The 288358-nt window shown below is 34.8% G+C and overlaps 2 protein-coding genes across 3 annotated transcripts in view; one reads left to right on the top strand and one right to left on the bottom strand.

Moving 5' to 3' along the window:
• The window catches only part of LOC150104299 (uncharacterized), an 83302-nt gene extending 23439 nt beyond the window's left edge, over nucleotides 1-59863 (bottom strand). The window contains exons 1-7 of one of the 2 annotated variants that reach the window (XM_090396280.1): nucleotides 59611-59863; nucleotides 47431-47582; nucleotides 17272-17302; nucleotides 15244-15377; nucleotides 11735-11826; nucleotides 8476-8563; nucleotides 809-1077 (exon numbers count right to left, since the gene is read on the bottom strand). In XM_090396280.1, the coding sequence (XP_090252406.1) occupies nucleotides 809-1077; nucleotides 8476-8563; nucleotides 11735-11826; nucleotides 15244-15377; nucleotides 17272-17302; nucleotides 47431-47582; nucleotides 59611-59721 (877 nt within the window). In that variant the 5' untranslated portion in view covers nucleotides 59722-59863. Of the gene's footprint in view, nucleotides 1-808; nucleotides 1078-8475; nucleotides 8564-11734; nucleotides 11827-15243; nucleotides 15378-17271; nucleotides 17303-28122; nucleotides 28232-33427; nucleotides 33574-47430; nucleotides 47583-59610 lie in introns of those variants that run through there. The other variant, XM_090396281.1, reaches the window with a different exon arrangement.
• A 31192-nt stretch (nucleotides 59864-91055) lies between these two features.
• On the top strand, nucleotides 91056-284209 carry LOC150104298 (bone morphogenetic protein receptor type-1B-like). The gene is made up of 11 exons (XM_090396453.1): nucleotides 91056-91143; nucleotides 137648-137829; nucleotides 154627-154747; nucleotides 190553-190667; nucleotides 201367-201508; nucleotides 209013-209205; nucleotides 217168-217359; nucleotides 227855-227960; nucleotides 246073-246248; nucleotides 259410-259540; nucleotides 284081-284209. The coding sequence occupies exons 1-11, from the start codon at nucleotides 91056-91058 to the stop codon at nucleotides 284207-284209; spliced, it is 1575 nt and encodes a 524-aa protein (XP_090252579.1).
• Nucleotides 284210-288358: the final 4149 nt, after the last annotated feature.

Genomic DNA, 288358 nt, shown 5'->3' with positions numbered 1-288358 from the left:
ATCGTCCTTTCTTGATTAAAAATTCATCTAATTTGAATTGCGCAAAGCAGAATTATGGAAACGATTCGAGATAATCCAAACAATCCATTTCCTAATAGCATTCTTGCATAAGTCATGTTATTCATTATCGCTGCAATTTCATCTAGACCAGTGTTCTGCTTGTGATAGTATAAATAGTTCATTTATTATCATTTATATGGAAATGAGACAATTTCGGTAAAGATATTTCAAGTTACAAATTCTGAAATATGGATTGAAGTTATTGTATACTTATGGAAAAAACATAACATGGACAGAACATGTTACAAATACAGATGTCCTACAGAGAATGAGAACACATAGATCTTTATTACAGGAAATGATCCAGAGAAAGATGAGATTGGCAGGACATGTACTGAGAGGTTCAGCAGGACAGAGGATACTAACAGTTTTAGAAGGAAAAGTTATGGGAAAAGGATCAAGAGGCAAAAAAACGAAGGACATGGCTTGAAGATATAAGATCATGGACAGGATCGCATGGCTATGCAGAAACAAAAAGGAACGCCACCAACAGAGAGAACTGGAAGGACATGGTGCTGCACCCTTTCACTGAGGAAGCTACATGAAGAAGAAGGAAAAAACAAATATCTAATGTGTGCTACACATTCTACAAAATGAACCCGAAGAAGACAAAGGCTTACATTTTTATGACTGCCCTTCATAATTATGCAAATTGCGTAGACCAGATAGTTACAAAGTAATAGCTGTAAAGTCTTAAATTATTAATTGATGATTCACACTTAGAAATGATAAGCAGTTGCGATGTTACCTTTGGCCTGTGGCTGTGGTGGTTGAGCAGATTCTATGTGGTTGCTGTAATAATTTAACGTCGGTTGACTGAATGCTGAAGTAGGGGATGTCACAAATTTTGCAGAGTAATCGCCAGCAAATTGTTGAGGTGATGGCTGCCGTTGAGGTGGAGATGTCTGAATATGAGCAGTGGTTGTGTGATGTTGATAGACACTTGGCGACCCTGGAGGATCTTTATGAACTTGTGGTGGTGGTTTGGGCTTCGGAGGAGTAGGTGGAGGGATTTTTCTAGAAAATGAACAGTTTAAATGTAAATAGAATAAAGAGAAAGTAAACAGGTTTAAGCAATCTGAAATTAATACACTTCAAAATTAGTAGTCGAAATAAACAGTACAGTTGCATTTAAGTTTTTCGTTTCTTTTCTTTTCTTTTTTTTTTTAGAGTAAATACTGTACAAAAGTTCCAGTTTTGCTCCCCCGATCGTTCAATATGCAGCGTGAGTGATACCCATAAAGGGCATGCTAGATATACTACACAGATATCCTCATCTTCGAGGTCCACAGACTGACTGCTAGTTAGTATACGGGACCGAACCAGATAGTAACGTGTTTTGGGAGGTTTTCTGATCTGCTGGCGCATAATCTCGTTGTCCATCTACATTGCTATGACGCGTCTGAAGGACACGTCATGGCGAGGGCATTGTCAAAGCCATGTTATGGTATAGGGACTGAATGCGCTCTGTAAGAGTGACATATCAAGAGTCTATTTTCACTCGCTGCATGATCCCTTTCTCTTTTCCTCTTCAGCTTTGCAACAAACTAGAATGAAAGTGAACCGACACAAGTTTAGTATCAGTATAGTTAAATTAAAAAATAAACCTCCCTCAAAAATTCCTATCCCCCCTCCAAAAAAATTTAAAAACTCAAGAAAATCTACAAAAAAAGAAAGAAAGAAAGAAAAAACTTCTTCCATATCTACTTCGTTAACATTCGTGGCATGAATAATAACAAAGACATGCATCAATCACCTTCAAACATCCAAACCTGATGCTCTATTTCTCACTGAACACAAATCTCGGCCATAACAACCACATACATCTTGATAGTTTTAAATTACCATAAAGAAGCAAGGAATATCGGATCTCTTTGTAAAACGCGATATTCCTTCCCAGAGGTTGTCTAATCTAGAATCTCCTGTTGTTTAACCTTCTGTTGCTTCAGATTTCATTGTCACATTTTGTGTCATTCATCTGCTGTATTTACCATTCTCACAATTCTGAAAATCATTGTGACCTCTTTGATTTCTTATTCCTAAAGTTTGACTTCCTGCAATCCGCATTCCTTAGCAATGAAGTTATCCTCCTTGGCGACTTTAAAGTCCAAGACTCTAACTGGCTTCCTTCTCAAATTCCACTAACCAAGCTGGAAGAGAGAGAAATTTTTGCTGTAAGCAATGACCTAAAACAAATCACCCACAGCCTACCAGAATTCCTGACAGTTCTCTTCACTCACCCAACACTCTGGATTTCTTCTTAACTAGTTCTCCTTCGAAATATACCGTTCAGGTGACCGCTTCTCTTGGTAATTCAGATTGCAATCTCATCCTAGTTTTATCTCCAGTGGGATGTCCTTCCCTCAGCCATTCACAACCTCGTATGCTCTGACACTACAACAATACCAAGTAGGAAGACTTATGTGACTTTTACTCCTTTCTATGGTCAGAATATTGTTTCCATTTTCTAGATCCAGATACTTCTTGCGATCTTATTACAGAAAGAATCCATGTTGGAATGGAGGTTTTACTCTGCTCAAAATTTTCACCCTATATCTAAGCCATGGTTTTCAAAAAGTATGCCAGGGCGGTCCAAGAAAAGAAAACAGCCCATCGTATGTAGCTTGAGACAAAAATCCCAGTTTCGTTTACAATCTACACGGTTGCCCATAAACCATCATTAGAAAGGCCAAGTCCGAGTTTGGTAGGGCGAAATGTAGACATGGTAGACATTTATAACCTTTTTTGGTACAATTCGCGAGGAAACTCTCCAACTGTACCAAGAGCAGTCTTGCTTTTTGGATCCTGGCCAATGCTGTTAGGCACAACTTTTGTACATGTATGCTTTCTCCTTGTTCTCACCCTAATGGTAGCATTGTGTCATCGCCTAAACAAACAGGCTGACGTCCTGTCCTCATTCTTCGGTTCCAATTCCTCTATAAATGACCAAAGCAAATCACCTTGTTATTTAATTAGACCACTGAATAGCACACCTCCTCGGGCGTCAGAAATCAGAAAAATCTTGACAAACCTGGATACCAATATGGCAGCTGGTCCTAAATGAATCTCGACAGATCAGCTCAACAGTGCTCCACTGTGCTCAACAGATGAGCTGAACTAACATCTGTTCTTTATCATTTGTATTATATTCAGCTTACATTCCACCATACAGTATGATAGCAAGCCCTTATGCAATTAATTCCTAAAAGAAAAGGTGATAAATTTTGGAAGTTTTTTTCCATTTGGTCAGACTATAATAAATTTATTTTGATCCTTTATCCAATATAAAAAGATAAAATTTACTTTATCCTTTATCCTTTGTTTGCGCCTGAAGTATCTTCAGGACTGAGCAACTCGTGGTAAAGGTGGACCAAGCTTTCATCACTACTTGTCTTAGTATCTCCCATAATGCAAAGCACATCTCCTTGAGGATATGCATAATGCTATGCATTAAAGTAAATATGCCTTCTCCATTACTTCCACCTTAGTATCACTACCTCTGGGTCTGGCTCCCACTGACGAGACCTCAAGAATGGTCGAAACTGGTCTGGGTAGTGGCCCTTAATGCATAGCATTATGCATGTCCACAAGGAAATGTGCTTATTATGGGAAATACTAAGACGAGTAGTGATGAGAGCTTGTTCCACCTTTACCACGAGTTGCCTCAAGATTACTTCAGGCGCAAACTGTGTTTGCGCCTGAAGTAATCTTGGATAAAGGATTAAACTAAATTTATTAAAGGTGATAAATGTCTACCATCAGGCTATCGACCTCTTGCTCTCGCATCTGTTCTGACAAAAGTAATGGAGAAGGTTACTTCTCCAGTACTTTGAAGGACTGTCAACTTCCTCGACACCTGTAGAACTGTCAGCTAATTAGTGACCACCAGTATGGATTTCGCCAATCTAGATTCACAAGAGATCTCGGGACACTTGCCTTAGAAAAGTTTGGAGAAACCTTTGCTGTTGCTCTTGACATTTCAAAGACATTTGATAGAATCTGGTATTGAGGGTTTACCATACAAATTACTATTATACGGAATGCCTTCCTCCCTTTGTAACCAGATGTGCCAGTTTACTCTCTCAGATAGATCATCATTTCAGATCCTGTTAACATAAATGTCCCTCAAGGGCCCCATTACATCACCCATCCTCTTCCTGATATACATAAACTACTTGCTCTCATTAACTGCAAACCCTATTCATAGTTTTGCTGATGATAACACTCTTCATTCATTCTAATCATACAACCAATCTTGCAATGCTCCGATAATATCTCTGTAACATGTGCCCTGAACAATGATCTCTACAGTATCAGTAAAAACAACTTAATCACCTTAAATGCTTCCAAAACATAGTTTGGTCTGTTTTCTCCAAACAAGACCTTACTTCCTCTCTACATATTTTTTGTTACTGCTCAGTTCAAGAGGTAAGACCAGGTCTCTCTTCTTTGACTGATTCTTACTATAAGCCTTTCTTAGCATAATCACCTAACTTCTACAACAGTCTCAGTTTCTAGCAAACTAGGCATGCTTTTTTATACTGTTTAACACTGTTTTTCACGCAAGATACTATTTCTCTTCTGACAAGTATCCTTAGCATCCTCATAGAATCCTCAGCTTCCAACACACTTAGCATTCTTTATTCGCTCAAGACGATATTTCTCTTCTTACCAGTTACTTACTGTGTATAAATCTCAACTCCGCCTAAACTTGGAATGCTGCTTTTTTGTTTTTTAGTGTTAAATGTGGTATTTTTTTAAAATATGCTATCTAAAGATTTCTATTGGATAAACTAAAAGAAAATAAAATTACTTCTAAATTACTTTCGGCTGAATCATTTATGACTAAATATGCACCTAAGATCTCCCTAAAAATTCTTGACACTGTTCAGAGACGGGCGATTCTATTGATTAATGATACCTTTTTCATTAACTCTCTTTAGCCACTGTCTCATAAAAAATCATCTTCTGCCTTGTGCCTTTTCTACAGATATTTCCAGTGCCTCTGTTCAGCAGAACTAGCATCCATTATGCCTGCCATTTCTTCCAGATCTACAAGAACTCGAACGACAGTCACTCAACATCCCTTTACAATCGAACTGTCTACTCACCGAACCTGCTGCTCCCAGTTTCCTTTCATTCCATCCACAGTTTAGTGGCGAAATTTTTCCGAAGAACTACAATCTCCAACTGTTTAAGAAAAATATCAACAGATTATCTTCACCCCAGGTCACACATGGCATTTATTTGCTATAGACCCAGTTGCCTGTCGTGTGTCGGGATGATATCAAATAAAAACTCAAATATACTTTTGAGTCCTCTATAGCACTATGATTATTATCCCCAGCTGTCACTCTGGAGACTCGGATTCGATTCCCTGCAGGGAAGGATTTTATCTTTTAGGTGTTCTTTCATAACGTTGTTAGAAAAACAAGGGGACTTGTGCCCTTTAATTGGAAAAAGAAATCATCGATTCTTGTCATGATGAGAGAAATCGTTATCTTTGCTCAGAGGTAAAACGCATAATCCTATAAGCTTTTGCCAGCTTACTTATTCAGGCTAAAGAGTCTGAATTTGAGCTATTTATATTTATTTTACCAAACAATTTTTTTCTAAGTGACATTTAGGTTTTTTTCTTACTTTTATGTTTGCCATGTTTATAATAAGGAACTCTGACAAGTATAAATAAATGTTTATTTTTAAGTGCTGAGTCCTAAAATGCACAGAATGAACCTATTTTAATCCGAATTACAAAATTCTCGTTGATCTAGGTAATGATAACTACACGTTTATCAAAACACATAGTTGTTTATCTTGGTATTTATTTTAAAAAGTGTTATTAAACACTAATGTGCTCTATGCGCATATTGTAACTATTTTATTTTCTTTAGGCAAATTTTTGTGATTTGCCTTAATATCTTCCTTTTAAAAGTGAACTTTAAAATTTAATTTAGATGATGAACACCTAATGCTTTTGTTGCTATAAGCAAATCACTTCTAATTACTTAATTTGATATAATTAGAATATTTGTCAAATGAATTTAAGAATAATAGCAGGGGGAAAATAAAGTATCAAGATCACTTTCCTTCCTTCTCAATTATCCAGAAAACTGGCCAGTATGAGTTGAGCAAATACCGTGTTTGGGATCATCATAAAGTACAATATTGAGCTGTGCTTACCATGCTAAAATGTAGATGAGAAATTATGTTGAAATCATACACTGGAATTTTTAATTCGTTGAATTAGTAAAAATAAATATGTGCATTACTTCATTTCAAACTTCTGAACAGCATTCTAATAAGATGTTATGGGTGATGTTTCCTTCGAAATGAAACAGTCATTTCTACAAGAACGGCAGTAATATTTTTATATGTTTGCTATAGGCAAACATCTAAAAATAAGAATAAGGCAGTTCCTTATTCAGTCCTTCTAACAGTAGTTCTTTTAATCTTTATAGCGAAATTATTTCACTTGTAATAATAATTCGTTCCTAGTCACCGTAAACTGTCAAATATTGAACAATAATACCGGATTCGTAAGACCATAATTTGTTACACAATCGTTACTCAATATGAGTACTCATTGTTTTGGCAGATCTTCAGCCAATTCCTTAATACGAGCAGCAAACCAGAACTTTCTGCCATTAACAACTGCTAAACAGATGTTATGTGCAGACCTTCGTTCAGAGGTAGACTGGTCCAGATTCAAGAAGAAGAAACGATTGCTTTTTCATGTCTAAGACAAAATATAATTCATCGATTTTGTTTTGTTTTTTTAATAATCAGTGCTTTTTTAATTTGACACAAAGAGCAGGTGTCTCAGGAGCCGAAATGTTTGATTAGTTTCACACGTCACTTACCGGGGAGTTATCCTTGTTCTATAATATACGAGGGTGGTCTTAAAAGTTCTCGACCTCGACCACAGATAGCAACACTATTGGCAAGATTTTTTTCTAAGTTGGTACATCTGTCATAAGCATCCATGTGAAATCGCAAGTCACTCTATCAAGTAGTTTGTTTTATACAGCTGTCTGAAGCAAATGTATTGTCTGTATCCTTTGAAATGGATACAATTGAGTATCATGCGGTTATAAAATTCTTTGTAAAAGAAGGTTTAACGCCACAAGAAAATCATTCGAAGTTCATAAACGTTTATGGGCACTCTTCTCCTTCGTTTTCAACAATTAAGAAATGGGCTGCCGAGTTTAAACGTGGCCGTACCAGCCTTGAAGGTGATCCACGTGAAGGACGTCCAAAAAGTGTAACAACGCCAGAAATCATTCATCAAATGCACGATATAGTATTGGATGACCGGGGAGTCAAAGTGCGTGAAACTGCTGAGACTATAGGCATTTCAAAAGAACATGTAGGATAATTTTGCATGAAGAATTGCAAATGAAAAAGCTTTGCGCAAGATGGGTGCCGCGCTTGCTCACAGCAGTTCAAAAACGCACTCGCATGAAAATCTCAACAGTGCATGGAGTGTTTTAACAACAATAAAACTGATTTTTTGCGTCGATTTATTACAATGGATAAGACTTGCATTCACTATTACACACCAGAATCCAAACAGCAGTCAAAACAGTGGATAGAAGCCGGTTGTTCAGCGCAAAAGACAAACTCGGTTAAATCAGCAGGAAAGGTCATGGAATCGGTGTTTTGGGATGCTAAAGGCATTTTGTTTATTAATTATCTTGAAAAGGATAAAACAATAAGCGGGAAATATTATTCCGATCTGTTAACCAGACTAGACGAAAAAATTCGTGAAAAAAGACCGGTTTGCAGAAGAAAAAAAAATCATCTTTTCAGGACAGTGCACCTGTCCACAAAGGTGTTTTGGCAATAGGAAAATTAAGGGATCTGCACTGTGAATTGTTGGAACATCGACCCTTTTCCCGAGATTTGGCTCCCTCTGACTTCTATCTCTTCCCCAAACTAAAACTCTTCCTCGCTGGTCAGCGTTTTTCTTCGAATCAAGAGGTGATTGCAGCTGTAGAGGGGTATTTTGAAGATCTTACTGAGAACCACTATAGGGAAGGGATAATGGCGCTGGAGCTTCGCTGGAATAAATGCATTAGTCTCAAAGGAGATTATGTTGAAAAATTAAAATAATCTTGAAATTATAAATTCGTTTTTTTCATTGTTTTTTAACAATTAAAAAACGAGAACTTTTCAGACCACCCTCGTATGTATCCAAACCTCAAAAGACTACAAAATATTTCAATAATGAAGGAGGAAAACAACTGAAAGATGGACCAGAGAGCAACATCAAATTTAACCACCGCTTTGTCACGATAGACATGTAAAAGATTTCAAAATTTCTTTCGAACAAAATGTAAAATGATCTGCATATATTTTAACTTACGACAATTAGTTAGCAGCCCTGCCATATTTTATTTGATAAGCTTTACTTACTTTTGGGGTTGCGGGCTGTGGGCAACGGTAGTGTAGTAACCCTCCGTGGTTCCAGTGGTTGTTGCGGTAGCAGTAGAATAATGCTCCTCTGTAAAAAAAAAAAAAAGAACAATACAATTCGTAGGTAATTAGAAGGAGGAAAAACTTGGCATTGGTTTGTTATATTTAATAATAATTACAGAATTATGCTTGCACTTAGTAAAAGAAATTAAAACCATTGCATCTTCCTGTTTTGAAATTGGTTTTGAAACATTTTTATAAAGTCAAACTACAAAGGCACGAGCGCACATCAAATTGTCAGTCCCACGCAGATTTAAAAATGATCATCGGCTATCCACCAAAGTGTTCTATTTCAGTTCTAATTTTTCTTGTGAATCTCAGTATATCATAAATTAATGCAAACCTAGTTTCTGAAATCCCAGAAAAAAAATGATATATACACAAACATACAAATCAAACACTCTATTATGTATGAGTTATTATGACGTTAGTAGTGAGCAGTTATCGTCGAGTTAAATCAACATATTTTAATTTTAAAAACATGTTAATCAATTCAAGAATATCTTTGTTTGTGTGACTGTATATGTGTTCATTTTATTATCAGTTTTCTTCGAGATACTCTTTCCTCCACCAATTTTAGATAGGAATGACACTTTCCCGATCTCTTTTCACTTTTCAGGAACACCTATTAAATTCAATTTGTCAATTCATCTATCTATTTTTTCGTTTAAATACAAAAATTAGACAGAATCATTCGGAATTATACAAAATCAGATGCTGAAAATGACTGTAAATAAACTGAGCCTATAGCAAATAAGAGGAAAATGTTTATGGATTGACTCGCTATGATGATAAATGGCATCTCTCGTCATACATTTACATTTTCTCTTGAAATCAATAGCTAGATCAGATTAGACGCAAATTCAGAGGAATATTCTTAACATTCATAGTACTTGATGGTAAGCAAGTCATAAGTGTGCAGCTCCTGTAGGTGCGCTATAAGAAATAGATAAATAAAATAAGACTGCACGAAACACACAACAAAAACAAAGTCATTTACTGGTATACTGAGGATTTCATCTCCAATATTATCCTGGCGCATAAATTTAAGATTGTTCAAATGAACAGTCATAGACTGCAGCTGTTGTGATATGCAAGAAGCATAGATCTATCGAAAATTCTTCATGGATGAAAAGTCTCAGTTTAATGAATCGGCTATATAATTTATTGTACAACATTAAACTGGAATGACTATGCTAATGATTCCATTAGTTACAAATATTTTGTGTTTTATTGCTAGAGCGTGACGAGAAAATATTTAGCTCTCAATCATGATCGTTGAATTATTTTTAATCTGGCAAAAATGAATTTAGATTGATGCTTAGTTTTTAACATGAGCGATCAGGCAACATATCATCGGCTTCTATTTTCTATGTTTCCTTTTGTGAAATATTGAGACATTAAATTTTTCTGTTTCAAAAGACTGGTATCATATGTTCTAATCAAACTATAGCGTACGTAGAGGACAATTCTTCATTTCTTTCTTACATTTATGTTATCTTCACGACAACTCCTAGTTGAATTTATTACTTATATGTACACTTTTAAATTTCCTAAAATAATAGACTAACCCATGAGGATTTAAGTATAACTGATGTAAAAATATGTCTAAGAATGTTTAAGAATAAGAGCTGTTAAATAAACTGAAGAGGAATTAGATAACAGAGGCAGATGGGATCAGGGATGTAAAGAGTTTGAACTGGCTATGCCTTGATCTAGTTCTATAATTTTAGTCTTAGCACAGAGAAGATTCCACAGGAATGGGAAAAAAATGTATGATAATTTCATTTCACAAACTTGGTCCAAAAACTTACCTGTCTAGTTATAGACTTGTATGTATCCCTGGGGTGATGGCGAAGTTTTGGAAATGTTACACACAGAATTTAGAAGAATCGCACAGAGAAATGGGTTGACAGGGAATCTGTACTTTGCAAAGAACAGCGTGGGATTTACTAAGGAAAGGTCATGTTTGAGCAACTAGCTCACACGTTATAATAATATTATGGTTGAGTTAGACAAGAAGAACGGATACACCATGATACAATTATGAAATGATCCAATGTAATGATATTTTGGATTGCAATATAATCATATATTGCATTAATCTTGACTGATTCCGAGATTTGTAAACAGTCAGGCTTTAATGGCCTAAACGTTAAGCCTGGTTACTTGGCCGTTCCTAGAAATTTTCTAGAAATATTGAAGATTCCTTTCAATCCAAGATCTAAACTTACATTTAAAAAGTTAATTTTCAATAATCAAATGCTGATTTATACTGCATATAATGTGTATTTTGTCATGGTACTACTCGCATACATAACATATAAGTTTAATTTCACCTGTGATATGTAGAAAGCGTACCGAGAATGGATGCTAAGTTTTAACAACATTAGATTAGGTATTACCAAATGACAGACACTATCCGCATCAGAAACGAATCTTATAATTTATCATTTATTTTAACAGTCTATTTATTTTAGTATGACTTAACTCACAATGATTACTCCTCTTTACTCCCTGAAATACTCTTCCTCCAGTATTTCTTACAATACATCATCCAAAATAAACAGTGATTAATTTTCTCCTGCCTATTCTTTGGCCACCTTATCCATAAATTTCACCACATTTATATAGGTGTGGTTCCTGTTTACGAGTTCCTGTACCATCTAAAAAAAACTAATATTGGTTGTCCATTTTAGAAAAATTAAATGAAAAACAATAATAATTATAATATTCTGTGGATGGTTATAGTTCAGTCTTTTTACCGATCACATGAATATTCGTATTACAGCTCTTGATGAAAACAATGTTTAATTACTTTTTGGTATCTAATCATGCAAATGTTATCGATGACTGTACAAGCTTGGAATCCCACTGATATTTTTTCCGCACCGTCCTCACGTGTAGTAATACATCAAGTAATATCGTAGTTATAGTGGAGTCTCCATTATTCAGGGTAAAATTGGCAAACAGAATTCTAACAATTCTTGCTAAAACATTTATAAAGTTGGCGCTAATGAAACTGAACCGAGATAATCAGAAAAATTATTTCTATACTGTACTTTTTAATCTAATATAAATATGTAGTCTCTCTATTTTGTATTTTTCTAAAATAAAGTGCAAATAGAGGGAGCTGCAAATAACCGAGACCTGGATAACTGAAACTAAAAACTATTTCTATCAATGTATCAATACTCACCTTTCGAGTATTCCTCCGCTTCCTGTAACAGTTTATAAACTTCTGATTCTTCTGACCGAAACACTACAGGTTCGTAGCCGTTAAGTTCTGGTCTGTAAATTAATATAAAATGAATAAAACTGTTTTTATTATTAATAAATGCCATAAATGCATTAAATAACGATATTTTCAGATTTTTGTCATTTAGCATCTCAGTTTTCTCACGAAAAACAAAAACAAAAAAAAAATCCATTTAAAATGAAATACAACTTTTAAAGCAGCAATTTTCATATATTTGAAATTTAAATCAGTTAAAGTGAACGTTTTTTTTGCTCACTTTAACATTCATATTTCAAATAAAAATATAACAAATAAAAATTAAGTGCAAAGTGTATTAGAAATAAACTACTTGGGTTGATATTTTTACAACAAGTCAAAGTAACTTCACTTAAATTTAAGCATAACCATTAGTCAAAAATTTAGCCTCTTTTTATATTAATATGGAATGTGTAATAAGAAAAGATTGAAAATTACAACCTATAAGCTTGCTGTCACAAATATATAAATGATTTATAATATTAATGACTAACAGAATCACCAGATCATGGGATGAAACTCAGCCTAATGAAAAAGCTGGATTCAGAAAGGGATTTAGCATAATTGATCATCTTCAGACATTGAAGCAATTAAGAGAAAATGCAGAGAATACAACTAACCATTAGGTTTTGCAGGCTTTAAGAAAGCATTTGATTAAGTTGAAAAACAAGCAATCCTAATAGCAATGAAGAAATATGGAATAAGCCAAACTTATATACAGCTAATAAACAAAATACATGAAAAAGCAACTACTAGTGTACTAATGAACAAAGAAGTCCACCCTAAATAAATAAAGGAGATACTATCTCGCATAAATTATTCAATGCAGTATTAGAATATGTCCTGAGTAAACTAGGCTGGGGTGAGAAAGAGATTAATATTAATGGTAAAAAACTAAATAATTTACTATATGCTGATGATATTGTAGTAATAGCAAACGACAGAAGAGAACTAGAAAGATAATGAATGAATTAAATACAGCAACAAATAAAGTAAGAATATACATAAACTACGAAAATAAAATAAAAGAATGGCAAATATCGAAGAAACCAGATAACAGAGCAAATGATAATAAACAGTAACAAATTAGAACAAGTACAAGAATACATATACCTTGGAAAAAAAGAAGCATTTGTAAAGAAATAAAGAGAAGAATTCAGCTAGACTGGGATTTTGTCAAAATGAAAAGATTCCTGTGCAGTAAAATGAAATCAGAAGATAAAGCCAAATTCTTCAACCCGTGTCCGAGTTATGACCTGTGAATCAGAGACATGGCCAATAACCAGACAAATACTGGACAGAATAAGGAAAATTGACTGTAGAATGGAGAGAACCATGCTAAACATCACACTGCAACACAAAGTAAGGAATGAAGATATAAGAAAATAAACAAGTGTGGGACATAAGGGAGGAAATGATTTTAAAACTAAACCGGAGATAGGTAGGACATATTGCACGGGTGAAAAGTGATAAATAGACAAAGACAATCACCCGATGGCATCCATATAAAGGGAGACGAATGCCAGGACCACCAAAGGGAAGCGGGAATAACGATTTGGTGGAGATGGCTGGAGAATGCTGGCATAAAGAAGCCTTCAACAGAGAAAGATCGAAAGAAATGGGGGAGGGCTGTAACAATAAATGGTTATAAAAAAGTGCCTTTGTAACATTTTTTTTATTGTTTTATGCACCTGTGATAATAAAAATAATCTGATTTAAGCCAAATTGAGATGACCTGGCATATTTTCGTAAAGATGTCAAATGCCCTTGCGGCCTAGTTGGTCGAGTGGATAGAGTACTCGCTATCCAACTAACAGGCTGCGGTGCAGATCCCACCGTGAACACGGACGTTGGTGAGTGTCTGTAAGCGGTAAACGATTTCGTTGCAAGGTGTGAAACCATCATCCTGCTACTGGAAGCTTAAAGCGGATTATCAATCTTTAGCCAACCCACGATAATAAATGTACGATAGGTATATAACCTTCTGTATGTTAGACTCGCATAGAAAATACCAAATTTAATTAATACTCATCCAGCTAGATCGAAGTTGTTATACAGCGCTTGGAGAAGTCAACGGACACCATAGTGTGAGGACCAAACAGCCATGACTCCCGCCGTGAGGACCTCCTTTCGCTGCGATGAATACAGCATACTACAAGCATACTTTCCACAAGCGTACGATACCAATCAATGGAAATTTTGGACTATTCTTCCTGCAGGCATATAATGAGGTCCTGAACTGTTGTTGGGTGGACATCTCTTGACCTCACCCCACCTTTTGATTCGTCCCAGAAATGTTCAGAGAGTTGAGATCAGAGCCCTGTGGAGGCCAGTCAAGTGTGGTGGCGTTCATGTCCATAGACACGTAGTTACAGAAGCAGCCATACATGCATCAACACAGTGGATTGTTTTGCTGAACGAGACAATGGTCAGTTCCATAGAAACGCCAAAAAAGTAGGAAGCATTGATTGTCCAGAATGTTCAGTATACCTCTCCAAGTTTAATGTTCGTAGCACCACAAACAAAGGTCTGAGGCCAAACCAGGAAAAGAGGATCATACCATCACACCGCCACCTCTGAATTTCATAGTTGGGGTGACGCATTCTGGTAGGAGACATTCAATGGGCATCCGCCACACCCACCTCAGTCCATCTACTCGGTAAAGGGTGTATTGTGATTCGCCGCTCTATAACACAGCTTTCCAAGTTTTCCCGTCCCACTGTACAAACTCTTTGCACCGCTGAAGAAGACGCTGCATTTTGGCTCGGATAATGTGGGGCTTGCATATCATGGTCTCCTACCATGGAAGCCCATTTTGTCAGGCTCGACTCTGAATGTTTTTGGACAGATTCATGTTCGAGTGTATGCCCGAACTCCGCATTCAACATGTCGGTCGACGAATGGCGATTTTACATGTTATCCTTCCTAGCACCCTACGGTCACGTTCAGTGAGCGTAGTGGTCGTCTACAAATTCAAATTGGGCCATCCCAGGTCAACAATCAGTGATACCATACTGAGATGGACGCTCAGAGAGTCAACTGCAAGTGCCATGGGATGGCCCAATTTGAATTTGTCAGAAATTTGTAGAGCACATAGGCCTGCAACATGGCATCCTATCTCAACGTCTCTTTCAAACTCCGTCAGTCCTCCTCTCGCAGCCATTTCACCGGACACGGTTGCAGTGACTTGGGAGCATCATATGCCTCCTATTCATATCGACTACAAACACATGACTCGTTACATGATATGTAACGTTAATATAACATGTAAAAATATAACATGACATGTAACAATATAATAATAATGAAAAGAGCATTTTTGAAACGTTTTGGTTATAACTATATTAAAATTAATCTTTTAATTCTAAATATGTTAAAATTATAATTATGAAATGATAAAATGCAACATGTGACATTTTGGACTGCTGACTTACCCTGGACTGAAATCACCGTCTGCCAATATTTCTGCCTGTCGTCCCAAAGTATCAGCGATGTTTTCTGTGGAGTAGAGCTGCAGAGGAGAGTTATACTGAGCGTGGACCACTGCTTTCACCGTAGCTGGTTCACTCTAAAAGAAGCGGGATGGGAGAGGAAAGAAATTCAAGTATTTTATTTTAATATATTCAGTAATCAAGCAAATTATGTAATTTACTATCTACGTTTTTGACATGGTATCCAGAGGAAAATAAAATAAATAAATCTAAGAAATTCGTAATGTAAGAAATGTAACACTCAATCGTTCAAGTAATCATAAATAATTCATCTTTTTTATGGTAATATAAGACAAAAATAGTAAATCATAAAAATATGTTTGCTGACTACCAAATCATCACAAATTGTCCGCCTACACATCAGCTTTCAGTTTACATAGCCAATAACTTCTTCAAGTTTCCTTTTCTACGACACGCAGAAAAGTGAAGTCACTGAGGTGAGGATAACTTTGCCAACTTCAATGCTAAATAAACAGACTACTGTCGTAGTTCAAGTAAGAAATAAGAGTCGCCTTTCCATAACATTTGATAACATTCTCACCTTCGATAATGCTCAGATCTCTACAGAAGACCGCATCTCTCTTCTTGAGTTGACTTAAATATTTTGAGATAAGAACATCATATCAATAGCCGTCTTCAGAAAAACCATATACGCTTTTCTACTACATTTCATCATACAGCTACTAACTCTATAACTCTACACAAATTATTCCAAATCAACTCAACATCACCTCAAATGTCTCGCATTCGAGGTGATGTTTTGGGGCGATGCACTGAAACTCTCCCTAAAAATGTTTGATGCTATCCAGAGAGCAATCCAGTTAAATGGTCTCTCTCTCTCTCTCTCTCTCTCTCTCTCTCTCTCTCTCTCTCTCTCTCTCTCTCTCTCTCTCTCTCTCTCTCTCTTCTGTTTCCCCTCTACACGCACAGTCTAGTTCCAATTACTTTCCAATAGATAGTCTATTTTTGCCTTATATATCCTCTATAGGTATTTTCATGGACATTCTTCTGTTCAGGTGGCTATCACTATTTCTCATAAACCTGTAAACCTACAAACAACTACTACACACACCTGCAGATGTTTTTATTCGCATTACGATTAAATTGTATCTAATGTTTTTGAATAAAAATATCAACAAATGTTAGAAAGTGATTACAGTCACCAAGCAACATATCCTAAAATAATTACCTCCACTTAACTATTTTAGGACTATCATTTTACTATGTTTATTTAATATTTCAAAATTAACCAATTGCATGGAGTCTAACAGTGTAACATTGTATTGATTGTCCTTCAAAATGAAAAGAAATGACGCTTTTTTTAGGATGTGTTTTAAGACACAGTTGGTGTTTTTCATACGGTTTTTAAGACAAAAGATGCCTCAAAGAGCATAAGTTCGACTCCGAAACTGATTTTATGAACTGTCTTAATAACTCACTTGTTAATGATTCCTTCCGAAACTAAACATGAAATCTTCGTCATTGTGGCCATAACTCGGTATATCAAGATTATGTTTTAAAACGGATATCATTTTTCTCGCTATATTCTAGAGAGTTTTTTTTTCTATTAACAGAAAGAATAACTTGTTAAATTCGAAACGATTTTCGGCCAATATTGAGGGGTTGTCTAGCAATGTAATACGGATTTTTTTTTCAAAATATGATTTAGCCTGTAGATCTGTAATTGTATCTATTCGGTTTGCATGTATTCTTTACTCTAAATCTGCCCCTTGATTTTGGTGGACCTAGTGCAATTTACATGGAACATTAGCGAACTTTTTTATAAAGCATTCAAAATTAAATCCGATAATATATAACATTCTTTGTATAGATAAACAAGTAAAATTAAATATGTCTATATAAGATTAAATGCCGTTCTGCTTTATTAACAAAATAGTTCGATGTCTGTATGAATGAGTAAATTCTAATGTTTACTTTTAAAAATTAGCAGATTTACTTTTAAAAACTTACCGTGCCTTTTTTACTTTGCAACAGGTCTTCTCTGTAATAAAATATATATTTGTTAATATTTTATATACACACCTTGTAGGTGTTCAGTGAAATAAAAAATGCATAAATGCGATTGTAACTGAAAAACTGAAAAAAAAACAACATAAAAACATTGTTTTCTTATAATTACTACAAGAATCCAGATTCAAACCATCTATGTTCAGAACTGTGTTTTCGTATACTGTTTGTAATAATTGAAATATATAGCGTTCATCAGAATAAACAAAATATCTCCGTCATCTAGAGTTGCATTCAGATTTTTATTTTTATTTTATTTTATTTTATTTTATTTTTGAGAAGAAGGCGGTATTAGATAAACAGTGTGTGCAGGATTATTAGACAATAACCGGATATTAAATTACTTTACAATATTAATTTTTAATGCTTGATTTTTCCTGCTCAAAGAATAACAGTTGTTGAGTATTTAAGATTTAAGAGAGTCTGTAACACTAACCTCCCCCAGATATACTTCTAGTATTCAATTAGGAAATCGATTTAATTTTATAACTAACACTAGCTATCTCATTAAGCGAGCAAGAATCATTATAACTAACTTGGAATAATTTGCGGTTATCTCTATTCTAAACCTAGGGAGAAAGCAAAATTTAAAACTAAACTTGTATACGCTTCAGCTCAGGCAAATGACATGTCCTCAAAAAAAAAAAAAAAAACATAGAGAAGCAAGTAGAAAGTCTAAATCGTGAATCAGATGTTTAGTTCTGAGTGAGCAAGTAGTTAAATCCTGTGTATAAAGATATCACAAAAAGAGAAATTTGAGACATCTGTCAAAAATTAAAATATTAAAATTTTTTCCTTATTATATATGTTATTAACAAAATGTGGAAATGAAAATTTGGACAGATGCAATTTAGACAACAAATCATCTACTAGTTGACCTACAAGTAGTAGGTATGCTGGAGCTCAGTGTGTTAGCTATACTGTATACAAGATTGCAGATATCAATAATATAGTTTATTGTTTATTTATTTATTTATAACTGCTGAAAAAAACGACATGGATATAACAATAATATAGAATATTTTGCTACTTGGAAATCTCCACTGGAAATCTATCAATTCTTGAAGGCGTTATAAATGTCATATAGTGTTCATGCATTTACTTAAAAGTCTTTACTGAGACGAACCTAAGGAAGCAGTGTAACATAAATCGGTAATGAATAAAACAAGGGAATAAAAAACATCATAAAAAACATCATTTTAATGTTGTAGAAAAGGTATTTGTGAATGCGCTGTCCTTCAGAGAGTCATAGGGGACATGACTTCAATTGTAGGAAAACTGGTGAGTGTACGCAATATGAAAATTTTGTGGCTTATTAAAGAGATCACGGATTCGCTGAGAAATTATTTTCATCTTGTACTGAATGATAGGATAGAGTAATCAGCATTTCTGAGCCATTTGAGATTTCCTAAATTATCCGTGATATGGCACCTAATTAAGCATTTTCAAGTACACAAAAAAGAGTGACCGATAGGAAACAATGATTCCTAAGAAAGTTAATTCATCACACCTTAGAGACTCTGTGTTTCCAGATACGAGCAATCACACGCAATCCCATAAGTGTTTCCAAAAAAACATACAGAGAGCTGCATTCCATTAATTTTCACAAAACACCTTCCGACCATAAGCCTTTGTTAACAAACTAATATACATCTTCGGTTAGCATGGGAGGGGGGGGCACACAAAACTTAAACGCAGAATAGTCGAAACTAATCCTGTGTGGCGACGCGAAACGCTTTTCCAGTCCGATAGATAAACTTGTTTGGCTATGCAAAATTCCTATAAAAATGCTTTTTATCTAAATAGGTTATTCCATCGATGAATTTCAGAAGTAATGGCGGTGTTATGATGTGTAGTTGCTTCTCGTAGCCTGTATTAAGTTTAATGATCGTATTAGAATCAGCTGTCTTATCCTTGCTTCTGGACAGTTGCGCATATCCCGCATCGTGACAATTTTATGGTATACCAACCTTTCCAACATGATGATAATGCTCTCTCTCTCCCACACAGCAAAGAACGCAAAAACCTGATTATTGAAACCAAGCTTTTAAAGTAACATTAGAACACTGCAGTGGCCTGCACAAAGACTCAGACCTGAGCAGGATAGAACATGTGTAGGATGAACTAAATTAGGAATTAGGGAACAACTTATTGAAACTTACTAATACTTTAAAGGAACAGTGATTTCTGATATCTACTAGAAATTCATAGCATTCTTCCTCATTGCGACTACCACTTTATTACTTTCTGTTAACAAAGACGTATTTCATTTATATCTGCAAGCGCCCCATAATTTTGGTATGATATTGTAGATTAATATGTGTCCTGATGTACTCTCCCCCCCCTTCTTCCTTCCCCATTGTAATGTGCATTCATCTTGAGATATGATCTGATTTTTATCGATAACGGACTGGAAAAGCAAAATAGGAAATGTTTATTAAGACATGGGTAAAAAATGTAAGTTTTCATAATATGGAAACCAAAGAAAAAAATCTGGAAAAATAATCTGCATAAAAATACTTTTATCTAAGAAATGACATCAAAGTTTTCATAGCATGAGTATGAAAAGTTTGATGTCCTGCCTTAAATGAAAGTTGGCTGTATATATCTCTGTTCTCCAATCTAAAAGCAGGTGAGCTCGAATCTCATTGTGTCATGGTGGGATGTGAATGCCTGCAGGTGGTAAATGATTTTCAGTGGCATTGTGAGTCCTCAATCTCACTTGTTGGAGGCCTGAAGTAACTTCAAAAAAATATCGTGTTTGGTCTCCAGACCAAGGTCAGTTTTGTCGAACCCTTTGGCCATACGTAGTACTAACGTACCGTGGTTAACTCTCATTGGGGGCAAACACTATGATAATACATTGCCATTATAGATCCGACAAACTTGATAGGTAGGTACCATTGTGTCTAAAAAGTTTTTGTCTGGACTAATGTTATTCTAAATACGATCCTTATGAGTTTGTTGTGATGAAAATTGACAGCACATTTATTTTCCATGTGATAGTCTTGTCCAAAAGGCCTGAAAACCGTAACCAATATTTTAAAAAAAATTGGAGTTTGCAACATTGAAATTTTATCGATATAATTCTCCGATGCACTGCAAGCTAACTCAGTATTTCCCAATAAACAATATCTTATTATTTCTTATCACTCACTAGTGATTATGAAATACATACACAACATTCATAAAATTAACGAAAATTCAGAACCATAATTTCAATGCAACCATTCGGAAAATTATAAATAAAAATGAAGTTATTTCATTATTTTTTAATTCATTTTAAGTATTAAGTTGATTTTTATTACTGAGCTACATCATTTCCTATATTATATCATCGTCATCACCCTTCTAAGGATTTTAGGTCCAGTGTCCTCCTACCGTTTCGTTCCAACTTTTCCTTAGTGCTCTTGACTTCTGTCTTCTCCAGTTGGACGGTTTGAGTATCTTCTTGGATGGATTCGAGTTGCCCATTCTTTCCATATGGTCAACCCACTTTTTGCTTGTATTTAGACGATTTGTCTATTACGAATTCTATCTTAAGTTGTTTACATATCGCTGTGCTTTTTCTTTGTCCTAGAGTGTATAGTTGCATTTCTATGTAGAGATTTTATTTCTCCGTTTCAGTTCTTTCTTTCTTCTGTAGTTTTTATGATTTGTATACCATTTCCATATACGAGAGAAAGTCTTGCGATAACTTTGTAAACTCTTATTCTTGTGCACTTTTAACTTAGGTTTGTAAAGATTATTGATTATTCGGGTCATCTTTAAAAATTATTCGTTAATGTCAGCTTCTCTCTACTTGTGATGTAAGCATCAAAAGTGTCTTAAGCAGATAAAGTTCTCTGCGATTTTATTTTCAATCATAATTTTTCTTCGTGATAAAAGTAATTCTTTAAAAACGTTGAATTTCGTTTCATCTGTTGATATTTCCTACCCAAATATTTGGCTATTGTGTTTAACGAAAGTTTGAATTTTTGAATTTTGAAAGTTTGAAACTTTGAATTTCATCTTGATAGGAATCACATTGTTTGTGCTTTGCATTGGGAAACAACCCTTAAAAGGATAGAATTTCTCATTACTTTCCTATATATCAAAATACTGAATTTATTATATTGTAACCACTTGGAGACTACCTTAATTAGCTACTGAAAACACTTTCAAATTGTACATAAATCGTTTAATTTTCGGCTATTAAATAAAACATGGATATTTGTGGAAAATGTGAAGAATTCAGTAAAACTTAGCCTGTGGCCGATTTCTATAACGCTTCTTATATAACCAATTCAGTAACCATTGTTACTGAATTTGTCATTCAGACTTTCTTTAGGGCCTTCAGTTTGAAAATTAATCTGAAAACCACTAGGAACTGTTGTTAAACGCATGGGAGTTTTAATATATTTATGATGACGACCTGCTTAGATCCGTTGTGCGTAACCTTTCAAGAAAAAAAAAAATAATAATAATAATAAATAAATATATATATATATATATATATATATATATATATATATATATATATATATATATATATTAAATACATGAATCTCACTTCGGAATAACATGCTCATTTGAATACTTGATCATATTTAACAAAGTCGCATCTATGATACAGAAAGTGTGTTTCTTTGGGAAATTAAAAATTAGTTATTCCATTCACGTCGTTGTTTGCGCAAAGCTTACGAAAGTAAAAACTCTTCCATCACATGACTGCTTAGTGTTGACACACGCTGTCAAATTCTGCAAGTAAATTTAGCATAATTTGTTTTTATTAAGCATTTTTAAATATTTCAGAACTGTTTGAAAATTTCTTATGCATAGCTTGAAAGAGGAAGATATTTTTCCAAAAACTGATGTTTTTATTATGTCTTCGTACGTGTCTTTCGTCCACGGCCACCTGGGTGCTTTAATTTAGCTTATTAAGCAAAAAAAAAGAACTGATTAAATGCTGAAACGTCGTCGGAAGCGCTAACCTCCCACCTAAAGGAGACACCCGATATAGGTGGTTCTTGGAACGAAGCCATGACCCATTTAAGGACTATCAGATATTTTCTTCTTCGCTGTGTCTAATATTAGTCGAAACAGAAAGAGAGGCACCATGAAAATTCCATTTCGCTTATTACTGCGAAAAGAAATAAACATTTAAACTCTGTACATAAACATTCGCATTTCCGTATCTCTGCATTAAATTTTTCCATAGCAAAATATCTTCTGAATATCCTTCAACAATTAACTTATGAAACAAAACACTTGGAAATGTCTTACTCCAAATCCATTTATCTCTGTCCAAAACAGCATTTCTCCCGTTTATTATTTTTTTTTTTTCATATAACCATTTTCTTTTTACCCCATTGTGTGTGTGCTCTCATTGCGGAGGAACTTGGAGATCGGTAATGACGCATACTTATGATGAAAAGTTCTACTAGATTTCAATGAATTAAAGCACTTCTGTATAATGTTCGAAATGTATAATCTATGGGGGGGAGATAGAAGATATAGGAGATGACTTAAGACAGGTACTGATACTCTACCTTAAGTTGACTATGCCTGAGAAACATGCTTTTCTCAATAATGAGAAGAGTATCAAGGATATTTTCATCTTATTTAAGCATTTTTTTTTCTGCGAAGTACTTTATTGCAAACAACTGCAAAAATAGTTTCACAGTTTTGTGCGGGTTACTTTGATATCATCTGATACTTTTCTACTAAAGTGCGGCATGAGACAAGTGCACATTACACTGCATTATAAAAGGATATTTCAAGGATATTTATATTTCATATTCATATCTTTCTACGGAGCTCTCATTTGCCAAGTTTCGTCCCTCATCATTTCTGTTATAAAGAGACTGATTCAAATCCTATTTGTGACGAGAACTTTATTAAGATAATTGAAGAATCACAGAGTGCAAATAGGAGAAGAAGAAGAAAGAGAACATTAGAGCCAAGTACCTTCAAAAAAATTAAAACGTACAGGATCAAAATCAGAAAAATATTCAAATTATTGGTCTTTAATAGGACTTCCTGATGCAGTTTAGTCTAATATTTGATCTTACACTGTTGGTCTTTAAGCTAAATTAGATCATAGACGAACAGCTAAATCGCTTAGACATGGAAACCTTCAAAAGGCAAACAAGCAAAGAAAAGCAGCTCAGCACTTTTTTTACTTCTTTTTTTTTCTTATTAATAACATGGAAAGAAGTTTTTAGAATAAATTGGACGGTGATTATCAAAGCTTCAAATAATAATAATAATAGCAAACAAAACCTTTAATGCCTTTTCATTCTACAAAGGAGTGGGCGCCATTTTTTTTGGAAATTTTTCCAAATAAAGAATGATTTCTTAAAACGATTTCCGAAAAAATAAATCTTTTTTATTGGAAATGGGTAGGCAGCGAGCCTCCCCTTTTCGCAATCTTCGAGGTCGAATGCATTTACACAGCAAATTAGATAAGTAGCAATGTTGATAACCCTATCACACTTATTCGCACGAAATAATGTATGTTCTAAGATCGATTTTGTTGATCTGTGAGATTAGAAATCCGAATTTCTTCTGGGGGAAAAACCATGCTCCACACCGCTCCAAAGATCAATTACCTCCAGAATCGGTTTGAAAAAAAAAAAAAAAAAAGCCTTCCAAATTATTCTACTCGGTTACTAGACGCGAATCTGTGAAGCTGTTTTCTTTTACATACTAGTAATCATAAAAATTATTACGAGATTCTAAATTTTGTAATGCGTACAGTTCTCTTATTATCATCTAGTTTTATTCGTATCAAAATATAAATGCACTTTGAAAGACAGAGGTTATTTCATATATATTAAACCTAGCATAACTAAAAAAAAAAATAATAAGGTTACATTATTAGTGCACATGCATAAACAGTAAAAACACAGAGAAATATAAAAATTAAATAAAAACATGCGATGTTTTTCTGATTGTAAATTTATCGTTCAAAGTTTTTATGGTGAGTATTATGATGCAAAAGCCAAAGCCATCAACACTCGTCACTATCACGTCAGGATCTCTCCTTGTTGATATTTATTTTGGCAAAATCTTTCACCCTGTTAAATGGTATTAATATGCAAGTTTTCTGTAAATAAATCCATTCGAATTTACATTCAAAAACTGTTTATCATATGAAAGTTGTGCACCAACAAAGAATTAATAACCACGTTTTGTATCGCTCATTTTGGGGAGCTTTTCAATAAAATTATCAAATCGACACTTTTTTGTCCAGAATTTAAAACATTTTTCAGAGGTCAGCTTTTTATATTCACCGGGAATAATGTACTATCTCGGGATTCGCTATTGGAATGATCAACTCTTGAGCAACTATCTCATAAGAAAATGAAACAACAATATTCGGTAAAACTATCCCATAAACCAAGCAAATCAGCGAAGCGATGACTTTCAAATCGGCACATTAAGCTTCTTTCATACCAGAGGAGAGCCAAAAGCTATCGAAGCCTTTCTTTCCTTTCAATAAAACTACCTTCGAACAGAATTTAGAGAAATTAACAAGAGGCCTTTGGGTTCGTGTTCAAATTCTTCAAATGGATCATTTATAATGTACAAATCCTTCACACCGTCAAGTCTAATTTTTCATTTTTTTTAATTTCCCATTTCTCTTTCCAGTATATATATATATATATATATATATATATATATATAAATATATATATCCCCGTTTCTTTAGTCAGAAATTCAATTCTTACAATCCGCATCTTAAAAGTTCTGATTATTGCTTTGAAGGATTCAGATTTAGATTATTTTGTTCACTTTGTTCAAATGAAGTGTGGTTCTTGGCTATTCCCTGTGGAATTTAACGTGAATTAGAAGATGAATATTATATATAAAACCTTATTCTTCATCAGGAACAGTAACTCCCAGCCAGTGAAGTGGTGAAACGGGAATAGACTTTTGATCACAGCTTCACTTGCAAAGGGAATGTTTGGATATTATGATCTATTTATCATTTGCTTTCATGGCCAATTCTCTGCTGAATTGTCCACTGTTATTTCTTCGTTTTTTTCTAAAACAAAAATTGCCTGACTGGCGAATTCCCACATCTATGATAATTTTATTTCCACATCTTGAAGTCTATGACTGGCTCCTGATGTACACATACTTGTTGTGATATCACATCATATTGTCCCTCTATCAGTACTTTCATGCCCATTGTGTTCCGCTCACTAATTCTGTCTACATTTAATAAACAGGGATTATTTTTGACAAGAATTTAAAGAAAAACTGTCATTATTGTCTGTTTCATGATTATCTGAACGTGATGCACAGTTCTGAATTCTATTTGATGACTTTGTAAGAATTAATGTAAGAAGTTACTTTTCAATCCTATTATCCGAAGCTGACAGGGGTTATTACATAAATTATTTATTTATTTTGTTACTAGTATGGTCTGGGTTAGAATCTTATGTAGGACGCCAAGAACATTTATGAGTGTTTTTCCCAAAGCAGTGGCAGGTTTTTTTTTCTGTAATTCTAAAAATTCATTGTCTTACCCCAGCAGTACATAAAAATTGGCCCAAAAATAGAGTATACTAGGAAAGAAATGCGATGTTTCTTAAACAGGTGGAGGTCATAGTCATCAGAAAATACAGTGAGGAAGGTTGTTCCAATGAATAGAGGTAAGCGAAATGGCAGAAAATTATGGAAATTTAGTTGGGTAAATTTACAGCTGAACTGAGTATGATATTGACCAACAGGTGCTCATATTTTTACAATTTTTGAGGAACGTGAAGGAATAATAGTGGCCTGTTAATTTGAGCAGCGTCCATGAAAATAGCTATAATCAAGGCGTAAGGCAGGAACAGTTTGTGTGGAAAGCATCAAGCGTATTAGAAAGGTTTTTGATGTGCCACCAAATGTGAAAACAGCAATTATAAGGTTGTATGAATTTGGAATTTATGTAGTGTCAGTAACTGCACAAGCAGTAGCATCTTAAACCGAAGAGTGTGCAAAAGTTGGATGTGATGTTTGTGCCAGGAAACGTTAGATATATAAGTCAGTCCAAGAATAGAAATCTGATCTTGACCGAAGATTGAATATTATCACAGGTAAGTGAAGTGAGATCTTTCTTAAATGGAATGTGCTTTTGTGCAACTTTAGATATACGTTTTATCTTTCAGGATCTTATGGGAATTTCATCGACTTCTCCATAGTTGTACACATACAATGTATGCAGAAAATTATGCGTATCTACACTATATTGCAAAAATTATACAGATACCCCAAATTTTGAAAGTCGAAACTTCCTACTGGTGACAAACTACGTACTAAACAAGGTATAAAATAAAGGGTATGTGTCCTAAATAACTGCAGAGGTATACTACAAGAAATGGGATACAGCATGTGATTGTATCACAATTAGATCATTACAGTTCAATCGCTGAGATACTTCTACAGCTGCTTTCATGGACAATTCTCTGCTGAATTGGCTACTATTATTCCTTCACTTTCTTCTAAAGCTGTAAGATCAACATCGATTTATCGCCAAGCTTCAAACTTACTGAAGCAGCTTCTTTTCAACTCTTTCATTCCATCTACTTCTGTTCTTGGAATTGTCTCCCTTCCACCGTCTTCCCCAACCTACAGCTGTTCACAAAACACTTCAGTAGATTGCTCCTTTCTTCTTCTTATCCTCTTGCACCATACGCGACACTGGTGTGTTATAGGTCTCTCAACCTTTAGTGAGTGGGTCAGATAAAAAAAATTGAACGGGCATATGAGGAAAACATAGATCGGTCACATAAGGGTTACACATTCATTCCATTAGGCATCAGTAAACTCCTTCAATCAAGGGTTGAAGGCATTCGCAGTTGTGTTCTAGACCATGGAAGTGCTGTTGCATAGAAGTCTTGAGCAGGACAGAGATCGTTGTTACTACAAAGTAGACCTTCGGATTATATATATATATATATATATATATATATATATACAGTAATGAATCATGATATATGATCTTCAAATTAGAAGATCATGACCAAGAAATTGTTAGTTACCAGTATATCATACTCTCTGTTATGTGCGTAGCGTTAAGGTGTTAAGATGCTACTCTTAGTTTGAAATAGAAATCCATAAAAAATGCTTTGCTTTGATATTCTGGACAATTCAGTTGCATATGCTATGACTGTGTAAAGAAATCGACTAAGTATCAATCTACAATGCACCACGCTGCAAGAGCTGTGGGGAAAATGAGAGTGCAACGGTAGACTTGTCAGTGCAGAGTTCCTATCTGAACCTTTAATGTATCTTTACAAAGAGCTGTGGTATCAGTGAAAGTGGAATCGACTTTTGTACGGAAAGTAACTGCAATTTCGGTGATGAAAGGCAGAAAAATACCTAAATCCATTTATCAATATTCAGTGAAAAGTCCATCCAAAAAAGTGGCATCCTATTGTCGCTCTGTCAATTTGTAATCGCAGCCAAAGATGGCCCAGTAAAGAGTTTGTGAAGATGAAGGTTTTGGTACCAAGTGTCGTAATAATTTTTTCAATGTAGGTTATTTAAAGAGAGAATCATATCTAGAATCATTTAAAGAATTCAGTGTAAGAATTAAGTGCATCTATTTGCTTTAATGAAAACAACCACATTCTGGATAACGGTATGTGGCTTATCATAGTTCTAATCGTAATCAATGCGTTAGAGAAGATTCTTAAATAGAAAATGTTACGTCCATACTTGCAAAACGTCCACAGTATTGTAAAATTCAACATGACAATATCCTTCACACACAAGACATTTATCGTCATGCAACCAAATAACCTGTTAACTTACACATATTGCATCCCATAATCTTCTACACGATAACCGGAAACAAAAGATTCCCTGGAAGGACTTTCGACATTGTTATTCGATGGAATTCTTAGGGTTAAATGTTTTCTTGCTGAAAAGTAAAAGGTTCGCTTTTCAGTTCCCATATTTAAACCTGTTAGCGTAAAGTGTTCATGTGCAAAATAGAGACCGTTTTTTTAAATAATTTTTGACAAATAAAAATAAATCAACTTCCGATATGGGTTTTATTTCCTGATTAAATATGACAGTAGTATTTCCATCCGTTCATTATTAGTTTATCATTTACGCGCTTAGCAATTCACCCAACATGCTTTCAGTTTTTCCTCGCGGTTTTCTAAAATCAGGAAATATGAACAGTAGAATACTTTCTTATCTTAAACTTTTAAGATACAAATAAGAACGAGGGCAAGATCTGATTGCTTATTATAAAAAAAAATATTCCGCCCCAGCAAATAATAATTTGAATTATCCTATTGGTCCCCAATTATAACAACTTATTTGTTATTGGGAGTGGCTCATTTGTTGTCTCCCGTCCATTTTTCGTAGGTGGAAGACATTAAACTTATCGAACATTGTAAAGTATTAATATATTAGTACATGGGCGGGCGAAGGATTTTTTTAAATCCTATACATTATATAATCCGAAAACCTATTCTAGAGACCAAACATTAGAACTGTTTCAATTCAGAGACCGGTAATAAGCGTGACGATAATCTCACAGAGGACGATGAAATTCATCCCCCACTTAATGTGAGTCACGAACATTCATGCCCACGAGGGATTTGAAACCTTGTCAAACATAGCGACTGAAATATTAATTCGATATTTTGTCAATCGATGGCTGTTTATTAACTGCGCGTTGATTTATTCTTACGCTTAGAGAAAGTTTGTGTTTAAACGGACAGGAGAACAATTTTTTTTTCCCAACATTTCTTTCATACCAATTGTTTTACGTGAAACATTTTTCTTTCCGTTTTTTCTCCTCGAATCTTGAACACATGAAAAATATACACTATGTTTAAACAAGCCTTGGTATACCCCTTTAGAATGAGATGTACTTGAAGTTATAAGTAGCTTATACCGCTATATAAGAAAAACATCTCTAGAGTTGAGTATACATATGAATAATCTTAATGGAAGGGAGAAGAACTCACCACTTTGAAATGAGTGTTAGCATAGAATGCCATATCATAGTGTGGTATATTCCTTTAGCACTTTTGGTAAAAGATTATATCGCCCAAAAGCAACTGTAGGCAACATCATTAGACGATCGAAATGCAACGGTCCCATTCCACCTCAGCCTGGAACCATACAAGAAGATCCAGGAAACAAAACCGAGACCAAAGAGTGCTCTGATGGGTGGTAATCTCAGCCTACAATGTGGAAAAGGTCACTTAGGACACTTAGAACAAAACAAAAGTCTAGATTTATTCAGGTTTGCAGTTCGGTAGACACGGTCATAGTTTCTGTGGAAGAATAGCTACACATAAACCAAACATCAATCACGACAATCAACGTCATCTACTATACTGATGGAAAGAATACCATGATGATAAAGAAATGAATCACGCTAAGTTCTTCCCCAGAAGGATGGCGAATGCTGGTATTATGTTGAAGAACACTTCATGTCCAAGTAAATCATCCGAGCTGTGAAGCGAAAGTGGAGCGATCTAGAGTTGCTTCTCTTGGCATGAACGAGTTTAGTGGTGATCCTGGATGGGTGAACGCAGTGGGATATGTAACATTTCTAGATAAATAATGCAATGATTCTTATATTTTGGCACTTGTACAGAACAGAGCTTTCGTACGATAACGCTCTATTTACTGCTGTTGCAATAAGGTTTGAGAAATACTGCTTCTTCTACTGCTGCTTCCCAATAATACAAGAAGTGGTAGCCAATCTGAGGGGCGAATTGTCCAAAATATGATCACAGTCATAGGAGGATACGCACGCACACACAGTGTTGAGATATATACAACTCGAATTTGTCTCATATTGCTGCAGTAATACTTATTTCAACATTTTATAACCAGAAGACAAGAATTTATTAGATTCTGTATGGTAACTTGTCATTTATTTAATGAATTTTTTTAATTAAGCCATGCCCAGAGCAAGAGTCTTTAAATATGACAGACAAAGGTGTTGAAAAACACGTCAGATTTTAATTTCCTATTTTAATCTGACATAGTCAGATTAAAATTAAAATTTCCCATTTTAATCTGACTATGTCAGATTAAAATGGGAAATCTTGAAGAGATCTTGGCTAAAAATATGACTTTTGAACAAATTTGAACTCCATGTAGTATATCGTCGTCTTCACTGTTGCTGAAACAGCCTTCATGATATTGTGTAATCTGTAATTATAATGTCGAGTTATATATATATATAACTGTGTATGATATGTCATCATGGCTTATAGGTTTATATATAACATATTAAAGAGAAGAATTGAAGGCAAGCTAAAAAATGAAAGAAACGCTGAGAAAAACGCGTGGTTCAAAAAATAAATTAAATAAATAAATTAAAATAAAGAGCTGGGTGGGGCTGAACTATGCAGAAAGCAGCCTAAGAAATATGAGCTTATGAAGATCCATAATAGCCAACTTCCTGGACGGAGTTGATATTTGACAGGACAGGAGTCCCGATTTCATCCCAATAGAACACCTTTGGGATAATCAGTGCGGTTAACTGCTGCTTCCCAACTAGCATGACGATTATATAGCATATAGTTGTCATGTTAAATTTGTCCAATTCTCGATTTTCGCGAATGAATTCACGTGACAAACACACTTTTTGAAAAAAAAAACATGCTCGTTGATAATTCAAGGCAATAAACATTTTGATTTTGAAAATGTACGCAGACTTCCAGAGAGTGTAAGGATGCATATGTTTTCTACAAGAAGTGACGTGAGTTGGAAAAATCAAACTTTTCAATCTCATTAACAATGAAAAGAATATCTCTCTGGGATTTTGATAGGAAATATCTGATTTCGAATAAGTTGAGATTTTTTCTTTTCCATTCAGGGAACTCATAGTTATAGAAAAAATAGCGTTCTAACTGATAGCGATAAAGAAGACAGAACGTGCTCTAACTGACAAATCTGCTCCACGAGAATGAAAAAAAAAAAAAATGGGCCATGAGAAATTTCCATTCCAGATTAAAACGCTTAGGTCTATCTTGTTTACCGAGTGGACAGCATCTCCATTCTTCACTGAACAAGCCGAGGGTTTGAATCTCACTATGGCAAAGATGTTTATGAATGCCTTTATGGTAGATAAGTTTCATCACTCACTGTTACAGCCCACCACCCTGCTTACCGAAGGCCTAAAGTTCCATTCTCTCTCTCTCTCTCTCTCGAGGAACTTTGGAGAAGTAAGATTTCCAAAATATCTAGCTTTTAGCAGATGTGTAGGAACACTTCGGCATTGGGGAAGATGCCAAGGGCGCCGTTGTGGGAAGGATTTTTTTTTCATTTTTATCAATTTTATATATTTATTTATTTATTTTTTACATAGCCTGGAAACCCTACTCTAGAGTACAAACATGGAACTCTTTCAAGCCTCTTCAGGCCTCCAATAAGCTGGACGGTGGTCTTACACCGGATGATGAAATTTATCTCCCACCTAAGACAATCCCGAACATCTAGGCCCACGGCCGGTCCCGCAGTTTGCTGCGTGGAGAGTGGGTACGCTAACCACTGGGCCAATCATGCTGGTAAATTTCTTATATATCCCATCCCAATATAGGTTGCAAACCTATTATGCATTAATATTTCTCCGGAAATGCTCCTCTAGAGACAAACATGTAATTTTGTCAAGCGACATTAGCCTCCAGTAAGCAGCGTCGTCATATTCACAGCTCATGACATTCATGAACATCCATTCCGGAGCGGAATTCGGACCTACAACCTGTTGGTTGGTTGGAGAGTGGAGGCCGATATCCACTTAACCAATCAAGCAACGTGCTCCAGTTACCGTGAAATAGAGTGTTCATGTTGTATAATGGTATTAATCCAGTTGTGAATTTATGCATCAGTATGGTAGTAGTATACTGTAATATTTTGCAATGCTGTTGCATAACTGACAGCAGGGAGAAAGTGTGAAAAAAACCAATGCATGATGCCTATAAACTACATGTTTGCTACTGCCCAGATTGCTTGTTATCCTGGATGAAAGGATTTGTAGGAAGAAAACTCTTCCAACGCTGTATGAAAACTATAACTTTTCTTTCACTGTTTTACGTTAAGAATAAATGCACAGTCCCTTTACATAATATTATTTTCTACGATAAAGAGCCAAGAGGCTATTTTTCCGGCGGCGTAAATTATTATGTTATCCCCTTAACATAATATTTTTTTTGTTGTTGTTAATGAATAAGGCGAACGGTACTCCAATGATGGTATTGCTGTGAAGAACAGATAAACCAGCCTTACGTGAATCATGACATACCCACTACAACTTCCAAACGCTCTGTGTTCAAGTACAAAAAATATGTCACAAAGAGCAAAAAATAAATAAATAAAATAAGGTGATAGCCAGCACAATTACAACTGTTTCTGTTTTAAGCCACATTTCCTAAATAATTTTCAATTATTCTCAACAATTCACACTTTTTTCTTAATCTCCCGCTCTTAAAAATAGGCATCATACTAAAACTTCCTTCAAGCCCCAGTCATAGTATGCAGTGTAAATAACAATGGCTACATAAAAAAAAAAATCTTAAAATGAGAAATCAAATTACATTGCAGGCATTTTACTTTGCGATTATTCCTTGGTAGCAGAAGTTGCTTAGTGCTGTGCATAAAATAAATTAAATCCTGCTATTAACAGCAGAATTTTATTTTATGATAACCCACGATGAAAGATTGCAAACTTATAACACATTAGGGCTGTGGATAGACGGCGAGTTAACCAGGAATCCTATTCTTCATCCCACATCAGCCTACAATAAGGTGGTGCCACAGTGGGCAATGAAAACAGCCCCTGAATTTTCGATAATTTTAACTCTATAAACCTCAAAAGAAGCATAAAACTGAGTGCAACCAAAGAACTAAAAATCCGTGCGCTCCGAATAGTGTTTTGTTCGGCATTTAAGATCGCGTCCAATATGTAAAATGAGTACATACAAACACTCCCAGTTTTTAAACATGTGCGATAAAATGAATTTCTTTTAAGTTTTTCCCTTATCCAGCTTTCCTCATTTGCTGTTTAAAAATTCTAATCATTCTTTAGTGAAAAGATAATAAATTATTTATAAGAAGTGAGTTCAAGCATAAAACGACTTACATTTCTTCATTTGAATCCCAGTGTTACAAGAGGGAAATGTCTTCTTTCCGTACTGTAGTAAGATCAGCTGTTAAGTATCACTAAGCTTGATGTCGCTTCCCTATCCGCTGTGTTCTTACTTTCTCCCTCTTTCTCCTCCCTCCTCTTCTACGCGCTGCTATAATTCACGTCACATCCCGTGACTTGTGTAGCTTTAACCTTAAAAAGCTCGTGCCAGATTTTTTCCCCGAGTGCTCCGTTACCTGTTACGTGATCGCAATCTTAGTCATGTGACTTATTAGTAAGCACACGAGCTCGAAGCAGCCCCCCCCCCTCACACATTCCTAAAAGAAAACGAAACTGCCCTAAGTTTATTATTCTTTTAAGTGGCGTGTTTAAATTACGTTGATGAGGGAAGAAGAAATTCCCAAGTCTTGTTTAAAAGTCGAGTCGACCTCCTTTTCCACTTTCTGCCATCACGATGACTCATACTGAAATAATAGTTTAATTTTTAGAAGCTAATACCAAATTCTAACGCAATAATGGCCACACACATAATATTGATTTTTTTTTAATTACAGAAAACAGGTAATTAGAATACACATATCTGCTTAAAATTTAGGGGATTTCGACTCACTGTTTTTAGACCAAAAAAGCATTTGTATATCAGATCTGTATATTCCACTGAGACAGAATTGTCTGGGAAAGTCTTTAGGTGTTAAGCTATCTCATCTGCCAGTGTTAGATCACCACTCTGCTTACGAGGCCTTGAAAAACAATGCTGTCTCTAGAGGCAGGGGAACTGGATTATATAACCCTTAACTCATCCCACGTTAATAAAATTTACGATAGGTTTAACTTAGGTTCGCAATAAATTACAACAAAATTAAAAAAAAAAAGTAAGAGGAAAGTCAGTTAGTTATGTTCAGGCATTCAGAAATAATAATAATAAGTTGGGATAATTTCCAATCATTTTTTTAAGAAGGAAAACGTTTATGGTGAAAAAAAACAGGACAGAAAAGAAAAGAGAAAAAGCATAATATGAGCTACCTGTAGATCATGTTATGGTTAACAATAAAGGCTGTAATAAAAATCCTTAAAACTGGTTCAGTAATAAGTAACAGTTCTACAATGACTGCTTACCATTTCGCATGGTTTATTCCAGTTGTATAATTTAATAAAAGTGAAGCATAATTAGTCGCTAACTGTAGCATTCAAAAATCACTAGAATATTACTCGCTGAAAGTGTTATGCAAATAAGAAGCATGACACATAAACCAACATAAAAAGAATGCTAAAAATTCGGAATGAGCGGATTGGGAATAAGAAATAAAAAGTTAGACACCGCGATAACATCAACCAGGATAATCCTTCATTTGTTTACGCAATAAACTGCCACAAGATAGTCTGTCTCTCTCTTTCGGAAAAAGTATGCAGCTCATTTCTTTGAAGAAAGGAGCGTAGAAGATTTTCACTAAAATATATCCCGAAATGCAGTTTTTATTCGCATTGATTAATCTAGCATTTTACAGATATTAAGGCTTGATATTCGATATAAGTTTATTTTAAAAAAAGTGTTTGTTTCTAAAATTAAAAAAAAAAAAAAAAACTTCCGCTTAGTCATATTATTGCGTTTTTGTTACGATGATAAGAGCAAATTGTGAGAAGGCACAGCATGCGATTCGTGCAAAAGATTCTAGTTATGTCGTGTCCATAATACGCTTTTCAATGAAAGCGGGGGGGGGGGACATAACCCTTGTGACAATAAGGAGAGAGAGAGTATTGTTATATTATAAGGCAGTTTTTAGCAAACGAAAGACAGTATAAAATACCGTACAACATATATAACACACACACACACACATATTAATTTATGGATGAAAGCGAATTCAAAAAGAAATTCAACGTTGCTTTTAATTTAAGTTATTTTAAAATCAAGGTCTCAGAAATGAACAGGGAACCAGAATAGAAATACAATGCATCTTACGACTATGGGTGGGGCTGCAGTACATGAGGATCGGTAAGCGATCCGAATGCAAATTTGCATTACATGGCTGGCTGATACCGGCTGACTTGTGTTTCTCGAATGCTAAAATTCTAAAGAAACGCCAGGAAAAAATCTGCAGAGGACGTATGGGAGGGTGTGATCCCCGGCATGCTGAGGTATGGTCTCGAGACATAGAACACGTAGAGCGTGTGTGCATTTTATTGCTCGCTATACGTCTTGGGCATTAGTCGATCTTTCTGTAAGAGAAAAAGATATATCTGTATAATCCCTTATCATGATTTCGTTTTACATTCAGAAGAGACACGAATGCCTGCCAAGTCCACGCTTCAAAAATGATTGAAACATCAAAAAAACTTTGAAAGGGATCAGTAGTTTAAGACAGTGCTTCCCAAATTTATGGATGCCAAGGCCCCTTTTGGACAAATTAAAATATTTCACGGCCCCCATCGAAAAAAAATCATAATATAGACATATATTATTGTAATTTTATTGTATTTATATTCAACATACTTTATATTCAACACTTTGCGTTTGTAATATTTTTTGTGTTTCTTATCAATACCTTTGAAATGAAACTTAAATAAATAAAAAATAAATAAAAATTAAATACCTTTCTTTTAAGAGTAAAAAAAAATCAACTTAGTCTTAAAACATTTTAAATTTGTTTTCATTATTTCACGGCCCTCAACAAAACTTACGGCCCCTAAGGGGGCCGCGGCCCACAATTTGGGAAGCGCTGGCTTAAGAGATGCATACAACAAGTGGATGCATGCATAACATACAAACATTCCCAGTTTTTAAAGATGTGCGATAAAATGAATTTCTTTTAAGTTTTTCCCTTACCCAACTTTCCTCATTTGCTGTTTAAAAATTACAATCATTCTTTAGTGAAAATTTAGCAGTACTAAATAAAATTCGCTCCATTAAAACAAATACAAATACTCCACCCAGAGTCAGTATATTCGCCTTTTATTTAGTGCTCTTCACTAAGATTTTCACTAATTCTTAGTCAAGTTAAGAATTGCTTAACTTGATTAAGATAGGATGAAAATTATTATTTAAAAGCACGTATATTATTTCTACTGGACAGAGTTTGTATTTCTCAAGTAGTGCACTGTCACGTAACTTATGCTGAAGATTTGTATTTTCGCAAATTTATAACTGCTTTCCAAATCTTTCAAAGCTTCAAAAAATATCTTTTGTATTTTTATAAATTAATGTCCAATATTTATTATTATTTCTTTTGATCAATTTCATTGACAAGCTGATGCCTTTTTGCTAAATTTCTTCATTATTTACAATTATCTGTCTGTCGTTACCAACAATATTATTAATTAGCTTACGTCATGTTGGCAAATTCGAATCTGTCCACCGACAGATATTGAAAGTCTTCTAATTGAACTACATTTGACGTCGTCTAGCAATTTTCAAATGTAAACATTACACCTTTATGTACATCTGGTCTATCGGGCTGGTAATCGTCCCTTCAGTCACATTTCCGTAAATATATTATCTCCGCAAAACGTTTTTTCTTTCTTTCTTCAAACAGCAAGACAGTATAGAATAAATTAATCCTCTATCGCCTTTTATTCCCTGTGCATTTATAGAAGTGGTGTTATGTAATTAATTGGAAAACAAGGTATAATAAAGTTATTTTTAAACGTTTAAAATTTTAAAAACACTAACTTTAAAATAATTCTTTTGAAAGTAATACATGCACTAGTGAAATATGTAAAACTTAAAATGACAGCTGTTTTCTTCATCATTTGATTTAAAAAATACTACAGAGACAAAGATAACACACAGATTTCCATAATAATTCATTATTGTTGGAAACTTTGTATCTTAAAAAACTGTCATTTTTAAGATACAAAAATTGTATCTCAGGATCTAGTCACCCTGCCCTCAAGCAAAGTATCACAACAGAAAATGAATCAACCGATCATTCCAATCTGATCCATTTTCCGATCATCGAAGGTTTCGCAGCTTGCAGTTGAACACTTTGAATTTATCAAACATGCAGTGCCGCATCCCACATTCTGGGGAAAAAGAGGAATATACTTATTTTTATTTATTTATTTTTCTATAATCCGGAAGCCCTGCTCTAGAGATCAAATATGGAACTTTTTCAAGCACTTCTGGCCTTCATAGAGGGGGGGATGTGGTCTCACACAGGTAATCAAATTCATTTTCCACTTAAAGACAATCACAAACATTCCTGCACGTTGCGAGATTCGAAACCTCGGTGTGTTTATTTGGAGCGTGTACACTAACCGTTCGACCAACCAGGCCAGCAACCAACTATGAGATACCCGAAACGAACACAAAACATAGCACAGCATCTCAGAATTGATACCTGTGAATATTCTACCCATAAATCATCCAATGTTATCTAATGGAGTTAGTTCCAGGCTAATCATCTCTCAAGCCCATCAAATTACCAAAAAAGAGCCTATTCTCGTGTTACTGCTTGGTCGTTGGAAACCTCCAGCTGCAGCATAAGCGAACAGCTTTTGAAGCTGGCCTTGGATACACCGATATTAACGCCAAATTAACCATTATATGTTTGTTTCTTCGAAGTGGCTTTCTTAAATGTACACTGTCTCCATATCACAGTAGTGACATTTCGTCTTCCGTGTTTTCCGCTTTTCTCCATAAAAAAATAAAATAAAATAAAATAAATAAAATATCGGGTGAAAATGCAAACCGTGATAGCCAAGTGTGATTGAAAGCACGTAATTAACAGACATCACTAGCATCCTAATGAACATTGCATCATAGCCTTATCTGTCGTAACTGCAACCTATATATACTGTATAATTCATTTGTGACAGAAGAGGCATTTTTATTATTGAGATTTTGTTGTTGTAGGAATTCTAATGTATTATGATTCCACTCGCTGGTAGAATATCAATCTCATATACGTAACCCTATTGATTCTTTAATGAATAATTTCACTTTTTTTACCTTAAGTTACTTTCAACATAAATTAATTTTGGGTTTATAATTCTAAATATCACTTTAAAACAGGAAAATAACTCTAATACTAAATAATGCGTATAGTAAAAATAAGTGTAACAGTAGCATTCAAAGGTGTTCAGTTGTAGCATTCGAGATGCAGATTTCTGTTATATTTTAGTATAAATTTAACTGTGTGATCTCATCTGAATGTTAATTTAACTATGCGATCGCAAATGTTAAATCGCCCTGCTCTTATACCTAACTGGAGTTGACATTCAGTGAATATCGTGTCAAGTGAAAATTTAATTTTAGCAAGTCGTTTCATTAAGTTAAGAAGGAACTCTTATATTTTCTGAGATACAACCTGTATCTTGCTGAGAATTTTAGAATTAGTTCGCTTTTGTGACATAAATGAGAAATCATGTGATCGAGAATGTAAGGTCATGAGATAATTTTAGAATTAGTTCGCTTTTGTGACATAAATGAGAAATCATGTGATCGAGAATGTAAGGTCATGAGACAAACTTATGATCTTTTTAATAAATTCCATTAAAAAGAGGGCGGAGATAATCTCTACTTCTTTCTATATAATATAACTTTACTTGCAATGGCATTTAGTTAAAAGGTTGTTTTAGATTAGATCTTGTTTAGTTTAAAATAAACAGTTCAGGTTCAGAACCAGCTAGGAAATGAGCTGTAGTGATTCATAGACCACTATGAATCACTACAGCTCAACAAGCTGGAAAGGAGAGTAGATAATAGCCTCTCGTCGTATTTAGGGGAAAACAATATTGAAAAATAAAATATTTACAAATATTTTTCAAAACGCTCAATGTACCATTAAAAATAAAAAAATAAAAAAACATATAAAAAATCATAAGTTAAAACTGTACCAGCATGGCATGATTGTGTCCTAAAAGTTTGCAGCTTTGATGCTAATCACTAACTGAAAGAACTTTTTTCTCTCATTCGATTCGAGAGTTAGTCGATTTTGACAGAACTCAAGTAGGTTTTTTTTTCTTTCAAACGAAGGGTGTTAAACCCCAAAATTTGAAAACATGCACACTTGCAAGTACAAATAACTCAGATGAATAACGAATGTCGCCTTCCGACTAGGGCATCGTTGCAGTAATGCACCCAACTCGGTGAGCAAGAAGGGTGGAGACAGACGGGCTGCTGATTTTCAGAAAGTTAGTACTAAAATAGTACCATCTGCATCTCTCTTTGGGGATGAAAAGGCATTGGAGAATTTATTTATAAATTAATGCGAAGTTTATTAATAACTTTGTAAACAGTAGCATCAGTAACTCATTTCAGACATGACGCATTCTTGATCGTAGCTAGAATTTCTGACACTTTCTCTAGTAATGTATGCGCAATAAGTTAAATATCTTTATATTGGCTGTAAAAAGTATACAAACTGAAATATTTGTGCTTTAGAATAACTTTAACGGATAAATTCTCCCCTTGCCTAAAGTTATTATCTTTCCCCCGACTCCTTTTACGTGTTTTTCTTTCAACGTGAACAACCGCAGTAATCGTGACAAAACCTCGACATGATTGTTCCAGTCGACATCTATTCAATTTTCAATAATGACAGAATGGCGATTATATATTTTCCAGAATTAGCGCAAATATTAGTCAGCTTTCGGGAAAATATTATTATATTCATCTTAGAAAATGGTATAAGAAAAATTACAGCATGATAAAGTAAATTTGCTAAAAAATATTTACAAATAATCAGGTACTCATGCTACATTGCTTGTTAAAATAAAAAAATAATAATATTAAAAATAAAAAATAAACTAAGAAAATCTGCCAAAACTAATATACTAATATTTTAAAACGAAACTCGTACCAAAATGCCTTCAAGCTTTGACATCGGGTTGCTTATTATATTGTGCAATATTCAACACGTAGTTTCTTAGTTTATTTATAAAATAATTATAAATAAACTAAGAAATTCATCGGAATGGAAATTTTTATTGGTCCTCAGAATTTTTTAGCTGGAAGCAATTTTTTTTTTGTCCCTATTTTACAATGTAAACATTGTAAAATAATTAGAAAAAAATATCCAAAGGAAGACCAAGATATAGGTGAATGATTCAGTAAAAAATGCCTTAAAAGACAGAAATATAAGATCTGATAATGTTGAGTCTTGACAGATAACAGACTGATTTGGAGGAAAATTGTTGATAGGAAGATAGAATGATATAAGTTCTTCATGTAGTACTATCATATTCTGTACACCTCTTGAGGGTACATGTCAGGAATGTGATGATGATGATGATAAAAAGTATATTAATATCTTATCAGTATGTTGCTTTACAAAAATAAAAAAATATATATGAAGGCCTTTATAAATTATTAATGAATTAGGTAATCTATCAGTAAATATAATTTCTCTAAAAATTGTCTTAAAACCTCAACAGTTATTAAATTTGCATATAAATAGTTTTAAATATTTTCGCTAGATGGAAGCACTATGCGAACAGTTGCTTCAATTATCATTTCTTAGCACTTTCTCTAAGTCAAATATAAAAATAAAGCATGCGGTTTTTGTTTTTATAAAAAATATGCTAGTTACTATGATTGCCTTCGAGAGAAACGTATTCTATAAAAGTTACATTTTTTTGTAAAGAAACTCTGTAACTTTCTCAGGACGCTATTGCTTTGGGCATTCGCAATAGATAGCAGTGCCCCCCCCCCCTCCTATAAGTATATGAAGAAATAAGTTGAAAATATATAAAACATTTCTGTATAAATATTACTGAGGAATTTAAATTATATTTATCAATAAATGAATATTTTATATACATTTAGAAAATAGTTCATAAAATTACTTTTAAGATGTCATCTCCCCTAGAAGATTTGTTTAAAAAGTTTCTGCAAAGGTGAATCATATTTTTCCTACGATTTTTTTAAATCTATAAAAGATTGTAATACATGTTTTATAGAATAAGATTTTGAGAATGATAAAAGAGGTTGTCTTACGTTAAGCGAGATTTTTTTTACTCTAACATTTGGAGATTGGGGAGGGGGATCATCAAAGAAAGAAAAGTTACAAAACCAAGTAATCCATACCTCTATGGCAAGAACGTTTTGCTATTTAATCTAAAATAAAAATAAAAAAAATCCAAAACACAAAAATATTGTACGAAACGCCATCAGCAAAATTTGCTGATGGTGTTAGTTCCAACATAACAGATATGTTGGAACTAACAACATATGCAAATATTAACCTTGATTACTATACAATATGCCGTTAAATGATAACCAACATTCACTAAAAGAAAAAAAATAGAAATTTTAAATCTGTCATTCTTTATATACCCTAATCTTTCCAGTATACAGATATCCTTCTTCGGATGAGTATGGTGGGTAGCAAACAAACTTTGAGCATTATAGTTTGCTGCCAAGAAAGAAGTGGTTTCTTTTTGCCTTTTTTTTTTCGTTTTTTTTTTTAATTTTCTTTTTCTCTTTTTTTTTTGTGTGTGTGTTAGTTCCAACTATCACAATTTAAAAGTTATAGATATCTAGTTGACTCCTTCATAATACTTAGACTTGAATCCACAATGAGTGATCTAGTATTGTACTATGAACAGTAACAGATTAGTTTAAAAAAAAAGATAAGTTTCCTTATTTCCTTCGTCAGAATGGCTACCATTTTTACGATCTAGTCAGAATGATTTAATTCAGAGCAAAATAAATTCCTCTAAACTGAAGTCGGTCAAAATTCTGAAAATTTTGGAACATGATAAGCAGATTATTTCATCTTCAATGTGTGTCAGATGAGAAGGGTTGCATCGAGTTTAAATGCGTCTTCCTGTGACATATCTTGAATCAATTTGCATACGTTTGTGTTCAGCTGGATTGTGTTCTTCCCTCACATAATGAAGTCGTAGCTGGATATGGTTACAGCTTTCTGAGTCACGCACGTATCTTTCATCAAGACCAACCGGAAATAGGGTTCGAAGTGGAAAGTTGAGTAATCTCACAGGAAAGGCAAAGGCGTTTTGGCAGACTATGCACTCTTGGCTAAAACAGGTGGCCAAGAATAGCGCATGACTGATGTGGTGATCGAGAAGTGAGTCATGACGTCATTTTTCTGCTGAACGTGATTAGAAAGATTGGGACTATTCGAGTATGACTCAGAGTGATATGGTTCTTTAAATAATATGGTTCTTATCATATACTAAATAAATAAAGTCTCTTGTGAAGAATATAAATATCCTCATTAATTTTCGCAGTACGAGGGAATTTATTTATTTTTATTTATATTTGATACGTAGATTTTTATTAAATTAAATTTAATATGAAATGAAAGAGAAATAGTGTCGAAGTAATATGTTTAGCTTGCTACCTACTTACTTACTGCTCAGCTGTAGTAAGCAGGTAGCCTTTAATAATGTAACATTGAATATCCTGTTCACAGAGTGCGTAGCAATATTTTGTGTATCCAAGTTACGAACTCAAAGTTAGTCCTAAAACTTCAAATAAATATTCTCACATATTCTCACTTTTGTTTTTGATATATTGTATTTTCTCAAAAGTCGTTCCATATTTTTTAAACATTCTTCCATGTAAAAAAGCGTAAAGAACCACACTTTACAAAAGAATATATTTTTCCACTCTTAGGCTTTCTGTAGATGAATCGGTCAAACGGCCTCCATTCTGATTATTATTATTATTATTATTATTATTATTATTATTATTATTTGTTATTGTTGTTGTTGCTTTAATTAATAAATCTTCACAAACATCTTCACAATAGAAAGCGGCTACTCATCAGGAGAAAAAAGATTAAAAAGTCGTTTATTGTGATGGCAAAAGGAAGAAATGCGTATTTCATCAAAAGTATTTTTCAAAATTTCCGTCTAGATCCTCGATTGTTTTCCTGGAATTTTATATTATATTAAGTCTCGAACAGGATCAGTTATCCTTAGCGAGATGATCAAGTCGAATTTGATTGATTGAAGGAAGCCTGACAGTTCAAAATCTGAACCCGATTGTCTTCTGCATTTATTTCCGAGGACCAAATATTCGAAAGTTTGAGTACAAAATTCATTACAGGGATCTAATGGATTTGTTGCCCGTGGGAGGTTTGAATATCTAATATTTTTACGAAAGTATGTGGAAAATATTCAGACGAGCCGGAACGTCAAAGTAGTTATTCTCATTTCAAGATGTTTGGTGTGCACGTGTGTTTAATAAATGACTTTTGCTGCGATTAGAAGTAATGCATATTCGAAGAGAAAGTTCATTAACCAGTGAAACTGAGGCCACCTTCACACATATTAATTCCTGTCCAAACATGAGATTCAGCACTGAGACAAACAGAGATGCAAGTACCAGTTATTTTACATTTGCTTTAAACTTAAAGCAAATAGGCAATAATTGAATTAAACCAAAAACATTTTTGCTGATTCATAGTTTGTTTAATTCATTTTTTCGTTATTGGTTTATTCATGTGGTTTGACTGTCTGATAAATACTTCTACGCTCGATTATCGGTTTTTCATCTTCCACACCTTCTAATTGCATTCCATCTCAGCTCCTAACAACTCCTGTTCCAAGTATTATATCATCCTTACTTTAAAAAATGCACACAGTTATGTGAAATTAATAGTCCTCCTCCTTTATTATTCTCCATTTAACTAATATCTCATCGAAGACATAAATTCGATGCTTACTGGTGCAAGCGAGAAGACCGAATTGACCTTCATCAACCCTGTGAAACACTACTATATTGTCTAATATAGTGTTTCCCAAACTGTGGTCCGCGGATAGTTTATTTTTATTAAACTTTATCTTATCACGTTGTTCACACCTGGCCTAATTGATATGTTCATATTCTTTCGAATATCTCCATTTATAACAGTATTGCATTGTCATAAATGACACATTTAGTGTTGTAAAATTGTATACTTCTTCTTTATGATATGTAAAATATAAAAAATTTCCATTTTGGATTTTATGAGGGCCGCGATGAATTAACATTCGCTACAGGGGGTCCGCGACATCAAAAAGGTTGGGAAACACTGGTCTAATAGATGACCTGAAGATGACTTCAGCTTCCCTTTTCCTCTTCTTCATCCAAGAGCATCCAAAGGTACTTTGGTACCCTAACACCTCTTCCATAGATACTGCAAGCAATAAAGCAGTTCTATAAACTTACCTTAAGATAGTACACAGAAAGGAATCTGGTGATTACATGTCACAAGGTTCTCGACTGACTAACGCGTAATGTTCGCATACATTGATACATTTGTACCAAAGTGACACTTGGTATACAAATGCATCAGTTACCCAGTTACTGAGTTCAAATGTATCACTCATTCAATTACTCAAAACAAATGCATTCATTTCGATGTATCCAGAGGTACTGGTGAGCTTTCTCTAGGTAAGATGATACTCGGTACAAGGGTATTAATTACTCACACAAAACGATGCAGATCGTTTTGTGTGAATGATTATTAAAAAAGTAAATAAATAAATAAACATAATGTTTCAAGAGAAAACAGGAAACAAAAAAAAATTTAGCGAATTTCGATGAGAGTTGTTGATTCATTATTTATTTTAAGTATTATTAAATGCAGGAAATTTTGAGGCTAATGATTTATAAATTAAGAACAACTACTTCGAGCAACCGTTAATAGCTTGTCTTTGGAAGTAAATATATATATAAAAGCTTGTGTTTGGAAGTAAAAATCCGAACACTACTTAATAATTAAATAAATAAATAAACCTGAGATAGAATGGCCAGTGTACGTTCCGCTGTCCTTTGAAAGATGTTTTAGAGGACAGAAACCCCATAAAGTTCCAAATCTTGTTACATTCATGTAACAAGAAACATTAAAACCTTAGAACCGTATCTCTAACCACGGAAACTCAAGTTCGATACTTAATATTGTCCTTAGGCAGAATCAAGTACCTTTCAGAGTGAAATAAAACATCCCGTTTATTCAAGACGCGAATGTGTTATCAGATGAAGCAGTGGTATGGATGGAAGTTCAATAAACAAATAGAAGTGTTATGAGAAAGGAATTTTTAAAAAATGATTAAACTTGAAGGATTTTGAGAGATCGGAATCAAAGATTAGATTTTGGTTCAAAAATAAAATTTATATTTTATTATATAGATATATAAAAAAGTTTTGACATTAATTAAAATGTCGGTTTTTGCGATGCGATTAAGACTTCTAAATGGAATTAATTTACAGTTTACGGTAATCAGTATACTAATAATGAAACGCTATTAAATTGCAAACTTTCCAAATCTATTTTACAAGTTATTAATTTGATACTGACTCAGACTACGTCTTATGAAAAAAAAAAAAAGAAAAAAAAAAAAAAATATATATATATATATATATATATATATATATATATCACGAACTACATTTATAAAGCCAATATTTAATTCGCAATCATCATCGATTTTTTTTTCGGTCAGAATGAAAGGATTTCTTTATTTTCATTATTGAAATCCGGAACATTTCCACTTCATGTAATTGGAAGTGTCATTATCGCTTGTCCGCCATTGTCGATTTTACTGTAGCCTGTAAGAACTAAAGTCAAGAGAATTTATTAATGTAGTTTGTCACTTGAACGTCAAGTTTTCCATAACCTTGTCCTCCTGTTTAGTTTTTCAATAGTCTAATTTCAACAATAGCTACTATAAGTGATCGTATAGTTGAGTGTGGTACATCTGTTTATTTTCTGCTGGACAACTCAATGGTTCTATTGTTTCTATTTCCTCTAGAGCACAGCGCCACTTTGTCACCCTGCATGTGACATATCCCCTCTTTTTTTTTTTACTTATTTTTTCCTCTCTTTGTACGCCGCTTGGCTTTATAAAATGTTAAACCATACGTCTCAAATTTAGTAAAGTGTTAAGAGAGAGAGAGAGAGAGAAACTAAGAGCCGTCTTATCAGCGAATAATGTTATCTGGAAACTGTCGTCGACATATGCCTGCACTTTGTTACTGACCTTTCATTCGTATATAATTTGAGTCAAAAAGTTTTGTCCTGCGATGCTTATGCCAAAAAAATTCAATCTAAAAATCTGCACACGTGGTTCACATACCACATAAAAATACCTCTATAAAAATACCAGTTTATAAGTCTATAAATATACTTAACCTTATTGGATGAAGTAAACGACTCTTCACATGTGATGACTTCCATATACTTATCACACTTACAGCATTTTAAAGAGATATGGACAAGCGCACACTTCAAAAGTGATTATTGATGACGTTTGGTTATGTGGAACAAATATTCTCCTCGAATAGGCTGGAAAAAATTCGTTTTCCTAAAATTATGTATCTCTCTGGAAATCATTTGCATGCATCCATTTAGCAAAAATGAGTTAATTTCTCAGAGCCTGGAACATAAATTTTCACACTCATGCGCATAAAAAATGTGACTTAAAAATAGGTGCAAGTTCGCCGTTCCATTGAAACGCATAAATTATCACCTGATAAATCTTGAATACTTTGTATAAAGTGCCTTATCATAATATTTCTTAAGGGTATTAAAAAAGAAAAAGACCTAACTGTTTGGCCTATATTATTCAATGCAGGTTAAAGCGTTAGTCTCATTTTCTTTAAATAGCATTAATTCTTAGCATTAACTTAGATGATTAATTAACAAAGACACGAACTGATTTTCTACCATGTTTATTAATTATTGTTTGCATTACCATTAACGAAACTCTGTTGGAAATTCTTATGTTAGCTTGGCGTAAGTTCACGTATGAAGTTAGCAGTTATCAGTAAAAGATTAAATCCTATGTGCATAAAGATCTGTATTAGTACGAGTGGGGACTAACACATCGAACGACTGTTTCATCTGTGCATTTCTATTACATGAGCGAGCACCGTTTTAAAAAATTATTATGCACTGTAGTCTGGCTTGGAATTAAATAATTAATAAAATAGTAAGTTAAATAAAAAGTAGTGATGATAATATGAGCACTAACTTTTTCCCTTTATGGAGTATACTTTTCCATCGTGTTGATTTTATTATATAAAATTACAAAATCCAACTTGCCTAATGATGAACATCTCCAGTCGATTACCACATCGATGTATCACCTCCTGCACCTGACCGTAGGTCAAGTCTTGTACATTGATACGACCAATCTGAATCACTTCATCATCCTCTCTCAATCCACATCTCTCAGCTATAGTGTCGGTCCCAACCTACATATCCAAGAAAAAAATGAAATTAACATTTCTAGTTGCCATATTTCAGTGAATCGGTAATCTATAAATAGCAGCAACTAATATTTCTATATTCGTTAGTAATAACTAAACGATATATTCTCAGTTAAGCAACTAAACAGTACCTGATTGAATACAATATTATTGATCTCTCCCTAGTCAGAACGTTGCGGACGTCCTGTGTAAAAGTTATAAGCACAATTCTTGAAAAAAATTAATTAACCAGAAAATATTCCACCATTTCTTCTTTCCATTTGAACTACGTTTTTCCTTAGTTTATTACCTTTAAAATTCCACCTTAATGAACCATACCATGAAAGATAGCTTCACTTTATTTTTGGTAATCGCTTCCAACATAAGAGCAGAAATTTTAGACTTCAATTTTATTTTATTTCATTTTAATACGCAATTTTGGTGGTCCCTTAATATGTGTTCATGTGACATTTTCAGAAACTTTTCATAGATTTTTCAATGATCAAAGTTGGATGACGCAAAATAATTTTACAGGTATATCGTTTTAAAATTGCTGCCGTTGTTTCCTATAATTTCTGTAATAACTTACGAAGATACAACAGCAGCAACGCTCATCAACCTTTTTATACAAGAACAATGACAATAATTTTATATAACAATAGTTTCATAATAAAGTTTTATCTAATACATATGAATTTAAATCTCAAGTAAATCATAAAGATTGATAATGAAAGTTAGCTTTGCAGATTCACGAGGAGCCCTTTCTTAGGTAAGGAATCCAGGTTCAAATCCCTACTACGACAGGAAGAATTTAATTTTCTATCCCCTCTTCAAAAAAAAGTTACGTTAGCCGATCTTCAAGGAGGTGGTAGATTGGTTTTTGTCCCAAAATTTCTGATTTTTTCTTTCTTAAAGTAAACAAACCAGAACACATGCAACCAATTTTTCTTTAATCAACTGATGCCAACTTGTCTTAGCTATCTTGACATCAATTTTGAACCATTCAGAAGTCAAAATTATGAAAAATATGAGTATGTAAGCAAAGTTGAATGGTTTATGAATTTCTAAATTCATATACGGTATATCTTAATGAATAAATGCGAATTTTATTTTTCATATTTATATTGTTGTTATTATTTATAATGATGGTGATAGAGATGTCCCGGAAAATTTTTTCTATCAGTCCTACACAAACACATAGCGAAGCGATTACAGAACAACAATACGTCAGTGTCGCGTGCGAGCTATATATGAGTCCAGCCAAAGTAATGAAACTTGTGTTGAAGAATTTACAGCAGTTATTCATGGTTTGTGCATGGTGAAAAACTCAACTGCCATTCTACCCAGCAGCATGGAAGCAAGCTTTTTTCAACCCTTTCCTAAAAAAGGGGAGGAAAAAGTCAGCCTTCAAAATCTCGTCCCATCCCATTACCCTCACCTAAAAACTCTCGAAAGTAACGGATCAGGACGTTAAGAACCAATTTCTTCACTTCTTGGAGGCCTCTATTATGAATAATGCTTTTCTCTCGATCCCCCCCCCCTCGGATCTCCAATCCAACCTTAACCAACTGTGAATATAAGCCATAGAAAAGTTTGTAACCCACGTGGTCACTCTTGATATTTTCCAGAGCATTTGATCAACTCGAGGAATTCTTGTCAATCTAAGACTTACTGTTCTTCCTTCAGCCCTATGCGAATAGATCTCAGTTTCCTCTCTGCATATCTACTGTGATATGCAGAGAGGAAACCATCCACTGCATATAACAGTAGATGGTTTACTCTAAACAGAATTCTCTGTCACTGCCACGATACTCCAGGGCTCTGTATACTTTTATCATCACTCTTTCTTTCATATATTAATGACTTTCCTCTCACCGACCTTAACTCCACTCCATAGTTTGGATAGAATTTATAATACAATCGATATCTCTCTCCTTCATTCGAAAAATCTCGTGATGCCTTGCAGTTTCAAACTATTCAATCTACTAAATCTTTTATAACCAATCTGTTGAACACGGATCACTTACCATTCTTAAGTAGGGTGAGAATAAGGTAGTGTTCATATAGTACTGGGAGCCGTCAAAATCATTTCAAATCAAACAGTGTCTTAAAATCAAAATCTCTTCAAAATTAAACAGTTTTCTTAATATCCACAAAGAGTTTAACTATTCCTATAGAAAAAGAAAGAGGGGGGGATGTTTTTTCCTTTTTTTTTCTAAAACAAAAGATTTCAGAACCCTCTACAAATATCGCTTAGCATTAATTTTTCATTCAGAGTGGCAGAATTCCAAATGTGAGAATTTCTCTTAATCAACCATTTCCACTAATTCTTTGCCATTTTATGGATAATTGGTAGATGCTGTATCAAATGGGTTTAATGATAGTCAACAGACAGCTTGGCGAAAAGAAACGTCTACAATACGCCTACATCAATGAAAAATAAATTCGCCCTTCGAGCATCAGTCCACAATGTTCTTTAAAATGTTTCCTCTCCATTTCCTTTCTTCCGGATACTTTGACAGATAATGCATACAAAAATAAATAAAAACCAGCTGACAGTACTTCATAATCTGAGAACTACCATTCACTCTTGAAAGATTGATTAATGCCCCTTATTCATCTCTGTGTGTGTCCGTTCTGGCTCGTGTTCATAGGCATTCCTCTGCACTGACTAACTTGACTTCTGTTGACATATGTCTATCGTAGCATTAAGAAAATAACGATGTACTTACATCCTTTGAGCACGTTTCCTGATGTTGAATTCGTACATCAAATTTTATGTGGTGTTGAAGATATGGCGGTAGATATTCAAAACTTGTTACAATTGCTTCCTCCAAAAACTTTCTACAGTTGTTTCCTTCTTCAAAACTTCCTCTGGAGAACTTTTTTCTTCCATCATTATATCTCACTGGAATGATAAGGGGGCTCCTTGGACTCAATAAAAATAAAAAATAAATCTCTTTTTTTCCCTAACTGAAGACCTTGGAGCACTGCCATTACTCCTACAGCAGGAACGGATGTTGTGAAAATAGCATCTGTGCAAAAGAAAAAGAAAAACAGACGAAGGTTATCAACGTCTTCCAAATACATTGTTTTTTTTTTTTTTTGCCTCTGTATTCATGAAGTCATGATAGAGGTCAAGGAAAAAAAAGGGACTATTCTTTAAATAGGTCTCTTAATCTGGATCTGAGTTTTAGTCACGAAATAAAATGTGAAAGCTCAGAACAGATGAACAACGAAGTATGATACAAAGAAAACAAAAGCATTGGGACAATATATTATGCACTGGCAAAATAGAAAACATTTCTTATTTAAGGAAAATACAGAAGACGGAGTCCTCTGTATTTTCCTTAAATAAGAACTTTCCTTCCTTTCCAACGATTTTTTGGTTTACTAACGAAAGAAATATCGCTTTTAACTACAAAATAAGTAAATAAATAAATAAAAAGAATAAAATAAACAGTGGAGTAGAGGAAAAGTTTGCAATGTTTGCAATTCCAAAATTTATAAAATATGTAACAAAAATTATTACACAGCTCTTACTGTATTTCACATCTTCGAATCCTGCAAATTCTGGTTTACAAATAAAGGAATAACAGGAGTTACGTGATTTATTTTCCCTTGGTTCACCAAAGAACTGTTATCTTCGATTTCAATATTATCTTAACTGGAGTTGTTAACTGCTATTACTTGTTTTCTGTATGTTTTTTTTTTTTGTAAGTTTATTCATGTAATTATCCTGATGAAGTGTAACAAAAGAATTTTAACGAAACTAGTCGAGAAAATATAAAATAGTTTCTTATTCTATGTGATTATTTTGTGGGAAAATACCGGAACACATTTCCTAGAATGTTATCTTAAATTTATATTTCTGTGATTTTAAACTTTTCAAAATTTAAAAACTAAACTAATGCAGAGAAAGAGAGCGTTTTCCTGTGCTAAACGTTAAATATATTAATTGATTAACCCATTCTGAATTGGGATTGATTTAGAATTAAACAATGTTTATTACATAAGCTTTTAAGCATATTGCCAGCTAAGGTTGGTCGATTGGTAGAGCCTCTGCTACTGATGGCTCACTCAAAAGATTACGTAAGTTTGAGGGCGGTTAGTAGTGAAGGGAATCAATCGTTGGATGTTGTTGGCACACTCTCCCTCAGAGTCTTTGGACTACCTGGAGGTGTCACAAAATAATAATTATTTAATCCGCTTTGTTATTCGACTGTAGATCAATATTTTTTATATCTAACCTTGAAATATAAATATGCTGCATTCCTCTATTCTAAATAAAATAAAAATAAAATTATAAATAATAATAAATTTTAGTAAATAATAATTTACTAAAAAACATGTCTTCCTCAATCGTATGCTTTATATCTGAAGGGACCCTTCATGGAGGAATCCCTTTCTTCCTGCTACGCCATTAACTTTAATTATCAATTGAAAATGCTTGAAAACAGAAAATGTTATATTTTAGGTGACTCTGTATTCTTGTTTTAAATAACAAAACGAAAATATGGAAATATTATGCTTTTATTTTAAAATAAATGTCAATGATTGCGCTGTTTCATTTTAAATTCCTAAGGTAAATTTCCAGTATTTTCCCTTAAATGTCATTGAAAGGGTACTTTATTTAAAAAAAAAGAGATAAAAAAATATCCCAAGTCCCAAATGAGAATAATTAAGCTCCAATTAAATGTTAATGAAATAATTAACAATGATTTGACTTTCCCTTATTCTGGGTATATCCGATTAAAAGGGAATATGAAAAGGCTTGTCAAGAGGATTTTCTCATTTCGTTAAACTCTTCATTTATGCGACGTATAAAATGTTCTCTAATAATTAGCTTCCAAATATGCAAGAATTTTAAAATAAAAAGTAATATTCAATTCAAGCTGTCCATATGTGTGGCATATCTTCAGAAAATATTCATCTCTAGACAAGGCAGTAGAAAAGTTACATATGTTACTTATTAGTTTGAGGTTTCCAATTTTTTCGAACATAGAGGAAAATCTAGTTTTTTTTTTTTTCTTTGTATAAAAATGACAAATCACTCTTAACAGGAAAGCATAAAATAAGAAACTCTAGTTACGGTTAAAAGTAGAACTAATAGCAGCTTTTACAAAGGAAGCTGCCATAATACCAAAAAAAAAAAAAAAACTGGTTAAAGACTGTTCAAAATTCTTCCAATCCATTTTCCCAATTTCAGTTTTTTTTAAAAAAATAATAATAAATAAAAACATAAATAATAAAAAAATAATTTAGCATTTACAAAACGTGTTAAAGAGCCTCCGTAGCTCAGTCTATATAGACGAAGCCCTTTGGTCGAAAAGACCTACATTCGATTCGCGTCAGTGACGTGAGGAACCTTTATCTGGTCTCTTTCGATGAAAGGTGAGTTAGCCGGTCTCATGCGGAGGTAGGGGAAATTCGGAAAACCCTGGAAACTCGGTTTTTTCGTGTCCTAGAACATGCAAACTGGCTTCGTGAACACAGGCATCTACAGACATAGGACACACGGGGAGGCATAGCACTAACCACCTTATCCTCGAGTATGGTTGCAGTTGCAAGATGGGGGAGGGATTAAGAAAATAAGTTTAGCATAAAATTATTCGTTGTTCATATTCTTTAAAGTAAGCGAGCAAAGTACAACTTCCATCTAACCTTAAAATAGTTTTCTATATTTTAGCTTGTTGTAAACAAGGTTGGAGTTATTAAAAACTTTTTACTTGCAATTATTTAGATTTAGTATAGGTAGACAAGGAAAGGAAGAATTTTATGCAATTTAATTGTGATATTTATTATTATCTGGAACTGCCTTTGCGCATTTGTGAAAGCCAGGATCTAAATTAAGTGTGTGTGTGGGAAGGGGAGGGATTAAAGTAGAATTAAAATAGAAATCTTAATTCATATCAGGATGATTTTCTGCGAGTATAGATAACAAAGGTATTTTCGAATAATATTCTAAAATAAATGGAACTTAACTCTTAAAACCGACAGTTTGCGATGGCAATTTAGAAATTTCCTTTCCGTTCACTTTTCGATCAAGTGGTGCTTTGAAAAATCTGAATTTTTCAAAGAATCATCTTTGGGGTTAATTGATTTTGGATAAATTTTTTTTGTAAATTTTTAAATAAATTATTTTCGATGAATTATCGCTTCCTTTACCTCTAAATGTTATCCCGAAACCAATATTCTTTGGGAATTTGCTAAGCTTTTCAGCTTCAGTACCGTTAAACTCAATCCTCTCGTATTTCTCAAAACGGAAAAAATACCTAATTTTCTAAAAAAAAATAATTTTTTCCCCTTAATCACCAATTCTTCTTGTCGTGAGCATGTTACGTCCAAAATTCTCTTTCGCTGCTCAGGAGATATGTTAGATCTAAATAACTATTAACTGCATAAAATTGAAAATGTATCGGCTTACATCTGGTGTGGTTGGTTTTCTCTAAGAGTGCTCTGAAATTTCTTTCCTTGGTGCAGAAGAGAGCATTACATTGATTAATGACCGGTCTTTCAGCGACTAACATCGTCATATCACGCAGACACAAACGTTCAGCATCTACTGCATCATTTTCTACTGATATATCTATGGGTGCTGTTCATCAGGAAACGACATTAGCAATTTACTCTATTTTTGGTCTAAATTGATTAAGATACCTGCAGCGACCGGTTAACCACCACGTGGGAAAAAATGCAGTTCAACTACTAACTCTCAAAACAATATTTTTTCCTCTTTGTTCACCCCCCCCACCTTCACTACTGTTCTTTGAAACAATCTTTGTTCGTGTGTATTTTCAACAAAAAAAGGAATTCTTCTGATATTCAAACGTAAAAGTAATAATAAATAAGTTCTTCGTTCTTCCAAACTTTCGTGTTGTGTTTGGAATTACCATAAAAAAAGACATCAGATCTAAATAACACTATTAAAACGGAGATAGCAAGTATTATGGGGTACGAAATTACGGTACTGAATTTCATTACAGTGCCCATCACACTTCTTAAAATACGTCACTTATCGCACTCCGAAATGAATAATGGGGAAGAAAAGAAAAATTACAGCTTTGCTCTGGAGGAGATGATTTTACCTACTCCAGTTTCAATAGACAAAGCGGTGGAGATAAATGAAACTGATCTCCTGACTGCTGTTTAGCACTAATCCGCAAATACTTTGCTCTTCCAAGATAGTGGAGAGTAACATCATTTAAGCAAATAATCAATAAGGACTTAGCAAAATTCTGTGCTCAAAGTTGAAGACATCAGAGGCTCATCAGTGCATTAGATTTCCGAATGTTACGGAGTTAGTATTATGATGTAATAATAATAATTTCCCATACTTACAGGCCTACGACCTGCCAAGTATCCTTTGCTTTTTAACCATAATTTCAACATAAGGGGATTAATCTTATGCTCAGTATACAAGATTCCACATCGGACCTCCCTAGTTTCAAAGAACGGTAAAAATCGAAATATGGAAATATGTAAGGTTTGGGTTGTTCAAATATTTCCAGAGACTCTACAAGTTTCATCCAGAATTTTTTTTTACAAAAACTTGGTGAGTGTTCCTTCTCATTTGTACAATTTTGACACCATGGTCCATACACTTAAGTAATATTAACACGTTGAAACTGCAGAGGTCCAACGTGAACACCCTGCATATTCTTGTGTAAATCGGACGTGTGGTCTTTTTTTGTAAATCCTGCTTACAAAAGGCTCTAAACCTAACGTATATTTACATAGCGTTGTTAGGCAAGAGGTAGATAATCGGAGAACCAGCTCTAGAGACCAAACATGGTGTATTTTTCAAACTACGTCAGGCCTCGAATTCGCAGGATGGTGATCTCGCACCCAGCAACGGAAATTATTTTCTTCTTCCTTTTTCCTTCTTTTACCTTGCGGTGTCGAGGGTTTCCTATTCATTTAACCGCAACCGTACATAAGGATAAGATGATTAGCCCTATGCCTCCCGGTGTATCCTATGTCTGTAGAAGTTGAGTTCTCAAGGCCGGTTTACCTGCTTGCGGGATGAAAAATCCCAGATAAGCTGGGGAGAAAAACCCTGCAGCCCACACCCAAGACCTGCTAACTTGGCTATGCCTGAGAAAGATCCTAAGCACCTCACGTCAGCGACGGGAATCGAATCCAGGACACTCCTTTCCCCGACATATGTTGCGAAGCACATAGTCACTCGGCTAACCGCGCGGACCGGAAATTATCTTTTACATCAAAATTGCTGGTTTGTTTGTTTCGTGGGAGTAAAAATATGAGATTCTAAGAAGAAAAACCTCCTCTGCCGTATCAGACCGGCTAACTCATTCATTGAAATGTTCCTATATAGAATTCCTCAAGTTACAGAGAAATTCTAATGAGATCAAAGATTGTCTCGATTTTCTCCTTCATTTTTGTGAGTGCTCTACGGCAGTACTTGTAATAAAGATTGGATTTTATTCTTAAATCATAACAGGTTTATTAACTGTATTTTCGATACAATTTATAATAGCTGAATAGGAATAACAGTTTGGCGGAATAGGGATAAGTAAGGGGAGAAGATAAGAACAGATCGATGTTTTGAATAGCTAAAAAGTATTATTCTTTGAAATTTCAGACTCAGCACACTTAATTGAATGCATGCAAAATGCACTGAAAAGAAATTCTTCACATGGAGAGTTATAAGTGTGCTGGTGAACTGGAAATTGGTATTAATTGATTCTAATTAATTTGAAATTATTAATTCATTTTAAGTAATGGATTAAATTACTTCATCTACTTAAATTGAATTGAGTAAATTGTTCTTTGTATGCATTACGTTTAATTTAATGCTAATGCTAATAATAATAATAATAATAATAATAATAATAATAATAATAATAATAATAATAATAATAATAATAATAATAATAATAATAATAATAATAATAATAATAATAGCTTGACGATTAAATGGAAGGATGACTGATGATGATGACATCGGAACGCGACTCTCAAACGAGCTCACATAAATGCTCATGGAAGAAGTGTAAGTACACAAGTGAATAAGTATAATGAAATATGGATACGACGTAGTGACATGAGTATAAATAATTAAGGGGAGATTCATTTACTTTTGAAATAAATGATGTTAATGAGAGCAGAATTTTCAGTCTTATTTCAAGACCAATATCAGTGCACAATTAAATAAAAAATTAAATTAAAAAGAAAAAATTAAATAGGATAACTTGCGGGATGAAAAACCCCAATACGCTGGGGAGAAAAACCCTGCAGCCCACACCCAAATCAAATGTGTGGGCTGCAGGGTTTTATAGTGCTTTTTATTATATACAGTAGCGATTAAATTAATCTGAACAAGCCGAATTTTCGTCAAGTTTTTGGTTTTGGTTTCGTTTTTGTTTCAGTTCACAATAATTTGCGTTTTGGTTCATGTTTACTATTTTCTGTTTTGATTTAGTTCACTGTTTCGGTTGTGTGCTACGTGTTTTAACTGTCTCTACGATGTTTATTAATAGTGTTGTGCGTTTTTATAGTGTAAACAAGTTGTCATTCATAGTGTTTTATTCATTTTGTGTAGCTATAAAATGGATACATCTTCAAGAAAGCATTCGAAAATCTGTACTCTTTCTCAGCACACATCCATGATTCAAAGAAAATTTGTCAGTGAGTGTGGTGCTGGTTTGGGTACTGTTAATGCGATTTTAAAAAAGTTTAGGGAGACAAGTACCTTTTCTCCCGACAGAAAAGGAAAATGTGGGCGAAAAATCAAAATTACACGTACTCAAGATCGTTTACTAGTTAGGAAAAGCAAAATGAATCCAAGATTGTCTGCTGTAGACTTAAATAGAGACTGGAAGCTACTGGGATTAATGTTTCTGACATGACAGTTCGTCAAAGATTGTTGGAAGCAGGGAGGAGTGCCCACAGACCAGAAAAGAAACAGCTGTTAACAAATTCAATGCAGGAAAAGAGGCTCTAGTGGACAAAAGTGGAAGAAGGTCATATTCTTAGATTTTTTTTTATGTTGGGCCCATATACGAGAGGTTGGTTGGTCAACCACGTTAGTACGGTATATGGGTAGTGGGAAATGATAAACTTATTTACATTTGATTTAAAAACTGTATGTTGTATTTCTTGGGAAATACCTCAGGGGGAAGACTGCTCCACAGTACAGCAGTAGCAGGGATGAAGGAGGAGGAAACTTGTTCTGTTTGTTTCAAGGTATACTGTGAAAGGATGTTGGGTGTGTTCCAATGGGCTTAGTACAGAGTGGGGGAATTATTGATGCTGTTTCAGATGAACATTTCTCATGGAAATATTTACAGAGTATACAAATTGCAGAGACCACTGATTTCTGATTTTAGAGGAAAACCAACTAGAAGAATACCCACAATGGACATTCATAATATACTTTGCGAATAGAATTACCGGCCCTACGAGTGCATTAGTTAGGGATCAGTGGCATGTAACCAAGTTACATGCCATTGAGAGACCAATGAGCATAATACGCAATACGAAAATGTAAAAATTCGAAATGTGATTGTTATAATTATTATTTATTACTTAGAAGATGTACATCTAAAATATATAGAGAAGCTTATCGTAGAATGAATGTTATGTAATATTTTATAACTGAGTTAATTTGTTAGTAATACTAAATGCTACCAGCGAAGGAATCGAAATTATCTAACCAACATCAGTTAATCGAATGCAAATTTAATGAACCTAATATATAGTATAAAATGCAAATTTTGAAGTTAATATCAGTAATGTTAAACTTTACATTATTTAGCTGTCAAAAGAGAACTGTTATACTTAATCATAATCAGCCACTTATGAGAGAATATATAATATATGAAAGAAAGAAAATAAAGATCTGCTCAGACGTTCTGTGAGTATCGAGACAAAGAAAAGAATGATAAGAACATTAGTGTGGCCTATTTTCACATATGGAAGTGAGACCTGGATATTCAAGAAGAGAGTAAGGAACAGATAATGGCCTTTGAAATGTGATGCTATAGGAGAGCTCTGAAAATCCCATGCACAGAACATGTGACAAATACAGATGTCCTACAGAGAATGAGAACACAGAGATCTTTATTACAGGAAATGATCCAGAGAAAGATGAGATTGGCAGGACATATACTGAGAGGTTCAGCAGGACAGAGGATATTAACAGTTTTAGAAGAAAAAATTATGGGAAAAGGATCAAGAGGCAAAAAACGAAGGACATGACTTGAAGATCATGAACAGGATCGCATGGCTATGCAGAAACAAAAAGGAAAGCCACCAACAGAGAGAACTGGAAGGACATGGTGCTGCATCCTCTCACTGAGGAAGCTACATGAAGAATAAGAAGAAGAAAGAAACTTGAACAAAATATTAGAGAATATATTTAGAAAAAGTTCTTAAAATCTAACATTTTCTTAAATATTTTTAAAGATTATCTATTTTGAATGTCCTAAGACATGATTAATATATTTACAAAAATTAATACAAGACCTTGGCTACTTCTGTAATTTAATTAGATGAGAGTCAGAAGTCATTGAAATAAATTTATTACTGACAAAAAGGTCTTCGGATGAGAAATGTCTTGTCTCCCATTAAAATGAGATTAAATGTTTTAAAAAATGCAAGGCAGTGTCATTTGTTGTTGTTTTTATAATTTATGATTAGCTCAGAACTCATTATGTGGAAAGTGTAAGAACTCTACAGTATTTCTTTTCTATAATTATTTGTTAATAATAATTTATTAACAGTTCCTTCAAATATATACACCTTAAGCAAAAATAAAGTAAAAAATAGCGTAATGTCAATTCTCTATCAGAATACTACACCGTTGGCAAAATATTTTGCAGAAGAAAAGAATCTACCTGAAAGACAGAGAACTATGAGAGAATTAAGGTACATCACATGTGTTCCACAAAAAGAGAAAGTTTAAAGGTTTGAGAGGGTGAGAAGAAGAACTTTATTTCGGAAGATAACCTGAAGAACGTGCTTTCAGCATATTGCTAGTGGATATAATTCATAAATAGGGCAAACCTACCTTCAAAACCACGTGTGGCTCCTGATCTTCACCACCAGTTAAGCGGAATCCCCAAGATTGTTGGGGATCAGATCTCTTCAGTGAAATCAAAAAAGGCCTTTGAAATGACATGGCGTCGATAAAAGATATATATTGCTCAAAAGTCAGAAATTAAACTCGATAAATTGCTTCAAATTCGTCTTTCGATCGTTCGCCCGACTATATTTGTTCGTCTTTACTGTCTGGAGCATGAGACAAAAATCTTTTCTGGTGAGAGAAGGCTGTCTCGCATTCTTGAAAGTGTATGGCGGATATGACGATAGTTGAGTTGCATCATCGAAAAGGAAAGGTGATGTGTACGACATCGACAGCGCATGTTACCTTGGAAACGCTGTTAGGAGCTTTCAGAAATAGCACGTGGATGTCCCCTCTCCTCCTCGGCGTCTTGTTAGTTCATTTTTAGCATCTTTTCCCCTTCTTCGACTATAAACATTAATAGAATAATGAGAAGACATTCTTGTCCTGGTGACTCAACAGAACTAAAGTTTGAATTATATATAATTCGTCTGTAGTACTACTGTTTAGTTGTTTGTGTGTTTGTTTGTTCGCTTCTTCTAGGTTCTTGTCGCTTCGTAGAAGAGTAAATTTTCCTTTCTCAGAAGTAATAAAAAATTGAAAAGAGACTGATTTGGAAGAGGCCTCTAGCATCAAAGTTTAATATAACTCGTATCTACCAAGTCATTCGGCTTTTTTAGTTAATAATTTTACATAACTGATCATTATAAATCTATAGTTTGCTAATTTGGTAGAATCTTAACTGTTTATAAGTTTCGTACGGGTAATTTTCATAGTAAAACAAGTTATTTACAGTTTATTCTATTTGACTTCGTATGGGCCACATGCTGTTTTATTATTTGCGATAAACATACTGACTACTGAGGTTACTTCTTTTTCATATATGAAAATGCTTGAAAACTAGGGGTCGTTACTTAGGTTCTTAACAGGTTTTTTTTTCATTTTTTTTATTTTGAAAACATAAATAAAAAAGCACCCATTCCGAATGCCATACTAATTCTGTACCTCAGTTTACTAGTAATAAACTTTGAGGCAAAACGCTGAAAAATGTCAGAGTATTAGTTGATTAACCTGTCAGAATTGTTTGGAGTATGATTTGGTTTTCTGGTATGATTGGAATTGCAGATTGTTGGCAGAGTGAATAACGTCTCCGCTCTCCAACAATGGCAGGAATTCAAATTTTCACTATAGCATGAATATTTGAAAAGGTCATCATTATGATTTTTAATTTTCATTACCAGGTGTGAGATCACTATCCTGTTCATTGGAGGTCCGAAGTGGAAATGTTTGAGAAAAATGTAATGTTTTGGTTTCTTTAGCAGGCTACAAAAGTTATCTCTAGTAAACAAGTTATCTGTGCTACGGGTTTTCAACTGTAATGCATTACCACTGACGGTGGTAATGTAACTACAGATTTCTGACCTTTCTTGGAATTAGATTTTCAATTATATATATATATATATATATATATATTATAAAGGATTATAACCTTGGTTTTAATCCTTTTTCCCAAGTAAGCAAACAGAGACAACTAAGTCAAGTTTGCGCCTGAACGTGGTTCAGGCGCAAACTTGACTTAGTTGAATAAGTCTTGGTGTTGCACCACCACCACCACCAAGACTTATGGCGGTGGTGGTGCAACACCAAGGCAACTCGTTGTAAAGATGGCTTAAGTTCTGATCACTTTCCTTAGTATTTCCCATAAATGTATGGGAGATGTATGATGTTATACTTTTAAACCTTGGCATTTCAGGATCTACCTACTCACTGATGAGACCTCAATAAAGGTTGATACCGGTCTGGGTAGTAACCCCCACCCATAATGTATAACATACATCTCCTAGGAGATGTGTTTTACATTTATTCCACGATTTTTCTCTCTAGTTCATCATTGCAACGGAAGATGCTAGTAGATTTTTCCCAGCAGACTTTGTGACTTTGGTTTTCATCATTAGGATTAGCCGAGAAAAGGATATGACTTGATAATGCACTGGCTCGCTGTCTCTTGTAAGTAATGTCCCTCATGTGTTTTTCCATATGCAATTCTACAGATTTGTCTGTCTGCCCAAAATAAGGAATATCACAATCACACAATATTTTATATGCACCAGGGTATTTGAGTTGATGATGAAAAGGTTTTGGGTGGCTTATTAAGAAACGGATCTTTGGAAGTGGAGTGAACAAAGTTCTGATATTGTATTTTCTTGGAACTTTTGCTAATTTATGTGATACTGTACTTATGTAAGGAATAGATATATTGCCTGTGAATCTATTTGTTTCTTCTGAGTGATGTCTAGGAGTATTAAAAAGGAATTTTTCAATGAATCTCTTGGAATATCCATTAACTTCGAAAGAAGTTTTCAGATGGTTTATTTCTGTAAGAAATTCATTTGGGTCTCAAAGAGAACGGGCTCTATGTCCCAAGGTGGAAATTATTCCAAGCTTATGAGGAGAGAAATAATGGGACTGACTATGCAGATATCTGTTGGTATGTGTGGGCTTTTTATATATCGATATTTTGAGTTTACCAGAAGGGCGAGTCAGTTTGACATCAAGAAAAGGTAAGGAATTATCCGTTTAAAGCTCGGCAGTAAACTTAATATATATATATATATATATATACAATATCTGAACCTTGTTCACTCCACTTCCAAAGATCCGTTTCTTAATAAGCCACCCAAAACCTTTTCATCATCAACTCAAATACCCTGGTGTATATAAAATATTGTGTGATTGTGATATTCCTTATTTTGGGCAGACAGACAAATCTGTAGAATTGCATATGGAAGAACACATGAGGGACATCACTTACAAGAGACAGCGAGCCAGTGCATTGTCAAGTCATATCCTTTTCTCGGCTAATCCTAATGATGAAAACCAAAGTCACAAAGTCTGCTGGGAAAAATCTACTAACATATTCCGTTGCAATGATGAACTAGAGTGAAAAATCGTGGAATCTAGAGAAATCATCTTCAATCCTATTCATCTAGATAATAACTTGAGCTACAACCTCCCAGATAGTCATTCAGCTGTAATCATGTACTGGCGCTCACGTGATGCTGCAAGCACACACTCTCCCAACAATGCAACAAACGAAAGAACAGCTTTAAATACCAACTATAACGTTTTCATGCTAATTATGTATAGAGACTCTCTATGTTGTTCATAGTCTTTTAACCTTCAGTGTTTAGTGTTTTTTCTTTTTTCTTTCTTTTATAATGTCAAAGCTGATGAAGGCTGTTACAGGCCGAAACTAGTAGTGTTCTTATATTAAAACCTTTTTACTTAAATCTCGGTCGGTTCTAGTCATTCAATTCTTCATACAAATATGTATGTTAACCAAGTTAATGATCATTATTTCATATATATATATGTGCAAGTTGCATGTTGTAAAAGTTCCTCCTCTCTTCCCAGAGAAGATTCTGATCAGTCTTTCTTGCTTAATGAAAGTATGACATCAGTAAATTGAAGAGCTAAAAGAAAATGTTCAGACTTGAATTTTCTCTTGTCTGATTTCGGTCGTATTCGCGATAACTATCATGATGAGTGTTACCGATTTATATGAGAAAACTCTATTGAATAATAATATTTTTATAAAATTCGAGTGAGTCGAATTTCCCATCCTTCTCGTCCTAAGGACGAGATGGAAGGGAAATTTGAACTTGAGGACAGTTTGAGTCCCCTAATGAGGGATTTACGACGAATTAATGCAGTCGGCTCGTCACTTCTCTGCTGCATCCCCTAAGGGCGAGTATTCATGACTGTTGATCAGTTTGTGTTTACTGGGCAGGTTTGCTTATTCTGAGAACCAAAAAACCCTCTACTACCGTATGAGACCGGCTAACTTAAATTGAAAGAGACCAGGTAAGTTCCTCACGTCATGGACGGGAATCGAACCCAGGTCTTTCCGACCAAAGGGCTTCGTCTATACCAACTGAGCTATAGAGGCTCTATGTCAAAAGTTAGAGCATTTTTATAATACATTAGCCCGTTTTGGGTTATGCACTGTAGATTGTATAAATTAGTACAGTTACTTGGTTTCATCACTACGAACGATCTAATTGAAACTGAAATTGAAACAGATAGCTTGAAAAAATTTCACAGAGATTCTAGATTCCAAATTTTATTGAATTCCACCGAACCACTAGAATTCTTACTGTCAGTTAGAATCATTTTATCAAAATTTGTCAATAAAAAAGTTTTGAAACTACTGTTCGACTGCCCCTAAACGTATTCCATTGTACATTTTACGTATCAAATGAAACATTTGATATATTAGATTTAGCAAGAGCGAAGTTATTCATCATCATCATCATCATCATGCTTTTCAAGGATTTAGGCCTGAGGAGTGGCCTGTTCCGGTCTTAGACGTCATCATTGAATCTCTTTAGAGGACGTCCTGGTTTTCTTTTTCCTAATGGTTTGTAATTTAAGGCTTGTTTAGGTAATCTTTCTGTTTTCATTCTTTCAACGTGTTCCATTCATTTATGTTTATATTTTTTAATTTTTTTTCTATTACTGATTCCTGATTTAATTCTTTCACAATTTCTTCATCGCTTTTGTGATCGAATAGAGTATACTTTGAGTTTTTCTCATAAACTTCATTTCAGCTATTATTAGTCTTTGTTTGTCTTTTTGTTTTATTGTCCAGATTTCATTTCCATATAATACGACTAGTAGGGCTAATGTATTGTATACTTTTAGTCTGGTTTGTTTTTGAACTAGGTTAGGTTTAAATACAGAATTAATTACACCTGTTATTGTTAGATATTTCGCAATTTTTAGGTTTGTTAAATGAATTCACCTGTTTTAAAATCTTGTTATCTATTACTATTTTAGTTTTTATTGGATCTTGTCCTTTAAAGGCCATTGTTTTTTTATTTTTCCCTAAAGACAAGTATTGATATTAAGGACGAGTATTTTGATATTATCATTCCGTAATCTTTGGCTATTTCATTTAAATTAAAAATATCTTTCTGCAATTATCTTCATAATTTGTAATTATCATTTGATCATCAGCAAAAAAGGAAAGTGTTTAAATAGGAGAAAGTTTAATACCTTGATGGAAATTTTTATTTCATTTAGATAAATATTAAAAAAGAGTTGCTGAAAGGGGACATCCCTGTCAAACTCCTTGGTTTATCTCTCCCGGATATGATAGTTCATAATTTAATCTTATTTGTATTTGATTATTTTCATACATACTTATGATAGCTATTAGAATATTATTTGGTATTTTTATGTTAAATAAAATACTTCTTTTAACTTTATCAAGCGCTTTTTAAAAGTCAATAAATGTGATATGTGTTTCTAAATTGTATTCTCTTCTTTTCCCTATTATTAATTTTAAGCAAAAGGCCTGATCTATACATGATCGTCCTTTTCTAAATCCATTTTGTGCTTCTAAAATAAAGTTTTCAGAATATTTTATTAGTCTGTTATACTTCTATAATTGTCTGCAATATTTTACCTCTAAATATATAACTCATACTTCTATGATTGTCGGCCTGGCTGGCCGAATGGATAGCGTATCCGCAGACAAAAGGCTCCGGATTCGAATCAAGCCGTGGACATGGATGTTTGTAATTGTCCGTGAAAATACTAGTGGTGGTGGTCGGAGGTAGTTGCAGTTCGTTGTAGTTGGTGGATTGAGTAGTAGTAGCAGAGAGAGAGAGTTGAAGAATAGGTGTCCTCCCTCGATGAATCTCTGGATTCCCTGGAGGTGTCACATAATAATAATTTTCAGGATCATCTCTACTACTTTTTTTTAAAGATAGGGATCGCTATTCCTTTTTTCCATTCTATTGGGAGGTTACTTGTTAAATAGATTTTATTTAGAAATAATAAGATTCTTTCTTTGAACCATATTCCTGCATATTTATATAATTCTGAACCTAACTTATCTTCTCCGGGTGATTTTCCATTTCTTGTTTCTTTCAGGCTAATTCTTCTTTATTTATTTCCTTTTAATTTTCATTAATGTTTGTCAGTTATCTTTTTTAAAATATTTATCTGCCCGCAGTTTTGTATAGAAATTTAGAAATTCATCCAATTTTAATTCAGTATTTCATTTTACGCCTTCTTTAGTATCCGTACTTAAATGTTTCAAAATGTTATATACATTGGGTCTTATTTTATATAAATAGTATTCTAAATTAAAAACAAATTTGTTCTATAATTTTCTATGTCTTTTTCTGACTTCTCTTTTAGCTATGGCTCTTATTCTTTTATATTCTATCTCATCTTCTAATCTTTTACTGCTTAACCATTTATAACAGACTTCTTTTTTCATTTTCATTATTTCTTAGATTGTATCTTCCCATATCTTCAGTTTTTTCTTTTTATTGCTTTTTTTTTTTTGGTCTTTCATTTGTTGCTGTATTCAGTATAGTTTTTATATTAAGCCATTCTATTTCTATTTCTTCATTTCGTTTTATTTTATCTAAATATTGGTTATTTCTTTGTTCATATAGCCATTATATATTTGTGTCATTTAATAATCTAGTTTTATAAACAAATGTTTTAAATTTTCTTTCTATTCTTGTTATTTGTAGCCATTTATGTGGTAATCTTAATTTTATTTTAACGAAGACGTGGTCACTACTTATTTCATATCCTCTGTGGACTCTAACATCTAAAGAGAACTTTGAGAGCAAAGTTATTGCAATATATAATTTCGAAACGTTTTTCCATTTGTGTCCACTGAAACAAAACAAAAATTGATACTGATCGACAAATTTCCGTAAGAATTTCAAATAACGAATTATAATACTATATTTTTTGAATAACGGTTTCACACATGTAAGAGAAAACTAAATATAATTTATTACTCATAAATTTCGCTCAATGTCATGAGCTCCTTTCAGGGAGAAAACAGAATTTGCTAGTTATTACTAGATTTTCTGTCTTCTCCTTGAAAAAAATCTTGAAATACATACATAATTACTCCTATATAACGAAATATATAGGAGTAATAAATTATATTTAATTTTCTCTTAGTGTGAGAAGCCATTATTCAAAAAAATATAATATGTCTAACAACTAGTAAAGAATTACAATAATACCGATTCATCCAGAATCCAGGAATGATTTTCATACGGACGTTCGGAGTGAAAATTTCAATATGTGCTTACATATTTTGCGTTATGTTCTGTGGCAAGGAAGATCTGAATATTTTACGAAGATTAAATAATGTTATCTAGAAGGGGGGGAGGGAATCGGAGATGTTTATGCTGTGAGAATAAAAGATTTAAAACTTGCATTATTTAAAATACTAGACGAAGATTTCGTCACTTCGTAGGAGCTACCTAATTAAAACCTAATAAAATTAGTTTCATTAATATGATGCCTAAATCTGATTGAGAGTAATGCAATTTAAAAGCAATTACAATTAATTAGATCATAATTAGGTTTTACATTATCGAGACTTCGGTTTCATAGAATCAGTTTGTTAAAGGATTGGAAAAGGTTTAATCGCGATGGATTTATCTAAATACCGATCAATCCGAGAGTGAAATGCACTCTGAAACGGCATCACCTTCTCATATACTAAAATGATCAAACTTTAATCGCTTGCAGTTTAAATTACTAACTGGAGAAATTAAGCTACCTATGTGAAGGATTTCCGAATCACGGCTTTATGATAAAATTCTTAAAGTCAAGGTACGTTAAGATCACGATGTTATCAGATGAGACTGAATAGAAGAAACAAGAGGGATGTTATTGTATATTGTATATCAATCAAGATTTATGCTATGTGACTGATGGTCCACCGAATTCCGATTCGCCAGCTAAGTATGAAGCCTAAAATAGGCATCATATAGCTTCTGCAGCTATACAACCTGGTGGAGGAGAGGATGTTCCAATAAATGGAGAAATAGTAATAATACTGGGGGTCGATTTAGTGAAATAGAGGAAATTTAGAATACTGATAGTAATTTGTGAAGGAACTTCGGGTTGGTTTCTGAAGAAGCACATGCATGAAGTAATTTAATTGTACCTAACTTTATAAAAGTTCACACTTTTATAAAAAGTGTTTTATACCGAGATGTATGTTGTATGTAACTTCCGGCATTGGTATTGTTTCTGAAACTGAAAACTGGTTGCGAGCTCTGTAATGCATAGATATAGGGTTAAATTTCGTCAGTACAGTGTTTTAATAGTGCATAACTTTTCAAAAGGATGATGGTTCATTTCAGTTAATTTGCTTTTCTGTGTACTGAGAAGTGCAGCTATTATCTGGCTGTCTTAAAATTAGAAAACTAAAAAGCGGAGACACTTGTTAGTCTCTACCACTATGGTAAATGGAATTCTTTGAGTTCAACTTCCTCTCCATCCCGGGTATTTGTATTAACATTAAGATGTGCGGAAAGAGTCTGGAATTCTGTTTCTGAAAATTCTTATATTACCTTTCTTGTAGACATTTATTCGTAAATACAGTATTTCATTGGTTGTGGACTGATGACATTTATGCGACGATTCAAATTGGAGTTAAGGGTATTTTGCATTCATTGCGAAGGTGTAGCATATGAAATCTATTGACGAGATTGAATCAATGTTAGTAACATAGATACAGCGCTTACGCAGCACTGTAGTTTTGAGGATAATGCTAATATATGCAATTTAGACTACTGTATATATGTAACTCTTTAGTACTATTTACCTAGTGTCGACTTCCGCAGAGATGTCCAAAACAGACAGAGTGAGTTCCACGTGGAGATACGCAATCGTCTATATAAAGAAAGTTTAAACTATATGAGCCACTTCTGTTCCAGATAACCGTGTCTGAGTCACGCGCTGATTTCACTCCTTCTCTTCTTCCTTCTTCGTTATGACAGCCCAGTGGCACGACACGGTTGGTGTCAGAGTCACAAATATATCGTTAACGTGAAAAGGAGAGCTTCAAAAATATACTTCCATCTTTCGAATAAAATTCACCTTGTTACTGAACCCGTTTCAAATGTTAGAAATATTTTTAAATGTTCCATGAGAAGGACTAATAATGATATGTGATTAATGGCTGTCGCGCTTGTTTAGTCTGTCAGTAACTGTGATATTTTAAATTTGATTCATTCAAGCACTTGAAATAAATAAACACATTGGTGTTTATTTATTAATAAACACTAATTTTAATAAATCTGCAATGTGTTAATAAACAAACCCATTGTAGATTTGCAGAGATTAAAAATAACTGATTTTGCATTAATTAATTAATTACAAACTTTGCCAAATTGAAAACTGAGTTTTCGAAAGAGACTACAGACAGAAATTTTCTTATAACGACCAGTTACTGAATTTTTTTTTTTTTGAATGAAGTAAACAAATCTGTAAAACAATGAAATCGATATATCTTTATATAAATATTATTTGTGTTATGTACTTTCTTATTTAATCCAATGCTCCTCTTAGCTTAATTTTTTTTGTTCAGTGTTATTTTTATAGTGAATCTCTAAATACATTCTCATTTATCCTAACACTGCTTTCATGAGTATGGAAACTAGGGATATTAAATATAAACTTCGTAAGGCGTAGAAAAAAAAAAAAAAAAAAAAACTCGGAAATTATCAAAACTAAATCACGTTTATGGAACTGACGTCTTGTCCGTCTCACCGTTCAAAAATGAATGATACGCAGTTCTCAAAGAAGAGAAGAAATTAATAATAACAAATGATCCGGATGTCAAATAATATCGCATTGCAATAAAAATGTCAAAAAGTACAATGTGTGATACCAAATGATTGACATTTTCTGTGTTTTCTGAAATATGTATAGGTAGATGCTCTAAGGTTAATTTTGACTAGCAAATCTCAGCAGATTAAAAAGATGGTTTCAGAAGGTTAAAAATTACACTTAAGAAATCTAAAGAATACCATAGGCTTAAAATAAGTTAAGATGCTTGTTTATTTTCAATGGGTTTAGTCCATTTTGGATATGGTTGTGAGGTTGTTTTTCTTCAGGACAGTTCAATTTCCTTCAAAATAAATCCGCCTTCGGAACATTTGTGAAAGAGTGTTTCAGTACCACGAAATGTTGTAAAGAAGGAATTAGGTGATTAATGGAGTTTGTGTAGCTATTCCTTTAGATGGACTTACGTCCTAGCTGGAAAGTGAACTAATAATAATAATAATAATCTTCCGTCCTAATATAAACCCGTACTCACATTGGTAAGTACGGGCATGGCAAATCCGAAATACCCGAGCCAGACCTGATCTTACTTCGTACAATATACACTTGGTATATCATATCTAGAGACTGGTCTTCTACTCTCTTCTTTCCTCTACTCTCTTACTTCTTACCTCCCCCCCCCCCCCAGTGCTATTAGAGCAATTCGTGGGCGAGGAGGTGACTCTTTCCTCTCAAACTGTAAACTATCCACTAAAAAAAAAAAAAAATGGCAAGCCTAGTTGTCTTAAGGTGGCAGCCCCACCACTACGATACCTTTCGTCATACTAGTCACTGACATAGAGACACACATATCACTTTCAAGTCTCAACGAAATCCAAACCGGACAGAAAACATGGGAAACGACTGCAAACTGGAAAAGGTTAAGAAACTTTGGAAAAAGAAAAACGTGGTGAAATATGCTACATGGAACATTAGAAGCATAGCACATAAAGAAGAAGAATTAGATAAAATTTTAAATGACGAAAATATAGAAATTGCAGTTCTTACAGAAACAAAAAAGAAACTTAAAGGAACAAAAGAAACAGCTAACTACAATATCATATATAGTGGAGTGGACAAACAAATACATGCAAAAGCTGGTGTAATGATTTGGATCCATAAATCAATTAAAGCAAAAATAACTCATTATACATACGAATGAAAGAATATTAGAAGTGCAATTAAAATTAAATAAAAATATTTAACAGTTATTGGAGAGTATGCCCCTAAGAAGGAAAAGAAGAAGAAAATGATTACTTTTACAGAGAGTTACAAGGATTATATGCAAAAATAAATAAAACAGGCCATATAATTATAGCTGGAGATCTTAATGACAGAATAGGAATGAAAAAAAAAATTAACAATAATATACAAAAATTTGGAGAACCAACAGTAAACAAAAATGGAAAGCGACTCATTGATTATACAATATATAATAATTTAAAAATAATGAATACATTTTACAAACATAAAAATATACATAAATATACGTGGTGTATAAGAGGACAAAAATCAATAATAGACTACTTTACAGCAAATGAAAAAGCAGCAAACCTGTTCCTAGATGATAAAGTTACAAGAGGGCTAGAAATTGACACAGATCAGTATTTAGTGCAGGCAAAACTAAGATTTCCACCAAACTGGCTACAAAAAATACAAAAAAATAAACAAACTAGATAAACAAAATCTAATTACAAAGTAAGACTACTAAATGATTCAAGTATAAGAAATTTATACCAACAGAGGATTTATAACTACTTAGAAAAAATACAAGAAAATGAAGACATTGAGAAAGAATGGAATAATATAAAAGAAATTATTACATCAGCAGCATATGAAAGTCTAGGAACACATAAAAAATATCATAAAAATATAAAATTACATATATGGGACAATGAAATAAAAACAATAATTGAAAATAAAAAGCTGGCTTTTAAAAGATGGTTAAGTAGCAAAAAACAAGAAGATGAAATTGAATATAAAAAAAGACGAGCAATGGTGAAAAGAGAAACTAGAAAGAGACACAGAGAAAGCTGGGAAAAATTTGCATCATATCTAGAAACTAACATATACAAAATAAGACCCAATGCGTACAAAATACTAAAACACATGAATGCACATATAAAAGAAACTGCAAATATAGATTGTGAAATAGATATAAAAGAATTCTTGAATTACTTTACAGATCTTTGGACGGATAATACTGGCATCAAAAATAATTACAACAAAAACTTACAAAATACTTTAAATGATATGATACCAATGAAAGAATTAAAGGACAACCTAAATAAAATAAGAAAATGGCAGATCAGCAGGAGAAGATGGGATAAACTCCGAACTGTATAAATTTGCTGGAAAAAATTTCATCAAAGATTACTAAAATTTTTAAATAAAATATATACAAATGGATAAATACCAATAGAATGAAATACAAGCATAGTAATACCTATGTTTAAAAAAGGGGATAAAACCAAACCTGTTAACTACAGAGGTATTAGTTTATTGAATACATGCTACAAAATATATAGCAGAATACTTAATGAAAAACTAAAAATATACAGTGAAAAAATATTATTAGAAAGTCAAAATGCATTTTGAAAAGGACGCTCTACAATGGATCCAGCTTTTTGTCTAAAACTACTTATAGAAAAAAGAATAGAATTTAATTTAGAAACTCATCTTTTGTTTATAGATTATGATAAAGCATTTGACAAAGTAAAAAGATATATACTGTTTGATATATTACAAAGAATAAATATACCTAATATTTTACTACATGCAATATTGGATATATACAAATAAAATGAAATAAAAATAAAAATAAATGAAAAGTTATCTGAAAAACAATCTATAAACCAAGGAGTAAGATAGGGATGCCTTCTGTCTCCAACACTTTTCAATATTTACATTAATGAAATATTAATACAGTGGAACACCTTAAACAATCAAGGTATGTAAATTTCCCGGAATAAGAAAATAAATACTCTATTATTTGCAGATGATCAGGTAATAATATCAGATAAGGAAGACAATTTACAAAGAGCAATATATAATTTAAACGTTATAGTAGAACAGTTTGGAATGAAAATTTCCATAGATAAAACTAAAACAATGGCGTTTTGTAGACAAACTCCAGATAGAAGCAAAATAGTTATTAATAATAAAGTAATAGAACATATAAATACTTTCAGTTATCTTGAATATAATATGAAGGAGAAAAAGACATAAAATTAATAACTTCAAAATTTTTAGATTATAGGTCTGATAAATAGAATACTCAACCCAAATATAGTACAAAAAAGAAACACGCTTGAAAATATACAATAATTGAGCAGTGCCCACATTATTATATGGCAGTGAAATTTGGGCAATAAACAAACAAGATAAACAAAGAATAAAAACAAGTGAAATGAGATTTGTGAGAAGAACTGCAAAATACACATTATTAGATCAAAAAAAGAACGAAGACATTTTAAAAAAACTAAAAACAAAATCAATAGAAGAAAAACTAAACAATTATAAACAAAAATGGATTGAACATGTAAACCGAATGGCCACCACCCGATATCCTAAACAAATACAGGTAACCCTCGTATAACGCGGGTGTTAGGTTCAATAGAAATGGCGCGTTATATAAATCGCTTTATGCGAGACGCAGATCACATAGAAAAAGTAGGGTTAGGTTCCGAAATCGCTTTTTTTTAAAAGATTATATAAACAATGACATATCCAACAAAAAAATATTTTTATTTAATTCAGATAATTCATGTAAGTTAAGAAAGCATATAAACTATGAAACAAAATACATAATATAAACTTATAAAAATATAAATTGTACGTAAACTTCATTACCCATAATGCATAAATGCTTTAGACAAAATAAAATAAAGTGTATATTTTAGCCATCGTCACTCTCTTCAAAACTAACATTTCGTAGATGTTCTTTATTTACGAGTGGCAGGACGTCGTCATCACTTGAAATCTCCTGGACATCATTTGTATAATTCTCATTGCATACTTCGGCTGGTTTAGTTAACAAGAAGTCATTAATAAAACCTTGCTTACCACTATGCTGCAATTTTTTATTAAGTTCATAATATGGAGGTATTAAGTTCATAATAAACCAATATCCAATTGTCTCGTGAATTTCCGGAGCTCTCCATTGAGGAATCATTATCCGTAAAATAACTTCCTAACTTTCTTGTCAAGTCCAATCCTTCTGCTAATTTCTTTAAACTGAATTATTTAACGGATTCATCAGAATCAGAATATTCGGTAGAACTTTCCCTGCCATTTAGTTCGACTTCATCTATTAATTGTACCAGTTCCTCCTCATTTAAATCTATTTCCTCATCAATTATTTTACTAATTTCGTTTTCAACCATATCGCAAACCCTCTAAGTGGCCATTGCTATAAAAATAATTTTTTTACATAAAAAAAACATTACATATTGTATGTAACTCACCAAAAAATAAAGTGCTCAGCTTGAGATTAAAACACTTATGATTTTTAATGCGCTTTCCTAGCAGAAAATGGAGACTACATGCGCGATAGAGCAGACGCAGATTTAGCTATGATAAAATTTGATTTTTAAGTCGTGCGTTGAAAAATATATGAAACGTCTTATATTGAAACTGTTGTATAAGTACCGCGTTCAACAATGGCTACTACAGTTAAGGGGATAATAAATGCCTCGTTATTTTGAAGCCGGATACGAAACTCGGAGATCGAAATTTAAGAGTTTCATGCCGAAGAACTATCGGCGAGTCCAAGCGTAAGTCATCACCTGGGTAGTACAACACTAGGGCAACTCGTTGCAAAGTTGGAGCAAGATCCGTCACTGTCCTTAATATTTTCTCATAATATAAAACGCAGCTCCTAGGAGATGTATTACTGTTTTACATTATGAGGAGAGGTCACTACCCAGACCGGTTTCGACCTTTTGTATAGGTGAAGCGGGCTCTAAAAATAAGACAATCCCGAAAGATCGCCCAACTCAGCGTTGTTCCACTCAGTGACAGGCTCGTCCCGTCACCGAGAAGAACTTCTCAGCATTGACTCCACCCAGTGGCAGGCTCACCTCCACCACCAAGCACTTCAGAGAATCACTTTTATCACACGTTCACACGTCCAGTAGGCAGATGTCACGACTTGCAGTGTTGCCAGCAGCGAAAAGTCGACTTGTGGCGTCACCACAAAAGAAACTACTGCACTAGAAACTGCATAATTCAGATTACTAATACAAAACAATACAAGTTTGAAACAAAGTAAAATAAGGAGCAAAAAATAATTATTTTAAGAGATTTAAAAATTTTAAAAACTAGAAACGTTCTATAAATTTTCCGCGGTCCCCTAGGGGGAAAGGTCGACCGGTTAAGAATCACTGAGCTAACTTACATCCGCTTCCCAGCACAAAAACCACCCATCTAAAGTGTCCTCAGCTTCCCAAATGCTTGATATCCTTTTTCTTCTCGTGATTCTGCATCGCATACAACTGCTAATCCTACACAAATCCTAAATCCACCATCTTTTGAAAATTTCTTCACAGCTGGGTTCACCACCAAAATATTCCCTAAAGTATTATCAAAAAAGGGGCTGAATAAATCGTTTATAATTGAACCCTCTTTCATAAACTTATTCCAATCATTTCTCATACACGCTCTGTTTCTAACTAATGTAATTTCTGCAGGCATTTTCACTGGATCGGTTCAAGAAGTGGCTTCCTCTATTCCCTCACTTTCTTCTAGGCCTGTAAAAATACATGCAATTCCTATTTAGCATCCATTCATAGTCCAGCTATAACGCTGTCGAACCAGCTTTTTACCAGAAGACTATAAGACTAAAGTATTCTATTTTATTTCGAGCACCTAAGTCTTATAGTCCTCTAGAACCGTTTTGTCTTTTCTCACATTGTTTTCCTCAACGCTATCAATATCCAACTTTCATCAATAGCCTTCTTACCTCTTCTTAACAACTTGTTCACACGGTACTGGTATGATATAAGTTTTGCGACCTCTCGTATGCAAAATAAAATTCTTCAAAGCTCGTTCCTGCAAAGGAGTAGGTAGCATGGTTAACACTAATTTTTCGGAAATTGGTAAGTCGTTTCTACTTCCCGCGATATGCTAGATAAGCGATTACATTACCTAATCCTAATTAGTAGTATCTATTGTGTGTGCGTGCTTGCGCTACGATCAATTTTGTTCAGATATAAAACTAAAATCCGACTTTCTATAAGAATAAAATTCTACTTATCTATGTCAAATATCGACTAACTCCAAATCGGTTATAAATGTCTAACGATTTATCTGAAGTGCAAAATCAAAACCTCAAGTAAAGTAATGTACGATTATTAATTTAAAAATTTCAGTCATATAAATATATTTTATATGTGACAATTTGAAATATTATTATCATGAATATCTGTTATTGTTGTTATGTAATACATATCATTATTATTGATTATTATCATTATTATCGTTCAATATCATTATTATTGAACGAGTTTCTCTGTGGAGTCCAAGGACTCATCATGAGAGACTTCAACCTATCATTCCTCCTCTTTGATTAACTCATTGAAGAGCGCATTTCTCCAAACAATTCCATTCCACTCACTCAACGCATGCCATTAAAAAAACCTAACTTTCATATACTTACTGTCCATAATCTCGTTCAGCTTCTTGTTCTCTTCCAAGGTAGCAAATATCGAAAAATCTCCGCTGCATATGTATTCCCGTATTATCCTTTTCGCTTCTATCACATCTTTTGTCCTTCGAGTACCAAAGTTAGACGAGAGATTTCCTTAAATTTATCCTCATAATGAGCATTCCATAGGTCGGATATTGTTATCTAATATTATCCTAAACCTTATGTACAGTATGTTAAATGCTTCTGAACTCACGCCACTGTCTCTTCAATCGATTAAAATCTCGATGACCATATCAGAGCACAATTTTCTAGGTGTAATATTATCGAGATCTTCTAAAGGGGAAAAATCACTTATTTATCCCTTAAAGTTAGTATTCGCTTCAACATCACAGTCATCTATTGTAATATCTTCACCACCTTAATAGTTCTTAACACCATAACAGTTAACAATTCTGTTTAAAGGTCTCAAGTCTTTATAACTACTTGCAGTGACTTTCTATCAATATACCACATGATCGGTAATGATTATGTTCCAAAATGCATAACCTTTCACTTGCCTACGCTGTTTAATGTGGACAAGAGCAATCAACATTAATTATCGTTTTCCCGTATGACCAGTTCGTTCATGCTGAGGAATCTATATCGAATGCAGCCATTGTCACATTTCCCATTAGGAAAATTGAACAATATTATTTTGATACAAGCAATGGTCGGTCAAGGATAGAGCCTCTAATCCACCAATGAACACTTTTGTATCTTCATACTCTTCTCCTTATATACAACCTATTCCGTCAACGAATCGCCTATTCTGTATCACTAGCCCACTTTCCTTCCTGAGATTCCACTTTTCTTCCTGAATTCATCTCTTCTAGATTCCAGTTCTAGAAGAGAACTGAACCAACGTCTTTCCATTAAAGAGCATCGGCGACACCAACAGAGCAAGAAATCTCCTCATATTTGCCGAAGAACTCCACAAAGTTCAGTAATGTCGTGATATATCAATTTCTGTTGTAAATCTCCGTTGTCAAAAAAATTATAAATTAATTTATATTTTTTGACGAAGTTACAGCTTATTATATTTATATTTATATTACAAATATAAAGATTGTAATAAGAGATTTTGGAGGACCATATTTCTATTCCCATCCACCATTTTCTGAGGTCAACTTTACTATCACCTTTACTAGTATCACAACTATCACACACAGCTACATTTCTACATCTAAAAGACAGTCAACTTTATAAGGAACTCTTATGCAAGGGTAGGAGTTCATTGTAAAGTTGACTGTCTTTTCTCCCTTCCACTCCTTCGGAAGTGAAGGGAAGAATCTCTTGTACACCTCTGCTATCATCAAAATATATCAAAACCCCACACAGCCACCCTCAAAATCTGTGCTCCATATGAATATTGCCATGATAAAATGATCATTGGATATTGCCACTATTTCTTAGATTATATTTCTTCTATCTATACTCACTAGAATAATTCGCATGATCTTTCTTCCCTTTACTTATCGTATAACTTCCTAAAGTTATCTGACTGTTCTGCATAGTCAGACTGTTTGCTACTCAAGAACCTGCTTGTTGCACTTCTGTTGATATTCTCTCAATTACATCTAAAATGTATATTGTGGAGATTTGGATTTTAATTCTCCTGCAGTTGTTCCTCCTAACTCTGGAAACACATCTTAGCATTTGCTTTCTCCAGCATTCTTTGACAATTTTTCGTGCTCTCCTGACTCTTTTATCATAAAATATGGTTGGATTTAATTCATTCGCTATTCTTGGTAATACTTCCCACCTGTTCTTTTTAACCTCTGCAGCGAAGTCGGTAACGGTAATGCTATTTGGTTGGAAACAGGTGATTAAAATCCAATCTTAAACGCGAAAAACCTTAATTTTTTTTTTTTTTCCCCAACTAAAATGACTTAGTCGCTCTTATACGTGGTTGGCATGACTTTTCTTTCGGAAAATCGGGGGTTTTGTATGGAGAAAGTTGCAAATTTACCAGAATAATATACGTAAATAAACATAATCCATTCACCTCTTATTAGCCTTAGTTGCTTTACAAACAATTCAAAAACACCTATACCAATCCTATTCGCCCTATTACAAATTACAATCCTATTCTCCCTATTCCTATTGCATAATATCTATCTCTGTATATTATGAAAGCATCTCATTGCATTCCTTACAAGGAACAGAATATGACGTCTATATAATGCCAACATTTTTTCCACTTTACATATATGGATGCCGCAAACTCCTCCTGTTTGTTTATGGATGCCGTCATAGCGCAATAAGAACAGTGGAACTTTGCTCCCTTCACACTTTCATTAGAAATGACCTGGGTTCGATTCTCATTGCGACGAGAGGAATCTTTATATTGGCTTTTTCAGTTGAAGGTGAGTTAGCAGATCTCATACGGCGGTAGCAGTGTTTTTTCTCCAGGAAACTCGGGTCTTTATCCCCCGTACAGACAAATCGGCTTTCAATTGTTGTTGGTTATGATGGGCAATAGATGGCGATGATGGTAGTAGTATCGTATTTGTTGAATTAAGTAGTATTGGAGAGGATGAGATGTATTTAGCGAAGTAGAGTAGTATGTCCTCCCACTATGAGTTCTTGGACTCTCTGGAGGTGTCACGTAATAATAATAATAAATATTCATGACCACCGCCCACCACACTTAAGTAGATATGCAATCTTAATAACATGATATAACCGTACGTGTGACTTGGGATAATTTCTCAGTCGAGTCCCATTTCCATCTATTATTAACACTGATTCCAACTGCTGTGTTTTTTGCCTGTTTGTTTGTTTCCGATTTCATCATAGTCATTCTAGTCAGTTATTGTTCCAGTCATTGGCCCTTATTTCTCCACATTTCTTATAATATAATCATTGGATTGAAATTATAAAAATAATTCTTATTGTTATTTTAGTATGCATTTAATGTATACTGAACATTAAACCAAATACATACAATATTCCATATATCTGATGTATATCGAAATAAAAACCACATCAGAGCAAAACCTAAGTATAGTACTGCCATCTTATGTGAAAAAGAGGAAGTAATAGGTTGAAGGATATTTATTTCGAGTTATATATATATATATATATATATATATATAACTCGTTATATATATACTAGTTATATATATATATATATATATATATATATTGTAACAAAATTAAAAATTAAAAATTCGAAATAAAAACCACATCAGAGCAAAACCTAAGTATAGTACTGCCATCTTATGTGAAAAAGAGGAAGTAATAGGTTGAAGGATATTTATTTCGAGTTATATATATATATATATATATATATATATATATATATATATATATATATATATATATATATAACTCGTTATATATATACTAGTTATATATATATATATATATATATATTTATTTATATATATATATATATTATATATATAAATATATATATTATATATATATATATTTATATATATATATATATATATATAAACTTATTTAGGTGTCTAATTTAATATTTTAACCCGTTTAGCAACATATAAGAAATATAAGATTAATGGAATTTTTAAGAGTAATTTTATTTTATTCGAACAATTAAGTCTCTGTTAATCTTTTTAATTAGAAGTCAAAATTTCAGTCTTTAAAAAATTTTTGATTTTTTTGAGCATGTTGAACAGTGCTAAGGCTGTTATCAAGGCTGGCTTTAGGCTTAGGAACAAGACACACCAGAAAGTCGAAGCGTTGGTGGTACGAGCAGTGCTCCCCCCCCCCCAAAAAAATGCTCTATACGAACTGTTTTGGCAATAATTATAAACTGCTTTTAACAATAAAGCATTTTATGATGTGTGTCTTGTCTTACAATGGGTTGATAAAACTGGCCTAGGGGGAGCCACATACTCTCGAGCCGGCACTGGGACCGTAGTTACTTTTTCCGAAACGGGAGGGGCTCGAGCCGCTAGAATCCTCCCGTCCCCTCTCCCTCATTGTTTGGGTGATTAAATTGGCCCTAATTCTTAGGAACTTCAGCTAGAGCCTCGTGCGCCTGTGCATAAGTACAGCTCTAGCTGTTAGCTATAACAATCGTTCAGATTCATGTTTATATGAAGTTTTTTACAAGACCGCAGATTTGAACAGTACACAAACTACGATTATTGGAATTTTAATTAAAAATAAATAAAGTTGAACAGCACCCCAATCGTTCAGTGCATGTTTAAATGTACAGTTTGAACAAAGCTTTTTTAGTGCAAAAAAAGACTTCGGCAATGAGCCCTCGAAATCATGACCTCTAGTTCTGAATAGTTATTATGCTTCGAATGTTTCGATTTTTTTAAAGAAAAAGAATAATAATTAAATGAAAAAAAGGAAAAGTATTTTTGAAATGGAACAGATACAGCTAGGTTAAATATATAATAATATTTAATGGGATTACATAAAAAATGGGATTACATAAAAGAAGGATTATTAATTTAAGAAATCTTTATGCATTTTAGAAGACAAGGATGACTGCACTTTTGAACAGGGCTTTCTTTATCTTAGCTGAGATGATATATTTTTATTATAATTGAGCATAGCGATACTAGATGGTGATTTAAAAATAGTTTAAAAAAAATACGAATGGCCAACCACGGTATCCTAAACAATTAATAAAATATAAACCAACTGAGAAAAGAATGCCGAGTAGACTTCAAAAGAGGATATTAGATTGAAAATGAGACCGGAACAGATCAGAAAGTCTATTTCAGTATTTACCGTTATGATCATCATGATGGTTCTTTTTTTTTCTTTTGTTGTTGTTGTTGTTGTTTATGAGAAATTAATGCTCCTTCAAACATAACTTCCTATCAGATCGACAAAAAAAAAATAATAATAATAATAATACACACACACACACAGCTTAGAAAGAAGTCAAGGTGCATCGTGCCATATAACTAGTCACTTGTTTGTAGCCAGTATAAATTGAAGGAATGTGATGCTCCCAACTCAGTGCAAGTGTCTCCAAGAGTAAAATGGCTGCAAGAAGGGAACTGACGGAGCATGGAAGAGGCGTTGTGATAGGATGCTATGTTGCTGGTCTATCTGTTTTGCAAATTGAGCCATCCAAGGTCAACAATAACTAATAACATACCGAAATGGAAGTTCAGGGAGTCAACTGCATAGTCAGACTGCTACTCGCAGTAGACGACCCATCACGCTCACCGAACGTGACCGTTAGATGTAACGAAGGATTATAAAAACCGCCATTCGCCGGTTGAATGCGTGTTGACCGGCATAGACTGGAACACAAATCTACACAAAAACATTCAGAACCTAGGCTCACAACATGGGTTTCCATGGTGGTGCCGCAATATGCAAGTCCCCACATTACCCGAACCGACATGCAACGTCGTCTTCAGTGGTGCAGAGCGCGTGTACAGTGCAAGCTTGGAAAGGAGTTATGTGTTGAAAAGTGTAATGGAGCTACGAATCACATTATACCCTCTACCGAGCAGATAGACTGGTGTAGGTGTGGCGAATGTCCAGTGAACATCTCTTACCAGAGTGCATAACCTCAACTGTAAAATTCGGAGGTGACAATATGATGCCATGGTTATATTTTACCTGGTTTAGACTCGGAGCTTTGTTTGTGACACGAACATTGAACTTCGGGAGGTATCTGAATATTCTGAACAATGCAATGCTTCCTACTTTATGGCGTTTGTATGGAACTGGCCATTTTCTCTTTCAGCAAGACAATGCACTGTGTCATAATGCTGCTGATGTAACTGCGTGGTATGTGGATATGAACGTAACTAACTTGACTGGCCTCCACAGATTCATGATCTGTGGAGGATCTGTGGGACGAACTAGAACATTAGGTGAAGTCAAGGGACATCCGCTGCACCCCAGAGTTCACGATCTTATTACATGACTTCAGGAAGAATGGTACAAAATTCCCATTTATCTATCGCACACTTGTGGAAAGTATGCCTCGTAGGATTGCTGCATTCATCACAGCGAAAAGAGATCCTACATCTTATTACGGTGGGCACATGTCTATTTATTCCTCACATTATGGTATTCGTTGACTAATTTCCAAGCATGTTATAACAAGTAACAAACAATGAACTATAATATACTTCTATTTAATTATTATCTCTTTTAGCCTAGTTGGATAATATGGACTGTTCCATTACCAAAATATCTTTCCTTTTTTTTTTAATTTAATTTTAAATTTCAGCGGCATCATGATTTTGTTATTTTAATATCTCATTGATAATAGCAAACAGCTGGACAATAAGGCCTGCATAATCTTGTGGATAAGACGTTTGCATCCATAGCGAGACTACCGTCAAAGAATCATTGTAAGTTCGAATGTAGTCGTTGACCAGAATTCTTTTTCTAACCTATTCTTCGACCGGTTTCCGAGGTAGTCGATCTCTTGTCCAGCAAGTAGTGCTTTTTCAACCGGAAACTTAAGAAAACCACCGTCAAACTCACACTATTTCAGACATAAACGCATAGTTGGGGATTACGATATAACGGCGTTTGTAAACCGTTTTTTCCTCCCTATGCCCATTAAAATCATAACCTTCAACTAGCTTTCTGACATTGGCTGAAGGTTGAATTTGTCTGTCTACTAGTATCCAAAAGTTAGCAGATCTTTTTTTTTAATTCAAACAGCTCGAGCCAGTAACTTTTTAGTATATCGAAAATCTTTTTTTTTTTCATGTAGTTCTAATGCATTCTACCACCCATTAGAAGCGGTTTAAAATTTAGAGAATTCAGAAATGTTAAGAAACTCTTAAATAGGATGCAAGGGACATTCAAGGACTTCTCATTAAAAGAAGGAGAACCGTTTTCATTGGAAATGGAAGAGTTTTCCTTCCGAAAACTTTCTTTTTTTAATCACTAGATTATGCAATACATACGACCAACAGATACGATATACTAGTCAAAAACCTAGGTTAGCCGTGCCGTAATTCTAGCTAACGAAAGCAAAGCTCACTTAAATCAACCAAAATTCATGAAATTTATTTGCAACCTAAATCGTTATGGAATCATATCAAATCAAATATTCCAAGAAAACTTCTCAACAGGCTTGACAAGAAAACGTTGAAGTTTTTTTGTGATAAAAAGGGCTTAGATTCATAGACGTCATTCCATAGTGCTAGCCTGCAGGAAAATAACTTTAAGTTACAGTTGCTGATTAGAGAAACCCTTCTGTCTCCTTTCACATATAGAGTTTCATTCAGAAGTAGCTCGGATTTTAACTCTACAATTCAATAAAATCCGACCTAACCTAAAACCACCCACATGAGTACATACAATCATACAAGTTATAATGAAGAATACAAGATGGTAGCAATTAGGTGCTATATTCTAGATTTTCTGTAGTATATCTAGCGCATTTGCACTGACCTATGTAACAAGCACTAACTAGCTATTTCCATAATTTAGGGCTAAAGTAAGCCTACATATTAAGTCGGTTTCAACGAAGCTGTTTAGTTAGATAGCATAAATGCAAATTCTGTTGAAGAAGCTAGACTATTTATTAGGAATTTTCGAATAAAGATAAGTTAGCTACTCTCATATAGTTGTGGCAGTTATTTCCACTCTAGAAATTTTTGAAAGATTCTGCAGAGACATTGTCTCTACTATTGGAAAATTGCTGTCTTGGACTCTGCTGTGCCTTCTATTCCCGTACAGGAAGTAAGCCAGGTCTTTTTACTGTTGTCTAAGTTTTGCAGACTGAATGAGCAGTTCTGTCCCCGCTAGTAACCAATCAGAGATAACTTGTCCGATTATCGCTAATTTTAAGTGGCATCCAGAGAGGAGAAGATAAACAAGTGCCGCCATCTCGTGTTCCCTAACCCCTAACACGATATATTTATTGTCTAAAATAGTGTGGGTTCGACGGTCGACGATACATCTGGGGATGATGCAGAAATTATACTGACTGAAATTTGCCAACAGGTTAGAAAGAAATATATTGGCTTAGAGATTGGGAGACATCAGTATTCATCCCAATTCCAAAAAATCAAATCCCAGAGATTGTAAGAATTATAAAACCCATCGCTTTAATTTCACATCAAGTAAAGTAATGCTGAAAGTGATCCAAATGAAAGCTGGAGCTATGTATGAGCAGAGAAATACAACAAAGAACAGGCAGGCCTCAAGGGAACTAGATACCTGATAGCAAACATGAGATGGATATTAGGGAAATAATAAGAGAATTTCAGAACGAAGTATTCATCTGTTTTATTGATTATGAGAAAGATTTTGATTGCGTGAATTACAACAGACTGTGGACAGTAACGAAATCAGTGAGAATACCTGACCATCTAATTCTCTTGATAAGAGAACTGTATGACAGACAAGAAGCTTCAACAAAACAGTCTATGGAGAAATAGACAGAGTTTGAGTGGAAAAAGGGGTGCGACAGGTTTGGTAAAGTATGAACTTTTCTGATAACTTCTGATATCTTTCTTGCAAAGAGATCAGATTGGACTCAGTTGTGTAGCAGTGAAATTTACAAAGTTGAATAAGCTTAGAGCATTGTTCATGGTGTATCTTGAGGGTTGTAATAATTGTCAAATGAAAAGGAGGAAGGAGTAAACTGTCATCTGAGAAGCTATAGATAGGACTTGAAGTCTGAGAGAGTTTTTTTACTCTTACTCACTCTCTTCCAGGAGGAGGAGAGTGTATGAGAGTAAAGAACTGTGATACTCCAGCATTAGTTGCATAATCTCAGGAGAGGAAACTACACACCATGACTTGTAATGAGCAGCTAGTGAGAAAGTTGGCGATTCATTTACATCGGGTAGAAGGCAAGCGACAGAATTTCACTTTGCTAAGTAAACTCTTGTACCAAACCTGATCAAATGCTTTCAAGATGTCAAGAGCGAATAAATCTGTTTCTTCGAATTTTTCCATGCCTTCAGTCCAGAGGTAGGTGGTGATGGCTAGATGATCGGCGTGGATCGAGAGAAGTGGCGCACCCAGAGGGAGGCCAAGGGGCCCTTTCCCTGTAGAAAAAGAAAAAATAAACACTATAGGAAATTTTCCAAAAATCTTTTCCTAATTAAAATTCATTTTTTTATTTATGCTGTGTCGTGTCTTCTATTTCTATACTATTTATGAATTAGCGATCATCGCAGATGCTCAGTCATAGGTCGTATGCGATGCATATTGTGTATTCTCAAATCGTCTACTCACCCCCACCAAGATTGAATCCTGAGTGCGCTACTGATCGATAGGGCACAATATATATTTCTAGTAATGGGTTAGTTGGTATGCCTGAAGATGATGCAGAACTTGGCTCTTGATAATTTTCTTCACAGTTTCAGAAATAACATAAATGAGAGCAAATGAACGAAGAAGATCTTCGCCTGGTGTGAAACCACCGCCCCGCATACTGGAGTCTTGATGTGGCTTGAAAATGTTCCATGCTTGGTTTCTAGACTATGTAAAAAAATAAGTGAAAAATACAAATATAAATACAGGTGGTGCTAAAATAACTTTCCCTCTTTGGAGGCATCTGTAGCTAAAACCAATAAACGGAATGAGATCAAATTTTATATTGAGACTTTTGAAGGCATGGGGAGATGATTTCTGCGAAAAAAAGATTTAGTACCAAAAGTCGCCGATAGGAAACATTTTGGTGCTGCTAGAGCCGAAAAAGCGGATAATTACATTATAGGCAGATAAAATGGAATAATAACATTTCGACAATTCATTCCAGCTGGATATGTGGCACATTACAATGATAATAATAATAATAATTAAACTAAAACAACAACTTGCGAGAGGCACCGAAATTAATGTAGTGGTTGAACTCACAGGAAATAATGTTTTATTCATCAGAATCAGGGTCCCTTGGACCACATACACGATTTTCAATGTGCTGACCTTTCTTGTGTACAACAAATTGCATCCGGTGTACGACATGCTCTACAGCTGAGCATGAGTCGGATTGGATGTTCATAACAGCCCGTTTTATGTTCTCTTTTAAGACATGCAATTTGGAAACGCCACCAACATACATAACGGATTTCAAATACCCCCACAGCCAAAAGTCACATGGAGTGATGTCCGGGGATCGAGGCGGCCATGCCGTCGGAAAGAACTGACTGATAACCCTCTCATTACTGAAATGCTGGCGTAAAAGGCGCTGTACTGAACGTTCAATGTGTGGCCTTGCTTCATCCTGCATAAAAGTTATGGAGTAATTAAGAATAATTGTCATTGCTGCAATGCAGGAATGACAAAATTTTCCCGCATTCGTCGATAAATCTCTCCAGTGATGAAGCAGGTTACAGGACCTGTAAGGGTAATATGATCAAAAAAGTATGCTCTTATTATGAAATCGGGTGTGAAGCCATACCACACGGTTACTGTTGGAAATGCAGTGGTACTTGCTGATCGCTTGGGGATGTTCAGATGCCCAAATTCTGCAGTTGTGAGTGTTGACCGACCCATTCAGATAAAAATGAGCCTCATTACCCCACAATACTCTCCAAGTCTAGTCATTGTCGACCTCAATTTGGGCAAGAAACATTAGCGCAAAGGTCATGCGCTTATCATAATCTGCGGTAGTTAGTGCTTTCACATGACTGAACTTATACGGATAGAAGTGAAGCATTTTCCGTAAGATTTTCCAGACTGTACCATAAGTCATATCAAGTTCGAGAGCTATGGCACGAGCGCTTGGACTAGTACTGGTCCCTGTGTTGTCGAACACCGCAGTAGCAACTTCTGTTACTCTCTCTCTCTTCTTGCACTGCTTTCCGTCTCCTCTGCCTGGTCCAACTTCTTAATCATAGCTCTCAGTGCTACAGCTGACATAGGACCTGCACACACAGGTCATGAAGCCTTCTAATTTCCCAAAGGGCCGCTATGGCATTGCACTGTTTAAGGTAAAAGGTTCAAGGTAGGATGCATATTGAGCATAATTCTTCAGTAATTCGAATAACTGCCTGAACGTTCCCAATCCCTCTGTAAGTGGAATTGGTGGCGCTGCTGTCACGTACACACAGTAAAATTTGCATAATCCTTTTTACCTGCGTTTACTGCAAATATTTGACTGCTTTCGGCTCTGCCAGCGCCAAAATTTCCCCTATCGGCGACTTTTGGTACAAAATCTTTTTTTCGCGGAATTCATCTCCCCATGCCTTCGAGAGTCTCAATATAAAATGTAATCTTATTCCGTGTATTAGTTTTAGTTTTTACCTCCAAAGAGGGAAAGTTAATTTATGGCTACTCTGTGTGTGTGTGTATATATATATATATATATATAAAGATAAGCGAAATTTGAAACGTTTTATGTCATGTTTTTGTCTCCGGCTTACCGGCTTACCAGTCCGGAACTCGGGGGGTTCGGCGCCGTAGGCGCCATGGGGGAAGAGCCCTCCTAGTATTATATATATATATATATATATATATATATATATATATATATATATATATATATATATATATATATATATATATATATATATATATATATATGAGTTGTGGAAATACCCTCTGAAAAAAGCAGCCTTTTGCAGCTTCCCGATTTTTAATCCATCTAACTTAGATGTTTTTTCAATGTTTTAGGAATGGTGCTTAAAGCATCTATTATTATGGGAACAACTTTCGTTTTCTTTTTCCAGATTCGTTCAACTTCGACTTGTAACTCGCGATTCTTTAAATTTTTTTCAGTTTCCTTTTCGTCAATCCGACTATCTCCTGGTACTGATATTTCGATAAACTGAACACCCTTGTTTTCACTTTTTTCAACCATTGTCATATCAGGTGTATTACATTCCAAGCTTTTGTCAGTCTAAATTTTGAAATCCCAGAGTATTTTAGCTTTTTCATTCTCAGCCACTTTCTGGTGAACTTTATGCTTCCAATAGTCTTTAGATATGTAAATTGACAAAAATAGAAAAAATCCTTAGCCCACCCACGTTACAAAATGCATTATAGATTTACAATATAACCTTTCGTGTGCGGGACCAAAATAAAAATAAATAAACAATAGTTTGTTCTCTGACTTTTATCGCCTTTCTTTGAATAATCTGGATGTGGGGCTATTTCGAAACTGTAGAATTGTTGCCCCTTAAATAGGATACATTTTAATGGCAATACAGAATAGATTCTTCCCCTAGGGTGACCATCTCTCCCGTATTTCCCAGGAACTCCCGTATTTTAGCTAATTTGTTTGGATAATTCCGGCTCCCGTATAGACCTTCGAATACTCTCGTATTTTTCATAATCAATCATTGTCGTTAATTTTTCAATGAATATTATAACCGCCAAATACAATTTGACACTAATATCGATAGTTTGGAAAATTCTAATCGATACAATTCTGTTCCGGTCAACGAATATACATGGGTGTTCTGGCAAAGATGTTATATCGTTGCGTTGATCTTGTAACCTTTGGCGCCATTTTAATAATTGATAGCCAGTAATCAAATCGTTGGTAGCGATTTTCGATAGAGACTTCCGGATGTTGTTTGTCTGTTTCCTATCTTACATTTTTACCAGCCGTTGTGTCTGCGTTCATTCTTAAAGTATTTGAGTATCCTTGAACATCGAGTGCCATAGTATATTTTCGTGATGGATAGTGATGGTGAAACGAAAGTAGTAATGTAAAAAGGCAACCAAAAAAGAAATGTAAATATTTATGTGTTTATCTGAAGAAATGGGAAGAAGAGTACTCGTGGCTAATACCGGTGCCATCCAACGTTCACAAAGCAATATTTACTGAATTAAATAACAAGATAATGAATGTTCCAAATCTTTGTAAAATTTTAAGCTTTGTGTTAAGTATTCCAGGCTCAAATGCCCACACTGAGAGAAAATTCTCAATGATGAGCAATAAATGGAGAGATCAGTGAAATCAAAGTAGCTTAGAATTAAATTGGAACTAATAGTAGTGATCAATTTTCATTACTATTGTAAAGAGTTTTTGCAGTTTGCACAAGGAGACAAGAAAATCAAAGCCGCTGCAGCATCTGTTGATATATAAGTTGCAATAAATGAGTTTAATCTAAGAAGTATGGATATTTTAATTGTATGTAAGTATAAATCTTTAAAATTATATTAAATATTATGATGTAATAAATAAATTATAATATTTATGATTAAATATTATAATTTAAATTGGAGCTTGTATTGCTCAGTAGATGTGGCATTTGCATACCACGGCGCTTGGCCGTACGAAGGAAGACTTGGTTTCGAGTATAGTCGGCGACTAGAGGAAATTTTTCTAAGACCTTTTTTCTACCGTTTCCCGAGTTAGTCGATCTCTGGCACGGGCAAGCAGGTTTTTTCTCTCTGAAACTCGGGTTTTTCGTCCCATAAACTCAAGAAAATCGACTGTAGAACCCACATTATTTCAGACATTAAATGCGAGTGTTAGGATCAGGGACCGCGAGCCGCACTCGTTGAGCCGTCACTCTTAACTGCGTGCCGCTTAATTAGTGATAGCCATGGGGAAGCTATCTCTGATTGAGTATCAGTGGAGTTTGAACTGCCCGCTCAGTCTCCAAAAGTTAGATAGGGCTAAAAACGGCCTCGCCTACTCCCTATATATACGGGAATAAAAAGGCGTTAGCTTATTTTTTAAATTTAAATTGCTATTTGTATATTTTAAATATAAACTATCCTATCAATTAATGTAGGATTCATGTCCCAAATATTTCTCTAAAATTTGTCATGACCCAATCTCCCTTATTTTCATGTTCAAAAGTTGGTCACACTATCTGGGAGCAGAAATTTTTACCATAAGGTGGGAAGCCATCAGCACTAGATGCCTTGTTTGTGTTTAGGTTCTTAAGGTTTCTTTGGATTTCTTTCTGACAAAAGATAATTGTTGACATGGAGTGAGCAGTTCTTGGTGGAAGGAAATTTTCTCTGGTCATCAATACAGGAATTGGAAGAGAAGAGTGATGCCTTGTCTTTACATGATATGGTATGGTACAAAAGCTGCATCCATTCACCTCGGCAAAGGACCAGAAGTCATGATTGTCATTTGAATAGCAAAGCGAGTTTGCAGCAGCATTTGGCCCTTTCAAAGTCATATTTTAATTTGTTGATGATTCTTTTACTGATATCGTAATCTGTAATATAGGCTGACTGAGAGGCTGGCGTTTTGTTCTGCGACATGCTGAACCTTTTCTTGTATGCATTCTGGTTTAAATGATGCGATGGTGCATATTATTTATTGCCGTTTAGACCAAGAATATTGAAGCAGTGGACATGAAATTTCATGGGGTGGAGTTCAATTTCGTTTTTGTTGTTATTATTTTTTAGTCATTTTTTCTGGGATAATGATGCATTGTGCGCATCGTTTATTGCTGTTTAAGCCAATAATGTTTATGCAGTGGACATGGAATTTCGCGGAGGATGGAGAGAATTAATGTGAGTTTTTTTTTTTTTGTAGTTATTATTTTTTCAATCGTTCTTTTCTGGGACAAAATTTATGATTTTGTCCGCAATAAAATCGTGTTTCTTTGAATTGTAATCCATTATATGTGGACTTGCAATGGGTAGATGGGTAGTGAGAGACCGGCAAACAGACCGTCCACACAGAGGGAACCTAGTATCCCGTCTATATAGACAGTTCCCCGTGCAATCACTCTATTTAGTCTCCCTACAGTCACGAACTAGCAAAGTACTGGCAGTGAATTTGGCACTAGCTGATCGGAAAACCTTTACATTAGTTACTAACCAGTTCTGTCCCATGCACTGACAGACTGACCATTTTACCGCTTTACCCTTGAAGCTGGGGAAGGGAGGTATGGTTCTTCAACAGTGTGATTAGCATGGCATTGATAATTATAACAAGACTTGAGAAATATTTGAGAATGCCGTGGTTGTTGCCATATCTGGAATCGTTATATCAATGACGAAGTGTGATTGAATGATTATTACGCTTTGTACTCCTCTGCTTGTGATAATTCATTTATACTGTATAATTTAACTTTATAATTCATTTATACTGTTTTCCGAAAGAGGACGCTAATCTGCGGCACAATGAAAGGAGGAGATATTATGACGTCTGTGGTCATTTGACCTGACCAATGTGTTGTGAGGGAAAATGGCGGATTGTACCAATGGATTTGTGCGATGGCCATGGATAAACTTTGTGATCTTAAATTTAGCAATTTTATTGGATACTAATGAAGGTGAGAGTAATGTTGTGAGTTCAGTTTTTTTTTGGTGAAATGTGTTACTTGGGATATCTGAAAATATATAATGTCATAAACTTTAATATTGATACAATGAGCCACTCTTTTTAAAGAAAATGGCTAATTTCTATCTATATTTTTCATTAGGGTCCTGTTTTCATTATTAGTATGAGTGAAACCGTAGGTAGAAATTTATTATTAGATCTTATTGCAGGCTGATAAAAACCCCAATCTTCTTCAGTATATAAGAAATTTTGAAAGTTTAGGGTTGCGTATATGAGCTGTCATTTTCTATGAGAAAAGGTAAGCAATTGCGTTCATTTGACAGATGTCATTGAACCCATCGCATAATTCTGTGCCAAAGTTTGTAAGTTCGTGAAAGGTACAACGAATGTTTGAAATATTTCCACGGGGAATTATAACTTATTATAATAAGTTATAATATATCATTATTCGTGTGTTGTCAAATGTCATATGAATTACGAGCCGTAAACATAAATTTTTCTGATATATAAAATATGCTGTTGCTTACAGTGTAATTTAGAACTTTTTTAAACAGACCGGCCATTGTTTTTCTGCTGTGAACAGGCAGTTGTCATTCCCAAGCATTATTGAAACTAAAGGAAGAAAAGTGCAGTTTTTATTGCATAACTTCTCTTTCATGACGACTTGGAAAAAAAAAAAAAAGAACTGTGGTTGGACCTCACCAATAGTGACATTGGATTGACCTTATCAGAAAAGGATAGTATAGTATAGATAGTACTGTACCTGTTTTATTTTGAGCAGTAATAATGAACTATAACAGTACTGAAAATTTTTAATTTAATTGCATTCACCAGAAATTTTTATTTATGAAGGACTGTACTGAAACTATGGCCATCGTATGAAAGTTACAAGTGCTTATTTGTTTGTACTTTCCTTGAAAATACAAATTGATCTACTTTTCCTGAAAGCACAGGTTACTTGAAATGCTTATGTAATAAAAGTATCTTTCCCTCTATCCTTTCCTTTCTTATTTATATAATTTTTAAGAAGTGCCAATAGGGGTTGCATACTGCATGCCCACTTTTTTTTTTTTTTTTTGACAATACTTACATAAAATTATAGGTTAATCTCCTCATACCGATTGAGTTGGTGCCAAAAAAGAAAAAAAAAATTGTGTGTGTGTGTGTGTGTGTGTGTGTGTGTGTATATATATATATATATAACACTCAGGAGAGAAAAAAATAGCAGTGTTCTGAGTTCTGTAACATATACTAATTTGTTCAGAAAGTGTATATGTAGTTTGTCCTTCTACATTTTCCTCATCCTTTTTCAGACCATGGAGTAAAATTTTTCATATATACTATGTTCTTCAGCCATTAAACCTGCATATACACCCAGTATAGATGGGAGGGGTAAATATTTAACCACTCAATTGACCCTATGTATGAAATGTTAATTTTGCTTTGTATACCTGTTATTTTATTGGAATCCAATAGTTATTTTCATTTCAAAGGATACTTGAGTTGAATATTATTACATGATATGAGCTTGCCACCTTATTGGAGTTCTGAAGTGTTTTAGAAAAATTCCATTTGGTGTATAAACAAGGATTTGCTTTATTTAACACTTGATATACTTCTCTAATATTAATGTACTGTACATTTACAATTTGTGGGATTATCGTTGATATACTGCATGTATAATCCATTTTCTTAAAAAAAGTTTAAGTTTTCAGATTCAAAAGGTACAAATTATAGCATTTAGTTAGAGATTAGATATTACATTTCACCTCCCATGTAATGTATTGGTTTCTTTTAAAAAAAAATAATAATAATAATAATAAAACTGTCATGATTTTGCAGTTTTTATTTTATTTTTTTATTTTTAAGACTTGTAACCTTTCCTGTTCTCATTACATCAATATGGAGTTGATTAGAAATATTGTGCCATATTTTTTTTTTTTAAGAGAAATTTATAAATCTCATGTGTAAATCTACTACATTAATGAGACAAATTAATTGAATTTCACTTAAATCAACGTTACTTCCTTATATTTAGCATGTGTCATTGTCTCCGTTGACTATAACAATAATTTCTTTCAGGCATTTGATTGAAGTTGAATGAATTGAATTTTTACATCACAATTATGCAAAAGAGACTGCCTTTTACAAACTCGTTAATATAAGCCCTTTTGACTAGATGAACAGTGACAATTATATAATATAGATCTTGATGCTTTGTTTCAGATTTTGATTTCTTGCAATGAGTTATCAGGTTCCTGATATTTACTCTTGATGTACATATACTAGTACTACATGAAAAGTTTATTGCTACTGTCCTGTCAGTAACTTGCCTCCAATTTAGTCTCATCTGCTAGGCTTCAACACTCTCAGATTCTACCACATTTTGTTCTTTAATCTAGCTGCATCAGTCCACTTAGATCTGAATCTTCCCTCAGTCTTTTTCTTGTTACCCTGGCATCAGAAATGCTTGGCTAATCTTTCCTCTCCCATTTTGTATAAATGATCATACCACCAGAAATTAACTCTTCTCACACATTCTTGAGGGTTTGCAGTTCCAAATTCCTTCTTTATATCTTCATTTTTAATATAATTCTGCCATTTATACCTTTTTGTTCACTTCCATCTTTTTTCTCAGAACTCTTGTATCCATTATCGTTATTATACAGGCACTCAATGGAGTCCGTAGACTCATTATGGGAGGTCCACTTAAAAAATCATTAATCAACAATAATTATTATTATTCGTGACAGCTCCAAGGAGTCTGAAGACTCATTGCAGGAGGACACCTACTGTGCAACTCTCAGTCTCCACTACTACACAGAACTTCAATTTTTATTAATACTTGTACAATATCTGTGCTCTCTAGTCAGTAATAGTTTTACTTTTAACTCATCTCTAGGATCCTTAAATTAAAATTGGTTAGAACATCATCTTGTATACTGCTAGTTTAGTAATTTGACAAATTTCTCACTTATTCCATGTAAATATTTTTAATTGACTTCTCACAATACCAGCTTTCGTTTATTCTATTATCTACTTCCTTATTTAATTTGCCATCTTTGCTAAAAATTGTGCCAAATTAGCGGAAGTGTTTCACTTATTCTAGATTCTCCATTAAAAAAAAAATCAAAATTTTCTGTGTTCCTGCCTATTTTCATAGTCTTGGTCTCTTTATTACTGATCCTCATTCCAAATTTTTATAGCAGTTATTCACTTAATTAAGGAATCCTAAGTTGTACTGAAATAATTAATTTCTGCAATCATGAAATATAGTGGGATGGGGAAAATGTGGTGCATGATTAGAATGCACAGAATCCATGCAGTAACACATTATGGAAGAGGGTGTCCCCAGGCAGTTATATGGAGGGTTCTACATGAAAATTGACTTTACCCATATACCGTTTTTAGTGTATTCAAGCACTTTTAACATGATCATCGTTGACTGGTATTTCCTCAATGGTTTCTACCATAATCTTTGACGCCCTAGTTTCTTGAAGGCTTTTCACAGTTAAAAGCTCTCTCTCACTGGTATTTTCAGTTATCACAATAGTTGCATAGTCCATTCGAAATTCATTGGTATGAATTTTGAATGGACTATGCAACTATTGAATGTATAAGTAGTATCTATTGAATGTATGAGTAGTGTCTTTGGAGACAGATTAATGGAACTGTGTGTTTTGCTTTTGCCAAGCAGGCATATAAAGATCATTTTACTGTGATTTCTTGCAAAACCTAGTAGTAAAGATCTTCCTTAATGTACTTTGTTCCCCCATTATGCTTTTCATGAGGTCCAGTTATCTTAAAGGTTTCCTGAAAGATGGATTGGTTGAGGTGGACCTATTCCATGGTCCTCCCAATCTCCTGTAAATCTTGTGTATTTTTATTTGTAGGCTTATTTGAAATCATTGGTGTACCCTATCCCAGTGAGAAATGTTGATGAATTATAGAAATGCATTAAACATACAAAATACATTGATTATCAGAAACTTTGAAGTGGTGAGATATTTCATTGGCTATCAAGGGAGATCCTTTTGAACCCCTGCCATGAAGTATGTTTCATCCTACACTTTCTTTTGCCAGTTACCAAGGGATTTATACTTATGTCTTGATATTTGACCTATCTACATTGCCGTTTGTTGACATTCATGGTGTCACTACAAAGGACTGTATCGAGAAGTGCAAGTTTTTCTAACTCATGTATCAAGACCTTTGTGTTCATTTTGAAGTGTAGAACATATTTTTTGAAGTCTATGATGGGGATGTGGAATCGCCATGTATAGGTATATAGTCACCTGTGCTCTCTACAAGCTTTTAGAGTTGTGTTATTAAAAACTCATCCTTGTGTTTGGAAAACCTACTTACCCATGCCAAAGATTGATTAACTTAGGAATCAGTTGTAAAAAATGTTTTATAAAGTTCCTGTTGTTTTTTGATCAGCCTTGTAAATCAAGATGGCATTAGTGGAAAAATAATCCTAAGAGTTTCCTGTTTGATAGCTCATTAGCATTTCTTCCAATAACGCATCCAGATTGGTTTTACAAGAAGTTGATTATTAATTTATTGTAACTCTTATTCAATAGACTGAGAAATCCTTAGTCATTCATGATAGACTAAGGATTTACTGTATCATGAATAGACTAAGGATTTCTTAATCCATTTTATAAGTCCTCCTCAAGATTTCTGGAATGGCTTATTGGAAACCACCACCACCTTACTTATTGGAAGCCCATATTGGCTTAAAAAATGCATTCATCAGCTAAAAACAATCATAAACATATGAATATAGTGAGATTCAAATCCACAACCTGTTCATTGGAGAGCGGAGACTATCCACTTGGCCAATGGCCAACCAGACTGACATCTGTTTGCAAATGGATGGATCCTGCAACATCTTGGAATCATAGGTCCAGCAAAGCAAGTTCACTTCATTTACATTCGTGACCTCAACTCCAACCTTAATAGTATTCATTACCATCTTCAGTCTACCAAACCCCATCTACTCCTCTTGGGAGAAACTCATATCTTGCCTTTCCCCCCACCTCCACAGCACTATTCATCTCAATCTTCCAAACTCTTTCCAAACCAAGAGTGGCATCTGCACATATATCCGCTCTGACAGAGCACCTAACTTTGACCTTTGGAAAATATCCCTTCCCTGCTTAGTCAAATTCATTTGCTGTCTCTATCACTCCCCTAATGCTACCAACCACTCTGAGCTCTTTAATTTCCTCTCCTTAAAAATTGATTTTCTCCATTCCCACTTTCCTCCTGTACAGATCTTGCAGGTAGAGATACTGAAACATATGCCATCGCTAATGACCTTAAACAAATTGTTCACATGCCAACCAGAATACCAGATAATCTGAATCACTTCCCAAACACCCTAGATCTCTTTCTCACTAATGACTTCCAAATAAATACACAGTGAATGTAGTTAGCCCAATCCCCTATATCAGTGCTTCCCAAACTTCTGGATGTCATGGCCCCCTTTGGAAAAATTAAAATATTTCACTGCCCTCCTCAAAAAAAATCGTAACATATTATTATATTATTTATTGTATTTATATTCAATACAAAACAAACACAGCAAATATTACATTTTTAGCATCTTGCATACACATTTGACATGGCACATTATCTCGTATTTTTATATAGATAGATATATTGTTATTGTACATTTGCAGTATAAGCACATGAAACGTAAAACGATTAGTAATAAAGAAAGAATTAAAAACATGAAGGAAGTTTAATAACGATTTAATGTGATGGATGTGTTTCAATACTGCTACACAAAAAGTCAATATCAGGTGAAATATTTGAAACTGCAATTCTTAGATTTCTGCTTTGAAATGAAGCTTATATGAATAAGCATATATTTACTAATATTCATTAAGTGCCGAAATACGCAGGAAGCAAAAATTGTGAACCTGCACCAATGTGTGGTTTTTTCCCATTAAAATATAAAAAATAACAAAAAAGAAATAATAAAAATTAAATTTGTTTCTTTTAAGATAAAAAAATCTACTTAGTCTTAAAACGTTTTCAATTTGTTTTCATTATTTCACAGCTCCCCCTCAACAAAACCTACGGCCCCCAAGGGGGCCATAGGGCCCACAGTTTGGGAAGCGCTGCCCTACATAATTCCAACCACAATTCCTAGTGCTCATCTAGCTCCATTCAACAATGCATACACTTCCATACAAGAGTAGTTTTGCATTATAACAATTCAAAGGAGACAGTCTCTGTGACTTCTATGCCTAATTCCCATGGTTGCACTATTGTTTCTCGCCTTCCAACCCAAACATATTCACCAAATGTATCACCAAAGTAATCCTTGCTAGCATGGAAATATACATTCCTATTCTGAACTACCATCCCCTAACTAAACCCTGGTTCTCCAAAAGATGTGTCAAGGCAATACAAATGAAAAATCAAGCGTAGGGCCCACAGCTGGCTGATATCAAGAACTCCATCCTCTTTTAGTGCTTATACTTAACTAAAAAATAGATGCAAGAAAACTACCAGTGCTTCCAGAACAGTTTGATAGAGCAAAAAAAAAAAAAAAGCAGGGAACTTGCAGCCTGTCTAAATGGCAGCTGATCCTTTTGGTCTCTTGCCAAAGCAATTGGTTATAACTTTTTTCCAAATATTCCCACCCCTATTATATCCAGATGACTCTACTGCATCATTTTCATTTTAAAGCCAGTGCATTGTATATACCTTCCATCATTCCTTCATCACCCACAGAAAAAGTCAGCCTCCTAGCTTCACACTTTGCTTCCAATGTAGGCATAACTGACAATGGTAAATGCCCCCCCCCCCTAAATCATTTTGTCCAAAAAAGATCAAAAAAAGAATGTCCAAATTACAAACATTTCCTGGCCCTGATGACATAACATTTCTCCAATTGTACTGAAGGTTTGTGCACCAGAACTGACTCCTATCCTATGTTACCTATATATACTTCTCTTACTCCCTGGGATCTATCCCACAGCATGAAAATTAGCCTATATTTTCAACCCATTCCCAAGAAAGGTGACAAATCCCTGATGTCTAACTACCACTCTATCTCACTCGCCTCAGTCCTGTCTAAAGTAATGGAGAAAACCAACTCCTACACTACCTTGAAGGTATTCAGAGAGTGGCTGGTGATTGTTTATTAAAACAATCTCATTCAATTCACATATATCGCCCATCTCTGGACAAATGCCATGGAAAAGTTTGGTGAATGTCAAGTGATTGCAGTTTATCTCCAAAGCTCTTTTGACTGGGTCTGGCACAAAGACTTACTAAGCAAACTTCCATCATTTGGTCTGTCTCAAGACCTCTTCAGTTGGATTGCCAGCTTTGTCTGGATGCACACTGTGACAGTGAATGGCTTCTTATCTTCTCACCATTCAGCTAATGCTGGGGTTCAACAAAGTTCTTTCTCTCGCCAATCCTCTTTCTTCTATATATCAATGACCCACTTCAGTTCAATTCTGGTCTCTAAACCATCTTCCAAAGGAGGTCAGATTGACCTTGTCAATTTTATTCCCTTCTACACTCCTGCACAACTACATAGGGTAATCAATCCGTATTGTGGGATGAGTTGTTTCTGATTAAAGCGGAAAATTAACTTCTCTTTTATGATGATTGTAGTTAACTATGTTGCTTGTATAACAGTTGGAAAATTTTACCTATAAAGCACATGATTTCGCATGTTGGTGACCAATTCGTACGTCCTTCATTTCTTTCTCCCCTTCAGGGTGAATCAACTATTCTTGGCAAGTCTCCAAACGAAGATCTCTAAAGCGTGGCCATACTATAATAACACCCAGTTCTGTCTTATTTCTCACAAAAAAAAACAAAGAACAGTTTTCTACCAGTATTATTTTTGACAACATTCAAATTTCCAGACACAATGAGATTTCACTTCTTGGAATTACCCTGACCTTAATCCTCTTCTAGCATAAACACATCACAATATTGCATCCTTAGCTTCTAAAAAAAACTAGGATTTCTCTTTCATTCAAGATATTACTTCACTTTTGAACAGCTTGAATACTGCTCTCAACATTTGGAGTTGGGTCCCTAAGAGCTCCCTCAAAATGCTTGACTCAATACAAAGGAGAGCAATTAGATTGATTAACGACCCAACTCACTCCTCCCACTTTCACACAGATGTTTGGTTTCTGCAATATGTGTTTTCTGTAAATATTTCCATGGCAAATGTTCATCTGAAATAGAATCAATAATTTCCCCATTTAGTACTTAGCTTTTTGGAACATGTGCAACTGCTGCTCAACATCCCTTCACCTTGCAACCCACAGAACAAGTTTTTTTCCTCCTCCTTTATAGCTGCTACTGCTGTATTGTGGAACATTCTTCCCCCTCTCCTCATGTGTTTCCCAAGGAATACAATATACAGGTTTTTAAATCAAACATAAAAAGGCTTCTACACTCCCAACTCACTACTCATAATGCAGCAAAATGTATGGTCTTGAGGTTTGGAAAACATCGATGGGATACTGCATACTCTATGGGAGGAGTTATACTGGAGGAAGTAGGGGAGGCGAGAGATCTGGGGTTGAAGATTGATACAAGCCTGAAATTTAGGGGACATTGCAAAGGTGGTGAAGATAACACAGAGGATTGCTGCAATAATAAGAAGGACACTGATCTGCAGAGATAAAAGTTATCATTCCGTTGTATAAGACCCTGATCAGACCACACTTGGACTATTGTTCTCAGATTTGGTCTCCAGGATTTGAAGGGGATAAATTAACTGTGGAAAGGGTACAAAGGCAGATAACAAAGATGGTTTCAGGACTGTACAATGATAGTTATGAGGATCGGCTGAGGGAATGTGGACTGCAGAGTTTGGTGGATAGAAGGAGGAGAGGTGATATGATTGAGACTTTTAAACTGTTGAGAGGTGGTTACAGGGTTGACACTGGGGAGTTCTTTCACTTGGTTGATGACAAGAGGCCATCTCTGGAAATTACAAAAGGAAACTGTGAGCAAGAGGGTGTGGAGTGGTTTCTTTGCATGGAGGGTGGTTGAACCATGGAATGCGTTGCCTGATGGAGTGGTGAGAGCGATAACGGTCAATGAGTTCAAGGAGTGGTATCATAGACTTTGTGTTTCTTAGGTGGGGGACCTCCCCTCGATGAGTCTTGATAGACTTTGTGTTTCTTAGGAAGGACCTCCCACGATGAGTCATTTGACTCCGTGGAGGCCTGAATAATAATAATATGTTACTAATGTACTATAGGTTGATCAACCAACCTCTCATGTATGGGCTACACACACACACACACACACACACACACACACACACTATATGGGTAAGATTATAACTTTGCTTCAATTATTAATTCATTTTCATTTTAAAGCCGGTGTATTGTATATACCTTCCATCAGTGACTCTTAACAGGCACTTAAGCATCCATAGCCTTCAAGTATCCTTGGATTTCTTAACTGTAATACGAAGATAAAGTGGTTACCACTATGCCCCCAAGTATTCTTGTCTGTAAATTGCGTGTGTTCTACTGGCCGATTTGCTTTAAATAATACCCTTTTGATTTCTATTCACTACCTTTTTTTTATGGATGTAAACATATGTACATCATATTTTTGATAGGAACTTGAAAAATGCTTGAAACCCTTGATTAGAATGGGAGAAAGAACTAAACATGCCAAATGAAGAAAACTTCACCATTGGAACATACAGAATTTGATGATGAACAATATTCAGTACACAGCAATTTCTTTCATAATTGTATGTTTAATGTAGTTCATAGGAATTTCTTTTCTCATCTGTTCCTTTGTTTTATGTGAATCTTACCTGCAAGTTGGGAAACCTATCATACGTTTAGTATTGTGTGTGTGAGCTAAAATGAAAAATTATCTTTATTCGATTTGGGTTTGAATACCATTGTAGGCATAGATATTTCGTGAATATCTTCATTTGGAGAGCAGCTGTATTAAGTAGAGTTGCAGAACTGCAGTTAATACTGAAAATTTTCTTAATTTTTTGTCTAATATATAATGATGAGGCCATTGTAAATTACAATGGCTAGTGGTTCATCACTAGTTAGCTTTTTTGATGACCATTCAAAATTTGCTGAATGCATTTGACAAAGGATATTGTCTTTTATTGTGCAATACTTTGTCACATTACATGTTGGTGTGCAAGCTAATAGAGATTAATAAAATGAATAGTGTATGTGTGTGTATATATAGATATATATATATATATATAGATTTGAGGTTGATAGCAAACAGAATCTAGTGGTTCATCACTAGTTAGCTTTTTTGACAATCATTCAAAATTTGCTGAATGCATTTGACAAAGGATATTGTCTTTTATTGTGCAAGCTGATGAAGATCAGTGGAAGTAATGGGGCATGACTGGGAGATAACTAGTAGTGCATCACTAGATTCTGAGGTATCTTCTTGGATCACAGTCATTCAGAATTTACTAAGCACTTCTGACTTAGAATATTCTGTTTACTGATGATGTGAAGTTGAAACTTACAAAGTAGCGATGCTGATGTTAGATCCTTTCAGGAAGATTTAAATAACTTTTAGCTTGGATAGAAGAGTGAAAATGCTGTTTTAACATTGCAAAGCACAAGGTCAATACAATAATGCGGTATGTGTACCTAAAAATTGCCACGTTGACAGGATTCCGTGTGGAATCCTGTTGACCTGGTTAGCCAAGTAGATAGTGTATCCACCTTTGAGTTGGAATCCAATTGCCATGTATGTTGTGAATGTCTTTTGTGATAGATGAATTTCAGTGCAAAACCACCAACCTTATTTGGAAATATGAAATGAAAAAGTTCTACACTTATATTAATCCGTTAACAGGAGGCAGAGATAGTATTCTTTGTTCCTCAGTAGTATAGTGGTTAGTATTCCCCGCCTGTCACGCGGGAGACCGGGGTTCGATTCCCCGCCGGGTGGGAAAGCATTTATTTTGTGCCCAGGTGGCTCAGTTGGTAGAACATTAGGCTTTTAACCTAAGCATCCAGGGTTCAAGTCCCTGTTTGGGCAAAGTTTTTTTTTTTTTTTTGGTTGATTGGCAGAGCCTCTGCTACTAATGACTCACAAAAAAAGTTTAGCAAGTTTGAGCACGATTAGTAGTTGGAAGGAGTTCAATTGTTCGATGCTGTTAGCACACTCTCCCTCGATGAGTATTTGGACTCCCTGGAGGTGTCACATAATAATAATACCTTGAGCAGGATTTCTGAATTGTCTAATCCTCAATACTCATTTTCTTTGAGTGCATAGGTATAATTTCATGTTTCCCATCCGTATTTCAATGTGGATGTACATTGGATTTATTATTCTGGAATGCTCCCTTTGACTTTGCGAAAATCTTGATTTTTTTGGGGGGTAATTGTTTTTTATCTTTTATTATTATTTGCAGCAGTTTTAACATTTTGGATGAATGCATCCAATATTAAATTTGTATTTTGTTTTTTCTTATATGTTTAATATTAACTGTGAACTCTTTTTTTTTTCCTCTTTGCAGTTAATATCTCAGTATCATTTTTTGTAATTTTATTTTAAATTTATCTGTTAATACTGTGATCTGAACAACATTTATTCTTCTTTTTTTTTTTTTACTGTTAGGCCTAGTTGCTTATGGTGTTGCAGTTTTCAAAATGATCGTGCCATCTGTTATTTCATTCTTTCTATATGATTTTTCCATTCTTACCACTTTTGGATTCAGTCATTTATTGGCTGTATTTTATGGTTTTTCTCTTATTTGTGAGTTTGCTCTTTTGTTTAATCTTATTGCAGAATGTTTTAGTTTTCCTTAGTTTTCATCTCATGGTTTCAATAATTTGTCTAATTTTTGTTGTTGTGCGAGTTAATACTGGTCCTTTGTAAGTACTTAAAGTATTTACAAAGTAAGTACTTTGTAAATTCTTATTTTTGTTTCTTTACTTCTGTTCTTAGTGTTCCAGATAAGGCTGAGACATCCAGATATTCTACTAGCTTTTATTTCTTGTTCTTGTACATTTGTTTATGAAGAATATAATATAACTTTTGGAGTAATAGAAGAATATCTTGAAGATATTTATATTTGTTATCTTTATTCTTCTTTTCATTTATCCAATCCAATATTTATTAGTTTTATACTTTCATTTAATTCATCTGAGTACAATAAAAATTGTTTTAATTCTTTGGATTAGTTATTACAGTATTAGTGTTTTGATTTACTTTGTCTCGCTGCTTACTTTATTTTATATAGTTTTATATTCTTCATACATTAAGATATTTAATTTGTCTTGTAGATACCTATGAAAGTTGGTTTCTTAACTTTCACTAAGCTTTTCGTGTTGTCTTTCTACCATGGTATTCATCATTGATTAGCTTTTTTAATGTATACTAATTGTTTTTTTCTCTTTGTTTCCAGTTTTTTTTCTAAACACCTTTTCTGGTATAGTCATCTTATACTCTCTTCCTGGAGTAATTCGATTCTGGAATTTTGTTTCTCTCTCTCATTCTTTCACATCTTTGCTAGTTTTATTTTTCTAGGTATTAGCTTATGGACACTTTCTATATCTGCTGATTTAGAACTGCTGAGAACTTTTACATCAGTAATTTCTGCTGTTATGATTTTTCTTAATTTTAATCAATAGCAGGTTTTCACCAACTTATCTCCTATGTACATAGTACTAATATTTTTAATGTGGTTACCACCCACAAAAGTTATTAGTAAACCTATAGCACATTTGTATCATTGGATTTTTTTATATCAATTTTATGTTTTTTTTTTTCTTAATTTTTTATTTTATTTTAACATACTCTAAAAAAATATCCGGTGTACAGCAACTCAATTGCTGTAAATAAAGCTGCTCTAACCATTCTCACAGCTGAAGATAACATTAAAAATTCTTGATGCAATCTTGAAGTTCAGCTGATTGGTAATTATTTTCTCTCTCACAAACTCACTCCATCTTTTCTACTGGTACATTGTGGGTTTTCTACTGAGCTGCAGCTGTGCCACATCCATTTGCTGATCAACAAACACTACTACACTTTTCTCATTCCATACACGTCTGTTTCCTGGAATATCCTGCCTTATGAGGTTCCCAAGTACTGTAACCTCCACTTGTCCAACTTATCAAAATAGATTTTCTTTCTGAACTTTCAATAACACGGGCGCACACACAACTACATCAGCTGTAGGTTCTGAAAGTACTGTGTGGGGTTAATGTTTAAAAAGTTGCTTGTGTGTGGTCTCTAGGATTCATTTATTCTATTGGAATAGCATAAATGCCATCAACATATTTTAATGATCTGAAATATTGTGCATACTTTTGCAACATGTGTAAGAATAAAGTCCATTTCTGATCTCCCACATAATATCCAAAGTGCAACTTGTGCACTTTTCTAATAAGAGAAATAAATACTTCACAGATTTTAATATCATTTTGCCACACACACACACACACACACACACACACAGATATTCATATATTGAAACATCCTGCAACTCTAGCTTTAGGCTGTGATCAAAATAATCATAAATTAGTCTTTACACAATTTGGTTATACCAAAATATGCCTCAACCAAGTCTCTTTAAATGCACATAGTAGGGTAATCACAACATAAACAATGATCTCATTGGATGGTAATAAGGATCATCCTCTCGCTCTCTCTAATGATGTAATCTTGTGCACTTGTATGTGGCTCTTCCTTTTGTATATATATATATGAGAAAGAGAGCAGGTGAAAGAATGGAACCCTGGGATACTCCTGCATTGGTGGGGAAATCTGAGGCGAGCAAACTTCCACCATGAGAAGTACCAAGCAGCTAGTGAGAAAGTTAGCAATTGGTTGCAGAATGTGGAAAGCAGACCATAAGATGGCTGTTTGCTAAGTAGGCCCCTCTGCCAAACCCGATCATATGCCTTTGAATGACTTAGCAACCAGTTGAATTTTTCCATAGCTTTAGTCCAGAGGCAAGCAGAGAAAACTTGATCAGCTGTACATTGCTAGTTGTGGAATTAGTACTGCTGGTCACTGATTAGTTGGTAGGTCTCAAGGTGGTTGTTGACCTTTTCCATAATCTTAGGGAGAACATAAATGAAAGCAATTGGATGGTAGTTTTTGGTTGATTTTTATCACCTTCCTTTGGGATGGACTAGATGTGGACCTGTTTCCATGCTGTTGGATAGATTGAAGAGGTGATACAGGATAGGTGTTAGTTTTGGGGCACAAGTTTCTAACACAGTAGATAGGATGTGGCTGTTTAGGTTGCCAGTTGGGTTCTTGTCTCCATCCAGTCATGAATTGGCAAAATAAGTGGCTGCAAGATATGACACTAGCTGATTGGAAAACCTACAGATTAGTTAATAGCTGGTTTGGTCCTATGCGTTAGCCAGCGCATAGCTTGCAGAACTGTTTTACTGTTGTACCCATGAATGGGGGAGGGTCCAGGCTGCTTACAGTGTGATTGGCATGTCATTGAGAGTATCGCTCTCACTGCATATGGGAGGAGGGGGGGGGTGACAGAAACTGCAACTCTTGTTCTAGTGACCAAACATGGCTGCAGCCACTTCAGTGGTGGTATTTCACCACTGAAGTAGCACCAGGAAGGATATGCTTTTTTGTGGTGGCATTGCTCACCAAAAGAGCCCAGTTTGTGGAAAGAGGTTCTCTTGCAGGAAGGTGAGGATGACTTAACTCTGCAAGGCTATATATATTGCTCATCAACAGCCCTTAATCTAACTCTTAGTGCTAAAATGACAGTAGGTTTACATTCTTTTGTGGATGGGATTCACATAAGCAATTGCATAACTTAAATTGCTTGCTTTTGCCTAAAGGCAACTTTCAGTGTATTCTGTATCTGTTGCTTCAGTTTGAAAAGTGTCCTGCTGTTATTTAATTTGGTTGTATTTCATCTAAACTTCCTAATTCTCTTTTCGCATCTAACAGTATTTTAACAAATTTATGACTTGATCTGCAGTTAGCATCTGTGCACCTCATATTTTACATATCAAAGGCATTACAGTTTTGATGTGAAATTCACATTCATGGCAAGTTGTAGTCTATTTTTGAGTGTCTCTTTTATGACTGTCTTATTATTGTACATGTCTATTATTGTGTTCATATATATTCAGGATTAATGTGATGTAACTTTTCATGTGTGAGCCATACTCTAAATAAATAAATGTCAAGGCTGGCTATGTTAAACATTTGATTTGTATATGTACGCTGTCTGGAAATTTCCATATACAGTTTGATTTTCTTTGTATTCAAATAAGTATTTGCAACTATCGGGTAAGCATTGATTACAGTGCTTCTCGTACCTCTCCTCAAACTTGTTCATTCATAGAACTCTCATGACTGCCTCTGTGACACTTTCCACGCAATCACCACTGTCCATACAAAAAGATATCATTGTCATGCCCTTACATAGCCTATATTAGTTACTCCTTGCTATCTTCTGTCTAGTCATATGTTGAAATTTTTTTTTTTAAATCCATTTAATTTATATATCCTCTCATTTTTCACCTATCAGTTAAACTTTGTAGCCCACAGAAACCTTCAGTCTTATCTGAAAGGGAGCACTATAAACTATTTGCCATTTTGGTCAGTTGTCTCAAATTCTGTTTATCACTTCTACATGCCTAGGAATCAGGCAACTGAATCTGCAGAGTAGATATGGTTCAAAGCCCAAAGAAGAGGAATAAAACAGCAAAGAATATGTGGTACTTTGTACCACGTATTCTTTGCTGTTTTATCCACTTCTGCAGTATATCTCTGAACTCAACTCCTTGTCTGCTATCACCCTTAAATTCCTACTACCTGATAATAGTATCAATACCTTATACTATATTCCATATGCTCTTGTCATATTACTACATATTCTTCTTATTATTGTTACATTATATCAAGCACAATCCAGTATTCACACTATCATATTCCACTTTGAACTCCGTCACAACACTAACAGATCCTGGCAACCTATTCCACTCATTCTCCAAGCAGAAAAGTCTAGTCCTCACACCCTTGACCAATTTCCAAACGACCCTCTAGTTCTCCCGCCACCACCAGACCTGTTCTGTCATTTATCACCCTTGTAAAAAAAAAACCTTTTCAGTAATTCGTATCTCTCAATTATATCATTCCCCCTTTCCTGCCTCTCAACAAATTTCTTTAACCCACATTCAGAATAGTGTTCTCCAGTGAGATTATGACAACCACTGAACTTCATACTGCCAAACCAGAGTCCCTTCTTATTTTACATGAGAAAGATCTCATTTCACTTCTCCTTGCTTATGATAATATTCTGAATATTATGATAATATTCAGTCAATATCAGATTTCTCTTCTTGGATGACTTACACCTTTAGACTCTCCTGTCACCAACATATTTTACTCTCCCTACAGTTTTACATTTTTTCCTCCTTTTCTTTTTCTCCCTGTATTCTTTGCTGTACCTTTCCTGCCTTCCAGACCATCACTGGGTTGCAATGCCCTTCTGCTCTGTTTGCTGTGCAACCTGTGGTCATCCAGAACAAAGGATCCCAGTAGTTTTGTACTACTTTGGAAAGGTGGGCATTCCTGGATGGCCAGAATCAGTCATTCAGTTGGTTTGTTTGCAAAGGTCAATAATGTTGCAGATAGTCCCCAAGTGCAGTCACTGTTTGCTGGTGAGTGGGTGTTCATGTGTGGCTTCATTGTGGGTGGGGGGAGTACTAGCACCAAGCAAAATATCCTTTAAGAGTGAAATTTTCTCCTCAGATTTTTCAGGGGCACTCACATGGTCCCAGTCAAGTATTGATACCATAGATGCATCACTTGATTACAAAGCAAAAAACATAACGCATGACAACAGTATAAATGTGCCAGTTTTGTTTTTCATCATCCATGCAACATACAGAAAGCCGATATGGGAAAAATGTCACCTTTCTTCATTTGAAAGGTTTTTCAAAGGGTTTGTAAGGACTAATAGGATCTTCCAAAACAGTTTTTAAAAAAAGTATGATCTGGTGATATCCTTGTGGAAATATGTCAGTACAAAGAAAAATTACTCAGTGGAACATCAATGAGTGCAATTCCAATTACAGTAATATCTAATAAATTGCTAGACTGTTATACAGGAGTGGAGCAGGATACCTGCTTTTACAGATGTTGGAAATTTCACAAACTGCTTGTTGTGGCTCTACCACCTGTGCCAAATGCGATAGTAAAGAACATGATGATAAACCTTGCTCTGCAAAGAAAGCGAAATGTGTTTGCTCTCTATACTACAATATTTCACTTTATCAACTACAGAAGTCTCACTCTGTCTGTTTATCTGCAATTGTTTAATGCACACAGAGCAGCTCAGTCTGATTTCTTGCCCATCTATACTGATGATTCAAGATCTCAGACCTTGGTTGGTTGTGCTTTTGTGTTTCCTGACTACTATATCCCACCAGATTCTAATTAATTGCAGTAATTATATAGCAAGAGTTGCACATTCAGGTCGTGCTTGTGCATAAGAAAGAAAAATGCCACCTAAAGTGTGCAATTTATTCATTGAGTTCTTAACAGACCATCAATCCAGTGTTTTGAGGTTTTACAACTGTTGTACAAAATGAAGACTCTTAATTTCAATGTTTGGTTGTGCTGGGTTCCCAGTCGCATTGGATTTAAAGGAAATGAGATTGCAAATGCAGCTGCTAGATCATGTCATACTTTGAAAGTTTTTTACCTTGGGTATATACTATGTTAAAGATACCAAGCAATTTTATAAGCTAGGTTTTAATCCTTTTTCCCAAGTAAGCAAACAGACAAGCAAGTGAAGTTTGCACCTGAACATAGTTCATATATACCCAAGGTAAAAAACTTTCTACATCTTACTCTCATCCTGAGATTTTTATTTAATAAGGTCAAAGTACCTTGTGGCAACTTGTTTAGGTAAAATTTATAAGCTCTGCATTACTTCAACCTTGGCATTTTTTGAGTCTGGCTCCCACTGACAAGACCTCAAAGGTCGAAACCAGTCTGGGTAGTGGCCCTTGCCTTTAATGCATGGCATCATACATCTCTGCAAGGGGATGTGCTTTGCATTAGGGGAAAATACTGACGAAAGTGATTGGGGCTTATTTCACCTTTACCATGAGTTGCCTCAGACTTGAACTATGTTCAGGTGCAAACTTGACTGACTTGTCTGTTTGCTTAGTTGGGAAAAGGATTAAAACCTAGTTTATAAAATTGCTTGGTATCTTTAACATGTCGTACTTTTTCTGTGTACTGTTTGACAGTCTCATATACAGACTTCAGACAGCTTGAAGGAAAGGTGAGGGCTGATGACCCACCTATGTGTGAAAAATGCAACATGCATCTCGCCATTTCTCATGTTCTGGTGGAGTGCCAACAGATCACACGTAATTGGAGGAATGAAATTTTTAACTAATGCAGCTGAGCCATATACACTCGGGGAGATGTTATCATACTCAGACAAATTGCATGATATGCTTAGCTTTCTGCAAAGAATTAATTTATTTTAAACACTTTTTTTTTTTTTTGATTGTGAATTTATTTTTATGAGATACTGAATTGCTTAATTTATAATTTTTTCAAATTTGCTTTTTGTACATTGCATATTAGGTACTGATTTATCACTTTATTACCATTTATTATTACCTTTTGTACTGCTGTAACCTTTGCTGTCCTTGCTCCAGTAAATCATAAATCAGTCAATCAATCTTCATTATATTTTGTATTTTCATGAGTACTGTTTCACTGAACTAGCCATTTTCTTAATTTTAATCATTTAAAAACATCAGCATCAGCTGGTTATCACCCATTCCCAATAGTTTTAACTTATCAAACTAACTTCTCATCCTCTTTCATTTTATCTGCAATTGTCTTTTGTAACAGACTTCCTCATACCATTTTTTGCTAAGGACTATGGTCTCCATCTGTTCAAGAAATGAATCAATAGATTATTTCTTCCTGATTGCTTACTCACATGCATTGTAGGTTTTATCATCTGCTATATATGTAGTTCAGCATATATATATAAATCAGATGTGACTAATTTTAGTATTTCTGAATTATATGAAATTTCATACAATATATTTGTTTTAAATTTTTCACTTCTTCCACATAGCATATAAAATAGTGGCTTTTGCGTATTGGCTTTAAAAAATAACACAAAACTATCTTTAAGAATATATATATATATATATATATATATATATATATATAATATGATTATAGTGTTTAGGCAGGCCTCTGGATTCCACAGAGATGTGTTCTTGGAAAAAATAATACAATTCTGGGAATGGGTTTTTTATGGTTTAGGTAATAATCAGTAACACGTTTTCAACCAGCTAGGAAAGTATTAATAACTTTAATTTAATGTCAGAATTTATTTGTCAGACAAGAAAATGGTTCTTGCAGCATGAGATGAGGAATATGGTCGATGAATTAATTCATGTCAATTATTTGAACCAGTCAAGTTTTTGACTGGTTATTGAAGGTGTGAAGTGCCTATTGTCATGTTTCATCTCCTGATTAAGATCTCTGTTATTTTACCCTCCCCTTGTTCACACATGCAGTGTAATTGGCCTTTGAGCATGTTCAACACACTAATTAACTATAGAGAGCCAACACTTCCTCCATTCGACGTCAGAATGGTTTCCACTGGTACCAGCTGCTAGTAGTACATGGGATACAACATGCTATTAATGCTTCAGGAGGTTTCCTGACTAGCTTGCAAAACTGGAATAGTGTTACAGCAAAAATGCCAGTATCCTGGATATCACAGCAATGAGGCCAGATGAAATTTCACATGTTTTGAGAGGTACCAAGGAACTGATTCTCATTGATCTGGTTGTTCTCTGAGAGTCTTGCAGCTGTGAGTACCTAAGGAATGGAAGGAACATAAAATAGTACTGTTGAATGAAAGGGAATATTCCACCAGTTTATATGGGGGTTTTCATCCTGAAAGCAGGCAAATCAGCCCAGTGAACACACAGGCTACAGTCATAGGATATGGTACTTAATCCCTCATTAGGATGGCTCAACCAGTCTTAAGGGACAGTTGAGGATGGAGGGGAACCCCACACGAATAAATAAATTGAAACATAGACCAACATGCATTTCTTCACTGGCAGTTTAGATTTTTGAGATGAGAAGTTCATATACAGAATTGGGAAGAGAAGAATTGGTCATTCGTGGAAGGGAAAATGGATTTCTTAACAGATAGTCTTCCTTATTCTGATCAGATTTTATAATGAAGTAATAAGAGTGGGACACTGTATATGTATTCACTGTGATTTTCTAGATTTAGTTGCTCAGGTTGTTACATGGTAAGTTGATATTTAAGTCACAATTAATGGTTTAAATATCAGGCTAGTGAATTGGATTGATGGTCTGTCTGACAAATGGCTGAGAAATGTGTACAAAGAAGTATTGTCAAAGAGAAAGGATATTACTGCTATTCTTTGTCAGTTGTATAAGTGAATCACAGGAAGCATTCAGTTTGAAGATAATTTGAGGTAGGATTTAGAATATCTAACATGTTTGAGTCTGGTTGCCTATTTATTGCAGCAGTATTAAACTTTAGGATCCAAATATGAAAAGCTGTGTATTCTTTTGGTGACACAATATAGTGAAGACAATCCAGATGGATAGCTGCACTGGTAAGAACATTAAGAAGTTGAAATAATGATGTAGTCTGATCAGAATCTTATTACATCTGTAATGCTTTATTCAGGCCTGGATTTGAAGGAGATAAAGAGTCTTTAAAGAGATGTATAACGGCTCATAACAAAAACAATATCAGGATGGAACTCTAGAGATGGAGAATATATACTGAGTGGCCACTTTCTATAACATTTAATAAAGACGGGGATCTCCTTTTGCCTTAATAATTATCATGCAATAGTGACTAGCTGCCTGTATCACGATATTCGTTCTGTACACGACGAATTCTCGCTATCAATCGCTTTAAAACTTCGAGATAAAACTCGCCATTGACCGTGTGGCCAAGTGGAACGAATTCTTTGTGGATAATACCTTGTAATCGTAGAAACAAATCAAATTCTTTACTTTTGACTTCTCCAAGCGACTTTTTTTCGGATGCCCCTCTGCTGGTGGTATCCACTCAGCACTCTGTCGCTTTGTTTCGGGCTCATACTCAAAAGGTTTCGTCACCAGTAACGATCATTTGAAGGAAGTTTGAGTCCTTACTAGCGGTTTAGTTGAGGTACTTGCAGTGTTCAATTCGATACATTTTTTGGTCGTCGGTCAACTTGTGGAACAAATCGCGAATTCAATTTACGAAGGCGCAAACTCTCGGTCAAAATTTTGTGCACAGTTGATTTTGGCATCCCTAATTCATCTTCAATCTCACGGACGATTTCGAGTTTGATGAAATCACGCCCTTTTTGGATGTTAACTTCGCTCAGTCCAGTTTTTGGACGGCCCGGCTTTTCGTCTTCCTCGAGCTTCTCTCGACCACTTTGAAATCGCTTAAACCACTCGTGAACTTGAGTGCGGTATAAGCATTCATCACCGTATGCTTTTTGAAGCGTTTCGGTAAAACTTTTACCAAGTTTAACACCAAAGTCAATCGCAGCTCTCTGTTTGAATCTCATTTTCCGACCGTTCGTCAAATGAGACTGTCACTCTTGGCACTATAACTCGGCTTCTAATGAAACAAATGTCACAAACAATTGATACAACACTAATGAAGGTTGCCGCTTTCGATAACAAAAAGATACAACAGGTCGCGCCACTAGTTTCTTCTATTTTCGAAAAGTTCGGTTTCTTTTTGGACAGGGGGTGTATATCATGATATGTCTCCCTCCACTCTGTTAGCTCTTTCCATACTTGCGAATACTTTTACCAGTCTACTTGGCTAGCTTTCTCCAAATCCACTTGGAGAAGGCTGACCAAGTAGATTGGAAAAAATAAGTATAGTAATTCTCTTTGATTTAAGGATTACTTCTCTTGCCCTAGTTATTATTCCCCCCCCTCTAAATCCAGACTGGTCTTCACGTAGGTTCTCTATTTCATTTCTTATTCTGTTTTGTATTTTCAGAAAAAAAAAATTGAGCATGTGACAACACCATGAGGCTGCCATGGTTTATCTGTGAATTGCGACAAAATAGGCAAAACAAAATCATACGTTTGTGTGTGCATGTAATTTTCCAACAAAGCCTGTCATCCTTTAGTACATTAGCACCGTGGGTGGCTAAGGCTTTATTAATTTATTTTTACATAATTCGGTAACCCTGCTCTAGAGACCAAACATGGAACTTTTTCACACTACATCAGATCTCCAGTAAGCAGCGCGGTCGTCTCAAACCCGGCAATGGAATTCATCCCACTTACGGACATTCATAAGCATCCATATCCACAACTGGATTCGAACTCGGCTACGTGGCTGGCCGAGATATGGCAACAAGTGAACTGAACTTAAACAATCCTCAAATAATGGACTTTTTCGTTTTTGGTATGCATGGTTGGTTGGACCAAGCAATTTTATAAACTTGGTTTTAATCCATTTTCCCAAGTAAAGTAAACAAGCAGGTAAGTGTAGTTTGCGCCTTAAGTATTTCAGGTCTGAGGCAACTCGTGGTAAACGTTTATAAAATAGAAAAGTTTATAAAATTGCTTTGTATTTTATAAACGTTTACCACGAGTTGCCTCAGACCTGAAAATACTTCGGGCGCAAACTGCACTAATCTGCTTGTTTACTTACTTGGGAAAATGGATTAAAACCAAGTTTATAAAATTGCTTGGTATCTTTAACATATATTTTAATTAAAATGGTTCGAATGAAACGACTCGACACATTTTATAATAGTATACCAAATTTTATCAATCCAGGGTAGAATTACAATAGAGAAAAGGAATTCAGCAGTCGGTATTCTTGAATGTAGAATTGGTGTAACAAATTATTTCACTGAAGGTGACCATACAAGATGTAAATACTGCAACAGTGAGCTTTTAAAATTGTGCCGAGTATAATTTTCGTTTTGTTCACGAGTACTATCAATGTCGATTCACTCCTGTAGAGTAGTGATTACTTTTCTAATATATAATTTTAAAAAACAAAGTGCTGTAAAAGTTATTCGTCTTATAAAACTGACCCGTTTTGACTTTGAGCTCTTGATATGTAATTCTGTTTGCTTAATACCACTGCAAATGAGTATATTGAAATAGTTCGACAAATTAATAGAGAGAATAAATACAAAATTTCATTAAATTCCACTCACTCTATACGGAATTATATAATTTCGAATTATTTTGCTTATTAAAATGTGGCGATTGAAACCACATGGACATCTTAAATCCTAAATCGTATTAAATTCTTACCATCCTGTGAAGTTGAAGTGTAAAATTTCATTTCGACACGTCAACTCTTTTTGTTCACCTAAATGGTACGAGTGAACAAAAATTGTAATTGCTCAACAATTGTTTGTAAGGATTCCATTTATTGAATTAAATCCATCCATAATCCGGAAATAACTTGGATGGAATCACCTAAAACTGCTTCAGTTTCACTTCTTATAATGAAGGCTGTTGGTTTACGAGAATATTTCGAAATACTTTGTTTTTTGACAGTGACCACTTCCTTATTTATTCATGTTTTAATAATATTGTAAATTATCATGATGAAAATTTTCTTAATGTTGATGTATAAAGAAATAATTATGAAACTTTTTTAAATGTTTTTGGTATTTGTGTGGTATTTTAGTATTAATGTTTTGTGATTCTAGGGCATTTTTGTTTAACTTATAATATATCCACAGTAGAGGAACGGTTATATCAGATTTTATAACTAGTTTTTAAAAGGAACAGAATTATATTATGACAGATGAAAATAAATTGTGGAAGAATTATTGAGGGGTGGGTGGGATTATGACAGTCACATGAATGTATATAGAATAGGCTGCGGCAGTGTATAACGGAAAGAGAAATTGAAAAGTGAGAGGAGATCAGTGAGGCAATCTAACGGAAATCCTAATAAGCTTTTCCTCCACTGATCAACAAGAATAATAATGAATATTGGAATTGGGAACGAATGGCTGAATAGAAATGTTCGTATAGCGATACCTACTGTGCCGTGAAGTATTGATTGATTATTTCGTTCGGACAGCGATTTAAAAACACCATCACGAACCACAATTTAAACATCATGGACCTAGGTATGTTTTTTCTTTCTTTTTTTAATCCTCTGACTGGCCTTTGTTATACTTAGCGGTCGTGTGGTTATACAAAAGTTAAAAAGGATGTACAGATAATGTACGCATTAAAAAAAAACAAGGAGGTGAACATAGTAGTTCAGTTTATTTTAGATTTTAAAAAGAATAGGATTAGAACAGATCAAAAGAAATTGTTGAGGAATTATTGGGGGGGGGGGTGGATTAGTGACAGTCATATGAATGTATAAAGGACAGACTACAGCAGTGTGTAGTCGTATTATAAAAAAAATATATTTTGTAATGTCAGTTTTCTGTGTATTAAATTTAATTGAAAGATTTACGTGAAGTGACAATGGTATATGCGTGATGGATACTCTTCATTTATATATATATATATATATATATATATATATATATATATATATATAGTTACATTTTTCTGAAATAGCTGACAACTTTAATCCACGTATAGTACATTGCGTTCTCTTTAATTCGTTTTGCCTGAAAGCTTTTCCTCCTTGTATTGTTTAATTCAGTAGGAATGAAGCGTTATGAAAGCACAAGATAAGTTAGTCTATAAACTATCCTATCTATCCCTCTTTAAAAATGAAACTTTTTTTCCCCGATGATACAGACATATTGAAGCACTTGCGAGAATATAAATAGTTTTTCTACTTTTTGGGGTCTTATCCGTTTCAATCACTTCTGCTAATTTTTCATATCACTATCATTATGGGGTATGGCATCCGCAGATAAAGATATCTAAGAAGGAAGACTTAAGTTGGAAGGAAATCGAATGCAAGTGGAGCCGTTATGACGCCTCTCAGTTTGCTCGTATAACCGACAGAACCCAGAGCGACACTGCAACAAACTATGGTAACTCAACCTCCATGCTTTATTATGACCGCATTTCCTGATCAGTGGCGCCAACACAGGACGACCCAGACAAGCTTTCCAAGAGCCCGTTCCACCCACTATCCTTCCTTCCCTCCTGCTCTTGAGTCTCACGTCTTTGAAGCTTGAATCACTAGCCTTCCTCCTTCAAACGCATTTTTTAAAGTATTTCAATATATGATTGCTTTTGATTTTTTTTATATATATGAATTACCTATTTGATGATAAACAACACCATAGATAGTGCACTACAATTATCCTCGGTAACGATGGAATGGATAGGGATTATAGAAAAAGTTTTCTATTTATATATTTAATGTGATTTAATTTAAATATTTAAACCTCCAGTCAACAGGCTGTGTGTTTCGAATTCACCGTGGCTGTGAATTTGTGTGCATCTCTTTCACGAGAATAGAATTCGTGGAATTCATTTAGATGGTAAATGAATTCCATTGCCTGGTATGCATACGACCAACTTCCCACTATTGGAGGGGTCTAAAGTGGCTGAAAAAGTTTCTCTAGAGCAGCCTTTCGATTATTTAACCCAACCACCAGAATATTAGATGAGTTCTGTTGGATCACCTAAATCGTACATTTTAAGAGTTTCATTCACTTTAGCCTAAAGAAAATTTCCCTCACTTAATAAATATTACTGCTTACAGCTTGAACGGATAGTCCAAAACAGATATAGGATCTCTTGGATTTTCTCCTCCCCTCGAATACTGAATTCTCTACCATCCCTTATTTCTGACATCTTTGTCTGAATTTTCACTTCTTTGTTTCATAACACTTGTTTTATGTTTAAAATACTTCGTGTTTAACATTATTTTTTCCACGCAGTTATGCGCTGTTGCCAAAAAATATATGGGAAACACTAAAAAAGCGCAATCGCGAAGATATAACGGCATGCAGAATAAGACTGACCAGAGAACACAACAGATGTATTGGCATCATAGCCTTAGTTATCCTAAACAGAAAATCCTAGAAGTGTACCCGAAGATCAAGACGTTCTTTAATTTGTGTGTGTGGGGTGTGGGGGGGATGCTACTCACATCGGCATTTCTCGTTGCTGGCTTTTTTCTACCTGCAGGAACTAGGTACTCATTCATTGCTTCCATCTTAGAACACTAAGTCCCTATGTATCACTTCTGATGTTTCAATACTTTTGACAATGCATTGTAATGAAGGAACTGCTTCTTACCTGATTGCACTCAGAATATTGGTTCAAAATCTTTGGAAAGGAATTTAGACATTCGTGAATCTTCTTCCTTCCCGTTCATTGACTCGGTTGCTAATAATAATTAATTAAAAATTAGAATTGCTTATCAGATGTCAAGAGCCTGTGTAGCTCAGTGGATGTGGCGTTTGCATACCACGGCGCTTGGCCGCACGAAGGAAGACTTGGTTTCGAGTCTAGTCGGCGACTAGAGGAAATTTTTCTAAGCCTTTTTTCGACCGGTTCCCGAGTTAGTCGATCTCTGGCACGGGCAAGCGGGTTTTTCGTCCCGTAAATTCAAAAAAATCGACCGTAGAACCCACATTATTTCAGACATTAAATATATTATGTTAGGGATAGGGACCACGAGATGGCGGCACATTTGGGCCGTCTCTCTTCACTGTGTACCGCTTAATTAGTGATAGCCTTGGGCCATCTATCTCTGATTGGTACCAGTGGAGATTGAACTGCCCACTCAGTCTCCAAAAGTTAGATAGGGTTAAATGGCCTCGCCTACTCCCGTATACGGGAATAAAAAGGCGTTAGCTGATTTTTTTTTTTTAATCAGATGTCTTTAAAATAGTATTTTTCATTAAAACATTTCTAATTATTCGAAAATATTTAAATTATTTTAAAATGCCTTGGTTAGCCTAGTGAATATCGTCTCCACTGTCCAACCATCTGCTGTAAGTTTGATTCCCATTGTAAGTATATGTGATGTTTTTAGATCATCCTACGTACTGGATGTGTGAAAATGTTTCGTGTTAGATGTAACCAAACCTCAACCCGCCCACTGGTTTTATCGCATTTCGAACTTTGAGTGGTTCAGATGGTAAATGATATGGATTTTCCCCTCCTTGAAGAAAACAGATATTCGCTAAGATTCTTGAATCACTGGTTACAAAGCGTTAATACGTAGTTCATTATAATACGGGGTGGCCCATAAGTCACGAAGGAGTTTAAACATTTTTATTTATTATTTTTTGGTTGTTGTAATGAAATACAGAACCTGGAGATTTTTTATTAGTTATGTAAAACCCCATCACGTAAATTATCATTAAGAGACCTCCAGAGAGTCAACTCATGAAGGGAGGCCATGCTATTCGCACCAGCTGTTATACTTATTCTCGAATTCATTCACGCTACTTGCACACACACACATCCAACGGCAATCCATTCCAGTCACTCACTACTCTATGAGAGAAAAATCTAGCCCTAACCCCCTTCAACATGCATTCTCAACTTCCATGGATGACCTCGCCTCCTTTCCCCACCCTCCATAAAATGAAAAATTCCATCTACTGAAATTCTGTATAACCCTTTCAGAAGTTTGTAACCTACAAATTCTCAATCTGTATTCCACAATCCTAATATAATTTTGGCACACTCCTTTGCACTCTTTCCAGTGTATCAGAATCACCACGGAAACCAGTAGACGAGACCTGCGCTTCACGAAGAGGGGGGGGGGGGGCTTTCTATTTCTTGTTGTAGCGCCCTATTGTATTATTTAGCTCTTGTTCACATACACCTTCAGATACTCCCATTGGGAAGTCGAGAGCTGTCAGATCTAGAGAACTTAATGGCCAATTAATTACAGATCTATGCGAAATTATAGTAGATAATCGCAAAATGTTTAGAATATGATATAGAACTTCATAATTTATATATTGATTTCCAGCAAGCATTTGATAAATTAAATAGACGAGAAATGATACATTGCTCGAAAACACTGAAATACCCGAAAAATTAATTAAAATTACATTAGAAGAATCCAACGCAGTAGTTAAAATACAAGGAAAATTAACGAACCCCTTTGAAATAAACTGTGGGGTAAGACAAGGAGATGTACTTTAAGCTAGTTTATTTAAATTGTACTTGAAGCAATAATAAAAAAAAGTTAAATATCAGAGGATTTATTAATAATAAATCAAAACAAATATGTGCATATGCAAACGATATATCAATAAGTCACAGGAGAAAATATTTAGAAGGGAAATTTGAAGAACCTGATAGAAACGCTAAAGAAGTTGGGTTACAAATTAACGAACAGAATACTAAATATATTCCATGTGGAAAGACGATAATTAAAAATATTACAAAGTACAATATAGGTGAATACAGTTTTGAAGTTGTAGATAGTTTTAAATATTTTTGTTCATTAACAAAATTAATAGGTAGAATAATGGCTGGAAATAAGTTATTATATTTATAAAAAGTTAATGACTAATAAGATTCTTAATCGTAATTCTAAATTAAAACTTTATAAAACAATTATAAAACCTGTAACAACATATTGGATGTGAAACATGGCCATTAACACAAAAAGATATAGACTGATAATCTTTGGAAGGAAAATATATGGACCAATAAAAGAAGAAAATATAATATAGAGAATTAGAACAAATAATGAACTTGAACAACTAATTAGTGGTAAAGATATTGTATGATATATAAAGACACAAAGAATAATGGGGCATAGCGAGAATTAAAAAGATAGAGGAGTTAAAAAAATATTTGAATGGAAACCATTAGGACAAAGGAAGAAAGGTAGACCAAGAAAAAGATGGATTGATGATGTACAAAAATATCTTACAACTTGAAAAGTTAAGAATTGGAAGAATATTGCACAGAAAAGAGAAGAATGGCTAAAAATTGTTTGCAAGCTAAAACTCACAAAGAATTGTAAAACTAGAAGAAGAAGAATCGCAAAAGTGCATGATTTTGGTTCGTTGTTGAGTTGTAAACTTTTCCTATTAATTTTCCAAATGTTCCTTAGAATACCTGAAAAAAAGTGAAATGAGAGAATTAATAATCAGTTATTTTCTCTAACGCTAACCACTCAGTCAGCCAGCCAGCCTGGTTGGCCGAGTGGTTAGCGTATCCGCTCTTCAGGCAAAAGGCTGCAGGTTCGAATCCCGCCCTGGGCATGGATATTTGTGTTTGTCTGTGGAAATACCAGTGGTGGCGGTAGATGCGGTCAGGTGGTGGAGACATAGCTGTAGAGCAGGTGCCCTCCCTCGATGAGTTTATGAACTCCCTGGAGGTGTCAAATAATAATTTCCATTTTAATTATTGAACCTCTTCGTGGTTCATGGACCATCCTGTATAATAAAGCACATATTGTTCGGTTATCCTATGCAGTAGGAGAATTTTGAAGTAAAATATGTCCGCTAAATAATAAAATCCTTATTCTTTAACAGTCTTGATTAGATCTTCACAAACCTGTCTCAATTTTTTTTTTTTCGTCCCGATTTTTTGCTCTTATTGATGAAATGCTGCCTTGTTAAATGTACCATCCAAAGTGCTCTTGTTTCGTTGTACAAAACGAGAGCATGCGTGTTTAAACTACCTTAATCAATATTTTGTTTTCTCGGTTCTTTCGGTTATACTGATTTTAATTCAGTTACGGAATTATTTTTAATTTCCATCTGTTACTAACTAGTTACGGTCGATTTATTCGGGGGAATGCTTCGGGTAAGAGGGACTTCATTAATTGATATAATTTCATTAATCTGAGCTGATTGATTTTGATATTTTAACGCTTCATGAAACTGAAATCGTTATTTAACAATATCATTTGTCATGATCCTTCGTTCTCCAAGCAGCCAGGCTCAGTTCTTGTAGGAGGAAAACCATCAACTTCCATAAAACTAATAAAGCTCATTCCCAGGAAATTAGACCATTAATGTGGACGAGCAACGATTAGATAGCGCCGGATATGGACTTGTATGGTGCCATGTCTCAGCATCTTGATGCCAATCTGTTGTGTGCAATAGGGTATAACTTTATTGAAGAAGTTCCCGCTTTCATTTGACCATTTTGAAATGGCCTTCACCCCAACGGCGTTCTCTCTCACTGATTGAGAATAGAGGCCAACGTTGATAGTGCGCCGTTCTGTAACCAGCCGAAAATAAAAATGTAACCTGCTTTCGTAAATCCAAAATGCATTCAATCAAGTGGATCTACATAAATAATCAAGAGGTCTTGATTATTTATGTAGATCCACTTTTTATCGCAGATGATAGTTTAATTAAAGTTTGGCTGTCGATTCGTGCAAAACATTTCTACAGCCTCCATTGCACGCACCAAGCTGATGAAAGATGATGTCGTACCCTTTGAGTACCAACTCCGGCCGACATTCGATAAGTGCATATGGCCAAATTCGTATTTTCAGCTGAAAGTAAGTTTTATGGTCTCATATTGAGGTAGAAGGTTTGCCATCCCGGAAACTCTTTTTTCATTCTGCAAAAACTGACCAGAAAGAACACACACGATTAACAAACAATACACTGGTTTAGTTGCATCGGCCGTAATTAATTCCAGACAGCCATAGCTGAATCGGTTTCAATTATTGCGATTGAGAGTAGCCCGTTCAACTCTGTTCTTTCGGTTGCAGTATCCCCAAAGTAAGTGACTAGTAAGAAGGGGGGGGGGGGGTAATCCAATTAAGCTGTTTGTGTTACTCATAAAGAATTAACAAACAACAAGAAAAAAAAATCTTTAGTCATAATATTAACTTATAAATACTTGTTTCTGCCTCCTTTAATAACATAACCGTAAGTAATACTTGAAAAATGTTATTTACGATCATGATAACTGAATGTCATTTCGTGTCAACCCTCCTTTCCTTGACATTGTCTTTTGTGTTTTTTTTTTTTTTTTTTATCCCCATATATCCCGAAGAATTATTTTTATTTTACATCGTTTAACATAATTGTGAAATCAGCGTGTTTTTTTTTTTTTAATTATTTTGATTTGACAATGTTTTGCCTTTCATTTGTTTCATCCACAGAAAGCTAAAAGCTCAGCAGTTTGAACAATTCAATAATGAGTAGTTTGGACTTGATTGAAAGCCGCCAGAAGGTATAAAATGGCTGTAACTACCGGCCAATAAAAGTTCACCTGTTTTATCTAAATTAGCTGTGAACATTGATCAGTTTTGAATGTTTAGTGTACTACATGTTAGACATTAATTTTGCGAAATGTCATTTTAAATAATTTTCATGTACAGAAGTAGTTTTGGTTCGCCTAAGATGACTTGTGGGTTCATAGTCTTCTCATCCATTGTGGTTGGCTTCAAAGTGATATCCGCGTTCGTCTGATGGAGTAGATGAGTAGGACTACTGGTTAATGCATACATAAATGATATCGTATCAAGCATTTTTGGCGTTTGAGAACACAGTGATTTTTTTATACCCTCATATAATAATAGTTGTTTTTTTTTTCAATCCCACATTTGCATTTTCAAATCCTCTCGAAATTGTTTGCAAATACTTCAGATGGCGTACAGTTGTAAACTCCTCAGAGATTATTATTAATACGTAACACCTCCAGGGAGTCCAAAGACTCATCGAGGGAGGGTATCTACTTTACGAGTTTCCATCTCCGCCACTTCACCAACTGCAGCTACCTTCATCTACACCAACGCCATCTACCACTGACTACCAGCACTAGCGTTTTCACAGACAATCACAAACATCGTCTGATGTTTGTGATTGTCTGAAATGCGTTGTAAACGTTGTAAATCCTGCCATGCCCACGGCAGGATTCGAACCCGCGGCCTTTTGGCTGGAGAGCGGATACACTAATCACTCGGCCAACCAGGCCAGCATTATAACCTCTAATTTCTAAAAGGTCAGGTTAGTTTACCGTGACAGGCCACTGAGCCCAAGAAAAGATAGGATGTTATGAAATTACATTATGACGCAAATTCCAAAATTTGGGGTTGGGGGGGGGGGTTAGAATGGTTAAAAATATATATAGGCCTCTTTACAAAATATATCTGTAGTCCCTTGTGTTAGGCATTCTTGAAGTTCCCCAAAAAAGGGAGAGGGGGAGGCTTCGAAAAAAAAAAAAGACTTCTGTTAAATTTTACGTGGAATACTTTATTACAAACCAAAAATCCTATTCAGCGATCATTTGTAATGTTAAAATGAGGTTTTATGAACAAATTGTTTTCAGTTTTCGCTACTGTTGTGTTCGTAGTTTTAATTTTCAGTGCTCCGAATTGTTAGTGGCGAAATAAATTTAGTCAGGCTTATTAAAAGTAAAGTAAATAAATCCTCTGCCTTTTGTCCTCATAGGGAATACAGTTAACTATTTGAAAAAAAAAAAAAAAAAAACGTTTTTTGCTAATTTTTTTCTGTTGGGTTGACTGATTCGAACTATCAAGTTTTACGGTATTGCATTTGTAATTCTCTCGGAGTATGTTATTTTAATTTTTGATTTTTTTCGTACTCATGATGTATAATCCTACTATGATTTTAAGACTGAATAATAAGCGTAGGGGAGGGTAGAGCTTAAAACCCTTCGTTTTTGCGTTGTAAAAATGTTCGGTGAAAGGATATTAAATATTTCATTGATAATTATAGAGACGGATACAAACGAGTTTGCTTTTAAGGCGCCCTCTTACTAAGGAGCCATATATGACTCCTTGGTAATATATTTTGATATAATATTTACTATCCTCACACTAAATAGGTTGAAAAGTAAAGTATTATGAAGGCAGTTTGTATTATGGAAATTCCAATAACAGAAGCCTTTAATTGCAGCTGAGCATTCTACTAAATATTACATACTAACATAAATTTCACGTAACCACGCAGTCCTGTATAATCGTTTTTCTCGGCCAGTGTGCATTTTCTTTGAAGTAGAAATTCATACTTCGACGTATGATTGGGATTTTAAGATTAGTAACCGAGGTTGGGTTGTGGCTATCTAAATCACTGAAGCCGTTTGTGGTCATACATTATATCTCTTACTGACTGTATATTATACTGAATTGATGAAGAGCCTGGCAGTTATTCTTGCTTCCTTCTGGTTTTCTCTCTAGGAAATCCACCTCGGGTGTTAAGTAAACCGTAATTTATCCTTCGCTCAAAACGTAGAAAAATATATGTTTTTTAGAAAACAGCTGTTTTAGATATTATTTATTAGTGCGTTGACGCTGGCCTCAGAACTATGGATGATGGGCAATTTTTTTAATATTTCATTTAGATAAAAGCGCATATCGTTCGTTTTGCTTATCTAAAATTATGTGTATGCTCTTAAACTCGTGGAGTATTGCACATTTTTCGATGGAGTAATTCTTTTAATGGTATATCTTCTGAAGGAAATTGCAACCCCGACTGAACTTTGTGTATGTGTGGTGTCACTTACTCACAAAGGGCTTCATTGTTTGGGTTTAACCAGGCTATCGCTTATCTTTCGACGTTGAGGTAAACATACCGTAGCGGCCCACGTTCCCATCAATAGAAGTTTTCAAAACTGTTAGTCAAGGTCTTTGGATCCGCGAGACAAACAAGACATTTAGCTAGTGTAAACGAAAGATTATACCAGGGGAAAAGTAACTGAGAAAACAGACTTTCAAGTGTGTGAGGTCAGTGATAAATTTGCTGGCTTTTTACGAGTACGTGTAACGTTAAAATGTGTGCATAATCTTATTCAGACGCTTTGAAAACTAAAACACTTCATTTAGACTGAAATAAAGGATAATAGTAGTAAAATGCATTTCGTTTAAAAACAGCACTTTATTATGCGTCCAGGCATTAAGTGCGATATTTTTTGTCACATCTTATATGCGTCCGAGTATTAAGTAGGAAATTCAGATAATTCGGTAATTAAATGCAATTTATGTAAGTTATAATGAATCTTGCTAATGATAACGATATTTATGAGGCTCACAACCATAAGAAAGTCAGTGGGACAGCGCTAGAAAGTACTTCATTATGAAATATAAGCATTTATGTACTATATTTCACTGTAAAGTTGCATGTAAATTCTTTAATTGCGAGTATAATATATGGTGTTTGTATGAAATGATAGGTTGTCTCGTATTCCAATACCCTGATACAGTGCCAACCATTTAATTTTGCATCAATTCCTTAGTGATTCAAATATGGCTGCATTAATCATTATGTGACCAAATTTTACATTATTTCTCTGAATTAACTTCTTTATATGACTCCTAGAAAGGTGCATTGATAGGGAATTAGTTCTTTTAAGTTTGAAAACAACTAATGACCTACCAAGGACTAAAAAGAGCTAACATTAGTTGTTTACAATTTTGTTTCTACAAATCAAATTGAGTGCTGTGTACTAGCTGGTTAAAAATCCAGTGAAAAAATTAATTCAATAAAATATTTTCTTCTGGTGTTTATAACTAAAGCATTTAGAAGAAACTTGGTAACATTTTCGCTGCTAACTCAAATATTTTGAAACTTGCTTTTGCATTAAAAAAAAAAAATCTCTGCTGAAATAGCTTTCTCTTTTGCATGTATGCGCTGACATCTGTTATAGATAACATTCAGTGCACAGTAGAACAAAAACGGGAAAACAGATGCTTGCTTGCATATTTTCAGCTAATTTGAAAAATTTTAAAACTATCATGCATCAAGAACAATTCTCCCTTTGGATTTAGAGGGAGACACTTTCCATCTTTGGTTCGTTCCACACACACACATTAAAAAAAAAAAAAAAACACTGGATTTAGGGATGGAAAGACTTATGGCAAATGTTGCGTTGTCCTTTGTGTATACTTCTGTTTCAAATTATATGTAATCTCGAAAGGATGTGGGTGATACAGAATGTTCAGTATTATATAAAAATATTGAGGAAGATTTTTAATTTAATTGTATATATAATTTCATCTTTAGCTGAAAAACAAATACTACCGTATTTGCCGGCGTATAAGATGCACCCCCCCCTTTTTTTGTACACATTTTTTTTATGAAAAAAAAAAGATTTTTTAGATCCTCATCCTGGTTCCGCCAAGTTCTTATAATTTTGTCAGTTAGGGGTGGGCCCCAAATGCTCTCTGTAGCTCTGTTTCCATGTTCATTAGCATACGCAATCACACGTAGCTTGTATGCAATATTGTAGCGATGCCGGCATTTTTCAACTATAATTTGCCAAAAAATTTTAGAGAAAAAGAAATTTATCATCGTTCACAACAATTGGAAAGTTTAAACGAACAGGAACACAGCTGTGATTGATCGTCAATGTCAGCGCATGCGCATCCACTTAACTCTACGTAACTGGAATGCTCTCACACACCGGAAGAAAGAAATCGCATAACTCGGAACAGAGAAAATTTCCAGAAATGAAAGTAATAAAAAGCTGAGTATCGGCGTATAAGACGCACCCTGTTTTACAAACCTATTTTCAAAGAAAAAAAAAAGTGCGTCTTATACGCCGGCAAATACGGTAGTTCTTGCCAATCACTTTTATAATTTAAATTATAAAAGGAAATTGTGAAAATAAGTCAACATGGAGAGTTTGGTGCTTCTATTTATTATCAGTGAAAAGGTTAAATTTGAAACCTGCAGATTGTAATTGTTTGTAGTCTAATGTAATTTTTAAGAAATGCATATGAAAGGATGTTCCAAAGGATATGACTAGTGGAGATCAGTGCGAAAACAATGCTTAATTGATTATTAATGAATTGGTAGCTGATTGCTGCATGTGTATTAACAGATGTGAAGTAATTTCTGATAATTTCAATGAACAGTAACCAAGAAAATATCTATAGAAAATGCATGGAGCAGAAATTTAGCTCTTGGAAAGTGAGTAAAGCAAATTAATCAACATAATTGCTTGCTTTCCTTCATGGTTATGCAGTGATCAGAATTCATCGTAAATTGTTTCCACAATTTATGATGAAATTTTGTTTTAATTTAGTTTCGTTTTGATTTAACTGTGAAGAGGTAGTGACTAGCCAACTGTATATCTACAGTTTGGCTAGTCACTAAAAACGTTAATAAAGGAGAACATTACTGATACCGTTTCTAATGAAGACCAACCATAGAAATATCTACAGAAAACAGAAGTTGAATATGTCGGAATGCCAAAACTTTCCCTAGGACTATAAAGATGCCAAGAAATTATATTCTTGGTTTATCCAAATTTAAACAAACAGTCTTCTCAGGAATTGCCATTATGGAGAATTCATGTCATCTTGCTTAGCATGGAATTGACCAAAAAGAAATCAGAACAATACTATTTTCATTCACAAAAGCTAAATTTTAGGCATGATTGCTTACTCGAGTTTTGAACTCTATTGTTGCTGAAATTTGACATAAAAATTTGATTATTATTATTTTCTGATTTTCTCAAAAATTTAAGAAAATCAGATCCTGAGTGGCTCTAATTGTTTGGGGAGAAGGGTTATGAACGGTCTACCTTCATAGGATTATATATCACTGCTGCACAACTTGATTGTCTTTGAGGGCAAAACCCAACTTGGACCACCTGACCAAGGGCCAGATCACTTCAGACCTTGAATCTTAGACTAGTCCACTGCAGCTAAACTTAAGTAAATTTGTTAGTAGGTCTACAGTAAATACTAATTAATATGCATATTTAAATTTTTTAGAGAGTTAAAATTATAAAATTATAATCAAAATTATTTACAAACAGATATAGCTGCAAAATTTCTCAATAAAAACCACTTAAACATAAACACAAAGTTTACTAATAATTCCACTGAGAATATCACACTTATTTCAGTGACTGAATGTCATTGTGACATTCAGAATGTCACAATGTGACACATTGCATTTCTTTGTTGCCACTATTTTATCAAAGTTTGGTGTGATGTTTGAAGTGGTCATTCTTAATATGGCCTCTAAATTGATATCACTTAAAGATGAACGCTGTTTGGTTTTGTTCAAGTTCATGACCGACAATGTTTGTTCATTCACAAGTATATGTGCTCCCAAACATACAAAATACCTGGTAGGCAGTATCCAATAAACTTTTAAATTTATCCTGATCCAGAATAGAATAAAACTCTTGTAAAGTACTCTCCCTATGCTTGACATGATAATTTTCAGAACACTGGAGATCAATAACTTCCATCTGGAGTTCGACAGATTTCCTGCTTCGATAAAAAATGGATCCTTAATCACTTTTCTGTGGACTTTGTCTTCATTACTCAATGGCATTCTTTTCTGAAACTCCTCACTTAGAAGTGATATGTGCTTCTTATATTTTCCACCCACCATTGAGTGATATTCTGATGGAATATTCTGTTGACAAGTTAAGAGTGACATATCCCCCTTAGCAAGTTGATTTTCAAACAAACTTAATTTCATTTTGATTGCCTTTATAAGAGACATTAACTGAAAAACAAAATTTATTTTTTCCTTGAAGCTGTAAGTTAAGGTCATTCAAGTGACCCAAAAGTCGCACAAGAAAACTAAATCTTGATTCCATTCTTCATCCATTATTTCTGGGAAATTTTCCATATCTTCTTGAGATTCCAAAAATTCAACTAGTTCATTTTTTAGAGCAACAAAGCATGACAAAATTTACTGTGGCTCAACCAACGTACATCAGTGTGGTATGGTAGATCCCCGTACTCGACATCATTTTCTTCTAGAAATGCCTGAAACATTGCGTTTCAAACCCCGAGCTCAAATATAGTTGACCAGAGTAAATACTACTTTAATCACATGATCAAACTGCAAAATCTTTGAACATAACACCTGCTGATGAATTAGGCAGTGAAATTTTGTCAGTGGTTTACCTGCATACTGTTTAATAAACGTTACAGCACCAACATTTTTTTCGACACATAGATGGGGCACCATCAGTGCAAACTGCTACTAAATTCTTGAAATTTAAGGATAGTTTTTCGGTCACATACATCTTTACATTTTCTGCGATCTCCTTTCCTGTTGTTCTTCCTTTCATTGAACACAAACCAGCAAGCTCCTCTGTCACCTCAAAATTCTTATTAACGCCTCTTACATATATTAAAAGCTGTGCAGTATCTTTCACGTCAGTACTTTCATCCATAGCAAGTGAATAATAGACAAATTCACTAGCCAATTTTTGCAGTTTATCTTTAAGATCCTCGGCAATATGCCGAGCCACCCTGCTCTGAACAGTCATGGGACAAACTGATATTTTCAAAATTATTTTTTTTATCAGGACACATTTGGAAATGGCATTGCAATCATCAGACACCTTTTTTATCAACTCTCCCTCAGTAAATGATTTGTCAGCACAAACTATTTCTTGTGATATTTTTAAGCTTACCTTTGTGGCAACTTCATTTGCAGATGTCACTTTTTTAAAGACTTGTTTCTCACTGCTAAGGACTTTCAATAACTTTGCTGCTTTTATTTGCTTTTCACTTGCATCAAATTTGCCAAGGTTAGGATGTTTCAATTCAAAATGATTTCTCAGATTGTACTCTTTCGGTACAGCGATAGATTCCCGGCAAACAATGCACACTAGTTTGTCCTTAAACAACATAAAAAAAAAATTTGTTTGTCCACTCAGGGTTAAATGCTCGATGTTCCGGATCTATTTTGCGCTTTTTACTTAAGCTCATTGTGTCGAGGTTGACAATATTAATTACAAAAAACTAATGATGAAACACTTACAATAATGCAGGTTATGATAACAATTATGTAATGTATTGCTCCAGCTACAACCAACTATTACACTGCCAAAGCCAGTCAAGGCACGGCCAACTTTGTGTAATACGATTCGCTCTCATTTGTGGACATCAAGTCGTTATCACGGAGATATAACTTTGAATTTCCCTGCAGCGTAATTAAAGCTAACAAAACCTCAAAGCGATTATAATAATTTATTAAATACGACAGTGGAAATAACTCCAAATGCAATTTATCGTCAAGTTGAAAGAAACATGATTGTGACATTAATCGCATGAATGTAAACATGCAGAGTCTTAGTAAAAATTTAATTCAACACTAGAAAAAAATAGTCTAATTTCATATTCTCCAGTATGATTAAATAATTTCAATCAGGCAGATGGGCCAAAATAAATAGCATTGTGGGTCGTATGTTGTTGTGCAGGCCTGTTATATATGGTTGGTTTATGATATGAAGGGGGGGGGAGAGCAATCCTGGTTTATTAGATATTTGGTATAGGAAATGGTTTATGTAGTGTTTGTTTGTACATGTGATAGCTATAGTATATTAAGTACCATAGATAAAGCTTAAATAAACCAGTTCTGGTGCCTGCACATAGTTTTTTTTTTTTAAATAATAATCCCACTCTGAAATACTGAAATTTATAGTTTATCATTACTCTATAAATCTACAAATTTGGTTGCAAAACAGATGTTCTCCACTTGATGAACTAAACCAACAATCAGTGAGGCTTCGTAGATCGGTATTTATAGTTCTACAGGTTGTTAAATACTGAAATATAATTTTTTGTAACCACATTGAAAATGAATTTTAATAAATAACAAATAATAAATTAAAAAAAATTTCGTTGTGAAGAATTTAGAATTTCATTCTAAATCTGGCAAAGTAGACATTCAGAATTTCATGGATTTAACTACATGCAAATATTGGTTGCACTGTATGCTAGGGATAAGGATTAAACAAGAGCATAATTTCTTGGCTTCTTTAATTTAATGTATGCTAGGGAATAAAACCATAAATACTAGGGAACATCGTATAGAAGTATACAAATGCTCAATAATTAAAAAAAAAAGTATATAATTGCAGTTATTTAACACAGTGTAGCCTGGAAGTTTGGCCAACTATCTAGTTGCTTCATTAGAGAATTGTAGCCTTAGTGACAAAATCAGATGTAAAATGCATTTTGTACACAGAAATATGCTAAAAGAGATGTTAATAAGATTAACATCAGTTAATCTTATGTTAATGATCTTTATAAAAAAAGAGGTTAATAAGAGATCTAAATTATGGAAAGTTTATGTTGTAAATGTACACCTGAAAGGTTTTAACATATCAATGCCATGTTTGGACAGAGGAGAAAGATGGGATCTAACATGCTACTTGAACAACTGGAAGTTGTAGTCTCTGGCAAAGGTAATGGAGAAAGGGTTGCAAAGAACAGTAGGTAGAATGAAAGCGGGATAGGAGCAGAATTATCTAGTAGGTGCAAAGCTCATTAAATTGAAGTTAACTTTTCACTTACTTCCAGTCTTGGAAGGAGGTGACAGGATGATGCTCAGTTCAGCAGAACGTTTGTCTATAAAAAAATACCTTTAGGATAGACATTACAGAGAAAATCATCAGTTAGATTGTCCTTTTGAAGAAAGAATCTCCATTTTTTATGGAGATTTATATAGTTTCACTATATACAGGGTGACTATAAAATAACTTTCCCTCTTTGGAAGCATCTGTAGTTAAAACCAATAAACGGAATAAGGCCAAATTTTATATTGAGACTTTTGAAGGCTTGGGGCAGATGATTTCTGCGAATAAAAGATTTAATACCAAAAGTCGCTGATAGGAGAAATTTTGGTGCTGGTGGTGCCGAAAACAAGCGGATAATTACATTAAAGGCAGAATGAATGGAATAATAACATTTCAACGGTGTAACCGACAGCCTCGTTACTTCCAGCTGGATATGTGGCACGTTACAGTGATGATAATAATAATTAAACTAAAACAATTTTCCGTAAGATTTTCCAGACTGTATCATAAGCCATGTCGACTTTGCGAGCTATGGTATAAGCGCTTGGACCAGTACTGGTCCCTGTGTCGTTGAACACCGCAGTGTCTGTTACTGTCTCTTCTTGTACAGCTTTCCATTCTCTGCCAGGTCTAACTCCTAATAACTTCTTAATCATAGCTCTCAGTGCTACAGCTGACATAGGACCTGTACGCAGGTTATGAAGCCTTCTAAATTCCTGAAGGGCCGCTATGGCATTGCACTGTTTAAGGTAAAACAACTTAACAAGTAAAGCATGCTGAAGCAAGGTAGGATGCATATTGAGCACAATTCGTTAGTCATTCAAATAACTGCCTGAACGTTCCCAATCCCTTTTTTAAATGGAATAGGTAGTGCTGCTGTCACGTACGCACAGTAAAATTTGCATAATCCTTTTTACCTGCATTTGCTGCAAATATTTGACTGCTTTCGGCCCAGCCAGCGCCAAAATTTCCCCTGCCGGCGACTTTTGGTACTAAATCTTTTTTCTGCGGAATTCATCTCCCCATGCCTTTGAATGTCTCAATATAAAATGTGGTCTCATTCTGTGTATTACTTTTGGCTACAGATACCTCCAAAGAGGGAAAGTTAATTTATGGCCACCTGTATAATGCATTTTTGCTGGTGAGAAGTAGCATCTTGAACAGAAAAGTACTCCAAGATCTAGGAGGCTGAAGAGGCAAGAATGAAATGGTTGTGTCATTATAAATTAGTCTAAGAGGAGAAATCTGTGCTTGAAAATTTGATATTATCAGAAGTCAGAGGAACAGAGTGAGATCTTATGAGAGATAAGGCAGGTCTGTTCTGTTTAGCATTGAAGTTCACTTGGCTGTTCTCACTGGAAGAGCTATGTGAACTTCATTAGATGATTTGAAGGTTGAATCATTTGAATACTGCAAGGTATGTCAAAGAGTGTACTATCATCAACAAAAGTATGAATAGAATTTGGAGTGTGTGTGAAAGCAGTCAAATATTTGCAATCATTTGAGGTCATTTTTATTTTCAGTGGAAGAGTGGAAAGTACAGAACCCTGGGATACTTGCATTGATGGAAAAATTTGAAGAGAGGAGGTTCATGATCCAATTGTAAAAGGATAGAATGTAGACCATAAGATAGTGGTTTGCTAAGCAAGCTTCTGTCATACCTCACCAAATGTCTTAGAAATCAAGAGCAGCCATGTGAGTTTTGTCTCCAGACTTTTCCATGGCTTGTGTGCAAAGTTGGAAGTTGCAGGTGGAAAAATTTGAGTTGAATGATGCATGAATAAGCTGAAATGTAAGTTTCTTTTAGGAAATATAGATATTTTGCAGATTGGAGATGGAAAGCAAGATAATGGAGGTTGGAACTAAGACCACATGTGAAGTGAATCTGAAAGATCAGAGGTTTGCTTTTATCTGTATGTAATGCATTTATTTCTCTTTGCTTGACTTCATGTTGTTTGTTGTTGTTGGAAAATTTCAACCAATCCCCTTTTCAGATTGTCTTGGCAACAAAAGCATTCACTAGCTGACCTGAAAGCTGTCTAAATTTAACCTATGTTTAGGTTTGGTGTAGTATACTCATTGTGGCGACCTGAACATCAGTTCCCTTGGTGTTTTAGACTTCTGAGGTTTAGACCAAGACACTACCCGCATATGATTTATCTTGGCTTTCCTGAGAATATCTTCAGATGCCTTTTAGGTGAGTTTTCATAGCTCAGTCAGTATTAGCCATGCCCTTGGGAAGAACTGGAGTTTGAATTCTCTCTTAATATGCAAAGAACCTTTATAAGGGCTTTTCAACTAAAGGTGAGTTAGCTGGTTTTATGCAAAGATGGCAGTTTTCCTTCAGAAAATTGAGCTTTACATCCTGCAAAATATGCACAATTAATGCAGATAATGCATTGATGCCATAGTGTTGTTGCTTCAGCCATAATTAAAAAAACAACTTCCTTTTTAGGCTACCTTTTGTGAATGTCTTTACATGGCCGATGAATATCTAACTGCTGTTATACTAACACATTTTGAAATTTGCTACATCAATCTACTTGAAATTGGCTCCCATTCAAGAAGTTTTTCATGTTTGGTGCTGATATAGATATTATAGGAGGGTACTGATCTCTAGTGCCTGAATAAATCGCTATGATTTGGTCTTCTTGGTTTGTGATGCCAATTACATTAATGTGGTCTTTAATTGCTCTTCTAGCACTGTTCTGTCATTGCTTTTTAATAAGTTGAAGCTGGCTATTCACTCTGGTTTTTTTTTTTGACAAAATAGGACAGTGTTCCATATACAGTAGACGCTGCTTATTGTGATCACTTTGGTATCCTCACTTTTCGATAACATTAAGCAAAGGATATAAAAAATTGCATCATTTATTTAAATTTATTGTTATAAACAATGTTTTAATAAGCAACAACATAAAATTTATTTTAAAAACTCATCTAGTGTTGTCTGTCATGTGTTTGAATATAGTAGTTCATGAGTAAATTGCTTCTTTTGACATACCGTCTGGGGTTTTATCAAAATTTTCATTTGTAAGATATTAGAATTCTTCAGAAGGAGTTTCAGAGTTTCTTTTAAAAAATCTACTTTTTATGAAGCAGTTTTCAATAGTCTTCTCTGAGACTTGCTTCCATGACATTCAGTGGCGTGTTTAGGTATACGCCCGGGCCTAGAGCAGCAAATTTTGAGGGGCGGCGAAAATTTCCAGACTCTCATTTTTGCAATTATAACATGTTCTATATGCAGTATCTACTCACAAGTAGAGAAATATTTTTCTTTTCCTCATTGTAAGTTTAGTCGGCAATCATATTGGCATGTAATCAGATTCTGCATAACTATACAGACCGAAACACGTGCACTGAAAGCTACTGTATTGTTGTCAGTAACTTGACACAAAGGCAATAGGAATTAGTGAATTTCATCCCTTTCTTGCTGAGCTCATTGCAAAAAGTGGGGAAAAAAGGAAAAGGTTTCGTTTCCTATATTTCCTTTGACATGTATGAGGAATTTATTAAAATAATGGGCGAGAAAGTATCAGAATTTATTGTGGAATAACTTAAAATAGCTAACTACTATTCCATAAGTGTTGAGTCACACCAGACTTGTCTCATGTTGATCAGCTGTCCTTCGTTGTATGATATATGAAAGAACATGGAACTCCTGTGGAGCGTTTCTTGCATTTCATTCTTAATGTAAGTCACATATCTGAAGTTACAAGAGGCGGTTTTGACTTCACTAAACGGTTTGCTATATAAATGGAATTGATATAGCAAATTGCAGAGGTCAGGCATAAAATAATGCTATTAACATGTCAGGCAAGTACACAGGACTGCAAGCAAGAATTCTTAAAATAAATCCATTGGCAGAATTCACACCGTGCGGTGGACATTCTCTGTCTCTAATTGATACTTGCGCTGCCGAATCCTGTCGTACTCTTCCGCATTTTTTGATGTCCTTCAGAAACTAAGTATTTTTCACATCTTCAATGGCAGAGTGTTCTAAGCAAGCACCTGGAAACTTCTGCAAAAGTAATCAAACGTCCTTCACCTACTCGTTGGTCAGCTCGTGATGATGCCTGTCAGAGTCTTCATGAGGAATGGAAGGAAATAATTTCCACTTTGTCCGAAATTGAAAATGACACCACCCAGAAAAAAGTTAAGAGATATGAAGCAAGTGGGATTCAACGGCAGCTTCAGTCAATGGAGGTTGGGATCATAACCTGCCTATGGGCAGGTCATGAGGGGTGGCACTTTCTGCAGGCCTAGAGGCGAGAAATATCTAAATACGCCACTGATGACATTGCTACCAAATGCAATGCATCAGATCAGTCTCTTATATCAAGTTCAGCTATAACTCTTGCACAAACTTACCTGCGATAATAAGCTTTAAAAGCTCATATGATGTCTTGGTCACATGTTGAATTAACAGTGTAATGTTCTAAGGCAAGAAGATTACTTTGATGTTCTTTAACGATAAATTGTTTGTGTGTGCAGTTATTTACTAATAAGACAATTTTTTGCTTTAATTTAAGATCTCGCGTAACTAACCAATTGTTGAAAATGGCATTAGTCATCCAAGTATTTGCACAACAGGCAAACTTTTGATACCTTTAAAACACAGAGGATTTTTATTTTTTCCAGTCATTAGGAGCTTCTCACCTTTCATATAAGCACAACAAAGAAGATTTAAATCCTTTAGCACTAATTTTTAAACAAATAAGTATGCTCGTGCATTGCATGAAAATAGTCCTGTTTTGTCTGCATTGTAAATATCCTGAGGAATTCAGCAATAATTTTTGGCCACTCGGTCTGAATCCATGCATGAGCTGAATTTAAAATAAAAAATTAAAAAAAATTTTATCTTTACCATGAATACACTTGTACACAATATTCTCTTGCTTTTTCCACTGTTAAACTATCTGTTAGTTGCAGTGAAATTTTCTTTTCCCTTTGTTTTTCACATCAAAGGCCCATTAATCAAAGCATTATTTTCATGAACATTACTAAACCAAATTTTTAATTCTCATTCAACTTGAGTATTCTTACCAGATTGGGCTTTATTCTGATCCATGTTGTCATTAATAAAACTTGAAATTTCAATGTTTGATCTGTTTTTTAAGATCTTACACAAGAGTGGTTGTGAAATTTTTGAATGTACAGCTGCACTAAGCTGACTCATTTGGGGCAATTTATCATAGCACTCCAAAATCCTTTGCTTTTTTTTTTTTGAAAAGATAAATCTTTACATTTTTTTACTTGCTTCTGTCATAATGCTATGGGTTTTAATGAGCACTTAGTCAAATGCATTTACTGAAAGAGATCACGAAAATAAACTCAAAAAATCACAATTCGACTGTATTTATACTAACTTGCATTTGCCTGGAAGATTTAAGACTTATGGAAGAATAAGATTAACACAAAAAGTTAGATTTCAACAAATGTTCTTTGTCAGATTTTCTCTTGATCCTTAGTTCTTAATTCTGAAGTGCAAAAGGCTAAACATTTTGAGGATTTTGATAACAACAACCAGAACTTTGATTATACAGACGGATTATTTTTAATTCATTTTAAATGGTTTGTTTTGGAACCGACTGATTTTATAACAATTGCCGATTGATAATATTATCCATGATCACAATAAGCAGATTTTACTGTATAACTAGGCAATACCTTAGCTAGCACAAAAGTGCTAGCTAAGGTATTGTCTAGTTATATAGTAGAATCTGTATAACTTAACCATCATTGTGTGTATGTTGTTTTAACCATAATGATTTATTCAACTTTATCCCAAATTGCCAGTCCATCCTTGTTCATTCAGTATTTGAGTGGAGACCTGTAAATAGGAAATTGAAGATTGGATGAAAGATTCCAGTCAGTTATCCATCTTAACCCTCTTAATTGATCTTTTAAGTAATGCACTGTGATTATACATATGTCATGTTAAGGGAGAATTACTTGCCTTTAATTATATTTTAGTATGGGGATTCCACTGATCTGATGCGAAAATTGCTCCATTAATATTACTGTAGCAAAAATTTGGTTATATAGTGCAAGTCTCCATATTCCACTTCTACACTAAAAATGTGTATTTTTATCTTTCACTGAAATATAATTATAATTGGCAATGAAGTGCTTCAGGTTATTTTTCTAGAAATTAACAATTAATGTATAAAAAGCTTTGTTACTCTACAGATTTACTTTTAATTTGCTATTTATAAAGCATCTCCATATATATAATTTTACTTTCTGTGTTATATTAAAGTATTTAAAATCATTTTTAATTATAGTAAATGGTTTGAACTGCTATTGTGCTGGACATTGTCCCCATAATCAATTTAATGGAACTTGTGTGGCTAGGCCAGGTAGCCAGTGTTTCAGTGCAGTACAAGGTGTGATTAATGAAGATGGCCAAGTAGAAATTGAAAGAACATATGGTTGCCTTCCACCAGATGAGAGCGGATTGTTGCAGGTAAGAAGTTTTCATTTTTGTAGTGCATGCTAATTGATACTTTTATGCAAAGTATCAGTTGGTTCTTCATTCTAAGGTTTGGTATTAAAAGCATATAAAATTTATTAATTTTAAGGCATCCTCGTGGTTATGCATAGTAATGCATAATCACTGAGCATGATGCAGCATTTTTCCTTCAGTTGGAAAGACCTGAATTGAAATTATGTTTAGGATATGAGGAATTGAGAATTAAGGCATTTCAGCTGAAGTTAGTAAGTTCTGATCTCATTCAGAATTAGTGAAATTTCTCATCCCAGAATACAAACATGTACAACCAGCTGATAACACAGTTAGCAGTCCTAAGTATTAATAACAAACTATAAAAATGGAAGAAACTCGCTTTGAAACTTATTTGTAGAATTTTTGCCGTCATAGGCATCTTCAGTACAGAATGACAGAACAGTAATCAAACAATAACAGACAAGCCTAAAAAGCACCACCTAAGTAGCAAATGTAAGATAATTAAAACTTAATAGCTGTTAAAGTTAGGACATTAATGTTTCACATGTTTCCTTGTAAAAATGTTCTATGAGGAAATTACTTTTAAGGGCTCTTGTTGTTTTGTTCCACTGAACATTATGTTTAGTGCAGATGGCATGCTGAGCAAGTCCAGACTGTTTGGACTCATGATATTTAATATAAGACTTATGTTCTGGGCAAATAAAAGCAGATCTTCAGTTTGTCCAAAATAAGATAAGCTGCAAGGGCAGGGAATCTAGTAGGTGCCTGGAAGACCTAGTGGCTGATGCTTATTCTTGGGAGAATCGAGAAAGGTGGAGATTTTTCTGATGTGGCAAAAGGCAACAAAAATGTTCAGTGGTTTTAAAATTTTTGTTATGCATTCAGCAATGCCTTGCACGTAAGGGAAATGAGTTATTTCTTTTGCATTAGGAGAGGAATAGATTCCATAACTGTTTTAATTATTTTTTTGATGAAGGAATCATTAAAACCATTTAATAAGAATGTGGATTTAATATGTTGTAATTCTTTCTGTAAATGTTTGTCAGAAGAACATAAAGAATGAGCATTATGTAATAAGGTTTTAATAGTTCCATCCTTTAGACTGCGTTGTGGTGAGATTCAGCATGGATATAATGGCCTGTATGAGTCTTCCTAAAAACTGAAAATTGTTAGCTTCCATCTGGCTGATGAAGAATTAATAGATCTGAAAAGGCTATATGGTTATCTGTTTCTTCGTGAATTGGATACTAGGATGAAGTGCTTTTAATTTGGTAAGAAACTGCTGTAGCTCAGAGGAAAATTCATTCAAGATAACTTGCCAAAATTACTATAGATCATAAACAGATTTGGTTAAATTTGGCCTGCTCAGTGTAAAGTTAGTATTTTGTAAAAAAAATAAATACACTAACTACTTTTATTCCCTAAAGAGGGTAGGTGAGGACAGACATCTGCTGTCATCTTGTAGTTCCTAACCCATTATAGTATGTTCTCACCTTACTCCCTCTGGGAACTAAATGTTGTTAGACGTATTTACTTATTTTGTGTTCTTCTGCAATGTTTTGTTCCTAATTTTGTTAATGCAAATGGTCCAATTTATTTTTATGCAACACCAGAATAAAATTGTGAGTATACGTACAAATGGATAAACTAATAAGATCTGATGTTTAAACACTGAAAAGGTAGATTTAAGCAGAATTCTTTGCTTCATTTAAAGCATTGGAATGAGGATAAGCTGGTTCTTCACTGCTTCTAAAATGCAGTCTTGCCTTTCCTCTTGCAAAACGGATCTCAGCTGATCTAAACTTGCCATCCTCAGAAATATACTAATCAGAATCAGATCTCTCTCCCTGGACCAATATTTACCTCTGGCCTCTCCTGTCATAAACACATTGCATCACAACTTCAGCTTCAGCAACCTCTTTAACTAGGTATTCTCTTCTAATCAAGATGCTACTTTTCACCCATTCAGCTACTGGCATTCCACTGTTTCTCCTCCTCTTATCTCTATCCTCTGGAACAGCCTTTGCCATGAATTTTTCCCAATAATTACTATAACCTCTAACTCTTCAAGAAAAAATGTAATAAAATTATTTCTTGGCATCTCCCTGTATCCAGTACATGGCAGTGACATGCTATAAGTTGTTTTTTTACCTCATGTATGGTGTGTGTGTGTGTTTTCTTGGAAATAAGCTTCAACCACCCTAAACTGATCCAAACTACTCAAAATCAGGGGAAAATTTATTCATGAGAACAATAGTACAAATATTCAGTTACATTGATGAACTTCTTTGCAGTTTGATGGGCTCGTGTATTGGTTCTGGCACAAGGCTAGGTGTCTTATAGATGGCCATGTGTCTAAAGCGGCAGCAAATGGTCATCCCAAGTGATACAGAAGAAGGGAAAAAAGATCATGAACTGCATTGCATTTAACATCATGATCAGAAGAAATGAACAAGTTAAGAAAGGATGTCAGGATTTTCGTTCCATACTAGAGAAACATAATGTTATCTGGGATTGAGACAGAAGTATTGTACCTTGCACACAGCATTTACATAAGATCAGATTAACTTGTTTAACAGTGGTAAAAAAAAAAACACTGACCAGGCATGAAATCTGGAATACATATCCATACCTGAAGTAGAAAAAGCCTGAAATCTGGAAAGGCAGCTTGAGTAGATGATATTTGACCAGAAATGCTAGATTATGAAGGTATAAAAGTCTTGCAGTGGCTAGATCACATAATTCAGAAGGCCTGGACAGAAGGATGAATTCCAGATGATTGGAGTATAGCTCTCATCGTACCCATTAATAAAAAGAAAAATAAAACTGAATGTGAGAATTAGAGGTATTTCTCTAACTCTAATTCTTTCTCTGAATGTTCCTATTAAGATATATGCAAGTATACTTGAGACACGGTTGTGAAGGATTGTGGAAGGCAAGCTTGGTGAAGAACAAGGCTGGCAGGATCAAATTTTCACTTTATGACAGATAGTTGAGAAATCATGGGAATATAACAAAGATCTGTGTCTAAGTTTTGTGGATCTAGAAAAGGCATATGACAAGGTGCCAAGAGAGTAGCTATTCAAAACGCTACAGTTGTATGGTGTTAGTGTGGCATTATAATCGAGCAATACTTAGTCTTTGAGTTGAAAGTCAGCAGTTAGAATTGAAAGAAGTACAAGAAGGTGGTTTAATGTTAAATCTGGTGTCAGACAAGGATATATATTATCCCCTCTGTTATTCATTATCTATATGGATCACACTATGAAGGAAAGTGGTATTAAACCTTATATCAAAATTGGAGATGTTAATCTCAGCTCTTTACCTTATACGGATGATGTTATACTTCTAAAAAAAAAAATCAGCTACAAGTCTGCAAGATTCCCTGGCTAAATTGAATGACTGTTGTAATAGGTATGGTATGAAGGTCAGCAATAACAAGACAAGGACAATGAAAATAGTCAGAAGCATTGAAAATATGAACTGCATTGTGAATGGAGAACCTATAGAACAAGTAAAACATTTCAGCTTGTTAGGCACGATTTTTAATGAAGATGATAAATTAAATATGGAAATAGACAACAGAATCAAGAAAGCTGGTATGGTAGGAATTCAACTACATAAATTTATATGGAATAAGAGAGAAATTAAGGAAAGATTACAAAGTTTTATAGACCATCAGATCCCAGAAGAATAATCAGCATTCAGGAAAGGTTGAGGAACTAAAGATCATATGTCTAACATCGGACAAATAATCGAAAAAGCAAGGGAATTCAACTTAAGCATTTATCTCTGCTTTATAGATTACTCCAAGGCCTTTGACTGTAATAGGTGGGATATTTTATTGAATATCATGCAAGAATCAGGAATACAAAATCATCTAGAACCCTCATAAGGAACTTATATCAATTAAATCAAGCAACAGTAAGAATTAAACTCAGTGTCCCTTCATTCCAATTAAAAAAAAATCAAGACAAGGATGCATACTTTCACCATTACTATTCAACCTTTATAGCAAAACTATAATGAAAAGATCTCTAGAAAAGTGGAATGGATGTGTTAAATTAGGTGACCTAACAATCACTAACCAATAATATGCAGATGACACAGTGATAATAGCAACAAACGAACAGGAATTAATATCCATCCTAAATCAATTAAAATGGGAAAGCTTAAGCCATGGTTTACAAATAAAGATAAAACCAAAATAATGATTTTAAACAATGCAGAAGAGATAGATATGGAAGGAATTGAAATTGTCTACAATTTCAACTACCTTGGAGTGATAATAACAAAAAAAAAATGGATGTAAAAAAGTGATAAGAAGAATACCACGTGCCAAGAAAGCGATGACTGATTTAACTAAGATCTGGAAAGACTGGCACATCTCCAAAAAGATCAAAATGAAGCTTGTGGAAACCTTGGTTTTTTTTTTTTTTTTGGATCTTTCTCTGTGCTTCTGAGTCTTGGACGTAACAAAAGATCACAGAAGAAGAATTGACGAGTTCGGGTGCTGGAGAAGATTGTTAAGAGTGTCTCAGACAGAAAAACGAACAAACAAAAGTATCCTAGGTGAACTGAATACCCCACACAAGACTGATAAACATAATTGACAGAGAATAGTGCAATATTTTGGACACATAGGTAGAAGGGAACGCAACTGCCTGGAAAAAATAATCATCCAGGGCATGTGTGAAAAGAAAAAGAGGAACCCCCCCCCCCCTCCCCCAAAAAAAAAAAACAGGTAGATTGACCAAATATCAAGAAGCACATGGGAAAAAGAAATGGCGAAGCGTCATCAGTAATGTCACGAGTCCTCAGACATGAGGAGATCCAATAGAGTAGAGAGAAATTGGTGAAAACACTAAATTAGCTGTATACAAGACAGTGTTCAAACTAATTTTAACTTATGGATCTGAGAGCTGGGTTAGGAATAAAACACTTGACCAAAGACTAGAGACTGCAAATATGAGAGTCCTGAGAAAGATTAGAGGCATGAACAGATGGCATCAATTTTCTGCCAGGTTGGCAGGAAAAAGATCCAGAGGAAGACCAAGGTATAGGTGGATTGATATAGTAAAAAGTGCTTTAGAATACAGAAATATAAGATCTGATAATGTTGGAATCTTGACGGGTAGCAGATTGATTTGGAAGAAAATTGTAGCTAGGAAGTTAGTAATAGTGTAAGTTTTTCATGTAGTACTATCATATCCTGTACTTGTCAGGAATTTGATGACAATTTGGTGGATGTAGTTAAAGAAAGAGTAGAATGCCAAAATTATGTTTGTGAATCAATATGGAAAAAGGTAACCAGCAGACCATGTACTCGATACCCATCATGCAGTAAGATAGGTGGATTAAATTCATTATCCTAGAAACAATACTTCAGAGTGAAAAGATATACTAATGATATGCATATTCTCTACATGATATTTCTAACTTAAATAAATTTATCTGTTAAAAAACCTATCAGAATTTTGAAGGTTGTCATCCTCCGCCAAAAACAAACCAAGCTCCCTTAACTGTGCACCCAGAGAGCATAGTCTGAGTGTAGAATGCTTGCATGAAATTTCACATTTGTATTCAGTTATACATTGTGTCCCTTTATCACTTGTAATTAACCTTAAATTCCTCAATAACTGCAGGTTGAGTATCATTAATAAAATATTTGCTTTCTTACTTCTATTTTTTTGAATAATTTTAATGATATCCCCTCTGCAACATTCATTTTTAAAAGCCTCCCATGTGGTTTTCTTGGATATATGGCGAGATTCATTAACCGAGTTCTCGAAATGAAGGTCTTCAATTTTCAGCTTGTCAGTACATGCACAGGATGTGATAACCATCTTACCAGTATCTATGCTAAAAATATGGCAGTGTAAAGACTCTTGTCCATCAGGTTTATTCTGTTTGCTCCACTGTTACGTTAAGACGTGGAATATGTGGACAAGTATTCATTTTAAAAATTTATAGGATTTACAACCGTGTTAAAAAAACTTTTTTATTATCCTGATGTTTCGATCATCACATCAAGATCATCAGCTGGAGCATACATCAATATACAAGACAAGCTGAGTTACATTATTAACTGTAAGCTAAAGAAACAATGATTTGATCACATGTTATTCTACTGGCATGACCTCTAGTGAAAAAAAAAATTTACATCAAGCTAAATTCTATTTACGATGACAGGAATAAACATTCTTTCAGATGCTTTTCTTTCAGAAACAATGATGTCCTATTTTTAGTATTACAATTCTTATTTTTGCTTTTAAGATACTGGATTTTCTATAGTCCTGTTTATAGTTGTTCTTAGTGAGGAATGTTCCGTGGGTCGAATATATACCTTCCATATGTTTGGGATTTTTAGACCATCATTATTGTTCAGATTGGGGTGGTTGATAATAATCTCACATGCTTCCTTAAATTTCCGTTCATACCATGTTTTACATCTGTCTACATCGCACTAAAACATGGTATGAACGGAAATTTAAGGAAGCATGTGAGATTATTATCAACCACCCCAATCTGAACAATAATGATGGTCGAAAAATTCCAAACATATGGAAGGTATATATTCGACCCATGGAACGTTCCTCACTAAGAACAACTATAAACAGGACTGTAGAAAAATCCAGTATCTTAAAAGCAAAAATAATAATTGTAATAATAAAAATAAGACATCATTGTTTCTGAAAGAATATTTATTCCTGTCATTGTAAATAGAATTTAGCTTGATGTAATTTTTTTTTCCACTAGAGGTCATGCCAGTAGCATAACATGTGATCAAATCATTGTTTCTTTAGCTTACAGTTAATAATGTAACTCAGCTTGTCTTGTATATTGATGTATGCTCCAGATGATCTTGATGTGAAGATTGAAACATCGGGATAATAAAAAAGTTTTTTTAACACGGTTGTAAATTTCGTAAATTTTTAAAATGAATGCTGATCACCGTGTAACTCTAAAAGAAAGGATGTGGAAAAGTAGATTTTATCTAATAATTACTTTCATCAAGAAGGCTATAACAAATCTAAACTTTTCCATCTTCACAAGAAGAGGTCTCTGTGGTTAGAACTACTCTTGGCTTTCAAGTCGCATTCCATTATATCTGAAAGCTTGCTTTCGTTTTGAGGGTTCTGTGAAGACCAGGTTCATTTAAGTTATATTAGCGGCCTGAAGACATAAGAATGATGTACTACTTGGATGCCATATCAATGATTAGTCTTTGAAACTTTTATCTAGATCTCTGTCTAAACTACTGATAATCTGTTTCTGAAGCATGGTATCATATATTTAAAGAAACTTTCAGCATTGCTATCAAACACCAAAGGAGGTCAGAATAATATTATTATATTACATGTATAGGTGGTGTGACCCTGTTTACAAAATGTCCAATGAAAAATAATTAAAGATCATGTACAGAAGAAAGATATCATTAGGAATGAAATAGACAGTCTTCCTATTTTCAAACAGATAGGAAACAATGAGTGGCCAGAGTATTGCTTTACTAGTCATCTAGCAGCAGAAACCTGATATGTGAGATAGACTCAGTTCCATACAAAGGTGATGCCATTAAATATTTTATAATGATATAAAAAAAAAACTTAAAGCACCATGCGCTCACGAGGTTATGTAAAACTTTTTCTGCTCAGAGCAGTAGCAGGTCCATGCAGCTATTTAAAAAAAAAAAAAAAAAAAAAAAAATCGGAGGGAATGTTGCCTCTAAAGTGTGGAAATATAAAATGGCATACTGATCTGATGATAGTTTATTGTAAGTTTCCAACTGTTCTTACCTGCACCCAATACGTACAGGCAGATGTTTGAAGAGAACTGTCATAAACATTCCTGTAATTCAAAAATGTGATGGAGATATGACTGAATTAAAGCTACACACTTAGATGATGGTCACATTACTGTAAACACACATACACAACAAGTCTGATTTTGTTTTGAGTATTAAAAAAAAAAAAAAAAAAAAAAACATTCAAAAAGAAGAAATTATGGCTAGTTTTGATGTTGTTTGCCTCCTCACGAATGTGCCTACAGAAGATGTAGGCACATTCGTGAAGAGGCAGATGACATCAAAAACACAAAAAAAAAATCGTTTTGAGTGTTAAAAAAAAAGTAATGTTTTTATTAATCCATTGTGTTAATTCTGGCTATTTCCAGTTTAAAGACATCATTTAAAACAAAACTTCAGTGTTGAATATCTGGTTTAGCCGCAGGTAATCCTTTATCACTCATACCGGTGAATTTATATTTGGAATCTTTTGAAGAAAAAGCTATCTCTTCATTTCCATTGATACCAAGATTGTAGAAATGATATATCGATGACATCTTCCTAATCTGGAGTCATGGACCTGAACATTTCTATATTTCTGTTTAATATTTTTGGTTAATTTCTCTCTTATTCTATATAAATTCTTCTGCTGGTTCCACGCATGCTTTATTATTATTATTATTATTGTGGATTTGCAAATTTGTTTTCACTATAGTGTGTGTGTGTGTGTGTGTGCGCGCACACACACATGCACAGTATATTTCCATTGTATTCCCAAAATAGCTAAAGCATTTTACTTGTTCTCTGCATTCTCCATTGAGAATGTAGTAGATAGTTCTCAAAGTCCCTGCCTATTTTCATAGTTACATCTTTTGCTTATTTTCATGCTACATTCGTTATGGCAGTTATTCAGTTTGCGTAGCATTCTGGCACTTTGTAATTGTCTTATTTAGGAGTAACATCTGTAAAGTTAAATCAGTGTTGAATATTTCAGATTTTGATATCAGACTATAATATGATCTGTTATAGATGAATAACAATGGAGATAGCATTATACATCCTTGTCTTACACTTGATTTTATATTAACCCAGGGTTAGTAAGGTGGGGTGTCACAGACCCCCAAAGATTTTAAATTGACTATAACTTTTTAACAAAGCATGGCAGAGTCATACCTCAGCATAGCTTCCCCTCCCTTAACCCGTTACTCGACGCTATAAACAACAGGCTGTTGCACTCGAGCAAGTTTAGTGTGGGACCCCATCTTACCACTTTTGTTACATTTTTCCCACCTTACTAACACCAAGTTAAACCATCTTCCAGTACCACCTTCAATTTTAACATCTGACGTGCGTTTTAAATATAGGCTATACATGTTCCATATGATGTCTTCTTTACACCATGTAATTATAGTGTTTTGAACAACTTCTCGAGATCCTTTACTCTTAAATAGAGATCCTTTGTCTTACTATTTGTCTTAAAATAAAATCTGATCCTGACAAACTCCTGTTTAGACTCAGAGCATGTTCTTCCCCAAATATGCTTGTGTAAATCTCACCTGGAACATTCATTCACAATCTCCTTAATTCTTACATTGTTTTATTTCCCTTTTCATAGACAGGTACAATGATGGCTGTATCTGTCATCTAGAATTAGATCTTTTGAACAGGCCTGAAACATGAAATGTGGAGAAGCAGCTGAAGTAAGTAATATTTGAATATTTCTAGTGAAATATCACCTACTCCAGTTGACTTTCCATATTTCAGGTTTCATATATTCTGAATATTTGGTATTTGGTATAACTCCTTTAATAGTACTCTTCTCTATTTCTAAGCTTTTTAAGTATCGTTCAGAATGTTTTGTTACCATCATAAGCATAGTTTCTATCTTTTTTTTACCTATTTTCCAGTAACTTTTGTTTACTTAATTTTGCACATAGCTTAACTGTCTTTTTTCTTTTTTTTTACTGTTAGGACAACTGCTGGTTTTATTTGCCAAGAACATATTGTCTCTTCTTTTCCTATGAATTTCAACTAGCTTCTTGAATCCATTATAAAATTCTGATTTTTCTATCTTTGCAGACAACTTCACCACATACCTCCTTGAATAAAGCAATCAATATTTTCTTCTTATTCTGCCATTCCATGGTTTGGTTCTTTTCAAACTCTCTCTCTCTCTCTCTCTCTCTCTCTCTCTCTCTCTCTCTCTCCAGTAATTATATATTTTAGACTAAGGCTCACATGTGAAAGCTGCTAGATTGATTCATGTTCAAAACTTTCAGACATGTTTTTCAGTATAATATTAATTTTTATCCAACTTAAAACTATATGATCACCTCTTTCAATTTCCCTGTATACTCTTGTGTCCTGAAAAAGTGAGAACAGATCACTATTAAAAATGTGTCGGTACAACATTTTTATTTCTTGTGCATTTATGCACTTTGTTGGAACACAATGTTTATTATGACTAGACCATGTCCTGAACATAAACCCAGCCACAAAAGATTTTTGTAAAGTTAGAGAATGTTCATACTGTTTTTCTTTTATAATATTTAATAATTTTTTGTTAAACATAAAGAGCAAAATTATTTTTTTTTGGTAATAAAGCACCCCTTTCTTATTTATCTAACTAGGTGAATGGGATGCTCCATTTGTAAATATTTCTATGATTTTCAAAATTTAAAATATTGATTTTTTTAAAATCTATTTTTTGCATTTTTATTTATTTTTTACATTGTCTGGAAATCCTTTCTAGAGACTAAACCTGAAAAGTTTTCACTCTACTAATATATACACCTGAAAGGATGTGAAGCACACATCCTTTCAGGTGTGTACTTGTCCATTACTTTTTCTGTGTACTTCTGCTTCTATATACAAATAGACTAGTTGTGAAGATACTTCATGTGCAAGCTTTATTTGCTTATGCTTGGATAAATTTTGGATTAAAGAAGAATGTAATTAATTTCTTGGAATCTTTGATTTCAATTATAACCAACTGGAAAAAACTTTCAACAAGTAGCTCTAATAAAGAGTTTTAATAATGTTACACCTTTTCACTATTTATATATGGGGGAAATACACTGCGCTTGGAAAGAAGACAATGGAACCCACTCTGGGGGTGTGGGGGGGATCCATTGACTTATTTTGCATGACTTGTTGCATGGCATGCAACAGGTCACATGTTTATAGCCGGTATAAATTGAAGGAATATGATGCTCCCAAGTCTGTGCAGCTGTCTGGGTGAAATAGCTGCAAGAAGGGAACTGACAGATTTTGAAAGAAGCATTGTGATAGGATGCCATGTTGCAGGCCTAGCTGTTTGGCAAATTGTTGACAAATTAGGCCATCTCAGGTCAACAATCGGTGATACCATACTGAGATGGAAGCACAATTGCTACCTGCAATGCACAATTCACCACACTCGCTGAACTTGACTAGTGCTACTAAAGATAATACAGTGTGCCCATTAAGTATTGGGACAACAATTATTATATCAAAATAAAACTATATTTGGATTTGTCAATTACACAGAATCAAGATAATCTCACTCCATCGCCACGTAATGTTTACATCTATTGTACAGGTGTTCGAAGGCATGGTGGAGCTCCTGAATGGGAGCCTCCTTCAATCTCTTGGTCACGGCATGTTAGATCTCCTTAATGTCGCTGAAGCACTCCCCTTTTCAAGGTACACTTCATCTTTGGGAAGAGGAAAATGTCTGCAGGAGCCAAATCTGATGAATAGAGGAGATGTTTTATCACACGGATCGACTTTGAAGCCAGAAACTGCTTCACAGGCAGTGCAACAGAAGCCAATTGTTGTTGTGGAAAAATTCTTTCCTGATAATCACATGTGGGCATAGACAATTCATCACCATCATCAAATTCCTGCAATGTACTCTCAAGGGGGTGTACAGGATATGATAGTGTTACATGAAAAATTTACATATTTACCTATCTACAATTTTTCTTCAAATCAGTCTGTTACCTGTCAAGACACCAACATTATCAGATCTTATATTTCTATCGTCTAAGACACTTTGTACTGTATCAATCCACCTATATCTTGGTCTTCCTCTGGGTCGTTTTGCTGCCAACCTGGCAGAGAACACTTGTTTTGCTAATCTTTCTTCGCCCATTCTGTTTAAGTGACCATACCACCTGAGATTAGCTCTGCTAACACATTCCTGGATGCTGACAATGTCAAGTTCTTTCCTAATATCCTAGTTTTTAATATAATATTGCCATTGATGCGATCTGTTCACACCTATAATCTTTCTCAGGATTCTCATATCTGCAGTCTCTAGTCTTTGGTCAAGTGTTTTACTTCTGACCCAGCTCTCAGATCCATAAGTTAAAACTGGTTTGAACACAGTCTTGTATACAGCTAATTTAGTGTTCCGACTAATTTCTCTCTTATTCCATATGAATTTATTCAATTGACTTCCCACCATACCAGCCTTTGCTGATTCTGTTGTCTATTTCTATATTTAATTTACCATCTTCACTAAAAATCGTGCCTAAGTAGCTGAAATGTTTTACTTGTTCCACAGGTTCTCCATTCACAACACAGTTGACATTTTCAATGATTCTGCCTATTTTCTTTGAGTTTGTCTTTTTATTGTTGACCTTCATACCATATCTATTACAACAGTTATTCAATTTGGTCAGAGAATCTTGCAGACTTGTAGCAGATTTATTTAGAAGTATAACATCATCCACATAAACATTAGCTTACATTAACATCTCCAATTTTGATATCATGTTTAATACCACTTTCCTTCATAATGTGATTCATATAAATAATGAATAACAGAGGGGATAATTTACATCCTTGTCTCACACCACATTTAACCATCTTCCTGTACTTCAGTTCTAACTGCTGACTTACAACTCAAATAAAGACTAAGTATCTCTGATATAATTTGATATAATTCTCCATTGACACCATATAACTGTAGCATATTGAATAGCTTCTCTTTTGGCACCTTGTTATATTCTCATGCTTTCTCGACTATTTGTCGTAAAGTAAAGATATGATCCGGACTGCCTCTGTTTGGCCTGAATCCAGCTTGTTCTTCACCCAGCTTTTCTTCCACAATTCTTCTAAACCGTTTCTTAAGTATACTTGCATAGATCTTGCTAGGAACACTCAGTAGGGAAATTCTTCTGTAATTCTCGCATTCAGTTTTATTTCACTTTTTATATATGGGTACTGTGAGAGCTCTACTCCAATCATTGGGAATTTGTCCCTCTTTCCTGGCTTTCTGAACTATACAGTGCAGCCACTGTATGACTTTTATACCACCATACTTCAGCATTTCTGGTCGAATATCATCTACTCCTGCTGCCTTTCCACATTTCAAGCCTTTGATGGCTTTTTCTACTTCAAGTATAGATATGTACTCCTGACTGCATGCCTGGTCAGTGTTTTTTACCCCTGGGCTGTCATCACTGCTTGTTTCATTTAGCAGTTTTTCAAAGCAATTACTCCATACTTCAAGGATATATTTTTCTCCCGTTTTCATGTCACCTTTATCATCTCTACCTCCTTTTACAGCACTCTTTCCTCAATTCCTAAGCTTCTTCAACAACCTCCAGAATATTTTGCCACCTTCTTGATATTTATTTTCTATATTCTTGCCAAAGTCCTCCCATGACTTTTGTTTAGCTAGTTTTACACAGTGTTTAGCATTCTTGCATTTGTCTCTGTATTCTCTAAGAGCACAAGCTGACTTATTTGCTAGGAACTTTTGATATGCTTTCTGCTTTTCCTTCACTGCCTCTTTAACTTCCTGTGTCCACCATGGAGTTCTAATTTTTCTGTCCTTGCAGACAACTTCACCACATGCCTCTCTAGCTGAATCAATCAGGGCTTTCTTCAAGGCTTGCCACTGAATCTCCAATGTTTGATTCCTGTTCTCAAACTCTTTCATTTTTTCTTCAATCATGTTTGTGTATTTTAGTCTACAGTTCACATCTGAGAGCTGCTCAACTTTTATTCACTTTAAAACTTTCTTACATGTCATTCTTTTAAATATAAAATTCAGTTTTATCCTGCTCAAGACTAAATAGTGATCACTTCCAATTTCAAATCCTCTGTACACTGGTGTCCTGTACCAGGGAAAAAACATCACTATCAACAATAACATAGTCAATGAGACTCTTCTTATTCCTTGCCTCTTCTCTCCATGCGAATTTGTGCACATTTTTATGTTGGAACATGGTGTTAGTAATAACCAGTCCATGTCCTGAGCAGAATTCCAACAGGTATTTGCCATTATTATTAGCTTTGCTCTTTTCTCCAAATTTTCCCAAAATATTTTTGTATGTCTGACAATCATTTCCTACTCTTCTATTTAGATCCCAACAAGGACCAACTTTTCCTTTTTCATTGTGTCAGTTGCTTTTCTAAAGCATCAAAAAATTCCTCCACTTCTACCTTAGTAGAACCTTCTGTGGGACCATAGGCACAAATAAGTCTCATCGTCCAGTTCTCCATTCTCATATTTGCCCACATCGCTCTACTTGAGACTGCCTGCCATTCAAGAAGATCAGCCTTGTATTTTGTGTTGAATTCTATGACTACTTCTTCTTTTCCTTGATTTGTCATTTCCTGAATATAACATTTTGTATTTATTGCCCAGAAAGATCTCATCAGTTTTTGTCTTTTTTGTTTCAGTCACCCCTATTATGTCGATCTGGTACTTATCTAATTCCTCAGCTAGCTCTATTTCTTTGCCATTCAGTCTTCTTATGTTGATAGTACCAATCTTTAACTCTGGTGATGTTGAGTTGGGGTGTGTTTTCAGATTTGTTCCAGTAGCTGACTTTTCACCGTTCGCCCTGGTCTCCTGGCGAAAACAACGGGTCCTTGTTTAACTGGGTGACGCCCCAGCCCACATGAAATTTTGTGATGTTTTACCATTTTTTATTTTGATTTAACCAATAAGAATACAATTTGGTCGGCTAAATCCCAAATTGCCAGCCCATCCTCGTTCGTTCAGTATCCAAGTAGATACCCAACAGGGTGTACCACGAGAAGGTGAGGAGTGGACATTTGGTCAGAAGCCTTGGTCGGTTCTCTGCATTCCTTTAAAGGCTATGTGGAAGTCTCCTCTCAATTATACAGCTTTGACCCTTAAGTACCCCTAAGGCATTTCATTACTTCTAAATAATACTGATTGTTCTCTCTTGTGCCCTCAGGAACAAATTCACAGTCAATAATTCCAGCAGCATCAGGGAAAAAATGATGCCCATTGTCTTGACACGTGAATTTTGCAACCAGACTTTCTTCTGCTGGGGTGAATATGTTCCATGCCATTCCATACTCTGGCATCTCATTTTTGGATCAAACCGAAAACACCAACTTTCATCACCAGGGACATTCTTTGATCAACTGCATAGATAAAATTTGATACCATTTTGAACAAATCTTCATCTTGTTCAGATCTCTAAGATTAATCTGGCAGTTTCCTTACCGAAGCTGTACAGCAAGTAGGCCTAGTGTTTATTTGCGCAACAATTTCTCTAGCTTTCACTACATTTTTATTTGTCCATGCAGAAACTGGCTGTTCACAGCATGGTTCATCCTCCAGTGACTCCATCCCATCCCCTCTTTAAACATTGAAAACAAGCGGAACAAATACCTGTGCACAGCCCACATCATCACTGTAAACTTTTATTTAGGTCTTGGTACACTCTGTTAAAAACTGTTACAAGAGTTGTAACAGTTTTTCCTAATTTACAGTAAAATTTTACTCTCCCTTTTTTTTTTTCATGACGCAACTTCTGACATTCCACTCATACACTCGTACTTAAATGGTTGTCACACAAACTGCTACATCACCCAACTCAAAAGTTGCGATTACCACACACTTTAGTAGTCATAACTATAAACATGTTTGTTACTTTTATTCAAAGTGCTATCCTGTAAATCTCATTACTGAACGGGCACACCCTGTGTTGTGGATGTAGTCAACATTTACTCTGACTTAGTTTGTCTGATTTCAGTAATGTATAACTCATCTATTATACATTTGTCTTGTATGTTTTTATTTCCCCCCCCCCCCCACACACACACACACAAACCCAACTTACACATTATTATACAAGGATATGATCATTTGAGAATGCTAGCTTACTTGCTTTTTATTTTAATTCTTAACATAGAGCATGATTTAACCTTTTGAGCTTAAAGCAGTATGTGTGTGTACACTTCAAAATGAGACAGCAAAGTTGAGTCCATACAGAAATAAACCAAAAATTACTTTTATTTATAGTTCACATTTATTATAGAAAGATTTTATGAATGATAAATGGTTATTTTCACGTGTGGTTCACCCACGAAAGGTTATCATAAACTCGTAATACATCTTGTAATGTGGGTGAGCTGAGGATTTTTTCCCCCCATTTATCAGTTTTATATATATTTGTAATTTTTTAAAAATTTTTATTAGTCTGAAAACCCTGCTATAGAGACCAAACATGGAACTTTTTCAAGCTACTTCAGGCCTCCAATAAGTGAGGAAGTGGTCTCACACCAGGCAATGAAATTCATATCCAGTGATGGGATTCGAATTTGCAACCTGTTGGTTGGAGGGTCGGTACGCTAACCACTCGACCAGCCATGCCAACTTAATTGACAAGTTTTTTATTAAAATTAATTTTAAAAAATTATTTATATATACATAAAATTTTTCATACAATGCATGCAAGTCAGTATGTTAGCCTTGTTGTCCACTATAGATCTGAAGAATGAATCTAGAACAGATAATGAGGATTTAGTGTATTTATGTTTTGTAAAACAACATTACCCATAGTACTTATTAGAAATGTCTGTATAAGGAGTTAATTTATTGAAGTTCTTTGCTATAATCCATCTTAGTGTCCTTTTTAATTTTCTGTGACTATCTAGCATACATTCAATTTATTTCTTACATCTGCTGAAATTGAAGATATATTAGTGTTAATGATGAAGTTTAAAATTTTTAAAGATAGAAAAATTGTGATTTATAGTGTAAAGGTCACCTGGTGCCTCATGAGACTCCAACATCCATTGCCTGTTGTGATGATTCTGATTTATGTAACAAGTTCCTGAAGCCAATGTACTCAGTTACCCCAACCCCTCCAAATCCAGGTATGTATCTATTAATATTTTGTATTCTCTGTTTATATTTGGAAGTTTTATAAGAGTTCAGATGTTTTGAGACCTCACAAAGTACACATCAGGAAGTGACAGTATCTCCTTAGAGTTGTGTAAATATGAAGGTCAAACCTACAAAGATTAACATTGCTATTTAAGAAAATTCTTTTATATGAATCAAAATAACTAGCTAACTTTAAAAAAAATAATTCCAGTTTATAAGACAGGCTGTAGACAAGAGTGTCAGATTAATCGATCTATAACCCTATATGGTTGTGTGTGTAAAATTTTTATTAGAATTTTTGAACATCAAAGAACCATAATATATGGGCAGCCCACTGGAGAAGAATTAGGAGGTGAGACAATATATCTTCTGTTAGCTAGATCGTCTTCTTCTTTTACTGTGCCTTATCCCATGTTAAACGGGGTCGGTGCACCGATCTTTAACATTCCTCTTCCAAGTTCTCCGCTCCAGGGCGTTCTTCGGACTCCATCCTTTCTCCCTAAGATCCTCTGTCACCTTATCCCTCCACCTGAGCTTGGGCCTGCCTCTTTTCCTCCTTCCCTCCAACTCCATATACTCCACTCGTTTACCAACATACTCCTCATCCTTCTTCTCTACATGTCCAAACCACCTCAGCCTACTTTCTTGTATCTTCTTGCCAATTGGTTCCACCTTAACCGTCCCTCTGATGTAGTCATTCCTTATCTTGTCCTTTGTCACACCACTCATCCATCTCAACATCCGCATCTCCGCTACCTCCATCTTCCTCTCCTGTGTCTTTGTTATAGGCCACGTCTCCGTGCCATGGAGCATTGCCAGCCTCACCACCATCTTATACAGCTTTCCTTTCCTCTTACAACTCACTCTCTTGTCGCACAGGACCCCGCTCATCTTCCTCCAATTCATCCAACCGCATGTTATTCGGTGCTGTATTTCCTCATCCAGGTCACCATTCCTCTTGACAACCGACCCAAGGTACTTGAATTTCTTCCCTGAAATTAGTCTTTCACCCTGGAGTCGTATGACCATATCCTCTTCACTCCCCGTTGACATATATTCAGTCTTCACCCAGTTAATTCTCATGCCGCTCTCCTCCAATGCCTTTCTCCACTCTTCCAGGGTATTTTCAAGCTTCTCTTGGGATGATTCGCATAGAACAATGTCGTCGGCAAACAGCATGCTCCATGGTGCCTCCTTCTTGACATCCTCCACTAGTACATCCATGACCAGGTCAAAGAGGTAGGGGCTCAGAGCTGACCCTTCGTGTAGCCCTACGACAACGGAGAACCCTTCTGTCTTGCCGACACTAGACCTGACCTGACCTGACCTGACTTGAGTGCTGTTTTGTTGATTTTGAGCTAATATTCAATGGATCCTAGAGAAAATTATTACTTCAAATCCGATATAGATTAGGGAACACTGATAGAGATATGGTAAATGTTATAAAATATTGAAAATAAAGATAAGATGTTTGAAGTAATTACTCTGAATGATTGTTAAAAATGAAACCAGTGACAGGTGGTAGAAAATATACAAGAGGAATGCAATCAGGAGCATACATAAACTAGATCAAGACATCAAAAACTTGAAATGTGGAAAGGTAACTGGAGTATGTGATATTCTACCAGAAATGCTCAAATATGGAGGCTTAAATGTTTTATGTGACTACAGTATGTAATCAAAAGGTTGAATTCCAGAGAATTGGAGTAGAGCTCTGATGGAATCCATCTATAAAAAGAGAAATAAAACTGAATGTGAGAATTATAGAGGAATTTGCTTATTGTGTATTCCAGATAAGATTTATTCAAGCATGCCAAAAGCGAGAGATGTTTAAAAAAAAAAAAAAAAAAAAAGTATTTCATCTCTGAAGTAATACAAATCACGTCTCCCCAACCATTGAATATTGCTCTCACATTTGGGATGGTGTCCCTAAAAAAAAAAAAAAAAAAAAAAAAAAAAAATTGACCCATCTTTTACCAACTTCCTCCACTCTACTCTTTTTTTTTCTACTTAAATTCTTTGAAACACAGGCAACTGCAACCCAGCATCCCATCACGTTTCAACTCGCAGAAAATGTTTTTCCTTTCTCCTTCATCCCAGCTACTGCTATATAATGGTATATAGGTTGATCAGTACAGGCTTTCAAATCAAATATAAACAAACTTAACCTTTCTCATCTTCTGATGAGATCACACTACCAATACACATTACTAACATACTGTAGGTTGATCAACCACTCTCTCATGTAGGAACTCAACATAAAATCATCTAAACAAACTGTTATACTCTTTTTTATGTTGACCCATACACAAGAGGTTGGTTGATCAACTTATAGTATATTAGTACCATATATGGATAGTGGGTTGGGAAAGGAGGAACTTGTTTATGTTTGATTTAAAAGCCTGCATGTTGTATTCCTTGGGAAACATATCAGAGGGGAAGAATGTTCCATAATACAGCAGTAGCAGGTATGAGGAGGAGGAAAGAAACTCGTTCTATGGGTTTCAAGGTGCACTGTGAAGGGATGTTGAGCAGCAGCTGCACATGTTCCAAAAGGCTTAGAACTAAGTGGGGAAATTATTAATGCTATTTCAGATGAACACTTGCCATGGAAATATTTATAGAATACAGAAACCAGACGTCTGTGCAAAAGTAGGAGTGAATTGGTAAGAGTTGGGTCATTAATCAATCTAATTGCTCTCCTTTGTATTGAGTCGAGCGTTTTGAAGGAACTTTTAGGGGCCCCCACTCCAAATGTTGAGAACAGTATTCAGTAGCTGGGCAGATTTGTGATTTATATAAGGTTAATAGCTGTTCAGAGGTGAAGTAATGTCTTGAACGAAAGAGAAATCCTAGTTTTTTAGAAGCTGAGGATGCAATATTATGATGTTTATGCTAGAAGAGGCTTGATGTCCGGGTAATTTCAAGAAGTGAAATCTCATTTTGTCTGGAAATTTGAGTGTTATCAAAAATAATATGGGGAGAAAATAGTTAATAATTTGAATTAATTAATTGAGAAGAATTGAGAATAAGAAGATAGAACTGGTTTTTTTTTATTAGCATTGAAATTGACAAGGTTATCTGAAACCCATTGGAGGAAGGCTTGGAGATAAGAATTAAGACAGTTCTGATGATGTTCTGTGGTTGAAGTGAGTTTTGTAGAGTAAGGTTTATCAAATGAAAGATAGTGCAATGTGCTGTCATTTCCAAAACTGTATTGGGTTAGAGTCTGTAGTAGGTCATTGATACATAGAAGGAAGAGAGTTGGTCAGATAACAGAACCTTGTGGAACCAGAGCATTAGTTGAATGGTGAGAAGATAAGAAACCATCCACTGTTATGTATAGTGTGCATCCAGACAGAAAGCTGGCAATCCAACTGCAGAGGTCCTGAGACAGACCAAATGATAGAAGTTTGCTTAGTAAGTCTCTGTGCCAGACCCAGTCAAAACCTTTGGATATATCAAATGCAACCACTTGACATTCACCAGACTTCTCCATGGCATTTGTCCAGAGATGGGCGATATATGCAAGTAGATCTCCTGTTGATCGGAAGCGACAGAATCCTACTACTGATTGTTTATTAGCTGGGTGCCTTTGAGTTAGTGTAGGAACTGGGAGTTGATGGTTTTCTCCATTACTTTAGACAGAACTGAGGTGAGTGAGTGAGATAGGGTTGTAGTTAGACAGCAGTGATTTGCCGCCTTTCTTGAGAATAGGCCAATTTCCAGGCTTTGGGATATCCCAGTGGAGTAAAAGAAGTACATACATACAGGTAACATAGGATTGGAGTCTGTTTTGGTATGATTCTAATTTGGACAATATTTTTCTGATCTCTTTTTGGCAAAAAGATATAGGGAGCATTGTATGTTGGGCATCTGGAATGGTTGGGGCATTTATCATTCCAAATGCCCAACATACAATGCTCCCTATATATTTTTGCCTATATCTTTTTGAAAGTCCCATACAAGAGTGGCTTACACAGCCACTCTTGTATGGGAGTGGCTGTGTAAGCATTGTTGCATGGGGGCTGGGGAGACGAACACTAGATTGTGGTCAGAATTACCTAGGAGGTTCCACTACATTCACTGTGTATTTGCAAGGGTCATTGGCGAGGAAGAGATCTAGGGTGTTTGCGGAGTGGTTCAGGTTATCTGGTATTCTGGTTGGCATGTGAACAATTTGTGTAAGGTCATTATTGATGGCAAATGTTTCAGCAGCTCTGCCTGCAAGATCTGTACAACTGGAGGAGGAAAGGCAGTTGGTGTTATGGACATTAAAATCTCCTACAAAGATGATTTTGCTTTTGGGAAAGTGGTACTGGAGAAAATCAATTTTTAAGGAGAGAAAATTAAAGAGCTCAGAGTGGTGGCATTAGGGGAGTGATAGAAACCGCAGATGAATTTGACTGTTGGGAAGGGATATTTTCAACCATAGAAAGTCAAAGTTGGGTGATTCTAGGTTGTGTGCTCTTTGTCAAGATATGTTATATTATCTGAAAAAAAATGGAATGAACATGCTATATTCACATGTTGAAATATCAATATGTAAGCTGGAGCTATGACTAAAACTTAGTTAAAAGATGAATGTCGTAATTTCAAAATTTTGGAATTGACATTGAGATTAAATTATTTAATGACAGAAGAATTTTTCAGTCTTTTCAAGACTGCTTGCCTAGATACAGTTGAAGATTATAATGCACATAACAACATATGCTGATAAAAGTAGGAAGAGAGCTGAATTTTTAACCATTAAAATTAAAAGAAAATAGTACTGAAATTATTATTGAAGAAAATTTGTTTAACACAGTTATGAAGATATTAAGGATAGTTTCCAAAATTGGAAAACTGGGAATTATTTCTGGTTAGGTTTTCATTGAACAAGGCAAGCTTTACATCTTTCTTTAATCTTTCAAAAAAAAAAATGCATTGATGTAGCACTTTTCACTAAACCATTGGTGTCTGGTTGAAATGACATGACTTACAAGAGTCATGCCATTTCTACCAGAGAATGGATGCCTAACTTTTGAGAAATTATGCTGTATTAAATCTTGTGATTTGTGCAGATTTATGTTTAAGAAGAGTGTGTGGAATACATTTAGTTCAGTGTTTCTGATAATCTCATTCCACTTCTCTGGTAGGAGTCCGGTCACCAAATCTCTTTTCCTCCTGATCTTTCATCAGAACATCAGAAAGGTACTTAATAGACTTTGCACTAATAAATCTACTGGTCCAGGTGGCATCCCTCCATATTTTCTGTCTTGACATCTTCCAAACAGCATGGAAGCAAGCTTTTATCGAGATTATTCCCAAAGAGGGAGATAAAGCCATTGACCCCACCTCTGTACTCTTAGAAGTATTTGTCATCACTTCTGGGGGTACTCGGTGGAGAGAATCATCAGCGACTGGCTTCTAACTGGAGCACCATCAGTGAATTATGGAATAATTCACTGATGGGGCTCCATTCACTGATTATGGAATAATTCATGGATTGCTTCCTCTTGTCACATTTCTTTATTGCTACTAGTTCTGTACTCTCAGTAATGCTCTGCCTCCTGTGCATTAGTAACCTTCTCTGACTTCAAATCCTATCTATAATTTTGTTGATGTTAGTACTGTTGCTCCAGAAGCCTTGAATTAGTCAAATTATATCTTCCAAAACCAATGTCTTAAACACTATCTTCTCACCATTCTCGAGTTGGGCAAAAATTATCTAGTGAATTTCCATGCTATCAAAACATAGTCCTTATTACTAGGGAAAAAGATCATACTGCACTCTTTTACTTTCATAATGTTCTTATTTCTATTTAAGATCAGTTTCTTTTCTTTTGCTGACTTTTACATATAGCTTTTCCTGACATAAACATATCACATCTATAACCTTCTTGGTCTCCAAAAACTTGGTGTTCTTTTTCATTCAAAATACTACTTTCTTCTTATCTCCTAACACTTTGTACATCCCCAAATCCAATGAAAGATGTATTCTCACGTGTGGTTTAATCCCCCCCCCCCCCCCCCCCCCCCCCGAGTTCTTGTTTGCTTGTGTGTATACAGAAAAAGGCAATTCACTTAATAGGTGATCTCTCTCTCTCTTTCTTACAGATTCTCCAGTCACTTTTTCTAATAAATACTTTCATGCATGTTGCTTCACTGAATAGGCCACTACCATTCCTCTGCTTTCCTCTCATTATGTAAGAACATGAGATGCCAATAGTTAACATCTATACAGTTCAGTTTTCGCTCATATTAAACAACCTCTCAACTTCTTCCTTCATCCTGTCTGTTCTTTCGAGAAGCCTTCCCTATACTGTTTTTCCCAGTGAATACAACCCCCCACCCTTCTCAGCTTTTCAAGAAACTTGTTAATGAAAGATGTGTCTTTAACACCACTTAAACACACACACAGCACTGTTATATTATAGGTTTTGTGACCTATAATATAACAGTATGTGAGGAGGACACAATTAAAACAGAGCAAGTTGAAAAGAAAAACATGTGTTTGGTAAGAATGAAAGCAATGTGAGCTGCAGACTTGTATATTATATGGAGACGTGAAAAAGTTTGAAAAGGAGAACCCATAGATTGACAATATCTGATTACTCTCAGATCGTGTGTAGAGAAAAGCCATGCGGTTACTTTGTGAAGGACACTGCTGAAGCTACATATCAAATCTTTGTATAGGTAACATATCTAAGAATCTCTCTTCTGAAATACTAACATGGCAATAGACCCAAATAAATATAGTCTTGCTATGGTTGAAAAAAAAACTTCCTTCAAATCCTGAAATGTTAAAAAAAATTCTTCCACCTTCACCAAAATTTATGGTCTAAACACCAACTTAAATTATGTTCATCATCACCTACAGACATCCAGACCTTGTCTCCTGTTTTTAACCAAACACCAGATGATACCTTATTTTGAATCTTGAATATTTGCTATTTATGAGTATTGGCCTAAAGCAAACTGTTGATCTTCAAACCAGAATTCCTAACAGTTCTCTCAGCTCACCCAGCTCTGGATATTTAATTAACCAGATCACTTTCTGATATACTGTTGTTTCCTCTTCTTGAGTCTGATTCAGATCAGTCTCTTGCAAGCTTCATCTCTAATGAAATCCCCTCCCCTCACCCACTTGCTACTTCATGTCCTCTGGCATTACATTAGCACAATGTGTGAAGATCTCAAAGATTTTTACTATTCTTGTCTGTGGTCTCACTGTTGTTTTCTTTCTCCAAATCTAGATGCTTGTTATCATACTCCAATTCAGGGCCTTTATTCCCGATACTGTTCCAAATTCCCACCCAATATCCAAGTCAAGATTTTCTAAGAAGTGCAGAGCCAGTCCACAGAAAGAGAGGGGGGGCAACATATAAGTGGCTTGAGACAAAAACCAACTTTGTCTCTGTGGTTAAAATTAAATCTAGCTTTGAAAGAACTAAATGTTGAAAATTCCCATGTTGGCAGTGATAGTCATGTTTTCTTCCATGCAAAAGCTGTTTTTGTCTATCTTTGCTACCATCTCTGTTTCACTAAGGTGACAGACAGTAGCATTCACCTAAAGTTAATGCTGACTTCCTGACATCATTCTTTTCATCCATCTCTAGCATAGATGACCAAGGTAAATCACATTCTTCTTTATATGGTATATTGCATCACAAGTCTCCTGTGGCTTTTCATCAGTGACATCAGCAGAATTTTGAACATCCTGGATACCAAAAATACACCTGCTTTTATCATCCTGGATGATAAAAGCAGGTGTTCTAGTCCTGTGAACACCTGCTTTTATCATCTTCTTCTGCAGCTTATTCCACGTAAGTGGATTTGCTGTTTCTAATGAATCTCCTCCACATCCTCCTGACTTGGGCTGGGTCCACATCCAAGTTCTTCATCCTCGGGTCCTACTCCATCAGCTGCCCCATCTCTTCTTTGGCTGCGCTGCTTTCTTTCCCCTTCACATCCATCAGCATGACCTTTCTTCTCACATACTTGTTCTCTCTCTCTCCGTCACGTGACCAAACTATCTCAACCTTGTCTCCTGTTTCTTCGCTCCTAAGTTCATGACTTACGCTGTTCCCCTTACATAGTCATTTCTCAGACGATCCTTTCTGGTCACACCACACATCCACCTAAGCATTCTCATCTCTGCTACCTCCATCTTGCTGATGTTATTTTTCCTCAGGGCCACAGTTTCCATAGCATACATCATAGCTGGTCTCACCACTGTCCTGTAGATTTTTCCCTTTAGATTGGCTCGCACCCTCTTATCACATAGCACTATAGCCATCTCTCTCTCCAGTTCCTGCATCCCACTTCCTTCTCACCCTCTCCATCCTCTTTCACTGTTGAACCTAAGTACCTAAAGTCACTAACCTTCCTGATAGCATTTCTTTCCATCTCCAGATCCATCTCTTGGCTACCATGCACTTTGCAACACATGTACTCTTACTTCTGCTCAGCCTTATACCTCTCTTTTCCAGTACTCTCCTCCATCTTTCCAGTTTACCTGCCACTTCTTCGCTTGATTCTGCACACAGTACGATGTCATCTGCATACAAGATTGCCCAAGGTGCCTCTTCTCTCACCTTTTCTGTTACCATCTCCATCACAATATTAAACAGGAACAGACTTAATGCTGACCCTTGGTGCAAGCCAATTGTCATTTGAAAACTTTGTCTCTCCCAAGCAAGTCCGAATTCTTGTCTTCACATTTCTGTACATCTCCTGCACCAAGCTGACATATTTCTCTGGTACCTTCTTCTCCCTCAGATACTTTCAGACTTCTTGCCTTGGCACTCTATCGTACACTTTCACCAGATCAATTAACATGAGATATAGCTCCCGTTGTTTCTCTCAAACTTTTCCATCATCTGCCTTAACCAGAAGATAGCATCCGTCATTAGTCGACCAAGCATGAAGCCAAACTTCTCCTTTGAAATCTCTACCTCCTCTCTGTCTTCCACCAAGAACCCTTTCTAGGATTTTCATTGTGTGGGACATTAACTTTATTCCTCTGTAATACTTAGTCTTGTGCATCCCCTTTACCCTTGTAAATAGGGACAAGAGTACTTTGCCTCCACTCCTCAGACATTCTTTCCTGTTGGCAAACTTTTATGAACAGATCCCACAGCAGGTCAATGTCTTCTTTTCCCAAGGATCCAAGTAGAGGTATGTCTTCCATACCTCCACTTGGATCCTGTTGGGCCCACCGATTTTCCATTCTTCATCCTCTTTACAGCCTCCTCAACTTCCACTCTACTGATGTTCTGCACCATTCACTTATAAGGCTGTCCATCTTCTCTGTGAGTCCTCGCATTTTCCTTGTTCAGAAGCCTTTCAAAGTATATTCTCCATCTGTTCCTTACATCCACATCCCTCTTTAAACTCTTTCTTCGGAGTCTTTGATCTGCCTCATATGTAAGATGTCCTCTGATGCCTTATTTCTACATTTTGCCAATCAATAAATTTTTCTGTCCTTCCTTTGTTTCTAATTGATCATAAAGATCTTGATACGCCATTGCCTTCACCTGCACAATTCTCTTGGTTTTTCGCTTTCTCTCTCTATCCTCCCTCACTTTATCTCATCCCACTTCTTCTTTGCCTCCTTAACCTTCACTACTTCTTGCATAATATTATTCCACCATCACCGAGCACCTCAATTGCACATTGAGAATTGCTTTTGAATTGTGTCTCCACCAGTCTTGTACACTTCCTAGTCCATCTGAAATCCTCTCTAACACTCTCTCCTTTAAAGTCCGTGCACAGCAGCCAGTGTTGCTACTCCACTTGATCTGTTGGGATTACCTTACAATTTGTTACTTCCTTAAGATGTTTTCTTCAATCAAGATGTAGTCAATATGTGAACTGTTGTTATCACTTCTAAATGTTATCAAATGTTCTTCCCTCTTGCAGAAAAAAAAATTCAGAATTGCCAGATCAAACACCCCAACTTGTGGGGTGTTTGCTCTTATCCGATACCTAGTTTCATATGCATGATCCTGTTGTTCCTCCTACCCACTTCCAGTACTTTGCCCTTCATTCTGCCACACACCACAATTCCGACACCATTTCTTTCCTCTTTATTCGCTCCAGAGTAAAACAATTTATATCTGTCTCCCAGTTCCTTTACCTTTTCTCCCCTTCCACCTTGTCTCCTGCACACACATAGAATGTCTAACTTCCTCTTCCTCATCATGTCTGCCACCTCCCTTTCCCTTCCAGTCATGCTTCCAGCATTCAACATTCCCACTTGCAACATTCTCTTTGCCTGCTGGGCTCACTTCTTTAACCACGTCTGTCCCTGATGTAGTAGTCATCCACTTCTAGTAGCTGTAGAGCAATGTAGCTGTGCTTGCCTAAGAAGTATGCCCTAGCCCTTATATCACTATCTTGACTCATTAGTTAGAGATGGCAGTGAAGTTTTATGACCAGGTGCCCTTCCTGATGTCAATCCTCACATTTTATCATCTCTACACTATATTATACCCAACATTGAAAGCAAGGCCATGTACAGCTGTTCATGGGGGGGGGGAGTGAATGTCTGCCATCTACCGTTAAATTATCAATTAGCGGCAGTTGTGCCTTCTGGTCCCTTGCAAAAGCTGTTGGGTGCAATTTCAGTCCATCTTTTCTCCTCCTCCTGCCTTGCATCACTGCCATCTAAAGACTGAAAAGGTTATCAGTCGTCGACATCTGAAGAACCATCACTTAATCTGTGATTACCAATATGGATTGTACCGATCTAAATTCACTGCATATCTCCTATATCACCCACCTCTGGACACGTGCCACCGAAAGGTTTGGAGAAATCTGTGCTGTTGCACTAAACATTTCCAAAGCATCTAATAGGGTTTGGCATCAAAGGATTCCTAACATATTTGCCATCTTATGGTCAGTCTTCTTCCCTTTTGTAATTGGATCACTAGTTTTCTCTTAGTTATTCATTGTGTTTAATGAAGTCTGAGGAGCCCTGAGACTCCTCAGGACTTCAGTTTACCCACCCTCTTCCTCATATACATAAACAGCCTTCTCTCACTCACCTCAAACCTCATCTACCCTTTTGTTGAGAGCACTGCAGAAGATATAATACTTCCGTAGTGCTCTCATTCCGCAGTGGTATATAAGAAAAAAAAAAAGGCTTAACACATGTAAGAAAAATTTATTTATTAACAACTCGTATTTTGCTCACTGTAACATGAGCATCATTCATGGAGAACAAAAGAATTGGTTACAGCATTTAAAATATGAACTGAAGAATGAGTCAAAACAGCATGAGTATACTTTCACACAGTCACACATTGAGTGAACAGAAGAAATCACTAATATTAAAGTTCCAAGAAACATGGTATAGTTATATTAATTCAAAATTATCGTATAGAGGTAACCCTCGTATAACGCGGATGTTAGGTTCCATAGAAATGCCACGTTATATAAATCACGTGATGCAAGACTTAGATCACATAGAAAAAGTAGGATTATGTTCCGAAATCATTTTTTTTAAGATTATATAAACAATGACATATCCAACAAAAAAAATCTTTTTATTTAATTCAGGTAATTCATGTAAATTAGTAAAACATATAAACTATGAAACAAATGCATAGTATAAGATTATAAAAAATTACAAATTGTATACTTAAATATAAAGAGCTAATAAGCTTCATTTCGGCAATGAAAACATTACTTAAATTAAGGGGATATTAAATCCCACATAGTTTTAAAACCGAATAAGAAACTCAAAGATTGGAATCAGAGAGTTTCTTGCCGAATATAGTAAACTGTAAAGTATCGGCGACACTAGCGTTAGCAAATGCAAGTGATCCTAGTACGTAGTACAATACTGGGGCAGCTCGTTGCAAAGGTGGAGGAGTTCAGATCGCTATTCTTAGGTATTTTCCATAATGTAAAAACACATTTCCTAGGAAATGTATGCTGTTATTACATTATGGAGGAGGTCACTACCCAGACCGGTTTCAGCCTTTTTTGAGGCTTCATCAGTGAGTAGCTAGACCTAATACCAAAGTGTATAGCAAAAAGAACTTATAAACTCTGCAAACGAGTTTATTATAAGTTCTTTTCGCTATACACTTTGGTATTAGGTCTAGCTACTCACTGATGAAGCCTCAAAAAAGGCTGAAACCGTTCTGGGTAGTGACCTCCCTCCATAATGTAATAACAGCATACATTTCCTAGGAAATGTGTTTTTACATTATGGAAAATACCTAAGAATAGCAATCTGAACTCCTCCACCTTTGCAACGAGCTGCCCCGGTATTGTACTACGTACTAGGATCACTTGCATTTGCTAACGCTAGTGTCGCCGATACTTTATAGTTTACTATATTCGGCAAGAAACTCTCTGATTCCAATCTTTGAGTTTCTTATTCGGTTTTAAAACTATGTGGGATTTAATATCCCCTTAATTTAAGTAATTACAAATTGTATGTAAACATCATTGCACATAATAAACGTTTTAGTCAAAATAAAATGCATATTTTAATCGTCATCACTTGTCTTCAAAAATAGCATTTCGTAGATGTTCTTTATTTACCAGTGGCCTGACGTCGTCATCACTTGAAATCTCTTGGACATCATTTGTATAATTCTCATTGCATGCTTCGGCTGGTTTAGTTATCAAGAAGTCATTAATAAGACCTTGCTTACCACTTTGCTGCAATTTTTTTATTAAGTTCATAATACGGAGCTTAACAAGTATCCAATTGTCTTATGAATTTTCCGGAGCACTCCATTGAGAGATCATTATCCATAAAATAACTTTCTTGCCAAGTCCAATCCTTCTGCTAATTTCTTTAATGGATTCATCAAGTCAAAGTCTTCGGCAGAACTTTCCACGCTATTTGGTTCGACGTCATCTATTAATTGTACTAGTTTTTCATTTAAATCTGTTTCCTCATCAATTAATTCACTAATTTCGTTTTCAACCATATCGCAAAAGCCCTCTAAGTGGCCATTACTATAAAAATTGACTTTTTTACATAAAAAAGCATTACATATTATGTATATAACTCACCAGAAAATAAAGTGTTCAGCTTGAGATTAACACACTTATGATTTTTAATGTGCTTTCCCAGCAAAAAACGGAGACAATTTTCAACCATAAACACTTTATAAGGTAAACAATTCATGTACATGCCTGCTAAAGGGTATTTGCCCTAATATAAATTCGCTAACTTATAACTACCTGCGTGATACGGGCAGACACAAATTTAACGAAGATAAAATTTGATTTTTAAGTCGCGAATTGAAAAATACTGTATATGAAAAGATAAAGGGTTACTACAGTTTGTAGACCATCTTATATCGAAACCGTGTTGTATAAGTACCGCGTTATACGAGGGTTACCTGTATTTTAAAAAAAAAATGAACCTATCATAGCAATTACTTTCCAAAACTTGGAGACAGTTATACAGATTGTTCAGTTACAATTAGGTCTATGGTGCAAAGTTTCAAGGAGCAGACAATCAAATTTAAATCTACTATAGTTTTAATATTAATACTATTAATTTATATTATAGTAATATTATTATCTGATACCTCCAGGGAGTCGAGGACTCATTGAGGAAGGCTATAAATCACCCAAACCAGCTATCATACCTTCCTTTAAAATTCATTTATACTAGATGCACTTACTAAAAGCAAACTGTTCCACTCACTCACTGCTCTTTGGGGGGAAAACCTCGCTCTTACCCCTTTCTTGACTGTGAACGAACTTAACTTCCGTGGATGCCCCCCCCCCCCCCCTGCATTCTCTCTCCACCTTCCATATAATGAAAAATTTCATCATTTGAAATGTTATAACACCCATTCAAAATTTTATAGACCTCTATCATATCACCCTGCTTTCTCCTGTTAACCAGAGTTCTGCAATCCACATACTTGCAATCTCTCCCCATAATCTAAATCCCACAATCCAGATATAATCTTTGTAACTCTTCCTTGCACCCTTTCCACAGGTTCTTTATCCCCTTGGAACCCAGGAGACCAAATCTGCATACAATCTGTCTTAAGCTTTTTCACGAACCATTGCGGTTCTTGTGAACTTCACAACCACGACAGTCTCAAGGAATAAGGTAGTTAGTCCTATGCCTCCCAGTGTGTCCTATATCTGTAGCCATGTGTGTGTGTTCACAGGACCGGTTTGCCCGTTTTTGAGGGGTGAAAAAACCCTCCACCTCTGTATGAGACCAGTTAACTTACCTTTAGTCGAAATAGACCAGATAAAGGTTCCACAGTCGTGGACAGGAATCGAACCCAGGTCTTTCTGACCAAAGAGCTTCATCTATACCAACTGAGCTACAGAGGCTCCAGGTGTGGTCTTATCAGAGCCTTATCAATTATCCTCTGAGTTGTATTTGAAACTTTTGCTATGTGACCTTTGAACCACCAATATGCCAAGATCCCTTGCCGCTTCAGTTTATTGTAGCATAACCCCCACTAATATAATATGTTGGAACTCTAATCATGCCAAAGTGCATAACTTTACACTTACTAACATTAAACTGATAGCCATTTTTGTTTGCCCAAATTTCCAGCCTATTCAAATAATTTTGTAAATGCTGAATATCAGTAACATCCCTGATTACCCTGACTATCTTTGCTTTATCAGCAAACAACTGCATGTCTCCTGTTAGACCCTTCCTAATGTTATTAATGTATAGAGTGAACAACAGTGGCCCAAGGACTGAACCCTGAGTTACACCACTAGTCACCTTAAATCTGGCAGATTCATACCTACTGAATACCATTTTTGATTTCTCTCTGTCAACCATCCCCTGATCCAAGTCAAGAGTTTATATTCCAATCTCATATTCTCCAGTTTATGCAAAGGCCTTTCATGTGGTATCCTATCAAATACCTTTAGAAAAATCCAACATTATCCATGTAACCATCTGGGCCATAACATTTGTTATAAAATATGAGCAGTTGCTAAAACGTGACTTTCTTTAGTAAACCAATGCTGTTCCTTGCAGAGTATAGCATGTTTTTGTACCCATTTCTGTATGCAAGTTCTTACCAACTTCTCTAAAATCTTCACTACCACACCAGAGATACTTATAGGTCAGTAGTTAGACACATCAGTTTTTACCCCACCCTTGTACAGTCGGACTATCATACATTCCTTCCATTCCTGTGGTATCATTCCTGAGCTGAGACGCAAGTTATACAAACATGTGAAATGCCCAGCCAATTTGGCTAACATTTGTTTAGCAAACAAGCTGATTATTCCATCTGTCCCTATAGACAAATTCTTATCCAGGTTATGCAACAGCTCTTCAACCTCACTTTCATGAATCTCTAACTCTTCATCCAATGTAGCAGTAGCACTGTGCACCATGTTATATACGCCTGCTTGATATATCTTAGCAAAGTGAGCACTCATTAACTGAACAATCTCATTAGCTTCCAACACTCAAGTACCATCTGCATTTGATAAAGTTATTCTTTTATGTTCATTCTTACTTTTGCTTGCAGCATAATGATAAAATTCTTTTGGATTGCCTTTAGCTTGCATGGCCAATTTCTTTTCATACTCTGATTTAGCTTTCTGCGCAATACTTGTTATTTTTCTGGCCTGAGCCTTATATATTTCATAACTCCTCTCGCTACCACTCGTTCTCATGATATTCTTTCCACGTCGTCTTCTCATGGATCTCTTGCTTAACGAGGTGGCACGTCCATTTCGCTCTCCCAACCTATTTATTCTTCGAACACTAGGTAAATTAGCCATGAGCAAATCCAACATTCTTTGATCTCGAGTTCCTTCTTTCACATGCTGCTTAAGAAAGTTGTCTCGTAACAATTCAATAAATTCCTTTTCTTTCTTATCGTGAAATCTCTCTTCTATCAAATTAATGTTCAGAAAATTAAAGTCATCCATAATGATCATTCGTTTGGTACCCATAAGGCTAAATTGGCGATGCATTTCTTCATCCCCTGCAACCGAGATGCCAGGTCTGTCGCAACATCCCACCATATATTTCATTCTGTTAGCCTTACCAGGTAGACTCAAACTCACCACTACATGGAACATCGTTACCATCATTTTCTTGTGTTTCTACCCTAACTGGACTTAAGTCATCTGATATCATTACTAGTACTTCTCCTCCTCTCCTATCTCTTCTGTTATTAATAAAAATGATATACCCATTACACTCAATGGGTATATCATTTTGGGTATATCCCACTTACCATATCTGATTCTGATAACCCAGTTTCACTAATGCCAACAATCTTAGGCCAAATCGTATTTAATAAAGCAACAAATTCAACTCCTTTGTTTCTAATGCTACTGGCATTTGTGTATAGACAATAAATTACCACCTAGCCTATTCTTATAATTAGATATGCAATCTATTTGGTCTTGTTCTAGAATTTTCTCTTTTCCCTCCCCTGGCATACTTAAAAGGTTCAAAACCAAAGCATATTTTACCACCCATTCACCACATATGTAACCACATTCTAAGACATTCATATCTTCATCACGTTGGCATATCATAGCTGAACTTTCACACACATTTCTCCCATTCCTTCCTTGATCTAGTTTCCCTGAATCTGCATTAGTTCTCATACTGAGAAGTAATTTCTCCAGGCTCCTGATGCCAAATGAATTCAAATGCAGGCCATCCTTATCCAAGTCTTTTCTGCCATCAAACACACTCCACACATCTAAAAACTCGCATCCATTTCTTCTACATAGCCTTTGCATGAAATCATTGGCTATTATCACCCTCCTTTTTAGCTCAGTACTGTCATATCTGGGTAGTAATCCTACAATTTTTACTCTCTCAGATTTCTTTCTCGCTTCTTCCAACAGGCCTTTCATATCTTCTTTCATACTGTATTTGTCACTACTTAAATTAGTACCTACCAGGACTACCATCTCTTTTACTTTTCTTTTTTGGTTTTCAATTACGTTTGTCACATTTTTATTTTCACTACCAGGAAACTAGAAGTGGTGATTCCCTCAGCAGGTGCAAATTTTAAAATTGAGTCACCATACCATATCACCTCTTTTCTTATATTTTAACTGATTTACATTTGTTATTAATGTTATGATTACCAAGTTTAGTACTTTCCTTCCTGTTCTTGTTTTGTTCCTTTTTCTTATCGTGTCTAAGTTTAATCAAACGTTTTTCCAATTCGCTGTTTGATTTTCTAATAATTTCTTTTAATTGAGATATTTCTAATGTCAACTTATCCTCAGATATCTACTGTCATCACTGCAGCAGTACTTTTGTTCATCAGGACAAATGCTCTCTTCAGTAGTAATAACTTGAGCTTTGGACACTGCCTTGTGATGACGAGTTTTTGGCACCATTCTTAAGAGTAGTAAAAACTAATAATATTTCTGCAATTATGTTATAAAAAGTGTAGTACAATCATTACACTAAAAAACTATAATAATATACTGAAAAATACATAATCAAATCTAAGAAAACACTTAATCAATAAAAATCACAGATCTTTCAGGAGCACTCCAACAGCATGTCTTTTCACCATAATTAAAAAAAATTTGAAGATTTTATAGCAATTACTGCCCAAAACTTGAAGATAGGTTTCAGAAATTTACAATTAGGACTATAGTGCAAAGTTTCAAAGAATTGACAATCAAATTTAAATCTACTGTAGTGCAAAATCGGTCTTATCCCAACAAACTCTCTCTCTAGTGTCAAGGCATTAGATGCAACACCTGAACCCTCTGATTCTAGAAATCTTATACACATATGCTTGTTGTTCTGTTCTTGGATTCTGATCTTTGCAGAACAGAGAGTCCTCAAAATAGCAAAGTCAACAGGAACAAGGTATTTCATAACAATAAATTGCCTCTACCAGTGGGGGCAATTTATTCTTAGTAGATATTAAGAAAGCAGATAACTTTCGTGCTGGTTTGAAATTAGTATACAGGTTGATTTGCAGAGAATCCCTGCTATTTGTTCAGAAATTCTCTTATCAGATTGTGATCTGGCTGAAGAATTATAATTATTTTCTGAGTGGTGCTTTCTTTATATCCATTAGATAACAATGTGATTCTTATTTATTTCTTCTGATAGAAGTGAATCCAGAGAGCAAATTGTGGATGCTTTGTGTATAAGACTTTTGATAATACCTGTCTTATGAAGGCTGGCTTCCTGTAAATGGAATGCACAATATTGCCTATAGAGTTATGGATTACTAAGATATTCAGAAAGGCAAGACTGTTGTTAGATTCGTGTTCAATAGAGAACTTGATATGGGTGTGTAACGAGTGTATTCTGTACAAAAAATCAAAGTGATTCCATTTGAGTGAGAGCAGATTGCAAAGACATCAACAAAACATATACAAGGTAGAGGAAAACTGGTGTTCAAAAGATGGCTTTCGAAATGATCCATGAAATTATCAGCCAAAGATGGTGTGATAGGACTCCCACAGCTTTTTTGCTTTGTATTTGCTTCTACAATTTAACAGAATTATCAGGGAAATAATCTTTTAAAAACTGAAGGGTTTCTTGGAGCACTATGCATGTAAATAGAGAAACTCAAATCAAAAGAAACCATAATTTTAGAGTCCAACAAATGAACATCACCTTCAAGTCGAAACTGTTTTTGATATGAGTTGGTTTGGCCAATGAAGTTTCAAAGAAGATTCAAAAGATATTTAGCTAAATGATAAATAAGAGAGAGAACCATTGCCATTAACTATTGGACATGGTGGAGATACGTAGGGGACAAGCATGATGAATTTGCAATCTTTCAACAGTGTTAGCATTTAAAGAATATGTTTGGTCCAATAATTGATTTAATTTATTTGGCTTACAGTAGTATCTCTGCTGGTTATACTGTATGTTGATCTGTCTATAATAAAACATTAAGTTTGCAATTATACTCTAAATATCTGTCAAAATATAGTTGCATTATATTTGTTGACTTTTTTTTTTTTTTTTTGAATACAGTGTCTGTGTTTTGGCAGAGGTAATGAAGAGCATGTAGTTCTGACAATAGAATATTCAGGGAGGTTTAGTTTTATACAAAATGTATACAGTTTGAAACTGAAGTTTGTTAGCTTCCTCTGCATGCATGTATGATACCCTTTTCCTCACCTACCATGAAATCTAAATTATTCATGGTGAACTAAACAGAATACATCGTGTTATATCTAATAATTTTTTTTATGCTCTGTGCATTCCTCTGCTACTTATAGTAACTTCAAGCCCCTAATTTAGAAAAACAAAATCACAAAATAGCATTTCCAATTTCAGACAGGTATGTGCCATATATTATGAAGCCCAAGTTCCTTGTAGATGAAGTATGATGTTTCTGGTGATCTATGAATATACCATTCTTTTTGGGTATCCTAGTTGACCAAGTCTTTCCAGCCAAAGAGCAGCAATGTTGCTTGCACAAATAAACAATGGCTGCACTTTATTTTACTGGAAGAAAGTTGGATCCATTTTAAAATATCCACAAAACCAATATATATTAAAAAGTGCACATTATATCATAATAGCATTGGAATGATTGGTCAGTTAATGAACATAGCTGTGGCATTCAATGAACATAGCTGTGGCATTCAATGAACAGTATGATTGGGGGGGGGGGGGAAACAATACTGAATAACTGCAACAGTATATATGGGTTTATTAACAAAGAAACACATGTTTACATGTGATATGTACATCCACAACTATCAGTGGAATCTTGGTCGATTAAAGCATTAATGATGGTAGATTACATGCTCGAAATGGACACCTTGTCTTTCAAGATAGGTTTCGTAGCATATGCAAAAGTTCTCTGTCATCTTGGAGAACAAGGGTTGGGACATCTGCTGGACATATCATGCAATTTTATCACTTAGTTCTTCAAGGTTTTAAGGTGATTCATGATGGAATACCATTCCTTAAACATACCCCAAACGAAGGCATCAAGTGATATGAATACAGGAATTCTGTGAACCTTGAATGAGCCTCCTGGGGAAGTGTTCCAATAAATGGGCTTTAGAACCAAGTGTGTGATAGGTTGCTCCATCCTGTTGGAATTCCTGTACACAAAATGGAATTTTTTTTTTAGAAAATCCTGGGTGAACAGAACTCTCACATTCTCGATGCAGCATTCACTATTCGAGGTCACGGTTACACCACCCTCTTCAATGAGGTATGGTCCAGTTATGCTATGCCAAGAGGTTTTTCTTGCACAAATTCAGGTCTCGAGAAACCAAGAAACCTGTAGGTTTGTCTGTTTACATGACTGCTTAGATGGAAATGTGCTTCGTCTGAGAACCAGATATTATGGAGGGAGGATAGATCTTCATAGACATTCCAGCATGCATGCACAGTTCCTGCCATGCAGCATAATCCATTGCTATTAAACACTTACCCACCTGAATGACATATGAAAAAGTACCCAGCTCCTTAAGGATTCTCTGTAGTGACTGCCTCAATATCCCAATTTTTACCACTGTTTAGCGTTGACTGTGTTTCGGAGACTGTAGCACATGCCTGTCATTCTCATTTGTGGTTACAGTGTGGTCTGCCTCGAATGTCCTTTGCATTGTGGCAGAACACTCCTGCTATGTCAGAACCTCTTGATGAAGGCAATGGTGGTGCTATTGCTTGAAGTACGCTTACAAAATTGATGAACAAACTGCTCACAAGCATGTCATAGGCTTCGACCAGTTGCTCTACCAACACTGTAAAAATAACGCTCAGTAATAAATGTTTATTTAAATAAATTATAAATTATAGTACCAGAATAAACTCACTTAAAATATTATTTTATTAGTATAATTTTTGCCTAAGTATCAAAGGCATCTTCAGTACATGTAAAAAGTTAATCGAACCTGACAATTCCAAAAGGCGCCACCTAACTAGCTAATGTAAGATAACTAAAAAAATCATTAAATTTCCTAACTTGTATAAAAATATATATATATTATATGAAACTAAATTAAAATAAAATTAGTGCTTTTTAAATCGGCTAATCTTTTCTATCTCTCACAAAGGAGATAGATGTAGACCATCTGATCTGTTTAAGTTAGGAGAGTGAAGTAAAGTTTTGCATGTTTGTTTATAAAGCTTTTCCATGAGCAACCGATTTTTGGGAAAGACTTGTCTTGTTCCAATAAACCCTGTTTAGTGTTGATAGCATTCCTTGCAAGTCCAGGCTGTTCAAGGTATTGAATATAAGACTTTTTCTTCTAGCAAATAAAGGCAGATTTTCCTGTTTGTCCAAAATAAGACAACCCACAAGCGCAAGGAATCTGGTAGACACCTGGATAATTGAGATATGGAAGCTTGTCCTTTGGAGAAGTGAGAAGAAGATTTTTCTGATGGGATGAAAGGCTGTTGTTATTCAAGATAGACATTTTTCTCTCATATTGTTTTCTATTACTAAGAGACTATTAAACTTACAGGCCCTTCACATCAGATCCTACCAGTAGTTAATAATAACTGGTAGGTTATTAATAATATCTGGTAATAAACACATTATTATCAGTAATGTATCTACTTGGAATGAAGATCAAAGGAAAAAACTTACAAACTTCTTTGGTTGTCCACATAGATTGTATGGTCTTCCCAAAGTTCATAAACCAGTATTCCATTAAGACCAGTTATAGACTGTATAGGATGTCCCACTTATAAAATTTCAAAATTCTTATGTAATTTACTCACTTCTTTCACTAGAACTGCTACTTATATAAAATATACTTTGAATTTCAAAAATAAAATTTCAGATGTTTCATTATTTACTAATATTTCTTTATCTGACAGCATTGAATTACTACAACAATTTCCTTCGGACATTGTTCAAATACTCAGGACCTCACGATGACAGAATTAGAAACAGCAATTAGTCAAATTGACCCTGACAAATCATCCTAATTGATCTTATCTTTGGACATATGATTAAAAACATTGGGAAAATAGCCAAAAACTGCCTTCTGAAGATATTTAACACTTCCTGGAATACAAGTAAACTACCAAAAATCTGGAAAACATCAGTCATTATATTGTTACTAAAACCTAACAAAAACCTGACTGTAAAAGCTACAGACCTATAGCTTTGATTAGTACTCTGTAAACTAAAAATAAACACTAGAAAATAAGATCAATTATTTTATCTTTGCTAATCAGTCAGAGATGGCTTTCAAGAAAAACCACCATAAAAAATTGCATATGATACTGGAATAAGAGGAAACACGTTAATTTGGATTTCAGATTTCATGAAAGGAAGAAAAATGAAAGTAAAAGTTAATGGAATTTATTCCACCATGCATCGAACTTGGGCTGCAGTCCCACGGGGTTCTGTTTTAAGCCCACTTCTATTTCTCATCTATAAGAACAATATCCATCCTCATAAATGACAATATTATTTTATTAATAATAAAATAATAATGGCAATATTATAATTGTCATTTATTAGTCAATAAATGACACAAAAATAACATGCTATGCAGATGATAACAATCTGGCACACAAGCAGTAATCCTCAACAATCTGAAAAAGCCTTAAATAATTCAATAAAAGGCTTAGAAAGATGGACAAAGGAACTTAAATTACAGACAAACCCAGAAAAAACAAAACTGAGTATCTTCTCCACTAATAGAAAAAAACGGACACAATTACGACCCCAAATCAAAATATATAATACCAAAATAGAAAAAAAACAGAATCTCCAAAATACTTAGGCCTAACTCTAGATACTGAACTGAGATTTACTACTTATATTATAAATATATCTAATAAAGCTCTTAAAAAGCTTAATATCATCAAAAGGCTTTGTGGAACAAAAGTGGGGTGCAAAACCGAAGATGCTCAAAACTACATATATAGCACTCATACAACCCACTATGGAATATGCCTCATCAATCTGAGCTCCAGCTTCTACTAGCTCAAAAGAAAAACTTAACAGATTACAATTAAGAGCAGCAAAAATTATTATAGGTGCAGTCTCCTCCACGAATAACTTAAAAGCTCGACAAGAGTATGGGCTTCACATACTAGAAGACAGAAGAAAACTTTCCACAGTTAAATTCACTAACAGAATCAGGAGCCAACACTGATGGATCATCTGATGAAACACTCAACCATCGAGGTTCAGGGTTTTTTTTTTTTTTTTTACTCTACCTGGAGGCAAGGAAACGCAAATCAAAACCAGAGCTGGCAAAATAGCTTCAAACTTTACTTGTGAATTAACAGTCATACAAACAGCTCTCAAGTTCTATCTCTCAAATCCAGTACTAAACATTACAGAAGGAATAACCATTTATAGCAAATCAAAATCTGCACTTGGGGCATTAAAAAATGGAAAAACAAAACTCACACAGGAAATTCATGAACTACTAACTTTAAATTTGAAAAATAAGAACTGTACACTGCAATGGATACCAGCCCATGTAAATATTGAAGGCAGTGAAAGAGCAGACACTAGTCAAAGAAGCAAGATACTTGTCTCAAAAATTACACCCACTATCACTAACTGATGCCAACTCTGTTGCCAAAATAAGATTGGTAAAACAAACTATTAAGAAGAATGAAATCACTGAAATTAATGAAAATAGAGAAATAACACAATCATCGCCAGACTAAAGACGGAACATTATAGAGGCATTAAAATCCAGCCAGACAGTACTAAGAGCTATGAAACATGGAAGAAATGTCCAGGAGTTGAACCGGCCCATATCTATTCTTGTCCGGCAATTGCTCCTGCTGCTCTACAGAAAACTGATAATAACTCTAGAGAAAAGCTCTGCGCCATCAAAGTTCAACAAATTGCCAAAGCAGTTCTACAGATCCACAGCCATATCTAGAAGCTCTTCAATGGACTCGACAAGAACATTGTTTCAAATATTTGATTTTGAAACACATTGTGGTTATTTTTCCTTTAAAAACAAGTTATGTCAACAAATTGAAGAAAAGCAATAGGCAATCCTATTTCTCATGCTGTCGCCAACTTCTTTATTGAGCACTTTGAATAACATATTTTCAACATAATTTTACCTAGACCTCATTGGTTCGGATATGTAGGTGACATTTTTGCTATCTGTAATGGCTGTTCTTATAATTACAACAGTTTCTCTCATCATCATCAAATTCTTGCCATGTACCCTCAAGGGGTGTATAGGATATGATAGTACTACATGAAAAAAATTACATCATTACTAACTTCCTATCTATAATTTTCCTCCAGATCAGTCTGTTACTTGTCAAGACTCCAACATTATCAGATCTTATATTTCTATCATCTAAAGCACTTTGTACTGTATCAATCCACCTATATCTTGGTCTTCCTCTGGGTCATTTTGCTGCCAACCTGGCAGAGAACACTTGTTTTGCTAATCTTTCTTCGCCCATTCTGTTTAAGTGACCATACCACCTGAGATTAGCTCTGCTAACGCATTCCTGGATGTTGACAATGTCAAGTTCTTTCCTAATATTCTCGTTTTTAATATGATATTGCCATTGATGCCATCTGTTCACGCCTATAATCTTTCTCAGGACTCTCATATCTGTAGTCTCTAGTCTTTAGTCAAGTGTTTTACTTCTGACCCAGCTCTCAGATCCCTAAGTTAAAACTGGTTTGAATTGTATACACCTAATTTAGTGTTCCGACTAATTTCTCTTATTCCATATGAATTTATTCAGTTGACTTCCCACCATACCAGCTTTGCTGGTTCTGTTGTCTATTTCTATATTTAATTTACCATCTTCAGTAAAAATCGTGCCTAAGTAGCTGAAATGTTTTACTTGTTCCACAGGTTCTCCACACAACACAGTTGACATTTTCAATAATTCTGCCTATTTTCATTGTCTTTGTCTTTTTATTGCTGACCTTCATACCATATCTATTACAACAGTTACTCAATTTAGTCACGGAATCTTGCAGACTTGTAGCAGATTTATTGATAAGTATAACATCATTTGCATAAAGCAAAGAGCTGACATTAACATCTCCAATTTTGATGTCATGTTTAATACCACTTTCCTTCATAATGTACATCCTTGTCTCACACCAGATTTAACATTAAACCATCTTCCTGTACTTCCTTCAATTCTAACTGCTGACTTACAACTCAAAGACTAAGTATTGCTTGATATAATGCCCCATTGACGACATATAACTGTAGCGTATTGAATAGCTTCTCTCTTGGCACCTTGTCATATGCCTTTTCCAAATCGACAAAACTTAAATACAGATCTCTGTTATGTTCCCATGCTTTCTCGACTATTTGTCGTAAAGTGAAGATCTGATCCTGACAGCCTCTATTTGGCCTGAATCCAGCTTGTTCTTCACCAAGCTTTTCTTCCACAATTCTTCTCAACCGTTTCTCAAGTATACTTGCATAGATCTTGCCAGAAACACTCAGTAGGGAAATACCTCTGTAATTCTCACATTCAGTTTTATTTCCCTTTTTATATATGGGTACTATGAGAGCTCTACTCCAATCATCGGGAATTCGTCCCTCTGTCCGGGCTTTCTGAACTATGCAGTGCAGCCACTGTAAGACTCTTACACCACCATACTTCAGCATTTCTGGTCAAATATCATCTACTCCTGCTGCCTTTCCACATTTCAAGCCTTTGATGGCTTTTTCTACTTCAAGTATAGATATGTACTCCTGACTGCATGCCTGGTCAGTGTTTTTTACCCCTGGGCTGTCATCACTGCTTGTTTCATTTAGCAGTTTTTCAAAGCAGTTACTCCATACTTCAAGGATATATTTTTCTCCCTTTTTCATGTCACCTTTATCATCTCTAACTCCTTTTACAGCACTTTTTCCTCCATTCCTAAGCTTCTTCAACAACGTCCAGAATATTTTGCCACCTTCTTGATATTTATTTTCTATATTCTTGCCAAAGTCCTCCCATGACTTTTGTTTAGCTAGTGTTACACGGTGTTTAGCATTCTTGCATTTGTCTCTGTATTCTCTAAGAGTACAAGCTGACTTATTTGACAGGAACTTTTGATATGCTTTCTTCTTTTCCTTCACTCCCTCTTTAACTTCCTGTGTCCACCAGGGAGTTCTGATTTTTTTATCCTTGCAGACAACCTCACCACATGCCTCTCTGGCAGAATCAATCAATGTTTTCTTCAGAGTTTGCCACTGAATCTCCAAGGTTTGATTCCTGTTCTCAAACTCTTTCATTTTTTCTTCAATAATCTTTGTGTATTTTAGTCTACAGTTCACATCTGAGAGCTGCTCAACTTTTATTCGCTTTAAAACTTTCTTACATGTTATTCTTTTCAATATGAAATTGAATTTTATCCTGCTCAAGACTAAATAGTGATCACTTCCAATTTCAAATTCTCTGTACACTCTGGTTTCCTGCACCAGGGAGAAAACATCACTATCAACAATAACATAGTCAATGAGACTTTTCTTATTCCTTGCCTCTTCTCTCCATGCGAATTTGTGCAACATTTTTATGTTGGAACATGGTGTTAGTAATAACCAGTCCATGTCCTGAGCAGAAATCCAACAGATATTTGCCATTATTATTAGCTTTGCTCTTTTCTCCAAATTTTCCCAATATATTTTTGTATGTCTCACAATCATTTCCTACTCTGCTATTCAGATCCCCAACAAGGACCAACTTTTCCTTTTTCATTGTGTCAGTTGCTTTCTCTAAAGCCTCAAAAAAATTCCTCCACTTCTACCTTAGTAGAACCTTCTGTGGGACCATAGGCACAAATAAGTCTCATTGTCCAGTTCTCCATTCTCATATTTGCCCACATTACTCTACTTGAGACTGACTGCCATTCAAGAAGATTAGCCTCGTATTTTGTGTTGAATACTATGGCTACTCCTTCTTTTCCTTGATTGTCATTGCCTGAATATAACATTTTGTATCTGTTGCTCAGAAAGATCTCACCAGTTTTTGTCTTTTTTGTTTCAGTCCCCTATTATGTTGATCTGGTACTTATCTAATTCCTCAGCGAGCTCCATTTCTTTCTTCTTTCAGTCTTCTTATGTTGATAGTACCGATCTTTAACTCTGGTGATGCAACAGTTTCTCCATCTAAATTAAATGCACTTCATCCAAGGATTCAATTCACCCTTTTATATCTTTTCATTTTTCATCAACCAGATGGTAACCTACATTTTTCAATTTTTCGGAAGGACTCACACAGGCCATTATATCCATGCTGAATCTCGTCATCATCTCAGTCAAAACACTGGTTCATCGGGCTCACGCCTTATGTTCTTCAGATGAACTATTACAGAAAGAATTACAACATATTATTCCCACTCTTTTTTTTTTTTTTTTTTTTTTTTTTTTTTTTTTTTTTTTTTTTTTAATCTAATGGTTTTTAGAATTCTTTCATTAAAAGAGCTTTGAACAGTTTAGGTATCTCTGCTTCTTCATATACAGAAGAAAATACTCTTATTGCTATTCCATATGTACAAGGCATTAGTGAATGATTAGCAAAAGTTTTAAAACCACTAAATATTTTTGTTGCCTTTTGCTCCATTAGAAAAATCTCCACCTTTCTCCAAAGGATAAGCTTCCACATCCCAATTATCATGGTGTCTACCAGATTACTTGCTCTTGTGGGTTATTTTATTTCGGACAAACAGAAAGATCTGATTTTATTCAGCTAGAAGAACACTGGTCTTATATTCAGTACCTTGAGACTGACTTGCGGAGCATGCTATCAACACTAGACAGAATTCATTGGAACAAGACAAGTCCTTCATAAAAGTCAGTTTGTTGGAACTGCTTTATAATGAAACATGAAACCTTACTTCACTGTCTTAACTTAAACAGATTTGATGGTCTACATCTTTCCTAACATTATTTAATTGTGTGAGCACTTTGAATAATGTATTTTCAACATCATTTTACCTAGATCTCATTGGTTCGGATATGTAGGTGACATTTTTGCTATCTGTAATGGCTATTCTTATAATTACAACACTTTCTCTCTCTAAATTATTGCTCTTGTGGATTATTTTATTTCGGACAAACAGGAAGATCTGATTTTATTCAGCTAGAAGAACACTGGTCTTATATTCAGTACCTTGAGACTGACTTGCAGAGCATACTATCAACACTAGATTTTATTCCTATCCCATACGTACAAGGCATTAGTGAATGCATAGCAAAAGAAATTTTGCTATGCATAGTGAAGTGATGCAAAGTGACCAAGGTTAATTATATTTCTGCATGTGCTTTGAATAAAAATCAATTTCAGAATCTGTTGAAAATGTCTTAATAAAATGTGTGTGTGATAAGTTATGAAATTTAATTATCTTTTTGAGTTATCTTACATTAGCTACTTAGGTGGTGCCTTTTAGAATTGTCATTTATTGTTTGATTAGCTTTTTACATGTACTGAAGATGCCAGAATAAACTCGCATAAAATAATATTTTACATGAGTTTATTCTGGTATTATAATTTATTTAAATATGCCTACTCACAGTATTTTCTTATTGAAACAATAAAAAATGTCTTTTCTTCCCAAGTCAACACTATTGCTACAGCTAAATGTAATGGCATAGACCAGGGGTGGGGAACACTTGGCACATGTGCCAAACATGTCACTCCAAACACTTTTTTCCAGCACGCAACCCAGGGTCACCTTAAAAATAATTAAATAAATAAATACATATCCAACATCTTAACCTAAAGGAACTTCAAGAAGTGATGCAAAGCGATCAAGGTTAATTATATTTCTGCATGTGCTTTGAATAAAAGTCAATTTCAGAATCTATTGAATGAGGTGGATTCTGTGTACGAAGGACTAATAATGTACAACAATGTTCGTTGGCTTGAGGTTTTGTTCTGAAACAATTTGTTGAATGCCTGGATCAGATAAATCTCTTTTTGACTAATTAACAATGTCTTATAAAGAAATGTATGACATTGTGTGGGTTTGTGAACTGATGTTTTTTGCAGATATTTGTGAACATTTAAATAACTTGAACCGTAAACTACTGGGCACTGGTAAGACTCTTATGTTATGTTTGATGACATAAAGGCATTTGAAATGAAACTAGGAATTTTTAAGAGGGATGTAGACAGTGAGAGATTTAGATATTTTCCAAACCTAAAGAAACACACAAATGATCTCCAAAAGATGACAAAACAGACTGCCAATGTATTCAAAAACTATTTTTAAATACCATTGTTGTGTCAGCAGTTCTCTCTAAGATTTGTTAAGTTCAGAGAATTAGAAGAGACTGTAAAATTCATTACGTTTCAAGAAAATATAAAACTGTATGAATTAAACTTGTGGATGTTTTTGTGGATAAATATGGATGATTTTGAAATGCAGTTGATTGATTTTCAAAGTAGCTCAGTTTGTAGGCAGAAATCTGTTGACCTCAGAGTTGACTTGGAAAATATTGAAAAGGAGCGATTAGAGACATGAGTAACAGAGAGAAGTGCAGAAAATTGGGTACTAAGGACTTGGAATACTATTCCAGAAACTTTTATATATTTTAAAATCCTTACTACAGCATTACTATCCATTTTTACATCTACATATTCTTGTGAATCATTGTTCTCAGTGATGAACTTTGTTAAGTCTTGTAATAGGAGCAGTAGCCTTACAGATGAAAGTAGTAACGCATGCATATCTCTAAAGGTTACAAAATATAAACCTGATATAAATTCACTGTCATCAGTGATGCAGCAGAAGTCTTTGATGCTAAATGAAAATGTCCACTATTCTCTAGTTTTGATTTGATGTTTTCTGCTAAAAAATGGTAAACATTAACTTCTGTTTAACATATTATGTAGGTGAAATAACATTTTATCTAATTTTTATGTATTACTCATAAAGGATTAAGAATTAATAAAAGAATATCTTTAATTATTTTTTTAAATTGTGCTTTAATCAAGTAAAACGATTATGTGTATATGCCCCGCAAGTTGGTTGTACAGCAGAGGAAAAAGATGAGTTCTGGAACGTGTTAGATGAAGAAATGAGGGAATTGGAAGAAAATGAGATGGTGATTGTCGCAGGAGACTTGAACGGGCACATAGAAGATAGAATAGAGACTGTGAAAGGGTGCATGGTGGCCACGGAGTGGAAATGATGAACCAGGAAGGAGAGAGGGTTGTGGACTTTGCAGTAGCGTTTGATCTGGCAATTGTGAACTCGTTTTTCTTCAAGAGGGAAGAACATTTGATAACATTTAGGAGTGGTAACAACAGCTCACAAATTGACTACATTTTGACTAGAAGAAAACATCTTAAGGTTGTGACAAATTGTAAAGTAATTCCAACAGATCAAGTAGCACAACAACACTGACTGCTGTGCACAGACTTTAAAATAAGATCGAAGATAAGAACTTCTGGTTGCCATGGGATAAAGACAATTAAATGGTTTCGCTTAAAAGAGGAGAGTGTGAGGAATCGTTTTAGGGAGAGAGTGTTAGAGAGGATTTCGGATAGACTGGAAAGTGTACAAGATTGGTGGAAACATAATTCAAAAGTAATCCTGAGCTGTGCAATCGAGGTGCTTGGTGAGACATCTGGAAAGATTAGAGAGCAGAAGGAGGGTTGGTGGTGGAATAATGATGTACAAGTGGCAGTGACAGCTAAGAGGAAGGCAAAGCAGAAGTGGGATGAGTCAAGAGTGGAAGAGGACAGAGAGGTGTACAAAGAGAGAAAGCAAGAAGCCAAGGGAGTTGTGGCACAGGCGAAGGCCATGGCATATCAAGATCTGTATGATCAATTAGAAACAAAGGAAGGACAGAGAAAAAACCAACTAGCGAAATGTAGAAATAAAGCAGCTAAGGACATCTTACATGTGAGGCAGATCAAAGATGCTGAAGGAAGAGTATTATGGAGAGATGTGGACATAAGAAACAGATGGAAAATATACTTTGAGGGACTTTTGAATGAGGAAAATGCAAGGACTCGCAGAGGAGATGGGCAGCCTTCTGAGGGGATGGTACAGAACATCAGTAGAATGGAAGTGAAGGAGGCCATGAAGAGGATGAGGAATGGAAAAGTGGTGGGCCCGACAGAATTCCAGTGGAGGCATGGAAGGCACTGGGGGAAGAGGGAATTGACCTGCTGTGTGACCTGTTCATGAAAGTTTGCCAACAGGAAAATATACCCGAGGAATGGAGGGAGAGTACTCTTGTTCCCATCTACAAGGGTAAAGGGGATGCACAAGACTGTAAAAATTACAGAGGAATAAAGTTGATGTCCCACACAATGAAGATCCTAGAAAGGGTTCTTGATGGTAGATTGAGGAAGGAGGTGGAGATTGCAAAGGAACAATTTGGCTTCATGCCTGGTAGATCAACAACAGATGCTATCTTTGGGTTACGACAGATGATGGAAAAATATCGAGAGAAACAAAGGGAGCTACATCTGGTATTTATTGATCCAGAGAAAGCATACAATAGAGTGCCAAGGCAAGAAGTCTGGGGGTGTCTGAAGGAGAAGAAGGTGCCGGAGAAATATGTCAGGTTGGTGCAGAAAATGTACAGAAACGTGAAGACAAGTGTTCGGACCTGTTTGGGACAGACAGAAAGTTTTCAAGTAACAGTTGGCTTGCATCAAGGGTCAGCATTAAGTCCGTTTCTGTTTAATATTGTGATGGTGGTAACAGAGGAGGTGAGAGAAGATGCACCTTGGACAATGTTGTATGCAGATGACATCTTGCTGTGTGTAGATTCAAGAGAAGAAGCAGGAACTAAACTGGAAAGATGGAGAAAAGTACTGGAAGAGAGAGGTATGAGACTGAGCAGAAGACAGAGTATGTGTTGCGCAGTGGGCAGCGGTGGCCAGGAGACAGATCTGGAGCTGGAAGGAAATGTCATCAGGAAGGTGAGAGACTTTAGATACTTAGGTTCAACAGTGGAAGAAGATGGAGGAGCTGAGAAGGAAGTGGGATGCAGGATACAAGCGTGTTGGAGGAACTGGAGAGAGATGGCTGGAGTGTTATGCGATAAGAGGGTGCCGATCAATCTGAAAGGCAAAATTTATAGGACAGTAGTGAGGCCAGCTATGACATATGCTATAGAAACTGTGGCCCTGAGGAAAAATAACATCAGCAGGATGGAAGTAGCAGAGATGAGAATGCTTAGGTGGATGTGCGGTGTGACCAGAAAGGATCGTCTGAGAAATGACTATGTCAGGGGAACAGTGAAAGTTACGAACTTAGGAGCGAAAATACAGGAGGCAAGGTTGAGTTGGTTTGGTCATGTGATAAGGAGGGAGGACGAATATGTGGGAAGAAGGGTCATGCAGATGGATGTGCAAGGAAGGCGGAAGCGTGGGCGGCCAAAGAAGAGATGGAGGGAGCTGGTAGAAGAGGACTTGAAGATGAAGAACTTGGATGTGGTGACAGCCCAAGACAGGAAGGTGTGGAGGAGACTCATTACAAACAGTGACCCCACTTAAGTGGGAGAAGCTGCAGAAGAAGAAGAATCAAGTAAAACGATTATACATATCCACAAGGAGATGTGTTTTGCATTATGGGAGATACTGAGACAGGAGTGATGTTAACTTGCTTCACCTTTGCAACTAGTTTCCCGGTGTTGTACCACCTTACCCCAGTCCTGAAGATACTTTCAGGCGCAAACTTTGTTTGCTCACACTGGGATAAAGGATTAAACTAAATTTATTGTAGTCTAACCAAGTGGAAAATAAACTTTCAACATGAATTCTTGCCTTTCAGTTGATTATATTTTGTATATGCATGATGTTAGCAGGCAGACAGTTGAATTGAGCTTCTGATGTGCAAGCAATTTAAAAGTAACATTGTTTAAATTTTTCATAACAATGCTTCATAGTATAAACTACATTAAAAAAAAAAATATATATATATATATATTGAACTTACTAATAGTTTGCTGGATTCCTAATTGAGTGAAGTGTGCTTACCACAGTTGTAATTTGTGCTCCAAATATGTTATAAATATAAATCCAGCATCTTTTAGCAAGTTATTTTAGTTTATAATATTAACAGTGTGCTGTTGTATTACATACTCAATAGTGTACCATTGAAGCACTATTATGAATAAATTCCAACACCTAAACCTACCTATATATAATGTCCAGATTAATTATAATATAAGCTAAGTTGGGGAAAAAATAATTCAATTTCCATGTAAATTGAACTTCAGCAAGAGGGCGGAAGGTGCTATCATCATCATATAGCTTCCTCAGTGCAGCATCATGTCCTTCTAGTCCTCTTTTTTTTGCAGCTCTTCTTTTTGTTTCGGCAGTCACATGATCCTCTTCACAATTGTATATCATCAAACCATGTCCTATTTTTACCTCGTGATCCTCTTCCATAATCTTTCCTCCTAATTGTTAGTGTCCTCTGTCTATGAAATTTTCAGGGCTCTTCTGTAGCATCATATTTCAAAGGCTGGAAGATGCTATATGTGGTGATTTTTGGTGCCAATAGATACATTCATTATAAAATATTAATACCAGAAACACTTACGTTTAATATTTTTATTGTAAAATTTTTGGCTGTTTCATAGCCATTGTCAATACAGTTATAGGAAAACTCAGAAAACAATACTTTTTTTAATAAATAATATCAGAGGTATTCAAAATTTTTCGGCTATGAAACAGCCAAAATATTTTGCAATAAAAATATTAAACAAGTGTTTCTGGTATTTTATAATAAATTCTTCCACTTATGTCTTGATTTTCAAATGAATTCGAATCATAAGTTTTTTTTTGGAAAGTATTTAGCGATAATTAACTCATTCTCTTTGTATTATATCTATGGGTGTCTGTTTGATTATATGTAAAGGTAGTATGCTTAATTTTGTAATTTTGAATGTTTTATTATTGTTTTGTTGTATGCTATATTGTGAGTCATGGTACTTGTGCTCAAAACAATTGTGGGCAATTTTAATGTGCATGATTTTGTTCACTGCAGTGTATGCAAAATATATGCACTTTGCAGAATGAGAGATTTATGGAAGGAGAATGAAACTGGAGAACATGTTTGCTGTGAGTGTTTTGTGAACAAATGCTTGAAGAGAGTAAGAAAAATGATAGTGGTGAGCTGAAAGACAAAATGCATGATAATGCAATTGTTGAGATTACAAGCAGTATGAGTATGAATGAAGCATTGGAAAATGACCAGATGGTAATGAAAAAGAAACACACATGGAGTTCTCCACAGAACAAAATGTGAAATTGAATAGTTGAAAAAATGCCTGATGATTAGTATGATGCAGAAGTGAAAGAAGCAGACGATGCAAGGGGAGAGAAAGCAGAGTATGAAATAGCAAAAGTGTGAGAATAAGGATCAGGTTTTTTATGCCAAGATTAAGGATGTTAGTAATCCTATAAGGATGCAGAGATTGAAAGTGGAAAAAGTTTATTTTGGCTAGTACAAATGATTTAGTAGGTGACAAGTGTGGTATGAGAGAATATATGAAAGATATATGAATGTACTCTGCCATAGGTGGAGCTTAGGCTCAACCCTGTGTCGGTCCTAAGTCCGGGTAAAAGAGGAAGGTTGAGCAATGAGTTAATCATCCATTCTCATAAACTATTCTTGATTACAGAAATATGTCATCATGCACCTTTATAGACATAAAGAGCAATAAGCATAAGGAGAAATTGGTGAAAGACAGAATTTAGTTCTGGGTGGATGGGAATATGATATGCTATAAGCGACGACAGTTTTGTGAAGGATAGGTCTTGCCTTAGTAATTATCTTATGTTTTGTAATAAATTGGCAATAGTTTACTGCTAGACTTTGCAATAGCATTTGACAGGATTTCACATGAAACTCTGTTGCATAAATATGAATCTGGTTATATGGATTAGAGGGTAGCTGATGGTTATGTATCAAAGATGGAGTTGATTCCAGGAGAAGGAATGTGACCAATGATGTTCCTCTGTTATTTAATTTGTACATAAATGATATAGGAAATAATATGACAGGAAATTTTCAGTTGTTTGCTGATAATGCTAAGCTTGGAAGAGCATTTGTAAATGAAGGTGATTTAGAGATTCTGTGGGAAGACTTAAATCAATTATCAGTATGGACAAAGGTAAAACACTGCCAGTTTAATGTGGGCAAGTGTAAGGTGATACTCTGGGAAGAAGATATCACAAACTGTGTACTTCATGTACACAACTTGTGATCTGAGGGCAGGGACTTGGATAATTGTGAACGTGAAGTTTAGAGAGCATATTGCAAAGGTAGCAAAAGCAGCATTATCAGATTATGTGGTTGTTGAAGAACACACTAGCAAGCAAAGATAAAGAAGTTATTGTTTCCCTATATAAGGCCATATCTGGACTACTGTGCACAAATGTGAACACCCAGATTCCATGCAGATGAAGTTGAGGAGAGCATCCAGAGATGAGTGACAAAGATTGTTGTAGGTCTATGGGATGCTCCCTATGAGAATAGATTGATGGTTTGTGGGCTTCAAAAGCTAGCCGATAGCTGGAAAAAGGAGACATGGTAAAAGCATATAAGTTATTAAAGGGGTTTTATAGGATTGACACTAAAGGCTTTTTTTTTTTTTTTGCTTGTTTCAGTATATGGTAGGAAGGGAGACAACAAAAGGTCACCAGTGGAAATTGTGTAAGGTCATTGTTAGCAATGATTTGGGGACTAGATTTTTTGATTGGAAGGTGGAGAATGGGTGTCAGTAAATCAGTTTAAGGAGAGGTATGATAAGTATTGTGTGAATATTGGATCTCCTGCAGTGAGACTTCTGACTCCATGGAAATACCTGTATAATAATATAAATGATCTAGGTATTGCGATTAAAAACTTTTATTATTATTACTACATTCCTACTGACTTTATATTCTTTTGCCTGTAGTAAAGTTTTTCAAATACATATTTCAGTGCCTGGAGGAGAGTTTATGAGCTACAGTGATGGTGTCCATCAAATAGCACTTTTAGTTTCTGTAACAGTATGTCTCATTGTTCTTACCCTTCTGGTTACATTTGCTTATCTTAGGTGAGTAATTTTAATTATTTTGTAAACTTTTAACAACTTTCTTTGAATTTGTGATATTATTTGAAGACTAAACAATTTAAAAGACAAGCATTAAATATACAAATGTATAAATACACATCTATTGCATCAAATATATATATAAATATATTATATAGATTTGATGTAATGGATTTACTCTGCTCCCTGACATAATAGAAGAAACTTAAATGACTAAAACCAAAGGCTATAACAGTATAGGAGGGGAGGGAGGGACTTATCTTGAATACATAACTAGTATCATCTTCATAGAAGACATCATTGGGTGCATAACATGAATAGAGAAGTACTAAGTGTACATTGCAATACAATAGCTATAAATTAAGCTACAAATGGATTGCTGACATTTGAAAGTGTTCTGGATCCCACAGTATTGTTGAGCATGTTTATGTTTTATGATCTTGCCTATGCAAAATCACATTTTGTCTTGACTTGTCTTTGTTCTTTCACTGTGACAGCACTCCTTTAGATGGCTTTTGCAAAAAACAGAAAACTTTTATTTTCTTTGGTGGGTTTTCTGTAAAAGAAAACCCACTTTCACTGAACGTTATATTCTCAAACAATTTGCTCATCATCCTTATCAAAAAACAGAAATCATAAATGTTTAATCCGACGAGCTAGAACTAATTATTCAACTCCTCGTGAATTACAGAAAGAACTTTCAACTATCAAACATCACATGAAATTAAATGGCTTCTCCGAAAAAAGTACACATATGTTCGATTCCTACAATCAAATCCAGATTCAATATGTCGAGTTCCAATTCCATATATTTCCGTGATGTCAGAACCAATTTCAAGAATTCTGAAGAAATATGATTTAACAGCCACTTATATACCTATTAACAAAATCATACATTCAATACAACAAATCCGATAAGTCTGGATTGGCTCAGATAGAGACAAGCCACAACATCCTCTGGTTCAAGACTCTCCTTCTACACAGATGTCGCTATAAATTTGAACAGCTATTCAAAGAGAGTGCTGAGGACTCACTTCAATGCCTTATTTTGAATCAAAATGGCTGTATATCCTTATCAAAAATATGGGAAAGTTTAATCAGGATAACACATTATTTATTTTTTTTTAATTGAGACTTTAATTCCTACATTAGTCTAATGTTATTTATAAATTGAGATTACTATATAAAATTGTGAATTAATACCTATAATTTAATCATCACTCTGAAATTTTTCCTCTCTTTAATGCTTAGCAATGTAACATCACGCGGCTCGTTCTACTTTTGAATGATCAATTGTTGGTATTCCACCTTGTTAAAAACTGTTCCTATGTAGCCACTGAAGATAGTCTGTTATTTTAAGACTGAAATATTTGGCAAATATTAAAATATTCTTAGGAATTAACGTGTCTAATTCCTAAGAATAACCTTTCAAAAACCCTATGAGCACACGATGTCTGAGACCACAGTGTACAGCCAAGAACAAAATATTTTAAGTAGCATAAATCTTCATCATCAAATCCCTGCCATGTACCCTCAAGGGGTGTACAGGATATGATAGTGCTACACTTTACTAACTTCTATCTACAATTTTCTTTCAAATCAGTCTGTTACCTGTCAAGACTCCAACATTATCAGATCTTATATTTCTATCTTCTAAGGCATTTTTTACCATATCAGTCCGCCTATATCTTGGTATTCCTCTGGGTCTTTTTCCTGCCAACCTGACACAGAATATTTGTTTTGCTAATCTTTCCTCACCCATTCTGTTTAAGTAACCATACCACCTAAGATTGGCTCTGCTAATCCATTCCTGGATGCTGACAGTGTCAAGTTGTTTCTTAATATCCTCATTTTTAATATGATATTGCCATTGATGCCATCTGTTCATTCCCTTAATCTTTCTGAGGACACTCATATCTGGAGTCTCTAGTCTTTGACTCAGCTCTCAGATCCATAAGTTAAAATTGGTTTGAACACTGTCTTGTACACAGCTAATTTAGTGTTTTGACTAATTTCTCTCTTATTCCATATGAATTTATTCAATTGACTTCCTACCATACCAGCTTTGTTGATTCTGTTGTCTATTTCCATATTTAATTTACCATCTTCACTAAAAATCGTGCCTAAGTAGCTGAAATGTTTCACTTGTTCTATAGGATCTCCATTCACAGTGCAGTTGATATTTTCAATGGTTCTGCCTATTTTCATTGTCTATGTCTTGTTTTTGCTGACCTTCATACTATATCTATTACAACAGTTACTCAATTTAGTCAGGGAATCTTGCAGGCTTGTAGCTGATTTATTTAGAAGTATAACATCATCAGTATAAAGTAAAGAGCTGAGATTAACATCTCCAATTTTGATATAAGGTTTAATACCACTTTCCTTCATAGTGTGATCCATATAGATAATGAATAACAGAGGGGATAATATACATCCTTGTCTGACACCAGATTTAACGTTAAACCATCTTCCTGTACTTTCTTCAATTCTAACTGCTGTCTCATAACTCAAATCAAGACTAAGTATTGCTTGATATAATGCCCCATTTACGTCATATAACTGTGGCATATTGAATAGCGTCTCCCTTGGCACCTTGTCATATGCTTTTCCAGATCTGCAAAAGTGAAATAGAGATCTTTGTTATATTCCTATTATTTCTCAACTATTTGTTGTAGAGTGAAGATCTGATCTTGATAGCCTCTGTTTGGCCTGAATCCAGCTTGTTCTTCACCAAGCTTTTCTTCCACAATTTTTCTCAACCGTTTCTCAAGTATACTTGCATAGATCTTGCCAGGAACACTCAGTAGGGAAATACCTTTGTAATTCTCACATTCAGTTTTATTTCCCTTTTTATACATCGGTACTATGAGAGCTCTACTCCAATCATCCGGAATTCATCTCTGTGTCCAGGCCTTCTGACATATGCATTGCAGCCACTGTAAGACTTATACATCCATACTTGAGTATTTCTGATCAAATATCATCTGCTCCTGCTGCCTTTCCACATTTCAGGCCTTTGATGTGGGTGTGAACAGGTTCTACCTCAATTGTTAACTTTTGTTTTGCTAGTTTTACACAGTGTTTAGATTTCTTATATTTGTCTCTGTATTCGCTAAGAGCACAAATTATAGCTGACAATCCGACAGGCACTCAGCTAAATCATGAGAAACAATTCAGATTGGAGTTGAAACAGAAGTATTGCCCTAACATGTCTCCTATTTGCTAGATAACAATAAAGTTAATTTGAACAAGTTAGGCTTCCGAATAACTGTCTCTCAGATCTTTGGCAAATTAATCAATTATACTGGTTGAGGTTGGGGGAGTGCTTCATAGTCGATGCTAATTCTGAAAATAGTTTGACACCTATAGAGTCTTCTAGGATGTTCTGTTTGAAACAATTTCAAACAGAAAATTTAAGTATGCTAGATATAAAAAATAGATATAAATAAGGAGTGCTTAAGGGGCAAAGCTGTATAACTGAGTGGAGACCTCCACATAGCCTTTAAAGGAATGCAGAGAACTGATCAGGGCTTCTGACCTAATGTCCAGTCCTCACCTTCTTGTGGTGCACCCTGTTGGGTATCTACCTGGACAGTGAATGGATGAGAATGAGCTAGCAATTTGCGATTTAGCCGACCAAATTGTATTCTTATTGACTTAAACCAAAATACAAAATGATGGTACAACATGACAAAATTTCATGCTGGTGGGGCGTTGGATGAGAATGGGCCCCCGTTGATTTTGCAAGGGAACCAGGGCAAACAGTGAAAAGTCAGCTACTGGAACAATTCTGAAAACACACCCCATCTCAACATCACCAGAGTTAAAGATCGGTACTATCAACATAAGGAGCATGAATGGCAAAGAAATAGAGCTAGCTGAGGAATTAGATAAATACCAGATTGACATATTAGGAGTGACTGAAACAAAAAAAAACAAGAATTGGTGAGTTCTTTCTGAGCAATAAATACAAAATGTTATATTCAGGAAATGACAATCAAGGAAAAGGAGTAGTCATAGTATTCAACACAAATTACGAGGCTAATCTTCTTGAATGGCTGTCAGTCTCAAGTAGAGTAATGTGGGCAAATATGAGAATTGAGAACTGGACAATGAGACTTATTTGTGCCTATGGTCTCACAGAACGTTCTACTAAGGTAGAAGTGGAGGAATTTTTTGATGCTTTTAGAAAAAGCAACTGACACAATGAAAAAGGAAAAGTTGGTCCTTGTTGAGATCTAAATAGAAGAGTAGGAAATGATTGTCAGACATACAAAAATATTTTGGGAAAATTTGGAGAAAAGAGCAAAGCTAATAATAATGGCAAATACCTGTTGGATTTCTGCTCAGGACATGGACTGGCTATTACTAACACCATGTTCCAACATAAAAATGGGCACAAATTCACATGGAGAGAAGAGGCAAGGAACAAGAAAAGTCTCATTGACTATGTTATTGTTGATAGTGATGTTTTCTCCCTGGTGCAGGACACCAGAGTGTATAGAGGATTTGAAATTGGAAGCGATCACTATTTAGTCTTGAGCAGGATAAAATTGAATTTCATATTGAAAAGAATAACATGTAAGAAAGTTTTAAAGCGAATAAAAGTTGAACAGCTCTCAGATGTGAACTGTAGACTAAAATACACAAAGTTTATTGAAGAAAAAATGAAAGAGTTTGAGAACAGGAACCAAACCTTGGAAATTCAGTAGCAAGCCTTGAAGAAAACCCTGATTGATTCAGCCAGAGAGGCATGTGGTAAGGTTGTCTGCAAGGATAGAAAAATCAGAACTCCATGGTGGACACAGGAAGTTAAAGAGGCAGTGAAGGAAAAGAAGAAAGCATATCAAAAGTTCCAGGTGAATAAGTCGGCTTTTGCCCTTAGAGAATACAGAGACAAATGTAAGAATGCAAAACACTGTGCAAAACTAGCTAAGCAAAAGTCATAAGAGGACTTTGGCAAGAACATAGAAAATAAATATCAAGAAAGTTGTAAGATATTCTGGAGGTTGTTGAAGAAGCTTAGAAATAGAGGAAAGAGTGCTGTAAAAGGAGTTAGTGATGATAAAGGTGACCTGAAAACAGGAGAAAAAAGATATCCTTGAAGTATGGAGTAATTACTTCGAAAAATTGCTAAATGAAACAACCAGTGATAGCACAGTGGTAAAAAACACTCAACAGGCAATATAGTCATACATATCCATACTTGAAGTAGAAAAAGCCATCAAGGGCTTGAAATGTGGAAAGGCAGCAGGAGTAGATGATATTCGACCAGAAATGCTGAAATATGGTGTATAAAAGTCTTACAGTGGCTGCACTGCATAGTTCAGAAAGCCTGGACAGAGGGACCAATTCCCAATGATTGGAGTAGCACTCTAATAATACCCATATATAAAAAGGGAAATAAAACTGAATGTGAGAATTTTAAAGGTATTTCCCTACTGAATGTTCCTGGTAAGATTTATGCACGTGTACTTGAGAAACGGTTGAGAAAAATTGTGGAAGAAAAAATGTTGAACAAGCTGGATTCAGCCCAAATAGAGGCTGTCAGGATCAGATTTTCACTTTACGACAAATAGTTGAGAAAGCATGGGAATATAACAAAGATCTGTATTTAAGTTTTGTCGTTCTGGAAAAGGCATATGACAAGGTGCCAAGAGAGAAGCTATTCCAAACGCTACAGTTATATGGTGTCAATGGGGCATTATATCAAACAATACTTAGTCTTTATTTGAGTTGTAAGTCAGCAGTTAGAATTGAAGTACAGGAAGATGGTTTAATATTAAATCTGGTGTGAGACAAGGATTTACATTATCCCGTCTGTTATTCATTATCTATATGGATCACATTATGAAGGAAAGTGGTATTAAACATGATATCAAAATTGGAAATGTTAATGTCAGCTCTTTGCTTTATGCAGACGATGTTATACTTCTAAATAAATTCGCTACAAGTCTGCAAGATTCCGTGACTAAATTGAGTAACTGTTGTAATAGATATGGTATGAAGGTCAGCATTAAAAAGACAATGAAAATGGGTATAATTGTTGAAAATGTCAACTGAGTTGTGAATGGGGAACCTGTGGAACAATTAAAACATTTCAGCTACTTAGGCACGATTTTTAGTGAAGATGGTAAATTAAATATGGAAATAAACAACAGAATCAACAAAGCTAGTATGGTAAGAAGTCAATTGAATAAATTCATATGGAATAAGAGAGAAATTAGTCAGAACACTAAATTAGCTGTATACAAGACAGTGTTCAAAGCAGTTTTAACTTATGGATCTGAGAGGTGGGTCAGAAGTATAACACTTGACTAAAGACTTGAGACTGCAGATATGAGAGTCCTGAGAAAGATTAGAGGCATGAACAGATGGCATCAGTGGCAATATCATATTAAAAACGAGGATATTAGGAAAGAACTTGACATTGTCATCATCCAGGAATGTGTTAGCAGAGCTAATCTCAGGTGTTCTCAGCCAGATTGGCAGGAAAATGATCCAGAGGAAGACCAAGATATAGGTGGATTGATATGGTACAATGTTCCTTAGATGATAGAAATATAAGATCTTATAATGATAATATTTGAGTCTTGACAAGTAACAGACTGATATGGAGGAAAATTGTAGATAGGAAGTTAGTAATGATGTAAATTTTTCATGTAGTACTATCATATCCTGTTAACCCCTTGAGTGTACATGTCATCAATTTGATGATGAGTCTTCTAGGTAATACTGATGTATTCCATTTAATCTTATGTTGAGGAGCAATCAGAGCATGGTCTGCAGTCCTGACTTACCATACATATGATCGCAATTTAATTTTTGTGTTCTTCAAGACAAATGTTAACTGATCTACCAGTCAGCCCAAAGTAGGCTAAACTGCAGATACAAAGAAATTTATGTACTGCTTTAGGAGTATATAAAAGAGATCTTTAGGAGAATGGATGACAGTAGTTAGCTGAATGAGTGATTTGATAGTGGCATGAAGATAATATTTGCAGATAACTTTAGCTATCTTTTCTGATATACTCTTAAGATATGAATAGGCATGTGGCTGCAAGCAGTATTTTACATGGATTGTATCCATTGTTGCAAAGATACCTCAGCTCAGCTTCAAGGACTGTGTCATTTGAACAAACTGTTCTAACTTGGTAGGTCTTTTTAGGATGTCATTGTGATAGTGTGATTGCTATGTAGATGATGCATTTGCTATTTGGCCTTATCATCCACACACATTGAATACATTTTTAGTGCATCTCAACAGCTAGCATCCTAAAATAAATTTCACAATAGAAAGAGAAAGTAACAGTTGTCTCTTCTTTCTAGACACACTAGTGGTGTGACCACCTAATTTCTAATTATCCTTTTAATTTATAGAAACCCTACACATACAGGAAAGTATTTACAAAAGCAGTTGCACCACCCAACTCGGGTTGCTTCAGTGAAATTTATTGGAAGGAGAGGACAGAGAAACATTCCTCTGTAGTTCAGAAGAAACGAACTTGTATAGATTTTTATTTTAAGAAACTCTGAATTGTAAATTCTGTAACATTGTCACTTTGTTATATAGTTCAACTAGTATTTTTCAAGAGTCTAACCTTGATTCATGTCACTAAGACTATGGAAATGGTTGATGATCTTTAATGACTGTTTCCCATAAACCAATTGGTCCATTGTATTTAAATTACCAGTTAATTAGAATTGACTGATGTACAAGAAGATGGCTCGATGCAAAATCAGTATAAGACAAGAAGTTTGTCTTGCTAAAGAAAACAAAAGGTGATATCTTTTAGAGATCTGTTAGCATCCTTCTTCTGCAGGTAGGTTTATATCTTCTTGCAAGATCATCTCACCACCCTACTGAAAAATTTGAATTTAACATCTTAACAGATGAAAATGAAAGGAACTAAACTTATTATTCCACCAGTTACCCAAAAAACTCAGTTTAAATATAGATTTTAAAAAAAATAAATCGGCTAACGCCTTTTATTCCCTTATAGGGAGCAGGCGAGGCCTTTATACCCTATCTAGCTTTTGGAGACAGTGAGCAGTTCAGTTTCCACCGGTAGCCAATCAGAGATAGCTGGCCCATGTCTATCGCTAATTATAAGCAGCCACCGATGAAGAGGCTGGCAAACAAGTGCTGCCATCTCTTGGTACCTAACCCTAACAAGATATGTTACTGACTGAAATAATGTAGGTACTACAGTCGATTTTCTTGAGTTTATGGGATAAAAAAACCTGAGTTTCCGGGAAGAAAAACCTACTTGCCCGTGCCAGAGATTGACTAACTCGGGAATTGGTCGAAGAAAGACTTAGAAAAAGTTCCTCCAGTCGGCGACTAGACGTGAACTTAAGTCTGACTTCGAGCGACCAAGTGCAGAGGATGCAGGTGCCACTTCCACTGAGCTACACAGGCCTTTAAATATAGATGTCCTGTACGTGTACAAAAACTATTTCTTTCCATACATTTAGTAGACAGTTCTTCTTATAGAAAGTTCCTATCCTTTTGAGGTCTCCCAAACATAAGTTCTATCCAGCAGTATGCAGGAATTATTTTATTTATTCGTTTTCTTTTTTCGCATATCACTTATGTTGGACAGAATAGAAGCAATTTCAATATAAATATAAACACTTTAATAACATTGCTTATAGCAGAAAGGATCAGTCAGGCCTAACCTCAAACATTTATTTCAAAAATCACAACATAGAGAGGCAAGACAACAGTATGCCTTATTTAGAATTTCTTGCGACTCATTAAAGAATTGAATGATGTGATACTCTTGTAGTCACTCTGCATTACGTAATTCATACTTTAGGCGCTAAGGGTCACCAGTTAGTGGGTAATGAAACTTGTCACTGATCTTATTTTGAATTTTTTTTTTTTTTTTTCCCTTTTGATTATATTAAAACTGCAGTTGCTATTTTATTCTTTATCAAGAATTTTCTTAACCTTGTCTTAAACATGCACGTATAAATCTTTCTTAGAATAACTGAATAAAGAAATCTGTCTATAATTCTCACTTTTTTTTTTTTTTGCTGACAATTTCATGCTTTTCTGGCTGTATTGATCAGTTTACTTTAAATTCTGCCATTCACTCTCTAAGGTTCTCTTGTTTTGAATTGTTTTACTTTTTTCCAGGAATATTTGTATGTGCTTGACTGATTCTTTTTAAAACTTACATGCACATTTCTCTTTTCAGTCTGATAATTTTTTTATCCTGCTCAGAACTAAATGGATATCACTTCCTGTTTCATTCTCATATATTGTATCCTCAATTCTGTGAAGATATCAACAGTAACATAATAAGACTATTGTAATTACAGCATTTGTTACATTTGACAGAAGTGCATGATCTGGAGAAGTCCATCAAAAAGAACATGTTGGAGATGGGGAGAAGAAACATACAAACTGGACTAGTTTTTCACATCACCAATTGAAACCATCAAGTCAATTGTCAACTCACAGAAATGTCATATATAGAATTCAGTAATTATGTACATAAATTTAAGAAAGTAAGCGAGATGATACAATGTTTCGCCCATTGTAATAAAAACAACTGCTTATCTTAAATCAAATCTGGGCAGCATACATCAAGAATCTACACATTAATGAATTAGGCTATGAGATAAGATATGCTATATCTTATAACACTGAACCACGTCTATATCTCATTCCTACATTCAACATTTATTGCATGTTGAATTAATTTTAAAAAATAATCATTTATAATTCAGAAATCTCTTTGTAAAATATCTCTTTATATTTTGTATTTGTATCTGTTTAAAATTGTTTTCATACAATAAGATTGTATGAAACTAGTCACTTTATTAACTTCTTTTACATTTTTTGTGGTTTTTGCCAGCAAATTTAAAAATATGAATCCAACAAGCCATGGAATTTTCATCTCATAATCAATAAGACTGTTTATTTCTTGTGTTCTCTCCATATTGCTAGAAGCCCTAAGTTAAGTTAAGTTTAAACCAAAAGATAATTAACATCATTATCAGCCTGTCATTTTCTCTTTTCCCTAGACATTTCTATGTTTATGATTTCCTTTTCTGCTGTTTTCATTAAGATCCAGCTCAACCTTTTTCTTTAATATCAACTGACTTTTCTAATGACTGATAAATTCCTCTACTCTCATTCCTTGGAAGTATAGACACAAGTCATGTTTCTTAATTTTGATTTCAAAATTTTTCCCACATCACAACCTGTCATTTCTTTGAATTGAGAAAAATCACTGTATTGAACTAGCATTATAGTTTGTTAAAATTCTTCAATTGTAGCATTATGAACACAAGTTCGAATGAACATGCATCCATTTGTATTATGTTAATTGTTCACCAGCAACAACGTTTTTGATATAAAAGTGAGGTTTGCTTTTTTTCTGTTTTCTTAGTATCACAAGTTTAGTCCATAGTTAATTATTACCAGGCATAATGCCTGATCATTGAGTTCAGAAATCCCTTCCTCTCACAAAAAGACTATCTTTGGACTATAAAACAATTTTTGTCTAATGCATTCTTGCCCACATTTCTAAAGCTGGTTTCCAGCCTTGGGTGTGTACGTCCATGCCCATGCATTTAAGAACAGTATTTGAAATTTATTATAGATTAAACTGTTTGTTCTGTGGATCTATTATTAAATGATGGCAATGCTATAATTTCTAAATGCACTTTATTACTATTAAAGGTATAAAAGAAGGGAGGAACGCCACCATGACTACCTTGCTGCTGAGCCACATTGTAATGGTTATATTTGTGCTGAAGGTTCCCTCAAGGATTTAATTGACCAATCCATTAGTTCTGGAAGTGGAGCAGGCCTCCCATTACTAGTAATATATATATATATATATATATATATATATATATATATATATATTTTTTTTTTTTTTTAAATTTTTTTCTCTAATATATTCTATAATAAATTCTTTAAGAATAAATGTTATGGTAGATTTTTAAATGTACTATATAGTTAATGGAGAGATTTATTTCTCCCAGTACTTGTATCAGCAAAAAGAAAAAGGGGAAAAAAGTATTTCTATATAGTAGCAGTGGTTAACTGGCAGCTCATCAGCCAGGTGGCCATTTCTGGCCATGGAGACAAAATAAAGACAGTTAAAGACATATAGAAGATTCGTACAGTGCAGGATTTGCCACAGTGGCAAATCATTAAGGAGAAAGGGGAAATTTTCTTGAAACGCTAATGAAACTGCTTCATGGTGGGGAAAGGCTGAATAGTCAGTTATTCTCAACTGAACTCCAACCTTTTGATGGTATTTATTCTTGGAAACTGGCAGCTCTCCAGTCAGATGGCCATTTTTGGCCATGGAGACAAAATAAAGACAGTTATTGTGTCTCCATGTTAGTTAAAGACATATAGAAGTTTCTTACAGTACAGGATTTGCCATAGTGGTTTTAATTGAAAAATTATTTTTTTCCTGAGTCTGATTTCCAAGAATAAATACCATCAAAAGGTTGGAGTTCATTGAAATAACTGACTTTTCAGCCTTTCCCCACCACGAAACCATTTCATTAGCGTTTCAAGGAAACTTCCTCATTCTCCTTAATGTGTTGCCTGCTTTGATTTTTCATTGGTGGCAGATCATAAGAATCTTAAACAAATTGATTACTAAAAATTCTTCTAGCTGGATCATGACAATTGTTCTCAGAAATGTAACATCCTATAACCACTGAAATGAATAACTGACTTTTCTTTCCCCACCAAGAAGCAGTTTCATTAGGGGTTTCACAAATTGGTTGTTATACAACTTTATTTGCATTTTTTCTGTTCTGCCATTTGAGCTTTTGCAAACTGACTATTTCATGGCCAGTGCAAATACTCTATCCATATACTTGCCCAGTGATTTCAATAGCCATCATGAATATAGAAATACTGGACTAACAACAGACATGGATAAGCTCTTATCCATGGATAGACATGGATAAGACATGGTTAGGGGTTTCACAAATTGGTTGTTATACAACTTTATTTGCATTTTTTCTGTTCTGCCATTTGAGCTTTTGCAAACTGACTATTTCATGGCCAGTGCAAATACTCTATCCATATACTTGCCCAGTGATTTCAATAGCCATCATGAATATAGAAATACTGGACTAACAATAGACATGGATAAGCTCTAGTTGCTTGGGCTGAATTACAAAATACATCTTATTTTTAATGCTAAGGACTGCTGCACATTTAGGTCAGGAGGCAGGATACAACCCTGACTTATGTTTTGTCACCTCTGACCGATTTAAACAGCCCCTCCAGCCTATAGACAGGTCCTGGCAGAATTCCTCGTAGCCAGCATTGCCCAGTTATTGTAGAGATTGGCTCTCAAATTTCATTAACATTTCAATCCCCCTGGCCACAGTGGAACTTTAAGAAGACCAACTGGCCTGCTTTCTCTGAAAAACTTGACAGAAGCCTAGGATGGATAGCCCTTCCAGTGATAATTATGATATCTGTGGGTGCAGTGATAAATGCAGCTAAAAAGACCATCCCCAGGGAGGTACTGTAAGGAGTATATTATATCCCTGAGTGAGATTGAGACAAGCAAATATACCAGGAATTCTTAGAAATTGGAGACCGAAAAATTACAGAAATACATAACCTTAATATCACATGGAGGAAAATATGGACAGAGACAGTTGAAAACCTGGATTTCAGGCACTCAAGTGGAGAAACATAGTCCTTCTTATGGAGGATAGGGGGATTCCCCCACCCACACGTGTTTTAATAAACCTAACTCCATATGCAGTGGCTTCGCATATAGTAAATGTAAATCTATCGAGAGCACCAAAAGACAGAGATGTTATTGAAGTCAAGCGCAAACTCAGAATACAAGATCATGTCCAATCAACAACTCCCTGTCTACTCTGACATTTAAGACCTTATTCAAACTCCATGGTCGAACTCTCTTCAGCTGCATTACCATCAACACCTGACATGTGGAGAGAACACTGGTCTGACACTCTTCCAACAAATGGTTTCCTGGTTGAAGATTCCTGTGTTCTGCAGCCCAGTTTTGCCCTTCCTAGGAAGATTTGGTCATCTATCAACAGGATCAGAACTAACTAATACTGCATAAATGGAGACTGTCAGACCACCTTTATTGTGAATGACTGCCCAAGGTGGTGGCCTCCAGGACATCCATGTGGTGACAGAAGAGGCCCTGGATTGGCTTTCTGGTCTGGACATTGACCTGTAGTTGCTTTTGCCCTAAGAATAAATAAATAAAATTCTAGAAAACCTCCACTAAGAACTGCAGAGGTATCCAACTTCTGCATGAATGAGACTGATTGCTGGTCAGCAAGGTGGTTTGATGAATCACCAGCAGAGTGCAATACTATCCCCTGTTTTGAATTACCAGATTAGAATCTGGTCATCTCTCAATAGAATCAGAACAGGACACAGATGCGCTGACGCTTTTCACAAATGGGATAATGCAGTTCCCCAAAACTGTGATTGTGGAGGTTAGAAGCAATCAGTGTGCCATCTTATACAAGACTGCCCCCTTAAACACCTACAAAGAAAATTTTTAGTGAATTCCTGTTTGCCATAAATTTTATCTTTGTGATGTGTAGTATGTCATAAGCTAAATAAATAAACCACTGAAATGGGGAAGGACCTTATATCCAGAAATCAAGGGCAAACAAAATGCAGCTACTGGAGCAACTCAGAAGGTTTGAAGATGGATATCAGCATAACAAGTAGCACTAGAAAAAGTGAAGCTGGCAGAGAAATTACAGAAATGCTGTAGTGGCAAAATTGTTATTACTAAGTTACTAAGACTAAGAGCCAAATAGATGAATCTTCTGTTTTCTAAAAAAAAAAAAAATAAGTGAGAGATTTAGTGAAATAAAGAGCTAAAAGGCTTCACTTCAGTGATTCAAAATTATATAAATTAAGTGGATATGAAATCCAACATCATTTCAAAGCCGAAAAATTTCAAAGCTATTTCGGCTTTGAAATGATGTTGGATTTAATATCCACTTAACTTATATAAGTGAGGGATGATTTACTTTGGCACTAGGGAAAGGAGAAAGTAGCTATAGTATTTAACACAAAGCATGAAGATAAATTTCTCATATGGAAATCATTTTCAGGTGGGCAAATTTCAGAATGTCTAATTGGACTCTGAGACTTATTATACCTATGATGTTTTTTATTCCAGGGAAAATTAGTGTGCACTGACATGTAAAAAAAAGGGGGGGGGGGGGTACTAATCTTTGTTGGAGACTGAAACAGCAGAGTAGGAAATAAATCCCAAACATATTGAAAAAAAAATGAACAAAAGGACAGATCTAATAACAATAGTAAGTACCCCTAGATTTCTGTTCAGAATACAAACTGATCATTGATAACATGTCCCAACTTAAAAATAATACAGAAGAAAATGTACACAAAACAAGAAAAGGTTATTGATCATTTTATTGAGTGGTTATCTTCAGATTATCCAAGATAAAAGAGTATACTGTAGTTTTGAAATTGCAAGTGGCAACCTTTTTAATAATTTTGCCTGAGATTAGGATAATTCAGAAATTCTCCTTTAGAGACTAGACGTGGAACTTTTTCAAACACTTCAATCTTCCAGTAAGCAGAATAGTAGTTGTCTCACACTGAGCAAATTCATCTGCCACCTAAAGACATTCACAAAACATCCATGCTCACCATAGGATTTGAACCTTGGCTGAGTGATTAGCATATCCACTTAGCAAAGCTGGTCAGCAAAAGTTAATGTTTAGCAAGATAAAAATGAATATCCTGTGGTAGTGGTGGGGAGGGTAGTAAAGTTTTGAAAAAAATCTTACTCGCAGAACTCTCAATGTCGATTTGACTCAAATTGATAAATTTTTTTGGAGAAAAACATGAGAGTTTGAAAATAAGAACCAAATGTTGGAAAGACTCATTGCCAAAATCTTAAAAAAAAATGATTCATTCAGAGAAGCAAGTGATGAAGCACAGTTATCTGCAAAGACAGAAAAATAAGAACCCTTCAGAAGACCCAGGAAGTTAAAGAAGCAGTCATGAAAAAAATCAGGTTCCTTCTTACAAAGGTAGGTCAGCATGTATTCTTGAAGAATATAAAAAAGTGTAGGAAAGCTATGTATAAATAGTTAAACAAAACTTATTGGAAGAAAGACTTCAGAAAAAATATAGAAGACAAATATGATGGTGAAAAATGTTTAGAAGGCTATTGAAAAAATTTACGAATGCAGGAAATATTACTGTAAAAGAAGTGATAAAACCAACATTAAAAACTGAAATGTTATTTTGGAGTTGGTCCACAATATACTGGAGGAAGAGAGTACATATTAATTTAAAAATTCAGGTATAGCTGTTGAGATTTAACTTAAAATGCTGAAATTACGAGGTGGTATCAAAACGTTTCGAGACTAGGTTTGTAACACTCCAACAGATGACAGCACAAGGCTGCAACCACAGTCACAGGGAGCACCTACCTTCATAAGTCAGTGTGCCAAAAGACATCGGGAGCTGTGCAACTGATGCTATTCTGACTACCTGTGTTACCACATCTGCGATTTCATCATGGACAGCAAGTTAGAACAAAGAGCAAACATGAAACTGGGCAAATCTGCCACAGAGACGTTTGGCATGATTCGGCAAGTTTACGGCGATGCTGCAATGAGTTGTTCAAGTTGTTTTGAGTGGCACGCGTGCTTCAAGAGCAGAAGAACATCACTAGAAGATGATGAGAGATCAGGGAACGAGCTCAACCCCCAAAAATGTCGAAACCATTTGGCAACTTGTGCATGAGGATGGTTGGAGAACACTCCACAACATTACTGCCATTGTCGGTGTGTCATACAGAACAGTCCAGGCAATCCTCACGTGTGATTTGAACATGTGCCGTATTGCTGCCATGTTCGTCCCCAGGCTGCTGACCCAGGAGCATCACGTCGAAGTCTGCCAAGAACTCCGTCAGCATGCCATCGATGACCCATCCTTCATGTCGAGGATCATTACCAGTGACAAAACTTGGGTGTACGGGTATGACCCTGAGACGAACAACAGTCTTCACAGTGGAAGAGCCAATCATCTCCACGACCGAAAAAGGCGAGGCTGGTCTGCAGCTCGACCAAGTGCATGCTCATCATCTTTTTCGACATTCGTGGCATTGTGCATTGAGAATTCGTTCTCAGGGGCCAGACCATCAATAGCAAGTTCTACTGCCAGGTTTTAAGGTGTCTGAGGGAGGACATTCGGCAAAACCGACCAGTGTGGGCACGAAAAACTGGATGCTCCACGACGACAATGCACCCTGTCACCAAGCTCTCCTCACGTGAGTTTCTCGCCAGAAACAACATGATCTCACTTCTTCACTCACCCTACTCACCAGATTTGGCTCCTGCAGACTTCTCCCTCTTCCCGAAGATGAAGATCTAACTCAAAAGTCACCCTTTTGACACCATTGTGGAGATCCAGCGTGAATCGCAGAAGGTGCTTGACATGTTTCGAAAAGAAGACTTCCAGGACACATTCCAGAAGTGGCAAGAATGCTGGGAGCGCTGTATTGCTGTGCAAGGGAACTATTTTGAAGGTGATAGTGTGTAAACATAGATAAATAAAGTAATTTCTCGTAAACAGAGCTAGTCTCAAAACATTTTGATACCACTTCGTATAATCGTATAAAAGCTTTGCATTGGCTACACTGCATAATTCAGACAGCTTGGTCATGATTGAATTCCAAGTGATAGGAATAGAACTCTCATCATACCAATTAATAAAAGCAGAAAATATGTGAATTATAGAAGAATTTCCCTACTGAGTATTATGGAATTGTCAAGATTAAATTTTTACTTTAATAATAAATAGTTGAGAAATATAAGTGTCACTGTTTAAGTTTGTACATCTCAATAAAAACAATAATATGGTACTAGGGGAAAAACTATTCCCAAGATGCTAAGATGAGTTGACTCAAAGTTGAAAGATCTACTGAAAAATGATTTGATGGTAATTCATATGTAAGAAAAGGCTGTTGTACTATCTCCATTATTCTTTATAATCGATATGCACTGCATTATTAAGATAAGTAGTATTCAACCTGATATTGAACTTTGGTAATAATTGGGGAATAATTAAGCACTATTCTCTTAAGCAAATGCGTTGCTTTCTTGGAGTGTCTTTAGCTAAATTAAATAACCACTATGAAATTTGATATGAAAGGAATAAAAATATAATATATAAAAAAACAGAAAATTGCTTTAAAATAGGCAGAAAAGCATAATAGTGAAGATATCAAAATAAACATGGAAATAGATAATAGAATAAGTGTTTCATATGGTTCAAAAACAGATTAATAAATGTAAATGAGATAAAAGAAATCAACCCTGAGCTGGCACTATATAAGATAGCACTCAAACTAAGTTGATCACAGGTCATAGACCACAGATATTAGATTTCTGAAGATAACTGAGAATGTGAACAGATGGCATCAATAGCAGAAGCATGTTAAAAATCAAGATATCAGAAAATAATGGCATTATAAATATAAGAGAATATATAAGCAGAGCTAATCTAAGATTGCATAATCACTTGCACAGCAGCATAACAAGTGTTTGGAAAAAACAAAAATGGTAGAAAAAAAATAGATCCAAAAGAATGTCAAGAAACACGTGAATTGATGCAGTTAAGGAATTCTAAGAATTCCTTAACTGCATCAATTATAAGTTAAATGCATAAGTTAAAATTAAGGAATTTTAACTTATGCATTTCTCCAATCCATAAGTTAAAACTGGCTTGAACATTGTCTTATTTGTGTTCTGACTAATTTCTGTCTTATTCCTTATAAAATTATTCAGTTGGAATGAAATAGACAACATAATTACTAATTCTGTTGTCTATTTCTGTATTTAATTTGCCATCTTCAATGAAAAAAAATTATACCTAAATAGCTATTTTACACTTATCCTCTGAGCTGTAAATACCTAATTCTCATGCAGCCAGTATTTGATAATATAAATCCTTAAGCTTTTAATCAAAGATTTTTGAACTCAATCAACATGACTGCTGGAAAATGGTAGTGGTCATGTTTCACCCATGCTAATTTCTAGTTGATAAAAAGTTCTTGTAGTTATTATAAAAACACTGTTTTCATTTCTCAACAAGAGATAATAGGTATAATTGAGTTGACATACCCATTAGCTCGCTCTTGCTTACTATGTGATATTTTCTAATACCATGCTAAAATATCATAGTAAAGAACTGTTTATATATTGGATCTTTTGAATCTTGTTTGCCAAACTGTTCTTTTCCATGCTTGTTCAGAGTAATGACATTCATTCTTTTAATCACAAAATTTAATATTTCAGGTTCAGCGAACTATTGCAAAACAAATTGAGATGATAAAAAGTATTGGAAAAGGTCGCTATGGAGAAGTGTGGAAAGCCACATGGAGAGGAGAAAATGTTGCAGTAAAAGTATTCTTTACAACAGAAGAAGCAAGTTGGTTTAGAGAAACTCAGATTTATCAGACAGTTTTATTAAGGCATGAAAACATACTTGGTATGATTTATTATATGTCATATATTCATCTTACTTTTTTTTTATTTTATTTATTTGAACTACAAAGAATAATGGTTTATGATTCATGTAGCTTCAATAAAATCTTGGAGTGATTGAGAAATACTTTGTTGTTGCATTGATTAAATTAGTATTTTAGCAGTAATACTATGGTATCTTCTGAAACTATCACAGTGGAGTGCTAATAAATAATTGTATTTCCTTTGATGTACATGTAGGGCTAACTTTATGAGCAACAATAACGATATGTTATTGTGATTGTGTAATTTCACATGTGAAGAAGGAAAAGTGAATTTGAACTAAAATACACCAATGGTTGAACTATAACTTGCAACAACAGATGAAATATTTTTAATGATTTTGTGCTTATAATCTGGACTTCTTTTCTTTCAAATAAATACGTTATTTGAATATAGTATGGGATTACTTAAGGGTCAAAGCCAGTTAACTGGGAGGAAACTTCAACATCATATTTAAGAAATGTGAAGAACTGATTGATGCTCTCCATTAGTAGGTATCCATGTACTGAACAAATGAGGATGAGCTGACAATATGTGACTTAGCTGACCAAATTGTATTCTCTATTGGCTGAAACAAGAAATACATCTGATGGTACACCATGATGAGATTTCTTGTCAGCTGGGGCATACCCTGGTTAAACAATGCTCCTGCAGTTTCTCTGAGGGAACCAATGCAAAGTGAAAAGTCAGCTATGGGAAAAAACGTACATCAACATCTAGAATAAGAAGAACAATAAAGAAGAATTGAAGATAGGAACCATCAACACAAGGAGTATTAATGGCAGGGAAACTGAACCTGCAGAACTGGAAAAGTACCATATTGACATAATTGGCAAATGAGACTAAGAAGACAAAAACAAGATAAATTCTGCTAAATAAGTACAGGATGTTATGTTTGAACAATAGCAATGAAGGAAAGGAAGGAATAGTGATAGAATTCAACACCAAATAGGATCATACACTTCTTGATTGGAAGGCAGTTGCAAGTAATGTGGGTAAGAGTGAAGCAAATTCAAAATAGGGTCTCACTATGGCAAACACATAAACTTGCTCATCTACAACAGACTATCAAAAAAAAATCCCAACTGAAGCCCCATCAGTATAAGGCTATAGAAAATTTGATATACCAGATATACACTACAGTGTATTATATGCTATCCTATCAAATGTCATCTTCATCCAGGAGGCTGACTATTATGGATCTCTGGATATTCCCATCTTGTACTACTCTCTTGCTCTACATAGTTCAGGCAAAGCCAGTTCTTTATGTTTGAACCATCATTATTTTCCTTTCATTCATTTTCTCCTCAGTTTTCCCCTCGAATAAATCATTTGATGATTTTCATGCCTCATAATATGATCATATATGATATTTTTTCTGTACATTCTTTATTAGTTCCATTTTTAGCACTCATTAGTTGTAAATAACTTACCTGACAAAATCTAGTCAAAATATTATAACCACTACCATTCATTTCACATTACCAGGCAACGCTCTTATGGTGAAAGCTAGTAAACATGATACTAGAGGTGTGATATATTTATTTCAAATTGATGATGATCAGCATAGCCAAAGGACATGATCTTGACTGACTTAGAAAATACATGATTGAAGGGTGAAAATATTCAGGAAGCTATTTGCTGTAAGATGCTGGACAAAATGGCAGTTGCCTGGCAAACTGTGGACTTGCTTCATTGGTGAACATGGTGGTCCCACCTTTTGTAATCCCATAGACAAAATATGGAGTGATGGCTCATTGAATTTAACCAGCAAACAAATGACTTGTTCAGGCCACAACCCAGTGTGCACTCCTCCATATGGGCCTCCAAATTAGATCCCTAGTCAAGGTATTCCATGCTTACATCTATGGTTTGCATCTGAGCAATGTCATTAGGCTACTAAAATTAAAGATTGGGGGGAAAAAGTTTCCTTTTTGTTTGAATTTTGTTTCTAGCCATTCATGAAGCTTGTTTCTAGCTTTACTGACATTTACTCTGCTGTGCTGTTTAAATGACTCAAAATGTTCTAGAGTAGAGGTCAGCTAACTATAGCCTGCAAGACTGATCTGGCCTACTATCTCCATATGACACATGAACTAAGCATGGTTTTTGAATGAATTTTGTGACAATCATGAAATTTCCATTTTAGTATAGTTCGCCCACCGATTAGAGGTCCCTCGACACTTCTGCGCATCTCAGAAAAAGGAGAACCCATTCCGATAATAGGGTAATCAGTCCGTATTGTGGGATGAGTTGTTTATTATTACCGGTCGGAAAATTAACTTCTCTTTTATGATTATTGTAGTTAACTATGTTGCTTGTATAACAGTTGGAAAATTTTACCTATAAAGCACGTAATTTCGCGTGTTGGCGACCAATTCGGACGCCCTTCGTTTCTTCCTCCCCTTCAACTTGAATCGACTATTCTTGGAAAGACGCGAAGCAGAGACCTACAAACGGTGGGCGAACTATATCTACAGAGTACAGGTAACCCTCGTATAATTCCATTGAGGGATAATGATCCCTCAATGGAACGCTCTTGTCTAACTTTCTTGCTAAGTCCAATCCTAATTTCTTTAACGGATTCATCACATTCAGAATCTTCGGCAGAACTTTTCCCGCCATTTGGTTCGACATCATCTATTAATTGTACCAGTTCCTCCTAATTTAAATATTTCCCCATCGATTAATTCACTAATTTCATTTTCAGCCATATCGCAAAATCCCTCTAAGTGGCCATTACTATAAAAATAAAATTTTTACATAATAAAGCATTACATATCGTATGTAACTCACCATAAAATAAAGTGCTCAGCTTGAGATTAACACACGATTTTTAATGCACTTTCCTGGCAGAAAATGAAGACAATTTTCAACAAACACTTTATATGGTAAGCAATTGACATACATGCATGCCAAAGGGTATTTCCCCTAATCACTACTTACATGCACAATATGGACAGATGCAAATTTAACAAATATAAAATTTTTTTAAGTCGTGCAGTGAAAAATATATAAAAAGATAGAGGGTTACTACAATTTGTAGACCTCATTATATCGAAACCGCATTATATGAATGTTACCTGTAGTTTAATGTGATTCTCCATTATTTGTATATTGTCTTCAGCCTCTTTTGCACCATATGTAATTGCAGCAGTGACCATATATTGCACTTGTTGCGACTGATGCTATTTATGCTAGCTTGAGTTTTGAGTGCCATGCAGTTTTTAGTTGCATATATCACACATTTACGTCGGTGAATATTGGTACATATTTGTTTATATTCAAATTCCATAGCTCAAAAATAAATAAATAAATACATTTTCTAAGATGAAAAAAGCATAAACATCTCATGAAGAAGTTTTATACTTCTAATTTCTCAAAAATCTGTTTGTACACAACTATATATATATATTAATGTTCATTATTTACTCGGTAGAACTGTATATAAAAAAGGAAATTAAATGACTTTATACCAAGAATGACAAATTTATTGTTAAGATACACCTAGTTTCGTTGAAATGCAACTTCTTCAGGTATCATTGGTAAAGAGTAAAATAAAAATAACAGACACATGAAAAAATACATTAACAAATCTAGTATAAAACAAGTATATTCAAAAGGAATGCGTGCTAGAGTTCCAACTGAAGTTGATTACGTGTGTGAGCTGGTATTAGTGCGCCAGTATTGGACATTTGCAATGTGTGCATCAGAAATATTTCTGATGCACACATTGTCTTCAGAGTTGGCATCTTTGTTCCCTCTGGACAAAAGCTAAATCATGTCAAGCATGTGTGTGTGACTGGGGGCAAGTGTCCTTTTTCTTGTTATTTATCAGTTATTAATTGGGGTGTGATGGCATTTGTCTGTTTTTTATGAGGCTTGTAGATATTGGCTAAAAAAGTTGTGAAGACTACTGAGTTCGTGCCTTTTTAAAGAACACATCAAGCTGCCAACCTTCATCCATTCTCTGAAAGATCATCATCCTCTTTCACATTCTAGAGTATGTAAAGTTTCTTTATGCCTGCAACTTAACCTACTTTGGGTAGATTGTTAGATCAGTTAATGTCTGCCTTTAAGATTGGACATGCAGGATTAAATGGGAGAAAACACACATGAAACGCTTCCCCAACCTCAATAAGTAGAGTTAGTTATTCACATGTGATGTCATTAGATGCCATATGATCACTCTAGGTACCTCATAGGATTTGGTGAGTAAAGCTTTCTGCTAAAAGAAGTGTTAGGGTCGCATTGTCCTTTTCACGAGGTAGTAAGAGAATCGCAAACATCCATACTCGTGGTGAAATTTGAACTTGCAGCCTAAAGTAGGTTATTGGCTGGAAAATGTATACTCTAACTACTCAATGAACTAGGCCATCCTGAGATCATATTTAGTTTAGCTTGACTTCTTTGAATTAATTTTTTTATCCAGTCCTCTAAAGGGTGCCTTGATAAGACATTCTTTCTTTTCATGTTGTTTATTATTTTAACGGTATAATAGAACACAGAAACTAAGTAAATAATTAATTTATTGACTTGATGCTGATATTTCGCTGGTATTATAACCAGCATCTTCAGAGCACAAAAACACTGTTTGTCACAATACGCGAGACTAAAACATGGTGTACTTAACCCAAATTGTAGCAGCAACACAAAGACTAGAGTCCTGATTTTGGCGCCCACTATCTGGAAAAAAAAAAAAAAAAAAAAAAAAAAAAAAAAAAAAAACACTATCATATATTACTAGAGTCCTAGAAAAGTGCTAGTTTTTTCTTAATATGACTGTCTCCCAGATCTTCGGCAAGTTAATACAGCCATATTTGTTGAGATTTGGAGTGTGTTTTAGGGCTTCTGTCGCCTCTAAGAACAATCTCTCTGATTTATATGGGTTTCTGTGTAGTACTTTTGTGTTTTTCCAGTTGATCCTGTGTGCAGGGGTATCCAGAGCATGGTCTGCTAGGCCCGACTTCCCATAATGATATTTCTGGACGTATCGTTTATGTTCGCTGAAGCGGATATTCACAGTTCTTCCTGTTTGACCGTAGTAGGCTTGATTGCATGAGCAGGGTACTTGGTAGACTCCTGGATGTGATAAAGGAGGAATGCTGTCCTTGGGTGAGCGGATGAGGGTGGCTAATTTGCTACATGGTCTGAATGTGGTGCGTAGTTTATGTTTATTGAGGATTCTTGAGATCTTTTCGGATGTGCCTTTAATGTAGGGGATGGTGACTGTTTTGTTGTAGTTCTCTGTGGTAGATGGTGGGAGGGGTTTCTTAGGAGTGTTTAGTATTTTGTTTATTTTTTGTGGATTGTTTTCAGTGATGCAGATGACATAAACTTGATCATTTGAGTTAGAGACCAAAATATTAAATGGTCCAATATAATTCAAATGGTGGTTCTAACTCTACATCATTGCCTGATAGTTTTTTTGCTGGTTCTGTTTTGTACTATCTGGTGGAAATGCTGCATGAAGAGTGGTGGGGAGGGGGGTTCATCTGGTAGTATAACAAAAGTAGAATGTATGCTTTAGTCTCCAGTATATATAAGTTGACTGTAGTTGTACTTGGAGAGATGGGCCAGTGTGGCATATCTCTTCTTTTCTACAGCGTTCTTAGATAGTAACTTAGGTTTTCTGCCTACATGCATTATATCAACTGGTTGCATCATTACTGTGTATGATTTTTGATAAAAACATGACCGTCATCACATCTTGTGAACACAATATTAGAAGTTGTAGGTTGGCCCACCTCCTCGTTTTATGAGCTCATTTAAAATTTCATTATCAGATTCTTGCCATATACCATCAAGAGGTGTACAGGATATGATAGTACTATATGAAAAATTTACATCATTACTAACTTCCTATCTACAATTTTCCTCCAAATCAGTCTGGTACATGTCAAGACTCCAACATTATCAGACCTTATGTTTCTGTCGTCTAGGGCACTTTGTACTGTATCAATCCACCTATATTGTGGTCTTCCTCTGGGTCATTTTCCTGCCAACCTGGCAGAGACCACTTGTTTTGCTAATCATTCCTCGTCCTGGATGCTGACAATGTCAAGCACTTTCGTAATATCCTCATTTTTAATATGACATTGCCATTGATGCCATCTGTTCACGCCTCCAATCTTTCTCAGGACTCTCATATCTGCGGTCTCTAGTCTGTGGTCAAGTGTTTTACTTCTGACCCAGCTCTCAGATCCATACGTTAAAACTGATTTGAACACTGTCTTGTATATACAGCTAATTTAGTGTTCCTACTAATTTCTTTCTTATTCCATATGAATTTATTCAATTGACTTCCCACTTTGTTGATTCTGTTGTCTATTTCCATATTTAATTTAATATCTTCACTAAAAATCGTGCCTAAGTAGCTGAAATGTTTTACTTGTTCCACTGGTGTTCCATTCACTACTCAGTTGACGTTTTCAATGATTCTGCCTATTTTCATCATCTTTGTCTTTTAATTGCTGACTTTCGTACCATATCTGTTGTAACAGATATGGTATGAATGTCATTCTTGCAGACTTGTAGTGGTTTTATTTAGAAGTATATCATTGTCCACATAAAGCAAAGAGCTGACGTTTACATCTCCAATTTTGATATCATGTTTAATACCACTTTCCTTCATAATGTGATCAATATAGATAATGAATAACATAGGGGATAATGTACGTCCTTGTTTCGCACCAGATTTAACATTAAATCATCTTTCTGTACTTCTTTCAATTATAACTGCTGACTTACGACTCAAATAAAGACTAAGTATTGCTTGATATAATGCCCATTGACACCATATAACTATAGTGTATTGAATAGCTTCTCTTTTGGCACCTTATCATCTGCCTTTTCCAGATCAACAAAACTTAAATACAGATCTCTATTATATTCCTATGCTTTCTCGGCTATTTGTTGTAAAGTGAAGATCAGATCCTGACAGCCTCTATTTGGCCTGAATCTAGCTTGTTCTTCACCAAGCTTTTCTTTCACAATTCTTCTCAACCGTTCCTCAAGTATACTTGTATAAATCTTACCAGGAACACTTAGTAGGGAAATACCTCTGTAATTCTCAATTCAGTTTTATTTCCCTTTTTATATATGGGTACTATGATGGCTCTACTCCAATCATCGGGAATTGGTCCCTCTGTCCAGGCCTTCTGAACTATGCAGTGAAGCGACTGTAAGACTTTTATACCACCATACTTCATTTCTGATCGAATATCATCTACTCCTGCTGTCTTTCCACATTTTCAAGCCTTTGATTGCTTTTTCTACTTCAAGCATGGATATGTATTCCTGACTGTATGCATGTTGGGTGTTTTTTTACCACTGTGCTGTCACTGGTTGTTTCATTTAGCAATTTTTTGAAGTAATTACTCCATACTTCAAGGATATCTTTTTCTCCTATTTTCATGTCACCTTTATCATCTTTAACTCCTTTTAAAATTTCTGAATTTCATGATGTTTGTACTGCAGCACTTTATTTGTAACTACCAAATGGTACTGTCATGTCATGGCACAACGAGTAATATACTGTCAAAATGCTCTGAAATATGTCACTACAGTATGATATTCTTCTTTTTATTAAAGGTAAGATGAATAAAATCTAAAATGGTTATACTCTCTGATTCATGAAAGAGCTCCCTGTAAATATTTCATTTGGTAAATGACAGATTTTATGTTGAATTGCTGCGTTATTATTAGTTAATTGCTATTAAATTTAATTCAAACTAAAATAATGAGAAATTTCTAGAAAATTCTCATTATTTTACCACATTGCCACATATATAGCCTACTTAATTTTCTAAATGATAGTATTCTTTTTGAGCTGTCTTTATATTAGTAGAATAAATGATTGTTTTCTTGCACCTAAAGCAATATCTCATATTAAGCTTCTTTCTTTTTCTTTTTTTTTTTAAAGGTTTTGTCGCAGCTGATATTCGAGGCACAGGCTCTTGGACCCAGATGTTGCTCATAACTGATTATCATGAAAATGGCTCTCTCCATGATTATTTGATTTCACATACACTTGACATTTCATCTGCCCTTAAATTAGCTTATTCTGCTGCCAGTGGATTATCACATATACATACAGAAATATTTGGAAAACAAGGTCTGTTATTAATATCAAGAAATTTAATTTTTTTTAGATATTTTATATAATTTTGCAACCAGACAGTTCTGAAAATTAACTTGTCATTTAAAGCAGTTTGCACTGTCATACTAATTCAAATCTGAGAAAATTGTATTCCAGTTTTGATTAAATTCAGAAGAGTCATTAACCTGGCCTTGCTGTTTAAAAATTGCATTGTTTCTTGAATGCAGTAGCATTTAAGAAAGATTAACTTGCACATAGCAGAATCCTTAAATTATAGTTCTTGCATAGTTGGTAGATATTTCTTGTCATTCGTTAATGGGCCTTCAATCCTGAATTATTGGAAACTTATAAAGTGCTGAAATTGATGTTTTAATTCACTGTAATGAGTTCCCATCTTATTTGTTTTATTGAATTTGATTTAAAAGCAATTAAATTGAACTGTTGTTCTTTTGAAGTGGGGATTGAGTTTTATACAAGGTGTCCAAAAAAGAACTCCAGGGTTTCTAATAGAAGTATTTTCTATTTAGACCACCATATGATGATGATTTGAGTATATTTGTGAAGTGACTATATTCAAGTTATATTTATAGTATAGTTATAATAGTTCAAATCTTGTCTAAGAGATAGCTATACAGACATGCTATGTTGCAGTAATGGCATTGCCACAAGAGAAAGCAAAGTGCATGTTACAGTGTTATAAAATATTCTGTATTCTATTTTACCCTGCTTTGTCTTTGTTATCTTTATTTAATATTCTGGAATGGACGTCTACCTTAACTATCAGCTGCTGCCAGCTATCTATTTCTACTTTATCTTATTTCCCATACTCTATAGTCTAACAAATTTATTGTTTTATGACTGTGCCAGTTAGTCTGTATATTGAGTGAGAGATTATAAGATCTTAAATCAAAGACAAAGCAGATATCTTTTATTTTTCCCACTTATATATGTATCCTTACTTTAAATTAGTAGTGGCTTAATTATAAATCCCGTAATCGTCTATCTTATGCATGTTCGAATTTTTTAGGATAATACTTTGACAGAATTAGTCCAATGTGTTCACAAACCATTTAATTAAGTCAAAAGGAAATTTACAGAATGATTCACATATGTATATTATGTCATAATTCTCTTGCTAGTCTCAATTCTTTCTAATCTAACCTTAGTTCTAAGCTAATTCACAATCTAGCATAACATTAACTGAACGTAAAGCATACTTTGTTTAAGCCTAATTCAACATTAATATATGTTATCACATAAACACTTGACATATATTCTTGTTCAGTGTTATAACTACTTACAATTCTTGTTCAGCACACTTGTCTTTCACATTAACCTTTTGTTTACACTAAGTCTTCTTCTTCTCTTTCTGTCTACCAGCTCATTCTTGATTTTCCTGCTAAATTCATTATGGGAGGAATCTTTATGTGGACTTTTTCAATCGAAGGTGAGTTAGCCGATCTCATACAGAGGTAGCAGGGTTTTTTTTTCGGGTTTTTCATCCCGCATAAAGACAAACGGCCCTTCAGAACACACACAATTTACAGACAAAAAATAGTCCACCTCTACTACCAATCATCCCCACCAACAGTGGATGGGGATGATTGGTAGTAGAGGTGGAGACAGTTGTATAGTAGGTGTCCTCCCGCGATGAGTCTTCGGACTCCTTGGAGGTGTCACGAGTAATAATAATAATAATAATAATTTCTTCCTTGTCTGAAGATAGGACCCTTAACTTGTTGCAACAGACCCAGGCAGAAGACTCAGAACCTACGACGCTTCTCTTTAGATTTCCAGCAGCAAACCTAGCATGACTGTAAGAGAAGACTTAGAAAATCCCAAGACACATTTCCTCCTCAACAACCTGCATTATATACCCTCATACTGCCCTTGTGCGCATGCATGAATCTCTTGAAAATGGTCACGTACTGACCTTCGGGCATGCTGATATCATTCTTCGTGCATCTTTAGAATTCTCTATCCATGACAATTCTTAGAATTCTTCACTATGGTCACGTATTGACCTTTTGAACGTGATGTCATTCTTCGCGCATCTTTTGAAATTTCCATCTGTGACAATTCCTAGAATTCATCACTATTTTTATAATTAGACTTACTGATTTAATATGAATTAATATTGTTACGTGATGACGTCATGAGCCACGTTATTTTAACAAAAGCTTGTTACAAGATTATTACAAAAATTAACATTTCTGTAAGTACATTCTCCTAAACAAAAAAAAAAACTTGTAAAAATGAACATAAGTTACAAAGTCACATGAGAGATTTTACAATGGTTCACAGAAACGAAGTCAGTGATATCTATTCAAAGGAATTTCAGGTAGAGTATAGTTGGAATGCTCAGAGTGACAAAAGCATCTGTAAGTGGCAACAGTTCTTGGAAACAGAAGTGATTTAAAAAGGACACGCATTCAGGTAGGCCTACAAGTGCAAAAAGCATGGAATGAATGTCTTTTGAGCATAGTCCAAAACATTTGGTTCATAGTGTGTCAATTTAACATTCCTAAAAGTATAGTGTATACCATTGTTAACAAGAGATTGAAACTTCATGCTTATAAACTGCAGCTTCATCATCACATTCATTGTACTGATAGGCCACAAAGAGTTCAGTTTGTGACATCATGTTAGACCTGATTGCTGAATATGACAACTACCTCCAGAGCATTTTATTTTCTGATGAGGCAACGTTTCATGTGTATGGAGTTATGAATTACCATAAGTGTCAGGTGTGGGGGGTCAGAAAATATGCAAGAACTGGTGGAGTCCATCCATAACAGTCCGAAAGTCAATGTTTGGTGTAGCATCATTCATGATCACATTGTTGAGCCATTTTTTTTCCCATGAGGAGATGATTACAAATGTGACATACATGGATATGCTAGAGAACTTTGTTTCCCAAGATCGAGAATGTGGTGGGCCTCATTCTCCAACAGGATGGAGTCCTGCCACATTATGCAGCAATTGTGTGGACTGTGCTGAACAACAGATTCCAAGGGAAATGGATAACAGAGAAGGTCCCATTGCTTGGCCACCATACAGTTTTGATTTGACTAATGGATTTCTTCTTTTGGATCTACGTAAAAGACGTGTATCAAAAAAAAATTAGGTCCCTTGTCCACCTGTGCCATAGAATAACAGTAATCATAGAAGCAATTCCTCTTGATATGCTTACTCGAGTGTGGTCTGAGGTGGAATTCCGTTTTGATGTTTGTAGGTCTGTAAATGGTGCACACATTGAGTTACACTAACAGGTATTCAAATTTGTAACCTTGTGCTTTGATAATATATACTACATACATTTCTGCTTCAGAATCTCATAAAATAAATTTCATTAAAAACTTTAGAGTTCTTTTTTGGACACCCTGCTACATCCTGGCTCAAATATAACACATTTGAGCCATGTTTAATAAGCTCAGTACCTTGCTGTAGAGACCAACCTTTGGTCACTTAAGGCTTTCAATTAGTATGGTAGGGGGGTGTCACACTAAGCAGAAAAATCATCTGTCTTATCTAAAAACATTCATAAATATTCAAGTAGATCTACTATCCTCTCACATTCAGACTAGTAGTTTCTATCTTTCTGCTGTAGAGTTTCTCATATTAGCATTTTATGTGCATTTAAGAAATAAATTTTTTCTCCCTATAAAATCTGTATCTCAATTTAATGTTCATACTGTGTGTAGATTAAATTAGTAGCATTAGAGTTGGTGGTTTGTTTTGCTTTCAACAGTTCATACATTTTTGTTCATGAATTTCACTGTAAGACCTCATTTTATCTTACATAAATCTTGTTTGTGTTTCTGATAAAAGGTGTTTGTCATTGCTTTCATTTCTTGTTTTGTTTATCAAGAGGCAAAAGTCAGTCTGATATGGTTTGCTGATGGAGAGCAACTTTAAATAAAAAGTTTACTGGAATGATTACCAGCTATCTTTTGTTTTGAAATTAAAACATTTTCTCGTGTGTTGCATAAACCTAGCATTAAAAATACCACTACAGTAATTATGATTTTATTATGTCCGAATTAATATTTCTAATTAAAATGGTGGCTTTTTCATCCAGATAGAATCCTGGACATTGACAGTCCAAATAATACAAATATATGCATCAAACTTGGCTCTCCTAAAGAAGGAAAAGATAAATTTCTGAAAATTAATATTGAATTAAGTAATAAAATAAAAATACAGGACTTATTTGCCTACACAGGTGAGATCATATAGGATTTGGTAAAATATTAGAGAAGGTGTGGTTTTAAATAAGGTTTAGTTGGATTGGAAACAATAAGAGTTATTTCTAGTGTAGTATTTGATACTGGCTGCAAACCCACAGACTTTATTAGCAAAATGAAGGATTTTTAAAATATATATATTAAAAATTAAAAAAAAATAAAAGGTATGATTATAAAAATACAGTGGTGAACAAATTAATCTGAACAAGCCAAATTGTTGGCAAATTTTGGTTAGGTTTGGTTTTGGTATTAGTTCACTATTTTGGTTGAGTGTTGCATGTTTCAACTCTTCAATGTTTAATTAATAGTGTTGTGTATTTTTGATAGTGTAAACAAGTTGACATTCATAGTGTTTTATTCATTTTGTGTAGCTATAAAATGAATACATCTCCAAAAAAGTGTTCAAAAATATATGTTCTTTCTCAGCACACATCCATGACTCAAAGACAAATTGCCAATGAGTTCTTTGGTGTTGGTTTGGGTTCTGTTAATGTGATTTTAAAGAGGTTTAGAGAAACAGATACCTCACAGAAAATGAAAATGTTGGAAAAAAGTGAACTATTCAAGATCATTTACTAGTTAAGAAAAGCTAAATGAATCTAAGATTCTGCTGTAGACTTATAGAGACTTAGCAGCTAGTGGGGTTAATGTTTCTGACAGGAGTCCATCTAAAATTGTTGGAATCAAGGAGGACCACCCACAGACCAAAAAAAAAAAAAAAAAACTGTTGGTGGAGGCTATGTAGAAAAGAGACAGGAGTCTCTTTTTCTATATAGCTACAATCATCGTCATCATCATCAACCATGGGTCCAATGCCCGTAGGTGTCTGATGCAATCTTGATATGATTCTTCCATTGCATTCTGTTTTGTGCAAGATGACTCAATTTGTGTATAGAGTTTCTGCACCATTTGAACGATGTCATCGCCCCATTCTCTGCTTGGTCTTCCTCTTTTGTTCTTTCCTTCAATTATTCCAAACAGCAACGTTTTTAATTTTCTCTAATCAATCATTCTACATATATGGCCAAATAGACGTAGTTTCCTTTTGATTATTTTCTGGATCAGATTTTCCTTTGGTTACAATAGCTACAATGATTCCAAATTTTTGAGATGGATAATGAACCGAAGAATTGTGAATGTAGCGACCTGAAAATGTTGGCTTATGATAGACAGAAGTGGAGATAGAGCCATCTTCTTTTCTTTGGATGTGTACATCCAGGAAGGAAATACCCTGTGGAGATTCTTTTTCTAGCATGAATTTGATGTGAGGATGAAGAAGGTTGATTTTATCAAGAAACAAGTGTAGTTCTTGTTCAGAATGACCCCAGACAGCAACGTCATCATCGACATATTGTGTGTGGCCACATTTTTGTTTAGGATTAAACATGAAAATTTTTTCTTGAAGGTGTTCTAGAAAAAGGTTGGCTAAGTTGAATTATTATCGGTATTCACATTTGTTATTATGTCTGGATACTACACTGTGAAGAGAAAATTTACAAGCAAAGAAGAAGGAACAGCAATGGGGTCTCCCTTATCACCAAACTAGCTAACCTTTTTCTAGAGCACCTTAAAGAAAAAATTTTCATGTTTAATCCTAAACCAAAAATCTGGCTAAGATATGTCGATGACATCTTTGCTGTCTGGGGTCATTCTGAACAAGAACTACACCTGTTTCTAGATAAAATCAACCCTCTTCATCCTTGCATCAAATTCAAGCTAGAAAAAGAATCTCCACAAACCACAGAAATCTGCCTCACACTACACTGAATTGAAAACCCAAACCATAGGATCCATTGAAAAAAGCCCAAACTTCTACATAGATCTCTCTATATAAACATGAGCATTTATATAAAGAAAGTGCTGAAACCCTACGTCACAGACCCATTTTGAACAGCAATGACATTCTTACTATCCCTAAAGTCTGGGAAATTGTCATCCTAAATTGTGTAAAATAATTTTATGTTATCTCATTTTAATGTGATCCTTTTTTTTTTCCATCTCTCTCTAGATATATTTTAATTTAACCACGCTACTGGCCAGGATGTATATATACGTCCACATTACCATGGATGTGAAGTGCATGTTAAAATTGTAATACCATTGATATTACATTGAAATTTATGATGGATACGAAGCTTTTGCGGATCCGTATTTGATCTTTAATGGCCAGTAAGGTGGTTAATTCTATAACACGCTACTGCATGCATAGAGGGATTCCATTGTAAGCATACACCCTAACTGTATGTGATTCCTAGTATTGTTTGAATTAACTGTACTGACAATGTTCTATGATACTTAGGACAAAATATTTACTTATTAAAAAATCTTATTACTGTGATTTCGTACACATGTTTAGTCAGATTTAAGTTAACACACTTCAAAATGTAAACATTTTTATTATTAATCACTATTTTACTTAACTGGAGTTTGTCCACAAAATGTTATCATTTTGGTTTTATCTATATTTTCATTCCAATCTCTTCTACTATAATGTTTGGAAAGCTGTGTTATTAAGTGACGAATCATGCCACACCGCAAGACAACTAGTGTGCAGCGTCGTTGTGTAGAAGTATAGTTGTCCAATTGCTGTAATAACACTGGGGGGGGGGGGAGTAGAAGAAAGCAGACCAGTCTACAGGTATATTATACCAAATGTATATTGCAGGAAGTAAGATCTGGCCTAGTTTGTGTATGCCATGCCTATACTCACCGGCATTAGCCCCTGAGACCTGTAATATTTTGTGTTTTATGTTCTTTGTACATAGTTTCTGCTATCTCATTTATCTGGTTTGCCAGGAAATTCATTTTACTATTTTGAAAGTTTTGAGCTTTTACTTTTTCTAATGAGCTTAAAATAGCACTGTTCTCTGTGGAACTTTAGTTGAGTTTTCTGTAGTTCATTATGACGTCATTTCATTATAGTGTCTTCTTCAGTGCTCATCTATATCAAAATTTTATAGTGACTATGTTTCAAAAAGGGGAATGGTATTAAAAATAAGGAGAATAATAAAATGGAATCTCATATCACATTTGGAGGTTAGACAGATTGCATACTTCTATTATCATTAAAATATATTGATATATACAAGCAGAATCGGAAGCATTATATAAGAACTTAAAAGTTGAATATATGATTAAAAGAAAGGTTTTTAAATTGGCCCACATACTGTAAAAGTTATTGACATATAGCTGTGAAACATGGACACTAAATGCAAAGGAAATTCAAAAATTAAGAACAACACAATTTAGTATGGAAAGAAGTATGCTTGGTATCACGAGACTGGATCACGAAAGGAATACGTGGATAAGAAATCAAACCAAAGTCTCTGACATCATAGGAAGAGTGAAACATCTTAAGTGGCAATGGGCTAGGCATATTGCTCAAAGACAAGATCAATGACGGACAAAAGAAGTACTGGATTGGATTCCATGAGAGGAAAAACGACACCAACCTAAATAACAGTGGATTAATGATATCAGATTTGCAGGAGTGACATGGGAAAGGAGAGCCATCGACAGACAGTTTTGGAGTAATCACGGAAAGGCCTTCATCCAGCAGTGGATCAACGATGGCTGATGATGGTGACTGTAAAATTTAAGAATTTTACTTTACATTCCTGGAAAATGGAACTGACAATAAATGTCAGGTCTAGAGATATACTAAATAGGATTGCCACAATTATAATAAATGAACAGACAAAAACAAAAGTATTGTGAGTGAAATAAAAAGATGCAGTAGTAGTGGATTTCTCTATAATAGGAATGAATGGGAAAGATTCCAAGGGTAACTTTCACATGGATCTCAGAAGGAGTAAGAGGGAAGCTTAAAATAAATTGAAGAAATCTTGATCCCATGTGCTGAAAGATATGTAGGTAGGTATTGTACTCCCACACTTCATAGAACCGAATCTGGTGATGTGCCAAGAATAGTCAATTCATGCTGAAGGGAAGAAAAAAATAAAGTATGTACGAATTGATCACCAACACGCGAAATCACATGCTTTTTATGTAAATTTTCCAACTGTTGTACAAGCAAAATAGTTACCACTTTAAGAATTAGAATTTTCATAAAAGAAATGCTAATTTTCCAACGTATAATAATAAACGTTCATCCCATGAAACCCATTGATTACCCTAATATCGAAATGGATTCTCCTTCTAACATATGTGGAAGTGTTAGTGTCTCACATCTGTGGGCGTACAGTATTGAGCATATTCAGAACATTAAATACCAGATGATTAGACATATCATGAAGAGCTTTCGCAGTGCCTGTCTGTTAGCAGAATTTATTTACTGAGTACTCTAGGTAAGATTCATGTAAGCATGTTTAGCTAGAAGAAAATTGTTTAAGAGAAATGTGATGTAAAACATGGGTTTAGGAATTAAACATAATCAATAAATCATGGGAATACAGTTGGCTCTTTCTATAACAAACACTGTTGTAACAAACTCATCACTGTAACAAATTACTGAGAAATCCTGATCAGATTACCATGGGTACAATGCTATCTTAAAAGAATACATTATGAAAATTATGAAAACAACTTCCATGTTATAGTAAAACTTTAATTTAATATAAACCAAAATAAACACTCATTTCGACCTTCACATTAAGGTCACCATCTGGAGTATACACATATATATACAAAGAAACAACCATTAAAACTAATGGCCTGACCTCTAGTGTGGAAAAAAAAACCTTACTACATCAAAGCTAGCATCCTGCTGTTATTATTTTCTATTAGGTTACAAAATTAAATTAAGCTGTAGAGTAACGTGTTCACACACAAAAAAACAAATAAAATAAAAAATACTTATATAAGTATACATATAAATTATAACAAACTGGTATGAATAGTGGCCAATAAAAGCTGAAAAATTGCTTAGAGTCCTAAAGTCAGGGTTTGCTGGAAAAGTAAGTGGGCTGAATGTGTGCCATTTAAATTCTAGGGATTTTATGCCACCATTATTGTTAAGATTAGGGTTGTTAATCAAAATTTCACATGCTCCTTTAAATTTTCGTTCATACCAAGTTTTTGTATGTTCTTCAATCAATTTAGTATAGGGGTGTTAAGAGCGTGATCTGAGTGGCCTGCTTCACCAGATTTGTTGAATTCAATGTGTTATTTGTGTTGTACGTCCAGTTTCCCCATAATATAAGGTAAGTTACAGGTGCAATGGATGCAATAAACTCCAGGGTGTGGAAAGGAACCTTAGAGGAGTTGAATATGTTTTTTAATTTTAACGGTGGTATTAAGATTATAATAGTGTAGGATTCTATTAATTTTAAGGGTTATCAGAAAAAAACATTTTTTCATCTGGTCACAAATTAAACTTGTCAAGATGGCAGGAAAGAGACTCAGAGGAAGACCAAGGTCTAGGTGGATTGATTCAGTCAGAAGCATGAAATGTTAGGTATGACAACAACATTGGAGTGCTGAACAAGTGATAGACTAATTTGGAGGTAAATTGTGAAAAGGAGGTTAATAATAAAGTAAACTTAATCATGTAGTGATGTCATAATAGCCTGAACATCCCTTGAGGATATATATCAGGAAAAATTGATAATGATGAGAAATTTTTGTTTAACTATTTTTCCAAGTGTAAATAAAGTTTACTCTTGGAAAAATAAAAGTTGTGTGTATACACACACACACACACAATTAGCATGGTCATGAAGATACTTTATGTGCAAACTTTATTGGCTTACATTTGACTAAAGGATTAAACAAAAATATTTATTGGCAAGTTTAATTTAATGTATGTACTTTCAAGGGTATTGAGACATTCACAATATTTAAGTATGCAAAGAACCAAAGGATCACAACAAATATGATATAACATTAATTTCCTGATCATACATTCTAATTTTGGCAAGGTAAATAAAAACATAAGTGATTGTTTGCTTACATGGCAATGCATGTAGGTGAATTTTTCGCTATGCACTGTGTCGTGTTAATTTACCAGAATAATTCAGTGCATGTCTGCTAAACTGAGACAGCAATGTCCTTTGTTACCATTCTGAATACTTATTAATAGCTTTCTGTAGATAAGATCCATAAAAATCATAAATACCCTGTTACCACATTACATCTGTGCCTAAATCTTCCTCTTCATTCTCTCTCTCTCTCTCTACCTCTCTTGCTTTGCTTGTTGCAAAATGTTTGTCACATTATCAGCATATTTGAGTCATTGTGATATTTAATCCACATTCTTCTTCAGTTACCCTAAATCTTATATTATTCCAATTTTTGCTTTGTAGGAAAGCCAGCTATTGCTCATAGAGATATTAAAAGCAGAAATATCCTTGTAAAGAGGGATGGTAGTTGTGCAATTGGAGATTTTGGACTTGCAGTTAGATTTAATACGTAAGTCAATATTAATTGTGTAATTCATTGCTATAACAGTTAGGAATTGAGATTAGTCAAAGTGAATTTTACTGTGTTAAGTTTTACTTTGCTATAAATATGCTAAAACTATAATTCAAAACACATCTGTTTCTCCCACTAACCAAAACAGCTTTACATTTTTCAGATGTGAAGAAATAGGCATAAGTGGGTGCATTCTTTCAGAATTCATTTTAGGCTTTATGCCACTTAAGTCTTCTGTAAATGATACTTAACAAGAAATAACTTCTGTGTTATTTGAGAGTTAAGTGAGAGTTATCTGTGTTAAAAGAGTTAAGTGGTTTTTAATTTTAGGGATACCTATGATTCTAATTTGTTACTAGTTATAATGCATATTTCAGAATAAATAATTCATACCATCCTCGGTTATATAATGGCTATCTTTTGGGAAAGAAAAGTATAACCTATACATTTAACTAACAGTTCATGGCAAGTTACACACTAGAATTATCAGTTATCATCATCCTATCTCAATCCTTTAAATAGATTACAATACAAATATCTATGCACATAATATAAACACATTATGGGATGTACAAATTAATGCAGTTGACAATAATGCTCCAGAACTCTCCTTGAATAGGCATTCATGATAAGATTGTGTGAATTTGACTGCACAAGCCCACCATTGTGGACTTGTGCAGTCTTACATAGTAAATGTATTAATTTTTGCTAATATCCTTTTTGGAATCAAAAGTTGGACCAAAATAAAGATGTTACATTCACACAGCACTTGACACATGCAAGGTGAAGGCAAGGAGCTTGTTAATGGATCGTCAAAACCAGATAATTTGTTACAAGATTTGAAAGTGATAGAAAACTAAAACTTTTTCAGTATCCAGCAGATGTGTTCTGAAATCCCTGCTATATAACGAATTGTAACTCTTCCATTTGTGACAAGTTGAAATGATGTGTAGCTATCTGATTCTTTTGTTGTTATCTTGAGAAAAGTACTCATTTTCTGCATTCAAAATTTTGATAGTACAAAGTTTTTGCTGCTAAAGCTATGTCTTATAACAAACGATGTATGCTGCATAGTAATTTTTACATTATATGAAGCCATATTTCTATGAAGAATAATGTGCTACAATATGTTGATAAGAAAAAGTGCTGTGAAATGTTTGTTGCCCAAACATCTGATATCTAAAAAATATTGTTTGGCTTTCTCCATGGTAAGTATTATTATTTAGACAGATATCTCCATTGAGTCAAAAGACTCATTGTGGGAGACCCACACTACCCATTATTCACACAATACCTGTCATACATCTCAAATGTATTTGCTGTTGGGGCTCTCACAACCACCTCTGTCAGTCTATTCCACTCATTCACCACTCTCCAAGTAAAGAACCAAGTTTGCACACCCTTACTAATCACGCTCTTAGACAACTTCCAAGTGATATTTGAATACCCTACTGCTCATGTACTGAAAAAAAATATTTATTTCAATCTTGTAGAATCCCTTTAGTAACTTATGAGTTTCTATCATATCCCTCTCCTCTGCCTGTTAACTAAATTCTATAATTCACACGTCTTCAATCTATCCTTATAGATTGAAGCAAAAGCACTACAATCCTTAAGATGCAACAGTCATCTCATTATTACTAAGTCTGACAAGGGGAACTCTACTGTTATCATGGATTCTGCTAATTATAAAAGAAAAGTTGCTCTTTTATTATGGGATTGATCAGTGTACCAAGTATTGGATTACAATCCCACTAACAGATAACTCAGAAAACTGAACTCAGATGATATAATGGTTAGCTTTGATATAGAATCTCTCTCTCTCTTCACAAATATTCCTCTTGAGGATACACTACATCTACTTTCAGAATATAGTGAAACTATTTGACTTTATTATGCACTTTGGATATTTTATTTGTCAGAATAAAGTTGACAGTTAAGTTAAAGGAACCACAATGGGAAATCCACACTCCTGCACTGGCTAACTTTTATTTAGAACATTTAGAAGACATCCTTTTCTCATCCATACACCCTCAGCCTTCATTTTGGGTTTGTTATATAGATGTTGTTTTTGCTATCTGGTCCCATAATGAAGACACATTGTCTACTTTTTATTGAATATAAACAACCTACATCCACAAATTAAATTTACTATGGAAATGGAAAAAAAACAACAAATTGTTGTTTTTTAGATATTCTACTCCTTTGTTCACCATCAAGTGAATTAATTACTTCTGTTTATCGAAAGTCTGCTTTCACTGGATGCTACATTCAACAGCAGTCAGCTTACTATCCATCACAGAAGACTGGAATTGTAAAAACTTTATTGTGACATGCTCATATTATATTTTCTACACCTCAACTATTACAGCAGGAACTCTTAAACATCAAATAATAATAAGAAACTCAATGGCATCTCAGAAAGGACCATGTAACAGCTTATTAGTTCCTATTCTTACATTTCATAAGAAATACAATTTAGTGGATATTTTTCTTCCTATCAAAAAATTATCTCCATTGAGTCAAAAGACTCATTGTGGGAGACCCACACTACCTATTATTCACACAGTACCTATCATATATCTCAAATGTATTCACTGTTGGGGCTCTCACAACCACCTCTGTCAATCTATTCCACTCATTCACCACTCTCCAAGTATCTTCTAAAGATAAACGGTCTCCTCTAGCTCTCCCTCATGTCTACCAAGTTCCTTGTGACTGTGATCAAAAGAACACCAGTCTTACATTAGCAACAGTAAATCTGGCTTGGTGCAACACAGAATAGAGACAACAACATCCTTTGGTCTGAAACACACTTACTTCATTGGTGTCTGTATAAATTTTAACACTTATTCAAAGAAAGTGCAGAGGCTTTACTTTGTTAATAATTGGTGGATTTTTATATAGATAGAGTGTTCATTGATATTATATCTTAATATTTATCCTACCATAGAGATTATCTCTGTTTCTAACAATTATTATTTTTAATTCCGAGTGTACCTATATGTTATTATATGCACAAGGGTTCACTCCATTTGGTTCAATGATCTTAACTCTTTCTTTCAGAATCCAAATAATCATTGACTCAAGACCAAAATACAAAATAAACACATTTAATAAAACAAAAACAATATATATACACTTCACACAATATTACATAACTAACTACTAATTAATTGGATCCAAGGCCTTTTTAAATAAACTTACACTTAAGACTAGACTAAACACTTTGTTTGCACAATCACAAAATGTTCATAGCCAGTTTCTCTCTCAAGGACCTTTTCTGAAGATATATGACTCCATTCTTCATTTTTACAGGATCCTCTCTCATCACTTATGTACCACACATTAATTCTTCCTGACTTAATTCTGTCTCTTTTCTTCAGTAGAAATAAGTCAGATCCGGCGTCCTTAATACAGATGAAACTTCTTAATCAGAGTTTTCTCAAACATTCCTTTAGAACGAAAATAGCAAATTCTTCTTTTATTCACTAAATGCTTATTGACAGTCTTAACTCTTCCACTTTAAAAAAAAACTTGCAGTTCTACGATTTCCTTTTGGAATCTACTATAAATCTTCCAATTAGCGTTTTCTCCAATAATCCTTTTAAAACAATCTATAGCAATATTTCCCTTTTATTTATCCACGTTAAAACTTAATAGTTCCACGATTCCTTTTTCGGAATATACTATTAATTTTCTTCCGACTGTCACAATAAAACTTAAGTTCCTCTGAACCTAAAAAATCCGCCGGCCTGTATTCTAAATTCCTTCCGAACGCTATCTTGTTTACAGCCGTTACTCAGATACCGAATGCTTTCTTGTCAGCTGTCAATCACCCATCAAACTTCTTGGCAAGCATGCGCACTCCGTGGCAAGCAAGAAACTAAGTACTGTATAATGGCTGACACTTTGTCTCCGTTAGCGATAAGAGAATGTCCTCATAAAAACACAACTTTTGATAATTTTAAATTACAATAAAATTCTTGTAAGTAATACAAATATCAAATCTAGTAAGTACATCAATTTTTTAACTTCTTTACATATCACTTTGGACAAAACAATTCCATAACGGGCACATCGCAAGTGCCGACAATGTGTGTTATGAAAAAACTAATAAACATACTAACATAAACAATACATAAAAATATTCAGAATTTTAATTATGATTATTTTTACAACTTCATTATCTGAACTTAAGTCAGAATGACTGTCTCTCTATCTAAGATATGGGAAAGTCTTATTTTAATCACACACCAATAATTATATATATTTTAGTTTTATTTATTTTTAAGAGCTAATGAATTATCAATGGCAATATTTCCTTAGTTACCATTGTATTATTTTATTTATAACATGCAACTCTTACTTTTTGAAATCAATTCATTGTTTGCATTCTACTTTGTAATTAACTATTGTTGTCACTGACAATGGCCTATAATATTCAGGCTGAAATATATGGCCTTAAATAAATAGTATTACTTATCCCTTGTGTTTTTTCATGAGGAAAAAATGAGAGGTTTCACAAAGAAACCTCTCATAGCACAAAAGTCTATTAAACAACAACCCATAATAAAATGTGAAGAGAACTGTGGGGGGGGGGAATAAATACTTTGTACATTTGGCTGGAAAGATGATTGAGAGGTGTGGATTGCTGCAATACATATGGACTTCTCAATGTCCTTCACTTTCCACAAATATGCAAAGACAAATGCCAAATAGCTATGCTTTTTTTAGCAGGTCATGGCAATTTTTTTTTTTTTTTCCAATTTTTGTTAGTTTTATGTTATTGTCTGCTTTTGTATTAGAGCAGTGTAAATAATAATAGAAATCAAAGGTTGGGGAATAATAAAAAGCATATATTTACTCCTGTGACTCCCTTTCTCTCTACTTAGATTCCCGAGCCACCATTTTTCTCTGTTTTTTATTTCCATTTCTTCTTCTCTCCTCCTTTATTTTGTTCCTTGTTTTTTCTGTTATGTTTCTGCTTACTTCCTCTCTCCATGTTATCAACTTGTCTTGTATTTTAATTGTACATTTAAATCTTTTGTATTACCTGGAGACTCATCAGTTAGTGATGACCAATATGGATTTTGCCATTCTTGTTTTACAGCCAATCTCCTAGATAATCTCACCCAACTTTGGACTCAAGCCTTGGAAAGTTTTGGAGAAACTCATGTTATCGTTCTCATTATTTCTAAAGCATTTGATTTTGTCTTGCACTAAGGGCTCCTGAACAAACTGCCATCGTCTACACTCTGACATTAAATTGTCAGCTTTCTCACTGTTTGTGTATTGTATGTCATGGAGGGTGACTTCCTCTGATTAGATTTCCCTATCATTGCTGGAGCATCTCAGGATTTTGTACTCTTGCTCACAACTCTTCCTCATCATCATCAAATTCCTGACATGTATCCTCAAATGGGGGTACAGGATATGATAGTACTACATGAAAAATTTACATCATTACTAACTTCCTATCTACAGTGTTCTTCCAAATCAATCTGTTACCTGTCAAGACTACTCCAACATTATCAGATCTTGTATTTCTATCTTCTAAGACACTTTTTACTGTATCAATCCACCTATATTTTGGTCTTTTTCTTGCCAACCTGGCAGGGAACATTTGTTTTTGCTAAAACAAATTAGCTCGAATTAGCAAAAATAGGTTAGCCTGAGATTAGCTCGGCTAACACATTCCTGGATGCTAACAATGTCAAGTTCTTTCTTGATATCCTCGTTTTTATTATGATATTGCCATTGATGCCATCTGTTCACACTCCTAATCTTTCTCAGGACTCTCACATTTGCAGTCTCTAGTATTTGGTCAATTGTTTTACTTCTAATGCAACTCTCAGATCCATAAGTTAAAATTGGTTTGAACAATATCTTGTATACAGCTAATTTAGTGCTTTGACTAATTTCTCTCTTATTCCATATAAATTTATTCAATTGACTTCCTACCATACCAGCTTTGTTGATTCTGTTGTCTATTTCCATATTTAATTTACCATCTTCATTAAAAATCATACCAAATTAGCTGAAATGTTTCACATGTTCTATAGGTTCTCCATTCACAATGCAGTTGATATTTTCACTGCTTCTGCCTATTTTCATTGTCTTTGGCTTGTTATTGCTGACCTTCATACCATATCTATTACAATAGTTGTTCAGTTTAGTCAGGGAATCTTGCAGACTTGTAGTGGGTTTATTTAGAAGTATAACATCATCTGCATAAAGCAAAGAGCTGAGATTAACATCTCCAATTTTGATATCAGGTTTAATACCACTTTCCTTCATAATGTGATCCATATAGATAATGAATAACAGAGGGGATAATGTATATCCTTGTGTGACATCAGATTTAACATTAAACCACCTTCCTGTACTTCTTTCAATTCTAACTGCTGACTTACAACTCAAATAAAGACTAAGTATTGCTTGATATAATGTCTCATTGACACCATATAACTGTAGCGTACTAAATAGCTTCCCTTTTGGCACCTTGTTATGTGTCTTTTCTAAATCTAAAAACTTAAATACAGATCTTTGTTATATTCCCATGACTTCTCAACTATTTGTCGTAAAGTGAAAATCTGATCCTGACAGCCTCTATTTGGCCTAAATCCAGCTTCTCTTCCATAATCCTTCTCAACCAGTTTTTCAAGTATACTGACATAAATCTTACCAGGAGCACTCAATGGAAAAATACCTGTGTAATTCTTGCATTCAGTTTTATTTCCCTTTTTATATATGGTACTATGAGAGCTCTACTCCAATCATCTTTAATTTGTCTCTGTGCTATGCAGTGCAGCCACTGTAAGACTTTTATACTTCCATACTTGAGTGTTTCTGGTCGAATATCATCTACTCCAGCACACTCTTCCACCATTACATCAATGTCCTCCTTTCTCTGACTTCAAATCCTATTCACAGCTTTACCAATGACAGTACTCTTCATTCCTCTTCCTCATTCAATAAACCTTACGGTACCCTGACGTTAGATGCCTCAAGATCTTCCAGTGACTTGAACACCGACCTCCTCAACAGTGAGGTGAAGACAACTTAGTAAATTTCAGTGCAAAAAAAACTCAAGCCTGCTTTATTACCCACAAGAAAAATCATACCTCATCCCCTCTCATTTTTGATAATATTCCAGTTTCCTTTCAAGATCAACTTTCTCTTCTTGTGTTAACTGTCACATCCAGTTTATTAAAAATATTACTTACATAGCTTCTTTAGCCTCTCAACTCCTAACACTTTATAAGTCTCATATCTGTTCAACTTTGGAATGCCCAAGACTTCTCTAAGAATTCTTGATGATATTCAGCAGAGGACAGTCTGCTTAAAATAGTGTTGGCCAGTGCTAGAGCAACCACTGGCCAACACCTAAACACTGTCCAGCTTCAAACATACCAAACTAACTTTCTCATCAGCTTTCTTCATTGCATTCACTTCTATTCCTTGGAACAATCTCCTCATATTGTTTTTTCCACTAAGTACAACATCTCACTATGTAAGAAACATATCAACAGGCTACATTTTCTCCTTAATCACTTGCCCACATATGGCACTGTAGTGTTATTGGTCTTGTTAAAAAAATAAATAATAATAAAAAAAAAAAAATTATATAAATTATGGAATTAGCATGATTTTAGCATTCATCAATCTTTACTTTATTTTTGATTAGTCCTATATTTATTGCTCTTTCCTTCTAAAAAAAAAAGTTACCTAGTTAGGTAGACTATTCCAAAAGCAGTGAGATTTTTATAATATTTTGCAAAGAAACAAACAACATATATGCATTGTTCAGAAAATTTTAAGATTTCCAGGTCAAGTACAAACATAGATGTGATTGTATCCTTTCTAAAGAACAAGTCTTTCTGTGGAGAAATTATGTTGATGGGTACCAGCAAAAATAATCAACTCAAGTTTTTATGTGATTCCCACCCACAAAAGACTATGAACTTATAGTAAATTGGTATCATGGGCAGGCTGTTGGTTTTTTAATTCTCTGATTTATTTTATATTTTTGCATAATCTGGAAACCATGTTCTCAAGACTAAACATAGAACTTTTTCAAGCCACTTCAGCATCCATTGAATAGAGTAATGGTCTCATACTGGGCAGTGAAATTCATGAAAAATAATTACAAGCATGCAATGCTTGTAATTATGGTTTGATGTTAAATCAAGTGTGAGACATGGATATACCCTATCTCCTCTATTATTCATCATCTATATGGATCATATTATAAAGAAAACACATTCCCAATTTTTACATAATTAAAAATTATGTAAAAATTGGGAATGTTGATCTTAGCTCTTTACTATATGCAGATGATATTATACTTTTAAATAAATTCAGTACAAGTCTGCAAGATTCCCTGACTAAACTGAAGAACAGTTGTAATACATTTGTAGGAAAATCAGCAACAAAAAGACAAAGACAATGAAAATATGCAAAAATATTGAAAATGTCAACTATAGAGAACCTATAGAACAGATAAAACATCTCGTTTCTTTAGGCACAATTTTAGTAAAGATGGCAAATTAAATATAGAAATAGGCAGCAGAATTAGCATAGCCGGAATAGTAGGAAGTCAACTGAATAAATTTAAATGGAATAAGAGAGAAATTAGTTAAAATGCTAAACTAGCTATATACAAGACAGTGTTCAAACCTATTTATGGATCTGAGAGCTGGGTTAGAAATAAAACACTTTATCAAAGACTGGAGACCACAGATATTGAGAATATTAGGAAAGCACTTGACTGTTAGCAATTAGAATGGGAGAGGAAAGATTGCAGGGAAAAGACCAAGTTCTATGTGGATTAATACAGTAAAAAGTGCCTTAGAAAACAGAAATATGAGATCTCATAATATTGAAATATTGATAGATAGCAGGTTAAATTGGAGGAAAATTGCCTATAAGAAATGATAAATAGTAATGATGTAACTGTTTCATGTAGTACTATCATAATATCCTGTACACCCCCTGAGGGTGCATTCAGGAATTTTTGATGATTTTTTCAACATAATTACTAATGTCTGTCTTTAGTTTTTGTACCTTATCTCTGATGTCTTTTATGGTAATGTTTTCCTCTTTTTCCAAACTTTTTCAACATCTTCAAAAATATTTGCCATTATGATGATATTTATTTTCTATATTCTTACCATATTCTTCTAGTGAAATTTGTTTAGTTACATTTACACCAACTTGGCTTTCTTACATTTTCTCCATATTCCTTCACTGCTGATGTTGACTGATTTGATGAGAATGGTCAATGCACTTTCTTTTTTTTCCAGAACTGCCTGTTTAACTTCCAAGGTACACCATGAAGTTAGGTTATTCCTTGCAAACAACTTCTCCACATGTCTCACTGGCTGAATCAGTAAATGTTTGCTTCAGAACTTGCCACTGACACTCCAAGGTGTTTTTTTTTAATGCTGTCATATTCTCTCCAGTAGTATTAATATACAGTGGAACCTCAGTTATCGAACGACTCTCATCTTGAACAAATCAGTTTCTGAACAAAAAACGCAATAGTTCCCGAACAGGCAAACCAGCAACAACATGCTCTGCAGACTGAGATTACGGCGGGAGAGCGTCAGTTATGCCATAGTTACTCAGTGCAGACACCTGCTGGAATTTCTGGAGAATTAATTAATTTAAGACACCTATTGTATATTATTATTTATATTATTATTATTATAAGGTGTCTCCATAGAGTCAAATGACTCGTCGCAGGAGACTTAACATTGCGTTATTCACACAATACCTGTCATACTTCCCCCTTAAACTCATTTGCATTCTTGAATTTGCAGTGGCTTTTCTTGATTTTCTTTGTGTTTTATGTTTTTTTTTTTTTTTTAATATAAATTATTATTCAATAAGCCACCATGAGGCCAAGATAGTGATAGCAGCAAAGTGAAAAGAAAAGTTGTTAGAATCAAGATAGGGGTGAAAAAAGAAATCATATTCAAATATGAAAATGGCGTTTGTCTCGGATCTTGCTATGCAGTTCGGTATGGCGAAATCAACGATCTGTACGATACTCAAAAATAAGGAGGCAATCAATTTTCATCTATATTTTATCTATTTATTGTATTTATTCTTGTTTGTGTAAAATTCTATGCATTTTCATTGTTGTTGTATACGATTCCATGCATGAAGTACTGTTATATAGATTTAAATAAGCAATCATCTGGGACCCTTGAAGTATGGAGTAATTGCTTTGAAAAACTACTAAATGAAACAAGCAGTGGTGATAGCACAGTGATAAAAAAAACACTGACCACGTATGCAGTCAGGAATACATATCCATACTTGAAGTAGAAAAAGCCATCAAAGGCTTGAAATGTGGAAAGGCAGCAGGAGTAGATGTTATTTGACCAGAATTGCTGAAATATGGTGTATAAAAGTCTTACAGTGGCTGCACTGCATAGCTCAGAAAGCCTGGACAGAGGGACGAATTCCCAATGATTGGAGTAGAGCTCTCATAGTACCCATATATAAAAAGGGAAATAAAACTGAATGTGAGAATTACAGAGGTATTTCCCTACTGAGTGTTCCTGGCAAGATCTATGTAAGTATACTTGAGAAATGGTTGAGAAGAATTGTGGAAGAACAAGCTGGATTCAGGCCAAATAAAGGCTGTCAGGATCAGATCTTCACTTTACGACAAATAGTCAAGAAAGCATGGGAATATAACAAAAATCTATATTTAAGTTTTGTCGATTTGGAAAAGGCATATGACAAGGTGCCAAGAGAGAAGCTGTTGAATACGCTGCAGTTATATGGTGTCAATGGGGCATTATATCAAGCAATACTTAGTCTTTATTTGAGTTGTAAGTCAGCAGTTAGAATTGAAGGAAGTACAGGAAGATGGTTTAATGTTAAATCTGGTGTGAGACAAGGATGTACATTATCCCCTCTGTTATTCATTATCTACATGGATCACATTATGAAGGAAAGTGGTATTAAACATGATATCAGAATTGGAGATGTTAGTGTATAAATCCACTACAAGTTTGCAAGATTCCCTGACTAAATGGAATAACTGTTGTAATAGATATGGTATGAAGATCAGCATTAAAAAGACAAAGACAATGAAAATAGGTATAATTGTTGAAAATGTCAACTGTGTTGTGAACGGGGAACCTGTGGAACAAGTGAAACATTTCAGCTACTTAGGCACGATTTTTAGTGAAGATGGTAAATTAAATATGGAAATAGACAACAGAATCAACAAAGCTGGTATGGTAGGAAGTCAATTGAATAAATTCATATACAAATAAAAGAGAAATTAGTCGAAACACTAAATTAGCTGTATACAAGACAGTGTTCAAACTAGTTGTGACTTATGAATCTGAGAGCTGTGTAAGAAGTAAAACACTTGATCAAATACTAGAGACTGCAGATATGAGAGTCCTGAGAAAGATTAGGAGTGTGAACAGATGGCATCAATGGCAATATCATAATAAAAACGAGGATATTAGGAAAAAACTTGACATTGTCGGCATCCAGGAGTGCATTAGCAGAGCTAATCTCAGGTGGTATGGTCACTTAAACAGAATGGGCGAGGAAAGATTAGCAAAACAAGTGTTCTCTGCCAGATTGGCAGGAAAATGACCCAGAGGAAGACCAAGATATAGTTGGATTGATACGGTACAATGTGCCTTAGTTGATAGAAATATAAGATCTGATAATGATAATATTGGAGCTTGACAAGTAATAGACTGATTTGGAGGAAAATTATAGATAGGGAGTTAGTAATGATGTAAATTTTTCATCTAGTACTATCATATCCTGTACACCCCTTGAGGGTACATGTCAGGAATTTGATAATGCTGAATGCTGGAGCTTCTCCTTTCTTTACCTAATCTATTGCATGTGAAAAAAAATCTGATTTATTATTCAACAGAATCTCACATGTGAAAATAATTCTTCTTTAATAATCTCTCATGATATATTGCAAATAATTAAAGATCAAACCTCAATTTTAAACCCAGTTTGTACTGCAGCTTGCAACAGCTGCAAATCTAATCCAACTTAGAAAGGGCTAAAAGCATAAACTTTGCCTACTACACAAGCAACAGACCGCCTTGTTTCTTACCAAGTAGGTTCAGCATAACTTCTGCTCTCCTATTATTTCAGGTTCTCATATTCAAATAGTACTATAATAACATCACTCAAAGATAAAGATGATCTCTCATAATACCAAGAATAACTTGCTTCATGTTTCCTCTGATCTTTTGCCAAAAAAGACAAGATGAATCCAGAATAATTTACATATAAGTCTTCTAGTCCAGATGATATTCTCTCCAGTTGTATTCAAAATTATACTCTAGAATTAACATCTAATCTGTGTTGCCTTTTCTATGCTCTTTTGGCCACTGAAAAAGCAGCTCAATTCTCTTAAAAATAATTATCATCAACAGACATCTTCACATTGGCATCCACCAGTATAGATTCCACCATTCTTCATCCACAACAGTTCCCCTAGCCAGCATTACTCACCTTTGGATGCAAGCAACAGAAAAGTTTTGTCTCTTTCCAGGGCATTTGATCATATGTGACATGTTATGGTTAAACTTTCATCTTTGGCATTTGGATCAGCTATTTGCTCCCTTTGCTCACTTCTTGTCACTGTGGGGTTTCTCAGCAGATTTCCTCACCATTTCTGGAAAGGTTGCTGTACTTTTGCCTACTTTCTCATGTACATAACTCATTACTGACCTCAAATGTCATCCATAGTTTGCTGAAGACATAACTCTTCCTCTTCTTCAATCAACCAACTATGTAGTACTCACACTTCCAAGTTTTGACATTTTCCAATACTAGTGTCCAAAGCACTGACCTCCTTAATATTCTGCAGAGGGGAGTGAAAACACCCTTGTCAACTCTACCAAACAAAGTCTTATCTTATTTTTCACAAGAAAAATGGCACTTCTCTTCCCTTAACCTTGATGATATTCATGTATTCTCACCAGACGTGTGGATCAAAGCTCAAAATGGTATATGAGTGAGTGTGTCATTTTGGGATGATGTACACTGGTCACGTTTGTACCTGTCCTGGCAAAAGCACACCACACTGTTTCTCCTCAGCCGCAAAAAATATTTTGTAGTTTTCTGTTTAGGACACCTCGCCTATATATGCTGACACTGAATAAATCCCATATCTCTCCAACCCTTAGAATAGAGTTCTTACATTTGCAATTAGGGAGCACTAAAAAGCTCCCTAAAAATTCTTGATACTATCCACAACATAACAATCCATTAATAGATAATCCTCCTCTTAAAGACTCATTGAGTCACTGTTAGTTGTATGTGGTTTCTTCCTTATGCCTTTTCTATGGGTATTTTCATGCATACTGTTCTGTTCAGCTGATGAGCTTAATTGTCCTCTTTCCTTCTTTAACCCCAATTAAAACATGTATGATTTTTGGTTTACATTCATATGCAGTTCAGTTTCACTTAGCAAGACTCTCAGACTGTCTTCTCTTTTCTTACACCATTTTCCCCAAGGACTAAAAGCTGTCAACTTCAACAATTTTCCAAGATCAAAGAAGTGATTGTTCATGACCCCTTTTCAGTAATATTAAACAATACTGTGGTGAGAGCAATAGATCAATAATCTGAGACCAGAAAATGAGATGTTTTTTGGATATGACTAAATATGGACCTACTTCCATGCTGTGGGGGTGGATGCAAGCCGAGTAAAATACAGTATAGAGATGGTAAAGAATCCAGGTTGTTTTAGACTACAGGAGATATGCAGCATAATTTCCAGGTGTATTTCGAGGCAATTTTATCGTCATTGGAAGAATGATGCCAGAAGGTCAGCTTTATCCTTTACTGATGTTGCAATTGTGCCATCCAGGTGAGAGAAAAGCTGAAAATTGGATTTACCTTTGTTAGTGATTATTTTACAGTTCTATGGGCGTTGGTGTAGACTGCAAATGAAGCTGGAATTTTTATTTCAAGCCACATACACTATGCTGTTTTTTGGGCCATCCTGACACACCATGTGGGGGTGGGGTGACGGTGCTCATTCCAACATGGGTCTGTAATAACATTTCTGTAACAAGATCACAACCTGAATCTGGAGAACGGAAACAGTAATCTAATCATGGAAAGGAAGAGTTAAAGCCTGAGATCCTCCTATTTAGTAATGTTGTATCAAATGAGCTTGGGGTTGTGAATGGCTGAGGAGAAGGTGTTCTACTATAAATGAAACTTTTATGAGATTATGATCTGAATTAGCAAGAGATATCAGCACAATACGACATTGGAAGAGAACTGGTTAAGAAAAGATAGTGTTGGGTAAATGGAGAAAAGCATTATGTATTCTAGTTGGTAGATAAATAGTTTGCTTTAGGTCATTTCTTATAGAAAAAAATACCTCGGCATCTCTTCCAGCATGGTCAGTGGAATTGGAGAAAGGAAGAGCCAGTTGACACTGAAGTCACCAAAGATGACTTAACTTTATGGTAATTGAACAGCAGGAAATCAAGCTTCAAAGAGAAGAATTCAAAGATGTCAGAATGATTTTCAGAATCACGGAGGGATGCAGTAAAGACAACAGCTGAGTGATATATAATGAGGCAAAGAAATTTTAAGCCACAAAAGGTCAAAAAAGAGGAAATTCAATATTAAACATCCTCTGACAATGAATGTCAGATTGTATGAAAGCACAAGTACCATCAAAAAGAATTAAGAGTACAGTTTGGACTGTTAAGATAGACTATGGTGGTTGTGGCAGTTATTCAAGATTTGGTCACATCTTGAATAACCTGCTGGTGACATCATTCAAGTTGGAGTTTCTGCCAAATATTGGTGAGCAAGAAGTTATATAAGGTTTGAAGTGTTTCAAAGATAAAGAGAAAAAGCAGTGGAACATGCATTGGAGAAAGGGGGGGGGTCATAAGCATTTTGACAGTATAAAGAACATCTAGTCTCCACCATTACATGGCCTCAACAGTGTTTCCAACAGATCATTGCACAGCCTCCCTCCATGCTCAGTTTGTCAGTATAGAGGATAGCAGGATTATATGCTAGACAATTGGGAAGCCTAAGTGCACTGCTATCAGTTTAGTTCCTGTACACTATCTGGTAAACCAGCCTACAGAATTGCTTTACTACTGTACCCTTGAAGATGGGAGATTCTGTATCTTCGGAGTCGTTTGGCATTCACTTGAAAAGTCACTGACTGCATGATTGAAGAATAGGATGTTGGGAGTCTGAGGCCAGAATCCCTGCTCTGCAGACCAAACAGATCAGTTACTCTGGGACCCTAATAACCAGTTCATTGTGTTTCATCAAATTCTGAGTCATTTACCATCTATTACTATAGTCTGTATTTCCTCTGGGCAGGAAGATATCCTCTGACAGCAGGAATTCTCAGTTATAGTTCCAGAGCCCCTATGGTGAAAATGGACCACACCTTGAGAAGGATTGACTTGACCTGTTTATAGTTCATCACCAGCTCATTAGTGGCCCTAGCCATATGATTTCATGCTGGTATCATCAGAAACCTGATATTTTTTGTAATATAATGTGCATTCCATATCTGCGATTTTCTCGGAACTTAATTATGTGCATTTTAACGTTGAATTCTTTGTGTTTGTGCAGTACCAAATGCCTATGCATGTCTCTAAAAATTATGTTCTGCAGTCTTGTTTGTTCAAGTATTGCAGTTAACTTGAAATACTTTTGCTTCATTAACACACTCCAAAACCTGATTCATTGTCATGCTCATATACACTAAAAACAGAGTGACAATAGATATACAGTTTTCTATTCTATGTATTCTTATTCCTTACTGAGAGAAAGGATTTAAATATTTTGTATTTAATCTAAAGAAAAGCAGACCTAAATATTTTAATTTCAATTTTTTTTTTTTTTCCCTAAATGTGAATCTCACTCACAAAGGATTGTAAACCTATCATACCTTTTAGTGTGTTATGAGTGGCAAAGAGTTAGAATCTGGAGACTTCCCTTATGCTAAAAGGCTACACTCCAAATTCTTTTTTTTAGTGTTGCACGGTGATCAGCATTCATTTTAGAAATTATGAACTTTACAATTGTTATAAATAACTATTTTAATTTCCCGACATTTCGATCTTCATATTAAGATCATCTGGAGTATATACAAGGACAAGCTGAGTTACATTATACACAGTAAGTTAAAGGAACAATGATTTGATCATCGGTTAATCTACTGGCATAACCTCTAGTGGGGAAGAAAAATGCAAATAATTATTTAGAAACTACATCAAAACTAAATTCTATTTAAGATAACATAGGAAAAATTCTTTCTTATAGATAGTCTTCTTTCAGTAACAATGATGTCCTATTTTTAGCATTACAATTGTTATTTTAGATTTAGGATTCTGGATTATCTACAGTCCTGTTTATAGTTAACTCTTAGAGAGAAAGGTTCCATGGGTAGAATATGTGCCTTCCATATGCTTGGGAATTTTAGACCATCATTATTGTTCAGATTGGGGTGGTTGATAAAAATCTCACAGGCTTCTTAAATTTGCGTTCATACCATGTTTTGGTGTGATGTAAACAACTGCTGCTTTTCCAGTCAATTCTATGTTCAGGGCATGGTCAGAAAGGCCAGCTTCACCATAGTTATTATTAATGTGTCGTTTACACTCCAAAATTCACATCATTCCTACTCTCTGCTCTCCAACCACAACAGGCTGCAGGTTGAATCCTGTTGTGGGCATGAATGTTTGATTGTCTTTTGATGAGAGATGAATTTCACCACCCAATGCGAAACCACCACCCCCATTTATTGGAGACCTGAAGAAGCTTGAAAAAGTTCCATGTTTGGTCTCTAGAGTATAGTTGCAAGACTCTGTGAAAATAAATACAAATACATATGCACTGCTTCGAAAGAAGTCAACAGACAACCCCCCCCCCCCCCCATGGACAAGTTGCATCATACCATGTAATGAGTTACATGTTTGTAGCCAGCATAAATTGGATGAATATGATATATGATGCTATAATAGCAAGAAGAATGTTGCAGGCCTATCTGTTTGGCAAATTGGGACATTCCTAAATTGAATTATATACACATTTGACTAACATCAAATGTGTATTTAATTCAAAAATTAGCACAATATTCGCATTTAAATTAACATGTTTGCTGCCAACTACGAGTATACTCGTTGTTGGTATGTGAGCTTCACAAGTCAACTACGAATATACTTGTATGTTGATTACCGACCTCCTATGCCAAGCACGAGTTAACCCATAGTATAAGCATGTTAATTTGGACCCTCGGCTTGTGAATAAAACAGAGAGCACATCTGGGGGCTTTGTAGAAGGAAAATAATTTCAGCAAAAGTATAGTATATTATAAGAGGTATTGTTGCATAAACTGTGTATTTATTAATGCAAATAAAACAATTTTTTGAAACTTTTTCAACATATACGTATATTTATATACGATATATCATCATCTGAGTCATCGCTAGAGTCGTCTGTAGGATTGTAATCATCTTTGAATCGGAACCAAATAATTCATTCCATTCATCATCACTCATATTTGCGTAAGCTTTCTTTTATTAGCCATGGCATAATTGAAGGTTTTTATTTAGATAATTTTAAATAATTGTAAGACTAGACACAATAAACCCTACTGCACTGAATGCTGAACGTCACTGACTCTGAACTCAAATTACACAGTCGTCAGCGCATGAGACATAGGTGGGGGATGATACGAGAGTACTCGTAGTTGGCATATGAAACAAAATTCTGTCTGATAAGCCAGCTACGAGATAACTCCAACTGACCATGTAGAAGTGCTTGGCGTGTGGCAACAAATTATATCCGAGGAGCATGGCAGCGAACTTGTTAAGTTGTAATATTTATGTTTTGAATTTGTTACAACCATATTTTTATGAAGCATTTTTTATAAGTTAGGTGACTGGTAGTTTCATCAGCACCATTGTTTTGCCAATAGCATACTTATGTGAAATATCTATTTAAAATTTAGTTTTTTAATAAGTATTGTGTTTGTCAGTTTGATTTAAAATTTGTCTGCTTGTGTTCATAGAAATAATAACCATTATTTGTATATTTGTAGTGATAGCAATGAGCTCGATATCGGTGCCAACACAAGGGTTGGTACCAAACGGTATATGGCACCAGAAGTATTAGATGAAACATTAAATAGATCACAGTTTGAAGCATATAAAATGGCTGACATGTATTCTTTTGCCTTAGTTTTATGGGAAATAGCACGGAGATGTATTTTAAATGGTAAGTGCATATTTTTACTTTTGAATTCAAATTACTGTATAAATATTTTATACATTGGAATGACACATCAAATGTGTGAGTTTGGCAACTGTAGAAGCTATAATAGAAATATGGTTATGCCAGCAAAGAATGGAGGTGCAAGTCAGTCCAACAAGAGAAATCTGTTCATATGTGGATATCCCAGTATTGCTGAAGGTAAGGGAAGAAGGATGTGAGCTCTTTTTTGTGAGAGATCAGATAGAACTGAGTTTTGGTGGCATTGAAATTTAAAAGGTTGTCCTTGACCCACTCGGATAAACTTAGGAGATCTGTGTTGAGATCCCTGGTCATCCTAGGCTCATCTTAAGATAATGATGTGATGGCAGAAGTGAGATTCTCTAAAATTTTGTACATTATGACCAACTAGGTGTGTACATTTCTTTCATTATCAAATTCCTGACATGTACCCTAAAGGAGTGTGCAGGATGATAGTACTACATTATTACTACATGAAATATAACTTCCTATCTACAATTTTCCTCCAAATCAATCTGTTACCTGTCAAGACTTCAACATTGTCAAATCTTATATTTCTGTCTTCTAAGGCACTTTTACCATATCAATCCACCTACATCTTGGTCTTCTCTGGGTCTTTTTCCTACCAACCTGGCAGAAAACTTGTTTTGCTAATCTTTCCTCTCCCATTCTGTTTAAGTGACCATACCACCTGAGATTAGCTCAACTAACACATTCCTGGATGCTAACAATGTCAAGTTCTTTCCTAATATCCTCATTTTTATTATGATATTGCCATTGATGCCATCTGTTCACACTCCTAATCTTTCTAAGGACTCTCACATCTGCAGTCTCTAGTGACTGCAGAGTGAACCAGAGTGAACAGCAAAAAGTCAGCTGCTGGAACAAATCACACCCAAACTCAACATCACCAGAGTTCAAGATCAGTACTACAAGGGTGGTCTGTAAAGTTCTTGGCCTCGACCATAGATGGCAACACTATCAGCAAGATTTTTTTTTTTTTTTCTAAGTTGGTACATCTATCATAAGCATCCATGTGAAATTGAAAGTGATTCTATCAATTGGTTTGTTTTATGCAGCTGTCTGTAGCAAAAGTGTTGTGTATCCTTTGAAATGGATAAAATTAAGTATTATACTGTTATAAAATTCTTTGTAAAAGAAGGTTTAAAGCCAAAAGAAATTCATTCGAAGTTCATAAAAGTTTATGGGCACTCTTCTCCTTCGTTTTCGACAATTAAAAAATGGGTTGCCAAGTTTAAACATGGCCGTACCAGCTCTTAAGATGATCCACGTGAAGGACGTCCAAAAAGTGTAACAACACCAGAAATAATTGATCAAGTGCACGATATGATATTGAAGGACATGCGAGTCAAAGTGCATGAAATTGCTGAAACTATAGACATTTTAAAAGAACTTGTAGGATATATTTTGCATGACTAATTGCAAATGAAAAAGCCTTTCGCAAGATGGGTGCTGTAATTGAGTAGATCAAAAATGCACTCGCATGAAAATCTCTGAACAGTGCTTAGCGCATTTTAACAAGAATAAAACTGATTTTGCACGTCAATTTATTACTGTGGATGAGACTTCGATTCACTATTACACACCAAAATCCAAATAGCAGTCAAAACAGTGGACAGAAGCCAGTTGTTCAGCACCAAAGAAGACAAAGTTGGTTCCATCAGCAGGAAATGCCATGGTATTGGTGTTCTGGGATGCTAAAGGCATTTAGTTTATTAATTATCTTGAAAATGGTAAAATAATAACCGGGGATTGTTATCCCAATCTTTTAATCAGACTGTACAAAAAAATTCATGGGAAAAGATCCGGTTTGCAGATGAAAGAAGGGATCTGCACTATGGATTGTTGGAACATCCACTCTATTCCCCAGATTTGGCTCCCTCTGGCTTCTATCTCTTCCCAAAACTAAAACTCTTGCTCTCTTGTCAGTGTTTTTCTTCAAATCATGAGATGATTGCAGCTGCAGAGGAGTATTTTGCAAGTCTTACTGAGAGCCACTACAGGGACGGGATAATGGCTCTGGGGCATCACTTGAATAAATGTATTAGTCTTAAGGGAGATTACGTTAAAAAATAAAAATAATTTTGAAATTATAAATTCGTTTTTTCATTGTTAGGCTGAGAACTTTTCAGACCACCTTCATATGAACATAAGAAACCTGAATGGCAAAGAAATAGAGCTATTTGAGGGACTGGATAAGTACCAGATCAACATAATAGGGATCACTGAAAAAAAAAAAAAAAAAAGTGAAACTGTTGAGATCTTTCTGAGCAATAAATATGAAATGTTATATTCAGGCAATGACAATCAATGAAAAGGAGTATGACTACTCCTTCCTCAGTAGCCTACATCCAAGAATCCAGTTTATGGTGGAAAAGGAAAGTAACAGTAGTTATCCTTCCTAGACACCTTAGTAACATACCTTCCTAATGGTAACCTTTCCTTCTCTGTATATTGAAAACCTACTCACACAAGCAGATACATTCACAAACTCTCCCACCACCACCTGTCTCAACAATATGGCATTATTAAAACTTCTTTTCCAATGGCTACAGCGATTACAGAATTAAAAAAATAATCAGTTCCTCTCCCGCCATCTCTTCAGAAAGATGTCAGAAATGCCATCACCATACCCTACAACCGCGAAAATAACAGATAAAATAGCCAGGTCCTTAAAAAAAATGCAACTTCCACACCAATTTTCAGTCCTGCCATAAGCTTACTACTCTTATCCATTCCACCAAAGATCAGCTCCCTCTTCTCTCAGTGCCTGGAGTATATAAATTACCCTGTTCCTGCAAGCTGGCTTACTTCGGACAGGCAGGTAGATCAGCGACCATCCATTTAGAAGAATGCAAATCATAAAATCACAAATCGTCTGCAATCAAGACTATTCAATCTGGCCTTGCAGACCATGTTTTGGATATAACCCATGGTATCTGCTGGAAAAAAAAACCACCATGCTCCACCATAGTAAATTCAAAAAAGAAAGACTGCTTTTAGAATCTGTGGCCGTACTCAGAAATCAACAGAATTTAAATAAATACCGTTGCTTAAAACTTCCCAAAATTTGGGAAACAGTAATTATGAGAGGTCCCACTTTACATCCTAGGCCACCTACAAACACCCATAGAGGGCACACCACATAGATAGGAATTTAGTCACCCATGTGTTTCACTTAGTATTGTTTTGTAATTGAGCATATTGTTACAAAAGTTATTTGTAATCCTCAAAGATGTCTCAGTGACTGAGAAGAAATATTGGAAGCATTAAAATTAATTTCAATTCTTTTCCAGTGCTGTAAATATTCCATTAAACCTCCAACATGATGTCCTCACAGCACTCAAGCCTCAACATGCAGATTTAATGTTTCCATTTCAGTATTTTCTGAGAGTATGGTTTCTTGTATTGGGGTTTCACTTTGTTTTTCTTGAAAGTGTTCTATCCATTCCTTTTCTATATCTTTTTCCCTTGCCAGTATATTTCCTTGTTTATTTCTTATTCGTCTCTCTTTTCTCATATTTTTTCCAGCTATCTTTCTTGGAATCAAAGTTTGCTGCAACCTGTTCAGCCTCCTTACAGAATTCTTTGACGAATTTTCTTTTATCTCTTACACTTTTCTTTAATTGTCTGTTTTCTCTTTGTATGTTTTATTCATATCCTTTTCCTCTTTATTTTGATTTTGGAGTAACTTTCTTCTGACTTCTCTTCTTTCCTCACTTAAAAGCATTGTCTTGTCTGTTATCCATTGTTTCTGAACTCTTGTTTTCTTATTATTTCTTTAGCTGTTTTCATTGTATAATTATTTTATATTTTTCTTCTATATCTCAATTCTTTTCCTTCACTTTGTGTTGTTTTATGTTTGCATTTGATTGTATGAGCAAATATTCTTATTTTTCAATTTATTTATATTGTATTAGTTTCTTTTTCTCCTTGATTTAAATATCTTTGCTAGTTTCATTTTTATCTTTGCCACCACCAGTCTGTGTATGTGTCTGTTGCTCTCTATGCTCTCACATCATGTAAGGAGGAGGATCTCCATGTTTTATTTATGGTTATGTGATCTATTTGGTTTTTATTCTTTCCATCTGGTGAAATCCAGGTTTGTTTATGTGTATATACTTGTGTTGAAATATTGTACCTCCTATGATTTAAGTTGTTAAATAGGCAGAAGGCCTTAAATATTTCATTTTCGTCTCCTAGTCCTTCTTTTCCATCACTATTTCATATCCACTGTTGTCTTTACCTACTTTTGCATTTGTGTCTCTCTGAAATAGCAGCATTTTCTTTTGCTACTCTTGTATAACTGTAGAAGGTCATTAAAAAAAAAACTCCCTTTTCAGACAGCACTGTTTGTAGGGCATAGATGTTTATTATATTAACCTCTTTCTATCTGGTTTTGAACCTAGCTTTTATTATTCTTTCTGGTCCTACTTTCCATTCTAATAGTGCCTTTCTTGCCTCCACTGTCATCAGAGCAACACCTCTACTAAGTTCTTCAATCTCAGGGGTTTCCAGAATCTGATATATTTGTTAGATGTTAGTCTGATCTCGCCAGTTTCATTTTATCTGGTTTCACCTAATCCTAATATTTGTATTTTGTATCTATCTATTTCATTTGCTATTTGATGTGCTTTCCCAGATTCGTACATTGCCCTGATGTTCCAACATCCAATTTTGCTTGTAGATTTGAATGTGAAGATTTTCTTTCCAAGAGCCTTCCATCTCTTGGCTTCTCTAAGAGAGCTTTTACCAATCTGCATCATTTCATCTGGTGATTATTCAGCAGAACTAGTCTGATTTTTTTCAATACTTGAGGTTTCAGTAGCAGGAGATGTTAAATGTATTGTGGTTGTTTGACCATCCTCATTTCATGAGTACAGCCATTATTTGAGCCCTGTTCACAATCTATCTGAGCCATAAAATATTCAGGTAGATTTTATCAAACTCAACAGATGTTTTTGTTTTTAAATTTGTATTAACAATTAACATCTTTTACTGTATATATAGTTGGTGCTATTTTTATTTATAGTGTTGCTTCTTATATATATATCCTTTTAATATCTTGTTTTTTTTTTATTTGTGTTTTATGATATGCAACATAGGGGGTGCTTAAAGGTTCAAAGCTGTATACCTGAGAGAAGACCTCCACATAGCCTTTAAAGGAATGCGGAGAACCCAATAGGTCTTCTGACCTAATGTCCAATCTTCACCTTCTCGTGGTGCACCCTGTTGGGTATCTACCTGGATACTGAATGAACGAGGATGGGCTAGCAATTTGGGATTTAGCTGACCAAATTGTATTCTTATTGGCTTAAACCAATATACAAAATGATGGTACAACATGGCAAAATTTTATGCTGGCTGGAGCTTTGCCTGGTTTAACAAGGCCCCCGATGTTTTGCCAAGGAACCAGGGCGAACAGCGAAACATCAGCTACTGGAACAAATCTGAAAGCACACCCCAACTCAACATCACCAGAGTTAAAGATCGGTACTATCAGCATAAGAAGCCTGAATGCCAAAGAAATGGAGCTAACTGAGGAATTAGATAAGTACCAGATCGGCATAATAGGGGTGACTGAAACAAAAAAGACAAAAACTGGCGAGATCTTTCTGAGCAATAAATACAAAATGTTATATTCAGACAATGACAATCAAGGAAAAGTGGGGGGTAGCCACAATATTCAACACTAAATACGAGACTAATAATCTTAAATGGCAGTCAGTCTCAAGTAGAGTGATGTGTACAAATATCAGAATGGGGAACTGCACAATGAGACTTATTTGTGCCTATGGTTCCACAGAAGGCTCTACTAAGGTTGAGTGGAGGAATTTTTTGAGGCTCTAGAGAAAGCTACTGACACAATGAAAAGTTGGTCCTGGTTAGGGATCTAAATAGCAGAGTAGGAAGTGATTGTCAGACATACAAAAATATTTTGGAAAAATTTGGAGAAAACAGCAAAGCTAATAATAATGGCAAATACTTGTTGGATTTCTGCTCAGGACATAGACTGGTTATTACTAACACCATGTTCCAACATAAAAATGTGTACAAATTCACATGGAAAGAAGAGGCAAGGAATAAGAAAAGTCTCATTGACTATGTTATTGTTGATAGTGATGCTTTCCCCTGGTGCAGGACACCAGAGTGTATAGAGGATTTGAAATTGGAAGCGATCACTATTTAGTCTTGAGCAGGATAAAATTGAATTTCATATTGAAAAGAATAACATGTAAGAAAGTTTTAAAGCAAATAAAAGTTGAACTCTCAGATGTGAACTGTAGACTAAAATACACAAAGTTTTATTGAAGAAAAAATGAGAATTTGAGAACAGGAACCAAACCTTGGAAATTCAGTGGCAAGCCTTGAAGAAAACCCTGATTGATTCAGCCAGAGAGGCATGTGGTAAGGTTGTCTGCAAGGATAGAAAAATCAGAACTCCATGGTGGACACAGGAAGTTAAAGAGGCAGTGAAGGAAAAGAAGAAAGCATATCAAAAGTTCCTGGCAAATAAGTCAGCTTGTGCTCTTAGAGAATACAGAGACAAATGTGATAAAGCTAAACACTATGTAAAACTAGCTAAACAAAAGTCATGGGAGGACTTTGGCAAGAACATAGAAAATAAATATCAAAAAGATGGTAAGATATTCTGGAGGTTGTTGAAGAAGCTTAGAAATGTAGGAAAGAGTGCTGTAAAAAGGAATTAGAGATGATAAAGGTGACATGAAAACAAGAGAAAAAGATATCCTTGAAGTATGGAGTAATTACTTTGAAAAATTGCTAAATGAAACAACCAGTGATAGCACAGTGGTAAAAAAAACACTCAACAGGCATACAGTCAGGAATACATATCCATACTTGAAGTAGAAAAATCAATCAAAGGCTTGAAATGTGGAAAGGCAGCAGGAGTAGATGATATTCGACCAGAAATGCTGAAGTACGGTGGTATAAAAGTCTTACAGTGGCTGCACTGCATAGTTCAGAAGGGCTGGACAGAGGAATGAATTCCTGATGATTGGAGTAGAGCTCTAATAGTACCCATATATAAAAAGGGAAATAAAACTGAATGTGAGAATTACAGAGGTATTTCCTTACTGAATGTTCCTGGCAAGATTTATGCAGTATACTTGAGAAACGGTTGAGAAGAATTGTGGAAGAAAAGCTTGGTGAAGAACAAGCTGGATTCAGGGCAAATAGAGGCTGTCAGGATCAGATCTTCACTTTACGACAAATAGTTGAGAAAGCATGGGAATATAACAGTGATCTGTATGTAAGTTTTGTAGATCTGGAAAAGGCCTATGGCAAGGTGCCAAGAGAGAAGCTATTCCAAATGCTACAGTTATATGGCAATGGGGCATTATATCAAGCAATATTTAGTCTCTATTTGAGTTGTAAGTCAGTAGTTAGAATTAAAGGAAGTACAGGAAGATGGTTTAATGTTAAATCTGGTGTCAGACAATGATGTACATTAAACACCGGCTAAACTAGCGGGAAAAAAACCTGCTGTCCACGCCCAAGACCGGCTAACTTGGCTGAGGAAGATCCTTGAGCTCCTCACGTTGTTGACGGGAATCGAACCTAGGACACTCCTTCGTCAGACATATGGTTACGAAGCGCAAAGCCACTAGGCCAACCGCACGGACATTCACCATAATGTGATAAAGGAACTAGAGTATTCTGATAAAAGTGTGCCAGGATCCGTGATCAGTGAAAAATTACCATTTTTCATTGATCATTTTACTCCTACTTTTTATCCTTCTTTGCATACTTTTTTATGTACGCCTTTCTCTTTAGAACTATTTAGAAGGTGTGACAATTTAATTCCCAGAATGCACATGTAAAAAAAAAAAAAAACGTACACTCAGAACTATACATCAGTAACTACTATTGCCTTTGAAGTAGTCCCTTTGTGCATTTATACACAGGTTTAGACGGTGTTCCCATTTTTGGAAACAGGCCTGAAAATCTTTTTCTAGAATACTCTTGAGTTCCTTTATCACATTATGCTGGATATCAGTGATGTCAGAAAATCTTGTCCTTTTAACAGTCTTTAAATTTGGAAACAGCCAGAAATTACATGGAGTTAAGTCTGGTGAATGAGCAGGATGACCTAATTTGGTAATCAATTTTTTTTGCCAGAAACTCTCACTCACGATGAGCGTACTATGGCTTTGCACCTAGTCGTGATGGGTGATCCGTTTGTCAAGCTACAGTTCAGGTCTTTTTCTCATAACAGAATCTCATAATCTTTTCAGCACCTATAAATTGTGTTGGTTGACCATTTGTCCTTGTTCAATGAATTCATAGAGGACTTTATCCCCTTGTAATCAATGAAACACACTAGCATGGTCTTGAAATGCAAATGTGAAGTGTGCTTTTTCAGACTTTTTATGCTGTTTCCATTTTTCCTATATACCAGCCAGGTGTCTGATATATCTGCTGGCAAATTTTTTGATATATGCTAACAATAGGTGGCAATCCCCCCCCCCCCCCCCAATTTCCCACACACACACACACACCTTCTTTTTGCAATTACAATTATCAGTTCCTGCAGTTTTTCCTTTGATTTAAAATAGCTCCTTTTGCTTCTAAGTATAGGATGGCTACCATTCTCTTAACAGATTCCCTTTAATTTTTGTTGATCCAAGGTATCATATTTAAATAATTTATTTGTTTTCAATATGATTAATTTATTAATAATATTGAATACATCTTCTGAATGTTTTTTCATGATCAGTAATATTTATTCCATCTGCATCCTTAAATATCCAGCTGTTATTAGCAAGTCTGTTAATTTCTTGATTATTTGGTATGCTTTTGTATGGTTACTCTTTTGAAGACTCTACTCAATTTTTTTCATGTTCTTTGGATAACTAGTTTGTGCTGTATGCTTTGTCTCCTTTTTAATCAGTCTATTCAAATAATTATTGTTTGTTGTTCCCAGTGTTCTGAATTGGTCTTAATCTTCTAAGCTTATTATTTCTTGGGTAATTGATATAGCATTCTCTTCTCTTCATAGAATATTTTCAGCTGCTTCAGTGATTGTCCATGAAAACTGTTGGTAAGAGGCATCAGGATCAAGAGATCAGCAAAAAATTTTGAGAAGAGGGTAAACAATATTTGTTTTAGATAGTTCTTTAATGGTGCATGATTTAAGTTGCATATGATTAAACTTTTTTTGTCTTCTTATTTTTCATGTAGATCAAAGACCAAAGTTCAATCATAAGTATTGCTAATCGACATAAGTATTGCTATAACTAAATTATGATTACTTCCAATATTGACATTTGGGAAAGATTTAGTTTGCCAAATTTATACAGATTTTTTTCTGATTATGCAATCAATCAGGTTCTGAGTTTTTCCATCTAGTCAATTTGCAGGACCTCATCATCAAATTCCTGCCATGTACACTTAAGGAGTATACAGGATATGATAGTACTATATGAAAAATTTACATCATTACTAACTTCCTATCTACAATTTTCTTCCAAATCAGTCTGTCACCTGTCAAGACTCCAACATTATCAGATCTTATATTTCTATCTTTACCAACCTGGCAGAGAACACTTGTTTTGTTAATCTCTCTTCTCCCATTCTGTTTAAGTGACCATTTCCTTGTTTTTAATATGATATTGCCATTGATGCCATCTGTTCATGCCCCTAATCTTTCTCCGGACTCTCATATCTGCAGTCTCTAGTATTTGGTCAAGTGTTTTACTTCTAATGCAACTCTCAGATCCATAAGTTAAAATTGGTTTGAACAATATCTTGTATACAGCTAATTTAGTGTTTTGACTAATTTCTCTCTTATTCCATATAAATTTATTCAATTGACTTCCTACCATACCAGCTTTGTTGATGCTGTTGTCTATTTCCATATTTAATTTACCATCTTCATTAAAAATCATGCCAAATTAGCTGAAATGTTTCACATGTTCTATAGGTTCTCCATTCACAATGCAGTTGATATTTTCACTGCTTCTGCCTATTTTCATTGTCTTTGGTTTGTTATTGCTGACCTTCATACTATATCTATTACAACAGTTGTTCAGTTTAGTCAGGGAATCTTGCAGACTTGTAGTGGATATATTTAGAAGTATAAACATCATCTGCATAAAGCAAAGAGCTGAGATTAACATCTCCAAATTTGATATCAGGTTTAATACCACTTTCCTTCATAATGTGATCCATATAGATAATGAATAACAGGGGGGATAATGTACATCCTTGTCTGACACCAGATTTGACATTAAACCTTCTTCCTGTACTTCAATTCTAACTGTTGACTTACTATGAAGACTAAGTATTGCTTGATATAATGCCCCACTGACACTATACAACTGTAACGTTTTGAATAGCTTCTCTCTTGCCACCTTATCATATGCCTTTTCCAGATCTAAAAAACTTAAATACAGATCTTTGTTATATTCCCATGATTTCTCAACTATGTTGCAAAGTGAAGATCTGATCCTGACAACCTCTATTTGGCCTGAATCCAGCTTGTTCTTCTCCAAACTTTTCTTCCACAATCCTACTCAGCCATTTCTCAAGTACACATGAGTAAATTTTACCAGGAACACTCCGTAGAGAAATACCTCTGTAATACTTGCATTCATTTTTATTTCCCTTTTTATATATGGGTACTATGATTGCTCTACTCCAACCATCCGGAATTTGTTTCTCTGAACTATGCAGTGTAGTCACTGTAAGACTTTTATACCTCCATACTTGAGTATTTCTGGTCGAATAATATCTACTCCAACTATCTTTCCACATTTCAGGCTTTTGATGGCTTTTTCTACTTTAAGTATGGATATGTATTCTTGATTGCATGCCTGGTCACTGTGCTGTCACCTGATTGTTTCATTTAGCAATTTTTCAAAGTAATTGCTCCATACATCAGGGATATCTTTTTTCCAGTTTTTATTTCACCTTTATCATCTTTAATTCCTTTTACAGCACTCTTTCCTTCATTTCTGAGCTTCTTCAACAACCTCCAGAATACCTTGCCACCTTCCTGATATTTATTTTCTATATTGTTACCAAAGTCTTCCTACGACTTTTGTTTAGCTAGTTTTACACATTGTTTAGCTTTCTTACATTTGTCTCTGTATTCTCTAAGAGCACAAGCTGGAACTTTTGATATGCTTTCTTCTAATACCACTTTTGATATTTACTCATTCACACTGCTTCATTTACTTCCTGTGTCCACCATGGAGTTCTGATTTTTCTATCCTTGCAGACAACCTCGTCACATGCCTCTCTGGCTGAATCAGTGTCTTCTTCAGGGTTTGCCACTGAATCTCCGAGGTAGGTTTGGTTCCTGCTCTGGAACGTTTTCATTTTTTCTTGAATAATGTTTTTTTTTTTAGTCTACAGTTCACATCTGAGAGCTGCTCAACTTTTATTTGTTTTAAAACTTTCTTACATGTCATTCTTTTTAATGTGAAATTCAATTTTATTCTGCTCAAGACTAAATGGTGGTCACTTCCAATTTCAAATCCTCTATACACTCTGGTGTCCTGCACCAAAGAGAAAGCATTACTATCGACAATAACATAGTCAGTGAGACTTTTTTATTCCTTGCCTCTTCTCTCCATGTGAATTTGTGCACATTGTGTTAGTAATAACCAGCGTATGTCCTGAACAGAAATCCAACAGGTATTTGCCATTATTATTGGCTTTGCTCTTTTCTCCAAATTTTCTCAAAATATTTTTTTATGTCTGACAATCATTTCCTACTCTGCCATTTAGATCCCAACAAGGACCAACTTTTCATTTTTCATTATGTCAGTTGCTTTCTCTAAAACCCCCAAAAATTTTTCCACTTCTACCTTAGTAGAACCTTCTGTGGGATCATAGGCACAAATAAGTCTCATTGTCCAGATTCTGATATTTGCCCACATCACTCTACTTGAAACTGCCTGCCATTCAAGAAGAATTAGCCTCATATTTAGTGTTGAATACTGTGGCTATTCCTTCTTTTCCTTGATTGTCATTGCCTGAATATAACATTTTGTATTTATTGCTCAGAAAGATCTCGCCAGTTTTTGTCTCTTTTGTTTCAGTCACCCCTATTATGTCGATTTGGTACTTATCCAATTCCTCATCTAGCCCCATTTCTTTGCCATTCAGGCTTCTTATGTTGATAGTACTGAACTTGAACTCTAGTGATGTTGAGTTGGTGTGTATTCTAGGATTTGTTCCAGTAGCTGACTTTTCTCTGTTCGCCCTGGCAAAAACAATGGGGGTCCTTGTTTAACTGTGTGACACTCCAGCCTGCATGAAATTCTGTCATGTTGTATTCCATCATTCTATATTTTGGTTTAAGGCAATAAGAATACAATTTGGTCAGCTAAATCCCAAATTGCCAGCCAATCCTTGTTCCTTCAGTATCCAAGTAGATACCTAACAGGGTGCGCCACGAGAAGTTGATTATTGTACATTAGGTCAGAAGCCCTGTTGGGTTCTCCACATTCCTTTAAAGGCTGTCTGGAGCTCTCCTCTCAGTTATACAGCTTTTTAAGTTCATTTGCCAACAAATTGGATAATCTCTTTATATCTGTTCCAGTTTTTGCATTCTAGTCCCCTTGCACTATTAAAAGCTTTTTCTGGGTGAATTCTTAGATCATGTTAATGATTCAGTTCATGATACAAGTTGTTGGTGCTGGTACTTGTATTATACATGCATATAGAGGTTTACTTTCCATAATTCACTGCTTGATATGCTTTTGGATCAGGAGATTTTATCCTCCTCCTTCTGGAGTACCTGAGTAAAGCAGTTTCTTTTATCTGTTGTTAGTTTTTCAGCTTCTGGCCATCTTCTCTTGCATATGATGATGAATACTTCATAGAGTGTAAGTTCCTATTGTATCTTAAGTTTGCCACTTTGATGTAATTATGTAGTATTCCATGTTTTGATCAGATATCTGTTTCTTGAATATCTTTATATTCTTTGATAAGTCACTGTTTGTCCAAGCGACAACCAAGCTTTCATGACATTCTGTATGAGTCCTTATCTAGTGGGTAGTTATATTTCCTATAAAATATGATTGATAGGTAGAACCTTTGTACTTCTTTTAAATAAAAGGATTCTTTAGTAATTATTCAAATTTTCTTTAGGTATTGTAGAAGACTATCAGTTACCATACTATAATTGTGTTTCCACTGATCCCAGTTTTGAAGACATGCATAGGGTTGTTTGTGTAAATAAAACACGTCCTGTCATTCCATCTGTTTGGAATAGTTGTGAAGTAAGTATTTTATTATTATTATTACTACTACTACTAAGGATAAATATTAAATATATTATGTTAATTATTTGCAATCTGTTTAATCATTTATCTCTGACAGCTGATCCCAATATAATCCTTTTCTCCATCTGTTTTTGTATTATAATATTCCAGTTCATTTTCATTCTTTCCCACTGATGTAATTGTTCATTTTATTTTTGAAGTCCCATTTTGTCACTTTTATCATTGTGCTCACTTTTGCTCTCCAGTTTTATGGTTGTATATTCTTCTGCTTGCCAAAAAAAAAAAAAAAAAAAAAGAAAGAAAAAAAAGAAATTATGCTAATCCAAGCCAATTACATTTTTTAATCCATATAACTCCCTTCAACAAAGAAAATGTATTTTTTTTTTTTTTTTAACATATACTGATCCCACACATGAGAGGTCACAAGACCTCTAAAACTGCCATATGTGGGCAAGTGATTAAGAAGAAAGAATCTATTGACAAATTCTATGAAAAACAGGTGGGGGAGGGCTGTTCCAAAGAGCAAAGACTGTTATCTCTGTTCTTTGGAACAGGAGCCTTAAGTAACCTAGGAACACTGTTAAAATACTGCCATGTCATGATCATATTAGATAAAATTTGAATGATTTCTCTCTGCAGTATGCTCCTGAAATTTCTCCAAATCTGAGCAGTTCAGATCCTTGAAGATAGGTGCTGACAATGTAAAAACATTAATAGGAAAGAGGAAAAAAAGTGCCAAATAGAAAATAAGTACTGGCTTGGTTGGCTGAGTGGATAACATATATGCTCTCCTCCAATAGGTTGTGAGTTCACATCCTATCATGGGTGAATGATGTTAAAAACCTGCTTTGAAAGAGCTTATATAGTTTTTTGAGTTTATGTGGTTTGTCTCTTTATTTTAAAATGCCATCTTGACATAATTCACATAGCAGAGACTAAGGAGATCAAGGTATAAAATTTATTTTGGCATTAAGTATTACAGTCAGGAGGACATAGTATTCAACAGTAAACATGAAGATTCTTGAATAATAGAAAGTTTCAGTTAGATTTGATATGAGGAAAATTTCAAAGTGGACTTGTTTGTGCCTTTCGGAAATTGGAGGAATTTTTTGGGTCATAAGAAGGAAAGGCAGCATATGGAAAAATTAGTTCTATTGGAGACCATTATAGCATAGTCCCAGACATGTTGAAATGTTTTGGAGAAATTAGTGCTAAAAATTAAACTTGAACAACTTTCAGATGTCAACAGTAGACTCAAATATACAAATATTATACTAGGGAGAAGAAGTGAAAGAACTTGAAAACACTAACTGAATATTGGAGACTGAATGAAAACATGGAAAAGCATTGATTCACTCAACCAAAATGCATAGATTTTGCATCCTGGAAAGCATTGAAGTTCTTAGTTAAAGACAGAAGAGAAATATAAAACTACGAACTCCATGGTAGACAAAGAAATTAAAGAAGCAGTTTATTAAAAAAGGAAAAAAGAAAGGACATAGTATTGCTAAGTCAGCATGTCTTTCAGAGATTATTTTAAAAAAATATATATATAGGAAAGCTATTATGTGTAAAAAATGTTAAGTGGTCACGGGAAGGTCTTGAAAGTGACAAAATAGTTTGCAGGCTAGTAAGAGTGAAAAAAATGAAATAACTAGAAATTGAAGGAAACGTATCAGGAAGGAATTAAAGATTATAAAGGTGATATAAAAGCAAGAGAAAAGGACATTTGAGATGGCTGAGGTAAATTTTTTATATTGGTCCCTCAGACAAAAGGCGTATGTGGAAAATAAATGTGATAAAAAAAAAAAAAAAGAAGAGATAGAAAAGTGAAGCTGCAGATGTTGTTGAACCTGATTGTGGTAAAACAAGAATGTGAGTCTTAGATGAAGTCCAAAGTCCATGAGTTCATCACAGGTTATATAAATGAAGAATGAGAAAATTTTCAAGATTTAATGATTCGAACAACATTAAAGATGTGTGTGTGTGTGGAAGAACAAGTGGAAGCAGGAATTTTCTTGATTTTACTGCTTCTTTAACTTTCAAATTTCCTACTGGTAGATTGAGAGAAAGAAAGAGTTGCAGAGAATCGGTTAAGTCAAAAAATGAAGCTTTTCAAGACTTCGTAAAGACTAGATACAATTATGATATAATTATTTGTAATAAGAGGATGAGCCATGTAATAAAGAAGGATAAAGATAAAATGGTAGATTAAATTAACACAAGGTGGAAGGTATTAATGGAACAAAAAATGTTATGTATGTTAATGAAGGAATTTTTTTTAATAAATGGAGATTGCAATCTTGTGACTGGAAGAGGGATTGGCGTGATCTAGCAACATAATTTTGATCAACATAACATAATTTAGAGATCTGTTAAAGATGCGAGTCATAGTAAAATAAACGAATAAATATAGAGGTAAGAGATAATATGAATAAATGAGAATTTATCCATATTATCTCCTGAATCTGTTGAATTGATCAGAGCCTTGAATAATTCAGGATTACTGTTCCAATATATAAAGGAGGTGCAGGATGGGAGTGTAGGCTCTATAGAGGAATAATAGTCTTTCTGTGTGTGAAAGATTTATGAAAGGATAATAGCATAGCAAGAACAATGAGGAATGAAATATAAGGTTTAAGAAAGTTTGATTTCTGTTGTAAAGCAAATGATGGAAATAGTGGGAATTTGAAAGAAGCCAATTGGTTTCAATGGGAAAAAAGCCTAGGAAAATTTTAAAAAGAAGAAATATTTATGATCAAGAATATATATGTTAATTGAAGATCTGTGTGGAGACTAAATTTGGTAATTTGGAGTGGTTTATACTTAATAATGGACTGAGACTTAGAACTATCTTATCTGTATTGCAGTTCAATAATGTCCTGGATACAGTTAATGACTTGAAAGGAGAAAAACACCTGTTTTTGCAGATGATGTGATTTGGGCACATTTAGAAAAAGAGCTACCGAAGGAAATGGAACAATGAGGTACAGAACTGTGAGTTATATAGGAGAGAAACCATTGGATGGTAGTTTGCTGAGCAGGCTTCTATGCCAAACCTACTCAGATGCTTTAGAAATGTTGAGAGCAACCACAAGTTTCCCCAAACCTTTTCATGGCTTGAGTCCAAAGGTAGGTAGTGCAGGCTAGAAGATTAGCTGTGGATCAAGTGTGTGGCAAAATCCATATTTCTGGTCACGTCACTAATTAGCTGGTTTGCTGAGGTGGTGGTGAAGTTTGTTGTTGATGACCTTTTCCTTGGTTTTTGAGAGTACCAATGGGAGAAATTGGACAGTAGTTTGTTCACTGACTTTTTTTTTTTTTTTTAAGAATGGTTTCTGAATATAGGCTTATTTTGATGCAGTAGGATATGTGCCGAGTGAGATTAGGGTGGATGCCAGTTGGCCAGAAAGATCGAAAAGATGAAATAAATATGAGTGTGATAGAGCACAAGTTTTTAGTACAGTAGGAGATACTATCAGAACCAGATTGCCTTGTCAGTGTCCAAGTTATCCAAGATTCTTTTGGTCATTGTTGCAGGAACTAGAAGAAAAGATTGAAAAGATTAGGTCACCTTATCTTTGGGTGGTGTTATTACTACATTAATATTATGGAGGGAAGAGCAGTGGAAATGCAGATGGGCAAAAGTTGCACCCAGTGGAACCAGAAAGCTGAACTCATTTAAACAGGAACCAAGTTTGGCTGTTTAAAAAAAAAAAAAAAAAAAAAAAAAAAAAAAAAAAAAAAAAAAAAAAAACCTGCATTCTAGGCTAAATGTGATGCTGAATTTGTGTTGGTGAGCCATTGTCGCACTTTTTGGAGAACCAAGGCTTGGATGATGGTTGGATATTTTGTTGGGTTAAATGAAGGTCTTCATCCCAGCTAGTTTCTCCCTTATTCAGTCTTCTCGGCAGCTGTTGAGATTAAGAGAATAGAAGTAGTACTCAGACAGTGGAAAGGAGTTGAATTCGCAAGGTTATCCCATTTTATGCCCTTGTAATGCCAAGGGACACAGGACTGAGAATTATTGCATCAAGGTTGCTTCATTTGGATGAGGTGGATGGAAAGGAAGCCAGTTTGAGTTGTGAATGTTTAAGTTTCCAGGGAAGATTACCCAAAATATTTGGGTGTTTTGACTGCTGGAGATGGCCAAAAAGTCAGAGTAGTTGTTGGAATTTGGAGAGTAATGGAGACAGTAAATGAAAGTTTGAACTAAAGTCAATTCAAACAGGTGAAAGTCGAGTTTTTGCATTCTCTGATATGGGATGCCATTTCTGATGAATGTACAAGTGCTGTCCCTGCGGTATAAGGAACTGTGTGGAGTAGCTGAGGCAGACAGTAATTGTTCAGGTTGCCAGGATACACTATTAATGCCACGAAATAACTGTTATCCTTTCTGTATAGTTTGCTTTGTCTGTCAAAGCATACACTGCTCAAAACAATTAGGGGATATTTTCGTTTCTTTCGGATAATTATAAATTTCTGCAAATAATTATAACTGTTGTGTACTTTATACATGAATAAATATTTCTTACGGTAAAGAGCCAAGGGGCTATTTTTCCAGCTGCATAAATTAAGTTAAGGGGATAATAAATCCCTCATTATTTTAAAGCCGGATACGAAACTTGGAGATCGAAATCTGAGAGTTTCATGCCAAAGAGCTGTCGGCGAGTCCAAGCATAAGTCAACACCTGGGTGGTACAACACTAGGGCAACTTGTGTCAAAGGTGGAGCAAGGTCCGTCACTATCCATAATATTTTCTCGTAATGTAAAATGCAGCTCCTAGGAGATGTATTACTGTTTTACATTACCTTACCAGCTTTGTTTATCTCCAATTTGTAATAAATTTATATGGAATAAGAAATGAGGCAAACCACTAAACTAGTTGTATGCAGTACAGCCTTCAAACTAACTTTAACCTATGGATCTAAAAGCTAGGTTATAAATGAAAATTTATAACCTAAAAAAAAATAAAAAATTTAGGAAGTGAACAGATGGCTTTAATGTCAGAACCATGAAGATATTAGGAAAGCTAATCTCACTGATGGTCATTTAAACAGAATGGGAAAGGGATGATTATCAAAGCAGTCTTTTTCTGTTTGATAACAGAAAAAAAACCCAGAGGAAGACCAAGGTTATAAGTGGATCATTGCAGTTTGAAGTGTCGTAGGAGACCAAATTGTCTAATGATATTAGTGCCCTGACAGATAACAGACCAGTTTGGAAGAAAATTGTCAGTTGGAAGTTAATGATGTAAATTTTTCATGTAGTGTAATCATGTTATCTTGTACTCCCTTCCTCTCCCTTGAGGATACATATCAGGGACTGATGATAGTCGATGGTGAATACTATCATCAATACCTGACAATGTTGGTATTTCTTAGGGAAAACCTTGATGATCTTTTTCATAACTACTCTCAATTCTTATTATGAAAGATTTAAATGGTTATAACAAATTGTGGGATGATGCAAGCACTAACACTTAATGTTGTGGACACACTCACCAATAACAATATTAAGGCAAAGGATGCATTCTTTTCTTCCACATGCCTATCCAAAAACAAGTATGCACACAAACACTTTATTCCCCTCCTCTTCATAATCATGAACATTTATGGAGCAATCATTTTCCAGTGATATCCACTCTTTTTCATAGGCATCTGTGTACTCCATGGTAGAAACAGACCAGGCTGACTGAAACATGCTCTCATCCCTAGCAAAAATTTATTCTGTAATTAAGCGAGTCACCTCATTGTAGCATATAATATGAACTGCCACAACTACAGTAACAAAAACATCAAGCCAGTTTTCTCCCTTCCTCAGACTTTAGCGGAATCCCATTTCCATGGCAGCCAAAGAAAGACAGCTCAAATTAAAATTTGGGATATCTTCCATTAGATAGCACACTCAAGAAATTTAGTTGATACATCTTCAGAGTCAAATGAAATCTCAAATCCAATTTACAGCCACAATAATCTAACACTCAAAGTTCTTGGAACACATATTTGACAAGAAATTGATATTGCATCAGAGAATATTAAACATCGAATGAAAGCCAAAAGGCTATTTTTCTGGCAACCTTAATATTAATGAAGGGGATACAAATCCTTTGATGTTTATCTGCCAGTAAGTGAAACTCTAAGAACTAGGACTAAGATCTATGAGTTTCATACCAAAAAACTATCAGCAAATCCAAGTGTAAGTAACCACTTGGTAGTACAACACCAAGGCAACTTGTATCAAAGGTGGAGCAAGCCCCCTCACTATCCTTGATATTTTCTCATTATGTAAAAACACAGCCCCTAGGGATGTAATACTGTAATTACATTATGAGTATAGGTCACTACCCAGACCGGTTTCAACCTTTTTTGAGGTCAGCAGTGAGTAGGTAGACCTGATAACAAGGTTTAAGTGAAAAGAACTTGCATACCTTCACTATACGAATGCCATAAAGGTGTGCCTGTATATTATAACATAGAATGAAAGCCAAAAGGCTATTTTTCTGGCAACCTTAATAATAATGAAGGGGGTACAAATCCTTTGATGTTTATCTGTCGGTAAGCGAAACACTAAGAACTAGGACTAAGATCTATGAGTTTCATACCGAAAAACTATCGGAAAATCCAAGTGTAAGTAACCACTTGGTAGTACAACACCAAGGCAACTTGTATCAAAGGTGGAGCATTAAGGTTGCCAGAAAAATAGCCTTTTGGCTTTCATTCTATGTTATAATATACAGGCACACCTTTATGGCATTCGTATAGTGAAGGTATGCAAGTTCTTTTCACTTAAACCTTGTTATCTTCCAGGTCTACCTACTCACTGATGAGACCTCAAAAAAGGTTGAAGCCGGTCTGGGTAGTGACCTCTACTCATAATGTAATTACAGTATTACATCCCCTAGAGGCTGTGTTTTTACATAATGAGAAAATATCAAGGATAGTGAGGGAGCTTGCTCCACCTTTGATACGAGTTGCCTTGGTGTTGTTCTACCAAATGGTTACTTACACTTGGATTTGATGATAGTTTTTCGGTATGAAACTCATAGATCTTAGTCCTAGTTCTTAGAGTTTTGCTTACTGGCAGGTAAACATCAAAGGATTTGTATCCCCTTCATTAATAATAAACATCCTTTATACCCTCTCTTTCACCTTTTGAAGTACCATCAGTGTTATTTGCTCTTTTTCTGCTTTTCAATGTGCAATTACAATAAAACACTTCTTTAGTTTTATGTTAAAAACTTTTACAAGCGCTGGATATTACCTTAGATGGTATGCATGTGTATGTTACAAAGCCTTTCTTTGTTCCACACCTGTCAATTTTGTTATTTGTTTCTTAGAAACTTCATCCTATCCTCTGTATACTGGCTCTTTAAGACCTTTATACAGATGGTCGAGAATCAGTTTTTAGTTGTGTCAATTTTTAGATATGCTCTCTGGGAAGATAGCATAGCATATCTGATAAGATTCCATTGGAATGCAGCAACTGCATTCTGTAGATCTTACATAAAAAACATAAAGTAGGAAGAGACCCATTTGGACATTTTGTTTGTATTTGATTCCAAACCCTATTGGGATCAAGGAAAATAAAGTTAGAAATATTGTAGCTAGGTCAGCTCTCTCTACAAAATCACTCTTCTTTCCTCCTGCATACAATTTCAAGCAGATTATAGAAAAAATCTAGTATCCTAATGGCAACATTAGGGGCAATAAACTGTACTAGATGAAGTTTAAAAAAATGTAGCAGTCTAGTCTGCACAATATTCATAAAGAGAAAATTGTTGTTACTCAAAGGTAATGTCTGTGTATCAATACTGTTTATCAGTTTGAATCATTTTTGATATTCTAATAGACATAAGGAAATTTTATAACACTGAATATATCTTTCAAACTTTTTCATACAAAAATGAACGTATAAACGATTTATGTAATTTTAGATGAATTTTACTTAAACAACAAAATTACACGATAACCACAATAATAAACTTTAATGAAAGTACAGATATTTCATACTGTAGAAATATCTGTACATTTCATTAAAGTTAATGTTTATTACTGTGGTTATTGTGTAATTTTGTTGATTATAGTTATATAATCCTATATAGTTATATGACCAGATAACTGTGTCATAACTATAATCAACAATACCTTTAAAGATTAGAATTTTACTCATTTTAAAATGATGTTTATGTATTTTAATCTACAGTTCACATCTGTAGACTAAAATACACAAACATTCAAGAAAAAATGAAGAGTTTGAGAACAGGAACCAAACATTGGAAATTCAGTGCCAAGCCCTGAAGAAAACAGATTGATTCAGCCAGAGAGGCATGTGGCAAGGTTGTCTTCAAGGATAGAAAACTCAGAACTCTATGGTGGACACAGGAAGTTAAAGAGGCAGTGAAGGAAAAAAAGAAAACATATCAAAAGTTCCTGGCAAATAAGCCAGCTTGTGCTCTTAGAGAATACAGAGACAAATGTAAGAAAGCTAAACACTGTGTAGAACTAACTAAACAAAAGTCATAGGAAGACTTTGGTAAGAACATAAAATTAATCACTTTTATATAAATACCATTTTTGCTATCTGTTGCAATTAAGAGATAGGGCATTAAAGCAGCAAAATGTTTTATGAGACAGTATAATTGTCACTGTCAAAAAAAAATACCCTGTTTTAGCAGAAAAAAATCACAGCATAGTACCACACAAATTGGAACTCATTTTCTGTGTAATGATAACAGGAACTATAAAAGTTTGATAAGAATGGAGATGCACCCAAATGTGGCTTCAGTTTCTAGTATCATAATTCAAAATTTACTAAATTTTGGTTTAGATGCATTTTTGTGAATATCACAAAAGTCACTAGGAGTTACAACCTACCAGATGCATCTCTCTCTCTCTCTCTCTCTTTCTTTGGACTTATTCCCTGTTAAGAGCTTCTCCAGATATACCAAATAAGGATCCGTGGTTCATGTAGACCCAATTGCCTGAAGGTATAGCTAAGTCTCCTTATTTCTGGGAGATATAAATATGGAAATTTGGTCTGGTATTTTCGGCAAATGGGCAGACAACCTATTCCCAGAAAACTACTACAGGGAGTTTGAGTCCTGAGGTTTGCAAGTTTTTTTTCCAGTGTCAAAAAAAATTTAAAATGCACATTAATTGCAATAAATAAATGCTCATAAATACAGCATTTGTTTCTTTGTGCAGATAAGTGTGTCTCATCACTCAAATAACATTAATCAGTTACCACCCTGAAGTTACAATGAGTGTTATGTTCTTCATTTTCACTATCTTGTTTTATTTCCAATTTATCCTCTTATTGATACTGTGATGATATATAGTATGGAAGAGCAAAGTAATACTACAGAGAGTAATATTAAAAAATGGAAGAGGAATAACATTTGAAACAAAATAAGCAAACATGCAGCCACAATGACTACAATATCTGTGTAGGAAATATTACCAAAGCATTTCAGCTGTCTGTATAGTTTTAAAGGATAAAGAAAAATATTTAAAGTAAGATAAAAATGCAATCCATACAGCCTACATAGTTCATCATCATCAAATTCCTGCCATGTACCCTCAAGGGGGGTCTACAGGATATGACAGTACTACATGAAAAAAATTACATCATTATTAACTTCCTATATACAATTTTCCTCCAAATCAGTCTGTTACTTGTCAAGACTCCAACATTATCAGAACTCATATTTCTATCGTCTAAGGCACTTTGTACCGTATCAATCCACCTGTATCTTGGTCTTCCTCTGGGTCGTTTTCCTGCCAACCTGGCAAAGGACACTTGTTTTGCTAATCTTTCCTCTCCCATTCTATTTAAATGACCATACCACCTGAGATTAGCTCTGCTAATGCATTCCTGGATGCTGACAATGTCAAGTTCTTTCCTAATATTCTCATTTTTAATATGATATTGCCATTGATGCCATCTGTTCACGCCTCGAATCTTTCTCAGGACTCCCATATCTGCGGTCTCTAGTCTTTGGTCAAGTGTTTTACTTCTGACCCAGCTCTCAGATCCATAAGTTAAAACTGGTTTGAACACTGTCTTGTATACAGCTAATTTAGTGTTCCGACTAATATCTCTCTTACTCCATATGAATTTATTCAATTGACTTCCCACCATACCAGCTTTGCTGATTCTGTTGTCTATTTCTATATTTAATTTACCATCTTCAGTAAAAATCGTGCCTAAGTAGCTGAAATGTTTTACTTGTTCCACAGGTTCTCCATTCACAACACAGTTGACATTTTCAATGATTCTGCCTATTTTCATTGTCTTTGTCTTTTTATTGCTGACCTTCATACCATATCTATTACAACAGCTTTTCAATTTAGTCAGAGAATCTTGCAGGCTTGTAGCGGATTTATTTAGAAGTATAACATCATCTGCATAAAGCAAAGAGCTGACATTAACATCTCCAATTTTGATATCATGTTTAATACCACTTTCCTTCATAATGTGATCCATATAGATAATGAATAACAGAGGGGATAATGTACATCCTTGTCTCACACCAGATTTAACATTAAACCATCTTCCTGTACTTCCTTCAATTCTAACTGCTGACTTACAACTCAAATAAAGACTAAGTATTGCTTGATATAATGCCCCATTGACACCATATAACTGCAGCGTATTGAATAGCTTCACTCTTGACACCTTGTCATATGCCTTTTCCAAATCGACAAAACTTAAATACAAATCTTTGTTATATTCCCATGCTTTCTCGACTATTTGTCTTTAAGTGAAGATCTGATCCTGACAGCCTCTATTTGCCCTGAATCCGGCTTGTTCTTCAAGCTTTTCTTCCACAATTCTTCTCAACCGTTTCTCAAGTATACTTGCATAGATCTTGCCAGGAACACTCAGTAGGGAAATACCTCTGTAATTCTCACATTCAGTTTTATTTCCCTTTTTATATATGAGTACTATGAGAGCTCTACTCCAATCATCGGGAATTCGTCCCTCTGTCCAGGCTTTCTGAACTATGCTGGGCAGCCACTGTAAGACTTTTATACCACCATACTTCAGCATTTCTGGTCGAATATCATCTACTCCTGCTGCTTTTCCACATTTCAAGCCTTTGATGGCTTTTTCCACTTCAAGTATGGATATGTATTCCTGACTGCATGCCTGGTCAGTGTTTTTTATCACTGTGCTGTCATCACTGCTTGTTTCATTTAGCAGTTTTTCAAAGTAATTACTCCATACTTCAAGGATATCTTTTTCTCTTGTTTTCATGTCACCTTTATCATCTCTAACTCCTTTTACAGCACTCTTTCCTCCATTCCTAAGCTTCTTCAACAACCTCCAGAATATTTTGCCACCTTCTTGATATTTATTTTCTATATTCTTGCCAAAATCCTCCCATGACTTTTGTTTAGCTAGTTTTACACACTGTTTAGCTTTCTTACATTTGTCTCTGTATTCTGTAAGAGTAAAAGCTGACTTATTTCTCAGGAACTTTTGATATGCTTTCTTCTTTTCCTTCACTGCTTCTTTAACTTCCTGTGTCCACCAGGGAGTTCTGATTTTTTTATCCTTGCACACAACCTCACCACATGCCTCTCTGGCAGAATCAATCAATATTTTCTTCAGAGTTTGCCACTGAATCTCCAAGGCTTGATTCCTGTTCTCAAACTCTTTCATTTTCTTTTCAATAAACTTTCTGTATTTTAGTCTACAGTTCACATCTGAGAGCTGCTCAACTTTTATTCGCTTTAAAACTTTCTTACATGTTATTCTTTTCAATATGAAACTCAATTTTATCCTGCTCAAGACTAAATAGTGATCACTTCCAATTTCAAATCCTCTGTACACTCTGGTGTACAGAGGATTTGATAACATCACTATCAACAATAACATAGTCAATGAGACTTTTCTTATTCCTAGCCTCTTCTCTCCATGTGAATTTGTGCACATTTTTATGTTGGAACATGGTGTTAGTAATAACCAGTCCATGTCCTGAGCAGAAATCCAACAGATATTTGCCGTTATTATTAGCTTTGCTCTTTTCTCCAAATTTTCCTAAAATATTTTTGTATGTCTCACAATCATTTCCTACTCTGCTATTTAGATCACCAACAAGGACCAACTTTTCCTTTTTCATTGTGTCAGTTGCTTTTTCTAAAGCCTCAAAAAATTCCTCCACTTCTACCTTAGTAGAACCTTCTGTGGGACCATCATCATCATCATCATCAAATTCCTGCCATGTACCCTCAAGGGGTGTACAGGATATGACAGTACTACATGAAAAAATTACATCATTACTAACTTCCTGTCTACAATTTTCCTCCAAATCAGTCTGTTACTTGTCAAGACTCCAACATTATCAGATCTTATATTTCTATCGTCTAAGGCACTTTGTACCGTATCAATCCACCTATATCTTGGTCTTCCTCTGGGTCGTTTTCCTGCCAACCTGGCAGAGAACACTTGTTTTGCTAATCTTTCCTCTCCCATTCTATTTAAGTGACCATACCATCTGAGATTAGCTCTGCTAACGCATTCCTGGATGCTGACAATGTCAAGTTCTTTCCTAATATTCTCATTTTTAATATGATATTGCCATTGATGCCATCTGTTCACGCCTCGAATCTTTCTCAGGACTCCCATATCTGCGGTCTCTAGTCTTTGGTCAAGTGTTTTACTTCTGACCCAGCTCTCAGATCCATAAGTTAAAACTGGTTTGAACACTGTCTTGTATACAGCTAATTTAGTGTTCCGACTAATATCTCTCTTACTCCATATGAATTTATTCAATTGACTTCCCACCATACCAGCTTTGCTGATTCTGTTGTCTATTTCTATATTTAATTTACCATCTTCAGTAAAAATCGTGCCTAAGTAGCTGAAATGTTTTACTTGTTCCACAGGTTCTCCATTCACAACACAGTTGACATTTTCAATGATTCTGCCTATTTTCATTGTCTTTGTCTTTTTATTGCTGACCTTCATACCATATCTATTACAACAGCTTTTCAATTTAGTCAGAGAATCTTGCAGGCTTGTAGCGGATTTATTTAGAAGTATAACATCATCTGCATAAAGCAAAGAGCTGACATTAACATCTCCAATTTTGATATCATGTTTAATACCACTTTCCTTCATAATGTGATCCATATAGATAATGAATAACAGAGGGGATAATGTACATCCTTGTCTCACACCAGATTTAACATTAAACCATCTTCCTGTACTTCCTTCAATTCTAACTGCTGACTTACAACTCAAATAAAGACTAAGTATTGCTTGATATAATGCCCCATTGACACCATATAACTGCAGCGTATTGAATAGCTTCACTCTTGACACCTTGTCATATGCCTTTTCCAAATCGACAAAACTTAAATACAAATCTTTGTTATATTCCCAGGCTTTCTCGACTATTTGTCTTTAAGTGAAGATCTGATCCTGACAGCCTCTATTTGCCCTGAATCCGGCTTGTTCTTCAAGCTTTTCTTCCACAATTCTTCTCAACCGTTTCTCAAGTATACTTGCATAGATCTTGCCAGGAACACTCAGTAGGGAAATACCTCTGTAATTCTCACATTCAGTTTTATTTCCCTTTTTATATATGAGTACTATGAGAGCTCTACTCCAATCATCGGGAATTCGTCCCTCTGTCCAGGCTTTCTGAACTATGCTGGGCAGCCACTGTAAGACTTTTATACCACCATACTTCAGCATTTCTGGTCGAATATCATCTACTCCTGCTGCTTTTCCACATTTCAAGCCTTTGATGGCTTTTTCCACTTCAAGTATGGATATGTATTCCTGACTGCATGCCTGGTCAGTGTTTTTTATCACTGTGCTGTCATCACTGCTTGTTTCATTTAGCAGTTTTTCAAAGTAATTACTCCATACTTCAAGGATATCTTTTTCTCTTGTTTTCATGTCACCTTTATCATCTCTAACTCCTTTTACAGCACTCTTTCCTCCATTCCTAAGCTTCTTCAACAACCTCCAGAATATTTTGCCACCTTCTTGATATTTATTTTCTATATTCTTGCCAAAATCCTCCCATGACTTTTGTTTAGCTAGTTTTACACACTGTTTAGCTTTCTTACATTTGTCTCTGTATTCTGTAAGAGTAAAAGCTGACTTATTTCTCAGGAACTTTTGATATGCTTTCTTCTTTTCCTTCACTGCTTCTTTAACTTCCTGTGTCCACCAGGGAGTTCTGATTTTTTTATCCTTGCACACAACCTCACCACATGCCTCTCTGGCAGAATCAATCAATGTTTTCTTCAGAGTTTGCCACTGAATCTCCAAGGCTTGATTCCTGTTCTCAAACTCTTTCATTTTCTTTTCAATAATATTTCTGTATTTTAGTCTACAGTTCACATCTGAGAGCTGCTCAACTTTTATTCGCTTTAAAACTTTCTTACATGTTATTCTTTTCAATATGAAATTCAATTTTATCCTGCTCAAGACTAAATAGTGATCACTTCCAATTTCAAATCCTCTGTACACTCTGGTGTCCTGCACCAGGGAGAAAACATCACTATCAACAATAACATAGTCAATGAGACTTTTCTTATTCCTAGCCTCTTCTTTCCATGTGAATTTGTGCAGATTTTTATGTTGGAACATGGTGTTAGTAATAACCAGTCCATGTCCTGAGCAGAAATCCAACAGATATTTGCCATTATTATTAGCTTTGCTCTTTTCTCCAAATTTTCCCAAAATATTTTTGTATGTCTCACAATCATTTCCTACTCTACTATTTAGATCCCCAACAAGGACCTACTTTTCCTTTTTCATTGTGTCAGTTGCTTTTTCTAAAGCATCAAAAAATTCCTCCACTTCTACCTTAGTAGAACCTTCTGTGGGACCATAGGCACAAATAAGTCTCATTGTCCAGTTCCCCATTCTCATATTTGCCCACATTACTCTACTTGAGACTGACTGCCATTCAAGAAGATTAGCCTCGTATTTTGTGTTGAATACTATGGCTACTCCTTCTTTTCCTTGATTGTCATTGCCTGAATATAACATTTTGTATTTATTGCTCAGAAAGATCTCACCAGTTTTGGTCTTTTTTGTTTCAGTCACCCCTATTATGTCGATCTGGTACTTATCTAATTCCTCAGCTAGCTCCATTTCTTTGCCATTCAGGCTTCTTACATTGATAGTACCGATCTTTAACTCTGGTGATGTTGAGTTGGGGTTTGTTTTCAGATTTGTTCCAGTAGCTGACTTTTCGCTGTTCGCCCTGGTTCCCTGGCGAAAACAACGGGGGCCTTGTTTAACCGGGCGACGCCCCAGCCGGCATGAAATTTTGTCATGTTGTCATGTTTATTTTGGTTTAACCAATAAGAATACAATTTGGACTGCTAAATCCCAAATTGCCAGCCCATCCTCATTCGTTCAGTATCAAAGTAGATACCCAACAGGGTGCACCATGAGAAGGTGAGGATTGGACATTAGGTCAGAAGCCCTGGTCGGTTCTCCGCATTCCTTTAAAGGCTATGTGGAGGTCTCCTCTCAGTTATACAGCTGTGACCCTTAAGCGCCCCATAGCCTACATAGTTACATACTAAAAATGTTCATATTATTTCTTAAATGGAGACACTTATTTTGTTGACCATTATTTGATATTACATCTATCGGGAAATAAATTCCCACTTTATGAGCACTCACTAGGAACAGATTAACTCAGTCAGGAGCTACCTGTACTTGAGAAAGAACCTGGTGTGTGTGGGGGTTGAGAAATGACTCAAGAAATGGTTATTGGATTATGATTTGGGGGCATAGAATGCAAGAACATTATGTAAAACAGGAGCACTTAGAGCACTCATCAAAAAATCCATTGATATAAATTAAAGTTAGTTGCAGTACAAGAAACAAGATGGATTGGAACAGAAATCGAAAATTTTGGTAAACTCAGTTTTTTCATGTGGTAAAGAATCAAGGAAGCAAGAATCAGATAGAGGCATTAAAGAGAATGTTCTAGATTTTAGACCTGTGAATGAAAGATCATGCACAATAAGAATCAAAACTTTTTTAATTTATGGATTATAAATGCTCATTCACCATTGGTAGAAAAGCATAATATGGAAAACAGTTTTTTTTTCTGCAAAATAATAGGCAGTGATTCAACACCATCTAATGACATAAAAATGATTATTGGAAATTTCAATGTCAGGTTTGGATAGGAAGATATGTATAAATGAACAACTGGAAAACACAGTCTGCAGATCCACTCTAATGATTACAGAGAGAAACTGATAGATTTACCTGTAAGTAAAAATATGTTTATATCCTCTACATTTTTTTCTCATAAAGCCATTCCTAAAATTTTGGACAGGGTATCCCCACATGGCAAACATTTTGATCAGATTGATCATGAGATAAAAGATCAACATCAAGTATTATGGATGTAAGGTCATGTATAGGTGCAGAATCTCAATGAAGAAACAGGGAAGAATGAAAGAGTACTAAAGTTGAACTCACAGAAACTTAGGTTAAAACCACTTTTCAACACAAAATATAGGTTGAAAGTATAGATATATAATAAAATATAGAAGGAAGCTCTAGGCTATGAAAATAAGTAAAAGAAGAGATTGGTTGGATGAAAAATGTGTTGGTATCAACCTTGGTATCACCTCTAGGTCTGGCTCCCACTGATGAGACCTCTGTAAAGGTCAAAACCAGTCTGGGTAGTGACCTTTCCCATAATGCATAGCAGTATATATGTCCATAAGAATAATAATGTTCATAATGTAAAGTATGGGATACCAAGGCAAGTGATGAAGTCATCAGCATCTTTATACTAGTTGCCCAATCCTGAAAATAGTTCAGGTGCAAACTTGGCTTGCTTATTCTTGGATAAAGGGTTAAACAAAGAATGTAATTTCTTAGCATTCTTCATTTATAGATGACAAATGTGCTTAAGCAATAATAAAAAGAAATCGTACAAAGAATTTACAAGACAACTAGGATTAAAGAAAGAAAATGTAAAGAACTGATATGAATGGTAGATAAAATCTGTCAAAAGAATAAAACACTAGCCTTTAATGGGATAAACAGGAAGAAAAGAGACTAGAAGACAAAATAAATCAGCTAATGCCTTTATTCCCTTATTGGGAGTAGGAGAGGCCTTTATGCCTTATCTAGCTTTTGGAGATCTCCACTGGTAGCCAATCAGAGATAGCTGGCCCATGTCTATCACTAATTATTGGAGGCGACTGATGAAGAGACCAGCAAAAAAGTGCAAACAAATATACGAATTTATTTTAACCATATAGAAGAAAGAGCGAATAGAAAGGAATGGGGAAGGTCTAATCTACATCATCATCATCATCATCATCAAATTCCGGCCATGTATCCTCAAGGGGTGTACAGGATATGACAGTACTACATGAAAAAAATTACATCACTATTAATTTCCTATCTACAATTTTCCTCCAAATCAGTCTGTTACTTGTCAACACTCCAACATTATCAGATCTTATATTTCTATCGTCTAAAGCACTTTGTACCTTATCAATCCACCTATGTCTTGGTCTTCCTCTGGGTCGTTTTGCTGCCAACCTGGCAGAGAACACTTGTTTTGCTAATCTTTCTTCGCCCATTCTGTTTAAGTGACCATACCACCTGAGATTAGCTCTGCTAACGCATTCCTGAATGCTGACAATGTCAAGTTCTTTCCTAATATCCTCATTTTTAATATGATACTGCCATTGATGCCATCTGTTCACGCCTATAATCTTTCTCAGGACTCTCATATCTGTGGTCTCTAGTCTTTGGTCAAGTGTTTTACTTCTGACCCAGCTCTCAGATCCATAAGTTAAAACTGGTTTGAACACTGTCTTGTATACAGCTAATTTAGTGTTCCGACTAATTTCTCTCTTATTCCATATGAATTTATTCAGTTGACTTCCCACCATACCAGCTTTGCTGATTCTGTTGTCTATTTCTATATTTAATTTACCATCTTCAGTAAAAATCGTGCCTAAATAGCTGAAATGTTTTACTTGTTCCACAGGTTCTCCATTCACAACACAGTTGACATTTTCGATGATTCTGCCTATTTTCATTGTCTTTGTCTTTTTATTGCTGACCTTCATACCATATCTATTACAACAGCTTTTCAATTTAGTCAGAGAATCTTGCAGGCTTGTAGCGGATTTATTTAGAAGTATAACATCATCCGCATAAAGCAAAGAGCTGACATTAACATCTCCAATTTTGATATCATGTTTAATACCACTTTCCTTCATAATGTGATCCATATAGATAATGAATAACAGAGGGGATAATGTACATCCTTGTCTCGCACCAGATTTAACATTAAACCATCTTCCTGTACTTCCTTCAATTCTATCTGCTGACTTACAACTCAAATAAAGACTAAGTATTGCTTGATATAATGCCCCATTGACACCATATAACTGCAGCGTATTGAATAGCTTCTCTCTTGGCACCTTGTCATATGCCTTTTCCAGATCGACAAAACTTAAATACAGATCTTTGTTATATTCCCATGCTTTCTCGACTATTTGTCGTAAAGTGAAGATCTGATCCTGACAGCCTCTATTTGGCCTGAATCCAGCTTGTTCTTCACCAAGCTTTTCTTCCACAATTCTTCTCAACCGTTTCTCAAGTATACTTGCATAGATCTTGCCAGGAACACTCAGTAGGGAAATACCTCTGAAATTCTCACATGCAGTTTTCTTTCCCTTTTTATATATGGGTACTATGAGAGCTCTACTCCAATCATCGGGAATTCGTCCCTCTGTCCAGGCTTTCTGAACTATGCAGTGCAGCCACTGTAAGACTCTTATACCACCATACTTCAGCATTTCTGGTCGAATATCATCTACTCCTGCTGCCTTTCCACATTTCAAGCCTTTGATGGCTTTTTCTACTTCAAGTATGGATATGTATTCCTGACTACATGCCTGGTCAGTGTTTTTTACCACTGTGCTGTAATCACTGCTTGTTTCATTTAGCAGTTTTTCAAAGTAATTACTCCATACTTCAAGGATATCTTTTTCTCCCGTTTTCATGTCACCTTTATCATCTCTAATTCCTTTTATAGCACTCTTTCCTCCATTCTTGAGCTTCTTCAACAACCTCCAGAATATTTTGCCACCTTCTTGATATTTATTTTCTATATTCTTGCCAAAGTCCTCACATGACTTTTGTTTAGCTAGTTTTACACAGTGTTTAGCATTCTTGCATTTGTCTCTATATTCTCTAAGAGCACAAGCTGACTTATTTGACAGGAACTTTTGGTATGCTTTCTTCTTTTCCTTCACTGCCTCTTTAACTTCCTGTGTCCACCAGGGAGTTCTGATTTTTTTATCCTTACAGACAACCTCACCACATGCCTCTCTGGCAGAATCAATCAATGTTTTCTTCAGAGTTTGTCACTGAATCTCCAAGGTTTGATTCCTGTTCTCAAACTCTTTCATTTTTTCTTCAATAATCTTTGTGTATTTTAGTCTACAGCTCACATCTGAGAGCTGCTCAACTTTTATTCGCTTTAAAACTTTCTTACATGTTATTCTTTTCAATATAAAATTCAATTTTATCCTGCTCAAGACTAAATAGTGATCACTTCCAATTTCAAATTCTCTGTACACTCTGGTTTCCTGCACCAGGGAGAAAACATCACTATCAACAATAACATAGTCAATGAGACTTTTCTTATTCCTAGCCTCTTCTCTCCATGTGAATTTGTGCACATTTTTATGTTGGAACATGGTGTTAGTAATAACCAGTCCATGTCCTGAGCAGAAATCCAACAGATATTTGCCGTTATTATTAGCTTTGCTCTTTTCTCCAAATTTTCCCAAAATATTTTTGTATGTCTCACAATCATTTCCTACTCTGCTATTTAGATCCCCAACAAGGACCAACTTTTCATTTTTCATTGTGTCAGTTGCTTTTTCTAAAGCATCAAAAAATTCCTCCACTTCTACCTTAGTAGAACCTTCTGTGGGACCATAGGCACAAATAAGTCTCATTGTCCAGTTCCCCATTCTCATATTTGCCCACATTACTCTACTTGAGACTGCCTGCCATTCAAGAAGATTAGCCTCGTATTTTGTGTTGAATACTATGGCTACTCCTTCTTTTCCTTGATTGTCATTGCCTGAATATAACATTTTGTATTTATTGCTCAGAAAGATCTCACCAGTTTTGGTCTTTTTTGTTTCAGTCACCCCTATTCTAATCTACTTGATGTATAAAAAAAATGACAAAATAGTTTGTGAAAATTATAGAGGTATATTTTTTGTTATGTACATCGTACTAAATATTTATTTCTATTTTGAAGAACAAAGTAAACCCATTTATGGAAAAGATAATTGGTGTCTACCAAGCAGGTTTCAAGAATGGCAAATCTACAATTGATCAGATAAATATGGTTAAACAATTATTTTTAAAAAGTTTGGGAATTTGATATGAATATTCATCAGATTTTTTTTGATTTCCCAAAAGCTTTTGACAGCATTAATTGATAAAAATTATATGAGATTGTGACACACTTTGGAATACTAGGTAAGCTAGCAAAATTTAAAAGAATGACAGTGAAAATTTCAGAAGCACAGATTAAAATACAAAATAATTTAACAGACCCCTTTCCACTAAGGAATTAAAACAATGAGATAGTCCATCTCCAATACCTTTTAACTTGGTTTTGAAATACATATCCAATCATTGCCAGTAGATATTAAAAGTACTGTAAATAAATCAGTACAGATGCATATTTCATCTACATATGTAGTATATGCAAATTAATTCCAGGCAGAATCAATTAACAGATAAGTGTGAAACTTAAAATAGAAAAAAAAATGGAACAATTTTAACATTTAGGATTATTGATCTCAAACCAACCAAATGAGATAAGCCGGTTGTTCAGTGCCAAAGAAGACAAAGTCGGTTCAATCAGGAACGGTTATAGCATCGCCGTTTTTGATGCTAAAGGCATTTTATTTATTATCTTGAAAAGGGTAAAACAATAACTGGGGAATATTATTCCGATACAGGCCTTTTATTCTCTCGTATATTTCGTTCAAAAGAAATCCATTGGAAGACTAAAGTACAAATATATAAATCGACATTTTAGGCAAGGATTGGCTTTTGAAATGAAAATATTTTAAAAAAATATTAGTCCAGTGAATGAGAATGGTCTCTGGAGGATCAGAGACTACAATGAACCTACAATATCTAGTTTAATCGTGTTCAAAAAGTTGCAGTGAGCAGGACATGTTTTTCGAATGGAAAATGATGGTATTTCTAAAAAGACAATGAATAGCAAAATTTTTGAAATAAAATACCAAGAATGAGAATAAAACCAAGAATAAGATGGGTAGATACCATTAGTCAAGATTGCAATATCATATTGTTATGTCCAAACTAGAAAACTAGATGAGTTTGGACTTACTTTTAGCAAAGTTCTGTGATATTAGGAGCTACCCATGTATTCCAACCTAAGTCTAAAATAATTAAATTCTAATTAAAAATTTTATATTGTTCCCTTGGCAATTAAACATGATACGGTACTCTCGAACCATGTGGCAAGCTCATAATTTTTAGCCATCAAAAATCTGATGAGTCCCACAAAATAGCCATCATGCTGTATTGCTGGCCTTTGTGTGTATTGCAAGTTTCTTTGTTCCTTCTTATTCTTAATTTTTTAGTTTTTAAAATTTTCATTTGTAACTTTAAAAACAACCTATTTGATCATTACCTTTTTATTGGTTCTATTCATGTTTTATTTTGGTTTTTGGATATATATATTTCTGCGTCTTTTTTTTGATTCCTCACATACTTTTTTGCCTCCTTTCAACGCTGCCAACAAATATCATGTCATCCCTTTCTAAAAAAAAAAAGTCTTATGTCTCTTTAATATATAACTTTTAATTAGAACTTAATTTTAGCTTTGGATTGGAATGCAGTGGAAGCTCCATTATCATAAAAGTTTATTTTTAATAGGAGCTCTATGAAAAATTCAGAAAATCCTAAGCAGTAAACTTTAATATGGGTTAACAAATTAATCTGGAAGAAAATTGCTTCCTAGGAACTAGTAATGGTATATGTAAATTTAGTTATGTATCACTTTGTTGAATCTAATCCTGCATACTCCTTATAGGTGTCTTCTTATCAGGAATTAGTGGTAATGATAAAAGTAAATATTCTCACTGCAGTGTATGGTGGATAAAATTTATGCCTCATTGGAGCATACAGTGCTTTAGTAGCAATTGCTCGTTTCCTCCATCCTCATACAGTGGACCACTGTATGGGGATTTAGGAGAAAATACCACAAACATTTTCCTCCTTTAAAAATCTAAAAAATTTTTGTATCTAGCAAACCGTTAGGTTTCACACAAAAGTGGTTGTGAATAGGTATCCTGTACTGTGTACTATATGCAAAATTTTTCAGCAATCTTGTTAAGAGTTAAGATGTGAAAACATTTGATAATGTGTAAGATGAATGACTTGCCATCCTATGCTTGATCAGCATTCATAAGAAGCTAGTTTGAGGACCAAGATTTTGTGGTTTCATTAATTAATAAATTTGGGATGAAACCCAGGTGACTGATCCTTTGCTTAAATGAAAACATATTACAAGGAATGTTCAAATAACAATGTCTGCAAGCACCATCCACACACACTGCACTTAATGTTTGAGTGATCATTGATAAAAATTTTAGTATAAAGTGGCATAGAATTAAAATTACTTCTTGTGTTATCTTGTTTACAATGGACGAGTCTCTTAGTAATTTGTCAGAGCATGTGTAAAACATTATGCAATGATCATTTTCATGCATAATTTTTAATTCTATTTTTCCTGTTTTTCTTTAGGAGTACCCCTTTTATGATGGCATTGACTTTTTACTCAGTTTTAGGGCATTACTGATGTTTTTAAGACAGATACATGAAGAATATAAGGAAGGAATCATTTTGGACATTTTGTAGGGTGCTCCTGGTTGTCTTCTTTTTGAGTGGCATCTGATGTGTGGCAATACACATTTATGTATTACTGCTTTAAGTATGACTGAAATGAAGGTGCAGGGTGGAAATGTCTGCAATTCTCCCACGTTTTTCTGTCTGCGAGACAGAAAGATCTGGGAGAATTGCAGATAAGGCAAAGGAATGTGAATTTAAAACCACAGTTTCAAGTGTGGGATGAATTCTTTGAGAAGAAGGTGAAAGACAGAAATTTTTGGGGGGAAAGGAAAATGATAGAATATGATGAAACAAGATTAGGGGTATTCATCATATTTTATCCTTCTCCTTTCCCAAAAAAATTTCTATCTTTCACCTTCTCAAAGAATTCACAGCCCACCCTTGAAACCAGGGTTTTAAATTCACATACCTTTGTCTTATCTGCAATTCTCCCATATCTTTCTATCTCTACATTTCCAAGTTCCCCTCCCCTCCTTCTTTTCAGTCATACTTCAACAGTAATATATAAATGTGTATTGTCATACGCTAGATGCCACTCAAAAAGAAGGCAACTAGGAACATTATACGAAGGTATGTCCAAAATTTCCTTCCTTATGTTCTTCATTTATCTATGTCTTTAAAACATCAGTAATGCCCTAAAATCGAGTAAAAAGCCAATGACATCATAAAAGGGGAAAAATAGGCAAAATAGCCATATTAATTTATGCTGCTACTCTAAATTAATTAATATTAATTTAGAGGAGTAGCATGGAAAATTTTCCATAAATACCATCCATAAAAATGTGTGATTGAAATTACTGAATACAAGGCTGTATGCTGATGCAACTGTAGTACGTGTATTTTTTGTTGCTGGACACACACACACAAAAAAAAAAAAAAAGCAGCAGTGAAGTTGATGGTAATGACTGGTTACAAAATAGATATCTAATAAACCACAACTGATTTCTGCAGTTAGGAGCCAGAGCAGATCATGCAGGATGGGAGAATAGGGTTCAAGATTTGACATTCTCTGACATGAGATATCAGATCTCATGAATGTGATTATGTGATAAAAGTAATTATATTGTGTGGTTTAGACAATTGAAATGGAGTTATTGTTGAGATTGACAGCTGACGTTACATTAGCAATAACAGGTCTATTTTGGGGTGATTGTTTAAAGTGTTATTAATATTTATGTAATAATAATAATGTACTATGGATCATTGACCTATAGTACATTAGTATTAGTACCATAGGTAAGCTAAGGGTGGAAATCCTGATCCAGAGACTAAAGGTAGGACTTCTCCAAACCACTTCAGACTTCAGTAAATAGTGGGATTTGAACCCACAATCTGTTGATCAATTGCTGAGCAGATATCCTAATCACTTGGCCAGTCAGGTCAGCTGTTTTAGATTCCTTTTCCTTATATGAAGTTTATACATTTAGGAGGAATGATTAATTTTTTTTTTTAAATTATAATTCTATACTTCATTTAAGCATAGTTTTAAAGTCTGTTTTAAGTAATATTTATGCCCAAGAGATAAGGAAATTGTTTCATTTTTCTTTATTTTCTTGTTCATCTAGTTAAATATATTTATTTTGATATAGGTGTTACAGACGATGGCCAAAATCATGCATGAATGCTGGCATCATAATCCTGCTGTTAGACTTACAGCTCTTCGTGTAAAAAAGACTCTTTCCAAATTAGAAAATAGTCAAAAGTCCAAAGTTGTTTAAATTACTATTCTACCTCCCATAATATTATACAGTGACATCACCTAGCCAACTCCATGGTCAGGTAATCCGCCTCTGACCTTGTGCCTTCCTAGTGGCAGGGTGTTTATTCCAGCCGTCAGTAATAATAAGAGACAACTTTGGTGAGGCTAACCTGCACAACTGTCTGCCAAAATGAAAATATAGAAAATCTTAAGTTGCGTATTGACATTGAAACATGTCAGCTCCATCAATTCAAGTTGCTTTTAAAGCACAGTGAAGAAGTTGAAGAAAACCACCAGTGCTTTAAATTCGAAATGTCACTATGTCTGCCCTGCAAAGAAGATGAACTTCAGACTGCAAGGACAGATAAGATAGCATGAAGAGGAGAAGAACCTACCTCTTGCATTTAGAACAATAAGAGATTGAGAGAAGGGGAAAGGAAGAACACTGCCATGATAAATTGCAGTTTCATGAATCAAATCTTTATACTTTGAAATCACTGAATTGCTACACAAGACTATAAGAAAGTACATGTATACTTCCTCAAAATAACTCAGGATTCCAGTGCAGATAAACGAGTGAAGGTGAATCGCAGTTGCATGACACTCGATAGTGTGCCTCTTTGAAATAGGACATTTTATTTCAAACAATTTGAATGAAGACTTGTTTAATAAAATTTTTATGTATGTACTTTATCTCTCTAGTATATCCTCTATACTTAGATAGATAGATGTACTGTATATAAAGTAAGTATACAGGAAGTGTAATTATAATTGCAAATGAGATCTAAATTCTCAGCATCTGTATATTTCTCAAAGCAAATGCAATCATTATTGCATTTCTTTTATTTCAAAGGAATATTTCCCAACTAATGATTACATCTTATTGGCATTTTATAATTTTTTCATAAGTAAAAATAACATTTGACATCTGAATATAAACTCTTTAAAGGTTGGTTTTATATTGGGGGAGGGGGAAATCATTAAGAAAGGAGACCAAATTTAGAGTACAGTTTTCCTGAATGAAAGTTAATATTATCAAATAATGTATAAAAAGTATCAAAATTATCATTCTGTGCCTGAATTTAAAATTTATATGGAGTTTTCAGTATACAAAATTCAGATTTCTTAAAACTGTCAGAAAAACGTGCAAATTAATATAGTTGGGAAACAATGCTTTAAAATAAATAATAGTTCTCCATTTGAATATTTCTAATGGCAAAAGATTTTTTATTTTATTTTTTATTTGAACTTTTCTGGACTTTGCAAAAAAAATGAAAATCTGTTTCTGACAGATGTGCAGTTTACACTTGCATAATTGATTGACCTGGTATTATTTCTTTGTGAAATCAAGTTTCAAACCAGACTGAAACTGTCATTCATAATTTCTGATCTCATATGTAATTATATCACATAAGAAAGCTGTGATTACTAAATTGTTAGAAACATATGACATGGGTTTTATTCTGAGAGTAGATTCTCAGGACTGTGCCAAAAGAAATAAAAGATGCTCATAATTATGGGGGGATGGGACATCAACTTTGTACTTAGTATTTGTGTAATGATGTTTGATGTAACAGTTCAGTCACTCATAGGTAAAGAGGTAGCTAAATAGCTATAAGATTTTGTTAACAGATGGAACATTTTTTAGTAACTTCACTCATGTCATTTAAAATATTTATGATCTCAGATTATCATATGAGCTGTGCATTTTATAATAGGACATTTTTTTATCTTGCATGTAATTCTTGGTAACATTCCATTCTCCCTGTCTAGTTTACAAAAAAAAAATAATAAAAATGTGTTTAAAAGTTAGACAGCAGATAATCTTAACTGATCTTTCTGCATAGGCTATACATTTTCAGTTTGACAAGTCACCTGCTATTCATATAGTGATAAGTTTTGTAACTGATATTCTTTCCGCTAAAACGCTATGCTAGTTATTGAATCTTTTCTTTTCCTGGCTACTTTAATAGGACTCTTATCTGCCAGCACCTTTCTTCCAGTGGAAATAAAAATTGCATCAAATATCATTACAGAGAAGTCTGTTTGAGTGTGATATGTTTTGATATCCCAAATTACCTCACTTATTTTATCTTTTTTTCTCCTGGCGAAGTTTGTTGAGAATAGCTGACATGTGAAACATTCCAAGTTAGCCTTGAAATAGTTCATGTGTCTGTTTTTTATGGTATTTGTCTGAAAGAAACAGAAGGATTATATTTTGACCTTGCCATCCAAATGAAAGAATATTTTTTAATATTCTCCTTTCTTTTCCATGCTGCTGGATATGGGTCATTGAACTGGTTTAATTAATCTGTGTGCTCATTGTCATTTTTCACATTTATATGCATCCCTTAAATTTAAATTTTCATCGAAACACAAAAAATTCCATTCCATTATTAATCCAAAAATGTTGCCAATGTATCTTATTTTACTTTTTCTTCCATGAGACAGGCACTATTATTATCTATCTTTCAGCTGACTGTATTTTTATTTCTATATATATAATTTTTTTTCATTATAAATTACATCTGTGTAACTAAAATTGCATGCCAGGGCTATTAGTTGACAGTATTCAAGTAAAATAGATGATGTGAATAGTCCACTTGACAGATTATACACAAGGAAATAAACTTTTCTCAGGCATGTGGCTTCAAGGATTGATAGATACTTGAATTTTTAGGCAGTTTACACACACACACACACACACACACACACACATTAAACTATTAGCCAAACATTTGAAAGATGCTTTAAACAAACTGAAAAGTTAAAATTCGGTAAAGATACTTTTTGCAGCAAATTTTTGTGCACTAATAATAGAACATTTTGTTTAAATAAATTATAAAATATAAATGTAGTCATTGTTACAATATTATAATTTTATTTCAAGAAAAAAAAATTAAACAACAATATACTCTATCTTATCAACACACCTTTTATTTCTGAAACAAAATTATGTTCTAATAACAGAAGAAAGAGAGGAAGTTCTCTTTCAATAATATACATGCCTATTCTTAGTTCTATATCTTTCACTCAGATATAGCATAAGATAATATATTTATCTCTTGCAAAAGTTAAACTTTAGCCCAGTTCTGATATTAACACAAGTCATGTCTAAGAACCATAGTTTTGCCATGTTAATAGTGAATTGTGGTTTCCAGACTCCGCCCAACCTTCTATGCTTCAACATCACAGTAGAAAAATTTGTGATTTCTTTCTTTTTTTAATTACTTTTTTTAAATGAACCTGTAAGTCCTTCAGTTGATGGATTAATTTTTCTCAGCTCTGCAATTTCCTTGAAACAGCTAATTTTCAAAGGTTTTGAAAATTTTTAAAAAATAATATTAGCTGCTTTAAATGTTTTTTCCTCTCCTTTTTAATTTGCTATAGCACTATTGCTACTATTCTGTGTTATCAATTATAATGGGAAAGGATTCATTGGTAAACATTCACATTTTATTAATATGTGGTATATATGTTAACAAATTAACATAATTTTATGATATAATAGAGAATAATATACTACAAATTTAGTCTAATATTTAATAAATTAAAGTGAAGCATTAATTAGCAAGATCAGTAATCAACTTCAGTTGCAGCACATCCTAATTTGGTATAAAAGTGCTGTTTTTTTTTTTTAATAAATAAAAAAATTCACTAAATAAGAATGCTATCAAAATTTTATTGTTCAGTATTTCTGCTGGAAACATACACCAGTTTATATAAATAAAATTTAATTCCATTTTAATAAATAGAATCATGTTTTTTCAAAATTCCAAGATTGGAGGCTTCCCTTTTATTTTAATATCAGAAGGGAAGGGGATGCTTTAATTGCATCTTCAAAACAAGTTTACACAGCATATGTACATTGATTATATTCTTGTAATCATGTAATGCAGCTTATGAAAGAACTAAATGGATTTAATTTCTCAATAGTCTGGTATACATCCCTTCAAGATGCACTAAATACTAGAAGTCTGAGCAATTTCAAATAAAAAAATATGGAATGCATATCTTCAAGATTCTGTTATATTATACTATACTTTCATAACATAAATTTAAATATTGATATAATTTATCAAAGGCTTATCTAATATTTATGTATATGCATTTTAAATTAAGAGAGCAAACAATTACTATCATTACATTGATTTATGTGCTTTAAAAA

The sequence above is a fragment of the Typopeltis vanoorti genome, chromosome 8 (assembly GCF_054136105.1).
Source record: "Typopeltis vanoorti isolate ZY-2024b chromosome 8, IOZ_Tvanoo_1.0, whole genome shotgun sequence".
NCBI lineage: Eukaryota > Metazoa > Arthropoda > Arachnida > Uropygi > Thelyphonidae > Typopeltis > Typopeltis vanoorti.
This window is presented reverse-complemented; position numbering and strand designations above follow the sequence as displayed.

Bases quoted from the DNA above. Each gene is read 5' to 3' on its own strand.
- LOC150104298 (XM_090396453.1), top strand. From the start codon at position 91,056: ATGGCGGATTGTACCAATGGATTTGTGCGATGGCCATGGATAAACTTT. The intron at 91,144-137,647 runs GTGAGAGTAATG...TTTTAATTATAG, and splicing joins TTTATTGGATACTAATGAAG to TAAATGGTTTGAACTGCTAT. The intron at 137,830-154,626 runs GTAAGAAGTTTT...TGTGATTTATAG, and splicing joins ATGAGAGCGGATTGTTGCAG to TGTAAAGGTCACCTGGTGCC.